The sequence below is a fragment of the Amblyomma maculatum genome, chromosome 1 (genome assembly GCF_055883805.1).
Source record: "Amblyomma maculatum isolate TAMU_Amacu chromosome 1, ASM5588380v1, whole genome shotgun sequence".
Lineage (NCBI taxonomy): Eukaryota > Metazoa > Arthropoda > Arachnida > Ixodida > Ixodidae > Amblyomma > Amblyomma maculatum.
The window spans coordinates 194,212,553-194,479,038 of NC_139344.1; the positions used below are offsets into that span (position 1 = coordinate 194,212,553).

At 45.9% G+C, this 266,486-nt stretch overlaps 2 protein-coding genes and 1 pseudogene across 4 annotated transcripts; 1 reads left to right on the forward strand and 2 right to left on the reverse strand.

Moving 5' to 3' along the window:
* Positions 1-10,569: 10,569 nt before the first annotated feature.
* Positions 10,570-137,451, reverse strand: Hnf4 (Hepatocyte nuclear factor 4). Of its 2 annotated transcripts, none has more exons than XM_084589956.1 (7): positions 137,248-137,451; positions 60,812-61,072; positions 29,947-30,062; positions 24,121-24,270; positions 21,234-21,474; positions 19,965-20,234; positions 10,570-12,288 (listed from the first exon to the last, which is right to left on the reverse strand). In XM_084589956.1, the coding sequence occupies exons 1-7, from the start codon at positions 137,360-137,362 to the stop codon at positions 12,017-12,019; spliced, it is 1,425 nt and encodes a 474-aa protein (XP_084446082.1). In that variant the 5' UTR covers positions 137,363-137,451; the 3' UTR covers positions 10,570-12,016. The 2 variants fall into 2 exon arrangements, with proteins under 2 accessions (XP_084446082.1, XP_084446081.1); XM_084589955.1 differs by lacking the exon at positions 137,248-137,451 and adding an exon at positions 93,074-93,667.
* Positions 100,273-101,143, forward strand: LOC146205295 (uncharacterized; annotated as a pseudogene).
* An 8,213-nt stretch (positions 137,452-145,664) lies between the features above and the next one.
* On the reverse strand, positions 145,665-197,804 carry LOC146205296 (trace amine-associated receptor 7e-like). Of its 2 annotated transcripts, none has more exons than XM_084589959.1 (2): positions 197,689-197,804; positions 145,665-151,521 (listed from the first exon to the last, which is right to left on the reverse strand). In XM_084589959.1, exon 2 carries the CDS (start codon positions 151,468-151,470, stop codon positions 150,253-150,255), a length of 1,218 nt encoding a protein of 405 aa, XP_084446085.1. In that variant the 5' UTR covers positions 151,471-151,521; positions 197,689-197,804; the 3' UTR covers positions 145,665-150,252. The 2 variants fall into 2 exon arrangements, with proteins under 2 accessions (XP_084446085.1, XP_084446084.1); XM_084589958.1 differs by lacking the exon at positions 197,689-197,804 and adding an exon at positions 157,734-157,856.
* Positions 197,805-266,486: the final 68,682 nt, after the last annotated feature.

The following is a 266,486-nucleotide window of genomic DNA, read 5'->3' on the forward strand; positions in this document are numbered from 1 at the left end:
TGATTTTTCGGAAGCGGCCACGCCGACCCCTGGAATTTCACGCCATCGCGTTGAAAGAGCTCCACTGGAAAGACCGACCCGTTTGAAGTGCTTTCTGCGCGCAAATTTGCTCCGCGTGTGTATAACGCATGCGGCCGGGCCGGTGAACTTTCGCAATTACAGGGTTTATCGGGCTCGCTAATTGCGGTCGTGATGCGGCAAGTTCCGCGGCCCGGCAGCGTGCGTTCCAAACGCGAAGCGAATTTGCGGTCCAAAATGTTGCGCCAGACCATAATCGATATCGGCACCAGATGCACATAAAATCATGATGCGAGCACAAAATGCGCTATAAGGACAACTTTTACGCCACATCACATATAGCGCTTTTCCCATAGTTTTAATGCTTCATTTCTTTAGGTTCTTTTTTATTCCGTTTCTGCTAAACGCACTATTTAGTTTCGTGGGACAGTATATTGCCAATGACATTAACGACAGCTTTGATATATCATATAGGTCATTATAAGAAAATACAGCGATAAGAAATCTTTGCGTGGAAGTCTTTGCAACGGCATCAGCGCGCAGAAGATTTAGCTATATGTATATTCATATAGATAATATAGTGCCATGCTCTCCGTCACGCGTACACCAAAATTTCACAAGTAAGAGGAAAGGAGGTGTGAAGTAGAAAAGCGGATAACAAGAAAATGGCAGCAGCAGAGAGAGATGATCGAGCGGCCCAAATTCTCCCTACTTTGTCTGTGCCTTATCCTCTTCCAAGTAAATCCCTCAATGAACTAAAGGTAGCGCCATTTACCTCCTCCTCCTGTGCCACCGTTTCTCCTTTCGCATTTAAACCGCGGCTTCCTCTACGCGGGGCATAGCAAGTGGACGCATCTCCCCAGTACTATTCACAGCTTGCTTAAAGGAAGTATGCAGAGGCTTGAAATGGGAGCAGTTAGGGATAAGGATTGATGGAGAATACCTCAGTAATCTACTACTCGCTGATGACAATATTCCCTTGCTAAGTAACTTAGGGGATGAACTACAAAGAATGATTGATGACCTAGATAGAAAAAACAAAAAGGTAGGCCTAAAATTTATATGCAGAAGATCTAAGGTAATGTCCAACAGCCTCGGGAAGAAACAGTAGTTTACAATAAGTAGTGAAGCACTGTAAGTGGTAGGCGATATGTCTACTTAGGACAGGTAGCAATCCCAGATCCGGACCATGAAAGGAAAATAACTAGGAGAATAAGATTGGGATGGAGCGCATTTGGCAATTAGTCGCAGATTCTGTCAAGCAGCTTACCGGCATCGCTCAAGAGGAAAGTATACAATAGTTGCATCTTACCTGTACTCACCTATGGGGCTTCTGAAACGTGGAGGCCAGCAAAGAGGGCTGAGGACAACACAGAGGGCTATGGAACCAGAAATGGTAAGGGTAACATTAAGAGATAGGAAATATACAGAGTGAGCCGGAGAAATAACTCGAGGGAATGGCATTGTAGTGGAAATAGAGATGGGCATGGGCAGGACATGTAGTGCGGAGAGGGGATAACCTATGGTCAAAAATGGTAAACGACACCAAAGGAACAAGGGAAGGGCAGCGTAGCAGAGTGTGGCAGAAAGTCAGGTGTACGGATGCGATTAAGAAGTTCGAAAGGGCCAAATGGATGCGGCTAGCACAATACCGGGTTAATTAGAGTAAAATGGGAGAGGTCTTCGCCCTGGACTAAGTGTAGTCCGGCTGATTATGATGATCTTGAATATCCGCTTGCCGTGACTTGCACATGTGCTGCATTTGAAAGCGTAGCAACACGACCGGCATGTTGAAGTAGGGATTATGCTTGAAACGGCATGTAAGAGGCTTTGAACGTAGCGAAAAGTGCTGTTTGTGTGCTCCGCGCACGCTATTTGGCACCGCAGGAAAGGAGGTAGCAACCCAACAAGCAGTAAAAAAATAGTACGAATGCACGTGGCTGCGTTCGGTCAACAAGAGGGTCGAAAGCCGTGGGAAGGCGCAGGGAAGGAGGCAGGAGACAATCTTCCCAAGATCACATCACATTTAGTTTATGAGGGCCTTTAGTTCCAGGGTGATTAGGTGAAGGACGAAGTTTTAATGCCAACCCCTTGCCTTAGCCAGGGGCTTTCCTCACGGTCGTCCTCTCTATCTCGGGATCAACTCACAAATGATATATTTTAACGCTACAGTGTTAAGGCGCCGTTGGTTGCGCTCAGAGAATTTTAGCGTGGCAAGGCCGTACTAGTTAGGAGTAGGCGGCTTTTACAATACTTTCTGTAAAGTTATTTTCTGTTTGTCGAAGCCTGATATTAAAAAACGGCCCCGTTTTCCAGAAAATCTGTCGTCGGTGTTGTTAGCGCTGGTGTTGTGAGCGAGAAGTCACTGACATGGCTCTGGCAAGTGGTACTTGTTAGATTTGCATTCCCGGACTCTTGATTGGTAGTAGGGTTGTGCCACGCCACGCGGCCACGTGATATGGCCGATTTGGCAGGATCTGTCAAGCCTGCTTCTCATTTCAGATAAATGGATGAGGGGAATCGAACACTAAAGGATTCTTGCATTCCTAGTGAGACACGCTAGCCTTAGGCCATGCAGGTACAGGTGCGGCCATGATATTATGAAGCATGTTTCTCGCGTTTGAAATTTTCTCCCTCCTTAGAAAATACAGTGGTTACACGGGTCCACACGTGGGCACACCAGTGGCATGTGCTTAAATATGTGTAAGGTACTTGCTAACATTCGTTTGGTTACGTGTGACAAAATATTTCATCGCCTATTCGTGCTCTCTCTTATTATGGCCGGAACTGTACGCTCGCACGGAATTGTTACACGGAACTTTACCTCTGTACCGAATGGCCTTTCACATAATGTGATAATTAACGATTGTTTGCTTAAGAGTATGCGTGAGAATACAGAAGTGCAAATTAAGAGATCGGGGATTAAGCTAATTGCAAAGTATATGTATGCGAACGCATGGAGGCGCTATCCGGTTGAGCAACCCGGAGGCAGCACGGCCAGCCCTTTGAAGTACATTGCCTCACTACATGCGGATCTATGATGTGTGGCAGATCACTGGACAATGAATCTGTACAGGATGTACTTAACTGTATCTCCTTCGCTAGCCACACGGTAAGCGCATTCATACCCCCTCGTTCAACGTGTTCCAAAGGCTTGTTCCGCGGGATCCACTTTCCACTGACCTCTTCACTAACTCTCCAGAACCTTTTATCCGCATGTAGGCGTGGTTGCTGCCAATTCAATGCACAAAAAATGTCGACGGAATGAATATTCCCACGGAGTTAGTCATAGCCACGCTTGCAGAGTCATCGTGCCTTTCAGAGATAAAAGTGTAGTCATTGCACTGAAAGGGCCATAGGCCATAGCTGCTGGAGATTTGGGCGCAGCAACAGAGCCTGCGAATATGGATTGCTTTGCTGTCATGTGGGGAGAGTCACTGCAGGGATGAATGTCCATAACAGCAAGAAAATTGTTATTTGTGTGGTGATGCCCACTCATCTAACCCTTCTCACTCTCCTGCATGATCTCAGGGGATTCAGATACTTAAGCTTATGGATAAAAGCGATGCACGCGGCGAGAATCTTCTGCCGCTATTTTCAGGCTCCGCGTGTGCGGCAGCCCGATGCCCAATCGTAATGAATTCTAGTTGGTGGCGAAGAATCACAGCAGCAATTCAAAAAAAAAATCTATCGCAAATGCAATGGAACAGATTATGAAAACCTTATCCACGGGCACTTCGCAAGTCATAGCAAATCAGATGCCTGATCTACTGCAGGTGTCTACCGCTTCACTCCTGTTTTATTTGACTACAGCAGTTTCTCCATCTCGTCTGGTCACGTCTTGCGCTCCACACGTTCAAAGTCAAAATCAGTGACTTCTGAATGCTCTATACTTAACGTTATGGACGCAACCTCGGTCGACTGCAGTGAAATGGAGCGGGATATCCGTGCTCAGAAACTGAGCGAGTCTTCTTTGAATATTGCCGGTCAATCTTATTTCCAGTCGAAGGAAAAGAAAAATAATGCTGGCACAAAATGCTAAGACCAGTATACTCTCGCTAATATAGGATCGTTGATATTATTACATGGAAAATGCAGTTCTATCTAATCAGCTTCAATGCAATTAAATTCTCTATGCAAATCAGATTACGCCAGATTTGATTGCACTACAGAAAATGCGGTCACCCATATATATTAGCCATCATGTGGAACATTTTCCATCGCTCAGGCTTGATCGGCCAACAAGAGAGGGCGGTTTGTTCATTTCCATTTCGTCAAACTTTTGTCACATTACATGTATGTGTTTTCAGTGTGCGTATACAATCAATACGAGATTTTTTCAGTCGATCTGTATATCCCAGGCCAGCCCCAGCCTAATGTACATAATGTATATTTTACATCAGACGTGAACGATACTCGGCCTCTTGACTCACTTATTTCTAGATGCCGATGTCATGTTTTACCCCTTGAAGATTTTAATTGGCAGCACATGACATGGGTTCCGAACAGATCGCTTCGGATCTAGACAATTTGACTATGCTTGTGATGCCAACTTTGTAACATTTCAGGAATCCTTTCAAATTTGCGCAATCAGTTGCTTCTCTGACTTCACCATTTCCTTCCCTGGAGTCTCTGTTACGTCTTGGGCGCCTATTGATTCCGCTACAAACAGCGACCACCTACCGATTAGTTTCAAGGTGGCGTGAAAAATTTATCTCCAATTGGCTACAGCGCTCCTTCATACAGCCGCTTTAAAAGGCACCCAAAAATGTTGATATATTTTTTTATTGCAACGTCACGTATATATACTTAGCTTCAGAAACCGCCGACCAAAAGACTTTTAAGACGAAAGGCTTTAATGCCTCATCGTTGTCAGCAGGAGCTGACGGAAGAGGGTGTCACACTTTTTAGGGAGATAGTTAAAAATGATTAACTAAACCTTGCCTCCACCGAAGATCGAACCTCCATCCCTTGGACCCTCAGCCCAGCGCTTTGCCAACTGCATCACGCCTCGGATTTTTTTTTTTCCAAAACAGAATACATTTATTTACAAAATAAATACAATGCAGGTGGTGAAGAGGCCGAGTGTCATCCAAAGGATCTAACATTTGTGTTCGTACTTATTGGCTTGTGTAGCAAAATCCGACAGAACAAGACAATAATTGAAACGCTCTTCATAATTACCCTTGTCTGCTGTGAGGATGATAGTGGGATTCCTGCGAGTGACAGATACTGCGCCTTTCCTTTCCTGTAAACGAATTATAAAACGCTGGTAAACTTCGATGCGTTCAATGAAATGCTGGTTGTGTTCGAAAAGGGGTGCGCGATGTACCGTCACGACAGGTCATGACGTCACCAGGCGATTCATGCATATACGAAGCTGACTTCGCCGGGCGTCCGATCCAAGCTTCCGTGCGGCGCCTTTCATTTGCCGCTTCCTTGAATGCCGCACCACACAGCAAACAGAAGCAGACCCAGATGTCTAGGAGGCGTTAGTATACAACAGGCATCAGTGGCGCTTGAAATGGATTTTCAGGATAGAAAAGGCGCAGTAACTGTCACGATTCTCTGCGGACACATGTACCACGACGTAAAGAAAGGGAGGAAGGTGGGAGTAAAAGGAGAAGGAGATAGAAGTGCTTTAGTGGAGGGCTACAATCCACCGCGCTAGAAAGGCTTTCGCATCATCGCACTTTAAAGGTTTAAAGTGCCCTCTAGGATTTTTGTTTTGTTTTGTTTTGCTTTAATTTTTGTTTTTGTTCGGGTAAACGAGGATGCAACGCCAATAATTGGTGGAATGCTGATTACATGTCTACCTATAGACGCCGAAAAACAGCTTGGAATAAAATCTTCATTAATCAATGTCCCAAAAATTGGTTGGACTGATTGGTGGCACACGTGGGGAAAATTGGTTCATTGCAGCTACATTTAATCACGCAGTCTCTCACACGATGGAGGAGTATAGTACAAGACATTATGAATGTCTTGAAAATCAGAAAATAGACGAGTTTTGTTTAATTTCAAGACGAGCAGAAAAGAAAAAGTGATTCCGCCGGCTGTCGACATAGAATTCCTAGTTCAGTCGCCTGCCAAAACCACCAAAGCATTGGAGGGCTTTGCGTGTTGCCTGGGCAGTCGATTTAGATCTTCTCTTTCCTCTACAGCTACATTCACATGCAACTCAAATAACTATAAAGGTCCCTATGCCTGAACTATCGCAAATTGTGCTGTGTCTTCTTCCAGCCGATCCCGGCCCCAGTAAGTTTACTTCTATGAATAAATTTTTTCTATGAATAAATTTTGTATAACGAATCTCCCGAGGACGCACTGTCCCCGTGTAACTATTAGCGCTCTTTGGACACCATATGAGCATTTTCTTGCTAAAATATTTTAGTTGCCTAAAAATAAATGATGGAATTTCAGTTTACACACTGCCAATACACGCCCTGCCTTTTTTTTTTTTTTTTAACCCAGAACCTAACAATATTGGTGAAAATGGTCTATTACAGCAGTTTCATTTCTTTCATTTCTACGAATGATCTACTGAGTCCGCATCAAATTGTTTTAAGGCCGGACCACTCATTTTGCACGCACGTACTGACCTCGAGAGATTCGCCAAGTTAGCTCTTGTAAGCAAGTGTAGCGGGCGTCCGTTTCTTTCTGTGTGTTCACTTCTCTAATGGCCATTCCTCTTATTTTACGAAAGGGGGGTGAGGTCCTTCTTTGTGTGAGAGTCCCTGTGCGGGAGGGGTCCGAAGCAGTGTTCCAATTCCGAGGAAGCGACCTTGGCTAGGACACGGGACGGCTCCCACCCCGACGTTTCTCGGAAGAGGACATTTGCACGTGTACGTCTCTTCTCTCTGTGTGTTTCTGTGTTTTCGGGGCGTGTTTATGTTTCTTTCAACTTTCAAGTGCGAGACTGTCAACTTTGACGAAGAGCAGAGCACCCTCTTTGTGCGTAGAGAGGAGTGCGGAAAACGGGCGAAGCGGGTAGTGTGTGTGTCCGAGCGTGTGCGCGAGCGGTTCGTTGTGTGAAATCGTGCTTAGTATTTTACCCTTGCACAGTGTGTGTATTTGTATATTAAACTTTATTAACTGTAACTTGTAGTCCGTTCATCTATCCTCTTGCACATTCTTCGTCTTCCGCGTTAGCAACTGTAAAAGCTAACACTCTCAACAGTAAACAGTTTGCTAGACTTGTCACTCTGGATGTCAGTAAACACTACGATGATAGGGTTTAGAACCCCACGCCGTTATACAGATTGCAAGGCCACAATTGTTGCAGGACCACGTGAGGTCCTTTCGCTCTTATATTTTTACCGATACAGATGCCTCGCTGTGCCGTGAAAAGGCAGGTACGGGCATTTTTAGTGTGAAAGCCCTCATACGCTCACCACCACCGACAAGAGCCTAGACCAATCTCGACAAGAGCCTTGACCAATCTTATTCGTTCCGCCGATCTGATTTGCTAAACTATTTTTACGGTCACAACCAGGTGACCTCGAGCAGGAAATTCAAACCAAGTCCAGTACAGCGACTCCAACGCGCGAGTCTCCACGACGGGTCTCTCAAGTTCGCCAGCCAGCAGAGAGAGTGATGGAGCCCATGAAGGAACATTGAGTGACCATGCCTCCTTGTAGCACTCGCGCGTTAAAACAAAAAGAGAAAGAGCAGTCGCAGTGAATTCGAAATCGGGTATTCGGATTCAGTAGGCGAGCATCTTATCCGCCGAGCAACTGTGGCGGGTGCCTTCGCTCGTTATAACTAGGTTTCCATAAGGTTAAAGCTCCGCCATTTGAAGCGGCGGCTTCCATATGGAGCCACAAGTATTGATAAGCCTGTGGTTATGTGATAACCTTTTAATACTGTCTGATTCGAGATCCTCGTTCTAATCAGCAAACAAACGATATGTCAACTGGAGTTCTTTTTCCCACTTGCACTTCATTGCTAAGACGAAGCAACAGGAGAATGCGTCTGCTGCGCAAAATTATCTTCCACAAACATAACGACTCCCAATCTCGGCCTATAAAATAGTACACGCAGTATATCTGAATTCGCACACAAAGACATATCCCGTATGCCACCTACAGGTCCAATGTTCAATCTGTCAGGGAATAATCTATTATCACATTTTTGTTTCAAAACGCTTGTCCCACCAATTTTGTCTTAGCCAATCCCACGTGGTGTGTATGCATCAGATTTAAGCGGTGACATTGACGACGGAGGAGTGTTCCAGGTGTAAACTGTGGTTCATTGCCATCGGTTGTCAACGGCGTTTTTTCCGGAGGACTGCTGGCCAGATGTGATCCACACCGGCTCCAGCTCCGGTTTTGTGGACCACGAGGTCGATCCCATCCTCGTTTCCTCCCTAGTCGCTTGGATGGAGCGGCTGCTGCTGTAGAAAAACTTGGTGACGACTGTGTATTCCCGGCGGCAGCAGAAACACTTTTAGTAAGCTGTGGATACAACCCGGGAAATCGGGGTTGTTTTCCGGTGGTTATTTTTTGCTGCGCGGCCCCATCACATTCTGGTATTGCTTGTACTTATTTGTACTTGTCGTTGCCACTTTATTTATTGCCACTTATAAAGTAGATTGTGGATTCAGCTCAACGACTTCGGGTTCTTTTTCAACTACGCTGCACACACACGGAGTTGATTCTGGCTCCATTCAAACCTGACAGTCTAGACACGGCTACACATAGCCAAGCGCAGCCCCCAACAGCCGCTGACCTCCCCACCGCGTTCCGACAGGTCATGTGGCCAGACCATCTGCCAAAGGCCAGCGTCCCTGCAAACTGGCCATGTCTCGTGGTCTAATGACAGCGCACTTCTTGTAATTAATCAGCGCCGAGAGTTACCACCTGCCAACTACCTCTGCCAGAGCACCTGCCAACTCGGAGACGTCACTCAACCTCGTGACGTCAACGCCCACTCGGCGAATCAGCTACTTTTGTGGCCAATTAACGTATTTGTAAACATGATGTGAGGTTTAAAGCAATTTCATTAAAACAACCGACCTGAATATTCATTCTTCAATGGAGCATCACTCATTTTTTGCAATGCCTTAAAAGAGAGCCGCCAGCATGTCAGCATTTCTTGACGCGTATCTTGCGGCCACTGCAACCGCATGGCCGTAAATTCGGGCTCTCATTCTGGACGGTGAAAATGTCAATGCGAATGGTACCGTGTAAGCATCCAATACTGCTGTCTTTCAACGCAATTAATACACAGCTCTTCAATCAACCTTTTTTTTTTTTTTCATTGACTAATTTTTCGACAGATATAAATCCCGCTGTAACAACGCCATGTTAAAGGGCCTGCGTGGCCCAGGAGAAAGAAGCGTCTCTTACACGGGACCCAAAGGTCCTGGTTGATTGCATTGTCATCTGAAATGAGTACCCGAGTTGGCAGCTCCTGTCTTCCATTGTGCTCTCCGTCGCTCAGCCCGCCAACAATTGATTGTGCTCGGCCATGCCACCTGCCAAATCTCGCCTGTAAGAACCATGCTCGTGCCCTTAATGCAATAGCGCGTTAATAACAACATACGAGGAGTGAAACACACCTCGCACAGCACGGCAAAACTCGCTTCCTGGTGCTCTTCACTGCCAAGCATTCGCAGACAATGGTAGCAGGCACTCTGTAAACTGATTGCACCTTCGGAGCCAACAAGTCACTTTTAAATGATAATTTTAGCTTGTCATAGTTAAAGGACCCAGAGCAAACCTTATACTTCACGTGTATGTTTAAGTGCATTTCAACATGTATTCACAGTAAATAACATGCGCAGCCTTATTCTGGTTGCTTTTATTTTAATTATCACTGTCCTCAATAACTCAATTATAGTTATGGCTTTCCAGCAAATATCCACAGGTTTTTAATTTTTTTTTTTTTAATGCGGTGTTCCTTTCTAATTGTCATAAAATTTTCGATACTTTTTAATAAAAAAAAAAAACGCTGCACGAATTCGTACTCTTTCACATCAACAGCTTGGCGCCGCTCTGTATATAAAGCTGCAAGATGTCAGCCTTTTAAGTTTTGGAACAGTGGGCCCAATGCAACAGAAAATGGCATATTGAGATTACCGTAGGTGGAAGATAAAATGGATCTGTAGCTTTAAGTAAAGAACACTATCCACTGTTCGGTAGTCACTGAGCATGTGTCAGTCCTGTCATTTTTCCGCTTCTTGGCCTCTTTGTTTGTGGCCTGTTCTGCATCTCTCTGAGTAAAGCACTCTAGACAGCGGTCAGCGCACACCGATCCCACGATGTATCATCACGTTTTTGATACACAAAATAGCGGAGGGGACCGGGGGAGGGGGGGGGGGGGGGGAGTGAATCGAACACAACCTCATGCCAGCTGGATTTCTGTCAGTTTCCAACATGTAGAAATGCGTGGTCCGAAGAACCTTACGCTTGTTATCGACGTAGGCAAGCAAAGTAAGACGGAAGCTTTCAAATAACCGCACACGAGTGAAGAAATCACGCGCTCAACACATGATAACAAGAGAAGCGAGTAAAACGTGACAGCGTTCAACAAAAATAATATGTTCCTTTATTTATTTACCTCAGTGCTGGTAAAGAGTCAGCTGAGCTTAAAAAAAAATCGAAGTCATGCTTCAGACATCTCTTTGTAACAGAAATGCGGGCAAGAGCACTCTAGAAGAAAACAATTCAGTCATGCTCGCTGGGTTTTGAAACCTTGGCTGCTCTGGCCCTACTGTAGAGCACAAATAGCACTTGAGTCACCAAATGATGAGTTTCAGCATTCGAGAGTGGTAGAAAACATATAATTATTATTATTTTTTTTTTCACTTGGCCGGCGCCATTCCCTTAAATCTAATGTCACATTACAGTCGTCGAAGAAAGCGACATTGGAGGACTGCAGAATAAATGTTAACAAAACAGATCGTTTTTCTTAAGGTGTTCGAATGTCTTAGCACGTGGGCTTTATTGCGCACTCACTGAAACGCTGAGCCCACAGTCAGGTACACGCCTTGCATATCCCGCGCTATTCCCCGGAGTCTGAGCCACCGCTTATGAAGCTTCACGAAAAATATGACTGCACAATCTGCCGGGGAGACGAGTCACAGCACCAGACACAAAAATGCTCATGTTGCTACACTCAACATACTAAGCTGCTGTTAACGAGTACAAAATTACGGCATTGTACAGTTTTCAAAGTCTGACAAAACAAAACAAAAAAAAAATGTCGTGGGAGCTTCCCCGTAGTTTCAAACATCGTGAAGGGAAGCATAAAAAGAAGTATACATTCTTATACATATGACAAGCGTTATACATGTGACAAGCGCCACTGATGACAAGCGTTTATATCGCTAAAATGGGGGAAAAAAATACATTACACTTTACTAGAACCACGCAAGCGAGAATAATTTGCGAAGCCCCGCCAATAGAATATAGGTATGCATGAAAGGCACTGGGACAATTCGCCTTCTCAGTATGACCAGTAATGTAAAATGACCAGTTCGTAGGAAGGCACTGAACACTTTAAAGTCGCGTCCAACTAACCACTGGAATAGGCTCTCTGATGCTGGACAAACAGTCTGTTTCACCAACAGTTCACCGACTCCGATTATCCGCAGGTGAAAACCGTACAAAAAAAAAAAAAAGACAACCAAAAAAAAAACCCTTAAAGGTGTATGAATACTTACACTTAAAAACCTCACACCGAGCAGGCTGGCAGCTAGCTCGTACAAAATATGGCGATTTCTTATATTATACAGCACAATTTCCACGAAGACATGAGCCTTACTTAGCAAAGCTGCATTGGAACACCTTGCCCTTGGCTAAGCAGCGAGGGCGTTTTTCAAAATATCAAAGGCGCAAGCTCCCAGAGCTCAACGCTACCGTTGCTTCTGCTTTTGTACAATGAGGAGCCTCAGCTCCAGGCAGAGTCCAGGCGCCACTATCGGCAGTGTGTGAGGTCACTGGCTAGGATAACACCGTGCGCTCCGCGAGTTCCCGCAGGGGCCGCTGATCTCTCAGTAGGTAGCATCAGCCTCCAGCACCTCCGTTTTGAATGCCTGCACGCTGAGGTCTTGCATTGGCTTGAAGCCGGTCTGGTCGGGAGGTGACGGTATGGGCGTGTCCGGCTGAGGCCGGCTGCTGGCGCCCAGCTCGTTCCCATCGCAGCGGCGGCCGTTGGTGAGGTTTTCGATGCCCGCGTTGCTCTGCAGAATAGACTGGTGAATGACGCTGCTTGACAGCGACAGGGGCGACGCCGACGCTGCCGACGGGCAGTCCGACGACGAGCCTGCGGTCACCGAAAGTTTGCAAAGAACGCGTCGATTATACGACATACATACGCAGATACACCTAAATGAAAGAATAAGTAATAAGAAGGATCGATCAGCCAATGCGAAAAGTGATTATTTAGGTAACATGCAGTTTATAAAGGAAATTCTTTTGTAAGCGAGGTGTATTCTGAAAAAAATTAGCAATAAACAACCAACTGTTCTACCTGACGTAGCACGTAAGCCCCGCCTTATGCGATATGCCTTCGTATTCTGCTCCATCCATATATTAATTCCTTCAAACGTTTCTATTTTACGTTGCACAAAAATTGGAAGGACAATTAAAGGGCCCTTAATATACTACTTGCCGCAAAATTATAATGCAAGAAATCCATAGAGGTGCACCTTGTGAGCGTTCGAGTCAAATTTGAAGCCATTTTAAAACTGCAGCTGGCGAACGCTCGCAACCGATTTGGGCGACACACCGCCGCATGCTAACCTCCCCACTGACGTCAGTGTGGCTGTGGGCGCGTCCGCTCATTGGATGCTCCTAAGTTACGTGGGCAGCACGGGAAGTGGGGAGGCGCCGTCGCGACTTGTTTTCTGTATTTTTTTATGCGAAGCATATTAACGTAGGTTTCGGGCCTTCGCGCGACGCCCGGCGGTGGCCACCATTGACCCTGAAGTGGGGTCACGTGACATGACGTCACGTGATGACGTCACACCGGCTGCAGATGGGGCCTCATATCGCGCCGTCGGTCGCCTCCCGGCGGTGGCCACCATTGACCTTGAAGTGAGATCACATGATGTGACGTCACATGATGACGTCACACCGGCTGCAGATGGGGCCTCATATCGCGCCGTCGGACGTCGCCCGGCGGAGGCCTCCACGCTTCGGTTCGCGCCGTCGCGCGCGACGCGACGGCGGCGCCACCATCACTGCATCACGTGATATATGACGTCACGCCAGGGATGAAGCGGCGCGCGCCCGCCGTCGCGTCAGTCTCTGTGCCCGCAACCGCGCCAGCGTCTTTGCGCCGGGCGTGTATGCGGTCAACATGCCTATGACGATTAACCTAAAACCACGCCTCCGTTACTTAGCCCCATCCACACTGAGGCAGCTGCTTAACATGCTTCGCATCCACTTGGCTTAACCTTGATAAGCCTCCAATTTTTTTCTTGTGCATATCAACCAAGAAAAACGGTAGTGTGAGGGAGGTCGACTTACAGCGCATATCGGCAGCATAGTAAGCAACGAGCAACAGCTTAAAGAACCGTGAAGACGAAGCTGCACTTTCATCCCTCCTAACTCCCTAATTACCCAAACAGCGGCCGAGAGCCATATTCATTCATTCATTCATTCATTCATTTTTTCTTGCATGCCGGCGTAGGTTCAGTTGAGGGAGCAGGAGGATCACTTTCGATCGCCCATATGTTTGATGCTAATGAAGCAAGCCGAAAATTTTTGCGCTGCGGAGAAAACTGATGGGATGCCTATATCTCGCGCGCGTTTTATATCATTAGATAGGTTTTCATGGGTCCTTTAATGTCCGCCGTAAGGGTATGACGTGATAGCTGCCGGAGGCCCTCTGGAATGCTTCCACATCGACAAATCGATGTAGGCACGAAGTTCGCACTCAGAAAGCAGCTTTCAAACTTTGAACGCGGAGGCGCCATCTTTCTGCACAACGACGTATCAGGTCTCAATTAGTTCCGTCTGCCGCCGCATGACGGCGCCAATTTTTGAGGCAAATTTTTCTCGATTCTGGAGACGACGATGGCAGCGGCCACGGCGACGCCTTTTCGACTGAACCAGCTATTGCGTAAACCTAATCTTCTGCAACCTAACAAACACTTAGAGTAAATGGTAGTCGTAAGACCACCATCCACCCCGACGTTGTGGCAAGACGACCCACGCACCTACACAGGGTGCTTACAAAAATTGGGCCACTGAACCGGGCGTGATATGGGGGAGATAAGGCCGACGAAATGCACAATTCTTTAGTTTACGTACGGGTTTTCATTTCGTAAAAGAAACTTCGCGCTAGCAGCACTTTAGAATGAGCTTAATGAATAAAATTGCGGGGGAAACTTAAGCTCTAGCGCGTGACTCGATAGAGCAAGCTACTAGCCCACATATAAAGCCCCGCTTTAACAAGCCGAGTGAACGTGCCTGCGTGGCCTAGGGTAGCGTGAAAGCAACGGTCCTGGCAGGCTGATTCTGATATCGCCTTCCCATGTGAAAGGAGATGCCTGAGTTGGTAGCTCCTTCCATATGTTGTCAGGCAACCCTAAGTGTAGTTAGTGCTCGGCCATGTCAGCCGGCGACTACTGCCTGCCGGCGCCAGGCTCGTGATTTTTCGCTCACAACGCCAACGCCGGAATTTAGGTGAACGGAGTCTTTAACGCGATAGCGTTAAAACATGAGTATTTTGAGTGCCTCCCTGTGCTGCATACGAGCTTAACACCGAGTTGTAAAAAAGTATCAGCTGCGTGATAGAGTGTGTCCTCTGTGACGTCTACACAAAAAGCAGAACGGCAAAAAGCAAAACGCGTCAACTCGTGAAATAATTTCGTTACCGCTTCAGCGGCTACGTCAGAATGGGCTAACAGAATAAAATTTTGCTCCTGGGCAGCATTTCTGGGTTCGTTTGCTACTTTTCGGCTCTGGCATGAAATGAAACTGGGCACGAAGTGTTAGAATGAATAAAGCCTTCATTGCAAGCGAAGCGATGGCTTTCGCCCGCTGTTCGGGAATTCGAAGTAATCGTGTCTGGTGCTAGAGTGGGAATGTTGAAATGCTGCATGTGCTGAATTTTGTTTAGTTTTTTTTTTTTTTTTTTCCTATAGGAGAAGGTGGGCAACATCCTATAAGATGCTAGAGGTCTGCTGTTTCTGACAGTGGGTGCTTATGCTATGCATGAGTGTTTCGGGTATGGAGAGAGAATGTATGTGTTTGCTATTTGTTTAGAAAGATCTTGGACGCTCGAGTGGGCTCTTCCTTCACATCAATGACCGGCGCTGGTGTTGTTTCGAGAAAATTAGAAAAACTGCTCCATGGTTCAACCGTGCCTTTCTGACAAACACCTAGAGATCGTACAAGCTCTCCGCGTATGCGCCCTAACGAAAGTACTTCAAACAGAGTATGCTTGCTTTGATTAACTTGAGCCTGTGTGACTTCAAGGCAGAGCCCCACTAAGCTCGAGCGTTTTTTCTTCTTTTTTTTTTATCTTGCGGGAAAAAATGGAAGACATTGTCGCGCCCGCAGGTGCTTGCGTACTCGAACACATAGAAGTACCTCATGTCGGATAGCGAGCTCAAGCCCCGGCTGAAAGTCTTTGTACGTCCTCATCGCACGCAACGCGAAAGACAACGCAAGCTGAAAGCTCGCTCGTGTAGCTCTAAGTGTCTTCGGCTCTTCAGCGCGACGTCATGTGTGTCGACATGATGAGGTTTCTCTCTCCCCTGTTCTCCTCTCTTAGCTCGAGATGGACGTGGGAGATTTGACCGCCGCGCTTTCGGTCCGATTTCATCCGTGTTTTAAGCATAACCGAAAACTAATTTCACAGATATGATAAAGCCCCGCCGCGGCGGTACAGTGGTAAGACATCCGACTACTGTGCCGAAATTCCCGGATTCGATCCCGACCGCCAGTGGCTGCGATTCGATCGATGGAGGCGAATTGGAGAGGCGTCCGTGTACTGTGCGATGTCAACGCACTTTAAAGATCCCTAGGTGGTTGAAGTTACTCCGTAGCCAACCACTACGGCTCCTCTTTCTCTCTTTCCACTTTCACCCCCAGCTTCCTCCTTTCCCTTACGGCGCGGGTCAGGTGTCCACAGAAACAAGTACGACAGATACTGCGCCCTTCCCTTCCTGTGAATCAATTATTATTATTATTATTATTATTATTATTATTATTATTATTATTATTATTATTATTATTATTATTATTATTATTATTATTATTATTATTATTATTATTATTTTACAAACATCCACATTGGGATTCCGTTTGCCTCCCATCTGGTGCACCATCTAATTCCGTTTTCTTTGACGAGGAGTTGATAACTGAGTCTTAAGTGTCTGAGACCATCTTTGTCTCCTGGACCTGGTGGCATTCCAGCCGCCATAATAAAAGCCTTCAGTTGTATTTTTGTACCAGTATTGACTGCCATATTTAATAACTGTTTAAAAAATGCTGCCTTTCCTCGCGTGTGGTAAATGGCACGCGTGTTTCTTGTCTCCAAGTCAGGAAACAAATCTGATGTTTCCAATTATCGTCCGATTTATTTTCTATGTGCAACCCCTAAGCTTTTTGAATTAGCTTTGCACAACGTACTTTCCTTTCATCTCAAACATATCAAAGTACCGAATCAACATGGCTTCATATTGGGTCGCTCTACCAACCTAGTCACGTTTATGACGTATGCCTCTGCAGCAGTCCTTCAGAGAGGCCAGGTCGACAATGTGTACTGTGATATGAGCAAAGCTTTCGATGCTGTTACTCACTCACTACTTCTTGAAAAGCTTCTACTCTCTGGCGTCGAAGTCTCACTCGTAGCCCTCCTACGCAACTATCTCCTTGATCGCTCCTGCTTTGTCAGTGTCAATGGACAGATCTCTTTCGTTTACTCTGCAACCAGTGGAGTTCCTCAAGGTTCTGTATTAGGCCCGCTTCTCTTCTCCGTTTTTATTAATGATGTTTCCTCGGCGATCAAGAACTCTTCGTTTCTTCTTAATGCTGATGATATAAAAATATTCAAGGTAATACATTCTTTACAAGATTGATTGTTGTTGCAATCGGACATATCTACTTTTTCTGATTGGTGTGCGAAGAATCGACTTACCCTCAATTCTTCCAAAACAAGGGTTGTCTAATTTACTCGTAAAACACACAGCTGTCTCTACCATTATTTTGTGAATTCTGTGCTGTTGGACAGGGTTGATGAAATTAATGACCTTGGTGTACTTTTTGACCGCACCCTCAGCTTCTCCTCTCATACTAAACGCATTGCTCAGCGGGCTATGCGCACACTCGGATTCGTTTGCAGACTTTCGAGAGAGTTCCGTACTCCACTTCCGTTCTTAAAACTATACCTGTCCATATGCTTGCCGCTCTTGGAGTACGCGTCGATTGTTTGGAATGGCACTTGCAAATCGAACTTGGACAAAGTTGACAGAAGTACAAAAAAAAAAAAATTACGGATATTCCGATATCGCTTTTCTTGCGCAACTTCCTCCTCTCGCTCCACCAGGAGCACCCAACTGAACCTTCCTTCTCTTCACTGCCGTCGTGTCAGAGCTGATATCATTTTTCTGTACAAACTCCTTCATGGCCACATTATGTGCCCTCAGCTCTTAGAGTACATCCTACTGCGCGTTCCGCGAAAGAGCATGAGGGAATTCAGACCATTTCAAGTTTCTAAGTCTTTTCATTTCCTTCCCCCTTTGGACAGAATGCAGTGATTTAACTCTTTTTGTCCTCACCTTGACATCTTCCAAAACTCGCTCTGTTCATTTGTATTGGATGTTCGTAGCGTTGTATTCTAAATAGTACTTTATCACGCATAACTCCCACTTTCTAGCATAAATATTGTATTTACTTCACTTTTTGCGTTTTCTCCTGTTCAATGCTGTCTCTATCTTGAACTGTTTTTTATCCGTTTCTTATTTATATTTTAACTTTAAACTTTATATTCGAATCTTACTGTCCCGCGTTCAATTATATTTCTTCATTGTATTTTCCTGTATATCTAGCCTGTGTTTTAAGTACCACGCACTTGTTGCGCCTGGAATGGTTGTTTATTTTATGTATATTTCTATATTACTATAATCAATGTCAGTTATTTGTTGTATTTTTTTTCTCTCTCTATTTATCGTTCTTTTTTTTTTTTTTTTTTTGCTTTCGTGATGTGCTCAACAACTCTCTCACTGTGTATATAAGACAAGCTACTCATTGATTTCTTTCTTTCCGTGACACTTTTCGTCTCTGTTTCATTTCATGCGTTATTTCTTGTTTTGTGTTTTATCTGTGTGTGTGTGTAAAACTTGTGTGTGCATTTTCTTTTTTTTTTCTTTTTTTTTATTTGTGCTGCAGCACGAAGACCACATGGTTGCTCCTGCGCACATTAAATAAAGATTGATTATTATTATTATTATTATTATTATTATTATTATTATTATTATTATTATTATTATTATTATTATTATTATTATTATTATTATTATTATTATTATTATTATTATTATTATTATTATTATTTCATCAACAATAAGTTTAGTTCAGAACACTTAGTAGGTTACCCGACGCATTTAGTGAAGCATTTAGTGACGCTCAAGATAGGCAGGACCGCAAGCAACCTGTTTCTATATAACTATACTATTTGTGTTTTTTGCCACGGACGTCCCGCTGTACGGGATGCAAACACGCCGCGGTTATCCGGTCGTCTTCCGGTGCCCGGGGATTGTGTTTAGTCTCACTGTTATCCAGCCATAGAGAGAAGGGTCGTGTCGCACGCCTTCCTCCTCCTCTCCTCAGATCCTATAGTGCTACGCGCGGTCCCCCGGAGGACGCCCCTCTTCAGGCATAGCATTGAACACTGCATATCTGACATCCCTCGCAAAGCGCAACGGCAAGTTATCGGCTTTTGTCGGCAACTAACCAGAAAAAAAAAAAAAAATAACATTTAAGGTACTTGAAGTATAACAATGCATGTATAAAGTGGCGATGATTTCTGTACATCCCGGCTCCGTTTATCAAGGAACCAGTTCAGTCGTTTCGCAGAATAAAGCAAGAGGTGGTATATACCAGCTTCACCGCGTTTTTACTACAACTTAATGAGTTCGTGCGCAGATCTCTGCCATGCAAGCGATATAAGCTCAATTAACGTACTGGAAGCCTTTTATTAGGTTGGCAAGCGTTCATGAAGATAAAAGGAGCCACTACAGGAGCATCGATCGGACAACGGCGAAACCTGGTCATCAAGTCACCGCGCTGAAAACGAACATAAACCTCTCTGAAGGAGAGGCATGCATTTTGATGTGAGCTACCCGCACAAAGAAATGAATAAATATGCACAGCCTGTAATTTAAACACGAACAAGCTGTTCGTGCACTTCAATGGACAAAAAAAAAATTCGGAAGCTTCTCGATAGCATAGGAAATTTTCTTCCTTCTAGGGTCATCGTTAGCAAGGAGGAATAATTAAAATCTACTTAAAACAAACTTAACCGGAACCCTCGCCAGAAGTATTGAGATATGCACGCTGTAGTAAAGTTCACTAGCCTCAAAAAAGAAAAAAAAAAAAAAACAAGTGCTATCACCTTGCGAAGGATCTTAGGCACGTGCCCACCCATCTCAGTCTCACGTTATACTTTTGCGTTATGAACGTAACACGAGAGTGTTAAGGTTCCAGAACGAAGAGCCAGCCCTATGTTATGCGCCCTGTCGATTGCAGTTCAGTTTGTCGATAAAGACGTTGCGCTGCTTACGTGGAAAGCATCCTTAAGGCACTCTACGAGCACTCCCTATCTGCAAACAGAGATAGGTGCAGACAGGAAACGTGACTGGGTTTATGCATCCTTAATCCCATGCGGAGTACAACCTAGCTGATGTAAATAATTCAACGCACACTTTGCAAGCGCAGCTCCCCAAAGCAGCGCCCATGTGACGCATTAACCAGAGTCACACTCACCTTGGTTGTAGAACGCCTGCGGACCGACCATGCCACCTAGCAGCATCTCTTGCAGTAAGTTGTCGACCTTGGCCATGCCAAAAAGCTTTGCGAACTGTATTTGCTCAATCATCTGCCACGTGATGCTCTGCAGCGTCGGCAGGAGCAGCATGATTTCACCAAACCGGCCTCTGGACTCGTACTGCCGGTCATTGATGTAATCCTCCAAATTCGTCTGCACCTGATGTCGCAAAGCCTTGATTTTCTGGGGCTCGCTAAGGCCTTTCGTATCTGAAAAATAAAATAAAAATGCCACAATGAGAACGGCTCAGCGATACACTGGAAATCTCCAATAAGTAACTAACGGATTAAGCCGAGCCTTCTAAATAAATGCAGTGTTACAGCAAAATAATAAAACGACTATGACATCAGAGAAATGGAGGGGACTAAAAAATCCAAATAAATGGCGGTTTGTGCGCCGTATGCGGGTGTGAAACTGAAGGGAAGCACAGCGTTCAGTTGTAAAACAGGCTTACTTTCCGCAACTGGAAAATTTTTATGGGTAGCTAACTTAAGCGCTACTTTTTGTAGTTCTAGTTGTACTGAAGTTCTTTAATGTTGGCCGTACTCAAAGCTCCGCTCAGCAAAGTTCAGCGAGATCATGGCACATAAGTGCAGCATCTCTTAGTAGCCGACTGGAGAACTCACGAATTCACTTCCATTGTTCAAGAGACAGAAATGTGTCCACACACAATTCTGCCACATAGCGAGTACAAAGCATCGGGCTAGTTCCAACTGCCTCTCCCTTCGCAAGGCTAGTAGAAGCTCTTACGCATTTTCTTGTTAAACTTGCTTCCTAAAATACTTTGTTCTGTAGATTCAGTTTCCATTGTACCTCTTCCGCTAATATGCAACCGAAGATCAAGGCTAAAAGCCGCCTCCCGCAAATACTGAGAATTTCATGCGCTTGTCGCCAGTTTGGCTTGCTGCGAACTCTGCAATTTCATCACTGCAAAAAACTATGAGACTGCTGATTAAAAAAATATCCAGTAATTTCCGAAAATCAGTTCACTTACACGGCGGACTATTCTTTAGAAATGAGTCTAGCAAAGTAAACATAATACAGACTCAGTATCTAGTCCCTGTCACCACTGTCAGCGACGGCGGCAGGCAGACCAGACACTGCCCTATAGGTGAACGACGGAAGGAAGGGTGAGACCAACGCCAGCCCCCATTGCCTACGCGTCAGAGATCAAGCAGCCAGGTGGACCGACGGTGGCGTCAGCTCACGTGGATCGAAGAAGACGATGGCTCGGAGGCAGGCGATTTCGGTGTCGTCGACGTGCACCTCCCTGAGAGTGGTGACCACCTCGTCCATGATTCGCGCCCCGATGCGACTGATCTCCACCTCGGAGGAGACGCGCGGGATGATGAAATCGTTGCCCAGCAGCAGCACATTCTTGGCGTGCATCGAGCGCCGTGCCAAGCCTAGCAGGAGGTGCTCGCCTGCGTGCGCACGCAGCAGCGCCACCTGCAACCACACGACGCCGCCTTAACGAATCTCCAAACCCAAGAACACATCTTTCGAAATGAAGAAGACAATAAATAAGTCACAAACAAGCGTTCGAATGAGGACAAATAGCGGCACCACGACTTAGTCACTGGGAATTGTGAGGAAAGAAATCGTTATGACCTTTCTGATAAAATCAGCCTAGCGTAGTCTTGCAGTCACTTCATCGTGCGCATTTGTCGAATCATAGTCGTGTTATTCACACTTCTCTCCCTCATCGTCAACCATCTAGCCCTCTTTCTGCTCCTCTCGCCCTTACCAAGGGCAGAGTATCAGTGCAGCGAACTATATCTCCGGCCTATCTCGTGGCCTTTACTTCTAAATAATGAGCAGGTCAAGATCCAGAATCAAGTAAAGCTCCGAATACCAAATCAGGCCGTACAAAAACAGTTTATCTCCCAAAGTGAGTTATTTCTATGTCGTGGTAGACTTGTGCATATAATATGCACACACAGAGACACGAGCACAAACATTGAGAGAACGCGTGGTACACAAGCGTCTACGTATGCACTTGCCTACAGGTACAGTATGTACAGTACGGTAAAATAGGAAAGAGACGACCTCATTCGTATGGAATGAGCGATTACGGTCTACGCATGGAAGCAACCAATGCGTCTTGATGTATTTGGAGCAGCCTGCTCGTGGACGAGTCAGCCCTCAGCATGAGCAAGGCAGCAGAAATAATTCTTTGCTGGAACACCAGCTTTTAGCACCCTTCCATATATAATATATTCTGCAGATACAATATTTCTGCAAGCACTGAACACATCAAGAGACCTATGTCATCTCTCTATCCACCCGTACACGCGTGATCTGTATTCATGGATGCAAAGGAGCAAAAATTTAACGAAGACACGCATATAGGACACCTTGTGGGTGCATACTCTCCAACGTTAACCAATAGTGTTGTCTACTAGCTGTTTTGCAATGTGAGATATCGCTTTTTGCAACACTGGTATGTTGACATCAATAAATTACCGCGATGTCTTTGCATAGCTTTACCCGCATCGCATGCTTACTATTTAAAATACAATTTTCCTCCTGCTAGGGTGTACTAGACCGAAAACAATATCATGACAGGAAAATTTATGTACCTTTTTTATGATATACATGCCCTCTAGTAAATAACGCTATGAATGGAAGAAACTTTCCGATAAGTGTATTAAAAGAAAATGAAGTTGCCAGCGTCACTAGCAGAATACAGCTAATCTTCAAAGGTCTTAGTTGTCCTTTTTTCATTAGCATACACTTCTTTCGTTTGTAAGCGCTATGTCTGGAAAAAATTCTTATGCACGTGAATTTTGTGTGCTACTTAATGCTTATTTTTCCCCAAAGTTGCCAGGATGTCCCTTCACGCAATTAACCATGCATGGGTTGCGTTCCTGTCCCATTCGACCCATACTGCATGGGAGGTTCAATACCAGGAAGTCAATATATGCGTACTTTTTCTTTTTGATCTTCTCCTATAAGTAATCCACCTCTAACATTGCCTGTCACTGCTCAAATCGGTAGATGGAGCTCTTTCTCTAGCTAAGCTGCGAAGAAGCAGCTTTTTCAGCAGCTTTTCTCCGCCACCCCTACCCCCCCCCCCCCTCCCCCCTCTCCCCTCCGCCTGTACTTTTGCTGGTAGTTTAAAAAAAAAATGCTTGATTGACTGAAAATGAAATGAGCTGCGGTTTGCTTCCAAATTTGCACGCCTTGTCTTTCAAACTTATCTGACGCTCCAAGCATTTCAGATGCAAAGATGCAACCTAATGGCATCGAATCCACAGAAAATACTAGACAGCGTCTGAATTTTGGACATTAACACTCTCAAGATAGCCGCCGAGTACGGCAACCTCAACTTTGAAGGAGCTGATGTCTTTATGCAAACACAATGTCAACAGCTTAGGCTGGGTAGCTGGACATTGAAACAATAAAAAAAAAGGAGGGGGGAGGGGGGGGAGGGGGGGGGGGGGGTCAAGAAGACTTTGAACACAGAATGGAACAAGAGGGACTTGGTAAAACGAATTCCCAACGTTTAGAGAACAGCTCGGTCCATTCTTGAGGAGAGGCGATAAAATGGTCAGCAAGTAGCAAACAGCCCATCTCGCACCCTCTCCCTGGTCGCCTGACACAGGCCATTCACGAAGTAATCCGACGAAGGGAAGAGATTCCGGGCACCAGTTCGCGTTTTCTTTTGTGTTCGGGATATCGCAGGATTTGAGATGAAGCCTATTAAACAGATAGTGGTTCATCCAGAACACAAAAAAGAACTCGAACGAGTGCCAGCGGTCTCTGCCGTCCGCCCGCGTGAATGGTTACTGTCATGTGTCCACGATAAAATGAGGTCTGACGCTTCCTCCTACGTGCTGACCGTCTTGGATGCCCCTGAAAAAAGGTCTGAGGTGGCCTCTAAACGTTCAGATTCCGTTTTAACACCCCTCTTCCTGCGTCATGGCCTCCCCTGTGTTAGAAACCTCACCAGGAGGACTTTCGTGATAGATGTCCACGTACAAATTATAAAAAAAAAAACCTGCTAATTTCTTATATCTAAAGCACATAAGTAAATAACCGCAAGCGTGCGCAAAAACAAGTAAAATAATCGGCAAATGTCAGCGTACTTGCCTGATCTTCTATTGAGAGTTCCGTGAAAGAAGGCACCGACTTCGCCCAATCAACAAGAATGAGAAGTTGCTGCTTCATGGATTCACACACGTCGCCAATGTTGGCAATTTTTTTGTTCGAGATGCTGTATTCGCTTAAGGGCGTTGATATCTGCAAAAGTTGAAATTAAACATATCACATTTCTTGTCCGTAAATGCGTTTCTATTTCCTTTAGCGAAACAGACTAAAAAAAAAAAAAAAGCTGTTTAAATTTGTCGCTAAATGGGTTTTGAGTCGTTAGGAGTCATGGCGTTGCTTTCGGGACATTTCGGAAGCGCTTTCTACGAGACATCTGGTATCAAAAGGGGAAGACGTCGTACGTCGAGTGAGCGGGGAGGATGCAACGGCATAGATCGCTCAAGCAGGATCCAAGAAAGGGAATGAGGACAGTATGAGGGTGACAGAGGAGAGAGAAAATAGGGCTGCTGCGGGAAGACAGACCGGGCTGCACCTCGAAACTTTGAAAGCGTACCGCCGCTGAACATTCTATCACGGGGTCGCACAAGTTCAACAAAGATTGAAAACTGCGGACACGTGGGCTGCTTTGTGCAGGGGCTGTCTTCAACGCACGAAATTGAGTAATCCGATTTGCGAGTATGCACGAACAGCTCCTTCAGTGAAAGAGGCTCTGTTCAAGCAGAACGACACTACGGATAAAAAAACGGTCCCGCGAGCTATGCGAAGCAGAAGGTTGTTCAGGGAGTTCGAAGCGAAAGCATTTGGTTGCTGCCGTTACTGCCTCAGCCGCAACGACACACTGAGACGCGCCGCAACAGTCGCAGGTTCCGTCACGAGAAGCGGGACCGAGCGGCGGGCGCCGCGTAGAGAGCACGAATCATGGTCCTGCCAGCTTTGTGGAGCACAAAGCGATTCCGTTTGGTAGAAGAGCGGTTCAAGTGCAAGCTTACGAATTAATTGTATCCGGGTTTATGGTTTTGTTGGAACCCACGAGCAGTGAGCACAGCGCACAATCCGCCATCCGGGAACGTGTTTGAAAAGGAAACGCTGATGCCCCAGCACAGCTAGTAGCGTATCAACCACTCTTCTGGAAGGCAGCCAAGAAGCGCGCGCAATGTTTTTTTTTTCCTCCAGAAACGATCAACGCAGGCTGAATGGTACTGAACAGGGCCTTTTAGTAGCCAATACTCACAATGATTTCACGTCTCATCGTTGTGTTTTTGATTAAGTGATAGAGGATTGATGCAGCGGGTACAATCTTGGCCACTTTTATTTAGAGTTTCGAACAAGTCACGTGGGTAGCGCTGTTTATGGTAAATAAATGGCCACAAAACAACCGCTGTAAAAAGATTTAAAATTTGTTAAAGGTGTATTTCCTTTAATGGGCCGCAAAGAGCCCATTCCTGACGCGAGACACTGGTATTTACACTGCCTGGATTCCTCTTTGCAGTGCAGTGGAAAGGACATCAATACACATCAAACTTCAATACACACTTGCTGACCCTCCGCGCTTCACACTTTTACTGAGCATAATCCATCAAGGTAGGTTCTAGCTTTTTAACTGATTTTGTTACATTGGACAGCCTGTGCCATACCAACAGCTAATATAGAACTTCCGTATGATAACTGTAGCAACGATTGAGGCTGCATAAGAAAATCGGATGTAGTTAACGTACCCCTCCCCTCCCCCCCCCCCCCCCCTCCTCCCTCTAATAATTCGGTTTCCTCTGCAATGATTATGTCAAGGCATAAGTGAAATACTAAGCAGCAAGCTGAATAACACCACCCCCAAAACCTTACCGAAAGATGCTATAAAAGAGCCATGCAACAGCTAACATTTTTTTCTCAGACTCAAAGACTGATGAGCATGCAGAAATCCACATATCACAGTGAGAAGGAGGAGGAAAATATGTGCTTTCTTCGCTAGTTATATTTACTACATTTACCGACCGCAGGAGATCAGTGGCTGCGGTGTTCGGCAGCTGATCATGAGTTGCCGAAATTCTATGGAGAATAATAACAATAACTGGTTCACAGGAGAGGAAAGGGGCAGTATCTTTCACATTTGTTCTGTGGACACCAGAACCGCGCTGTAAGGGATGCGAGAAAGGTGGAAGTGAAAGTGGAAAGAGAGGAAGAGGTGCCGCAACAGATGGCTACGTAGTAATTTCGACCACCTGGGGATCTTTAACGTGCACTGACATCGCACAGCACATGGACGCCTTTTCGTTTCGCCTCCATCACAACGCAACCGCCGGCCGTCGGGATCGAACCTGGGTGCTCCGGTACAGCAGTCGGGCATCTTAACCACTCCACCATCGCGGCGAGGCTATGGAGGCCAAAAAAATAATTCCGGCAAGCACAGATTTCGGTGTACGCTAAAGGAAACTTCAAAAGGTCGAAATTTATGTGGAATGTCATGCTACGGAGTGCCCCTTGGCCCGCAGTGCTTCTCTGGCGAGTAAAAAGCTGCCAGCCAATTGTTTACAATATTAGTGTTGGTATATGAAGGTCCTTATCCTTTATATTAAATTATCGCTTATGCACAGCTGTGACTCGCACATGTATGACTACCTTGAGCCAATCTAGGCGAGTTTTTTTTTTTTTAATCATGCGAAAACATTACTTCACTATGTTCACAGATTTCTGTCCGCACACCACGTCCGCAGACCGTGTCCGTAAAATTGTGTTCGCAGCAATTGTAAATAATTGAGAAGTGATATAGGTTTATGGGCGGTATCAATCGATAGAGCGTGACGTAATGTCGTGTCTGAAAAAAAAATTAGGCCAATAAGTTAATTCGGTAATTAATTAGAGGCAGAACACGCAAAATCGTGTCCGCAGCGTTGTGAGTAATTGAGAAGTAGTAGAGATTATTGAGTAGTGTCAATCGATGAAAGGTTACGTAATGTTGTGTCCGAAAAATAATTAGGCCAATAAGTTATTAGGTAATTATTTAGAGTCAAAGAATGTAAAAGTAAAGGCGAAAATGGTCTCATTAGTCAATGGCTTGGCGCCACATCTGAATGTATCAAATACTAAAATAGTTCATTAAATAAGTCAATTAGGGTGACGTCAAGGAAAGTCAGTTAGGGTGACGTCAAGGATGTGACGTCCCGCAACCTCAAGTCGAGACAAAAAAGGGCATAGGCATTTGCACGCAATTTGAAAGTAGCGAAGACTAAAATGGGTAAACAAGAAGTTAATTAAGCAACTACAAGCAACCAGAAGCAACCAACAGCAGCATCAATGCTTTCGCATTCCTTTAATGCAGATTCTGCAGTGCTCTTTAATTTTTTTATGGGCAAAAATCTGCTACTGAGGCACCTGCGAGTTGTCCTGAAAAGCAAATTCTATTGTTCGGCACACTTAAAGCTTGTTTTCATTTCATTACCTTCGTTCTGGTTGAACTAATTTAGAGTACTAAGTTACCGTCTGTGCGCCGCAGTGGTTGCGTTGCACGAGGGTTCTCGTGTGCGTCACGCTATTTGATATGCGGAAGTGTAACTTGGAGCTCCAGCACAGTGCCAACGGGGCGATAGGAGGGGTAGCGCGGCGGTAATAGAAAAAAACGGCGCCACACGACGGTGAAACGTATGCACTGTGCTGATAAGCGAGGACAAGTGGGCGTCTTGGAAGCGTGCCACTCATTACCCAGCAAACCTAGCATGTAGCCTGCACGTGTAGTAGCACCTGTGGCAACGACGACCGGCGGGACAGTTTATCGCCACTACCGACAGCTCTTGTGTAACCTATGCGTCTAGCATTCGTTTACTTTCCCTCCTTACGCCAGCACCGACCTTCAGTATAGCACAGATACGGTCAGTAGCCTCAAATAGGGTGATCCGTGGCATGCAATGAGCACATAAAGGTTCGGTTTGTGGAATTTAACGTCCCAAAGCGACTCAGGCTATGAGAGGCGCCGTAGTGGAGGGCTCCGGAAATTTAGACCACCTGGGGTTCTTAAACGTGCACTGGCATCGCACACAAAATGGGCGGCTTGCTTTTCGTCCCCATCGAAAAGAGGCCGCTGAGGCCGGAATTCGATCCCGCACTTTTGAGCGCAATAGTCGGGCATCTTAACCACTGCACCACCGCAGCGAAGTGAGCAAGTAACGGATTCCTGCTCACATGATGAGACTGACTGCGAACAGGAAGACTTTCAAAACGTACACCGGGTGTCTATTTTTTTTTTTAACTGTTTACAGATCATTATTTTAAATCCGGCGAGAAATACGTCGGTGTGGTCTGTACAGCTGGATTGTAAAACAAAGCGGACTATACGTACGTGATAGAGCTCAGTGACTAAATGATTATTTAACTAAAGTTAGCAAATCAACTTCTCTAATTCTGAAATTAAGGGACAACATTACATTAAGAAATCAAAGGCCATCAACACTTACAATTAACGGCACACGATTCGGGGTTCATATGTCGTTGGTTCGAATCCCTTCACAAGCTTGCCTCGAACCTGACTGGCAGATGGATGCTAAATGAGAAGCGAAATGACACCACCCTCAACGCTGGACAAAGAACGATAGCGTCATAGGTGTTGACACGAAATCATGTGCGTATTTTTCCCGGGACGTTTGGAACAATGCCACGTATTTCCCCCGACTTTTCTGGGCTACGGCGACCGTTTAATAACCTTTAACCCCGTTCGAGCTCGGTCATTGGAAATTGGGGCTATCTCAGATTTCGTCAACTCAGGGATGGAATAATATAACGATTATATTCTACCAAAGAACGATTCCAAGCCGTCTAACTTTATGCGACTGGTCGGCCAAATTTTGAATGCGTGCATAATGAGGTTTCGTGCACGACTTTGCTTAACGGTTGGCCAAGTACCTCACCGCAGGTATGCGCCGCTGTCGTGCTAATTTTCGCCATCGATGCTCGACGGCCAAGCTTGGCGGACGACGCTTTCGTCTGGCGATGTTGAACTCACAAACCGATCGCAGTTTGCGAGGTTATTCACGCAAAAGGGAACCTCAAACAAGATCGATCGCAACCAATCGCACTCAACTACGGCTACAGAGAGCGACATTATTAAAAGCAGAACGGAGGTTTGGGCTAGTTGGTGATCATCCATGTTTAGGCAACAGCGCAAAAGGACAGAGACAAGTGGAAGGAGGTACACAACGACGACGCTGAACTTACAACTGGCTTTATTAATAACTGATAAGTACGTCTGGGTTTGACGCATGTTTTTGACATTGCGCATGTGCGCTGATTGAGTAGAGTATATATTGATCTGTGTTTTTCCAAATAAAGCCAGTTGTAAGTTCAGCGTCGTCGTTGTGTACCTCCTTACACTTGTCTCTGTCCTTTTGCGCTGTTGCCTAAACATGGTTATTAAAAGCCTTGGAGCGATCAGCTGAACCTAAACCGGTATGTGATTTTTCGCGTAGAAGAACAGTTTGGATCCGTGACGCGCTGTTTTCGGCTGTAAATGAGGCTACGACTGTTTAAAAGCGATATTTTTGCGTATATTGTGAGCTCTTTAGACGTTTTTGTTATTACATAAGGCTGAACAATTATTATACATTTTGCTGCTACTAACTTCTCACAAAAATAAAGTTGTTTTGTGAGCCTTTGTTATGAAAAAAAAACAAAGCAAAACATTTGGGCGGCACCTCACTGGCTCTTTTCGGTTAAAACGTCACGCCTTGGCGTCATGGTGACGTTCGCGTTGTCGACATTTCGCCCGCAATTTTGACGTCATCGCCCGCGGAATGGAATCGACTTTGCCGTCGTTATATTATTCAACCACAGGATTTCTATCTTTATTGGTTATGTTCAAAAAGAAAAAAAAGAAGTGGTACTTACGTTTCTTGAGTACATATCAGCATTGAGTAGAGTCGTGACTGAGAGTCCGGATGAATTATTAGATTCGTCATAACTGGGCCTCCGGTTGCTGATTCGGTCCCGCTCGTTTTGCACGGCTGAAAATAAAGGAACGGAAAACAGACGTCATATAACAAAATCCTTGCATGCTTAACCCTTTTAAATGCCGTTCATTCAGTCAAATTATTTTTTTAGCCTAAAGGAAATAAAAGCGCCGCGCCGATGAAAAGTCAGCTTTTATTCTAAAAAAACAAAACCTAACTTTTGGCCAGCTTAGTTAACCTTATCATGCCTTCTGTTACCTTCAGTGATACAGACATTGTATTTTTTAGCGAGAGCTACAGTGCTGCAGTCAGCCGAGCATTTCACCGTGTGTAAGACAGGTCACTAGTGCATCATCATCAGCCTGACTATACCCACAGAAGGGCGAAGGCCTCTCCCATATTTCTCCACTTAACCCGGTTCTGTGCTAGCTGCATCCACTTGACCCCTGCGAACTTCTCAACCTCATCCGCCCACCTAACTTTCTGCCGCCCCATGCTACGCTTTTGTTCCCTTGGAATCCAGTTTGTTACCCTAAGCGACCATCGGTTATCCTCTCTTCGCCCTACATGTCCTGCCCATGTCCATTTCTTCTTAATTTCCACTAGAATGTCGGTAACTTGAGTTATTTCTCTGACCCACTCTGCACGCTTCCTATCTCTTAATGTTACCCCTATCATTTTTCGTTCCATAGCCCTCTGGGTTGTCCTCAACTTAAGTAGAACTATCTTCGTTAGCCTCCACGTTTTAGCCCCATAGGTGAGTACAGGTAAGATGCAACTGTTGTATACTTTCCTCTTGAACGATACCGGTAAGCTGCTAGTCATAATCTGCAAGTGCTTGCCAAATGCGCTCCATCCTAATCTTATTCTTGTTATTTTTTTTTCATGGTCCGGATCTGCGATTACTACCTGTCCTAAGTAGACATATTCGCTTACTACTTCCAGTACTTCGCTAACTAATGCAAACTGCTGTTTCTTCCCGAGGCTGTTGAACATTACCTTAGTCTTCTGCATATTGATTTTCAAGCCTACCTTTCTACTTTTCCTGTCTAGGTCATCAATCGTTATTTCCAGTTCATTCCCGGAGTTGCTTAGCAAGGCAATGTCATCAGCAAATCGCAGATTACTGAGGTATTCTCCATCTACCCTTATCCCTAACTGCTCCCATTCCAAGCCTTTGAATACCTCCTCTAAGCAAGCTGTGAATAGTACTGGGGAGATTGTGTCTCCTTGCCTAACTCCTTTCTTTATGGGAATTTTGTTACTTTCTTTATGCAGATGGTTGCTGTGCTATGGTTGCTGTGCAGCCACTATATATATATATATATATATATCTTCCAGCACTTTCACGTACGGCTCGTCTACCACCTGATTTCGCAATGCCTGCATCACCGTCGAGGTTTCAACTGAGTCAAATGCTTTTTCGTAATCAATGAATGCTATGTATAAGGGCTGGTTATATTCTGAGAATTTGTCTATCACCTAGTTGATGGTGTGGATATGATCGATAGTAGAGTACCGTTTCCGAAAACCTGCTTGATCCTTTCCTTGATTGCAGTCTAAGGTTGTCCTGATTCTATTAGCGATTACCTTAGCAAATACCTTATACGTTACAGACAGTAAGCTGACTGGTCTGTAATTTTTAAGGTCCTTTGAGTCCCCTTTCTCATGAATGAGGATAATGTTTGCATTCTTCCGTGGTTCCAGTATCATCGATGACACCAGGCATTACGTATACAGGGTGGCCAGTTTTTCTAGCACGATATCCCCCCCCCCCCCCCCTTCCGTCCTTCAACAAATTTGTAGTTATCTGATCTTCTCTAGCTGATTTCCCCCTTTTCATAGTTTCTAATGCTTTCTTGACCTCGTACTTTGTCACTGGTGGAACGTCTGACTGTTTTTCCCTACCGCCAATCTCATTACGGTCCTGACTACTTTGGCTACTGTAGAGATCTGTATAGAACTCCTCGGCTACTTTGACTATCTTCTCCATATTCGTGATGACGTTGCCCGCTTTGTCCCTTATCGCATACATCTGGTTTCTGCCTATGCCCAATTTCTTCTTTACCGCTTTAAAGCTTCCCCCGTTCTTTACAGCATGCTCAATTCTATCCATGTTATACTTCCTTATATCGGCCACCTTGTGCTTATTGATTAGCTTTGATATCTCGGCCAATTCTATCTTCTCTGTTGGATTGGAAGCTTTCATACTCTGGCGTTTCTTAATCAAATCTTTCGGCTCCTTAGACAGCTTACCGGTCTCCTCTGTAACTATCCTACCGCCTACTTCTACAGCGCACTCAGTAATGATATCTCTGAAATTATTGTTCATTGCTTCTAGGGTAATGCCATCGTCCTCGGTTAGAGCTGAATATCTATTCTGTAGCGAGATCCTGAACTCTTCTGCTCTCCCCCTCACCGCTAATTCGTTGATGGGTTTCTTTCTTACTAATCTATTGCGTTCCTTCTTCAGATCTAGGCTAATTCGGGACCTCACCATCCTGTGGTCACTGCATCGCACTTTCCCGATTACCTCTACTTCTTGCATAATGGCGGGGGTTGAACACAGTATGAAGTCAATTTCATTTTTAGTCTCCCCGTTAGGACTTTTCCATGTCCATTTCCGGTTCTTCCGTTTGCTGAAGAAAAGTTATTGTGATCTGCAAACTCAACTAGTAACTCCCCTCTGCTATTCCTAGAACCAATGCCATATAGTGACCTACTGCCTGGTCTCCTGCCTGCCTTTTCCCTACCTTGGCATTGAAGTCGCCCATTAGTGCAGTATACTGCGTCTTTGCTTTTCGCATTGCCGATTCTACATCTTCGTAGAAGCTTTCAACTGCCTGGTCATCATAACTATATGTAGGTGCATAGGCCTGTATAACCTTCAGTTTATACCGCTTATTAAGCCTAATTACGATGCCTGCCACCCTCTCATTAATACTATAGAATTCATCTATATTACCCACTATATACTTATTGACAAGGAAACCTACTCCTAGTTGTCGCCTCTCTGGTAAACTTCGATAACACAGTACATGCCCATCCTTCAGCACAGTATATGCCTCATTCGGCCTCCTAACCTCACTAAGCGCTATGACATCCCATTTCATACCCTCTAGTTCCTCTAACAGCACTGCTAAACTAGCTTCACTAGCTAGCGTTCTAGCGTTAAACGTTGCCAGGGTCAGTTTCCAATGGCGGCCTGTCCAGCGGAGCCAGAAGTTCTTAGCACCCCCTGCTGCGTCACAGGTCTGACCGCCGCCGTGGTCACTTGTTCCGCAGCCGCTGGTGACTGAGGGCCAGGGTTTTATGGAACTAATCATGAGAGGTGGCGGCCAATTACTGCACCAGGGTGGCCAACTCCTGTTCTGGTGAGGGAGTGCGTTTCCGGAGGTGTTCACCGGCAACAGGAAAGAGTTGCAGCGGTGGCGTAGCGGTAGAACATCCGCCTCGCATGCAATAGGACCGGGATTCAAATCCCGGTGCCACGCAATTCTCCACCGGATAACAAAAAAAAAAAAAAAAAGGAGAAAATCCGCGTGTTGATGGAATTGCGTAATCAGGTTTGGGGTGCCACTAGTGCGCATGCGCGAAAACGGGAGGGTAGCAACAGGTGCGCTGCGCTTGACATCAGAGCTCGCGGCCGCCGCGGCCGCGTGCCAACGCAGACGCCCGAACAAAGCGAAGAACGTCTTGCCAAGCGGAGACGCCAACATGCAGAGCGCGATAATAATAATAGGAAAGAAGGATGAAAGTGGCAAAGAAAGTGGAAAGTGGAGGGCTACGGAGTAATTTCAACCACCTGGACATCCTAACGTGCACTGACATCGCACAGCACACTGACGCCTCTCTGATTCGCCTCCATCGAAACACAGCCGCCGACAGAGCGTAAAAAGCGGCGCATAGCTGCAGCAAAGACAGAGTTGGCGTAAGAAGGCTAAGAGAGCATCGGGAACGCTCGAACAGAGAGGAACAGCTTGCCAAGCAGTGATGCCAGACTGCCGAGCGTTATAGATGGGGCATAGCCTCTGAGGAGATGGGGCATAGCCTCTGAGGAGATGGGGCCTATGGAAAGAGTTCAGTCAACGGGAACCAACAGAAGAGGATGTGAAGGCACGTCCTGTGACTGATCACTGCATTCGAGTTTCCGAAAGTGCACCTGCGACCCGAACATTTGAAGCAGCTTTTGTGAACAATCCGTTTGGGCACATGTGTAGTGTGTGCGACATACTGTGGCACCAAATGGACTTTCCTATGTTTGGAGACTCTAACAAATCAAAACACTGCATAGACAAAATTGAGACCGCTGCATATGCTACTTCACAGATCCTCTGGCAGTCTTCGTCTCTGTCAAGCAAAATGAATAAAAGATGTGTATACCTAATGTCTTCCATTGCTAAACATACATGTCCACAACAAGCTCATCCAGAGAAACGTACCTCTCTCTACGTATATCCTGGCATAGCCGAGCTAAGCCGCTGCCATTTTTTATGTGCAATGCCTTGTAACAATTTAAACTCACGAAGCTAGCTTTTGCAGCATCTCTTTATTTTGTATGGTGTGCGTAAGTGAATATGCGCTTTGATGTTTTCATGTACTGTATTATATGCAATGTACCTTTGGTGATACGATATGTTGTTTTCTTTGGTTAAATTTGCCCACTGCTCGGAGTAAGAGTGTAAAGGGGGAGGACGATTCATCAGGCAACTTTTGTTTGCCTTTTTGTCGCCTTTTCGGCAACCAAGTTTTGTTGAAATAAATCTGAATCTAAAAAAGAAAAAAAAAGTGATAAGGCGCTCCGGCGGCACCCGCGGCGAGCCAGCGTTTTATTGGCGCATGGTGAGACTGGTAATTTAGAAAGCCGACAGCACATGCAGTGAAGCGTAAAGCCGCGTAAATCGTCCACAAATGAAACAATAGAAGCAGCGGAGACAGAAAATGCTTTTAAGTAGTCGGCCTGTAAGCAGACTGTATTCGCGTCAATTGATCACTGACATGGCCGCGGCTGTTGGATGCCACTTTCTGACCAATGAAATTATTGTTACTGCGTGCGTCAACGCGCATAACAATGCCACGTAGGTTGAACCAGGCACATCTTAGTCCCCGTATGCTCTCTCACTGCAGATTCACAAATCTCTTATTGGTTTGCGAGAACTAGCTAGGTACTACAGCACCAGCTCGATATCTGCAACTGATGCCTGATCACATATGAAAATACACCTTTTTTTAGACAACGTGAAGTGGACCGATGAAGGTTCTACGGTAAGCCTGCACAATGCCCATTACTGGTCGGCCCCCAGCGCACACTGGGTACGACAGCGAAGTCATCAGTCACCAGGTTCGGTGGTCAGCAAATGTCCAGTCCAGAATATGCCAAAGCTGCATTGTAAGCCCCTACAATATTGACGGAAGCCTCACCGGCAGGAACTACAGGATGCATCCTAAACGGCATGGTCATGAACTTTGGTTCGAAAGTTCCACTTAACGTGATGGCGTTGATGTGGTTTCAGCATGACGGTGCCCCACTGCAATCATTCTTTCGTGGTGTGGATTTTTTGGGCGAGAACTTTTCTAGGAAATACATTGGGCGCGACCGACCACTTGCCGGACCTCTGAAGTCACAAGAACACTGTCCCATAAACCTTTCCCTCTGAGGATACGCGAAGAATAAGGTTGATAGAACGCAGCCTTCTAGCCAAGGCGACCTGAAAAACAGATTTAAAGAGGTCAGGACGAGAACTCCGCGATAGCATGACTGTGCGCTCTGCCCGCACGATGAACTATCTTTTCTTCTTCTTCTTTTTTTTTTTTTTTTTTTTTTTTACTTTGAATTGCCTTAGAAGGGCGGCATTTCGAACTCGTTACGTCATCTTCTTGTTGTATTGTACATACAGCGCAATCGCTGGCTGATACGGAGACTTTTTTCTTTTTTCTTTTTTTAGCTTTCAGACACGCTAATTTTCTCGCTAGTCCAATAAACGACAGATTTTTATTCCACATGGCCACACAGTGCAATATGTACGGCGCCGTTTCTAAACGTTCAATATTAATTTCGGGCTTTTGAGCTTCCTTACCGACCACCCAAATATCACCATAAAAATATGATTGCACTTTGGCCTTCTCAATGTGACCTGCGTCGATTTGAGAAAAAAACCCTGTCGGCATACTGTTAGGCCCCATGTTCTCTTTTCTTTACTTTAGAAGCAGGCGCTTGGAAGGCATCGGCACCGAAGTCTTTATCTATGTCATTTGCTGACTCACCTTTTGTTCAAGACAGTCAAGCTAAATATGTGCCTCAAAATGACATACAATCACATTAATGCTTCCAAGATGCAGAGGATAGGGTAATGCTTGTCACGCAGATATTTACCAACTGATTGGCTAAAGGCATTTTTTTTTCTATGCGAAGAGAGGCGCGACTCGTCTAGCAGTGCATAGCCGACGGTCGAGTTCATGCTTCTCTTAAACGACCTGTTTGATGCTTTAATCCAGTGTTTTCCGACAGGAGGCCTAAAAATGGAATGCAAGGATTTTTTGTTCTCGAATGTGCATCCCAGTGGCTGAACTCATGGGAGCAACAGGTGATCAGCGATGTAATTCACAAGCACCTTTTTACGATGCAGTCAACTGCCGAAGGCCTACGCGTAATATTGACATCTGTGCGGGAGCTGTCAATTCACCTGCTGAAGGACTGTATCTCCTAGTATATATTGACAGCGAAGATGAACCAAGACCCGTTAGAGCGCTTATCTGGTATAATCAGGCAAGCTGGTAAAAAAAAAAAAATAAGCATCCGACGTTTCTCACGGTACTACCGCTAAACTGAATGCTCATCTTACAGACGTTCGTAAAACCGCCAATGTTTAGGAATTGTACGGTATCTAATAAAAAGCGAGCAGGCGTTGTGATTTTAGCTGACATTAGAGAAATTACAAACATTCATCCACACAACGCATATGAAAGTTGGATGAACTGAAGAAAAAGCTTCCCGGGCTCATCGAAAAAAAAAAAAAAAGCTGGGAATGCGAAGATTTCGTCGATATCGACGACCTTCCCACGGACGCAGCTGCATTGTCTACTGCGCTAAAGGGTTCGTTTCTCGAAAAGTTCGCAATGTAACAACTCGCCCGGTTTGCAAATATGCTCTTGAAGGAAAAAAAGGTCTCGCAAATGTTCATGAGGCCGATCTCGGGAAATGTAAAGCCAGAGGCTGGTTCACGCATCCAAATATACACATCTTTGGCTTCTTCAAATACACTGAAGAAAAGTTCGCTAGGTACGCAGATTACGGAGATGCATACGACAAAACTGCTGCTACTGTGTACTGAAAAATTTCCATTTCATGTTTTCTTGTAGTACGCACAAAGAAGAAATTCTTACCAAGTTGCTACATTACTATTCTGCCTAAGCATGCGTCAGTACTGCAGACAACTGTAGAACAAGCATGCCAAAAAGGGCCACGACTTTCGTGAGGTGTCCAAGCTTGTGTAAGCCCGACCGCTTAAACGAAATGAGCGTGACTTTCCTCGCTTATATTCGTGTCATGCACTTCTATTGAGCATGTTGCGACCTCTTATGGGATCGCTTCCTCGCCTGAAAATTCTGAAATTAAGTTAAAAAAAAAACGTGTGTCGAAGCGATGTTATGCTACATACACGGGTAATGGCAAACAGATGTGCCTGGGGCTTTTTAATTAGTGACGCCGCATAAGAGTGATTAAAACAGTGCATGTACCCTTAAAAATAACTTTGTCATCCTCTGTCATTACACGACTGTGACAGCACACACCCAGTAGCTTTTCCATAATACTACAACGTCATGTCCATTCTTGCGCACTGTTCAGGTTTCGGATTACATTATTAGGAAACGATAATGCAGTCTCCAGCGAAATTGAACCACAGGCCGGCAACCGTTCTTCGGCTGATTTGTTTCTACTGGTCAATTGCAATTTGGGCGCCCGACTTTGCCGGCATCCCGCAAATCCTTATGATCAATGAATAAATGACCAGCCATCACAATACGCACAAACCGCTCCAACATGGTCAAAAGATCCGTGCTGGGGGCCCTACGTCCTACATACACTAGAAGCGGTACGCAATCAGCGGGCGTACGGAACGGAAGGCAGAGCGCAAGGTAGCGAGCCTACATGCGCAAGGTGAAGCCCCTCAATAGAGAGTTTTAGAATAGGGGGCCCCAAGCTTTGGGGCCCCCAAGGAGCTTGGGGCGTCGGAATGCGCATGCGCAGAACGTAAGGCGCTCTTGGGGTCTTGGGTTAACGCTAGGGGCGGCCCCTATTTTTCGCCCCAAGCCGCCGTTGGGTCGCTTGGGTTACGGCAACATGGCGGCGTTCGGTCAAGCGGCGGCCGCTCGCCTCGGCACACATTTGTCGTCACCGCTCCATGGTGTCACGCGTTCATGGAAAACGAAAGGCCAACGAAGCTTATGCTACGTCTCATGATGCCCGCACAACCAAATTTTAGCGATAAAACGCACTATATTTTCAGATTGCTTCCGGATTTACCGAACTGCTAGGCTTAGCGAGTTCGCCTCCTGGTTGCCATGGGGACCAGACGGCGGAAAGCGCGGAAGGTTCAAATGAGGTTTCCCGGTCTCGGCCTGGATTCACAATTGGCCGATTTCGTCTTGTCGGACGAAAACGGTTTATATAACCGGTAGTCTTAAGATAGTGTTTGCACAATAATAGTACTTTTTGACGAATAAGATAGCGTTGTTGGCTTTTATATATTAAAATGATTTTCCTTGGCTATCGTCGTGGCGCTGCAATCGACGAACGCAAGCCCGGCTCCGCTGCGTCGGGAAAACCACTATTCTAAAACTCTCCGCTCGGCTAGCACGTTGCGCTGCTGCGCGCTATTTCCTTGGGGGCCCCAAGCCTTGGGTCCCCCTATTCTAACGCAAGGGCGTTTCTCGCGCCATCTGTCTGCGCTCTCTAGAAGCAGAGTCTTACCGCCGGGCGCTCTGCGACGGCGCTCTCTCCTAACCTTCATCATCTAATGCTGGCGCTATCCTAGAGCTACTCAGACTATTTTTATCTTCCCTTAACTATCTACCTAATTATGTTTAGTTACTCAACTGTTTAGGTATTGACCACAAACACCCAGAGCCACCCTAACCCATAGGAAGACAAGACCCTTCGTCGAAACGTTGGCTTGCTTCTGTGGCTCCCCCTCAACGTTTGTTCAGTTCTCTTGCATACAGTGCAGCCATCTTCTCGTTCTACCCTGGATCTGCAAACCCTAAGTAGAACACTGTACCCGAAGTGTGATACGCAGAGTTGTGCAACACCTTCAGAAACCTCTCAATGAATTGCTGTAATAGTTTTAAAATATGACCTTCAAGGTCCAGGGGCTTCAGCAGTATCAGCTGCCCACCAATGCAACCCCACACCACTACCGCCGCCTAACGCCCCGCGAGTTAAACTTCGGGTTTCTCGCGCTGTGCTTTGGGTGTCGTCGTCTTCATCTAACCGGGCACGAGACAAGCCGAGAGCAAGAGCACGCGGTTATTTAAATGTGACAATCTTAAATTCAACATGTGGTCGCTTTACTGACGCGCGCGCGCGCGCGCACACACACACACACACACACACACACACACACACACACACACACACACACACACACACACACACACACACACACACACACACACACACACACACACACACACACACACACACACACACACACACACACACACACACACACACACACACACACACACACACACACACACACACTAGGGCGCGCCGTCTCCCAAGTATGCAGCAAATCACGGAAAACATTGGGAGATATGAACAAACAACCTAAGTTATCACTGGTGTGAATTCAGTTGGTTAAAATATCTAACGGTGTCGCATTGTCAGCGGCTAACGGTAATTACAAAGCTGTGAATTGTTCTTTCTACTGCGTTCGCTAGCTGGCACGTAAGAATTTATATACGACCAGTGCGAATGGTAGCGGATGGGTATGCATTAACGTTGCGACTCTGACTAAGCGACAGATTTGTGTTGAGCCCGCCACGGTGGCTCAATGTAGGCAAGGTGCTGGTGTGTTGAACCCAAGAACGTGGGTTCGACTCCAGCCGCGGCAGCCGCTTCTCCATGGAGGTGAAGAGCAAGGCGCCCGTGTACTGTGCGATGTCAGAGCACGTTAAAGAAAAAAAACCTGGATGGGCAAAATTTCCGGAGCCCTAAACTACGCCGTCTCACAAAGCCTAATTTGTTTTGAGACGCTAAACCTCATAAAACAAATTGTGCTGATAAAACGTATTCAATCAAATCAGCGACAAAGCTTTAATTTAGCAATTATTTTCATTTCATGGTCTTCTGATAAGTTGAAATCATATGGCCATAGCCATCAAATTTTCACTGCAATGATGATTTTGAGCTGCTCACTTCCTTATGCATAGTGTTCAAACCGCTGTTGTGACTCGGGCTCCAGCCGAGGTTCGCGCAGGTTCTCCAGCAGCTGAAAACAGAAATGGGCCTAGGACGCCGGCGAGCGACCGCTGCCAAATGCAGCGAAGCGGCGGCGACGGCGGTGGAATGAGCCTTTGTCTCCTGCTGCAGCGGCCAGCCCTCCTTGCCCTCCCTGCCCCGCCCCCCCTCTTCCCCTTCAGGACGGAAACAAGCTGCCCTTTTGGGCCTTAATCCCCCTTGGCGCCCACGGCGGCAACAACAGGGAACCTATCCTTGAGTTGAAAGGGTCAGAGGCGCGTGGCCGAGCAGCACTGACTCTGCTCTCCGAATTCTCGAATCAGGCGGATGACCGTCTGAGAGGTATCAGAATGTATCTTGAAACCGCGCAAAAAGGCAAAGGAAGAAACTAACACGGCAAATCGCGGAACTTCAACTCGTTTATTACAAAGGTGCATCCCATTTTATACATTCATCGCAATCGCACTGTAACCTAACAGGAGGTACCGCTGGGGATATGACCTCCGGCAACGGCCGACTTCTCGGGCTGTTTCGCCTTGGTGGAGGATCTCCTCCACCAGCACAAGATCGTCATCAACATCGGACAAGTTTTCCCTCGCCGCCGACAGATGTGCGAGGAGGTTCGAGCACCACCCTCGGTGGTTGGCGGCATCTCCAGTGATCTCTTGTGCCCTACTGGTTGGACTGCACAAATTGAGCCTTGTTTCACCAGTTAGGGAGGTGGGGACAACCGATCACATCTAAGCGGTCGAGATTGTCTCCACCGAGAGCTCCATTTTCTTCATTCAACTCGTACATATCTCACCATGTAAAAAGTGGTGTGTAACTTTTCTTTGCCTCTCGTCCCTGGCTGCTTATGCTCTGTCGTGTCGGTACCTCATGGTTCCACTGCGGTGAAGCCTAAGTCCCCGAACCCCGATCACATCACCGCCAATAATGTCAGTTTTCGATAGGAAACTAAATCCCGGTCTCCTCTCCACTTTTTTTCAACTACACAGAGCGATTGAGCTATTGACAGAGCAATGATTGACAACTGACTATACGCCATTCTTTCCGTCAAACCGGTTTTCTTTGTATTCGATTTTTCATTATTCTCTATCTCTTCCCCCGCGGCGGGGTTGATGTGTTCACTAAAAAGTAAAATAGACACTGCGCTTTTCGTACCCTGCTTTGCTTCTATTCTACCATTCACGTCTTTACTCCTGGTACAGTTGAAGTGTCCATGGAGAAGTGAGACAGTTACCGCGCTTTCCTACCGCTTTTAATTTTCATTGCACCATGCACCAGGCCCAGGCTTCAGACATTATCACCGGTCAGCGCTTTCAGAGATTACAGTATTAATGCAAAGGCATTAAAACATTATTCTATTTCCCACATGAAGGACACTAAGTTCACGTGAAACAAAGTTTTGCAGCTGGGCGAAATTATGCGCTAGACTGTGCGGTTCGCTTGGGTGCCAATAGCCTTACAAAGTGATGTGGTGCCATCCAAATTTTTAATAACATCGCACGAGCGGCGATTTTTTTCAGCTGCATCTGGTGCCAAGACAAAGGGAAATCGGGCAAGGGGACAAGCAGGCGCTTCGATCATGCTGCTGGAGACAGCGTTTTGCTGTTTTGCTTCGTGCGAAGCAACCTCCGCGAAGCAAATGTCACCACCTAGTTCTAATAGATTAGCGTTGCTTTTGTGTTGCATTAAAAGCGTGTTTGACGAACTCCGAGTTGTAGGTCAGTCCACTCTAGCAGTACCATGCTACCTGCCAACCTTCCAAATTAGCTCAGTTGGTAAAGCGACTGCCTCAGACAGGCGGTGGTTATGGGTTCGACCCCCTCCTCCCCCCATCAGGACGACTTTTGATTTACCTACGGACTATCTGCGAAAGCCGTATACATTTGGTTTGTGGTCATATGGCGGGTCTCGGGTGGACGCTAATGAGGAACCACTCCCCTATTAGTATAACAATGATCCGATATCGAGGATACTGCACAAGTAGCATTACGCAAGCATAGCATCCGCCGTTCGAGGTTGATATCTACATGCCCGGGTTATTAGCGCTGCTTCGCGAAGCGCGCCAGAAGCTAGGTGTTCGTCATGATGAAGCCGATTTCTGAAATAAGGCTCTCGCATCTGCAAAAACCCGGCTTCATGCGCTGCGCTTCATGCGTGACGATATGCGCTTGCGATTTGTACGATGATATGCATGCGCCGCATTGCGGGGAAGTGCCTCATTCATTCATTCATTCATTCATTCATTCATTCATTCATTCATTCATTCATTCATTCATTCATTCATTGCGATGAGCACCTATTTTTGTCCCTCGACGCGAAGGGGGGCAGCAGCTGATACACCCACCAACTCGCAGCACCAGTTCTAGGAGGACTTTTTTTTTTTTTTTTATAAGATGGTACTTGATACTAGTACTTGATTTCTAAGCATATATTATGTTCTTATGTAATGAATGACTCTTTTTAGGCTGAAAGCACGTAGGTATTCTGTCTTCGAATTCTTCGCTTCGAATTCTGTCCTCAGGAGGTCTGGAGAATAATACCTTCAACTCGCAGGGCGCGTATCCACTATTGCTGCAACGTACAAAGCACTTCTTCCCACAGAGCGCATAAGTATTCTCTCCTTGCTGTAACCAAATGCACAAAATATTCAAGACTGCGGATGAACGTACAAATCTGCAGTTACAGACGAAGGGAATGCGTGAGTCGGTCCTGCTGATCTCCATACCCCTGAACTGCCGATTATGCAACCAGGGATTGTTGTTAGCAACACGAAGTTGCTAAGCGGCTATTCGTCAAACGAAGCTACCTGCTGGAGGTTCCTACGGTGCCATCTCCTCAGCTGGTCGAGCAGACTACGCATGTCGATTGTAAGGAAATTAAGTCAGATTTTCACTGTAAGAAGCGGCACGAAAGGTGCTACGTGCTTAATTAAACTTAGGTGCTTAAGTAAGTAAAATAGAAGTATTTTAAATAACGCAGTGTTTTATTCCTGACACGGGTCGCGAAATCACCGCACGAGTGAGGTTTCACCGTACGAAGGCCGGCAGAATCGGAGGAACGCATATCTTCCCGCACCCTGGTGATCTCCGCAGCGCGGCGCGCCGACAGAGCCGTTTTTTTTTTTTTTTTTTTTTTTTTTTTTTTTTTTTTTTCCGCCGTGGCTATAAAAGCGACGGTCGGCATCATTTCACCTCGGCGCCTATGACCAGGCATGGATAATATAGGATTCTATGGCGTAAGCAAACATTGAAAATGGTTTTCTGCGCGTGCTAGGGAGGGCGTTTATCGTAAATGTGTGCTGTTTTCGGTATCATCAACACCATAGCGTATAAAAGCAATTAGTCGCAGTTTTTTGGAGCTCCGATGCAGCCGATGATTTCCGAGGGGTCGGTTCGCATTTATCAAAGCAGCCTGACAGATTTCGGGAATTTCAGCAGCTGAAATTGTGGGCATGCCCTTGCCTCGCAATGCTTCCTCCCGTCATTCGTCTTCAGTCGACGCTCGCTCGATATTACAAAAACCGAAGGGCTGTACATTACGAATGCCTCTATAACCCGGTCCCTGTATAGGCCTGCTAGGTTTTTTTATTCATAAAAAAATATATTTATAAATGAATAACTGCTAGTTGGTGCCCATTCTGGTAAGAAGCTTTGTTGTCTTTGCAAACCCCTTTGTCCGTCAAGTATCTGCCGATATTTGCTGTCTCTGAGCCCTTGACACCTATGTGGCTAGGCTTCCACGTCATTCAGTTATGCATGACTGAAACACTACCAATAGCATGACCACAGTGCATGTCCACATCTACGTCGACCGCTCAGCAGGCGGCACCATAATTTCATCTGTATTCAGTGCATGAATTATTTTCTTAAAAGTTTTACGAATGATTCGAAATTTCTGAATGTGTTTTGCAAAAGCAAAAGCTCTATTCTATCAAAATATACCCTCATACCCTCGTCACAAGCTACCAGCCAACATATAAAGCCCCGCTTTAACCAAGCCGTATGAACGTGCCTGCGTGGCTATAGAGATAACGTGAATGCAAGGGTCTTGGCAGGCTGATTCCGATATCAACCTTCATATGAAAGGAGGGGGCCGATTTGGCAGCTCCTCCCAAACGTAACGTCAGGAAACCCTATGTTTAATTCAGTGTGCGGTCATGTCAGTTGCCACCTGCCAGTGTCATGCCGGTGCATTTTCTCTCACAACGCCGGCGCCGAAGTCGGATTTTCGGTGAACGGGGCCTTTGCGTGAGTCCGCGCTAGCCGAAACAAACTGAAGCACAAGCTGAGCCACAGTTTTCTGGGTTGTTAAAACATAACATCATCCTGTTGAAAGGATTCTTTTCTTCGTTAAATATTTTTTTGAATAAGTGTTTATAAAATAGCTTACTATATTGGGTGCGAACTGTGCATGATTCTGCGCATTTGGTTAACGCGTCTTGGAATGAAACCCCATGAATGAGTGTCTTCAGAGCATGAAATTTGTTACTGAAAACCGGCTTCACCAGAATCATCCCACTTTAGACGTAAGGATGACCTGTACGTCCCGACCCCTTTATTTATTAAGAGAACCGTATGCCAGCGAAAGGCGCTCGACGAACGTGATAGGGTTTACGCACCAGGCATCTTCCAATTTGAGTGGCTTGCGTAACCTTCGTGCCAAGGCTCTACTAAGGCACCTTTGCTCTATTTTTTTTTTCTTTCTTCCACTTCCTCCTCCACTTCTCTCAGAAAGGAGAAAGAGAGCGAGAGCATTTTATTTGGCGACAAATTAAGCGTCCAACACGTCTTCGCCCAGCACGGTACGGTGGAAACGTCCGCCGAGGGTGAGGTAGTCACTGCGCCTTTCATTTCATATAGGACCTATTGGTATGCTGACAATAGCTGTACATGGCTTCCTAATTTCGCTTGCTCGCTAGCAGAATTTCGCGACGCAATATGCAGCAAAATCCTTGCTCTGCGGCGCGTTCAAAATGAAGCTAAACGTTTCATACCGGCTGAATTTTTATTTTAAAATTTGCAAGCGATACGTTTGTGCGGTTTTGCACTGAAGTATTGTACAGAGAGAAGGACATCATGTCTGTGACAGAGCATAATGATTAGACAAATAATTTACTAAAATTCGGTAATCAATTTTTTTTATATTTTAAGAGGCGGCAGTATATTGTGAAATTAAATGCAATCAACACTGAAGGTGAGTACAGTTTTAAATTCTTTCTTAATCGGCAATGTACTTCGATATGTGGTAGGCCAAAAACGCAAATGCACATCTGAATGCCAGCTGCATGGGCTTTTCCCCTCTACATATTTATAAATAGCATCGCTGCGCGTCATATTGTCGGAAAAATCATGTTAACTACTATACTATCAAACATACAAAAAAAAGGAGTCTGTATTTGATGCATTATAAATGAGAGCGACACCGGTTTATAAAGATGCAATGCGGGAAAGCCAACTCAATGAGCTTTAAAATGTGCATTGACATGTTTTGAAAAAATAGTGCGATTTGTAAAAATTTTAAAACCGAACTGCCATTCGATGTCGACGGTTTTCAATTTCGCTATATAACACTGCCCCTTAAAATCAAATCTAAAACGTGGATTAGATAATTTTACTTATTTAATCGTGTAATCGTTAGGCTTTATCACGTGCGAAAAATCCGAATTTCTGTCAAACCCACGTGCACAGGCGGCACCGACGTATTTGTCGAAGTTTTTAATATACAACTCTCAACAATTGTAGCTGTTTTTGGGACTAAACAAATGCCCGGAATTCTCTGCTCTAAGGGTTAAATCCGAGCTATTTCATTCAATAACTTGAACAGACCCGGCTTTTTTCAGCGTTTCTGTACAAGCGGAGAATGGCGTTGGTTTTCAGAAACAATCGTTTCGGAAAAGTGTGCTGCTTCAACGTAAATCACGACTGTTTCTTTTTTGAGATATCTGAAAAATTTAATTAAAGTGCAAAGTTTTCTAGCTGCTTTAAAACAAATGTTTTTTTTTTTTTTTTTTTTCAGTTTCTGCGTTGCACTGAATTAAGGTAGGTTGCTTTTTTTCTCTTTAAAAAATTGCTAACCGTACCTATTCGCATGCTCTTCGACTTCTTCGGAAGTATTTCCCCAATCGATGGAAGTTGACTTAACCGACAAAGTTGACTCACAATTCTGAAAAAAAAGCTTCAACATCCCCAAGTCGCCCTTGACAACGAGAGCCGCCGTAGTGGAAAACATCGTAGTAATCTCTACCCCCTGCGATTCTTCGACGTGCGCTGACATCGTAGGGCAGGACATGACAGGGGCGTTTTCAAACATCGCCTCCATAGAAATACAGCTACCGGGCCGGGATTCGATCCAGAGTCGTCCTTCGGTTGAGCATACGAACGCCATTGCTACTGAGCCACTCCTTCAACCAAGCCTCCTACGTTCCACTGAACCGTAGAAGAGGTCGACAGCACGTGAATACGTCATTTAAGTAAGGGGCATACCGGGGTGCTTTTATTGCGATAGCAATACTATGCCAGGTTTCGGCCCATCGCGTAGTCCCGGGATGGGGCCACGTTTCACCTTGAACAGCCGCGAAGAAGATGAAGAAGATAAAGAAAAAGAAGAAGACGAAGAACTCTCGGTCACCCGCAGCTAATGCTTTCGCTCCACATTCGGTTCAGCAGCATTGAACCCTTCTCATTTATATGTGGGCTGGTAGCTTACGCTCTGGCGTCATACTCTTAAAGGATGAGCTTAAGTGTCCCCAATAATGTAGCACCTTACACTAATAGGGCGTGATAGGGGAATAATGTAGCAGGCAAAAGAAGCTTCCGCCGTTGCTATCGTAAATAACTGTTAACAGGCCGTAATTTTAAACCATGCGAGGGTCGGTGCGGTCTGTGCAGGTGCATTAATTGTAAAGCAAGGCGGACATTACCACGTGATATAGCTCAGTGATGAAAAAATAAACTAAAATTAACTAATCAACGTTTTAACCTTTGATTTCAAGGGCCAACTTTATATTGCCACGTGCCTAGCGCCGTGAGGCCGCCGTGCTTGGTGCCGACGACGACGAAGCGTTGGTTGGCTCGAGAGGCGCGCTGGTGCTGGACTCTGTGATCGGAGCTAGAAGCCGACCTTATTCTCGGGTCCTCGTCTACGTGTACCTTCACGGCTCCCTGTAGCTTGAGTCGTGACAATATTAAGAGATAGGAGGCTGCTAGCTTAGAAATTAAGTCCTGTCTTCAAATGTTCTCTATCGCCAAAACATTTCGAAAAACCTAACGTCAAATATAAGCATTTTCTGGCTTCTAAAGTCGGCTTCCCGCAGTGCACATTTTTTAAATGTTGGTGCTGGGCATAATATAGTCGCAGAAATCACGTTAACTGCTTCTGCGGAATAAAATAAAGAAATGTCTTCCATATCTGCTGTATTATAAATATGAGCAACGCCATTTTAAAGTCTGCATTGTAGGAAGGCAACTTTACGAGCTGAAAAATGCGTACTTTTGACGTTAAATATTTCGAACGGCATTGTCGATAACGATTATTTAAAAACATGTCTGAGCTCTTATGCTGACGGCCTTCAGTTCATTTTATTACATTGGTCTCAAAAATCAAAAGCGAAAAGTTCATTACTTAATTTTAGTTAACCGTTTAATCACTGAGCTATATCAAGTACACAACGTCCGCTTTGCTATACAATCCGCCTGCACATTTCACACCGATGTATCTCTGGCAGGATTTAAAATAGCTATCTGTAAATCGTTAAGGAAAAAAAAAAAACGGTATATTCCCGGCAAAGCACACTTATACACTCGACATCGGTATACTTTCCAGACGCAAACATCTTCGATGTGTTCTATCGCAACGTTAGATATTCATTATCTGCTCGTCGTCTCTTTGGGCTTTAAATAACTGCATCCACAATTAACGAACAATCGGCTCAATTTGTTTCGACATAAAGGCCTTGCCTGCAACTTTCAGGCTTCACATTGTACCGCATGTGCGACAAGATCTGCTGTCTTCATATGTATTCCTCCCGTCCTGGAAATCAGTGGTTCGTCTACAAGCGATGCAAGAATTGTAGACTTCAGGACTCGCAAGGTCAGCTCCTCACCCTTTTCTGAATACCTTACCGTCGGTTTACCACCAGCAAAACAACCGAGATTACAAAACAGCTGCTGCTGGTGTCTGTGATTGGGCGATAATGAAGAATGGCTCAGTTTAGAATCTCGAGAATAGCTAAAATTGTCAACGGTTCAGTCCCAAAGAAAGCGCAATTATACGTAAAACTGAACTAATCACCTGCCAAGTTTGAAATAGAGAACGATAGTTCATGCCTTCTAATGACTAGGATACCAATAAAACGCACAAATATATTTAATCCTTTTAAAAAGCTTGGTTACGCTTCTAAAAACCCATCCAACTAGAAATTCTGATTGCAGGCCACTTGACTAGCTGAGGAAGGCGTGGACACGAGTAAAAATACATCACCCGCGGTAGCCTGATATGTCCCAAGTTTGCCCAAATACATGCTTCAGCAGTAACCAGAACTTCTGTCCATTATCATCCGTTATTATAAACAAAATTATTTTCAGAGCGTGCTCTTTATTAATTTATTTCACATCTTGTGCAGCGTCTTGGCGCAGCCTACGATGATCTCTCTCCAGGACAAGCTTAATTGCGTCTTAGAGCAAAGTAAGCCACTGTGCAACTGTAAGTCTTCTCACAAGAAACAGAAAAGAAAGCCGGATGCAATAACTTATCTGAAGGTTCTTTATAGGGAGGAAGCTTGGCATTCCTGCGATGCCGCGGATAATAAATTGAAAGGAAATTCCTTGCAGGAGCGTCTTATAAAAGCGGCAAGGCGTTTGAGAAAACAAATTAGATTTGTCAAGCGGATCCCAGACACCTTGTCACTTTAATCTAACAACGTATTCGTCAGGATGGCATCACACTCAGGCTACAGCTTACCAATACTACACATGCTTGGAAGGAAGTTATTTGGGCTTTTTTTTTTTTTCGTTTATTTCATTTGGTACTTACAGTGGCCTTATCTTGTTCAGAATAATGTGTGCTTTAAAAGACGGATCACTTGTTGTCATAACTTCTCGATGTGCACAATAAACTCCTGCATTCCTTTTTTAAAGGACCAGCCGCGGTGGCTCAGTAGTTTGAGCTCTCGCCTGCCCAACCCAGTGATGCGGGATCGAATCCCGGGCCGCGGCGGCCGCTTTTCGACAGAGGCGAAGACCCAGGTGCCTGTGCGATGTCGATGCGCGTTAAAGAAACTCAGGTGGTCGAAATTTCCGAAGCCCTCCACTACAGCGTCTTTCACTACGGCGTCTCTCATAGCCTGAGTCGCTACGTAACGCTAAACCCCATAAACCTAACCAAATATTGGTTAATCGGGCATTCATTCCGACGACTGCTTAAGCTCTATCACTACTAGCTTGTTAGCTGTGCTAACTGCGTCTGTTCGTGCCTGCGTTTTATTTTATTTTCTTATTGACACTGCACTTTTTGTGCTTCTTTCTTATTTGTTCACTTGTTAAAACTTCGTGTTCGGTTCGCTCACATTCTGTTGCCCTGATTCCGATCTCTTTCCTTTCACCCACAGTGTGCACTTCTTGCTGTCTTAAACATACCCTTTAGAACATTAAACCCCACATACCAAACCAAACCAAGCCACCTCTCTTCCCAATCTTCTTTTGTTTACGTCTAGATATATGTATATTCGTTCAGGTTTCGAATAAAAGCTTTTCTTGCGCATTTTTTCGTCATAAGCTTTAGGCTTCATTATATAACTTTCTCAAATCAAGCAGGAAGTGCTGCGTCAAATGTTTTCAGACTTCTTCTATTTCTTCTGTCTTAAATTTTGGAACATTATATATATATATTAAGTACGAGCACACTACAATCACAGAATGCCAGCCCAGCACGTCTCACTCAGAGGTGAACCCCGAGCTTCTCTTCGATCACGACCTAGAAATATTTAAGAAACAAGAGTTGCGAGGTCCAAATTCTTGCCCAGCACGTTATTTTCACTGTTTAGTTGTTGTTTTTTTCTCGGTGAGTTATTCATGATGTTTTCAAATCAAATCCTGCAAGTAAGCTGTTCGCTTCTTTCTATTTTTTTGCTGGCAGTGAAAGAATCAAGCTAAATCTGCTTGCGCCAGTGCCACGTTGACTGTTTCACGGAGCACTGAATTCATTCATGGATCATTGCTTCTGATGGAGAATTCGCTTTGATACGCATATTGGGTCCTCTAAACAGAATGGAAGGTTTTTCTCGCGAATCAATTGCCGAACCCTCGCTAAGCTTTTAGACGTTTTTCAGCCCGATCTGTTATGCCTGAACTCCTACGTCTAACGTTTTACGCGTTTCGACACTTAATGAACGTACCCGCTTACGGCTGCCAAAAGCAGAGTTAGCATGTTACGTCTCCTGTAAGCAGCGCACTGCAGCGTAGTTTGGGCAGTCGATAGTACTTGGTTCCTTCTATCAACATTTTTTCTCCTCAGACCTAAGTTCCTCGCGACTTCGCATTAGCTTCGAAAATCATTGCCTTAGATAAGAGCACTGGGCTAGTTATGAAAGTAAATTTCTTACCAGACAGGTTAATGATATAATCAATATTACTTCTTTTCCAAAACCTGTTACGTATTTGTATGCAGAAAAAAAATGTAGTGAGTACATCCTAATAAGTTACAGATCTGGATGAAATAACTACGATCATTAGATAATTTAGCCGCCGTGCCTTTTTTTTTTTTTTTTTTTTTTGAGCTTTCACTGGCAGTAGTACGTCAAAATTAAGGTACGCCAACAAACCACCACGCCAAACGTGGAACAGTAGGTCCAGCAATGGAAGATTACCCTAATTATACTGCGCAAGTAGCGGCTACAGAATTAAAGCACAGATAAGAAATATAAAAGAAAGCGTCCCAACCACAAAAGCTTATCGTACAGCGGAAGCAGGCTTATTGCCCCATATTAGACGAGAAAATGTGGAGAGGGAAGACAGCTACCCGTCATGTGCCTTCTGACGAAAGTTATAGAGACAGTGCGTTGCAGCAGTGAGAAATATGCAGTGCGAACGAGGTATATGAAGCACAGAACTTAAATATTGGGCCTACTTAACCGCGCAATGCGCTGTTCAAAAAAAAAAAAAAAATAGAAAAGAAGAGAAAAGAGGAAAAAAAAAGAGAGCGAATGGAACGTCCACCGTGTCGAGAACTAACCAGCACATAGGAAACGAGTGGAAGTAGCTACATCAGCTAAAATGCAGCGCTTGTTCGTCAGCACATAAAGACGCTTGGAAAAACGAAGCAACGCGGTCAGCATGATAGACTGCAAACGTGCTTTCGCACTGCGTTGCCGCCCTTCCGGGCTAGGGACGGAGCCGTTCGGCGACAAGTGTTATGGCTGCCGACGCCTCAGTGTTCTCTTTATAATGCGAATGTGATCGCAAATAAAGTGGAACGAAAGAGGAGGCAATCATAACTACAAACAAAAAGCAAAAAAAGAGGCGTGGCTCAACAGACAAGACCAGAAGGCATAGGTGTGCTTTATAGTCGTATTTCCTGCCCCTAGTGGAAATTCCTGCGGACATTTTTCAGTTCACGCGCGCATACGAACGATTCTTACGCAGTAGGTGATTTCGAAATAAATATATTGCTTTTGGGGATCGGTGGCATTAAATGTTGAAAATGTCTAGAACAGGAAACATTTTAGCTCAATTTCTTGGACATAATAGCACGGTTCTTCCAACGTTTACAGGTAACGAAACCAGTGCATGTCTCACTGCCTAGGAGTTTTGTTTGAGAGCGACGGTAATATATCACCGTAATTTCCTCTGAAGGGAGTGCCGAGTTTACTAGGTGAGAAAAGAGGTAAAAAAATGGAAAAGAAAAAGTGCGCAGCGGTTTGCTTTCAGGTTATAAAAATGGAAGCGCTGCTCTTACGCCCCGAAACGTGGGACAACTCACGGAGATCACTTGCGTTTCCCACTGCAGCGTCCAAAACGGCTTAATTTTTCTTCTGCGCCCAGCAGTCTGTGCCCACCTTCAAGGATGTAAGATCGACTGTTTCTAACCTTACCAGTATATAGCTTCTTTTTTATTATTATTTTTTTTTTAGCGTGTGTGTGTGTTGTTTTTCATCCAGAAGCTCAGCGAATTGAAAACATTGGTGTTCTCGAATGGTTCTTTCTGTTCAAACGCTTGACTTTTACTCTTCAACCCACATTATAGCGTTTTATTTTTTTTTTATTTTTTTTTTTTTTTTTCATTTTTGCTCTCACTGAAGCTCCATACACAAGGTGGCGCGTACGTGTTTTGTTTGCACAGAGCTTCCGGTCTTCTCCGCCACGTCGCCGGCTGCAAAATAAACAGTAAAAGCAGCGTAAAGATCAGCCCCTATAACTTATGTGCCAGGAAGTTGTCTTACGGCCCCCTTGTACAGGACGGTCAGCGACGACATATTGTCTTCAGTCGTTGTTCGTCTCATAAGCGATCGTACAGTTCTAGAACCAAAGAGTGTCGGAGAACAGGACTAAGACACAGTTAGGACCCATGTGAAACTCTGCAAACGCAGACACCGCGCAGTGCACTGTCGCAGCTCGTTTTTCTCCTTTCAAAGCATTCAAAGCAAAGTAGTCGGCATCGCATCCTTGCACTGACATGCTCCTCTTTTATTCTGTATCATCACCTTCCGCAAATAAGGGGTGGGAAACTAAAAAAGACCCAAGAGAGATTAAAAACGTCTGTCGAGGCCTCACTGTCAATGAGCATTATGCGCATCAAGGGTTTCTCAACTTTATTTTATTCATTTTTTAGCATCGCTTGCATGCGAGCGCGCTTCTTGTGGGCATACAATAGCTTAAAAATGCATGACACTCTTGGAAAATTGAAGATGGGAAGAGGGAAATGATATATGCGTTATTTCAAAAAGAACAAAGAACAACACGGTTGACGACTTGGTAAGGGTTCATATTTAACCAGCCAAAGGACGAGGCACAGGAAAGAAGAGAACAGGACAAGGCTGGACTATCAACCGGTTGGGTTGTGCGCGTGCTTTTCGGAAGGAGTCTTCGTTGTTTTCTTCAGTTCAATAAACATTCAGTTGCTAGTCCAGCCTTGTCCTGTCCTCTTATTTCCTGTGTCTCGTCCTTTGGCTGGTTAAATATGATTTCAAAAAGACTTAAAGAGATGTTCGGATGTTTCTACGGGGTGAGTGAATCACTTGCGATTGAGAGGGGACATGCATGCATGATTCACTATCTTAGGTATCACGGCCCCGGTGCTGATCTGCATCGTATCGTGTTCTACACCCTTTTTGCGAATGTAAGCCAAACATAGAGAAAGAGGTGTGCTCGTGTATGAAACCTTTGCTTCACTCAAGAACGGGTAAAAGTGGCGGTGCATTGCTTTCTTGTGATCAGAAGGGAAAATTACCCGCAGAAAGTCATGTTAGTCGCCGTTCAAGAAGAGTAAGCGCCCATTACATCTGGCTTCAAGAATCATTTCGTGACTTCTTTTTTTTTTTTTTTTTGTAATCCATGTCACTTGTATTGCGCAAGCAGTGAACCTGTCTCATTTTAATTTGCGCACGCCCTTTTTCGATTGCATTGTGCATTGCTGCGGGTGTCTAGGCCCTAGGGAGAGACAGCCCGTAAGCTGGCCTTCGGAAAATCGGAAGCATTTTGTGATTTTTGGCATTGTTGACACGTTTGTTGTGAACTTTATTTTAACGTGAACTTCTCCACTATACAATTCGGCGCCAACGTGCGGTACGGCAAGCTTCCCATAGAGAGAAAATGAAGTTTGACTGGCATATCTACAATCATCCGGCGACCGACGTGAGAGCGACAGTCGTTCTCACGCTTTCGTATCCCGCACTGTATATCTCGGGCCAGACCACACATACGCGGCACGGGTTTCGAGCGGGAGAAACAAAATTTTAGCCAGTCGCCACACAGAGGAACGCCACCTTCAGTCGAAGCGTAGGGATGGCACAACAAATAAGTCGCCTTATTGGGATTCCGATATAAAGTAGCAATCTAAGGAAACGTACGCACACGCATATTTTATACGCGTCCTCATATGTTCGTCAATATGCCCAGCTGAGCGAGTGCACGAATAATCCACAAAATACGGCACCTAAACGCTCGAAATCCCATATTTTAATTACCTATCCATTTAACACATTATATTTTTGTGTGGTCGTGACAGCGCACTACCAGACAGGCTTACTGACTGTTGTTCAATTCATTATGGGAGTACGTGCCAGCACAAAAAGAAAAAGAAAAAATGGCGAAGGTGACGGCTATCCATAAGGTGTTCAGTTATCCGGCTTGAGTTTCGTGGCTTTCGGTAGCGCTATAATCTAACTACTCAAGAGAGGCACAACTTATTTATTATGTTGGTGGTCAACGTCGCATGAATTGTAGCAGTACATTACCATAATCCGGGTTTAAAAAAGTGATAAAATTGTGGATGAAAGGCAATTAAAACTTGGAAAAAGAAAATAAGAAGGGCTAAAGGAAGACCTCCAGGCCACTGCTCGATTCTTTCAAGGTAAGCAACAGTCAATTGCTTTTGCGAGCGTGAACTTTTGGTGCGTATAGAAATAACGTTGCTCTACAGATAATATTATTTGTTAGATGGGGGGGGGGGGGGGGGGGGGGCGGGGGGAGCGGTTCGTTTCTTACCTTTATAACTCAAACACCGGAATAAAAACGAAGGAACTGTTTCTGACGACAAAGCAGGCGAATGCTGGCATATCGGTCACTATTGCATGCACGGTCTTCTGTGCAACAGGAACACGTACACTTGACGCAGTTACCTTGCCATAAAAAAAGGCCAATTTGAGCTTGTACTTGCCGTCCTCAACTGCTCTTCCGCTCAGACTGAGGTTCATTATTTCTACCAGGATTATCATCATCATCAGCAGCAGCAGCATCATCATCACCCTGACTATACCCACTGCAGGGCGAATGCCTTTCCCATATTTCTCCAATTTTCTACCAGGACAACACTACGCATATAAGAGACTGCACTGTCCCGGTCGTGAGCGAAGGTAATGAAAAAAATACCTGCACTGATGATTAGGTTTCCTGTGGTCTACGCGTTACGCTGTTACGGCTTTCTTTACAGTTCTACTGGCATAATAAGTGGGGAACGCCGGCGGGTTATGTTATATGCCTTTTAATAAGTTTATATATAGTGTGCGGGTGTGAGGGCCTTGCTTGCTTTCTGGTGGGCATGCGAGCTTAGATAGGATACTTCATGTATCCTGTGCACAGGTTGCGAGGCCTCGTATGGCACCCGGTGATGAGAGCATGCGCTGAGCAGCAAGCAGATATGCGCTGGGCTAGGCGTACTTCCGCATGACGCACTGACCTTGCTGATCGCACGCACGCACGCACGCACGCACGCACACACGCACACACACACACACACACACACACACACACACACACACACACACACACACACACACACACACACACACACACACACACACACACACACACACACACACACACACACACACACACACACACACACACACACACACACACACACAAAAGCACTCGTTTTTAGTAGCCCATGAAAATTGGCAGGCTAACCCTTAGTTTATGCCAGTTCTTTCGATTTGTGCAAGAAAATGAGGTGCGAATAAATAGTAAAATGGCGTGTAGAAAGTGCAAACATCTACGCACTAGCGTGGTGCACGCCGCACGACCAACAAAATCTGGCCGACGATGCGACGTTCCCTCCTACACACCGAAACATGCCCGAACTCCCTGTGAAACGACAGAAAAAATTTGCCGGTTCGTAGGCTATCACATGGTTGATGCGCAACCAGATAACTAAACAATAAGATTAAGTCACCAGATCGAAAAAATATCGATATATCAAGTCTCTTTTCCGCGACATGGAGACCTTGTACGAATCCATCCTAGAGTAAAAAATAAAAAAAAAATAAAAGAAAAAGCAATGAAATTCGATTTTTCTTAGACGCGCGTAAATGGTTTCGCTGTCAACATCTCTTCGTTCAACCTAAAGCATAAAAAAAAGGGCATAACATTTAAAATGAAAACTGCGTGTGCACAATCCAAGTTAGCTTTCCGGTTGTCGCAGCTACCCTGCTTCCTGACACGCCAGTCTAGTCAACGTTTCCGTGGGCGCGCTAACCTGATCTGAATATCGACCACCGTTTGCCTCCAAGAGAACAAAAAAGGTATCAAGCGTCTATAGTAGCTGAGTACCACCACTATTTTATTTTTTTAAGTTGTTGGGTTTAAAATTGTGCAGCGACAGATGGGTGTAAGTTTAGAAACTGTATTGGATGACTTAGGATTGATTCAGGCCACCTGAGGTTCTTTAATGCGCGCTGACATACGCCATGAATCATTCAGTTTGGCTAAACATATTTTTGAAACTTTTGTAGGCACACACAACCGCTGATAGCATCGAAATTAAAACTCAGAGTGACGCTCGTAGTAGTGTCGTCTGCATATTTACAATAAATACACATTGTGTAGAAAGCAGGTAGATTTTCACTTTCGAGGTGCGTCAGTTGTTTCTTTATTAAGGGGTGGGGAAAAAAGGAGAGGTAAGAAGAAACGTGCTCAATTTATGAATTGAGAACCGGGCAGAAATACTGTTTCCCACAAAAATGTTTCGCAACTCATTTTTCTTTTCTTTTTTTTTTTTTGTTTTTGCCAGTGCTAATCAGTAATTTGCTACATCACTTCCTTTTTTTGTCTTCGCCAGTACATTACTTTACTTCCTCATATATTTTCCTCTTTACTTTCATATGCCAGTAGCACCAAGAAACTATTTTGACAAATTAAATGTTGCTGTCTAATCGTTCACGAAAATGTTTATTTCATCACGTATTTTCCAACGTCATGTACAACATTTCAGCACCTGCGTCAGACCAGTTCCTTTAATGCGTACGTAGGGAACATATTCAATTCGAGAAGTTTCGTCTCAAAACGCAGCTCGAGCAACACCGGCATTAGCTTAGGTAACGTTTGGCACAACTATGGCATTAACGCGAGTTGGTAATTATACGTGTGTCCTCAAAACTCTCTTCCACCACGAAGTTTTTGAGTTTGTGGCCCTGCCATGCATGACAAGTGAGTCGAAAATTAATCGCAAACACCGCTCCGGGACAAGCTCAAGTTGTTCGCCACAGTTTCCATGTAGAATGGTTTTCTTTTCTTGTATATTTTCACAAAGCTTCCTTTTAATGTGATAAACATCTTTCAGCCCTTTTGTTGCCAATGCTGCTCGGAGCTCGAAATTTATACAAAATGAGGCTTTACCAGAAGAGTCACTGTCATCGCTGCATCTTGCTCTTGGCACATTACCACGCAAATGAGACAGTCAATCCCCTGGCATAGCTATAGTAAGGACACTAAACGTCAAAACTGCATTTTGTTCTTTTGTAAGTAATCGAAAGGCACTCGCACGAACAGCATTCGACGGTGCGCATACCCCAAGCGTGTCAGTTTATTCTTCCCTTTTGGCGTCGTCAGTGCATTTCACACGGTATCAAGTTAAGCCAGCTGACTGCGATTCCATGATTCCATGGCGTCGGCCCGGTTTTTTTCTTCAGCAAAAGCGAAGTAAGCCAACCTCATGATGCATCGAAAACTTCGATCATGTTGACACGTAGTGATGAAGACACCTTTTTTTCAACCGTCCAGGTTAACCTAATTACTGCAACGTTCTATGCTACTGCCTGCGGCGCTGAAAAGTGGCCTTTCAAAATAATTAGGAATTTTCCAAGTTTTTCGTCGCTTTTTGGTGCTTGTTTAATCATTTCCAATACAGCTGATAGGTTCATGAGAGCTTTAACGCCCATATCCGACATCGGCTATTGTGTTGCACCGCCGGGTTGGTGCAGTGGTAAGACGCTCGACTATTGTCCGGAGTTCCCGGGTTCGAACCCGACCACAGCGGCTGCGTTTCGATGGAGGCGAAACGAAGTGGCTTCCGTGTGATGTGCGATGTCAGCGCACGTTAAAGACCCCCAGGTGGTCGAAATTACTCCGTAGCCCTCCACTACGGCTCCCCTTTCTCTCTTTCCACTTTCACTCCCACCTCCCTCCCCCCATTCCCTTACGCGCGGTTCAGGTGTCCACATAGCAAGTGTGGCAGATACTGTACTGTGCCTTTCTCTTCCTGGGAACCATATATATATATATATATATATATATATATATATATATATATATATATATATATATGAGGGAAGGGCGCCATGGCGGGCTTTGGTAATCTTGACCATCTGGAGTTAAAGAGCAGAGATAAGGCACAGCTCTGAGGCTACCGCGACCAGGTTCCAACCCACGTCCTCGAGTTCAGCAAACGAGCGCCCACAGCCGCCAGCGAGCCACCCCGGCGGGGCAAATGTGCGTGCGTGCCTGTGCGTGTGTTTGGGCGCTTGCTTGCATGCGTGCGCCAAAAATTTATCGATCCAGCCGATTTGTGCTGTTAGTGGTGGACACGTAAAAATTTCGCCCCCAATGATTTCAACCAGCTCGCGCATGAATTTTTCGACCAATCAAATATGTGCGAAAACGTGAAACGTAGCCCAAATTCTGTAAGATTTATTTGTCAAGTAAAAGAGTTCTGCAGCTCCCCATGTGCGCTGCTTTCACGGTGCTGAATTTCCTCCTCCACTGTAGTTGAACTTTACCAGTAAGGTACGTAATAGCTTAAAGACGCCTACTCCGGTAGCTGCGTGTTTTGTCATATGTAATGTGTGATGTCTGGGCAGGTAAAACTCTCAGGTGGCCCGTATTATTGAGGAGCATCCCCCCCCCCCTCCCCTTTTACAGGCATTGTATCGCTTACAGACATTGAACCCCAGTTTACAATTGCGCACAGTAAAGCTCCGCACAGTCAATTCTAAATACGCCACTGGATAACGGCGATGAAAGTTCAGTGCATCCATAGATTCTGGTGTTTTCGGAGTCGCGTAGCAGAATGAAGGGGGGGGGGGGGGGGGGTAATCAGCAACCAAATGTGGGGATAATGAGGGACTCGTTAAAAGTTATTACAAGGGAGCCAAAAGTCCGTGCCACCAAGAAAAGCATAGAGATCTTTTTTTTTGTTTTGTTTTTGTTTTTTTTTTTTATGCTGATCGCAAAAATAGGGGATCTTAGGTTCTGTTTCTACTGGCGGCATGAAGTTGTTGTTCTTGTACTTCCTAATCGATTGCCTCAAATATTACACTATTTTTCATATTGATCAGCATAAAAAAAATAAAGAAGATATAGCTTATGCTTGCTGTTAGCGGCGGTTGGTTCCCTTTGCATTCAACGGGGGGTATCGGGTATGCACAAAGGGATCACACGATGGTATGAGTGTGATGCGACAAATCTGAACTGGCATTATTTGATGCAGATTTCTCATTTACGTTGACCGCTTTCCCATTGCGTCTTTGAATTAGGCTACGCCGTCGTCTCTGTTTCGTTCCGTTGCTATGTGGTCTTCGGGTGAATGGAGGCTTGTGGAGGGTAGGGGAAGGCTCGTAGGTGGAACATGCGGTTTTACCGATTGCTGCTCGGAGGTGCGCACACCGGAGGGGTGTTCCGGAAGAGATACATTCCGGACACTCTCGGCGTGTGCCTCGATAGGCTCCCATCTTGTGAGAGCGATGGGGTGGAGGGCCCCTCTCTTTTTTTTTCTCTCTCTGTCTGGCATACAGACACACATGTACGCGCTCCGCGTCGAGGCCATGCATGGCTTTTCCGCCGGAAAATGACTACTCTGTCAACGGGACAAAAGAATAAAGTAGGACGTAGGTTAAATGAACTAGTCGTAGTCTAGCTTGGATACCCTGGACTGACACGAGGTTAACAGACCTCGTACACGACGGAAAGCAAATCGGTGTCACTGCCAATTTCTACGCTTTAATATATACCTTCCCTTTCCTCCCGTACCTAAACGCTGAACATAGGTGTCGCACCCTACAGATTATAGCACTAGAACGTATAGTAAACCCACACTACCGACTATTTTTAGAGCCGGCTACCGTAAGTTGCAAGAAATCCCTTCTTTCAGAAGCGACGGAGCCGTCTCGTAAACCCAGGACACGCCACCGCACACTGCCGCCGACGCGTGGGAAGATTTCTTCTGGCTTTACAAACAGCCTCTTGCTCGCGCGGTAAAATTGCAACAAAGCTGAAAGCTGATCACACGTCTCTGCGGGCTTCCTATGTGTGATATCGGGTAAGCAGGAGAGCGGACGGAAGCGCTGCTCTCGTTGGGCCTCTTCCACACGCGGTGCGTGAGGGGGAGGCCTTTGTTTCACGATACGTACCTTCTTTTTTCATCCCGGCACGAAAACACTTTTTGAGGCGGCAGTAGCGACACTGGTTTCGTTTGTCTTTGTCCACAACGCAGCTCCGGTTGAAACGGCACGAGTACAGATGGTTCTTGCGAACGCTCCGGCGAAAAAATCCTTTGCAGCCATCACAGCTGGCGGCACCGTAGTGTTTACCGGTCGCCCGGTCACCACAAATGGCACAGAACTGACTCAGCACGGACCCGCCTTGTTGGCCGCTGTACGCCAGCTCAGAGTCTGCGGCAGAGAGAAAAATGAGCACAAATTGTGGTCAGTGCGCTTCAACGCGCAGCGCATATTTCGTGCAGTTTTCTTAATTGCTCCTCTTGGTACTTAGGCGCGATAATATCGCAAAGAGGAGCTAAACGAGTTTTTTTTTTTCTTTTCTGTCAGCAGATGCTTTCCTAAACTTTATATGGAAGTTTTCTTTTCCTCGCCAAATTAAATCTTACCAAAATGCGTATCAGCACCAAAGCTTAACACTTCCCAAAAGCACCTCGCATTCAAGGCAAGACGATATAAAATTGCAAGGCGGCCATGCACATGCGCAGCCTAGCTCAGGAGTTCACCGAGATGCGTGAAAGACACTGCGCCTTTCCTTTCCTATGCACAAATTTGCAATTTACACAGAGTTTGCAAGACGTCCGTGTACTTTGCGATGTCCGCGCACGTTAACGATCTCCTCGTGGTCGAAATTATCAGCCCTCCGCTACGACGCCCTCATAGCCTGTATCGCTTTGGGACATTAAAGCCTATCGACAAAGCAACCTATAAGTATTTGCATCGGGCGAAATGTCGAAACGCCTCCTCTCTGGGCACTTCGAAAACCGCTGCCGCTTCCACCGAGCTAGAGAGAAACGTGCCAATATGTCGACACACAAGAAGCCCTCGTTGCAAAGGTCTCTAAATGGTAAAAAAAAAAAAAAAAAAAAAAAAGTACTCATGTGGTTGTGAATAATTAGGGAAGCCTGAAACAAACAAGACAGGCGCAAAATGGCTGAAGCAAACAACACTGAAGAAACAGCTAACTAGTATGAGCGTTTAGAAAGAAATGGCGGTTCTCCGTAGTAGGGCCAAGTGCTCCGAGCAATGACGAAGGAGACGAGTTAGAAGAACGGCGTTAGTAACCTTGGGCTCCGAGTGAATCCCAACTCTACATGAGCATCTCGCGTGCCGTAATCGGCCGGTCGCTTTGTAGAAGTGAACTCTCAATCACAGCGCCCGCTGCCATCCAGAGAGGGGTAAGAGTGCTTCCGGCAGACCACCTTCCACCCTCCCTCTTTCCTTTCCCTATTTATATCGTTATCAGCACTCCAACGGGAGCTGCTGGTAGTGCGAACAACACGCGGAGCGTACGTCCGCTTCAGTCTGCTCCATGCGACGTAGTACAGTGCTTGCGCACTCGATGAAAGGGTGTTGCGTCAGACAGCAGCCGCGTAGCTTTGGCACTTGTCATATCGTTATCGGAACTCCGGCCCACGGGGTAGTCAGGGCTTATGTGGAACAGGGCAGTGCGTGTAGTGGGTTCTTCGTACCGATCTGGTTGTTCGTTTAGATTTCTTCACTTCGGAGCTGCTTAGTCTTCACAATTTTCGCGCAGTCCTTTCCTTTGTTTGTCCTTTAATTAACGCCTCAATCGCGAGTGCAGGGCTGACAAGAATTACAAAATGTATAAGAGGCCGTGCGGGCAACAATCTCTTTTGTTTTTGTTTGATCCTGAAGATGTGTTCTATGTTCATCTTTTTTTTTTTTTTTCTGTCCTTTCAGCACTGTTTTCCACGTTCGTTAAAAGCAAGGGGAGGAAAGGAAGCTGGCCGAAATATAGAATAAGGAGCCCAGAATTCTCGCATTACTGCGCCTGCTAGCCTTTCATTTTCGCGCTGCTGGAACACTTGTAGCATAGCACATGTCACAAGGCTTCAATGTGTTGTTTTTGTGCTCAGTATACGGCTAAAAGCCTTTCGTTTATTTGTGACAGAAGTACAAGCTGTGGGCGTCGCATTGCATTCTGTATTTTTAAGCATCCAGTACAGAATTTGACAGCCAAGTTATCGAAGGACCAGCTGATCAGAAGTCTGAGCGTTTTTCTGGCAAAACTTTACCTTGTACTACAAGCCAACCAACAACTACAATTTTTTTTTTAAGTATTGCTCTTCCTGTATTCAGCCTCAATCATCAGGGTATACGCCCCCGCGGACCAGTACTTGTGGTGTTCATGCTGAGTTCAAGTTCACGAGGCCGGGTAGCGGCAACTTTAAATGGTTGAGAAATGTGAAAACACCTCTGTGCTATACCCTCATATTGAGGGTAATGGAAATTCATCCACAGGTTTCCATTACAGCGTTTATCAAAACACACGTGCAAGCTTCGGCACCACTGCTCATATGCTATGTTTGTTTATTTATTTATTTATTTTTTTTGCAGAATGTTTTTCTGGTCCAGCAGGTTCATGGCTAAGGAGAAAAAAGAAACAGGAGGGCTCGTCCAGAACCACGGATGTGGTTAACACACACCAGTTCCATTAGAACGCGTCTAGTTTTCTCACCGGGTACTTTCCGTTGGTTTTCGCTCCCTCCTTTTTATTTTTTTTTTTCTCGTAACTCATTCAATCGGACGCCTGGGGACAATAATCTAATATTGTCGGCCACTTTCAATTAAATCAAAAAGAGAAAACTTTGTCCGTTTTTCTTCCGCCTCCAGCATATTCGGAAATGTCGGGCATAGACTTGTAATTTCTGTCCATACAAGAGAGTATCTATGCGCGTCACGGGAGTGGACGGGCCCTACCTGAAGTGAACTACCGTGCTGCAGAAAAAGCTGCAACTAATGCGTCCGTAAAACAGTATCTATTTACCTTGACATATTCTTTATAAGATGCGTATATTAAGAACAATGCAGTGCTTTTTTATCCACCAAACTGTAACCAGGTTGAGTGAGTAGTTTCTCTTCTTTCTTTTTTTTTTTTTTTTTTTTTCAAAATGAGCCATATCCACAGTAATAGGAATCGAGAAAAAAATCAAACGTTTAATGTATAACTGCCGCTTCAAGACTATGGTATGCTACATGTTATATACACACGCTTAGAGAGCGCCACAGTTACAACTGCAAAAATACTAGGGAATTTTTTGTTATCAATTGTATATTTTCTAGTTGGCTCGCATAGATATGAAGCAGCATAGTTAGAACGAATATTTTGCTTTAATGACCTCTACATTTTACACTGACAAAGAAAACCCTGGATTAAGTCATGTGCCTTCAACATTTTGGCAGTAGTCCAGATAAATATTGCTGGTGGGCGGCACATTTAACGCCTGTTGCACACGGCTCACTTTGCTGGCTGCCCACATCCTGGGCTAGATTTACGCATTGGGCCTCTCTCATCGTCGCAGCATGTGCACTAGTCATTGAGTCCAACAGCCTTGTTATTCCGTTCTCTGTTCATAGTATTAAAAAAAGAAAAAAAAATCCGCGAATCGTGCAATTTTCGCTCCAGACAAAATTATTCGTAAGGATGTCATGGAATGCATGGTGTTCGAATTATCTAAGGCTTTGATGTTTCTTTAGGTTTATCTGATATGCGCACTTGTATCTTTCTGCCACGCCTGCGATTATTTATTTCCTTCGTAGAAGAGGTATGCATTTTAGGAGCACAATGAATGCTCTAAATCAGCGGTTCTCAATAATTTAGTCGCAGCAAACCCCACCAGATTTGACAAAGCGTCTGCAACGAACATGAGGGGTTTCGAGGCAAGGGCGCACTTTGTCTCGCCAACGCTATCGTCCCTTGCAAGGTCCTCTATTTCGCCCCTTACCTCCGCCACACACAAAAAAGGACGGGGGCTGTATAGATGCGGTCATTCGTAAGGCCACAAAGCGAGCCCTTGTTCTCTATGTAGCTACATCTAACCTTAGGCTGGCTGCCGTATGAGTAGTGAACTCCTTCCAAATCTGGGACGAGCAGTTCATGAACCAATATACGCGGCTTACACAAATTGCATCAGGCTGTCGACTGCTCGACCGCCTCCATATTCAACACAAATGTATACCGGTGCAGACAGCCAGAATCCTAGAGGTGGCACCACAAGCTCTGGGTTACCTCGCAATATGGCCCGGAACACACACGATGGAAGACGTGAAGCGGGCTTTCGACCGGGCGCCGCGAACTCGATATGGTTCTAGCACAGGTGTATACTACGTGGATGTTGCTGGCACCGTTAATGGGGGTTTCTAAACGGCTGCAGTGGTTCATCAGAAAATACAGGTGGACGGACTTTCCTATCGAGCACCCAATTCAACACAAGCTGAGGTTGTTGCTATTGCGTTGGCCGCCTCTGATTCAATGTCGAAGGTCATTATCAAAAACCCCACAGGGCCTACGAGACCTACCTCCCTGGAGCAGTTGCCCTTCTATGCTACGAAATATTGCGTATCTGCACAGGGGACACAGATCTCCCTGCATGTCTGCACTCCACATGGTACGCCTACGTCAGGTCATAAGCCTCTATTTCCCCTATCCCTAACCCTTCTCGAACGGCTAACTGACCCCACGGCTGCTGCTCAGAAATGGCTGATGGCACGAACGGAGTTGGTGGCCGGTACCTATGGGCCGGGTACCGGACTATGGGGCTCCGCCTGGGGAGGCACATATATATCGACAATAAACTTGTTTATTACTCCTCCTCCTCCATCACCGCCATCGGAATAGTGATGGCACTTAGTCTGCAGAGCCTTCGGGCTCTTACACCCTTTCTTGATGCAAAAAACACACACAAACGCGCACACGCATACGCATGCACGCGCACGCACGCGCGAAGCAAACCCCTTTGCCTGGTTGCCGCCGGCAAAGAGTAACAAAAGAGCAGTTAAATGCCCAACGTCGTGCGCCTATTCCATTCAATGAGTACTTGAATGCGTTCCAGCACGTTCACGGTAAGATTAACGATTTCCTCGAAAAATTGCCATGAGGCTCGTGAGGAAAGCAGCGACGCAGTGAAATGTGCAGCTGCTCATTCAGTTATTTTCTCTTTAGAAGCACCACACCGGGGGGCTTGATTGCTCAATTGTGCTTATTGCAAATTGCAACCGATAAAACGTGTACTCGTTCCCTCCCTTAAAATAGAATTCCCGTACTGCTTAAAAACGTTTCACGACACCTCTTGTGCTACAATTTCCATGTCTCCGTAGTTCCACTAGGAACCAACGGAAGAATACAGAACACACATTCGGAGAAGTCGCACCCCCGATCGTCTCAAGGACTGTCGAGTGAAGATTCGCGCACCTCATTTCTTTTTCTCTTACTTTTAGACTGCGAAACAGCTCCGTTCAACGAGCTGCGGGGTGATGGTGCACTGTGGTACACACCGTGAAAAAAGACGAGGACAATTTAATGACACGTGGAGCATTACGATGACGTTCTTATTGCGATAAACAGCAAATAAATCGCTTTCTACACGTGTTTTCACTCCACCTCACTCACTCTTCTTTCTATGATACCGAGAACCTGAAGCGTCGTAGACCTATACTACACACACACACACAAAAAAAAAAATGCGTTAAACGCAGCCAGTGAGAGTGGATGCCGGACGCCGATCGTTCTCCCTACAAGCGTCGCTTTCGCGTCGACAACACCGCGAAGTTTCCGCGCACTCGAGTTTAGACATACGGCCGTGAGCCAACCTGCTTTTCGTACAACGCACCTCGTAAAGCCCCCATTGCCAGGAACGGAGAGGCGATAAGAGCGGCAGAAGAGCGCGCCGCGGTGCCGCAGAAGTTACGACCTGGGGAATGATATTGGGGGAACCATGCCGATGCGGGAAGGCTCACGCAGTGCCCCACTCCTGCATCCCCGCTGTTTACTGAACATGATCTTGCATCAACTTGCACGATTTCAAACTGACACGCTTCTGGATCTGGGTTCCTGCAGCTGGAATGGAGCTCCGGCACGGGACAGTTTGTCGTGCGTTGTTATTTTTCGCGTCAGCGAAAAGAAAAACCACGATATATCCTGACGACAGCACTGTATGGCCCATAAGCTTTGAGGAACCAGCTTTAACGCTTGAGGCCGCTGCTAGCAGGTGCAAATTATTTATGCCCACTGAGCACAGCACGCCCCGTAGACGGCTACAAGATTAAAGTAATCTAAGTAAGTAATGCACAAGGAAAATGTTTTTTTTTTCCACGAAAAGATACCTGTCCCTGGCGTTTGCGCAACATTGTTATTAGACCTTTTGTGCAGATAGCACGGGTTGCGCTCATGCGAGACAACTTTCACTTTTCTGAGGTCTTTTCCTTTATTTTCGTGTTTGTGCGTGCGTGCGTGCGTGCGTGCGTGCGTGCGTGCGTGTGTGTGTGTGTGTGTGTGTGTGTGTGTGTGTGTGTGTGTGTGTGTGTGTGTGTGTGTGTGTGTGTGTGTGTGTGTGTGTGTGTGTGTGTGTGTGTGTGTGTGTGTGTGTGTGTGTGTGTGTGTGTGTGTGTGTGTGTGTGTGTGTGTGTGTGTGTGTGTGTGTGTGTGTGTGTGTGTGTGTGTGTGTGTGTGTGTGTGTGTGTGTGTGTGTGTGTGTGTGTGTGTGTGTGTGTGTGTGTGCGTGCGTGCGTGCGTGGGTAGCTGCGGGGGAGGGGGGCGCTCAGGCCGGAATCAACGCTTTCAGCTCACAGAACGTTGGCTCTATTGACCTGAATAATTCTACAGCATAAAGAATTAATTAACAGCCGCAACAGTACCTTAAGTGCAGCGGAATATATATCAGCATGCTCATCTTGCAGATGTAAGAATTAGCGCCAGTGCGGCGCTGTACATAGGGATGATAGAAGTTTTTCTGGCGAAGTGAGTCGCGTGCAAGGCTGCCTAGACGCTTAGTGTATCTTTGGTGACGACGTAGTGGCACTATATAGGAGCATTACACCAGCTATGAGAGAGCTGCTATACATCAACTTCTCCGCCTCTTGAAAGGTATACCCTAAACGCACTAAACGATAGATGTGCACTCAACGTTTTAGCTAGTGTTACAAAATCAGGGGAAAAAAATCTCTGTAAAGCTGACAACTCCTCAAAGTTGAGAGAGGACAGAAAGATGAGATCCTTGATAACACATAAAAAGAAAAAAAATGAACGAGGGCTGAGGGGCAGCCTAAGTCTGCTAGCCAACGTTTCGACTAGAAGGCCTCTTGCGAAACATTAGTTAGCGGACTGAGGTTAGCCCTTCAACCTTTCTTCATTTTCACAACCGAAGGGAAGCCTTCTTGTGAAAACGTTGGCGGATAGTGGACTGAGGCTCCCTATAAAATCTTTCGCTAAAAAATTTCGCTCATCAAGGTAGGTAGACAGGCGCAGCATGCCGACTCTGCTTTTAGGATCTCAAAAGCGGTCACTTCACGTGCAACTTTCAAACTTTGAAAGCATTTACTGGATGTTTTATCTTCTAGCTGTGCAATGCGTAAACGAATAATGACAAGATTTGGAAAGTCTTAATGATACAGAAACAGTTGCAAAAAAAGGAAGGTTATTTTAGCACAGTTAGAGTTTCTGAGCCATTATATGGTCTTCTTTGGCGGCACTGGCTCACTGGCAGAGTGCCCCTTTTTTTTTTTTATCCTTAAAACGAAACGCATTAGGAAATGTTAGCAGTTTTACTTGCTCCACTTCATTAAGACCAAGTATACAAATACAGCAGGAGCTCACATCGTGCGTCAGTACGATAACGAACGTCTTGCTTCCTTTCCATAACGTTGGGATCGATGCGCAGATTCCTGCAGTGGCGGTAGCGTTACTTCCGCCAATCACAGTCTCCACCTTCTCCCAACCTCCGTCCTGAGTCCATTAGAAACGGTAGTGGTACGGAGCCAGATAAACGGGACACCCGCACGGTGCTACATCTCGGCTGCTAATGGCTGAACGATGAGCACTTTTCTCCTTTTTGCCGAAAGGACCCTCATCGTGGTCGCCGAAAGCCGAAAAGCTACTCCAGAGCGGGCTCTACCGCCTAAGTCAGTTCTCTCTCTCGGTTTTTAGTGCGCATACCTACGTTAGTTTGGTAGTATGACATTTTCAGTGGGTTCACAGATGTGGGCGCGCAGCTTCCTGTTCGTCGTGGTCGTTATGAGCATTTTCAGCAGTCCTAGCAGACGCCTTATGTGCTGAAGTAAACGCACAAAAAATTTCAACAACCGCAGTGCGTTCAAAAAGAGAAAAGTGTGTCAATCCGGCTTTTTAGCATAGTGATTTTTGGGACGGTAAGGTGGGAGCATGCTCTGCGGGTGCAGTCACACGACTCGTCCGAAACGTTCTAAGAAAATATTCCGCTGCTAGTGGCTCTGTTTTTTATTTTTCCGCCGCACGTTATCATAGCGCTAGTTTGTTTCAGAGTCAGCCTTCCATCCTAGAAACAGACTTCCAATTCTTGGCAGTTCATTTATGCGCGTCCCTATATTCTATGCCAATTGTCGCACAATGCTGTTCATAGTGGCTCTCTCGTAATGCAGACGCTGCTGTGCAAATGAAAAGCAACGCCCCAACACTTCTGAATGACAGCCCACAGTAGCTTGTACAGCTGTGGTCGCACGAAAGTACCCGCCTCAGCAAGGCAACCTTGATCGCCCCGGCTACTGCCCCCATACACAACGCTCAATACGGCCATGATTCGTAAAGGGAACAATAGATGGCGCATCATGTCAGATTTCGGTAAAGTTTAGATTTCGGTAGGGAGCCTAAATTTTGCGCCGCTCCTTTCTTGGCGCAAACAATTGCGGCGCACAGGGCAAGGACAGGTTAAAATCCGCTGATGGACCACCAGCGAACGGTGGAGCGCCGGAGATGGCGATGATGACTTGATGTCTTGGTTATAATGCTCTAGAGCACTACCGCTTGGTGAGTTGTGTGCCATAAAAAAAAAAAAAAAATAGGTGCAGGCGAGTCTTGGTTTGCTAGACCGTGCTATCTAATCACACTTCGTAAACATTCAAAAGCCCAATCGGGAGCAAAGACTAATCATTCGTCGATTAACCATTCCAGATGACATGAACCTAGCTCTTCCAAAGCAAAAGGTAAATGTGTTAAGCAAGCAATTTTTGCTGTGAGAATACGCAAACGGCAGCGGACGGAACACGATAAGCATAATGCCGCTTCAGTCAATTGCGTTGTGACAGCGTATGCGTATGAGGGGGTTTCCCAAGGTACTGAAATGAGTGGTTTCAAATTCTACGAGAGGTTGAGATAGCAGATAAGAAGCGCTAGTATTTTTCGGTAGTCATCACTGAAAAAAAAAAAAAAAAAATGAGAGGTCAAGAATCGAGGGAGCGCCTTAAGAGAGCAAAGAAGGTGCGTCTACACCCTCTAAAGGGTGCGGGGGAGGGATAATTGCTGTGTGATCTCACGTAAGCGCGAAAACGGGCATTTGATACGTGATCATAACGGAAAATTATTTTATTTCATCACAGCCATTGACCCAAACACATTATGCGAGCTGAACATTTTATTGGTGCATACACGTGTTAAATCCTACGCCAGCCATAAATGACAGGATGCTTAAGCTGCTCCATTCTGTACGTCACCCAAATACCTCCTCGTATTGCAAAGGTGGTTGTGGGAAGTACTCAGCTGGCACCCATCTTCAAATAAAGCTCTCCGCATTCCCAGAGGAGAGAGTGTTCTTTTCTTCTTTCTTTTTAGAAGTACCGAACGCTCCAGTGTGCACGCCTATTGGCCACGATATCGGACAGAGTCGCCGCCTTGCGGCGCAGCGGCGAACACTACTCATTGTAGATGCGTGTTGCCAGCCAGCATGCAATTTACGTGCGCGCGTGCGGCGTATAAAAGCATGTTTTGCTTGTTTGGCGGTTCCGGTGCGCTTTTGCTTACCTACATTAGAATATTTTTGCGGGCGAGTTGGTTCGTTGCAGATCAAAATGTAAACTGCGCGAAAAAACGGGACAATAGCCGAAGGAACGCAAACAAGACAACCCGGGCGCAGACTTCCAACTGTTTATTGGTGAACGAAAGCACATGCTATATACATGAGGGAACTCAGGCGCGTAACCACTGCTATCTTTAACACAAGGCGTGATAAACATAAGGCGGTAAAATTTTTTTATCGTAAACTTCTTTCACACTATTAGAAAACATATTGCAGATTGCAAGATAAAAGGTCTAGCACTCAGACGCCATGTTCCAAAAAGGCAAACCACAATCAGACGGAGTTTTAAACCAGAAGAAACAAAAAAGTTTTGGAAAGGCTATGAAACAATGTATAGGTGTATGGAAAAACAACGGTGGCGTGAAACATTCGACAGAGATGAAACGAAATGGTGAACATTAAAGGAGGAAAAAACTTTTGCGAAAAGACAACAGGGGTAAACGGAAAAGAGGGAAGATGAAGATTAAAACCAGCTAAAAGAATCATGTGAAAAAATGACTGGGTGGAAAAACAGGAAACAGTTGTAAAGGTGAACCTAAAACCATGAAAATCAGCTAAAAGAATCATGTGTAAAGAAAAATTAACAAGGAACAGTTGTAAAGGTGAACCTAAAACCATTCAAACCAGGTAAAAGAATCATGTGCAACAATGACAGGATGGAAAACAAAACACAGCTGTAAAGGTGAACAATAAAGTTATGCAACGAATTGCATTTTGGAAAACTGAAAACCGTTTTATGACAAGATTAGTACATGAAAAGGCACCAGAAAATTTACAGGTGGCCTTCAAAAAACGCAATTTCACTCGATGAAAGCAAAATAGATGGTGTGCTCATACATCTGTCGCCTGTTTTTAAGATATGAAAAGCTTCAACAACCTCCCTTTGTGTCTTTTCTCTTGACTTAAACAAAAACGTGGTTTCGCGCCAAATTGGTGTGCAGGGTGCTTTGTTTTTTCCCCTCCCCTTGCCTTCACAGCCCCCACTATGGAGTGCAAAATGCCCTCCAGCATTGTTCCTTATTGCCAAATTATGTTCTCGTGCCCGTTCGTTGAAACATCTACCCGTCTGCCCAATGTAAACTCTGCCGCATGTGAGGGGAATTTTTGTATACCAGTCCTGAAGCACACTCGGTGAACGTTTTTTCGCGATTCTTTTTGCACTGATGCTTTGTTCTCTTTCCTGTAGACGCCAAGGGGCAGACGCTACTCAGCTTGATTGGTGCCGAGAAAACCATCTTGACACCATACCGGTTCGCCACTTTTTTCATATTGTGGGAAACACGATGAATGTAGGGCATCACCTGCAGCGGTTTTTCCTTAACATTCTCTTCCTTCTTCTTCCGTCCTTTCAGTTTCTGCAACACGCTTTCACATGCTGCTTTGATCATATGGGCTGGGTAACTTGCGGAACGAAAGCGTTGAACTTGCTGGTTGAAGCTTGACTCGATTTTATGGATGTATGATTTTTCGAGGGCAGATTGGCAGGCTAAGGTTACATTGGCACGTTTTACAAGCTTGGAGTGTGCGCTTCCAAATGGCAATGGGTTCTTTTTGGTTCTGGGATTATGCGACCAGCAAATGTGTTTCAAAGTAAACTCAAGATTAAGATCAAGGTGCTGTAAAGTGTTATTAGCCACTAACTCGTGAGTGAAGGTTAAGCCCCGGGACGATGATGTAAATAATCCTAGAATGTTAGTGACGACATCATGCAGGTTATCTTCTGGGGCAAGTTTGAGTAGCACCAGGAAATCGTCCACATATCGGAAAACACGCACGACCTGCTGATTGGACAATCTTTGCTCAACGCGCTTGTCAAACGCAGCCAAATAAATATCACAGAGGACAGGTGCCACTGACGATCCTATACAAATTCCAGCTTTTTGGAGAAAATGATTGCCTTTAAATTCAATAGCTGTGAAACTGAGGTAAAACCTCAACAATTCGAAGACGTGTTCCGTGCTCACTCCTGCCCTATTTTGAAAACTTATTTCACCGCTTTGGTGCATACTTTCACGTATAGCATCCAACAATCCGTCTTGCGGAACGGAATAAAAGAGGTCCTGAATGTCAATGGAAAAACCTGTCGTTGCTGCCGGGCCGCATGGATCCAAGCACGCCACCACCACACTTGAACTCCTGACAAGAAACGGGTCATTTCCAACTATCGTCACTAAGTTGCGCCGAAGGTAGTCTGCGATTATCCTTTGCCATGTTTCTTTTTCCGAAACAATGGCTCGTAGAGGGCACTCCGCTTTATGCGTTTTCCCAGTAAAGAATACATGAAGACATTCTGTATCGTTCTTCTCGAATTTTTTGCTTAAAGCTTCCAGGTTCATGCTCTTGAGTAGCTTCATAGCCCTGCTTTTTTGCTTCTTGGGGTCGATCTTTGTTGCCTTGAAATTTTTTGTTATTGCATCAGTGGCCTTTTTATCGAAAGCACCCCTTGGGTGTGAGGCTATATTCCGACTGACTGCAGGCTTCACTTCAACAGGAGATGAACGCTTGTGTCGTTGCTACCCGGTTTGCGGAGTACAACAGGCTGGCAGCGAATGCTACAGAATTCCTGTGACAACGTGCTAGACTGGCTCTACCACCGACGCCTCGTGCCACCCAGTCCGCTAGCAGGGTCACGGTGCCTGATGGAGCCGTGTTAACAAGTACTGAGAATCCTGGAAAAAGGCCCAAAGTTCTCCTTCGAGCCTCCTGCGAAGCGCTCTAACCTTGTTGCTGTGGTGCGAAGGGTTGGGGAACGTGTTCCGGAAAAGCAGCGGGAACGATTCATCGGCGACGGTTTGGACTGCCTACATCGTACTGTAAGTCATCTTTCTTCAAGAATCCCACCTATTAGAAAAGTAGTCAACCATCTGAAAGACAATGGCCTCACTATCATTCAGTCGGACAAAGAAGGTGGCTTTGTCCCCTTGGGTGCTTTCGATAAAATGGCCACTGATGCAATAACAAAAAAAATTTCAAGGCAACAAAGTTCGACCCCAAGAAACAAAAAAGCAGGGCTATGAAGCTACTCAAGAGCATGAACCTGGAAGCTTTAAGCAAAAAAATCGAGACGAACGATAGTGAATGTCTTCATGTATTCTTTACTGGGAAAACGCATAAAACGGAGTGCCCTCTACGAGCCATTGTTTCGGAAAAAGAAACATGGCACAGGATAATCGCAGACTACCTTCGTGACGATAGTTGGAAATGACCCGTTTCTTGTCAGGAGTTCAAGTGAGGTGGTGGCGTGCTTGGATCCATGCGGCCCGGCAGCAACGACGGGTTTTTAAATTGACATTCAGGACCTCTTTTATTCCGTTCCGCATGCCGGATTGTTGGATGCTATACGTGAAAGTATACACCAAAGCGGCGAAATAAGTTTTCAAAATAGGCAGGAGTGAGCACGGAACACTTCTTGGAATTGTTGAGGTTTTACCTCAGTTTCACAGTGGTTGAATTTAAAGGCAATCATTTTCTTCAAAAAGCTGGAATTTGTATAGGATCGTCAGTGGCACCTGTCCTCTGTGATATTTATTTGGCTGCGTTTGACAAGCGCGTTGAGCAAAGATTGTCCAATCAGCAGGTCGTGCGTGTTTTCTGATATGTGGACGATTACCTGGTGCTACTCAAACTTGCCCCAGAAGATAAACTGCATGATGTCGTCACTAACGTTCTAGGATTATTTACATCATCGTCCCGGGGCTTAACCTTCACTCACGAGTTAGTGGCTAATAACACTTTACAGCACCTTGATCTTAATCTTGAGTTTACTTCGAAACACATTTGCTGGTCGTATAATCCCAGAACCAAAAAGAACCCATTGCCATTTGGAAGCGCACACTCCAAGCTTGTAAAACGTGCCAGTGTAACCTTAGCCTGCCAATCTGCCCTCGAAAAATCATACATCCATAAAATCGAGTCAAGCTTCAACCAGCAAGTTCAACGCTTTCATTCCGCAGGTTACCCAGCCCATGTGATCAAAGCAGCATGTGAAAGCTTGTTGCAGAAACTGAAAGGACGGAAGAAGAAGGAAGAGAATGTTAAGGAAAAACCGCTGCAGGTGATGCCCTACATTCATCGTGTTTCCCACAATATGATAAAAGTGGCGAACCGGTATGGTGTCAAGATGGTTTTCTCTGCACCAACTAAGCTGAGTAGTGTCTGCCCCTTGGCATCTACAGGTAAGAGAACAAAGCATCAGTGCAAAAAGAATCGCGAAAAAACGTTCACCGAGTGTGCTTCAGGACTGGTATACAAAATTCCCCTCACATGCGGCAGATTTTACATTGGGCAGACGGGTAGATGTTTCAACGAACGGGCACGAGAACATAATTTGGCAATAAGGAACAATGCTGGAGGGCATTTTGTTTTCCATTGTGGGAACTGTGAAGGCAAGGGGAGGGGAAAGAACAAAGCACCCTGCACCCAAATTTGGCGCGAAACCACGTTTTTGTTTTAGGTCAAGAGAAAAGAGAGAAAGGGAGGTTGTTGAAGCTTTTCATATCTTAAAAACAGGCGACAGATGTGTGAGCACACCATCTATTTTGCTTTCATCGAGTGAAATTGCGTTTATGGAAGGCCACCTGTAAATTTTCTGGTGCCTTTTCATGGTACTAACCTTGTCATAAAACGGTTTTCAGTTTTCCAAAATGCAATTCGTTGCATAGCTTTATTGTTCACCTTTACAGCTGTGTTTTGTTTTCCATCCTGTCATTGTTGCACATGATTCTTTTACCTGGTTCTTTTACCTGGTTTTAATGGTTTTAGGTTCACCTTTACAACTGTTCCTTGTTAATTTTTCTTTTCACATGATTCTTTTAGCTGATTTTAATGGTTTTAGGTTCACATTTACAACTGTTTCTTGTTTTTCCACCCAGTCATCTTTTCACATGATTCTTTTAGCTGGTTTTAATCTTCACCTTCCCTCCTTTTCGCAGAAGCTTTTTCCTCCTTTAATGTTCACCGTTTCTTTTCATCTCTGTCGAATTTTTCACGCCACCCTTGTTTTTCCATACACCTATAAATTGTTTCATAGCCTTTCCAAAACTTTTTTGTTTCTTCTGGTTTAAACTCCGTCTGATTGTGGTTTGCCTTTTCGGAACATGGCGTCTGAGTGTTAGACCTTTTATCTTGCAATCTGCAATATGTTTTCTCATAGTGTGAAAGAAGTTTACGATAAAATTTTACCATCTTATGTTTATCACGCCTCGTGTTAAATATAGCAGTGGTTACGCGCCTGAGTTCCCTCATGTATATAGCATGTGCTTTCGTTCACCAATAAACAGTTGAAAGTCTGCGCCCGTGTTGTCTTGTTTGTGTTCCTTCGGCTATTGTCCCGCTTTTTCGCGCAGTTTACATTTTGCTTTGCTTACCTATCTGCCTCTTGAAACATGAACAGGATATCATCCCAGGCTCAAAAAAAAAAAAAAATTTCCTTGCCTATATCGAGCATGTCATGCTGAATAAAGACGTCATCAGTCGGTCTTCAGCACTTGCGATGAGACTAATGTAGTCTGAACCAGCCATTATGTGTCTTCTGTATGCACAATCGAGTTGTTTGAGTACCTTAGTATTATTTTTTTTTCTTTTATACCTCCATTGCTGTGTCTTAGTAGTTGAGCGCTCGACTGCTGAGTTTGAGAACGTGGGTTTCAGTCGCGGTCATTTCGCAAGGCGCTCCTGTGCTGTGGAATTTAACTACGCTTAAACAACCCCAGGTGGTCAACGACGCCGAAGCCCGCCACTACATCACCCGCCATAGCCGATGTCGCTTTGGTGCGTTAAACCCCATAAGCACCTTTTTTTTTCTTTTTCTTTTTTTGCTGTTGAAGGCTTCTGCACATCTGTAACAGCGTAACAGAGCAGTGAACACATTTTGCTTTAGAGAAATGCTCAAACATTTGAGAAACATATTTTCTCGGCATCTAATTATTACACTGTATACTACATAATAGACCTAGCGCAATGTACTTCACTGGTAGCCCATTAAAATCGATTTTCGTCTAAGAGCTACTGCTGTCTCACGAACAAACTTATTTCTTATGAAGGGAAGTAAAATAGCTTCATACGGCAGTAACTATTCATGTTCAGTTAAGAAATAAATACATCTTTCAGTTTTATACCCGGCACCTGTTTTGCAAGTAACCTTAATATTTTTCTTCGCATGAGATTGAGTCACTGCTCAGTAATTACAGTGAAAAGAAAATCTTGACCCTCTTAAAATATTTTGCCAGAACATGACAGCGCCCATGCGCATTTTTTACGATGTCTTCGCAGCGACTGATTCGTAGCTTGCACATTAACGTCATGAAAAATTAATCGCTAATAGTCCCAAATTTTCTCAAGTGTGCAAAGCTTTTCTTACACAGTGATTTATTGGCATTTGAAAAAAATCCTTACTAATTTACCATTGATCAACATCACACACATCAGAAATCCCTTATACTTTACTCGGTTGCAGGAAATGTTAGTCATTGGCGCAGTGCTATACATCGATTCTCTGACATTGGCAGCAAGAAGCATTCGCCCCGCTGTGAGCTCGGCAAACTCAATCCACTCTGCGCTCTACGCGTTAACAGTTCGCTTTCCTGTGCGCCGAGATTTCCTGTACAGTGTCGGAATAATCCCGGTTTTGGAGAATATTTGAGCCTGGTTATCTAGCCAGAGTTGATGAGCACTCAGTCTGTTGACGGCAACGCGCCGGACAGTGCGCTGTCACTTTTACATTTTAACCATATTAATCCTCGAGTCATGAAGAAACTGTGTCTCGATTCATTCTAAAGTACTGCAGGTCTGAGCAAGAATCTTTCATCTGGGTGGGCTTGACACTAAATTTTCCTGACTGATACTCCTATAAGACACGCGCACACTGTTGAAAATGCGATAAGAAAAACAGCTGTCATTAGGCAAGTGGTACAAAACAAAAATATCAGGCCCACGAGCGCGGTACAACGCAAAAAGCGTGCAAAATGACGCCAGTAAATCGAAAAAACGGGTGACTGCGCGCCTTGTTTTCCTGTCCACAGCCTTTTTTTTTTTTTCAGTACTGAAACACTCTAAAGAGTAAATCGCTAATGCATTGCAGAACACATGTTTTCTCCGCCAACAAATGCGCCGTTAACTTGGAAGAAGACCTACGCCGCATGCGTTTCTGCGAGCGCCGCCAGCTGCCGATCCACACTATTGGAGCGACGGTTGCGCCACCTCTAGGTCGATCTCGCGACAATATGCTCCCACACTTCAACGAGTCAAATCCCAATTAGTAGATGCGGTGCTCATTTGATCTACGGCCCTGCGTTTCGGGGGGATGATGGTAGCGGAGAAAGAAAAAGAGCAATAAACATTGCACCAACCATGAAAAATTGCACGTCGTTGCGTCTGAGAAATCAACACGGTCACCCGTCAATCCTTTCACAAGTTTCACGCGGACAGCATGCATAGCTTTTCTGTGGCGCCAAGCTGCAGAAGTGCCTCTCTTGGCTGCTTGTCGCGAGCTGCAGACAAGTGAGACAAGGCTGATTCCGCTCAGTCTTCGTAACATTCGCTCCCACAGAAACGAAATCGACATGCAGAGAGGAACGTGAGCAAGCCCTATGGATTAATGACATTAGCTTTAGCTTGCTTTTTGTCTTTTCGGTAGCAAATTGCGAACCACCTCTGGCAGCAATTGTACCCGGCCTATATTTCAGTTTTGCGTTGGCGCGATGACCAACGCTTGCATTTTCTTAAGAAGGTAAACAATAAGGAATACATAACAACACAAGAAATAAAATATAATAGCTGTCGTGGTTTGAAAAGACATGGATGACCCCACTTTCTGTTAAGAATAAAAAAGTATGAGCGACATAAAATTTAAATTCGGTACTGTAACGTGTAACGTGTGTAACAGTAACGTGTAACGTGTGTAACAGTAACGTGTTTCGTGGCCTCAGACATAAACTTGAGTTGACATAAAGGGTTCACACATAAAACAAAGAGTTCAGCTAAGAAGGCTGCAGAAATTGGAGAGGTGGTCTTTTTAATGAAGAGATTGCAATGCTACTGCTGGTAGACTATCCAGCATAAGGTTTAGCATTTAATAAATGCAATTTAATGGTTTCTTTGTTTTATATATATATATATATATATATATATATATATATATATATATATATATATATATATATATATATATATATATATAACGCGATAATGAAACGAAGGAAATATAATATTTAACACGGCAACAAAAAAACTGGGCTGTGGTTTGACCAATGGCCATCCCGAGTAGAATAGCGGAAGTAACGAATTACGAAGATTTGCTCGCCTAAGGCTATCAGCCTCTGCTCGGCTCACCTTCTCCATGGCTGACTGCCTCGGTACCGGCGCGGTGCCACATATATACACCCCGCGCATGCGCAGTGGCTCCGGCGATCGAAAGAGCAATGACGTCACTGCATGCGCGGCGCGGCGAACGTAGAGGCGACGTCACCGCGCCGCAGAGGAGTCGGCAGTGGCCGCGGTGCATCAGCTGTGCACCATGTGACGTTTCTCCCTCCTGGCGCGCGCATGCGTAGCTGGCGCAGCGGCGGCACCTCTGAATCCCCCGCGCAGCGGAGGAGTCGGCGGCGGCTCTTACGCGGCTCTCCAACTGTGCTCTGTGTGACGTCACTCGCGCATGCGCAGCTTGACTCATCGTGGAGTCCGCGAAATGGCTCGTAGTGTCGATTCCGCAACAAAAGCAAAACAGCAAGCCAGAAACATTCCTCCAACAGCGTGTGTGCTGTAGCGTAACATGAAGGAGAAAACAGGTTTCCGCAAACGGTACGAGAATGTGGTGTCCACACTTTTGCGGTAAAGTATTTTATACGTTCGTTGAAGTCAGTCAAGTGGCGAATAGTTTTGCTTACAGAACCCATATCAGTTGCCCAACGGTGCGGCACTGATGCTCCGTGAACGTTTCAGTTATAGTTAGGTTTCCTGGTGAAACGATGTAAAAGAATCAAAACAAGGCAAACACGCAGTAAAGAAAAGAGGAGATGGATGAAGCATGTAAATTAATACGTAACACCTGGGAGGGACTTGATTACCCTGTCGATACCGGTGTTTCTTACAACTACTACGCACGCTACGCTGCCTCCCCATTGACAGTCACATGTAGGATGACACACATGCATACGCTCCAGGAAAGGTTTACAAAGGCTTCACGCAGAGAAAAAGAAAGCATTAACGCCACGATTAGTGAATTATAACGAGAAATAAGTGACAGCTTGAAGGCACACTTGTGGCACAGGAGCAGATTCTGTTACCCGGCCTTCCCTAAAGCACCGTAGAAAAAATGCTGCGCAACTGGTTTATTCCATAGTACTAGCGCAAATAGCTTCGCCATGATCACAGGCGTCTGGTAGCTTGCGACTGTAAGATAATGATGAAGTACGAGATAACAGAAACCCAAATTAAGGGATTAGAGATCTACCGATTTGCAAAGTGTATATACGCGAATAAAGGTACACAAGAGGAACCGCAGACGAAAGCCAGGCATCAACACTATTGTACTCTCAATTTGAAGGCGCTAGGCTCATGGAACGAAATCCCAGGGGGGTGCCGTAGTGGAGGGCTCCGGAGTAATTTCTACCATCTGGGATTTTTAACGTGCACTGACATCGCACAGTACACGGACGACACTTCATTTCGCCTCCATCGAAACGCAGCCGCCGGCGGTCGGGATCGAACCCGAGTACTTTGGCACAGTAGTCTCAACCACTGCATCACCGCGGCGGAGCAAGTTGGGATTCGTGCATCGGATCTGTGCGCTGATGTATCACTTGCTAATAACCGACGTATGAGAAGGGAAATTAGGAATGAAAACGATTGATGGTGACTGGTAATGAACAAAAACTACACGATAGATATCGATAGAGTTAATGAATAGTGATCATGACTAATCAAACGATCATAAAATGACTACGGAACGACCAATATGTCAAACAACGTCTTGTAATGGCCGCAAATGACTGGAAATGAGTAAACATGCTTAGCATATGAGTGGTAATGACTAGGCATGACTCAGCATGATTACGGAACGACCAATATGACAAATGACTTGTAATGGCCGCAATTCACTGGAAATCAGTAAACATGCTTAGCATGAGTGGTAATGACTGCAATGACTAAGCATGACTCAGCATGTCTACGGGTAGACCAGTATGTCAAACGACGGCTAGTAATGACCGCAACTGACTAGAAATGAGTAAATATGCTTAGCTATGAGTGGTAGTGACTAGGCAAGACTCAGTATGACTACGGAACGAGCAATCTGACTAGAAATGAGTAAATATGCTTAGCTATGAGCGGTAATGACTACGACTGGGCATGACTCAGCATGACTACGGAACGATCAATACGCCAAACGACGACTTGTAATGGCGAACGATTAGAGGCAAATCAAGAGAGGCAGGCTTTCGCCGTTCTCCTCTTCAGAAATATCTAAGAGACCCTCAATCTTCCGATCTTTTTTTTATCTATTATCAAAGTGTGCTTTTGTATGAACACTTAGTGTTCTATTTCTTGCGCGATTCTTTTCGTTAGATAGTCTTCTTATCTAAATACTCAAGGAGGCATACATGTGATGAAGGAGCCCCGCCGGGGTGGCGCAGTGGTTACGGCGCGGGGATCGAATCCCGGTCTCGGCAGCCGCGTTTCGATGGACGTGAAAAGCAAGGCGCCCGTTTGCTATGCGATGTCAGTGCACGTTAAAGAACCCCAGGTAGTCGAAATTTCCGGAGTCCTCCGCTACGGCGACCCTCATAGCCTGAGTCACTTTGGGACGATAAACCCCACAAAACAAACCATAAGATGACAGAAAGAAAGAGTAATTGTCCGTAGTTCGCCCTTTGTCATTCATGTCGCGCCTGCCAATTGGTGGTTTACCGACTGGTCGAGACTTATAAAATGCTAATAAATATTGAAGATCTTGTTAAATGTAATGTCCTTGGAGAATTAAGGTGCAAAACATATAAAAAATTCTTACCACGATGAAGGAGCACTGAACAAAGGTAGATGGGGTACGCCTCAGTTCGCAGGTCGAGCCAACGTTTCGACAAGTGGACTTGTCTTCGTCTGGCCCAGACGAAGACAAGCCCACTTGTCGAAACGTTGGCTCGACCTGCGAACTGAGGCGTACCCCATCTACCCTTGTTCAGAGCTCCTCCATACCGTGTAAACCATCTTCTTCCTCTCGTTATACCTGGATCCTTAACACGATGAAGGTACACAAAAGCGCAGCCATGCGTTTCAGGGAACAGCCACACAAATCGTAACCGGTAACTCAATCGCTACGGATGGCGACACGGCCAAAAAAAAATATGACTGTCGGTGCGTCTCGATCCCCGAGTCGAGCTAAGCTTCAATAGCCTGACTTCGGGTCACGTTGCTGTCTGCTTCCATTGCCCGTATACTAGACTTGCTCGTGTTGATGGAACTTGAAACACCGTTAACTATTATGCGTGGCCTGGGAGACAACTATAGGGGAGCTGAAGCTACTTGTTCTAGTTTTTCAGGGAGCCACTATCAGGCTCTTATTTTTGTGCCTGAATTTCAAAACCGATAAAGCGCTGTAAAATTCTCTAAATCAGGATCCACCGATGATCTGCCAAACTAACGAACAAGCGCGCACTGAACGACAACAGCCGCCGGCCAGAGATACCGAAAGACGTTTCAGACGGCCGGACAGGCCACGAGGCTTTGCGCATGCAGAGTCTATGTATGGGTGATATGCAGGCAAGGCGTAGAGAGGGCGCCATCTGTAGTAGATGTTATGAAAGCACTAGCCGTAACACGTCGGTCTCGCACTGACAAGGCGGCAATCGGTGTTCACTGTTCCCTAGCGCAGCTGGCGTCATGCGTGACGAAACGAAAGGCGGAGTTAGTGAAGCCAGAGGCGCTCTTTGCCGTTTAGTTTCCGTTTGGAGATGCGCAGACACGCGGAATTCAGCACCACGTTGTGGGAGCTATTATTTTTCCTAATCGTATTGAACAGTGCCGTTAGGGTATGTAGAGGGCTTACTTCAATGCTGCACTATTGTAACCACCCTAAATCAAACGATGTAGAAGTTTATTTAAGCATTTCAATTAAGTAATTTATAAATTATAGCTTTATGCGATCTAATGGCCGGAATGGCGAAAGAAGAGAGCTAAATTAAACCGAAGAAAAGCGACAAACGTACTAGTGGTGATTCCTTTTCAAATTTTGCAAAGCATATTCTAACAGCATATAACTAACAACATTTAAAAGAGATTGTGGAATTAGCTGGCCACGCGTAGTGCGGTTATGGAGGCTTGTGCGATCAACGAGTCCTAAGGGTAACCCCTAGAGCGGGACGGTGTGCGCAAAAAGGCACTGAGAAACGAAACACCCGTCAAACGAGCGTCGTTCGAAAGAAATGGACTAGATGGCTACGAAGAGATGGTGTTGAAGACAAGAAAGAAGTCGAACAAAGCTGCAAAGGCAAATAAAAAAGTCAGTGCGCTGATTAATCGCTGGACGGGGAAAATTAAAAAGAAATTGAACACCGTACATGCATATTCCAATCAAAATTGCTCAGTGACGTCTCTAGTGCGACTCGGAGGTAAAGCGCGAAAAAATACTTCTGCGAACAACAGTCAGATGCAAGCAAGAACGTCATGCTATTCATGACATTCATGACTATTCACGCTATTTGTGACTCGTAATACGGTTTTCGACGCATTTCTGCTACGGCAAATATGAAGATCTTTCTAAGCATGTCTGCTATCTCGGCGATAGGGGAATCAAAGCCGTGGTACGTTTGAAATAAGTGACCATGGATTATGTCACTGGTCTGAGGAACGTAAGAGAGGCAGTATCTTTTCACAAGTCGCTGACAATGCAATATTGGAAGTATGTTCTTGCGCTTTCATACCACTGGCATGCAATGAGCCATACTTTCTGCATATCTTACAGCTATCCCTAGCGCGGGCCTCTAATACCTAAACTGTGCATAAGGAGCGTGCTTTCGACACCCTGCAGCAAGAACCTATAGCTTCTCGCGCTGAACATTTATAAGGCCACGCGGTTTCGCACTTTTGTTGCTGGCAGCACTAGTTCTTTCGCCTACCCTGTTGTTATAATTTGATTGGAACACCCAACAAAGCTTGAAGTGAATAGTGAGAGAGGGAAATATAAAAGAGCGCACAAATTAGTATAGCGAAAGAACTGCATTTCTTGCACGTCGGAGACACAAGGCAAACGTCAGAACCGGCTAGCACATATATGTAACTGGCAAAACCCGTTCAGTAACGACGCTCAAAGGCGTTCTCACGACATCAGATGTAGATTTAGTTGCCTTAAATGAAGTGTAAACGCGTGAAAAAGCAGTGCCGAGAGCCCTGGTGTTCGGTTCCCTCATCTGCTGTGCATCAGCTTTTCGTCCTAAAGCATTAAACCGGAGGTCCAGAGCCTAGCAGAATCTTATAACGTTCCTATGTCCCCCTTTGTGTAAGTGTCCACCGAGGAGTGAGGCAGATACTGCGCTCTTTGTTCCCAAAAACGAGACAAGTAAAGACATAATTTAGATAGTTTAATTTGTGGGGTTTGACGTCCCAAAGCAACTCAGGCTATGAGAGACGCCGTAGTAGAGGGCTACGGAAATTTCGACGCCTCCAGGTTCTTTAACGCGCACTGACATATCATTGTACACGGGTGCCTTGTCATCACTGAGTAAATTGCTAACTGTTGTATAGGAAAGGAAAGGCGCCGCATCTTTCGCACTTCTCGCTGAACACCTGAGCCGCGCAGTATGGGAAGGGAAGAAGGTGGGAGCGGAAGAAACAAGGAGGAAACGAGTGGAGGTCTGCGGTATAATGTCCACCACCTAGGGACTTTTCCGTGCACTGATATCGCTGTGACACTTTCTCAATGCTAAACCTCCAAGCAAAACCATGACAAGCAGGGCTTTCGTGCGTGTTAATCAGTTAAATGCCGGCCAATTTTTGAAACCACTGTTCACCTGCACGTGAGCTTGCCCATGTCCTGCGATACGTAAAGGCACGGCCGAATGAGGGAGAACGTGAGCCTGGCATGAGCAGTTTTCTTTTTGTTCTCCACATTTTTACTTTTCTTTCTAAAGCCAGTCTTAAGGTCGCAGCTTTATAGCACTCGGAATGCTTTATAAAATTACACTGACACTACACTTTTAAAGGAAAATCATGAGCAAGAACACTGTTTCTACATAAGAAACCGTTATAACGCTGGTTCGGTTAAATAGACGTAGTAGAAGTAGCAGTAATAGGGACCGATTGCACTAAAAAGCTATATGAAATCTTGTCCGCAAGATGTTTCCCCGCTGATTCCGCCCGTCTCCAGTATTTAAATGCGCGTGCACGTTGGGCACTTTGTGGATCGGACTAACTGGCTGCCTCAGAAAACTTACTTATGCTGTCAATTTTCCGAATGCATAAACAATAGCGTAAAAGTCTCTCAAAACCACGCGACGGCAAAATGTTGCAGCTGAGTTACCTGACACCGCGCAGTTCTGCTGCCTACGCGGAAGCGAACTCTCGTATCGGAGCGTATAGAAAAGCAACTGCAGGCCAGCGTGCATTTTCTGCCCGCCTAGTGTTTCCTCCTGTCTAGCGCACAGCAGAGCTTCATGAATGCAAAAGCGCTGACCACCATGCACCGCAGAAACAAGAAGTTATGAGGATGGGCGCCGACGAAACAACAGCAAGCCGGGACACAATGCTGAGCCGACTGCTTCTCGCCCTAAATTACGGCACAGTGATGTAACATAGGACGTCTGGTGCAACTACATACAGGGCTATGCTAACGCCTACGCAGTTACTCACTTAACAGGGCACACATATCTCCCGTCATTTTGCTCGAATATTGAATATGAATATGCACATGAATACAAATTTCTCGTAACACTAACAAGCTTTTTCATTCATCAAACCTCACTCCGTCTCCAATGGGGATCTTTCTCAACAACAGTTCCACTCACTCACTCACTCACTCACTCACTCACTCACTCACTCACTCACTCACTCACTCACTCACTCACTCACTCACTCACTCACGAACGAACGAACGAACGAACGAACGAACGAACGAACGAACGAACGAACGAACGAACGAACGAACGAACGAACGAACGAACGAACGAACGAACGAACGAACGAACGAACGAACGAACGAACGAACGAACGAACGAACGAACGAACGAACGAACGAACGAACGAACGAACGAACGAACGAACGAACGAACGAACGAACGAACGAACGAACGAACGAACGAACGAACGAACGAACGAACGAACGAACGAACGAACGAACGAACGAACGAACGAACGAACGAACGAACGAACGAACGAACGAACGAACGAACGAACGAACGAACGAACGAACGAACGAACGAACGAACGAACGAACGAACGAACGAACGAACGAACGAACGAACGAACGAACGAACGAACGAACGAACGAACGAACGAACGAACGAACGAACGAACGAACGAACGAACGAACGAACGAACGAACGAACGAACGAACGAACGAACGAACGAACGAACGAACGAACGAACGAACGAACGAACGAACGAACGAACGAACGAACGAACGAACGAACGAACGAACGAACGAACGAACGAACGAACGAACGAACGAACGAACGAACGAACGAACGAACGAACGAACGAACGAACGAACGAACGAACGAACGAACGAACGAACGAACGAACGAACGAACGAACGAACGAACGAACGAACGAACGAACGAACGAACGAACGAACGAACGAACGGACGGACGGACGGACGGACGGACGGACGGACGGACGGACGGACGGGACGGGACGGGACGGGACGGGACGGGACGGACGGACGGACGGACGGACGGACGGACGAACGAACGAACGAACGAACGAACGAACGAACGAAGCTGCCTCCAGTGCTTACAGGAAAAGCTACAGCGGAAACCAGGACTTTCTGTCTTTGTTCTTTGTCCTCAAGTATGAATTAAAAAAAAAAAAAAAAAGAAAAGAAAAGCCCAGTACTTGCTTCAACTTGAGTATCTACCTGAGGTCCTTAAGGCCATACCATTTTTAAAACCTAAACTGGAGGACGCCTGTGCAGTTCAGATCCGGTCTCAACTTGTGTAGCTTGTAACCCTTCAGCCGGCCTGGTGCATTTTCTGGTACGACACCACAGTATAAACGTCACTGCTTTAAAATCGAAAGCTAGAGATTGCGCGTTTCACAAATATTACTGAGATTTCACTTAACCATATTGACTTTTACTCGGACTCTGTATAACTCCCCCGCTGCGGCGGCTCAGTGGTTAGGGCGCCCGCCTACTGATGCCGAGGACGCGGAGTTGAATCACGGCCGTGGCGACCGCTTTTCGATGGAGGCGAAAAGCTAGGCGTCCGTGTACTTTGCGGTGTCAGCGCACGTTACAACCGCAGAACGTCGAAATTTTCCGGAACTCTTTACTACGGCGTCTCTCATAATCTCGGTCACTTTTGGAGAGTAAACACTAGGGACGATCTCACCAGCGGAGCGACGACGCTATCGACGAATGAGAGGAGCAAGTGAGATCATCTGACTCCTCTTACTACTGCTGGAGCAGATGCACGATTGAATGTGCGCGATTCAAAAGCCGGGGGCCGCGCTTTTCTCTGTAGTTTTGCTTGTTAGAGAGAGTCAGCATGACATATTTGATCTTGCGTCGTCGTTAATGTTACTCAAGTTTATTCATGCTATTGCAATGCTCCGTTTCTGGGTGTACTGCAGCTCAAGGCCATACGTACGTGCCGGAACCCGACGTAAAATCCCATTTCTGGCTTTCATAATCAAGCTGCCACTGTCCAAAGGCGCCCCGTTCTTGTCACGCACCTAACAGCTCCACTCCTCTCCAAAAGAGATTTTATTACCGAGAGTCAATGACCGCTTAGTTCTGACTGGTTGTGTGGGAACCTAACAGCAACAACAATGCTGGTAAGTGCGCATCGTCGTTGCAGCAGAACTTTTCCAGGCTGCACTTCGGCAGATCGCCGACTCGGTGAAGTGCTTTCTTGCTTACAAGTCGCACTAAGATTGCCTTGCCCCGAACGAAGCGCATATTGAATAAAGAAACAAATGTAACATCCAAACAGCAGCAGTTCAATGCTCGTCTTCCCACTTAGTGTGTCACGCAGGAGCTACCGAAAGGTGGCGCCACAGTATATCCTCGCGCGTAATAAACAGTTTATTTTAGAGGGTGAAAAGGGTACCTACTTCCTAACTATTTTTGCCCTAGGGCTATATTATAGTGAGCTACGGCGGACACCACGTAAAAGGCAGAGTGCTTCAATGAGTTCACTAATGAACTAAATACGTTAATTCACTTTTTAATTTTTATTTTAGAGGATATCTTGTGTTTGCAGAATTCTAACTCGTTCTCCAAATTGCATAGCCGAGAAAATACATTCTTACAGCCAAATTGTAGCGCCCGTTACAACGCCCACAGATGTCAGACTGATAGGTGGCTTCACACCATGGCACAACGCGTGTGGCCTAGTTCGCTCCACCCTGAGACCTTGTCACCATGCTGGCAACGCCAGAAGGGTGCGCGGCGGAAGCTCTCTCTCTCTCTCTCTCTCTCTCTCTCTCTCTCGTGTAAATATTATCTAATAACTGTTTTCCTCCATCACCACTGGCGGTTCGTTGACAGTTTCGCTTCCATCGCGCTCTAGCTGATAGCCTCCGCGTCGATGTCCAATGCGCGCAGACATTTCGCTTGAAAACTTGATGAGGGCCCCTAACACCACGGCTCTGGCGAGAAACCTGCAGATGGAAGTAGTAAGAGCTAACGCTCTTAAAACAATGTTAGCGAGTGCACGGAATTGGCACGCTATCTCCCTTCACTGTAACCGGAAAGCTACATCTTCATTTTCCTGTCGAAGCTACCTTAAGAACGGGCAAAGTGCAGACGGAGCACTGGCACCGGCTTCTCGGAGGCATGACGCAACGCGTGGTCCTCACAGCTGCCCTGACCGCGCGGTACTGTCCAGGTGGCGAGAGGCATGCAGTGGAATTGAAGCTTCATGTGCGGATGTAAACCGAGCCGCGCAGCTTGCCGCTCCGATTCTTCCCCCCCGATACTGTGAATCGGTACAAGTGAGACGATCGGCGTTTCGAGTAACTCGCGCTTCCTGTGCCAACCGAGCCTTCCGGACAAGCTCGCGAGGAACGCCCAACGGCCGGTCCGCGCTGGTGTGCGACGAGAGCCGGCGCACGGAGACACGCACAGGACAATGCAGAGTAGAGGAAACGGGGAATTCTCGGCCATTCGAAGCCCGGAAAGAACGGATCGCGCTCAAAGTGCGATATGTATCCATTCCGCATCACATTTTCCCGCTCATGCGATACAGGAGTGGACGGTATGCGCAGCGCCGCCATTCTCTCCTACTCGGCCGTATCCGCTCAACCGCTCGCTCAACACCTACAAACTATTTGCAAAAGCGTGCAAGGTCGACACTTTAAGACGATAACGTTGGTCGAAAGATTTAAAGCGTAATTCTAAGTGGCGAAGGATGCATCCTTCTGCAGAACGTACTGCTTCCCACTTCAAGCAGAAGAGAGAAAATGTCTGCTTCCACAAGTACTCGCCATTAAGTACTGAATTCTGCCCAAAAACTTGCTCATTATATTTCTGTGAGATGAATTTTCTCGATTTTTAGAGGGAGTTGAATGAGGGATAGTGGTTGGTCATTGCTACCTGAAGCAATTCTATTCTCTTTACGAGCAGCACCGTGAAATCAGTGAAGGAATAGCGTACCTTTCCTGACACGTCATTTCAAGTCACCGCGGTCTGGACACCATCATGTCGAAGGGCTTTATAACCAGAAGCAATTGAAGGGGCTAAGAATAGTAGCGGTCGCCAGAAGACGCACCTGAGTGCTCCTCGAGATAGCCGCTTAATCGGCGCGGCTGTGAATCAAAATGATCCCCTATCGTTGACCGACGCACGGCGATGTAGTCTAGAGCCGAAACAACACGAAAGATAAGCGACGACGCCAAGAAAAGAGCAGCAGCGAACCGACGGCGCGCCGATAAGAGTAGAGGCGTCCTTTTCCTGGCCGGAGATGCTGCATGCGCAACAGTCGGCAGCGCGCGGAGGCCTATCGGGTTGCTTGACGCCAACGTTATAACAAGCATCCCCGCCCACGAGGTCGATCAGGTGTGGCGCGTAGCGTTGTGTCGCGGGGGGCATGAAGCGCATTGTCGGTCACAGGCGAAAAAAATCGAGACGCAAAAAGAATTCGTAGCCGGTCGAAACAGCACATATAACACACCCGCAGCACGGTAATGCCAAGTACCGGTCGATTAAAAAGTATGCAAAGACTGAGCTGTTGCACCCCACATACGAAACCAGCCCTTCAACCACTGAGTGCCGATGGCACGAATGTTCCGTGATACCTTAATAAGAACTTCATACATGCGCATAATGGCATTATAACTGTCGGAGGAGGCTTGACCTTTATGGAGTTATGCTTCTAGTCTGTGACTTAGTTGTACAGGGAGTCACGCATGAGGAAATCAGCTGGACCACAGCACTGTGATTCCGATGAAGATCGTTCGAGTACACTTTGAAAAGAGAAGAAAATAGGCACAGTTCCTGACTTGTTCAAGAGAATATCTTTTCTCTCCATCAGACGACCTAGTGTCAAAGCTTCGGCGAGTGGACTTGTCAGAAAAGTCTCCTCCTCGAAGCGTTACCACCAGGTTATGGCATCACTGTCATTCAATTTTAGCTGTGGCAGATGTTCGCCTTTTCCACTCACCTGTGCCGCGGAGTCAGGACAGTTGTGGTCTCCCTATTCATCTACCACTATTGCGAAGGAATGAAATGTGAGGGCTGAATGCCTGTCATACACGGCAATAGAGATCCTATTTTCAGTCTAAAGAATGTCAGCAGCCAGGATATAATAAATATGCCGTGGTATCGAAATAAACCAATCAATGCCGAATTCTTATTTCAATCAGAATAATCAACTAATACTCAATCAAGTCACAAGGTGACGCCGCTACCATCTCCTTGGCTGGGACGCATGATTCCGTTCCCTCAACGGTAGGGTCCTCTAAGCAGCGTCACCTGGTGACAGATAGCGGAAATATTGCAAAAATGAATAATAGCGGGAGTAAAGCATGCTGTAGTCGTTGCTTCAGTGGCGCAATGGATTGACACTACTTACCTCAGCACTAAGCGCGTGAAACAGTTGTTCGAATCCTGTAATAATAACTTTTTCTTTTGTTTTAGTTCTGTTTCTAAGGCAGCTTTATAAAAACTACCAAGCTCATTCCTGGAGAGTGTTCCCCTTTAGGTTACCTTCACCGTAATCATTTCCTGCCTTCAGTGAGTATATGTTACCTTTAGGTTGCGTTCAGAGACACCTTTTGGTAACTATCGCCATTTAACCCGCTCAGAGGCATTCAGTGAGGAGAAAGAAGTTGCGGGACCCAACCGTTGAGGAGACGGAATTAGCGGCTGGGACGCAATTTAGTGTCCACCCGTTACAAAGGGTGCAGCCTCAAATCATATCATCATCATCATGGTACAATGCGTAGGTGTAGTACATATAGAAGGGTGCAAGGCGTGTGCCCTCTCTTTGTCAGCTGCACGGCGTACACAGGTGTATGCAACGTAGGTAAAATACTGAATCTCAAACAATTAACAAAGCAAAATGAATACAGTCAATGAAGATCACTTTGGACAAAAAAATTATGAATGCAATTTCTTTAAAGGAGACTGTAGCTGGCTATTGAAATTACTATGCACACATGATTGACGTGACACATGTACTCTTAGGGTCAACATTCCAGGAGTGCTGGTTTTTCCGAAGCGCCATTGCGCCCGAACACACCGCACATCGAAGCAACGTGGCGCAAGGACTGAGGGACCGACAGGTGGTGCTTCAGATGGGCTGCCATTTCATTTTCATGCGCAACCAGGCCGGACGCACTGGTGCTACGAAGAAAAGGATCCACGCACTCGCGTGCTCACTCTAAGAGTGGACGACACTACGTACTTTAAGATGTGACCAACGTTCACAGTGTTCGATTGTTTTGCATCTCAATGAAATTGTACGAATGCGTGCACACCGTGTGCTATTCAAGTATTTCCCATACAGGAGACAGCGCAAGCGCGCTGAAAGTTAACGATTTCGACTGGTGTCCCCCCCCCCCCCCCCCCCTTCCCCGATTCAAGAAAGAGAAACATAAACACAGCAGCATACTCGAATCCTGCCAGTTTAGTGCAGCTTCTCAGTTATCAGGCGCGAAAAGAAAGATAAAGAGACGGCTAGAGTACTGTTATTTATCAAGCTCGGTATAAAAAGCTAATCAAGGCGCCTCCCTTGTCTGAACCTTATTTGGCAGGCGCATTTATACCCAGAGGATTGAGCTATGTCGCTTATAAATAATTAGGACTGCATCACTAAACGTTATCCAGGCTTTCGGCAAAAATAACAATGAATGACATGCACAGCGTAAAATTATGGGAGACAGCAGCGGTTCAAACTTAGTGCGAACATACATAAAAAGAACCAGAATGGAAACTGCAAGACATACGATATGTTGAGTGTTACGACACAATTAAGGTTTACGGCTTACTCTTATGCAACAGTTCGATGCACAGAACCTGCGTAGTCTCGAGTTTATTCGCAGCCCAAGTAATTTCGTTATAGGCTTTTGCGCGCAGTGTTAATGACCCCCGGAAATGTATATACAAATATCGCAACGTTGGTTACCGTGCAAGAAGTACGCAAGCGTTAAAGATGTCTTGAGCAAAATTGCTCGAGTTTCTCATCCCTAGCACCAAGGATTTAATTTGTTTTTGTATTTTCTCGTGGAGATTACATTGCGAAAGAAAACAGACATGTTATTTGATGTCCACCAGTCTGCATTGCACACAGCACCGGATGCACGCGTCCTTGTTTTTATGTACAAAACTTAGAAGAAATAAAACTCTCTGTCCCCAGCTAAGAGAACGGCTTACTGTCCATGCATATTAGATTTGCAAATTGGCTTTCAGTGTAAAAATCTACATCCTTGGCTATCTTGTGTCTGAACCCTCACCCTAAATTTAAGGCGGTTGAATGTTTCAGTGCGCGGCTTAAGAGTGATATGTTCGGATTTGACCCAGACGACGCATTCCGCACGGAAACAAGGGGAACATGAAAGGTCCCTTTGAAAGTGGCAAAGGATACACGCAAGCATTTATTTGTGCAACTGGTTTGATCTCACCACGGATGGCCCTCACCGACGGACTGATGGTGCGAAAAGCTGGCAGGAAGACGCGCTCACCGTGTTGTCTTGCCGGATGACGGCCGCGCGCCCAGCGGTCAGGCGAGGAGCCGCAAGAGCAGTCGCTGCTCTGCTGCTCGTCGGTGCGCCGCAGCGAAGCCCGGTCGAGGACCAGTGGCTGGGCGGCCAAGTGGTGCGGCGTGTAGTCGAGCTGCTGCTGGGCGCTGAAGTACAACGGTGGTCCCTCGTAAGCGAAGTTGTCGTAACGGCCGGAACTCATGCTTCTTTTCAGCGAGGACCGCTGCCTATCGCTCACTGAGCCCTTTGGAGTTTACTCCAGCTGACTCATCAACGACCACTCTGAGAGGAAAGGACGCGCACAGACAAGGGTTGTATCTTACTCGGGCCGCCAGGAGGCTGGTGAGAGTTCTGCCCGCGGCGAGCCGTACTGCGGACTCACTGGAGGGTGAGGGAGGTACGCAGGAAGGCGTGGTTTCAACTGCACTCCACGTGACTCTCCGTGGAACGCCCCGTAACTGACTTGGGATCAGTGCGCCCTCGTCTGGCTACTCACAGCGCTACTCGTACCTACCCTTGGTACGGACGCCGCTGAGACGGCCGGCAGTGTGAAATATTCCTTCCTGCGCGACGCCCTGCAGCAGCCGCCTTCTGTGGCGAACGCTGCCGCCGCTGAAAGAACACGGCGTGCGAGAGTGTATGTTTGCAAGTTCCGAAACATTGCGCTCGCTCAAAGCGCCGCGTCGTTCGGCCCGCCACAGAAGGTTGCACGGTGTTTGGGCGCGGAAGCGCTGCTCGTTTCTTTTTCCGCTGCGGTCGTTTGAGGGTGGTGCGACTCCAAGCCTTGCATTGCTGCGTAGCTGTAATAGCGATGGTCATGCGCCTGTCAGCGAAAATATGTCTCCAAGCTTGAAGGCGGGGATTTTGGATTATTGTTTATGGAGTTTAACGTCGCAAAGCGACTCAGGCTATGAGAGACGCCGTAGTGGGAGGCTCCGGAAATTTTGACCTTGGCGTGCACTGACACACGGTCGCCTTGCTTTTCACCTCAACCGAAAAGCGGCCGCCGCGGCCGGGATTCGGCACTGCATCCTTCGGCACAACATTCGAGCGCCCTAACCACTACACCACCATGGCGGGACGGGAGATTTTGGAGTCACCTAATGCACATACAAGCATCAACCAAGCCCAGGGCTCCGAAGTATGCAGGCACGTCTGAAAGTGCGTTGTTGAAATATCCGCGCGTATTATCACTTTTTTTTCTCGTGTGCGAAGCAACCTGAATCAATCATCGGTAGCCCTGCTGGGGGAAGACGCCCTTTCGTTTGTTTCCATACCATGACTTTCCGGACAAGCGCTTTTTTCAATAGAAAAATGTTTATTAGCCATTGTTTTTTGTTTTTTTTTTCGCATAACGCATAAGATGCCACTATAACAATGAATATATTCGCAGACCTACCACCGAGATGCTCGCAGTTTTTTTTTTTTTTTATTAACATCCTTGCTCTTCCGTATTTATGGCGAAGATCAAGTAGGCCCTGCTAACTCGGGCAAATTGGGCGACGCACCGAATCGGTGAGCCGGTTAGACATTCCCCATTAGTTTTCTGCGGCCAACTGGTAACAACTATCAAAAACAAAAATGAACCATTGCCTTACAGTGTTCTTATAATGACAGTGCCATTAATAACAGTGCCCTACATTTTTCAACATCTGCCAATAAAACTGACTTCCAAGAAAGCTGGGCTTCATCTCTTCTTTCTTTCTCCCTGGTGTGCTCCCGTAGTTTCTTTATTTATTATTATTTTTTCTTTTTTTTTTTGCTTAACATCTAAATATCAATCGACCTTTTTTTTTTTTTCTTTGCTTTCTTGTAGACGTGACCCATTTAAGAATGCTAGAACGCCATGGCCGTTGGTTGCGTAGAGAGAACAAGAATGGCCCAAATGTAGTTTTGTCATAGGACCGCGTGCGGCACAGGGAGCTAGGGGAATTTGGATCCAAATGACGATATTATGTCTTCTTTCATAGGACCGCGTGCGGCACAGGGAGCTAGGGGAATTTGGATCCAAATGACGATATTATGTCTTCTTTCTTTCGAGAGAGTTTAAAATTACCCTCGTTCTGAGCCGTAATTTCAATTGCAGAGCATTATTCGTGTTTTCTGCTTTTTGACGGTGTCTCATAATTATTTCTTTTGTTGCCAGCTTTACATGACAGAATAACGCAGTAGGTAGCTGCATCACTCGTGTCGTAATGTACATGATTTTTCGATTTCAGAAAACAGCCAAAAATAAAAATATAATCTCATCTCTAATGAAATATCATATTTCATCTTAAGTGCACATAGCTTTCCACTTTAAGCGCAACCGTACTTCTCGTTTTCGTCGTTTCTAGGATCGGAGCGCTGTGTTCACGATCACTCTTGAAACACTCAACCGAAGAGAAGTAACCATAAAAAGGAATGTGTACCAAGGAAGGCGGCCAATAATTTATAAAAATAGACTTTGTAAGGTATGAGGACGGCCTTAGCGGCCCACATATACCAGATTTGATGGGCCTTGTAGTAATAATGTTCACTAATAAGCTGGCTAAAGAATTTCTGATCAATAACTTTTAATTATTACAGCTGGGAGTCCATTTGGAATGGGTGGTTTGTAGCTTGCCATTTGTAATAGCTATATCAGTTCTTTTTTTATAATTCTGAAAACTCAGTTATCCTTTGCGGTGTAACTCAACAAATTTTGTTCATCTTGCACGAGAATATGTGTGCTTTTGAAAAACCTGCGCTCTAAGCCCCGCCCCCAGGGCCGTTACAATGATGTAAGTGCAAAGTGGCCGTCTGTGTCCCACGTGGAATGGAGCACCACGCAGCGGCGAGCATCGCAGCACGAGCGCAACACAGAAGGTGACGTGACACTTGTGTTATTGATTGACGGCGCTTCAGAGAGCAGGTTTTGCGGAAGTGCGCGTCATTTGGCACGAGATAGCGATATTTACTGGCCTACAACGTCAAGCGTAACGGCGTCTTCTAAATTAAAAAAAAAAAAAAAAGAAAACTGAAATGGTTATTGCAAATAGCTAGCTAAGAGTTTCTAATTGGTACTAGACGCATTGCTTTAATGTGAAGAAGTTATCAGAAATTAGTTAACCAGCCAAGTAGTTAACATTATTCTCCTCTTATCTGAAGTGCAACACTGGTGCAATCGTGCCCCCAGAAGCCATTTTTATATTTCAAAAAGCCCTTTTTTTTTTTTATTAGTGGCCGGCTTCCTGGCAACGCCTTGTATACGTGCTGGGAAATGCGTGACTAAATAAGATTTCATTTCGATTTACAAACCCCGCGCCACATCTCATACACAATGTGCACCTCCACAATCTCAATATTCACTGCGGCGAAGCAAACACAAACTGGACCGCATATTGTGAGATTCTCCTTTAGTAACGTATCGTTTTGCACGTGCATTGTAGAGATGCAGTTGTTCAAATGATTCAACGCAACAAAAACGCATTAACTAGCTTGCTGCCATTCTCGCGATTTAGACTCCATTCGTTGCCCCCCGATGCTCAGAAACGGAAGCGTATTGAGCGTGAAGCGCATGCTGCATCAGTGACTATCTAGTCCGTATTTATGCCAGCAAACACTGCGCAGACGTAGCAATGCATGCTAAGATGCCCTATCGGGCGGGAGAGGTGGGGGAGGGGGGGCTGTTAAAATTCAGTCAGACACGCCAAACAACACCGAAGTGATTTATAAGACGTTGTTACGGCACGATAAGAACTGAGGTAACACCTCCACCGGTCGACGAGTCGTGCCGCAGCATACTAAACATTCTAAAACCTCCGCCAAGTATTCATCTCGCCTGCATTCTGAATCGCTCTTAATGCTGTTTTCGCAGTATAAAGCCTTTGACGTCTGTGTCATATGCTTCGAATACAGTGGTTTACCCTAGCGGTATCTCTTGAGCGCTATCAATAGGAAGCTATTTCCGACGTCAAGAGCAAAGCGGTCACAAGACTGAGTGCGGAGTGAAAACGCTTTGAGGCTCGAGAACTTGGAGAGGAAGAGCAGGCAAAGGCGTGCCTTCGGCGTGATAACCAATCACCGCGACTGGAACCAACGCCGAAATAACAGAGCCCGCAACTTAGCATCCTTGCAAATTAACCCTGAAAACCGGTGTCATGCAGTTGTTCTAAGATTCATTATTCGCTGTTGCCACGAAGGCCCCAGACACTCGTAATTGCAGCCTAGAGCGAAAGGCAAACACACCGCCGCCCGCAAAGCAGAAGCAGACAACACGCGTCAAAATTGTCTTTCGTCACCTTCGTTCGCGCTATTCGTTATGAGTTTCCATTAACCTTGACATTCACGCATTAGTAGAGCATTTTATTGAAATTCAGGCACGTATATCTTTTTCCCAGCGTAGTTCCCCCCCTCGCAACGAGACGAGGCGTACAATTTAACCGACTGCGCACCCTTTTTGCCGCTCTTCTATTTATTTTTTCGGTTCCCTTAAACTACCCTGGACCACTGCTGTTGCGCTCCTTTTAATGAAAATCGTTATTCAGTTGATTGTTCCCCACAATGACAGCACCCACGCGTAACGTACGAAACGCACTGATACCATCTACGCTGTAAGGGGTAAATCGCAGCTGAATAAAAATATCATTAGCTACCGTTTTAATCGATTTCTTGCCAGCCAACTCTTCCTGGTGCTCGTTTTAACTCGTATTTTATTATCGTTTACTGCTTCCTTAACTGGAACTGCCTGAATAGCCACTAGTTATTACCCAATGTAAAGATACTTGCAATGCGCTCTCCGCGTGACTTACAAATGCAAGCAAATGTAATGATTTCGGTGTCGCAACTTTCATCAGAGCACGGTAAGCAAAAACTAAACCAAAACACGATAGCTTTCCTTTGCAGCCGTATGGCTTGCATTTGGGTGAATGCCCATGAGTAATTACTTCCTTAAGGCAAATCTACTCCACCTTGGGGGATTCCCCTCAAATATCCGACCAACACATTCTCACTTGAGTTATTGATCAATTCGCTCTCGCTCTACCATCTTATCTTTGTGGGAGTTTTCGGACAAAGCGCCGCAGACAATACAGACCTTCAAAATAGACAGCTTTATTCTGCTCACATAACAAAAGCCAACAACGACAAACGGAGCAAACGCTGAGAGAGGGCTTCGAAGACGGGGAGCGGCACCTGCGCTTTCTGCAAGCGGCGAGGAGTCTCAAGTAACCGTGGTAGCGACCGACTGGCGCCGACATGTCGGCTACGGCCGCGCCTCGAATGGTCGTTGCATGTGGTCACGCGGGTCAGATCATGCGGATCATCTGACACGGCAACCAGGCGAAAAGAGGCGCCAGCGACGAATCTCTCCGTGGACTCTGCCTCAAGGCGTGTCATATAACTGCAGGCCCACGCCAAATCACAACCGAACTGAATACAGAGGCGCGCAAGCACGTTCCTCGAGACCGGCCGTGGCCAATGAACCGCTTCTCGGATGCCGATGTGGGTTAGCAGAAAAACGAACACTCATTGACTGTGCCGATGTGGCTGTTTAAATTAGCCACTACGCTTCTTCGGAGCCTTGCGCTGGAGTCTTGGATACAGTAGCGTCGTTTCGTGGCAGCCAAAAAAAGAAAAAAAGCTGACTGTGTCGTACAACGGCGGCTCTGCCTAGTCTGCTTATGCTGCAGCGCATATCTCGCAGGCTGTCTACGGCGACTCCCGCTTTTTTTCTGCTCCTTCGTGAGCATGATTATACCCTTCGTGTCTAACGGACAGTGTAAGCCGACAGTAGACTAACATTTAAAAAGAAGCGCTGCGCGTGCCTTGCAGCGAAATGTTCGAAGCATGGGGGTATCGATCTTGACGTAGCACCCTCCAATTGGAAACACCATCACCGTCGCAGTTTCCGTTTGTGTCGAAGGACACGTGAATAGTTCCAGTGCTCGAAACTACCGTTGTATTTCGTAGCCGCACGAGGCGGCCGGAGCTACGCTGTGATTAGCACGGGTAATCTTATGCACTGGTTCGACAGAAACGCTGTTCGCGCTCTGCTGGCTACTCCGCCAACTCAAGGCAGAAATATATGCAATACAGACAGCTTTGCACTCGTGTTTATTCGTGATTGCGAGAGAAACTGTCCCTCATATGCCACTATTGTCGACTGCTGAGCAATTAAGTAACAACTGCCTGTCAAGCAACTAAAGGTGAGGAGGACAAACTATAGAGATCACTCAACACTTTTGCTATCTCATTGAAAGCAACAATTCGCTTTAAAGAGGAAACAGCCACAGGCGGCATTTGGCGCGTATTCATAATTACAAAGCAGCCGACAACAGCATTTCGACCGTGAAGCGCACTACGAACTGTCACGATGCCAGCGCGTTTTAAATATGCGAAGTTGCCACTGCACCGACAGGCAACAGGGCTAGCTTGAGGGGTTGCAAGTGCACACATTAAAGGCAAGGCAGTAGAGGAGTGGAAACGCGCGTTTTGAATGTGTGTGTGTGTGTGTGTGTGTGTGTGTGTGTGTGTGTGTGTGTGTGTGTGTGTGTGTGTGTGTGTGTGTGTGTGTGTGTGTGTGTGTGTGTGTGTGTGTGTGTGTGTGTGTGCGCGCGTGTGTGTGCGTGTGCGTGCGTGCGTGTGCGCGTGCGTGCGTGCGTGTGTGTGTGTGTGTGTGTGTGTGTGTGTGTGTGTGTGTGTGTGTGTGTGTGTGTGTGTGTGTGTGTGTGTGTGTGTGTGTGTGTGTGTGTGTGTGTGTGTGTGTGTGTGTGTGTGTGTGTGTGTGTGTGTGTGTGTGTGTGTGTGTGTGTGTGTGTGTGTGTGTGTGTGTGTGTGTGTGTGTGTGTGTGTGTGTGTGTGTGTGTGTGTGTGTGTGTGTGTGTGTGTGTGTCTTGACTTTTTAAGGCAAGTGGATGGCGGCTTCGCTTTGTGCTGACTCGCCTTTTTTCTCTAGGCTAACTAGCTCTGTCTACAAGGATGCCCGCTATCTCGGCTCATTCGTGCCGCAGGTATAAATATATTGCCACCTATCGTTGCCAGGTGGTGCACGGATCTCCGAAAAAGACGATGACGTCGGACTGGTGCTAGCGTTCTGCGGCCGCGTTTGCTGACTGTGCTTGCCTGGATCCAGGTATTGGACCGTTCCTCTCCGAGGACTGTGTGGCTTTCTTTTTAGAACTACTTGACAGTTTGGTGGTGGTGCTGGGTGCGACTAGCCCATGCAAGAAACCCCTCCAGGCGGCCGTTCCGCCAGCCTTGCACCGATTGACACCTCGGTACACTGCTTCAGCCGGAGGCTCCAAGGACTCCCTCCGGAGCTTGCACCATCAGAGACCACCATGACAACACCCGCTGTTGTTCCTACGCAAGCAGCCGGCGCTACGCCAGCCCACTATACCCTGCAGACCCCGAGGATTCCCAAGTCGTTTCACGGGGACCTTTTCGAGGATGTGGAGGACTGGTTCGTTCACTTCGACCGTGTGGCTGCCTTCAACCAGTGAGACGACGCCGCGAAACTGCGAAATGTGTATTTCAGCCTCGAGGATGGAGCGCGCTCCTGGTTTGAAAACCGCGAGGACGTTTTAACATCATGGCGAGAGTTCCGCCGTCGCCTGCTGGAGGCCTACAGTAGCGTTGATCGCCGCGAACGAGCGCGGGCGTGCCATCCACTCCCGCGCCCAGCTTTCGAACGAAAGCGTACTGATGTACGTCGAGGACATGGCGCACCTCTTCTGATGAGCTGATCCAGCCATGCCCAAGGAAAAGAAACTGCGTCACTTAATGCGTGGAGTTAAGGAGCAGCTCTTCGCGGGCCTCGCGCGCAACCCACCAACGACCGTGGCTGCCTTCCCCACCGAGGCCTCAACGATGAAAAAGGTTCTTCAACAGCGTTCCGCCACCTACGACCGGCCCCTGCATGCTACTGCCGTCACAACATCATTTACTCCTGTCAAACACCACCCCGATGAACTGCGTGAACTGATCCGCGCGATTGTGCATGAACAGCTGCAGAAAGTGTGCACCTCGTCGCAGCCTGCGCTCAGCTCCGTCTCGGTTCTTGTCCGCGAGGAGATGCAACAGGCGTTCTAGTGCCCTACTCCTGCGATCGACACGCCACCTCTGTCTGATGATGCACCACCGTCCCACGTACGCCGACGTTACACGGCGTCCTGCTCCCGCTTCGCCGCCACCCATTCACGCCGCGTCTCTAGCCTCGCTCCCATCAGTTCAGCCAGTGCAGTCTTATGATAATCAACGAACGCCTTTTCGGAAGGCTGGCATATAGCGCAGACTTAACCGGCGGCCACTCTGTTTTCACTGCGGGGAGCCGGGCCATCTTTATCGGGATTGTTTTTACCGACGCCTCGGCCTGCAGGGCTTCCGCGTGGACTCTCCGAGGCCCCGTGTTGGTCAGCGCCCTCTGGAAATAGAGAACTTCCTTGCGGACCAACGTACTCCTGCCCGTCCGCAGAGACAGTCGCGCTCACTGTCACCGAGGCGCTCTTCCCCGACCTTTAACGACCTCTCACCAGAGGCACAAGGTCGATTCCGTAGTCCTCGCCGGGAAAACTGAAACCAGTGACCTTAGGGGGCCAAGTCGCTGGGAGGCGCTGTGCTGAAGACCTCCCGTTGCCGCAGCTACGAGCCGACCAAGAAACGACGATGCCGCACCCGAATTAAATAACCGTGGTTCTTTGGTAATTCCAGTGGTAATCGACGGTTGCAGAGTCAGTGCGTTAGTGAACACCGGTGCCGATTACTATATTTTAAGTGCACGGTTAGCGACTGTGCTGAAAAAAAAGTGATTACCCCTTGGCCTGGAGCGCACCTCAGAACTGCCAGTGGTCATCTCGTTACGCCCAAGGGTATGTTCACTGCCCGTGTTGAGATAAGCCAGTCCAAGTTCGTCGTTAGTTTCATCGTGCTGTGCGACAGCTCTCGGGATCTCATCATCGGCATCGACTTTATGCGGGAATTTGGTGCAGTTGTCGACTTCCGGAACCAAATCGTCACGTTTTCAACATAACCAGCTGCCGCACTCAATAACTCCAGCCACCGCAGTGCCGCACTTCGCATTTCCGCAGACTGTGTCACGCTTCCGCCATGAAGCAGTGTTTTGGTTGACGTTGCTTGTGCTGAATATCCCGACGGCGACGCAGTCGCCGAACCTAACCGGTCGCTCCTTCTCACTCAAGGCGCTCGCAGCTTGCTTACGATTCGCGGTGGCCGGTCTGCAGTCCTCGTCACCAATTTTTCTCCAGAACAGCGGCACCTTTTCCCTGGAACTGCCAGCGCTTCCGCTAACGCTGTAGTCAATGTTCCACTTTGTTTTGCGTTTGCAGCAGCTGCCACTGACGACCATCCATTGAGCGTCCCTGACAACCAACCTCTCGTGGGCATCGACATCAACTGCAATCTGTCCGAAGGCAAGCGCCGGGCTCTAGAGCAACTACTACTGAAGTTTAAACAGTGCTTTGCGTCTTCATCGAAAGTTCATCAAACGCCCCTAACGCTACACCGGATCATTACTTATCACGACGTTCGCCCAATTCGCCAGCAGCCTTACCGCGTTTCTACCAAAGAACGGGAAGTTATCCATTCGCAAGTGCAGGAGATGCTTGAAGATGGTGTTGTTAACCTCCCCAAAGCCCGTGGTCTTCTCCTGTCGTTCTAGTCAAGAAGAAGGACGGCACACTTATCATTATCGCAAACTGAACAATATCACCTAAAAGGATGTCTACCTGTTGCCAGGAATTGATGACTCTCCCTGGACAGACTACGGCACGCTAAGTACTTTTCATCAATTGATTTGAAGAGCGGTTTTTGGCAAATTGAAGTGGACGAATGGGACCGCGAAAAAACCGCCTTCGTTACGCCCGACGGCCTATATGAATTCAAAGTGCTTCCTTTCGGCTTGTGCTCAGCGTCGGCAACATTCCAACGGATGATGGACACTGTCCTCACTGGCCTCAAGTGGCAATGCTGCGTTGCGTACCTAGATGATGTTGTCGTCTTTTCCGAAACGTTTAAACAACATCTCCTGCGCATGCGGGCTGTTCTCAAAGCGCTCCATTCGGCTGACCTTACGCTGAAGCCTCAGAAAGGCCATTTCGGTTACAAAGAGCTGAAGTTTCTGGGTCACGTTGTAAGCGCTGACGGTGTTCCCGACCCCGACAAGACCGTAGCCGTCGCCAGTTTCCCTACTCCTACTGACAAGAAAGCTGTCCAGCGTTTTCTGGGTCTCTATGCTTATTATCGACGGTTTATTTCTGACCTCTCCCGCGTTGCGGAACCATTGACGCACCTCACGAGAAATGACGCCTTCTTTGCTTGGACTCAAGAACAAGAGGCGGCTTTCTCACTGCTCCGCCAGCGCCTTCAAAATTCTCCTGTTCTTGCGCACTTTGACGAACAGGCTGATATTGAGATCCACACCGACACCAGCAACATCGTTCTAGGCGCTGTCCTTGTGCAACACCAAGAGGGCATTGAGAGAGTTATAGCCTATGCTAGCCGCACTCTCTCTCGTGCGGAGCACAATTACTCGACGACCGAAAAGGAATGCCTTGCTGTTGTGTGGGCCACCATGAAGTTTCGCCCTTACCTCTACGGCCGCCCCTTCAGAGTTGTAACGGATCATCACTGCCTTTGCTGGCTCGATAATTTACGAGACCCGTCTGGACGTTTGGCCCGTTGGAGCTTGCGACTCCAGGAATACGACATTACCGTCGTGTACAAGTCGGGCCGTCAACACGAAGACGCCGACACGCTGTCGCGCGCACCACTCCATAGTACAGGACCAGAACTTGATGACGACAGCGGCTTTCTCGGTACCCTGCACACATCGGACATAATGGCTCGGCAGCGGGCTGACACGAACATCCGACCTCTGATTGATCACCTTGATGGTCGCGCCACACTTCTATCTCGACGCTTCTCTCGACGTCTTGGCTCTTTCTGTTTGCGCCAGGGTATCCTTTATAAGAAGATATCGAGGGGCCAGGACAGAGCTCATCTTCTGGGGATCCCAGACGATCTTCGCGCCGACATTCTCCCTAGCGTGCCCCGATGACCCCACTTCTGGCCACTTGGGTTTTTCCCGGGCGCTTGCCAGGGTACGAAACATGTTCTACTGGCCCGGGCTATCTGCCGATTCAAACACTACGTCAAAAGCTGCCGTGAATGCCAGCGCCGGAAGACGCCACCGTGTAAGCCAACAGGGTTTCTCCAGCCCGTTCCGGTACCCCGAGCTCCGTTCGACCAAATAGGGATGGCCTCCTCGGTCCTTTCCCTCTGTCACTGGCCGGCAACAAGTGGATAATAGTCGCAACTGACTATTTGACTCGCTACGCCGAGACCAAAGCAATTCCCTGTGGCACAGCTTCAGAAGTTGCTCAGTTCTTCACGAAGAACGTCGTCTTGCGACACGGCGCCCATTCGTACGTTATTACTGACAGAGGGACGGCGTTTACAGCTCAGTTACTCGACCAGATATTTCAGCTGAGCTACACTGGCCACCGCAAGACCACAGCGTAATATCCACAGAGCAACGGACTAACTGAACGATTAAACAAGGCCATTGTGGACATGCTCTCAATGTATGTGGATGTCCAGCACAAGATCTGGGTTGAGGTACTACCGTACATAACGTTTGCGTACAACACGGTCCTCCAGAAAACTACGCGCTTCAGTCCGTTTCGCCTCGTGTATGGACGTGAAGTCCAGACCATGCTTGATGTCATGCTGCCGTGCCCCGCTGAGGACGACCAGCTCTCACCAGACACTGAAGAGATCGCCCAACGCGCTGAAGAAGCCCATCAGTTGGCCCGCTTGCACATTGGTCAACAGCAAGGCACTGATGCCCGCCGCTACAACTTTCGCCACCGACAGGTCGACTACAATCCCGGGGATCAAGTCTGGGTGTAGGCACCCGAGAAGCTACTTTGCCGTTACTTCGGCCCCTACAAAGTGCTGCGACGCGTCAGTGCTGTTAACTATGAAGTGCTTCCTAACGGTGTCACGCAATCGTGACGTCCTCGGAAGCCAAGCTCTGATATAGTGCATGTTGTGTGGCTTAAGCCGTACTATACGCGGTAACGGCTTCGCCACCCTACGTTCTGAGTGGCCCGTTGTTCTCCCTTCGCTTTTTTTTTATTTAAACCTAGCGTCCCTACGATGCTGGGAATAATGCCACCTAGCGTTGCCCCCCCCCCCCTCCCCCCCCCCCCCCCCCCCCCAGTGGAGCACGGCTCTCCAAAAAAGACGATATGACGTCGGACTCGTGCTAGCGTTCTGCGGCCGCGTTTGCTGACTGTGCTTGCCTGGATACAGGTGTTGGACCGTTCCTCTCCGAGGACTGTGTGGCTCTCTTTTTAGAACTACGTGACAATATTGTGGTTTCTACGTGGACATAGGCCACTAACCACCGCGGGTTCGAGCGTCGCGCGAGCCGAAGCCCCGATCAGCCGTCACCGCGCGCGCACTGAAACACTGCAGCGCGCACTCATTCTCCACCGGGAGGAGAACACTGCGCTGCAAGGACACAAACCTCCAAGTTCACAAAGGAGACGTTTATTGAAACGCCATCCTCCAGCGGCACACACACACACACGCACACACATACACATATTTACAAACGCACATACGCACACACATATTTACAAACGCACATACACGCACGTACGCACACACATACACATATATACATATTTACAAACGCACATACGCATATTTACAAACGCACATACACACACATACGCAGTCACCGTGTCAAGGGAGCGCGCGAGGAGCTAGGCTCCCCTGCGCGCACGAAGTGACACGGAGTGCGCGCCGCAAGCACGCAAGGGCGCGCTGTGATCTCTCTCTCGCAGTAACCAAAGGGTTCCTTTGAGAGAGATTGGGCAACCACCGCAAGGTACGCCTGTCGCGGATCGTTGGATCACGATCGACAGGCTCGAGTTGCGCTCTCAGGTAAGACCCGGAGCAGACGAACTCGAGTACACACTGGTCTGCGCGGACAAAGGCCGGCAGACAAGAACAGTTGCGTACGCACCTTGCGATGTCTCGGAGGAGTCCCTCTCTAGGCTCCGCTCGGACAGTCGCGCGAGCGCGGCTGTCGAAGCGGTGCCGTGTTCCCGCCAAAAGGCGCCAATGAGAACAGCCACTGGGACGCCAGGGCGGAGCTGTGGCCCGAACGACAGTGAAAAGTCGTTCGAGCCCCTCTCCGCCGCCTCAGGCGGGAGAAAGGGAACGGGGAGAACAACTGGGAAGCGGGCGGCGGCCGCGCAAAGGGCAGCCGCAGCAAGCCCGAATCCCACATCCTCCTCTCCTTAATTGCCCTCCTACACATCAGTGAAAGCACGCGGCAGGTCCCCAGCATGAGGAAAAGAATGCTGTCCTCACGCAACAAGTCAACTACTACACTTCAGTTCCAGCAAGAAAGATCTCGAAAGACGGACACTCAAGAAAGACAAACATTAGCAAGGCGCACAAAAAAAAAAAAAAAAAAAAACAATGAACAAGATGACATGAAGAATAATGTACAAAGTTCCGGAGGCTAAGTAACAACGACTATGTACAGAACAGAATCATGTACAGAACACAACTATGTACAGAACAACTATGTACAAACACAACTTTGTACAGAAATTCCAAAGTTCGTCGGTGCAACTCAGGGAGCCTGCGGTGACTCACCGCTCGTTGACTTCTGGGTGGCCAACGTTCATCCTTGGCTGCAAACGATCTCGGTCGGTGGTGGTACAGGTTAGGTGCAGGGACAGCGAACACGCCGAAGGGGCCCCGGGTGTGAAAAGTCCGTGACTCCGTGGCGATCCAAGGCGCACATGGGAAGACCGTGCGGGGCTTCCTTTCCACCGCGCTTCGCACACGCCGGCAAACACGCATGGCGCGACGTCGTCGCCTCCACGCCCAGGCACGCACACGCACAGCCACTCACACACCAAACAAAGGGTGATGTCGACCTTCAGCGACGAACCTGCCCCGAGCACCTTCGCAACCGCGGCGGCCTTGGGTGAAAGGGGCATCGTCCATGCTCCCCGTCCCCAAACGGCCCCAACTTCCTTTCCACACACACCGGAAAGGCCACGCGTCGGAGCTGCCTAATGAGCAACCCTCGCAATTTCAAGAAGAAAGAGGAGAGATGACGCGCTGTACAAAAGAAGGCACTCACTGTACAATATTTACAAGTTAAGAAGCAAGAATGGAAACAGAAGAAAGCGAAAAATTGGAACAGAAGCACAAAAAAAAAAAAATAAAATAAAGCACACAGGCTGGAACTGAGCGAGCCAGAAAAGGGGGAGACCAACCTTGCTTCCGGGTAGGGTTGAACGAGCAAGCTCGCTCGGTGAAGCGGTATGCCTTCGGTTGCGGAAAAGGCCCGTCGTCCGGCATCAGTCACACAGGTGAACGTCGCCTCACCTAGTACCGGTGCGGGGCACGGCTGCGTTCCACCGCATCGGTTGTGCCTTGGCACTTGCCTGTGGTGACAATGGGCACCAGCGCAAGCTCGTCAGACCGTTACGCATGGGCCTTCAGGTCTGCGATGTAGGCACGGCTGGCTTTCCCCATAGGGGGATTCTCCAGCAATGAGCCCCTGCTTGTTACTGGGGAAATGCCCCATGAAATCGCAGGTGGCCATCTGCCACGGACGCACACTGTCAGTTGGTGTCGTCATGCCCGGTGGCTTGCCACCCCTCGACTTCTCCATTTGACAGACATGGCAGGAACGGCAACAGCGGAAAATGTCGCGCTTCATGCCGGCTGCAGTCACCGATTGACTCAGTTTCTTAAAACCTTGGGGCCACTCAGATGACCAGCCAATGGTTTGTCGTGAGAGAACGCAACAGAGCGCCGCTCAGACATTGGGGAATAGCCACTTCAAATGGTTCAAGGACTCATCATCCATGGCTATGTATTTCAGCGCGAGCCCGTCATGGCCCAGCAAATATGAATCCCCGGGGCACGCCGCGACACACGCTGGCTCGTGCCCCCCTGCGCCCGCTCAATACAAGTAGCGTAACGGCGCTGCGCCCGCTGCAATACAAGCAGCGTAACGGCGCTTCGTCTCCCAGAGACCGTCGCTGACATCGCGACAAAACGGGTCATTTTGCTGGACCGTCGTAGCTCTTCATGGCTGAAAACGATCCCAGTCATCCCAAAGGAGAACCTGGTTTCGTCCCCCCGCAGGTTCGCAGCAAAACTTCCGCTGGCATCGGCGTCTCAGATGTGCTCACAAAGAGCTTTCACCCTCGCCTGCTTTGCGAAGCGCTGCTTACCCGGATAGCGGAATGGGGAACCCGTCTGCGGGCGTCCCCTCCGTGCCGATCTGCGGCTCGTCCGCTGATTCGCCCCCTTCGCCTGCTGGCGTAAAGACGCCGCCGCGGGCGAGTGGGGCACGGGATAGCGCGTCAGCTACCACGTTCGTTCTCCCCTGTAGATACTGCACCGAAAAGTCGAAATGCTGTACCAAGAGAGAATGGCGCGCCAGCCGGCTCGCAAGTTCATGGAGCCGCATCAGCCAACTGAGCGCGCCGTCGGTCCGGTTTCCAGAGGGAGCCCGGCCGACGCCTCGCCGTTCCCCGAACAGAAATGACTGCTCTCGGGGTACGGGTGCTGTTGTGCGGAGATGCCGGCAGCGGCGGCATCGCGCACATTGCTTCCGCAACGGCGTAAAGCTGAAACAGCGGAGGCATATGGTCAACGGTCGCACCACAGGGTGGTCCGAATAACCATGTAGCGTGTTTCAGTGCCTTTGCCGAGTGCCGCGCAGGGGGCGGCAGGCATGGCGCATGAGCTTGATCGTCAAGGCGACCTGCTCGGCCGATGTGCTGTCCAACGACTCATGGAGCCAAGGACAATTCACGTTGGGCGCCAGTTGTGGTTTCTACGTGGACATAGGCCACCAACCACCGCGGGTTCGAGCGTCGCGCGAGCCGAAGCCCCGATCAGCCGTCACCGCGCGCGCACTGAAACACTGCAGCACGCACTCAACCTCCACCGGGAGGAGAGCACTTCGCTGCAAGGACACAAACCTCCAAGTTCACAAAGGAGACGTTTATTGAAACGCCATCCTCCAGCGGCACACACACACACACGCACACACATACACATATTTACAAACGCACATACGCACACACATATTTACAAACGCACATACACGCACGTACGCACACACATACACATATATACATATTTACAAACGCACATACGCATATTTACAAACGCACATACACACACATACGCAGTCACCGTGTCAAGGGAGCGCGCGAGGAGCTAGGCTCCCCTGCGCGCACGAAGTGACACGGAGTGCGCGCCGCAAGCACGCAAGGGCGCGCTGTGATCTCTCTCTCGCAGTAACCAAAGGGTTCCTTTGAGAGAGATTGGGCAACCACCGCAAGGTACGCCTGTCGCGGATCGTTGGATCACGATCGACAGGCTCGAGTTGCGCTCTCAGGTAAGACCCGGAGCAGACGAACTCGAGTACACACTGGTCTGCGCGGACAAAGGCCGGCAGACAAGAACAGTTGCGTACGCACCTTGCGATGTCTCGGAGGAGTCCCTCTCTAGGCTCCGCTCGGACAGTCGCGCGAGCGCGGCTGTCGAAGCGGTGCCGTGTTCCCGCCAAAAGGCGCCAATGAGAACAGCCACTGGGACGCCAGGGCGGAGCTGTGGCCCGAACGACAGTGAAAAGTCGTTCGAGCCCCTCTCCGCCGCCTCAGGCGGGAGAAAGGGAACGGGGAGAACAACTGGGAAGCGGGCGGCGGCCGCGCAAAGGGCAGCCGCAGCAAGCCCGAATCCCACAATATCAATCATTCAATCAGAACTATCATGGTGCAAAGCGTTTTGCTTATGACTAGCACGCCAGTGCGCTTGAGAAAGTTCAGTCTTCAAAAATATATTATTGTTATTATTTATGATAATCTAGATATGTAAAAACATATAGTTAAAGGCTGGATTGAATATCAATTCACCGCACAGTAAATCAAATTACAGACTAGAGTAAAAGCTAAATCGTCACTTACGTTTTCCCATGAAGTAGCAATAAATAGCCAATTTCTTCCATTTTAAGTTATAACCAACCCTGCCAACAAGAACAAGCTGGGTTTATAAGCACTGAGAAGTCTTTGAATATTCCATAAGATAAAATATACTAAATTCAGCAAATGTCAAAAGGAATTTAAGACGCCTACTTCATAAGGGGAAGGTCTAAGCAATTCTATAGAAGAAAAACATGCGCTTAGGCTCATTTTATTTTAACATTTTTATTGTATATAATGCAATACGTTTTAGAGCCTGATATTTATGAAGAACAGAGGATTGTTTTAGAAGCTCTCAATGAGAATCAACTATGATGTCGTTTTTTTTAATTCGAAACAAAGTTGTCCATTTTTCGATATTTTTGAATTTTCGCCAATTTCGAAAGTAATGCTGAGAAAGGACGGACAATTCCAGAGATGCAAATTTCGCCGGAATAAAGAGCAAGTTCATAATAATTTCTAATATTTCTGAGGCTTACTAAGTAAAGGTTGGCGAGGAAAATTTTAATAAATGTCGAAGATTTTTTTTAATTAGAAGTACAGTCGTCCCTTTTTTTTGCTCTTTTTGAAATTTCGCCGAATTTGATGCGCTGTGGAGTAAGCAACTAACGGTCTAGAACCTCACATTTTGTCTTAAATTGAAAACATAACCTGCATAATGAAGACAAATGCTTTAACTACTTAAAGCAACAACAATGAAGGATTGAAAAGTGACTTTCTTGCAGCACGTTCCTCCTGGAGAAAAGTTTGCGATTTTTTTACACAACTGCGGCAAGAAAAATACCTTTATTAACTCTTTTAAAAGGAAAAGTTGCAGAAACGTATTGAGTAAAACATTATGCGCGACAAAAGTTTAGTGCGCACCAGTAGGGCTCAAAACTTGCAACTTTATAAAATGACAAAAACGGCGTTTTCATCTGTAGTTATATAAGATTTTATTCCGGTGAAAAACTACGGTGCATCTTGCAGAACTAAGGTTCATGGTTCATTCCATTCTGTCGAGACATTTGCCCTCCACATGTATAAGGTTTCATGGAACATAAAAATAATCACGGGACCTCAATGTCCATTCCTACTTGAACACACACACACACATGCACGCACACACACACGCACACACACACACACACACACACACACACACACACACACACACACACACACACACACACACACACACACACACACACACACACACACACACACGCGCGCGCGCGCACGCACAAAATTTTTGTTTGTGGGGTTTAACGTCCCAAGGCAACTCAGGCTATGAGAGACGACTTAGGGGAGGACTCCGGAAATTTCGACCACCTTGGGTTCTTTACCATGTACTGACATCGCACAGCACACGTGCGCTTTGCTTTTCGCCTCATTGAAAAGCGGCCGCCGAGGCCGGGAATCGATCCCGCATCCTTGGGCACAGTAGCCGAGCTTCTTAACCACTGCGCCACCCCGGCGGGGAAGTGATATATTTGAGGTAGCCAAGGGAAACCAGTTACATACAACTGCCAAGCGCCTTGCGCACCACAGGCAATTTTTTGTTTTGCGATTGCTTAATTAGCTAGTTACGTTAATTTTCCTAATTTAGTAAATATCGACTTTAGACCACAAATGTAACTTGGAAAGTTGAAGAGCACCTTCACTCCTTTAATTGCGATGAAGAAAGCATCACGCGTATATTTTTTTCCAGGCTGAAACGAAAGCCTGCGAGATGCAAATAAAATCACGTGACTAGCGCGTTCGCGTGCCACGATTGTGGTGCTCTCAGTCGTTGTTTAAGCATTGTGTGTGTGCGTGTGCGTGCGTGCGTGCGTGTGTGTGTGTGTGGGGGGGGGGGGTACGGTGTTTTGTATAGGTCGAAATTTTTAAGATCAAGGTAACTCTGTCTTTAAATTTATTCTAGCGCTGGAGTTACATCGGGGGCTGCAGCGGTTACGGTTACGGTTACGAGGTTACGGGCAGACTGCTTCAGTACGTCTGCTAATTAACTAAAAACGTAAATTAACTTTTTCTTTTTAATTTTGCTGTACTTGCCGAATTAGAGCTCGTCCTCCAAAAGGATAGGCGCGAAGACAAAATTTTGTTTACAAAATCAAAATTCCGAGAGCACTGTGGAATCTACACTGCAGAAATGTGAAAGCCTAAGCGTTACTGGTGCATACGGTGTATGACGTTTACTCTCATTATCATTATCAACTAAATGCAGCGTCATTATCATTGCTAATGTCATAATTGTCATTATCACTAATTACTGCGTCATTGTCGTCGCTACTTTCTTCCTCGCGGTATAAACGGAGAATTATGACAGTTTAATGCAGAAAAATATCGGTGTGCCTTGATTAGGTCTGGATCACGGAGGTTCCTTAACGAATAACCATATCCAAGAAGAATAATAATACGGAAAGAGAGAGAAGAGGGGGGAGAAGAAGAAGCCGGTCAAATGGAGCAAGAAGATTCGGAAGACGCCAAGGAGAAGAATACGGGATGAGAGAGAGAAGAAGAAGAAGAAGCCGGTCAAATGGAGCAAGAAGATTCGAAAGACGCCAAGGAGAAGAATACGGGAAGGGAAGAAAACGTCGGTCAAATGGAGCAAGAAGATTCGAAAGATGCGAAGAAGAAGAATACGGGAAGAGAGAGAAGTGGGAAGAAAAGAAGAATCCTGTCAAATGGAGCAAGAATATTCGGAAGAAGTCAAGAAGAAGAAGGAGAATACGGGAAGAGAGAGAAAAGGGAGGAGAAGACGAATCCGGTGAGAAGGAGCAAGAAGATTCGGAATACACCAAGACACCATACGGTTTGCAGCCAATGCATCGGCGACGAGAACGTTGGAGTTCGGCTTTGTGAACAACCCGTTTGGTAGCTTACGCTACGCATATTCAAGCTGAATCGAGTTGTGTCGCCATTATTTTTTTAATGTCTTCACACTCTTCTGACGCCTACGCAATATCCCTCGCGTGCATTCATGGATGCGTGGCTTTCGGTATGCTGAAACTGCGCGCTTGACCAAGGCCGGTCTCAAGGGGAGCGCGCGCTCCCCATCGTGATCGGCTGTGGCTGGACACGCGCAGTTTCACTACACTGCGCACTTCACCGCGATGCTTCACCGTGTGCGGCGGGTAGCGGAGGCATTTACAATTTTGGAGCACTTCTTCAACGTTTCCCGACTGTGCACGCAAAGTACACTTGACGAAACCGGCAAAAGCCGTCGTTTTCGTTATTCGAGACGAAACCCTTTAGCGTTTCATATCAAATGCGGACTACCATCATACAAGCGCTCATTAGATAACATTAATGTGATGCAAATGGTTTTCGGAAGTTGTTTCAGGCCCATTCGATAAATCAGAGTTACGGCTAGTTCCAACATATTTCCTGGTCTATGTATATACACTTGCCTGGCTACGTTTATACAGCTTGCTGACTTGATGAAATGCTTTCTTGTGGCGCAAGTGGGCGTAATGCTCCAACTTAAGCATAAACAGTCCCATACTGAACGCACATTAAACATAAATAAATATAATGTTAACGTCCAGCTGAACTCACTCACATAGCAGCAGTTCAATGTGCGTTACCACTCTTACTGTGTCACGTGGGCGCTGCCAAGAGGTGGCGCCACGGTATGTCCTCGCGCCCAATGCTGCAGGCCATTTTTTAAAGACGAACAACAAATCTGAACATTTTGGTCGCATTTACTCAAAACCTGCTGATGCGAAATACGCCAAAACCATAAGATTCGCTGAGAATGATTCATAATTGTTGGAAAGTCTACTAGTCACTAAGTACACATTTTTCTCGCTAAAAAGTAACATAAGTACTAAAATTCGCACGATCGCAGGGGGGGGGGGGGGGGGGGGGGGGGGGGGGGCGGTTGCGGTACAAAAGGCGATTGGCGATCATTCTGGCGGCTTGCGCCCTCTCCGTACCGCGCGCTCTGCCAACTGAGCCTATTATTTTAAAAACGCTGGCATCCCTCGAGCAAAAGGGTGTTTCAGCTCCTTGCATTTCAGCACCAGAAAGCCGTAGCCACTTAGCCAACAGTCATGGCGGGTGGACGGCAGGCGGCGTTAGAGGACCGGTGTGAATGCACATCTAGACCACCGTTCGGCGTAGAGCTGGCTTTCGGTCAGGTTTTCGTTCTTCTGGAGCGTATCTCATTTCCACTTTCTTTTTCAGGCTGCACAGATAGCGTTATCAACGACGAGCGTTGCGCTCCCATGAGAAAGGTGCGCACAAGCGCTGTCCACCTTATCAAAGCTGCAAGGGTGAAATTGTTATCGCCGCGCACGCTGCAAGCATAAACCAAAACGTCCCTTGGAAAGAACCATCGCGCACTCGAGTTAATATTGCCTGCGTCTGGCGCAGTAACATCTAATTACACAAGCTTCGTGGCCAGCTGCCAATTCTTCAAAGTGCCTGCCCCCTCGTCTGCCGCACAGATCTTCCCGCAGACCTCGCATTAAGAGTGAGAAAGAGCTGGCTACGACTCTCTTGGAAGGTCGACTGAAACAAGTTTCACAGGAAAGGTTACATAGTAGAGCATGTTCCGCAAGGAATAAGTACTTTCTTCTGGGCGAGTTGGTTCATATTATCAAAAGGTAAAAGACTTGCGCAAAAAGTAGATGAAGAAAGAGACGTGACAACAAGACAGAGCGCAAGTCTTGTTGTCACGTCTCTTTCTTCATCTACTTTTTGCGCAAGTCTTTTACCTTTTGCTTCCGCAAGGAGTTGCTCCTTCCGAAAAGGCAAAGAAAGAAAATAGGTCTGTAAAATTTCATTCACCAAACTATTACGTCCGACTTCCACACAATCACCAAGAGGGCCTTATAGTCTGATCTGTTAATGTAATTAGTAGCGCCCCCTAAGAATCCCATCGTTTTAACTCAACAAACGCCACTCCCAACAGAGAGTGTGCCAAAGTCATGTCATCCTCTCACCATGTCGTCCGCTCTCTGTCGTATCATCTGTCATAATCATAATTTGTAGTCATCCAGATATATCATGGAGTCAGAAGTAAAGTAACGCAACTTAGCGCCTCTTCGGCCCCTGAGTGACAGAGTATATGAAGCATGGTACTCTCCTTCATTGAACCACCGAAGCATTTGGGCAGAAATCCCGCGGAAGCGTGGTCGGAATGGAAGGCGGTCTACCAGCTTTACGAATCAGCACGCGAATATACCACAAAGTCAGAAGCAACAAGGAGAACACTGCTACTTCATGTCATGTGCCCAACAGCGCGAAAAGTTGTGCAGACATTCCGTTTTCTTGAGCCAGCCGAAGGGGAGCAGAGAAGCGACGTGGTAGCAGCCATTTTTGCGAAGTTCGACGAGAGGTACCTTCCTTACAAAAACGTGACGCAAGCGACCGTCGTCTTCAGCAGCATGAGTCAGAAACAAAACCAGCCGATCGACGACTTTATTGCTGAACTTCAGCATCAAGCAGCAAGGTGCGACTTCGGTGACAAGCATGACCGCCTCCTGGGCGACAGAATCATCGTCGGCATTTGTGACGCAGCACTACGAGAAATGCTGTTCCACGAGAGAGACTTGACACTCAAGAAAATCATCGCTACGTATAGAGCGGCGGAAATCCCCAGGCAGCATGTTTCTTCGATAGCAACGGACAAGAAACGACGGTGGACAACCTGAACAGAAAATACAAGCACGCTCGACAACAAGTACCTGGCAAGCAACAGCCGAGAGGACAACTAGCGTTTCATCGAAGAAACAATCAGCCCGAAGAAACAATGCCTCAGCGTACATGCGGTAGGTGTGGAGCCATATACCAACCCCGACAATGTCCTGCCCACGGATCTACCTGCCACGCGTATGGGAAATTCGGACACTACGCGAGTGTTTGCAGCCAGAAGCAACGAACAACGCAGAGAAAAGTTCGGATGCTTGGCGCTGAGCATGATGATGACTCCGACCAAGAATTCTTCTTGGGAAGCCTCACCGTGGATATTGTAGACGATGTATCGTCAGACTGGTTCGAAAGCGTCGAAGTGAATGGCCGGAACGTGGACTTTAAATTGGACACGGGATCCGCTGTGAATATTCTCCCTGAGCAGCTAATGTTCAAATGGAAGCCTCAGTCAACTGTGACTATAATAAAAGCAAAGGTCACAACTTACCTAGGTGAGCAACTCTGAATATGAATGTGAACTCTCTTGCTCAGTGAAAAACAAGCGCAGCTTTCTAAAATTTTTGCTAGTCAAAGAAATCCTCAAGCCTATACTTGGAGCAGCTGCGTGCACAGCGCTAAACATCGCGCACAGAGTAAGGAAAAATAGCCATGCCCTCCGGCTTCTCAGAAGCTTGAAGCTCTGCTTCGAGAATTTTCTGATTTGTTCAAAGGCATTGGCAGGCTACCAAGAGAACAGCATACCCTTCCAACCAGACGCAAAACCTACAGTTGCTGCTCCTCGCCGTGTACCAAGTGCACTAGAAAAGACGGTCAAAGCTGAATTTGAATGCCATAATTAATAGAACCAACAGACTGGGTGCATCCGATTGTCATAACTACAAAGAAAGATGGAATTGTGCGAATCTGTCTTGACCCAAGAAAGCGGCATCACTATCGTATTCCGGATCCAGCAGAACTGTTTGCATGACTAAGTGGGTATACAGTGTCCTCAGTTTTGGATGCTAAGAGTGTTGTTTTGGCAGCTAACGCTTGACGAAAGCAGCTAGTATTTATGCACATTTTCCATACCTTGGGGACGCTACAGGTTCCTCCGGGTACCATTTAGCCTTAATATAGCCCCTGGACTTTTTCCGTAAGCTATTAAGAGTACCCTTGAACGTAAAGGCCCTGTAACGCCATACTTCGACGACATCTTAATCGCATCAAGAACACTCAATGAACATTTACCCCATTTGCATAAAGAGCTCGACAAGCACGAGCTAACAACCTCAAACTGAACTACAACAAACTCAAACTGGGCTTGCCCTCGATTACCTATCTAAGACATCAGTTGACAAAGCAAGGCATAACCCCTGATCCCAGCAAGGGCAATGCCATCAACTGTATACCAGCTCCAACCAGCAAACATGAGCTTCTTCGCTTTCTGAGAATGGCAACATATCTCATGAAGTTCGTCACAAACTTCTCAACAAAGACAGCCTCTTCGAGAACTACTTAAGTCTGATATATCGTGTCACTGGACTCCCAAGATGGCAGATGTTTTCAAAGAGATCAAGAGCAAACTGACAATAGCACCCGTGTTGCACTACTTCCCGGCATAGCCTATTACCATATCCACAGATGCAAGTTCCTATGGAATCGGCAGCGTCTTTCTTCAGAATGGACACCCAGTAGCCTATATGCATCTGCAGCACTTACACCAGCACAGCAGCGCTATGCGTTAGCTGTTGTGTTTGCCTGTGAACAGTTTCACTATTATATATATGGTCGCAGCATTGTGGTTGAAACTGATCATAAACCTCTCATCTGTCTTCAATGTAAGGACTTCCACAAAATTTCCCCCAGACTACAACGACTACTATTTCGTCCCCAGCGCTACACTGTGAAGTTGGTGTGCGTAGCTGGTAAATACCTGACAGTTGCGGACACGCTGTCTCGAGCTCTTTATCCAGCAGTCACCATTAAGACCTCGAAGCAAGAGTATCAGGCTTTAGCATATACTTTGGTGCAAGCTTCAACCGCCAAGCTGGCTGAGATAAGAAACTGCACAGCTACTGATAGCACACTACAACGTGTAGCCACATACATTCAGAAGGGCTGACCTGACACGATCTCAAAAGTTTCCCCGGCAGTGAAGACCTACTACTCCATCAAGAGTGAACTATACACAAGTGATGGTTTTCTGTGTAATGGTGAACGGCTTGTTGTTCCCTAGACATGCCAGAAGAAAGTGCTCTCTAAGCTCCACATGACCCATCGAGGTATCGTCTCATGCAAGAACACAGCTCGCCAGAGTGTCTACTGGCCCGGAATAAACCAGGCCATCGAGGAGATGATATCTAATTGTGAGGTTTGCCAAAGCCATCAACAAGCTAACCAGCGAGAGCCACTCCTCGACAGAGAACTACCAACATGTCCATGAGAGAAATTCGCTTCCATTACAGTGGTGTTATACTTATTTGCTCTTAGTGGGCTACTATTCAAAGTTTGTGGAGGTAAAGAAAGTGTGAGCAACCTGCGCCTCATCGGTGATCACAGTGCTCAAGGATATGCATGCACGCTTTGGCGTACCTTCAGAAGTTGTGTGAGTGATCAAGGCTCTCCATTCGACTCCACCAAGTTTAGAAACTTGAACAAGGAATGGGACATTGTCCACAAACACACATAACCGCATTTCCCTCTCTCAAATGAACAAGTTGAGAGAACCATCCATACCATAAAGGCAACAACGACAAAAGCGCGTTCCGAAGGCAAGGAACTCGTAGTGGTACTGTTGGCCACAGAGCAGCTCCGATGAATGGCCTCCTGTCCCCAGCAGAGATGCTTATGGAAGAAGGATAAGAACGTTTATTCCAGCCCATACCAGTACTTTGTAAGCATAAAGCTGTAAGGCGCAGACGGGCCGCTGTAAGGGCCGATAGCGCAGAATGGATTTCAGAAGCTATCGTATATAGTCAGGAAAACGCAGTGGCACTCCCTGGTTTGCGTCGGTTAAGGGTGCAGTGGCGTTTGGCTACGCTCGTCGCCGCAGCGCGAGGAGGTAGAGGATAGGAGGAAATGCCCGGGGCACGAAAATTAACGGCTTGGCTTTATGAGGTTTAAAGTCCCAAATAAACTCAGGCTATAAGATACGCCGTAGTGAAGAGCTCCAAAAATTTCAACCTTGTTTTTTTCTTTTTCTTGTTTTTTTCTTTACAGTGCACTTAGATCGTACGGCACACGGGCGTCTTACTTTTCGCCTCCACCGAAAAGCGACCGCCGCCGCCAGGATTCCATCCCGCATCCTTTGGCACAGCAGTAGAGCGCTCTAACAACTGCGCCACCGCGACGGGGCCGAACATTACTGATTATAAGCTGCCAATACCTTTGCTGATGGCGCTTGAAGGCTCAGTGAGATCGCTGTCGTACCAGCATTGTAGAAGTGGACTCCCCCCCCCCCCCCCCCCCCCTTTTTTTTTTATTTTTCAGGATAGCTGTGGGGCGAGGAAACGTTATTGGGTGAAATTTTCGCCGGCGCCACAGCGTGTTGAATTCGAAAACTTCCACATTCGTCTGCGAGCACATGCTGGGCTGCTGTCGATACTGCATTCAGTGTGATGTGATCTTGGTGGGCCTGGACAGTACGTGAGCATTGAAGAGGGCAGCAACTATCGTTGCCACGTCTTCACGCAAAAAGAGTGCGGAAAGTCTAGGATTTGTTTCACTCTTTCTATTTTTTTTTTTGTACCTATACAGGCTCTACGAAAGCATCAGATGTAGTAAAGAATCTGAAAGTTCAAAGAGTAACAAAACGACCTATAGCGGGTCTGACTAAGCGCGCGCGTGTGTCCTTTCGGGGCGTTTCAAAGTCTGCAAAACGCGACCGCGCAAAAGTTTTGCGTCCTCTAAAGATCGGAAAACACGGCTCGGTTCAGAACGGGCGACCTGGCACATTGATAAAAACGTCGAGCCGCCATAAGAGCAGCACATACTCGATTCGTCATTCGGAGAAACCGTATACGCAGCCACAGGTTGGCATTCTTTTCGAAGCTTCTCTTTCTTTCTGTTCCTGACGTCCTTCGCTGAAACGCCGGAGTAGCAGACTTTTATTGTGTGCGCTCGAATTACACGAAACGTCGTACTATTCGCGAGGTTTAAGAGGCCCCTGAAATACCTTTTGTTGACGGCACAGTTACTTTCTCTCTGAGGTCTTCCGCATTTGCTCGGTCCTGTTGTCATGCAAGAAGCTGTAGCGGCAAGCCCAACTTCCAGAAACAGCGGCAAACAATGCGCCAAGGCGCAGTGTCGTTTTTTATTTCTTTTAAGATGGCGCTCTTGAACTTTCTACCCATTCCTCTCGTACGGATATGAAAATGAGCGAATGACGGCATTTCGCTTTTAATTAAGCAACGACAGCCATTCTAAGGCAATAGAAGCCGCAGTTGATAGTAATCCATTTAACTAAACGCAGCAGGGGGCTATGATTTGTTTGTTTGTTAATGGTGTTTAACGTCCCAAAGCGACTCAGGCTATTCGAGACGCCATAGCGGAGGGCTCCGGAAATTTCGACCACCTGGGGTTCTTTAACGTGCACTGACATCGCACAGCACACGAGCGCCTAGCTTCTCGCCTCCATCGAAAAGCGGCCGCCGAGGCCGGAGCTCCTTAACCACTGCGCCACCCCGGCGGGGAAGTAAAATATTTGAATCCCAGCAATGTTCATCTTCGCTGTTGCCATCACATATATCTTAATCTTGTCTTCACCTGGATTTTCGACTCGTTCTGACTGGTAATTCCGATCTCAAGAGCTTTCCGCTGGGTGTGAGAAATTACTGATCGATTAGAGGCAATACTACGGCTCTTTGCTAAGTATCGTTCGAAAACGTGCCCTGCCTTAATTATGCACTAATTCTACCAGTTTGAATCTTATGCAACCACGAACGAATAGTGCGCTGCTCCCAGCAATTGACAAGAAAATGCTCACCATTCTCATTGCAGCATTTTCCTGGCGAAACGAAGTGCGCCTAACAGTTAAGAAAACCGCAAAAAAAAAAAAAAAAAAAGCGCTACTGTTATGAACACACAATTTAGGCCTTGGGTTGGAATGTGGCGAAGCTAACCTTACTCAGAGCTCATCTCCGCTATAAATGAAAAGAGAAACTATACGCCCCGTGCAAAACGATGGCCACGCCGCTGGTTGCGGAGTAAGTAAATCCGTGAGCGGAGCCGGCCGCGTCGTCTGCTAGCCGCGCATTTCTATGCAGTCCTCGCGTCAGGTTTTCCCGCGGCGCTTGTATCGCTGCGTAAAGAGCATTCGCTGCCAATGCAACTGGGACACAAACTACGGGGCATCTCCAGCAATAGTTTTTCCTTGAGTAAGTGTTCGAAAGGGATAAAAAATGCGCTGGAGATTGTATTTACTCGTCCTCGTCAAGCAATACGACCGAGAGCATTAAAAAGCCGCTTTTTATTCCTCTCTTATATTTCGATATGAAAGCACTTCAAACAATATCGGCGACATAGTGAATTTTGTCACGATCACTACCATCCGCGTTTAGTTACAGGAAAAAAATATGTTGGTTATTGCGTAAACCTGTAATAGTTTTTTTTACTTAGTTCAGTGCTGCATATATGTGTGGCGCTTAAATTTTGACGCCATTAATAGGTCCTGGGTGCAAAGTAAAGAAGGATATGATGAGCGTCAGGTACGAGATTCTATTAATTAAACACGGTGCTCTAAGCACATAGATGCATTCATTGGCCTAAGCGGCGCTTGTTAAGAGCCGCATCTCTAAATATTTTGTACTTTACCTAAGCGCATAAGCTTTACGAAGCAAAGGTTGCAAGCACTCGCTTTTTCGTGTTTCACCCATTTCCGACTGTATACGCTAAGAAACGTGCCATCGCCACGATCAAATTCATCGTTAACGCTAAGCACGTGGGGGATGCGTTAAAAATCGGGGTGCTTATTTAATCATCGTCTATTAAGATCAGAACGCGATTGCACTGTCGGACCCCATTTGCTTCGCGAATTAGGTTTACCTTTATTCAGCTTAAAACAGCGGGTTTTCGCGCCCTATGATCATGTGTATGTCTCGCAACACGAAAGTCCTCGTTTCAACTTCCGCCCGCACTCAAAGCTGGCCCAGTTTCATTTCCGCTCAGTTATCTTCCATTAGAAATTAGCGTTAATCTGAACATTTCAAACTGCTCCAGAATTTTCCGTCGAGATTTTTCGTTCACGGCCAATGGCAACGACGATTACGCCGAATTTTCCGCGAAATGAGACCTTAAGCAACATCGCATTAAATTTTCGTGAATTCGGCAGATGAAGTGATATGCCTTTAAGAGAGTGGTGCTGGCACGATGTAACGGTGGGTGGCACAGAATGTCCCACATCTTGAATCGAGGAGCGTCACAATGAGCACATATTAAAAAAGCTTGCAAAACAAAAGAAGGGTAAATGAAAAAAAAAAAAAAAAAAAAAAAAACAGCGTACTCACAGTAAAGTAGGGCTCGAAAATTCAGCTGGTGATTTAACGTTGGTTTGTAGGAGGAACCTGGCGCGTGTACAAATTATAATAATTTCTCCCAGATGACAGCATCAACATCAATGTTGTCGCTTCTACATAAAGGCCAACCTTAACTTTATTCTGCAGGACACTGTAGAACAAATCGGCAGGAGCTGAGAAACAAATCGCCGCCGCCAACATCGGCAATCCTCGCAGCGACGAATTAGCAGCCGCAACTCGTCTCCCGGAAGGACTTTCGAAAACGACCGCTAGGCGGCTTTCAGTGGCGCTCCTATAGGCGGTGCACGGGGCGTATAGTGATGCGCGCAGAATGCGTGGTGCATCTTGCAGCTAAGGGCTGCTGAAGATATGGCAGGGACCAGCTAACGCGTCGGAAGTCCGCTACGAATCAGTTCATCGCACCCATGCTGGCGAATAATAAGAGGATAGTCATTTGGGCCCGCCAGATGTCGAAGGCAGAGACGGAGGTCAAGAGCCGATATGCACAAACGCCTGTGGCATCGTGGCGGCGCACAAGCAGATTGATACGGTCGGTAAGTACTGCGAGATCCATGTGGACGACGTTTGAGTACAATAAGCACACTATATTGGCTTAGGGGCAGTGAGGAAGAGAATAATGACGATGACGACAGCCCAACAAATGACGCCGCCTGTGAGCGATTGGCACAGAAGGTAAAGCTCTGGAAGTAATTTAATAAAAGATTCTTCGAGCAGAATTCCTCTCTGGGCTAAAGTGCAGTGCATAAGGTTTTATACAGTGGGTGGCGTCATCGCATGCACAAAGGCGTTTCAGGTTCGTGCTTAGGTGTGTCCCAGCGTTCAACAAACATGTGTCCTGTGCAAGCATCCCAGGTTGTTCTGTATGCAATGTGCATACATTCAAAGCGTCGTTCGAACCAAGTCGGCTGAACAAGCGAATTGGCTTCCAGAGTAGAGATGCTCTTCATATGTGAGTTTGTCTCTCGAACGGCCAATGGCCAAGGGGTGGACCCGGATTCGACGTCAAGATAGACCGTGACGTTAAATTACGCAATAGCGTATATGGCTCGTTCGGCCGATAAACCGTCGCTGTACCCTATAGATTAAAATGAAGACTTCTAGGACGAGTAGGAAACCTGTCGGAGAAAATACGTGCGCGATTTCGTATAAAACTACGACGCAACTGTTTTTTTGTGTAGCTTTATGCGTGGTGTTATACCATTCCGCTTCCCATTTAGCATCCATCTGCTAGTCAAGTTGGAATGCTGGTTGGCGATAGGAATTCGAACCGACGACTTGCGTACTTTCAATTGTATAGCGTTAATTGTAAGTGTAGGTGTCCGCCGGGCAGCGGGACAGATACCTCGCCTTTGTTTGCGCAAAAACGAACTTAAACAAGAAATTAAAGAAAGCTCGCGGAATGAAAAGGAGTGTTAAATGTGCTATTGTTCCTAATCTTAAGGCGAAGCTTGGGCGTCCCTATAATTGTAGTTTGGGCGTCCCCATAAACTTTAACTCCAAAAAAAAAAAAAAAAAAAAAAAACGATTCACTGGTCCACTCGCGTGTCTTAGCACGGATTTTACGCATGGGTGCAATGTGCCGTTTGAATTGTATATAAATACTTTTACCTCGAGATGTGTCGTATTGCATCTGAAAAATAAAAGGCTCCGCAGCGGTGACTCACTGGTTAGGGCGCTCGACTGCCGATCCCAAAGACGTGGGATTAATTCCAGGACACGCCTGCCGCTTTTCGATGGATGCGAAAAGCAAAGGTGCCCGCGTACTGTGCGATGTCAGTGCGCGTTGAAGAACCCCAGTTGGTTGAAATTTCCGAAGCCTTAAACTACTGTGTTCCTCATAGCCTGGGTCTCTTTGGCACGTTAAACTCCTGGAACCAAACCAACCAGAATCTGAAACCTCCCCCCCCCCCCCCTTTTTTTTTTTTTTTTTTTTGCAAAGCCTGTGTCTACTTCCAAAACAAAATAGGAGATGATGGCCGGTTGCTGCACAAATATGGCATGCCCATTGGGTGTGGTCACAAGCCAATGATGGAAGTGGTTTGTGTAGATAACGTGGTAGTAGCAGTAGCGAAAACACTTTATTTAACAGCGGCAATCAACTGCTGAATATGCGCATTGATTATGGATGGACAAGCCCGCTGCGCTTTTAGGCCCTGCGCTCAGCAATTTGAAGGCTTTGCTCGGCTGATTTCATTTACATTTATCCTCATGCATGCTATTAAATTAAAAAATTTAACATCGCCGATCAAGCTAATATTAGACATTTAGGCTAACGTAATCTACCTAAAACATACAATCGCCAGTGTTCCTATATAATACTGCGCGTCAAGTTCCAAACTTTCTTATGCGAGGACTACAAACTTCAACATGGAATAGCATCACGCCATCGACAGCATTATATGCAGTCGAAAGCTATTTGAAGATTATCGCTCTCGTTTCAGCCCAACAGGGCCAATAAATTTTCTCATCCTCTGGAAGTCGCTTACAATCCAACAGGAATGACCTTACAGGAGAAGCGGAAGGAGCGGCGAGCTAACCTCGCAACCTTCTCGCAGAAAAATCGCGTCCCAGTGTATTTCTTTTGGTTCGGTAAATATACTTACGGTGAAGCGTCATTCCGCAAAACCTGACGCTACGACATTTCTCATAGCTCCCGCTAATGTCCCTAAATCCACCCTGCTTCGCAAATGAGTGTGATGTTTCCGCTGTCTATTTGATATGAACAGCCGCACCACCGATATCAACAGCCGCACCACCGGTGACATGCATACCTGGCTGGTAACCTGGTCGCCCTGCTGCATCATTGACAGGAAAGAAGCTGCGAGCGCTCCGTCGCCCCGTCAGCATTTGCCAGGTCCGACAATCGCAGCGGCGAGATGCGCGGTGAGCGTGCCACTCAACGGAGTCGCCTACAGCACGTACGGCACATTAGCACGTTCGCGCAGAACTGATTTATGGCCAGCGGACGACGCGCGCGCTTTCGTTGGGTGCTTTACGTTGGCCCGCACACTCTCTTTCGGCACTCCTTAGAACGCAAGTAAAGCAAAATATGCTCCACCTGCATTTTTTTTTTTTTTGTGAGCCCCATAATGATATAACTACTGCAGCTGACGACGTCAGGTGCGCTAAGTCCAAAATCTGCGCAGGGCAACAGTAGCTACTCGACCGCCAGACACCTGATATGCTTCACAGAACGCGCAGAGGCGTATCAGATTTTCCCAGGTGAAGGCCAAATATTATCTGATGAAGGATGGAAGAGGAGACACGCTAGGAAAGAAAATTTACACTTGCGCTTCAGTGCGTGTGCACACTCGATAGCTACTCACTATGCGTGCATAATAATGAACGCCCGTGCGTACAGTATGGTGTGTGTGCATGCGAATTGGTGCGATTTAGCAGCCCAAGAGCTGCAAATTTCACCCGACTTAGCGCTGCTATTCATCAAACTCGAGAAATAAAGCGTAATAAGAAAATGTAGCCGCAGGAAAAGGTCATCCCTGCTTTTATGAATGAGCCAGAAAGAGCATGGCGGGAACCAAATTTATCCTCTTCTAGAAATCACACTTTTCTCCAAAATGCTTGCTTTAATAACTTCATACGATCCTTTCTTACTTTTATTTTCAGTTCGCAAGAGCCAATTAAAACCTGTAAAGTTAATCTCGCGACTCCCTCCTTCGACGAATCTCCCACACACTCATTCTTCGTGAGACCAATGTCAATGCCCACTTTTCCTTCTCTACGCAACGGAACTAGACAGCAATGACATTAATGGCGGTGTGAATTAACTGCGAGTGAGACGGCTCGTTGATCTTTAACCATGACCGACCAGATACAATGCATGCGATCTAGCTCTTGGCAGTCTTGGCGCTTCATGAAAGAAACGGGAGTGAAAGAGCGTCCTGTAGCTTCACAAGTGCAAGGCTGAACAGAAAACGAACCTCGCCGCTCTGCGATTGCCGAACGGGCTCCCGGAACTGATTGCTGCAGGTCAATTGTCGCAGGTTATCAATGAATAGAGAGACGAGGACGGCCGGGTCCACGACGTATAGCGATTGAATACAAGCTAGCGTTTCTGCAGCATAGTGCAAGTATAGTCGGTCTGAAGCCGCCACTCACTCACATGATGCGGATATACCTGGCGGCTACCTGAGTGCAGCGCACGCGCACGAATTCTGCGAGTTACACTGTGCACATGCGCAACGTACTTCTTCAGTGACTCTTCCTGGAAGACGGCATGAAATGCAAGGAATCACAGTCGCTCTCTCGAAGACAGCACGAATGCATCCTGCCTTCTCGCAGTGTGCTGGCAGATATGGTTGTTAAGCCAATGACGAGCGACACATAACTGTTCTCGAACGAAAGAAATTAACGCGACGAAGGAATTTTCTTTCGTGTTTTTTTTTAATCACATTACTGCGAATGATCGTCATTATTTCGTTACTAGGTCAAAGCGAAATCGTATGGTATGGTATGTGGTGTTTACTGTCGGATGTTATCGCATGTCGCAAACTATCCTATGGAACAGGCTGAAGTAAACGTGGTTCAATGAACTGTGCGTCGGCACGAATTGAGAACGGAACGAGATACAGAAGCAACGAAAGGGGGTCCCTCCCGACAAAACACGTACTGCCTTACAAGCGCACTTTTCTTTCTATTTCGAAGCTGCACAATGTATACAATGCAGCGGGTCGTCGACCGCCTTTCGCTGCACTGTGGGAACCACTCGCAGAGAGAACTGACCTCTCGCGCGAACCATGGCGCGTTTGTGTTGGTAGGGCCCACGCGCGGCCCGAGCATGGATGCCTCGCAGGCATCGTGCTCACGTGCTTCGGCACCTGCGGACTGGAAATTTGATAGCACACGGGAAGGCAGACGCACCACATCCCCTCGGTGCAGGCGCTGAAGCGTCTCTCGGAGAGGAGGCACCGCAGTCGGGGCCCCGAGGTTACGTGCCGAGGGAAAGATTCCGGTCCGGATGATCACTTCGCAGATGCCTTCGCTGACGTGACCGCGCCAACGCGGCTGGAGCGTCAGACTCGACAGACTCTCATTGTGCGCCTATAGTAATATAATATCGTTTGTTCACGAATCGCTTTCTGACTTCCTTCGCTGTCACTATATACTATGAGGTCTAACAAATGCCGCATGTTCATCTTTCGTCTTCGTATAGTATGCTTCTAGAAACTATATTAACCTCCGACCCTGTCCTGGAAGATTCACCACGAATTTATGGCGTAAGTTTGGGCGTACAGTTTCAGCCAAAATATTGCGAAGCGCACATCTGGTGTTTGATATGTTCTGACGCATCCCGTAGAGAATACTTGTCAGCGTCGTGGGTCCATACGCGAACGCGACAGAAGCATGTACCAAAGGATGTGTAAAATACAGTACGGTCCACTGTTAAAAAAGAGAGAGCTGATACTTGGCAGCGCATGCGCATTGAGTGTGGAAGGTGGAATCAGCCTCGCGTTATAGTGCATAGACTATGCATTATACTCGCTTTGTCTGCTACGGCGCTCTCCTGGCGCTTGGCTTGCGGAGGTGGAATATCTCGAATGCGAAGGCTGAAGTAAAAGCATAAACTACGCTTTCCTCGCAGCTGCAATGAATACGAGTACTTTTTTTATATTTACGTCTTTAATTTTTTGTTTATTCTTTGGCAGCCATTTTTTCCGCGATAGAGAAATGGTGGAGTAAAGACAATTCTACTTCTCGTCCACTTTCTGTTCTCTAAACCTGTGACAACCTGCTGTTGCTGCAGTGGGGCGATTAATAGGCGAAAATTAAGCAGCCTGTTAGGGCGCTTTCCAGACTTTCTGCTTTTCTGTGTCGTTTTTACAATCGGTCAGTACTTCGAGTGTTTTGCATTCGTGTTAGAAATCACGGTGTATGTGTGTGTTCGAAGTAAGGTGTATGATTACTCATACCACGTAATAAATGGTTGTTATTGTTGATATCATGGCACGAGTCACTATGAGTAATGAATTATTAATGTTTATTGATTCGTATGGAAGCCTTTGAATGGTTCGCAGCAATAAGTTGTCTGATCAACTTAAAAGCATGGCACGTGATGCGTGGCCATGACAACGTGTAGCTCAGGAGCGTGGCGTCACATATCGCGCGACATTACAAACTGGAAGCGAATTATTAAACTGGAAGTGGCGTGTCAAATTGTAAAGAGACTGAGTCAAGCTACCAAGGCGAAACTGGCGTCAGTAAAATGGAAGTGACGTGCCTAAGTTGGAAGTATGGGAGGACGAAACAGCATCAAGTAGAAAGTGGCCACATGAAGTGACATCAGTGGACCGGACGTCATCTGGCAGGGCAACGAAGGGTTCCTTGTGTTATTGCAATTGGGGCTGGGCATTATCTTGGCGTCTGGTAATTTTCGCACTGGAATCATCGCCCAACATTAAAGGCCAATATAGTTTTGATATTCGTGCTCCAGAATGACACATCTTGCAGCTATGGCAGCAAAACATGCTCATACAAGAAAAAAATATATAATTTTGCGCAAAAATAGTTTAATTCCATATTCCATCCTGCTTTAGCAAGTGGCATATATTTTCAAAAATGAGAAGCCCGCGTTGCGGCTTCTTGTAAGAACACTGCAATGCAGTATCGGCAGCACCAGGTACATTGGACACAAGGTGCGCACAACGCCATCGATTGCTTGTGGTCTGCAACAGCGCGCAGCAGTCCTACCGCCAGATGCCAAAGGTGTCGTTCTTCTGACTAGTTTCTCATGAAACTCAGCGAAATGTAGAAAGAAGAAAAGGTAACCAGAAAACTATTGATTTCGAGAACAGGGCAGACGCACAATAAATGATGCGGGATTCCGCATTTCCCCGTGAGCACGCGACCGCAATGATAGGTGTTCTGTTCGCAGTGGTTTCACTTTTCTGGCGGCAGTCAGTCCGATATGGCTAGAGCGCCAGAGAGCAAAAAATGGAGGATTGCACGACTCTGCATGCGAGGGAGCTCATAACGCGTGATTTCACAGTTGTCACAAAAACCACTAAACCTGGTAGATGGTTCGTGAAGCTTAACATCCCGAAGCGGCTCAGGCTTTAAGACGGCCGCCATAATGAAGAAAGGGGGGGGGGGGGGAGGGGGGAGGTCTACAGTAAACTTCAAACACCTGTAATACTTTCACGTGCACTGACATTGCACGCTATTATCCATTACTATTTTGGGCAAATTAAAGAAATTATACATGTATATATATAGTTCAACAACGCAAAATCGTCTATCTGAATTGAGTCTGTGTCGAGCTATTTTCCACTTTCTTCACTGCTTTCTTTGCCATGCGTTCTTGCACACTTCTAGTTTAAATATTTTATGCGAGTATATTGGGTTTTCATATTTTATTCTGATCAGTTGTTCTGATCAGGCATATTCCGAATAATACAGTAATATTGGTACCGGAAATCACAGAAACAAACTAAAAACGGCGTTTAGGGCTCTACATCTGTGCCCAAGTATGCGGGATCGAAACCTGGCCGCTGCCGTCGCTTTCGAAAAGCAAGGCACCTGTGTGCTGTGCGATGTCAGTGCACATTAAAAAACTCCAAGTGGTATAAATTTCCGGAGCCCTCCACTATGCTATCTCAATAGCCTTAGTCGCTTTGGGATGTTGAACTCCACGAGCCAAACCAAACCAAAATAAAAACTCAACCTCAATTATTTCAAACACCTTCCTCTTTTTTCTGGGCTTGTGCATTGCTGGGTATTAAGTATGCGTAACACATAATAATAATAATAATAATAATAATAATAATAATAATAATAATAATAATAATAATAATAATAATAATAATAATAATAATAATAATAATAATAATAATAATAATAATAATAATAATAATAATAATAATAATAATAACAGGAAGGGAAAGGCGCAGTATCTGTCGCACTTGTTTCTGTGGACACCTCAACCGCGCCGTAAAGGAAGGGAGAAAGAGGGGAATGAAAGTGGAAAAAGAGAAAGAGGAGCCGTAGTGGAGGGCTACGGAGTAATTTAGGCCACCTGTGGATCTTTAACGTGCGCTGAAATCGCGCAGCAGACGAACGCCTCTTCGTTTCACCTCCATCGAAACGCAACCGCCGCAGTCGGGATCGAACCCGGGTACACTCCGGCGCAGTAGTCGGACGTCTTACCACTGCACCACCGCGGCGGGGCCAGGGTGCAAAACATTGAAGAAACCACGGTTCTTTGTTTCTGTTTGTGTTAGCCCTGCGTTGCGCTAGCTTCTTTCTTTCCTCTTTGTGCACCACACCGACAAACGATATCACACGTTTAGCCAACATAACTCCCATTGTGCATAGTATTTAGAATAATAACACACCTCATACGAATATAAAGTGCGCTAAAATTCGACACAGGACAGCATTCGGTACGAAGCAAAGGTTCAGATAGACTGCACAAGCGTAGATATGGTGCTTAGCCGATTATGTTCTGTCGCATATTTAACGAACAGCAACGAAAACTAAAAACGGACATCGTTGATGAGATTTTTTTCTCTCAGTGTATTTCTTTTGCTCTCATGCTCTGATACGAGGGTAATTTCGAAACAGATACACACCACGTTTTCTTCTTCTCCCTTAAGTATTTGATTTTACGTAAAATCTCGTCATATATATTTTATGCTGTTCCCTGGCTTCACAATTAGTGTATCCCAGCATTACTGACGTTCAAAAATTCTGCAGCAGGTAGCACTTTTAGCAGGAGAAAACGGTACACAAATGGGCGCGCCTAACTCTGAGCAGGATCGAACCCCGTTACCTGCAGGCCCAGTATTCAGGGACACATGTTAATTGTGAGGCAGCTGTGGGATATTGTAAGATACTGTTACGCAGATGTTGATGGAGATGCCTAAGCTTCCGGTGCTTGACAAAATTTTGCTTATGAAGTTTTTCTTGTGTTCGCTGTCAGTAGGTAAAACTACCGCTAAAAGAAAAGGGGCGTATTTTTGAAAATATATGTGAGAAAACTTTGGCAAGATACTCTGCATGAACATGATGATATAAGCAGCCCAAGCTCCCGGTATGTAGCAAAATTTTGCTTCTGATTGTTTTTTTCTGCGCTTGGGATGAGCAAGTGAGACTTTCCAGAAAACCAAATGGATGAAAGGGATGTGCTTATGAATAATTGTGATGATATGGTGAAAAATTGTAAGATAGCTTTATGAATACATTTAAAGAAATAGCATCAGCTACTGACGCGTGCCAAATTTCTGTTTCTGAAAATTTCTCCTGTGCTGACAGAAAATAAGTCAGACTGGCACTAAAAACCAACGGGGCGCGATTTTGAGAAATTAATGGCAAACATATTAAAAGACTGCCGAGGGAAGCTCTGCGCATATTTTGATAGTTATCACAATGCTAATACACGCGAAAAAAAAAATGCGTTCAAGTACGCTTTTCAAGAAACTATCCAATGTTTCTTGGTATGACAATATGCAGTGCTTTGGATGATGATGCTTTTCCCACGCAGTTTAGAATAGGTTTACTAGTGGTAGAATAAGTACTAGTGTCGAAAGAATCTCGCTAGTAATCTCCTGGAATCATGATTGCAAACGGCGTAACTTTCGAAGGGATTGAAATATTCGCTCGTCTGTCGCGCCGAATTCCTCACTTACTTTAGAAACGCTTCTCATGTAATTGAAGTGATGATATTCACTAGCAAAGCTGGCACTCCAAAGATTAATGGTTCAGAAATTCCATGAAACCAGTTTTATTGTACCTAAAGGGTTGGGAGAACATACATTACTTTAACGTAAACGAAAAGGGGAAAAAATAAGCGGTGGTTTAGCTCAGCTAAGTACAGATATACGTGGTGAACCAATATTTAGCACTCATATAGCTTTGTTATGCCCCGTCTTGCCATGTTTAACCAAGTATTTACCTGCTGATTAAGGCTTCTATTAGGATAAAGGAGGTCAAATAAAGGTCTTTAGACAACTTTGTGAGAGGAGATGAAGACGAGGACACTCGAAGCGCAGTGTGAAAGACTGGCAGATTAGCATGGAAAAAAACAACAACAAAAATTGCTACCTAGATGGTGTTGTGGTCTACAGTGCAGTAGCCAGCGAGACCCATCTCTTCGCCTATGCATGATTTGCAACCCATTAAAAGCGATTTTTTTTTTCTCGAGTGCTAGCTCGATGGAGACTTCACAACCACCCCGGCGAAATACAGGAATGCAAGTAGTAATGCTTCTGTATTAAAACTTTAAGCAGCACTTTCCTCTAAGCCATGGAGCACATGCATAGACGCTGTATCTTGCTGCAACTGGTCAGGGTCGGAATTTGCGAAGATATTGGCGCGTAGCAATGTTTAGCATCTGGCCAGTGGATTTGCTAACGATTCGTCAATTCGGTCGCTGTGTCGATTCGCCACTTAGTCGTTTCCGGCCTATCGCAAACCATTTTGCGAAGCCCTTTGGAAGGAGAGGGGGGGGGGGGGGGGGGGGGGGGGTATGATTAGCGTAAACAATCCGTTTCGGCTGATCATTGAAATAGTTTCGGTACAGTTGGCGTCGCACAGCTACAAGGCAGTTTTGAAAGATCGTCTCTAAAACGGTCTGTATTCTGCTATTGCGCGACACGGATGTTTGAGGCGCTCAGATTCTTTCACGTTGCGGGGTCAAAAGCCCTACAAACGCTCCTGTCTCATCTTCTACGACGTCGATATACCGTTTCATTTAGTACCACCATCAGAATAGAAAAAAAAAAATGTGTTTTTGCATGCATGAAGTTCTGTTTTGCATTTCGTCCTTCTGTTCTTCTTATACAATTACCTATGCGCCGTCGCATCGTATTGTCTACCATATCCTATTTTTTTTTCTTCTCTCATATATGATTTGCTTATAGCTGTGGTGTCGGCGTGTTTAATGCTTAAGTCCTCCCACGTTTATGCCAAAATGCAGACTCGTTTGCACGGCAGCTTCTAATTAAATTTGATAACTTCAAATTCCAGCCCAACACAATTAGGGACCGTTTGTTCTTCAAACAACGACAGCATGTAAATCTAATCTCCTTACAGCTCCTTCGCAGGAATCTTCAAGTGACGCCAACGGGATAATTCCCGCCCTGTTCCTATTTGATGATCACTATGGTGAGGCATGTTGCAGTTGAGCCTGATTGCTATCATCACCCTGCAGTTGACTATTGTGAGCCATTTTGTGCATGGCGATGTACGTCTGTTAGGTCAAAGTTACGTCCCTCAATTACGAACTTTTGTTACTTAAGCTCCGCGAGTGCGGAGCATATTCCGACACAGGCCACGAGGCTAATCCCACTTAGTAGCTTGCAACAACCTGAACCTCTTGAGCTTTACTTTCTCGTCTGTAGACGACACGCATGCCAGCCAGGCTGTCTTTACCACCGGTGGGTTCAAGACGCTTTAGGCTGCCTGTGTAAACATATGTTCTTAAGTTAATACAATAGTCTTTCAATTCTGCAGGATTTTTACCCTGCGCTAGATGACTGTATATTAGTATTTTAGCATAACCAGAAGAGCATTGACATCACCAGATACCAACCTCACTCCTGCCAAAGCTTCACGCGTAAGTAATCTTTAAGCTATTTGGTATTGTCAATGAAAATACTTTTCCGAGTCCACCGTTTTTACAAGCAGCCGACACATTGAACTGTACGCAGAAAATCTATTTGAACTGCATAAGCGTGTAATGCGATTCGTCTCTACTCGATCGCAAAGCTATCCTTTTTTGCGCACCATTTTTGAAAGTTTTGTTTTTAACGTGCCAAGTACGAGTAGCATATATTGGAATATGGCATGTCAACTGGCGCAACTGAGCGACCGCCTGGTGATTTAATTATCCTTTTCACGCGTGACAGACGCTGGGTTCGATCCACGGTGCCGCCGGGTGCCCACCGGTTTTCTAAAGGACACAAGCTTTCCTATAATTTGTCAGTAGGTTTTCTTGGGGTGACATGCTTGGTAAAAAAGCCTTGGACCAAGCTGTTCTACTCTAAATGGCTCCAGTTTCGACCAGGCTGTGCAGTTGTCTTAGGTAGCACCGAAGCATAACCTCGTTATTTTTTGTTCTTGAGATATGTTCACAGATTATTATAACGTCCTCTTACTGTGGTTTTTCAGGCATTACCGAAGACATGAAAGTAATATTTTTCCAAACTTAATTAAACATTACGCCATATGTGCAACTTTAGCTAAGCTGGTAAAGTACACTGCAGGATCAGATCATACGTGACTTTTGTGGCCGCACGCAGCTTCAATGAATGCTTTGCTATGAGCTAGGGACCACAACAGCCGCATGCTGCTTTAATTGTCAGAAACACTCGAGTACTGCAATACAATGCGACTGGTACCTACAGCTCATACACATTGATATCATACAGGCCGAGCCCCCAATGAATGCCAAAACGTTACAAACGATATTTGTACCTGGGTAATCAGTAAAGCTTTGAATCAAATTCTGGCGCTATGTACGCGCTCGATACAGGCACAATGAAAGAGAATTAAATGCGAAATTATACCTCAAAAGCATCACCACCATAGGGAAAATAGCGCCTGAAATATACTCATCATGTCATTTTACGTTTGTTATTTCAGCGTTATAAAAACATTGACAACAAAGCATTATCAATTCGTTCAGTAGACGTCAAACCATATTGTTTAGAATAAACAATAAAATGCTATTTGCTGACGTATAACGTAAGCATAACACCGAAGTGTGCCATGTAACATTACTTGCAATAACGCAACTTTTGTGGCATTATTTTGTTTTGTGTTACCAGGGTTAGTAAAAGTAGAAGCTACTGACTCAGCTGGTACTTGAGACTCGACGAATTGAATGCACTCAATGTCCTTTTTATTTATGCACAGCGGCAATGGTAGTTCTTGCAGACCGTACGTTCGCGATGAAAAGAAGACAGGTTTGAGAATTGTATGTCATCTCTCGACACAAGACGCAAACGCGAGCTCCGCTTAATAATCCTACTAATTGCATATTTGTCCTGCGGCCACTCCTACATTGGACAGACTGGCCGGTGTATCAATGCGCGAATGAGAGAGCATGAACGAAATGTGGAACAAATGAAGGAAGGCTCGCATTTGGAAGCACAATGCAGAGTGCTCGTCCTGTGAGCCATGCTATTCTGACATGAGCATTCTTGGTAAAAGAAGAGACAACTAGAGAACTGATCGAAATATTTTATATAAAAAAGAAAGCCAGCTCGTACGTAAGTGATACATCAATTGCTCTGTACACGGCGGAAAAAGAATTCCTTGAGCATGTGTTACAACGGTAAATTTGATCTTAGATGACGTATTTCGTGTGCGCAATACACCAGTTGGAGGCGGCGTTTCGTCCCATCGTCTTCACTGTGTTTTTACTGTGTTTTTCGCACCTTTAAATATTAGGAATGCTATTATATTGTGTCGTTGGGACCGCCACCACCCCATTTTCATGAGCTGGTTCTCTGGGACTACTCTGAGCTATAAAAGTTAAATTTTCAAGACTCTCTAAACTGTCGAAAGTTCGAGTAATATAGGCTGTACAGAATTAAATATTTTACATGGGTATTTAAATGAACTAGCTCTGTCGTCAACCAGTAAATATCGACACTGCATCAAATCTTTCATTTCCATCATGTATTCAATATTGCCGTTCTTCACACTATTATTTGGATATATGTTGAATGAATTCATTTTGAATAAATAGGAAAAAACCTATCCCCGTTGTCTATTTGCTTTCTCTACATTCGTGACGACTTCAAACTAAAACGTGTATTGACGTGTAACTACCGGAAGCCATCTTGATCCACCCGCATCGTAAGATCAGGAGTAGCATTTTGAAAGGTCTACCTCCATTAAGGCGAGGTGTGATTGAAACAGCCCCGTTTTCTCTTGTAGAAATATAAACCTTTCTTTATACCGCTTTTACACCATTTGTGTACTGAGACATGTATTAAATACGCACGCACAAATGGATCAATCAATTACCGTCATGCCCCAGTTTCTGCGAAAAGCAAATAAAGGACGAAGGAGTAAGATTCCCGCTCAAAACAAACAGGATGAGGAGAGACGAAAGCTACATATTGCGCCGCCTAAAATCAGAGCGAGGAATACTGATTACCGTTCACTAGACTTCATCTCCGTATATTTTGCTCATGAGCAACAGCCGAGTGCGTACCGCAGACGCAAGGTGGAACGTTTCATAAAAACTTTCCTCATACATTGTTTTCATTCGGGGAATGCATCAGCTATTACCAGTATTGCAACCTTTTGGTTTCTTCGTTTTCGTGTTACAATCGATTGCGTTTTCATCTTTAATCCGACTTTTATGTACATTCTCTTTATGTTTACATCTGCTTATACAACCAATGGCGATAATTGCGGGAAGCATTGTCTAACAGAGATCCCATCGTACCACTCATTCAAAACTGCGACCCAATTCAAAGAGGCTATGAGAAGTTACCGCGGCCAGCTACACATCCGTTTCACAAGATATCTTCATTACGATCGATATGACCGGTTACTGATTCCCAGTACTGTTATCACACAACACGCACACGTTCAGAGTTACTGGCTCAAAACAGGCGCACAGCGCTACGTTGTAGAATGTCACGTGTAGCGAGCTGCCACGCATGAGCCGCTTTAAACGCGCGCGTCCGGTCGTTGGGCTACCAGGAGAGTAATTCCGCCAAACGTTAGTGGAAGAGAGTCTGGCGAAAATTAAACCATGAAGACGGTAGCAGTTCACTTGCGCTGGTGCCTACTGTTCCAGGGCCAACCTGGAGACAGCGGGGGTGCAAACCGAGCAGAGAGCCGCACTGCCGCGCCGGGCAGTGCGGGCCGCTCTCCTCCGCCAGCACACGATCGCGAGCGCAGCCGCGAAATGGATGCGCGTCGCAGCGGTGGCTGTCGCCCATCCTGCACATCCATATGCTTTGGTGCAAGGGCGCAAACGCTGCGGCCGCGTAGGCCTAACGCTCCTCACCTTGTCCGGAGGCGTCGATGGCCATCGCCGGGGTGCCTCCCTGGACGATGACGCTGCCCAGCGGTGCGGCACAGCCCAGCAGGCCGGCCGACGCTCCACTCGGCTCCGCGTTCATAGCGGTGCCCCTTGGCGCACTAATGGGGAGCAGAGATACTCGGGGGTCAAACTTCACATGGAGCCGCTGGCGGGCAACAAAGGCGATCGCCCGTCACCTTGCCGACTTGGACGCGGACACGTGACCCAGCGCTGCCGTGCACGCTTATCTGGAGACCGCGGCTATCTTCGACGCCGTTAATCTGCGCGCAGGCTGTTGTTTACCCAAGATGGCGCGCGGCGACAAGCGAAACGCAAGGGCGTCGTCTCTGCAATGCATGCCGTCGTCGCCTGTCGACTCTTTGGGGCGAAATTCGCTTGCCGGTAAGAACTGAGCGCCAGCATCGCGACCACCATACGTGGGTCTCCCCCTGCGGCCACCGCATCGTCGCCAGCCCAGGCAGGTCGTCGCTCTCCCTTTGACAGACACAAAACGACTCGCGGCTGGCTTCGTCAAAAGCGGAAGTCGTCCTGACGACGTACACAAACGTACTTCGCTGCTTCTCAGCAAGCCGTTAGTTCTCTAGCATGACACGTTGCGAAATAACTCGATTTAACATATCCGGCCGAAATTACTGTTGTTGCCTTTTCTTTGCTTCACCGGCGTGTGCTGCCGTTATGAACCAAAAGGATGTAACCCTTTTTCAGTTACGCAGTTATGTAACCCTTTAAGCATGGCGTTGAAGGGTTTTATCCAGTATTTGTGTGAGTGAGTGAGTGAGTGAGTGAGTGAGTGAGTGAGTGAGTGAGTGAGTGAGTGAGTGAGTGAGTGAGTGAGTGAGTGAGTGAGTGAGTGAGTGAGTGAGTGAGTGAGTGAGTGAGTGAGTGAGTGAGCGAGTGAGTGAGTGAGTGAGTGAGTGAGTGAGTGAGTGAGTGAGTGAGTGAGTGAGTGAGTGAGTGAGTGAGTGAGTGGGGGGGGGGGCGTGCTTGTGTGGGCGCGTGCGTGTGTTGCCAGCGTCGAGCGAGCAAAGTGACGCTATTATTCTCGGCAACTGGAGTATTATGGTCTAAATATGACAAACTATATAATATTATATCCGGTCGCATACACAGAGCAGGCATTCGTCGGATGTGCAAGAAAGACTGTTTTTGGCGAGGCATGCACCTCCGCTAAGGGCGCTATTCTTGCGGTCTCTAATACACTTTTTATTGCATACGTGTGCACTTGGGGTAACTTGGTCATACGGAGCGTGTGTTTTTAAATTTCAAAATGGTTAAACACAGAGGCCATTTAAGTTATTTATCATGGCATCAACTGGTATCAGTAATCGGGAAAGCTTACCTGTTTTCAATGGACACCCTGCAGTCGTAAAGTTCCTAACTGTCGTAACTCTGGTGCCCATGGGACCCACTGGACGCTCGCACCTCTTGCGGCGGCGCGAGCGTCCCGGAATGCCTCCACCGCTGGCAACTCTGCCTCTCCGAAGTCCCTATCAATGCGTAGCTCAGAGTTTCCTTGTGTGCTTCGCTCATTAGAACACTGTAGTACAAGTAATGAAAACTGGCGTCTTTTCGTGTCTGACATCCAGTACAGGAACTTCCTAGGCACGAAGTTTTTAAATACTTTTTTATTTAGTCCTTTGTCGCCGGACAAGTATCTGCATGGGCTTGGGGATAATGCTGCGATATCACTGTGCCACCGCGCACTGTTGTAGTATTTTTCCCACGTCCATGATCCAGATAAGCCGAATTTATATACAAAATCAACAATTGTTATTTTCAGCGTTGTCAAAACGCTTGAGTCAATTCTTGATTGAGCTGTGATACGCTGGACAACTACAGGGAGAATATTTATCACACAAGCCTCTCGAAAGAGTTTCGCTATGTGAAGAGCAATCTGGTACTATTTTCCTAGACGTCGCGATTAAATATTTTCGCCTTATTTTTTGTCATTCAAGTGAGTCCGTTTAGCAACGAGTTTGTTTACGCGTTCGCATGTTAGTGGAAGGACGCCTGATGTCCCCGTATGATATTAGCATAGGACGGACATCAACGCCTTTCACACGCATTGAAAATGAACAGATATGTTAATTAGCAATTCGCGTTCTGAATTGATAGAGAAAGTTTTTAGGACAAAGTAAATGTCTAAAACATTTCATCGTTTGGTCGATGAACCTGCGGCTGTTGTGGATTGACTTTGCGGTAAGAAGGAACAGTAGCATTCCACGCATGCGCACTGACGTCCCGTCATTCCCCTAATGGATAAGTTCACCTTATCCTAAATGTGGCTATTAACGCAAAAGCGGTAACGTGGTGGCGCTTAACGGCACCCGATGGCTGTGACACCTGGCGGATGCAGGGTGCATAGGCACCTCTGGGGGTTGTTAAACACACCACCGTGGTTCACTCTTTACCTCCTCGTACAGTTTTGTTTCTCAACTTTTCATGCCTAGCGTTATGAGCGTCCCTGTGTGTATGCACATCTGTCTCCTTTTCACTGGAATGTTAATCTACGCACCGGCGTACATATATATTTGCATCTATAAATGCATGCATGTTTACGTGCACACTTTTTGTTTCGGTAGTCTCTCCTATTTTCAGTGTAAAGTCATGGTTTAGGAGCCATTGTTTTTATTGTGATCTGTGTGCGAAATGCGCCTACGGAAATTGCTTTGAACAGCTGTTATTTCCGGACCATCCCTTCCTTCCCTTCTCTGAATTCTGCTCTTTCCTTTTTCTTTTATCCTAAAATCATGTTCTCACACCTGTCTTCATTTATTATCTTATTTGTGCTACAGTTCTCAGTGGGCTGTTAAATTGGGATTTTGATATTTCTATCAGTAGTATTAGCGATGGCTGTACTAGCAGATGTAGTAGTAGCAGTAGTAGCGGTACTGATAGTAACTGGTCGACATGCACTGCTCGTAAGTCATATTGGACATGTAAGCCGCCTGAAAATAGAGATGGTGTTTTTTGAACTATGGTAATCTCAAATACATAGTTGGAAAACGACAGTTATCTAAATTGAATTCTGGATCATCGATAGTTCGTATGTGGGTAGGGCTCGGCTGAGCGAGATTTTCGCATGCAAACATAGTTAGTTACCTTGACGGTCTCTCCATCGTTGACTCGATGTCGTGTGCCATTATTTACAACTGATTGCGGCTCAAAAGTAAACACAACACTGCTTTATTCTCCACATGAACATGTTCGCCTTCTTTCTGTTTCGCAGTCCCACCGGCAGTACACTCGCCCGCCACAGAACACGGTCTTCCACTCGTGTCTTATATCGGCGACGAGCTCGTAAAGGAAAGAAGAAAGAAAGCCATACCATGCGAAGTCCAGCTTTCTTGGACATCACTTTTCATTGGGAGGCAAATGCTGGATATTGTAATATACAGTTACAGACTTTGCTTTGTTTTCCCTCGCTCGAAACGTGTGTTTAAGATCGCAGAAACGTTATTAACAAAAAAAAAAAAAAGAACTGCCAGCTTCCCGAGGGAAGTTCTGCGGATATATTGATTGTCATAGCAGAATTTTACGACATGCGAAAAAAATTGAGTTCATAAACAATTGTTGTTGAAAAAAGAACTTAGCTTGTCCAGAATTACTCGCCATGCTAATTTATTTGGCCTTGAGTACGAGCTTCGGAACAATCAGCACAGCATCAAGAATGACATGAAAAATATAGCGTCTCCTTTTTGCTCTCTGTTGTTTACGCGAATCGCACTCTCTTTTTGTTATGCTTTGGTCGCACTTCTGTGACATGTGCGAGTCTTTGATGCGCTGATATGCAGTATATGGCTTCTGGACACACACTTTATATATGTTTCGAGTCACCTGTTGTGTGTTTCGATGTCGAGCTGCGATGTAGAACTCTTAGAAGCGGCTGTGCAAGTTGTTACTCTGCCAGTTTGCGAAATTTCTTTCGGCGCTAATTAAAAACTGTCCGCTCAGAATTTTCCTTTGCAAGGTTTGGGTTGATTCCGTAAAAAAAGAGTTCCGCTTCGAAGTTTAGGCGGAAAACGTTTTGGCAGCCTCACTGTGTCGAAGCGCACTGCTCTGTCGAGAGGGAACATACCGGCCGACAACAGCCGGTCAGCGCTATGTTGGTTTTCATTCGCGCTCTCAGTGGAAATCAATATGTGCATAGAAAACGAAAGAAACATTGAGCATTAAATGCTTAAGTACTTGTGGTGGGGCTTAAACACTGTTTAAAGAGCCGTAGAGGAATACACGGCACTACTTCGTCCATAACATCTGCGTTTACATGGCATTCGTGTTCACCTGTCGCACACCTCCGCTGACACTACGGTAGCATAAAAATTCCTCTTCTTTTCAACCGTCCGCAGAACGTCGGGTCATTTCAACACCCTTTTATTCAATTACCGTGATTTGCGTTTTGCTCATGCCTGCATGCCTTTTAGTATCCTTATCAACTTTGCTTACTAAGTCTGAACAGTCCTCTTCCTTTTGCGCTACCTTTCCCATCTGTTGCCTCGTGCTCGTATCATCTTCTGTGCAATATAAAATTGGAGCATGCCGTCCTTTATTTGGGATCCTCACCATGCTACCCTTTGCGCTGCGTTAAAGCTTGTTCAGAATAACTCAGCTTCATTTATCCTTTCTAATTATAACCGGACCGCGAGTATAACAGCAATGCAGTCTAACTTTTTCTTACCTTTTCTACTACAGCGTAGAAAATTTTAGCGCTTATGCCTTTTTCATAAACTTTATTATCGCCATGCAGTCACTACACCCATCTTATCACTTCATCCACCTATCGTTCTTTCCGTATCAATCATTAGCATAAGACTGGATCCATTTTTGGCCATACGAACATGTTCTTATATAGCTGTATTCCTCGCACATCAAAAAAGTGGAACCACCTTCCTGCAGCCGTGGCTTGCAGAGCAGATTATGCTGATTATCGTCAGTCTCTGATGAGACTCATTTTATGCAATGCCACGTGTTAGCTATTCTTGTCTCAGATTTTCTTTTGTTTAGTGCAGGTTTTTCAGTTTTATATGTTAGTATTGTAATTTTTTATGTGTATCATTTTCTTCTGTTTGAACATCTGTATTTTCTCAATAGGTTAACTATGTATACTTGTCGCTTTTTATATATTTTTCGCTTGTTGTATGTTTCCCCACTCCCCTCTATAATGTCTCGGGGTTTGAGGGTATGGAAAATAAATAAATAAATAAATGCGCACCCCAGTCTGTAGCTGTTCAGAAGGAGAGAGAGAGAGGAAACCTTATTATAACGCAACATTAGGCGCCGAGAACATCTTGGCCAGGATTGCCCAAGCAAACTGATTTGCTAACAGGTCTGAGGCTATCCAGGTCATCCAGGTTGGACGAGAAGGGTGTGAAAAATGAAGGACTGAATGGAAACTGGGCACAACGTCAAGGCTTCCCCTTGTCGCCATTGCGGCTCGCATTTTTCTTTCCTTCAACCACTCTGTCAGAAAATTCTGCAATGTGACAAAATACGGGGTTTTGTTTCAACACTTGTGAGGTACTTGTTGCCTACACGGATGACGTTGCCTATCTCCATCAGACAGGGAAGGCATCAGTGCTGTCCTTAAAATAACCCAGAGATTTTGGGGTCAAAGTGGGAGCATGTTAAATTTGGAAATATTCTGGTTTGTGGCATGGCGCATGACACACGACACCAGCTGTTCTTGCTGTTTAGCTTTCCTTTGTAGCCGTTGGCTGCGCTTGGGTGGATGTCAATGAGTAATTACTCCCTTATTACAGCTGTTCTTAAGAATTCACTGGTCAAGAACACCCAACACATACCTTTATGTGCCACTGGATTGCTATCATGAAAGCGATTCGGTGTGAGCCTTCAAGGCAGATGAAATGTGAGAGCTAACCACCGGATGGGGTGGGCGCGACCTCTCGGTATTCGCGTGTACCACAGTCCGCAGTGTGCTGCTGGCAGCCAAATTGGTGCACATTTTGCAGGCCCTGTGCTATACACGAACGTATATACAAAAGTTTTATCGTATATTTATAACATTCGTATGGGAATCCAGTTGGCAAAGGACGTCAGGCACAAATCTCATTCGGTGAGTCGATGAGGGGTGTCTCACCCTGTCTCACTTATTTTTGCGTCAAGTAGCGCTTCGTTTCATATTTCTCCGCGAACAACGACATCCGTTTCTTTAAGGTGCATCGCGCTACCTCCGCGAGGTGGTCCCGCGTTTTTCTCAAAAGTGTCTGTCATCAGTGAAGAGATAACACCTTACGAAGGCTTTAGTGGACGCACTTTTTACCGCCCCCTTGCATCGTCCGACTTTCAAAGCCGCATTCGGGAAAAATCTCTAAAAGAGGATAAAAAAAATTTGGACCACACCTGGAACGAAAACATTTTTCTTTCACCCCCATACAAGGAGCTTTCCAGTAAAAAAACTGGCGTAGCAAAAAGGAAAAGCCAGAGCGGAGGCTCTGGCAGCGAATTACGAAGGTTGACAATACGTAATATACGTTGACGAGTCCGCCTACCCTAAAAAGAAACAGCTGCATGCATACGCGATAGCCGCGGCGACCGAGAGGGCCGACTCGTAGCGAACGCATCCGTACGCACAAAATTCTCAGAAATAGCCGAAGAAGCAGTTATTTCCCTAACACTGCCGAACCCGACCACGGTCGTCATCGTCGGTGACTCAAACTCTGCTATAACAAATTTTCCTAAAGAAAGAATCTCGTCAATCTCAGCGGAAATTCTGAAGAATTACCCGAGAGGAAGAAAGAACGAGGAAATCATCTGGGTGCCGGCTTACTCGTCAAACCCGGTGAGCGACGCAGCCCGTATAAACAGCCCAGTGATCTATCGGCCGAGCTGTGGGCACCGACTCGGACGGTGGTGCGACCATAAAAACCCTAGGCACCTAACACGATATCTCCAAAAACTACAGACTTGAAAGGCTAACTTAGACCCGCGTAACGAAGACATCACTAAGCGGCAAAAGGTAGTATGTAGACCGCTCCAAACTAAAACCTTCCCCAACCCAGTAGTACTCAGCCACGTATGTTCGGACAAATACAGCCCGGAGTGCAGCAAATGCGGCAGCAGAGCCAACATGCGCCACATATTCTGGGACTGCCCGGCAGATCCCTCAACTGAACACCTCCAGACGCTCGCGTAACCGGGTCAGTGGGAGACCTTGCTGCTCAGCTGCAACGCAGAAACTCAAATCGCGGCCGTGGCCAGAGCCCAAGGAATCGTCGCTAGCATCGACTGACGGCCATCTAGCAAGATCTACAAGCCTGCCACCTACTAAACACTCATAATAAACTTTTTCCAATCCAAATGTATTTCCACTATGAAGAGCACGTCATTTCTTTTTTTTTTTTTTTTTTTTTTTTTTTTTTTTTGAAAACCTAGACATGTCTTTATCCTGTAACAATGCCGTATTCTTCTGGGATGGCTTGCAACGTATACCTGAGAAAAATCTCCCACTCACACCACACGGTATTGGTTTTTTGCCCGTGGTGTGCGCGCTCATACCGTTCGATATCATATTCCCGCTTGGCTTACTTGCACTGTGACCTAGTGCGATGACTTTTCGCCATTGCGACTCCGGGACCCGATCTGTGCATGAATTCTTTGTGGAAAGCGTTCTGAAAATCTATGACGTAATGATCAACAGACATTTCAACGAAGAAACTGTAGTCCTGTTTCGGAAAATAAAACAATTAAAAAGCTACGGTAATTACTGCCAGCTAAGGTTGCTGCAGTTTTGTGAACCACATCATTTGCATTATGTTCGATGTTAGTGTACGTTAAAGAACCCCAGGTGGTCGAAATTTCTGAAGCCCTTCATTACGGCGTCTCTCATAGCCTTAGTCGCTTTGGAACGTTAAACCCCGTAAACCAGACCAAACTATTTGTATTATATTTCCCTGTTGGATATTATATTGCAGTGTTTTTCATTGTATCCCGACGCCTGAAAGGCAGTAAGATATGAAAAAGCGAAATGGTGCAGCTATATAATGCAGTGACCAGCGAAGCTCGTTTCTTTATCTCAGCACGTGCTCGAAACCCCCTCGCGATGAGTTTTCTTTTTTCATTTCTTTTTTATCATTTCTCGAAGGCAGTCATAGCCTCCTCGGCGGAATCCAAGATTTCGGGTAGTGATGGGTCTGCATTAAAATAAAATAACGTCTATTAGCACTCACTGCCTATATTAGAGATTATCTGCACTTGACTTCCATATCTACGTAAAAACTTTTCTGCCTGGAGCTGTGCTCGGGAACTCCCTCACGGGGAATGAACACGTGGTTACAAGCACTTGCCGATAACTGAGTTCTCAGCAGGTGATATCTGTGGCACCTGAAATCGTACCACACTAAGCAGTGCGTGAGACTCAGTTACCAAGCGTATAACAGGCATAACAACAAAAGTAGACAAGACATGCGAGAGGGTCAGTAAGACAAATTATTTATTGCTATATTTTATGACGTTTCTCAGCTGGGCTTTGTCACGTTTGGCCATCGTCAAAATATGGTTGCTCCTTCAACGCAAATGTACTCGCACACAAGGCGGGCTCCAACCTGGTTTATATATGAGGGCATAGCAAAAGTAGGGCACCACTTTGCATATTTTACTTCTACATTGGTCAATCTCCGTGACGAATATTTCAACCGAACCACTGCAGATACTTTGGATAAACAGAGAATGCACAATGAAACTTGAGAATTGTCCAACTATCACTTCTTTATTTTACAGGAACCCGACGTTTCGGAGCCGGCCCGGCTCCTTCTTCAGGGGTGCATGACGTGGACTATAAGTAAAGGTTAAGGTTTACTTATAGCTGCACCAAGCCCCTCGCCATGCACCCCTGAAGAAGGAGCTGAGCCTGCTCCGAAACGTCGGGTTTCTGTAAAATAAAGAAGTGATGGTTGGACAATTTTCATGTTTTACTTAGTAATAATAAACCCAACCGTACAGGCAAATCTGTCGAAATGTTCAGCTTTCAGGATGCACAATGTACACGGAGTGACTTTCCTCTTGGTCTTTAGACGACAATTAAGCTTTCTTTTTTAAATCCTAGATCCCTGAATTGAAAGCAAGGAACTTAACTAACAAGATAAAGTAATTTTGAGCGCTACGATCTAAATTTTTATTCCGACGCGCTTATACAGCTGTGGCGTTGCATTGCGCATAAAACGATTATCAATATGCCTCCCTATTTCGATGAAGAGAGATATTGTTCCGATCTCCACAGTTAAATCCGGGGACGCCTTCGTTCGCTTTACTGATCTGTGTAAACCGATCTGCTCTCTTACTTAGCTTAGTGAGCAGTGTGCTAAAAAGGCGCCTCAAGTAGCCAGCTTCGGTACAGCACTGAAAGCAAAAGCAGGTGATCAGAACAGACTTACAAATAAAAGTAAGAGCAGGCTTCCCCTTAGGTCTGAAAGTTTATAAGTCAGCGCTAGGCTACCAGTCCTGAAGAACTGTTGAAAGCAACTCTTCTTGACCCGCCGCACGGAGAGGAAAAATAACGCTTTCCATTCTCTCCCATTTTAAGATCTCTGCTATATCTACCTGCTTTCACACTGTAACCTGCATTAAAGACACAGCCAACGTCTGTTCGTGCCCTGTTGTGGCGTTACTGGGCACTAAGTGACGTCACACTCCCGCACAAGCAGATATTGACCAAGACATTAACGCCTGCAGCAGCGGAGAATACTCACTAATAACTTGCTTCGTCCCAATGTTGATCAGAATTTCCGCCCTCGACCTCTTCATCAGCGCCGTTTTTCTTTTTTTCATAAATGTTTTACCTCCATGCCTGATGTCTAAAATGGCTTCAAATTTTGCAATTTTATGGGCAATTTGAAGAGACTGGGAGTGAACACGCCATGCCAAATCAACACTTTCAAATCCAGTCGAATTCCAACTCCTAGAAATTTTAGTGGCTTCGTTAGGCGCACTTCAGAAGGGCGCTGTCCTGTCGCAACGAGAAGAACAGTTTACATTATGCGACTGCATCAATCGAGGGGGGTATTTTTAATGTCAATGCTCATGCGAGGAAAATGCTTTGTGATTACACTGACGCACGTTTTTCACACCGAGGGCGTTGCAGCCTCGCGAGCCTTATGGCGCCATAGCCACGTAATTGATCAAGTACGTATACCTTATACAGTGATCGTGCCAATTCTTTTCTTTATGCAGTAACATCACTTGAATCAGCTCAGTGGACATCCGAAAGTCTAAGATATTCGGTCGAGACTGCATTAAAAATGTTCGTCTATGAGAACCACGAGGACTATAAGAAACAGAGACAGGGTGAAGTGCCCTTCTGCTTGCGTGCGTTTCGGCCCTGTGGTGAACCAACATAATGAACTCCTATACCAACTCGCCCACATTTACACCCTTTTGAAATAATAGAAAAGGAATAATAGAACCAGGCAGAAAAAGTAGAACATTCTATAACGATGCTGTTAGCGGGCTAACTTCTGGCTTGAGCGTCGGCGTGATAACAAAAGTGGCTCATGTGACTGGGACGTGACCTCAGAGGGCGAGTCAAGTCATGCCACACTACCGCCCTTCTCTGGTTCGTTCTTGGAACTCATGACCACTTCACCAGTGATTTAGTGTATTTGGATAGAGGTATGGGTGTAGGGGTTTACAGCATGTGTGGGTCACACACTGCTTGTTCGCTCACATACAAACCGTTCCATAAGGCGAGTGCAGCGTTTACAAGGTGGGAGCACCCAGCAAACAGTCAGCGTGTTTCAGTATAGGGATCTGGAGTTGGAGAATTATTTTTTTTTTTGGTGCTATGGCGCTTAAGTGGATATTCCGCTTCCGTTTTAGTTCTCTGTTGGTTTGGACGATTGTGAAGGTTTTGTATTACAAGGGCGTAGGGACGGGGCAGGCTGCGGGAGTGCAACGTGCGAGGACAACGCTGATGACAACGACAACACGATCTCGCAGAAAGACGCCCATACAGCTATGCTGTAAAATGACTTCATCGGTAAATCCCAGCAATCGCCCAGAACAGCTACGCTATAATAATTTGGTACAATGGGTTTTTCTTTTTTTTTTATGAGAAACAGAACAATACTGAATCAGGATGCTGAATTTCGATCGCAGGATTTACAAGCGCCGTATGCAGCGATCAAGCGAAGAATCGTGGTGCACGACTTATCCCACCTGCTTACGTCAATAATCACAACCATAGTACATTTGCATTTTCGAGGCATTCATTGCGGGCCGTGACCGTAATTAATTTTTTTTTTCTCACGTATGACGGTCGAATGCTACGTGATATGAGAAAGCTCTTAAAACTAAGTGAAAAGGAACCAAGATAAGAAACACTAGCAGCGTTTATGGCACTAATTTAGTTCACCGAAATGACAGCACAGAGCTATTTGCTCGTATAACTTTGCGGACTGCTAGCGTGAGCGCTTATTTGCTTGGTTGAGCTTTAACGCACGGTCAACTGAGAAAGCACGCGCGTTAATAGTCGACATGCCATGCGATTCGCGCGTTCACAAACGTACGCGCGATCCCTTACTTACACAACTCGGGGACGATTTAAGTAGGCAATTTGTGCTGCAGGCAAGCACGTTTGTGTATGTAAGGGGGCATTTTGTCTAAAAATTTATCTGTGTCTTCACACAAGTTATGTTGGCTTACGTTAACGTGAGTCGAAGCGCTGCGCTGAATTGCAGTTTCACCAAACCTCAAATCTTCGTCTCCTCCCCATGTGCCCTGTAAATATTTGCATACAGAAAAAAAGGGCCCCATTATGTGTCTTCCTTGCCCAGAGTAAAGGGTTCATTGCGGATGTGACCGAAGCTGGCGCTGGACTGTGTAGTCAACTTTCCACAACTTCTTACACTCTAGTTGCAGACATGAAAAACGGTTGTTCTCTAATATACAAAGCTTCAAGCCATCAACAGCGACATATAAATATAGGAATGAGCCTCGAAATACTGCCCGCGGTCAACTGAGTGGGATATTTATTCCTGATAGCGGGAAGGCAGTTTTGAATACAAAAGACAGCGACTAAACATTAAAAAAAAAAAGCGCAATTTTGAAAGCAGCCTTTTCGCAATCTGTAGTGCTCGAAGTAATCTCGCGCTCTCAGAGTTTACGAACTAAAATTTAAAAAGCTGATAAAAATGTATCTATTGTGCTGATTTAAGGGCAATGATATTATTTTTAACCTCACAAACGCACTACCAATATACTAACAGGGCTTGATATTAGAAGAAATGTCTCGTCTTTTCACTGCTTTTAATATGTTTTTGTTCACTTGTTTCCTAAAAGTAGAAGCTATTTCTAGTTGCTTAATTTTCACGAGTTAACAAATTATTTAACCTTCCGCCTTCCAATAACGCTATTAAACATAACCGCGAGCGCATCAAACCAGATGTACGATTACATCTTTTGTTAGCTTTACTGCCGCTACAAAAGACACGCATTACTTCGAACGTGTGTAGTTTCTTTCAGCGCTGAAATGTTTGTTTCCTTGGCGCTATGTAGTCAATGTTCGTTGTGCATTTCTCGCGGCCCATCGCGAAGTAGAGGACATCGCGGCTGAGCGCGTCCATTCAGCCACTATCAACAAACAGCTGGCGCAAGAAAACTAAAGCAAAGGTTCCTCTCCTCAGTCGACCCCTTCTAGGCGATCGATCGCACTTCGTCTTCCGGCCCGCAGCCTTTTCCGCGGCGTTCCTCAAAGAGTGCAGCAATCAATCGACGTGCGGCACCGTAGTGCTGGCCCGACTGGTGTCGCACCTTGAGGGCTCCAGCACCGCTCGCCTCAAAGGAAAATGTTCTAGACTTGATGGGTGCGCACAGTAGGCCTGGCAGCAATCGAGGGGGACTGGTAGCAGACCGAAAGACAGAGGGTGATCGTTCTTAATAGCATGGCTTAGATGGCACATGCCGGCCCACCGGGACACGCAAAGGCCGCCTCGCTGCGCGTCGTGGGGGACTTTCGCGTCAGAGAAAGTCCTCCTCCACGCGAGTCCGGCAGGTATCTCCTCCAGCAAAACTGAGAAGGCCCATGGTCGCAGCCTTGCCGTAGCGATGCCTGCGCTCGCCGACGCGGGAGTCCATGCCCACGTGCACCCTGATCGAGCTGGTCGCCTTGTCGTCACCGATGGGCGGCTTGCTGAACTCGGGGTGGCTCTTGCAGCAGAAGTAGTGGACCAAATAGAGAAAGCCTTGGCGGAACGCGTCGTGCGTGAAGGCGTACACGCAGCCGCAAATGCAACTGAAGCATTGGGCGGTGAAGAAAAGCGTCTCGACAGCAGAGGTGCCGGGGCTGGAGCTACGCATGGACGGGCTGATGATCACCGTCAACAGGAACGGAAGCCACAGAAGAAGGAACAGCGCGTACGCAATTGCGTTGGTGCGCAGCAGGGTTCGCTGGAGTATCTCCTCGCGAGTGGCCAGGCAGTTTCGCAGTTCCAGATTGTACGTATAGTCTCGTTGCTCGTGCATGGCCTTGGCGAACACCGCTACGGTGAGCGCGAAGGGCACGCAGAGTGCCACGAACATCTTACTCTCGCGCATGTCCCGCTCGCAGACATCCAGGCCGCCCGTGACCAGCGTGACCACGAGCACAAGTGAGATGGCGATGGTCCAGGCTGCGAGCATCAGGAAGACGACCAGCTTCGCGCCGCACACGGACGAGTAGACGTCCCGGTCTTGGCGGCAGCTGCGCACGTAGTTTTCGGCCGCGATGAAGAGGAAGGTGAACACGGTGGTGTAGAAGCCCAGCAGTGCGGGGTACCACTGCCAGCGGCAGGTGAGCAAGCTGCCTTGGCTGCCAGCCAGGATGGCCACGATGGTCACCGGGAAGCCGACCGAGGACACGAGCAGGTTGGCGAGGGCCAGGTTCGCCAGCAGCACGTTGCCCTTGCGCCGCAGGTTCTCCTGGATGAACAGTGACGAGATCTGGAAAATGTTGAGCGTGGTGCCGAGCACAGCCAGCACGCCGTAGAGGACAAGGCTCATCAGGGCATTGTTCTGGTACGGCATCCATAGCAGCTCGGGATCTTCGCCGGCTCGCTCACTGGAGTTCTCTGCGGCCGGATGCGGGAAGACTGGCGCGGTGTACGTGACGGACGGAAGGCTGCTGTGCTGTTGATGCGACGGCCGCTGTGGAACCCTTTTCAGCAGCTCCAGGAACAGTGAGGCAGCAGATGCGCCCATCAAACTCTCGCCCGCGGTGGAACTCCACCAAGTAGTCGGCGCAGCTGGGAGCTGCGCCAGGAACACAAACAAAAATGGTTGGAGGTTATCTCTAAGACGCAGCACTGTAACTTATGAAAAGCTATAGTCCAATTGTATGGGGAGAATTCTCCAAAATTGGAGGAGGGTAGTAATAAGGGTTTACTTACTCATTAGCATCCATCAAAGCGCAGCTATATGGCTGCGCAGCAAATTTATGCTGCAACAACATAGTTCGAGTCATCGATCAAGTCGCACTAGTCTACCAGTTGTTAGCCGTCGTGCTTAGCATAGTAGGTAGAGCGACTGCCCCGGGCAGGGCGGTACATGTTCAAATCCTGTACCAGGGCGACCTTTTCGTTAACTACAGTGTTTCAGTGCAAACTGTCCACAGCTTTTCTTTGTAGCCGTATGGCAGCGGTTTGATGGATGCCAATGACCAATTGCACTCATATTATATTTAAAAGCTGTTTGAAGTTGCAGTAGCACGGTAATAACACATCGCAGTAAACAAAGAAATTACCTTCCATTAGACATGAACATGAATTCTAGTACTCGTCATAAAACATAAACGAAAAGAGACAATATTTCCGAAAGAGTTTGTTATAGTATTTCCTACCCGGTGCTCTGTCCGTCATCGAAAAGGCGATAAAGGAACTGCTGATCGCTCACGAGCATTTTCCTTCATAAAATGTGCACAAATAGACGCTACATGTAAAATTTCTCAATTTAAAAAGCCCGGAACCATTGAGGCATTCCTTTCATATATTCTTTACAGATAACGCTATTGTTATCGGGGTTTTTTAGTTTTTGCATTGTTAATCCCAGCAGTATTTGTATATCCATTCATTAGTTTCCAATCGAATTTTACTGCTAATAGCACGGTGTTCCCGCCCGCGGTTACGTACAATGGGACCTCTTTTGTTATACTATCTTCTGTAATTTGTTTTTTATTGCCAATAAAGTTTCATGTTTCAACTTCATCACAATGCTTTTCTTTTTATATCAAAGTAAAATAAAAGCAAGGCACACATGTACACATACACAGCGGCTTCTTCTGGAAACCGTTGGCATCCTCTTTCGTGACATGGTGGGCTGCTTATGTGCGGCTCACCATGTCTACTTTCTATCTGGTACTAGCCAATTCCAAGAGAGACTGGTAACCATGATAACAATCTAAGGCTATGGTGGAGTAAACGCTCTACATTTCAACGCACCCTTCGTCTTCGTCGCCATGTGTATAGGATAGTCAGCAGATGATCAGGCCTTCATAGCCTCTTTACCTTCCCAGCCCCCCCCCCCCCCCCCTTATACCTTCTCGCTCTCTCTTTCTGCCGCGTTCTGTTAATCGCGTTCTACCAAGCAATCATTTTGTGGTGCGAGCAGACGCAGGACATAGCCTCAGCAGTGGAATAACGGCCTCGTTAGCATTTGAACTTGGCCTGCTGGAACACCTCGCTGAAGCAAAGCTCAAAGGCGACCGCCCAGCGGAAGCACATCTGTGGCAGTCGTTATTGACTCCCATTCTGCTATCGCTATATGGGCCCCTTTGCGTCATAAGGAGAGACGTAGTGATTGTCGAGTGACACATGAGCGACGTTCGCGACTAAATATGGTGACATCAACGTTTCTTTCTGCCCTAAAAATCTTCGGTCGGCTAGGGCTTTCAGCTGCCGCCGAAACACAGCGTGGTGAGGAAATCGCATTTGCATTATTTATGGGCGTTTGTCGCAGTCAGTGATAACCTGTTATTATTGGCGCGTGGGGGCTTCGAAGAGGAGACAAATAACTTCCTATGGAAACCGAGAAACGCAAGGCCGCTGCGTGCGGAAACACACAAACGCTGCGACGGCGTGGACGCGCGTGCAGCCGCGCGGAGACAGTATCGAGCGGAAGGCGAACGAGCCCTTTGCGCTCCTCTGATCGGCACCGTGCACCTACTGTGACCGCACGATCGCCGCCATTTGGCGATAAGCGGTACGCTTCCTGCGCGACAGCTCAGAGCGCATGGGTACACCACAGCACGGGGGACCATGGCCAGGAAAGCTCACTAATGGCGGCTGCGCCAAGCACTGGCGGTGCGCCGATCGGCGCTTTTCTGGCAGTTGTTCCTGCACCTAAGTAGGTCTATACCTGTAAAAAAATAGCAACTATAGCAAATTCACCTTAAGTTTACACTCGTAAAACCATGTCTGACTAATGGCCAAGAATGAAACAGCATTGAACAAGGGTTGAGGGGGAACCTCCATTCACAAGCCGAGCCAACGTTTCCACAAGTGAAATTGTATTTGTCTGAACCCTTTTTCAGTGTTCTTTCATACAGTGTAGCCATCTTGTTTATCTCTTTCTACAATGGCCAAGCAAGTTATTTAGCTTAAGTATACCCAAGCTGGTGACCCTTTTTCTCAAAAGTAACATACCGACGGGCTGTTTTGAGCCATGCATTCAGCTCATTAAGATAGAACAGCGCATGCTGTGTCTTGATATTACGGTCAAACTTCGCTCTCTTAAAAATACCGGCTACATTTGTGCTCATTCACATTGCTCTGGAAAAAGGCGACGAAATCTTTTCATGTTACGTACGAGCACTACTTAATAGCGGGGCATCGCGCTATTCCCAGTTTTCACTTTTCAATGTTTGCAAAAGACCTGCAGCGGCGTATTGCTTGGTTTTGTATATTCTTCGTCATTTATTTATTTTGTCAATGTGTTAAAGAGCGAGTTGTTAGCGTTTTTTTTTTTTCGACATTGTTTCCTCAGTTCCGCTTCCGTTACGCTTAATTTAAGGATCAAATTTTATGCCTATGGACCGATGTATAACCGACTTCACAATTTGTGAAAGTCGGCCTCACCGTTTCTCTTCGTTTTTGTCACGTGATCTATACTAGCGCAAGCATATAACTTGCAGCTAAACCTCACAGAGACTGCCTCCGTTAGCGAGCATTAAACGGCTGCGAGTGTTTTGAAGGTCAGACGCCCTTTAGGTAAAATATTTCGCTCTCAATTATATAAGGTGTGTAGGTTTTAACACCCTTCCGAAAGAAAAACCCTCGGAAGCCAGAAGAAAGAAAATATTCTTCGTAAAAACAGAAGAAAAAAATCGTTTAATCAATGGTGCTATTTTGATAACCACAGAAACCTTTCGTTGCCGAATTGCTCGCCTGTTCCAGAACTACGGCGATTCGCAACCCCTTTTAAAAGAGCCGAGTTATCCGTTAAAAGCTTCCGGGCTGAAGAAGCGACGCCGTATACGTGGCGTGCAGTTCCTAAAATAAGACGAGAGAAGGACGACAGAAATCCATAAGCCAATAAAAACGGCGTTGTCCAGCTCCTACGCGCCCTTCGTCTATTTTCACAACTGCTGCTGCTGCTGGTGAATCGATCCGGCGCCGTCCCGAGGCTACATGCGGGGATGATCGCCGTAGACAAGCGCCAGCTCGAGTAAACACGGCACTGACTGACTCTGAGAACGCGCCACTGCAAGAAGGTCGCGCCAAGCACAATTACATGTTAGCCGAAAACCTCTTCTAGATTTTACGCAAACGCAATATTTTTTTTTCTGCTCGCACTGGTCGCGCCCTTTCGCCAGGACTCGGCCCAAATAAATGATCGCGCTGCTAGGTCGCTGCGTTTGCATGCAAACATGTGCCCAGCACCATCGATTTCTCGCTAATCGTCACTCGCAGTAGCTCCGAGGTGCTGCTCTCAGGGCACCCGGCGCCTCGCTTGCATCGTTGTCGAATACGAGGAGCGCGCGTTCCGCTCAAGGCGTAAGAGGCCTTGTTATCCGCCTTTCACGCCTTCGCTTCCCGGTCTCCTCCCACCACTACACCGATCCGCTGTTTCCTCAGCCGTGTAGTCGGAGTAACGACAACTCCCTGCCAAGTACCTCCATGGATCAATTCAAGACGAAGCGATCTTTAGCGTGAAGGGAGAGGCAGAGAAAACCTGTATACAGGGTGTTTCCCCTAATACTGCTGGGCATTTTTCTTTAATGGGCCTCTTGAGTTAGAAGACCGCAATCTTCGGCACAGAGTGCCGCCGTGGTGCGCGGTTACCGCGCTCGACTGAAGGACGCGGGATCGAATCCGCGGCCGCGGTGGCCGCTTTTCGATGGAGGCGAAAAGCAAGACGCCCGTGCGCTATGCGATGTCAGTGCATGTTAAGGAACCCCAGGCGGACGAAATTTCCGGAGCCCTCCACTACGGCGTCCCTCATAGCATCCAGCTCCAGCTCCAATGCTCCAGCTGTACAGTGCATTATTTATGGGATTCCTTCGTTACAGCCTACCTGCACTTGGAAACATCAGAAAAATCATCATGCGAAGTCTACAGAGCGTTCAAGCTCAAGCTCTGCGAACCTGCCTGGGATTGTCGAAATATGCCTCTACGGTCGCTACCAATTGCCCAGGAACATCCCACTACCTACCTAGCAGTTTACGCCCTGAGGACACATTTCCGACACACCTCCCGGGTTCCCTTTCATCATTTGGCTAGCCTTCAGGCGCGTACATCGTTTACAAAGACCGCGGATGCTCATCGCAGTATTCTGCCGTCACAATTTACACCCGCCTCTAGAACATCCTCTTCACTATGCAGCCTGCACCAACCCCTTGAGCTGCTTTCAATACCTGCCATCACGAAGAAGGTCGAGCTATCGCCAACAGAACTAAAACAAGTCACTCTTGAATACTTCCATGAGCACCATGCAAACCGTCTGCACGTCTGCACCGATGGCTCAGTGAACGCCGTGAGTTATTCAGGCTGCATGGTCATCCCCACAAGGACTACAAAAACTAACTTTAGGACAATTCACTAGACTTCTTCGACGGCCACAGAGCTAATCGCTCTTCGTGTCGCAGTAGGACACATCAGCACAGCCCCCAACAGTGGTCTATTTACCCAGGTTCCAAAGCAGCCCTGCAAGCCTTACAAGCTCCTTTTCGCTGTAGAGCTCATGAGAAGCTCGTCGCGGAAATACGGGAACTCAATCACTGGGTCATCAATGAAGGACACGCCATCATCTACCAATGGCTTCCAGGACACAGCGGCATAGCGGGAAATCTCAGCGCGGACAATGTCGCGCGAACCGCCCACCAAGACGGCGATTGTGTCCATTTTCCAGAGCAGACGCAGAGGACAAGCTTCGCGCACTTAGGCTAAAGCTCACGCTCGCCTTGCAGAATTCTGGCCAGTTTGCAAACTCTGGTTCAAAATCCCTGGACCCTGATCTAAAACTCGGGCTTCCACCCGGCCTACACCGAAGTGAAGTAACTTTGCTGTGTCGCCTGTCGGTTGGTGTAGCGTTCATCAATTACTATTCATTTGTGATAGGTATGGTTAATAGTCCTCCATGTGCAATCTGCGAGTGCGATCAGACTATAGCCCATATTCTTTGTGAGTGCCCCACATACAGTGCCGAAAGACAGTCTGTCTGCCGTGCGCTGGAGCGCCCGCTGACAAAAAGGAATATTCTAGGCCACATGGACGCGGCGATCGTTGGCGGCTCCACTGTTCCGCTTGAGAACCGCATCCTGCACGGCAAGCTGTGATTTATTGTCTATATCAGACCGACTTAATATTCATGTAACTCCCTTTTATCATTCATTTTTATATTCACTGACCCCCTTCCCGATGTGGAGGTATAGCAAACCGGTTTCTTCTTCCGGTTAACCGCCCTGCTTTTCCTCCTTCTCCTCCTCTTCCTCCTCATAGCCTGCGTCGCTTCGGGACGTTAAACACCATTAAACAAACCAAATCTTTGGCACAGCATTGTCAGCGGGGGTGTGCGTCAGACTAGAGCTAAGACATGCTGACTAGCAGGCTTGTTAACTCATACTGAATGGTTAATATTTTACTTATGACATTAAAGCTCCTTGTTTACTGAAAGACACGTAGCCAGCTGCAACTACTGTTCATTTAAAATTTTTTGAAGATGCCATTCATGTCGCCGCTGCTGCGCAAGGACGGATGCACACGGACCAAAGCGGTACCGCGCGGCCAGAAAGAGCGCAAGTGTGCGTCGCATAGTAGCGCTGGTGTCACGAAGACCAATTCGTCCAATTTAGAGGCACTTTCTAGAAATTATTCGTTATAAACGGAAAGCACGTTTGGTTGACTTTTACCCATTCCTAATTTTGAATTTAATCCTGTATCTTTACGTAACTGCCCTGTTCTTAAGCCACCAATCTCCCAATCGTTCTTTGCTAACGCCTATCGCAGATTCATTCGCGTTACCTTTCTTACCTCTTAACTCTACGGCTTCACAGAGAGTGCGTGCGGCTTTGTCTACATTTTTACAAGAGCTATCAAGGTTTGTACAGGTACTCCCACATTCTATTAACTTATCTTCAATTGTTTCAACAGGTTTACCACATACAAGGCATGCGTCATAATCCCGGTTAAATTTCTTCTTGTATAGCTTCGCGTTCGTAGACACTCTTGTCTTACTTCAAACAGCGGGGCGCCGCTTCTCGCATCATTATAGAATAATTCCTAACTCATTTGAATTTTTGTTTCATGTACTTATAATCAGCTGCTTTCTTTTTCTTTTCTTCATTGAATAAATATACACCTTATTATCAGCCTTCTTTACCCTGCACTTGAAGCTTTGAAGCTCTTGATTTACTGGTACGGTTCCCTGCATTATCACTGGTTAATTTTCGAGCTACTCGCTTCCACTTTGAATGAATACTCTTTCTGTACGAGTGCTGTACAGGTACTTAAAAACTTAAAATCTTTTCGTCGTTTCCTCAGTCGTTCTTCGCAGAATATTTTACTCCGTGCTTCCTCGCGCGCTTCAACAGATGCCCAGGCGATGTCCCCTTGAACTGCCTCATTTGTGGTTCTGCTGATTGCACCTAATACTTATCTGTCAACCTCATTCTGCTTTAATTCTAGAGCAGATTGAACGTCTGCCCTTAGACACGAAACCGCATTTCCAAAAGCAAGACCTGGCCCTATGCTTGTTTTCCAAACAATAGAGGTGTGCGAATAACACTTTCTCAAGACAGAATAGAATAAGAAAAGTCTAGCTTATCTGCCAAATAAATAGCAATCATAATCATCATCATCATCAGCCTGACTATACCCACTGCAGGGCGAAGGCCTCTCCCATATTCCTCCAATTAAACCTGTCCTGTGCTAGCTACATCTATTTGACCCCTGCGAACTTCTTAACCTCATCCGCCCACCTAACTTTGTGCCGCCCCCTGCTAAGCTTTCCTTCCCTTGGAATCCAGTTTGTTACCCTAAGCGACCATCGGTTATCCTCTCTTCGAACTGCATGTTCTGTCCATGCCCATTTTTTCTTGATTTCCGCTAGGATGTCAGCAACTTGAGTTATTTTTCCGACCCACTCTACACGCTTCCTATCCCTTAATGCTACCCCTACCATTTTTCGTTCCATAGTCCTCTGCGTTTTCCTCAGCTTAAGTAGAACCCTCTTCGTTAGCCTCCACGTTTCAGCCCCATAGGTAAGTACAGGTAAAATGCAACTGTTGTATACTTTCCTCCTGAGCGATACCGGTAAGCTGCTAGTCATAATCTGCGAGTGCTTGCCAAATTCTCTTCCTCCCAAATTTATTCTCCTTGTTATTTCCCTTTCATGGTCCGAATCTGGGGTTATTACCTCTCCTAAGTAGACATATCCGCCTACTACTTCCAGTGCTTCGCTACTTAACGTAAACTGCTGCTCCTTCCCGAGGCTGTTGAACATTACCTTAGTCTTCTACATATTTATTTATTTATTTATTTATTTATTTATTTATTTATTTATTTATTTATTTATTTATTTATTTATTTATTTATTTATTTATTTATTTATTTATTTATTTATTTATTTATTTATTTATTTATTTATTTATTTATTTATTTATTTATTTATTTATTTATTTATTTATTTATTTATCAAATACTGTCGGCCTGTGTCACAGGCCTTAGGCAGGAGTTGGGTACAAACATCCTGGTAAAAACAACATGAGCATTACAACAGAAGCAGGAAACAATCAGAATCAAAACCAGAGCATGCCACACAAAACCGAGTGCAGAGGCAGAGAGCTGACAAACGATGTCTAAGTTGACAATGAACAAAGGCATTCAACTTGGCCCAAAACGGGGAAACATAAGAGCCCTATGCTTCATTAAGAGCTTGTAAAAATAGATTCACGGATTCGCAATTGACAATGTCAGCGGTTAAACCATTCCATTTAGTGATGGTATGGGGAAAGAATGAGTATGTAAAAACATTTGTTTTACACGAAAACGTGGCGACTCTTTTAGAATGGTAGGAGCGTGTAGGGTGACGAGATGTGTGCTCAACTAAAATTCCTTCCTCTATTTTTATTTTACTGTGATAAAATAAGTAGAACAACTTTAATTTTTCGCGATGACGACGCAAGGCCAGTTCTTCAAGACCTGCGGTTTTCAGTAGGGCTGTTGGAGAAACTTTCCAACTGTAACAAATAAATATAAACCTGGCTGCTTTGCGTTGGACATTTTCTAATTTAAGTTTGTTAGTTTCGGTCCAAGGGTCCCACACTGCTGCAGCATATTTCAATATTGGCTTAACAAATGTTTTATAAGCTAAAAGCTTTATTTCTTGTGTGGATTGTGCCAGCGTTCTTCTCAGATAGTGTAGTTGTCTTAAAGCTTTTTGTTTTTGTTTTTTTATATATACGATATGTGCTCGTTTCATCGAAGATCAGAGGTTATGTGGATTCCTAAGTACTTAAAAGTGCTTAAAACTAAGAGGGGTTCATTGGCTATGCGGTATGTAAAACTTAAAAGATTCTTTTTACGTGTCACAGTCATTGCTACAGTCTTTTGGAATTTAGAGTCATTTGCCACGTGGAGCACCATTTTTCTATTGCAGATAAAGAATCGTTTAAGAGTGGTTGGTCGTCAGGGCTACTAATTTCTTGATAAATTATGTAATCATCTGCGAATAGTTGTATTTTAACATGCACGTTTTGAACTATGTCGTTAATAAGTACTAAAAAGAAAAGGGGCCCCAAGACTGAGCCCTGCGGAATACCGGATGCTACTGGAACCGCATCAGAAAGGACACCATCAATAACCACACTTTGACGTCTCTGCGAAAGATAGGCTTCAATCCATGAGAGAAGACAATCGTGTTTGAGTATAGGTTTTAACTTCTGCAGTAATTTCTGATGAGACACACGGTCAAACGCCTTCTCGAAATCAAGAAAAACAATATCAACTTGATTATGCCTATCTAGTGCTGCCGCTAAATCGTGAACTGTTGCAATAAGCTTGATTGATTGAATATTGATTTTCAAGTCTACTTTTCTACTTTTCTTGTCTAGGTCATCAATAATTATTGGCTGTTCATCCCCAGAGTTACTTAGCAAGGCAATATCATCAGAAAATCGCAGATTACTGAGGTATTCTCCATATGCCCTTATCCCTAGCTGCTCCCATTCCAAGTTGCTGAATACTTCCTCTAAGCAAGCTGTGAATAGTACTGGGGAGATCATGTCTCCCTGCTTAACACCTCTCCTTATAGGAATTTTGTACTTTCTTTATGCAGAACTATGGCTGCTGTGCAGCCACTATATATATACAGTCAAAACTCGATTTAACGAAACCAGATTTAACGAAAGTCCCAATTTAACGAAGATATTCTTATTCCCCCTCAGACGTTGATATGGTCCAACGCTTTGAGTAACTCGAAATAACGAAACCAATTTCACTATCCGTCCCAATTTAACGAACCTTTTGCTGAAAAATCAAGGTGAAAAAGCCAATTTTTTTCATATTTTGTACAAAACGCTCAAGAATGTATTGACTCCTAGTGAGCGGTAAAATCGTGCAGCAACAACTAAGTCCCGCTTTTGCCAAACTGCGCGGTGCGAAACGCGAGTCATATTGATTTTAATTTACCAGATTCCGCCAACGGTGAAAAGCCGGCCCATCGACCCAGTGTCGACAACGCTACCTCATTTCCCGGTGGACAATTACAATGAATGGAATACGATTTGAGATGCATATGTCATGATTTTCGCAGACTACCTCGAACTTCACTAGTTGATGGATTCTAAGTGGAAAGCGACGTGGCATACGACACCTACCTGAACGATGCACAGAGAACGGTTGCGTCACATTTGTGATACGAAATCAAGCGCATATTTTTTTACGACGTTTTTATTAAACTTGGATTACAGCGACAGTAACGACTATGCCTGTTCGACCGAACGAGCTGTATACGTTGTCGCATAAAACAAATATAGGCGCCAACGAGGTAACCAGAAACGCGGTGGCATAACATATAACTTATGGAGTTATAGCTACCACAATCAGAAGAAGCAATACTGACTTTAAACAGCATGCAAAACAAAGTCAATAATATAAAGTGAATACCCGTCATGTCATACGTGTAAAACATTTACAACAGTTCGATCCGACAGTAATGCGCGAGAGTGGCTCTTTGCCACGCGATACGTAGCCACACACGCTTTCTTGCATTGTTTCATTCATTTACACTTCCTATCGCCTTTTGCTTTAGTTCGTGTGGCACCGCCCGCACATGCTCAGTAGCTTTGGCAGCTGTGCCTAACACACTCTTCTTCCTGGTGCCGTGCACGCCCGTCCACAGGCAACTGGCGCCGTCTCCACGTAAACGTATTCCTTTCCGGCTTCCTGAGCATGTGCTGCGGTGGCTGAGGAGAAGCGTATTCGGTTCCGAATCATGAGGTTGTTAGCTGGCAAGTCTATCCCTATCTAGAGATTTTTTTTTTTTTCACTCCTTGGCAGCGTCAAGGACGGAGATGGGGATTTAAGTACTCGCGAATTAAATAAAAATTGCTCTTTTTCTACAAATGACCGCAGTGAATAAGCTGTCGCCCTATCGCAGTGGATGAAAGCAGCGAGAGAACTACGTCTGAGCCATGGCCTCGGAGACGGGCCATCAAGGCAGCGTTTGCTAACGCGGTAAATTGGGCGTGTTGGTACATGTCTTGAACAAACATATGGCAGCGCAAACATACAAGGACAAGATGAGACAACAAGGAAGGCGCTGAACTTCCAACTTTTATTGTGAATGGATCACGTGAATATATATACACTCTGAACAATCCGGCGTCATCGTCAATGCATTTGCAAATAAGTCAGCTCAGCCAGGTGTTAGTTTACGGCGCCCCCAGCGGTTGGCGACTGATATGAACGTAGTTTTGCTGGACGAAAGTCCAAGCCCAATAGAAGAAGCATATGTAGAAGTAATATTTAAAACTTATTGCATGGTGTGTGTGTGCTCCACACACACACCATGCCCCCCTTCTTGGCAGCATCGCCTCGATGCTGCAAATGCTGCTTGATGCGATGAGCTGACAGATGTTATGCTAGGTTGGTGTGGGATACGACAACACAAAACGGGGCACCATCAGTCTCAAGAATAGTCAGCGGGGCGATCGTGGTAGGGTTTCATCCGGACGAAGTGTACAACATCAGTGAACTTGCGTCGTCTGCGGCTTGAGGGATCTTGGGTCGCGGATTCAACTTCGTAAGTAACGTCGCTGAGGCGGCGGAGGACACGATATGGGCCGAAGTACCGGCACAGCAATTTTTCAGACAGCCCACGATGACGAACGGGCGTCCAAATCCAGACATAGTCTCCAGGCTCGTAGGCAGCGAAGCGCCGTCCCTTGTTGTAACGGTCAGCGTCTAGTTGCTGTTGTAGGTATATGCGCTGCCTTGCCAGCTGCCGTGCTTCTTCCGCACGCTGGGTAAAACTAGCGATGTCCAGGTCAAGCTCATCTTCGTCGTCGGTGTATACGGGCAGCATTGTATCCAGTGGAGTGGTCACTCGACGGCCGAAGACAAGCTCGAAGGGTGTGAGCCGCGTCGTCTCCTGAAGTGCCGTATTATATGCGAACGTGGCATATGGGAGGATTTGATCCCAGGTCTTATGCTCTATGTCCACGTACATAGACAGCATGTCGGCCAGAGTTCTGTTTAGCCGTTCCACCAAGCCATTAGTTTGCGGGTGGTATGCCATGGCCCGTCTATGGCTAGAGTGTGTAAGGTTCAGTACAGCCTTAGTCAGGCGGGCCGTAAAAGCTGCCCCGCGATCGGTAATGATAACAGCCGGAGCGCCATGACGCAACACGATGTCGTGGACAAAAAACTCTGCGACTTCGGTGGCAGTTCCATTTGTGAGCGACGCGGTCTCAGCATATCGGGTCAAGTAGTCTGTCGCGACAACAATCCAACGCTTTCCATTACTTGACTTCGGGAAAGGACCAAGAAGATCCATCCCCACTTGTTGGAAAGGAGTTTTCGGTGGAGCGGTCGGCTGAAGAAATCCAGCTGGTTTCACGGGTGGAGTCTTTCGGCGTTGACAATCACGGCAGGTTTTTACGTAAGATCGCACTGAAGGTAATAATTTCGGCCAATAGTATTTCTCCCGAATTCTTGCAAGCATACGACTAACTCCCAAGTGGCCGGAGGACGGTTCGTCGTGACAAGCGCTTAAGATGTCAGGCCGTAGGTGCGTAGGCACTACGAGTAGAAATGTCTCTTTGGATCTTTCAAAATTGCGCTTGTAGAGAACTCCACTTCGTAAAGCGTATGACTGCAAGCCACGACGAAAAACAAGCGGTACTCTACCACCGTGTCCTTCCAGATAATCGATGAGCGGCGCCAGCTCCGGGTCCTTGCGTTGAAGGTCAGCCATATGGGATTGGGTAATGGCCCCAATAAAGGGAAAATCGTCGGCGTTTTCCACTGCAGTGGAGTCCAATGGCGCGCGTGACAAGCAATCCGCATCTTGGTGTTTATGTCCCGACTTAAGACAACAGTGACGTCATACTCTTGAAGACGGAGGCTCCAACGAGCTAAGCGTCCAGACGGGTCTTCAAGGCTTGCCAGCCAGCACAAGGAATGATGGTCGCTGACAATACGGAAGGGTCGTCCATACAAATATGGTCGAAACTTGCTGATGGCCCAGATTACCGCAAGGCACTCCTTCTCCGTTGTCGAATAGTTCGCCTCTGATCGTGAGAGTGTTCGGCTCGCGTAGGCGATAACCCGTTCTATTCCGCCTTGCCACTGAATGAGTATCGCGCCGAGGCCAACGTTGCTGGCATCAGTATGTACGTCGGTTGCGGCGTCTTCATCGAAATGGGCGAGTATTGGGGGTCTGTGTAGGCGGCTTCTAAGCTCCTGGAAGGCTTGTTCTTGATCGTCTCCCCACAGGAAGGGTATGCCTTCTCTGGTTAGTGCTGTCAGTGGTTCAGTTATTTTAGAAAAATCTTGGACGAAGCGTCGGTAGTATGAACAAAGGCCTAGAAATCGTCGAAGTGCCTTTTTGTCGGTGGGGCGTGGAAAATTTGACACTGCGGTAGTCTTCTCGGGATCAGGGAGAACGCCCTGTGCACTGACAACATGGCCGAGAAAGCGTAGTTCCTTGAAAGCAAAGTGGCATTTCTCAGGCTTGATTGTTAGTTGCGCGCCTTTGAGTGCTTGAAGCACGATGCGCAACCGGTCCAAGTGTTGCTCGAAAGTAGGCGAGAAAATAACGACATCATCTAAGTACACCAAGCACGACTGCCACTTCAGACCTGATAAACCCGTGTCCATCATACGTTGGAACGTGGCCGGTGCAGAGCAAGGACCAAACGGAAGCACCTTAAACTCGTATAGGCCGTCGGGCGTCACAAATGCAGTCTTCTCTCGGTCTCTCTGATCCACCTCGATTTGCCAGTATCCGCTTTTGAGGTCTAATGAGGAGAAGTACCTGGCGTCGCGTAGTCGGTCGAGGGCATCATCGATCCTGGGCAGCGGATAGACGTCCTTTTTAGTCACGTTATTTAACTTTCGGTAATCGACACAGAATCTCAAGGTGCCATCTTTCTTTTTGACAAGGACCACTGGCGATGCCCATGGGCTCGTCGAAGGCTGGATCACGTCGTCCGCAAGCATTTCATCCACTTGCATTTTAATGGCGTCACGTTCCTTAGAAGAAACCCGGTACGGGCGCTGGCATACCGGTAACGTGGTCTCATCGGTGATGATGCGGTGCTTGGCGACAGGAGTACGACCGACCTTAGAGCCTGTGGCGAAGCAGTCTGCGAAATCGCTCAGAAGAGCCGAGAGAAGATTCCTCTGATCGGGCCTCAAGTCGGGGTTAATTTTAACGGTCTGCAGAGCATGACAAGGTGCGGCCTCCTCTTTAGGGTTCGCTCCGGTGGTGCATAAATGAGGCAAGGCAGTAACATCGTGAAGGACGGCAACAGCGGTGTCCTTGGCGAGATGCCGCATCTCCTTAGCAAAATTTGTCAGGAGGACAGTAGCACAACTGTTCTGGAGTTGTACGAGTCCTCGAGCAACGGCTAATTCTTTCTCGGGTAGTAGCGGAAGGTGCCCATCCGCGATGCCCTCGTAATCGGGGAATAAGTCATGCTTTACAAGAACCAACACACTAGAACGTGCCGGAACCCTCACGTCATCGTCGACTATACGCAAAACGTTCAGACCCGGATCTTCGTTTTCAATGCGCGCCACGGCTCGTTTCGTCGAAAAGGAAACACGCGCTTCTTTCAGGTCAATGACAGCGCCGTTGGTCTGCAGGAAGTCTAGACCAAGGATCAAGTCTTTCGAACACTCAGGAAGCACGATAAATTCTCCGACATACACAAAACCACGGATGCCGACCCGCGCTGTGCACTTGCCTGCAGGTTCGATCAAGTGGCTTCCCGCCGTGCGAATTTTCGGGCCGGACCAATGTGTCAAAACTTTCTTCAATTCTCGGGCGAGACTACGGCTCATTACTGAATAATCGGCACCAGTGTCGAGTAACGCGGTGACATCCACTCCATCAATCGTTACATATAAATCGGAGGTAGTATGCCGGATGCTGTCGCTACCTGACACAAGCGAAATCTCGTCGGGTCGGCCTGACGATGACGGAGGATCTTCACATTTCCCGACATCAGCGACCCTGCCTCCGAAGGCCGCTGGTATTAGTTTTCCCGGCTAAGGCTGGGAGAGGAGCGGCGTCGGGAAGAGTGGGGACTTGTCGAACGGTAGCTCGTCGGGGACGTAGACCGACGCTCTTGGTAACCGGACATGACGGGATACTGTCGCGCTGCAAGGTCGCTTGCAATCTGAGTAGGCCGTTCGTCATTCCGAGGGTGGAGTTCCTCCGAGGCGAAACCCCGCATGTTGACGCGGCGGTACGGGCACGCCCTGTAAAGGTGACTGGCTTCCCCGCAATGATAGCACAGGGGGCGACGGTCCCGGGGCCGCCATACTTGACGGGGTCGCTGGTAGATTGGCGGAGGGGAGTAGTGAGGCCCCATGCGGCTCCATGCGAGGCCCTCCATGCGAGGACCCTGCGGCTCCATTGCTGGAGCTGCGGCGTTGATACTATGGTCTGGCGGGGAAGCCCTACGTAAGACGGACGCGTAGGTGGGCCTCGCGTCGATCGTCTGGTGGGGAACGCTCTGCTGGGGAACGTCAGCAACTTGCTGAGCTGCCATACGCACCTGGTCCCGGACGACTTCAGCCAGTGAAGGAAAAGCTGTTGTGTTGCAAGGCATCCGGCGCGCTTGCAGTTCCTCCCGCACGACAGAACGGATGAGATTTCGTAGTGCGTCCATGTCGCTGCCGATATGCACAGGAGGTGGGTGAGTCGGACTCAATGATGTTCACGTCACGGTTGTACTGACGGGCTCGGTGTTTCAGCGTTGTCTCCATGGTCGCTGAGTCGCTGAGAAACTCCGCCACAGTGCGCGGTGGGCTGCGCACCAGTCCCGCGAAAAGTTCTTGTTTAACGCCCCGCATCAGGTGACGCAGTTTCTTATCTTCAGGCATTTGTGGGTCTGCACGCTTGAAAAAAAGGCGTGTCATGTCCTCAAAGAACATACGCACGCTCTCGTTCGGGCGCTGATTGCGCGAGTGTAGCGCAGCTTCTGCTCGCTCCCGGCGGTCGGCGCTAGGAAAGGTGGCTTTCAAATCACGACAGAAGGCTGCCCAGGATGGGAAGGCAGCCTCATGGTTTTCAAACCATGTCCGTGCAGACTCTTCAAGAGCGAAGTACACGTTGTGGAGCTTGCGCTCATCAGTCCACCCGTTGTAACGAGCAACTGGCTCGTAGTTCTCAAGCCAGTCATCGGCGTCCTCGAACACGTCGCCATGAAAGGAGGGGGGTGTTCGCGGCTGATGACACAGGATGTGGGTGGGAAGCCTGCTCTCAGATGTCATTGCAGCAGGTTCCACGGCCGTCTGAGGATGCGTCGTCCTGGTAGCGGCCGGAAGGGGTCCGAATTCAGGGGGTTCTCCACGTAGGCGGCGGCCGAGGCGTTGATGTACGGGGGTAAGCTCCGTATTAAAAGGTTGATTATGCAGGACTGGATCGATACCTGGCAATTCCTCCACCAGATTTGTAACGTAACGTTACACAGAAGGCGCTCTGGCACTCTGACACCGAAGAACACCAACAGCCAGTCAGGGCAGCACGAAAGCGGAGCACCGTTTCGCTTCGTCGTCTTCTCCGAATCGCCGGTTCAAATCTTCGTCGTCTATGAATGGCATGTGTCAATATATATATATATGTATATATATATATATATATATATATATATATATATATATATATATATATATATATATATATATATATATATATATATATATATATATATATATATATATATATATATATATATCTGCCCTTAAAATACCGAATAAGTTGCTGACATCACTGACAGCGTATACCTGAGTGAGCGGAAGCAGTGCGTGGTGCTAGACGGAGTGAATTCTTCAGAAGCATTGCTGTTATCAGGTGCTCCAGGATGGTCAGTTTTAGGGCACTTCTTTTTTTTTTTATATATATGCGTCAAAGATCTATCAGCACTTGTATAAGATAGCCAGATTGTATGCAGACAACTGTTGTGTCTACCGCAGTATTCGTTGTGAAATATATTCGAAACAGCTGTAAAACGATCTTGATTACATCTTTTCCTGGTATCAGGACTGGAAAATGACCCTCTAGCTTTTAATACGTAAATTAGTCACGTTCACGAAAAAAAATCCTAACAATAATGGCTATTATCTGCGTGGTGCACTAGTGATTTGCAGTTTCAGAATAAAATACATGGGAATTATGTTTACTGCTGATCTGTCATGCATGGAACACTCGCGTTCACTACCTATAATCCAAAACTAGCCGCGTGCTTAACTTTATTCCAAGAAATTTCGGGCAATCCCCTGTTGAACTTAAATAAATGTTAAACCTTAGTAACGTCCGTACAATATTGGAATATGGTTGTTACGCATGGTACCCCTACACGAAGAAAAATAGCAACTAGATTGAGCGTGTGCAGAAACGTGCAGCTCGGTTTGTGTCTGAAGAATATGACTTCAGAAAACGAACTACGAGATTCGAAATTAGATAAGTTGGCATTTACTTGAAGCTAGGAGAAAATATTTCAGACTGTTTCTATTCTGTAACATTTTTCAAGGCATAACAATAGTATATAAGGACGTATACATCACTTTATAAAAGTCCGAGAGTACATGTGTATTGTTAATTCATTTAAACACACTTTCTTTCGAAAACAATCAATGATTGGAATAATTTGACAGAAGAAACTATCGCCACACCCCCCTAAACCCCCCTTATCTTTCTCTTCACAGCTGCAACGTTTCATGTCCAGCCACTGATGCTTTGTTTCTGTCACCAACGTGTTTTTTATACTTTGATCCGTTGTGTCACTCCATTTTCGATGTGTTTTTTTTTTATATATATACGGTGCTGAGCTTGCCTGTTCAATATGTATATGTCCACTGCTTCTTCTTCTTTGCTTTTTTTTTTTTTTTTTGCTGATTGAAAACGATCGGTGCTAACATGCCAATGTCCGCGATTTCTGCAAACATAATAATGATGCATGCAAGAACTAGTCTTGCCTATTCTGATATTTATGTCTGTCTCCGCTCTTCAATAACGCCTATCTAAAGAACAGCGCTGGGAACGAGACGAAACACGAAGAAGGAAGAAGAAACAGAGACACAGGCGCTGTGTCTGTGTTTCTTCTCCGTTCTTCGTGTTTCGTCTCGTTCCCAGCGCTGTTCTTTATGTATGCAGTACCAACTAGCCCGACACCTCGCTCCCGTGAACAATAACGCCAATAGGATGTTGTAGATACTGTAAATAAATCAATAAATAAGGCCAACAAAACGGCCTGCGCAGGTGAGGCGTGTGAGGTGAGGCACTTCTACGTCGCCGAGAAAGAAAGAGCTTCTATACTATCTTCACTTTGCATGCTGACAGCGGTATTTTTTTTCTTCCTTAACTTGCCTCTCCCTGCAATGCGCATATAAATGCTACAGTTGCCCCGTTGTGCATGTTGGACGCGAATTTCCAAATAAATTTATTAGGAGTTCAGCTTTATTTGTAAGTGTGCGCCAGCTCACTGGGTCTCGTCTTCAGGCGCAGCTATCTAGAGCCAGCTAATCGTAAACCTTCATCAGCGAACTCCACGGACCCTCAGAGATACGCCACCTATCGCTGATCACTTCATTTGCAGGGCAGGATGAAAAGTTCCGGAATAATATTATACCTTGAGGTTGTATTGTGAAGTAAATTGTTACCATCAAAAAATCAAAACAGTAAATACGCGTCTCACAGCAAAAAACGTGGATAGAACGAAAATAAATCACACATTTCTTCTCAAACTCTCATCTCGCGTACAGCAAAACGCCCCCCAATTCTCAAGTCGCGCATATAGGTAAATTATAATCCCTTCCTCTGTAGCAAAGTTCTGCCTTTGTTCTATCTCGACGACCTATGTTGTAACATTGCTCTTATTGGCATTTTGTGACTTTAACATGCAGCAGAGAACTATAGACCACGACTACGGCGTCTGTATTTGTTGATACACACTATGTCGGGAAAAAAGAACTCCTAGGAAAAACAAAATTCATAAAGCGCAAGGCAAGGCACTAATGAAGCCAACGAGCACAGTTGCATTGCAGAGCCCAGGTTCTTGCAATGAGCATGGGCTCACACTAAGAGAAAGCTTCAAATATATATATATATATATATATATATATATATATATATATATATATATATATATATATATATATATATATATATATATATATACAGGATGCGAGAACATGACGTACTTGGCCGCTTAAAAAATTATAGAGCGAAGTGTCCGCTGCATTTAAAGAAACATTTTTATTGGGTTCGACGTTTCGACCGGGGGACTGATCTTTCCCCCGTTGGGCCCCCCGGTCGAAACATCCAGTCGAATAAAAGTTTTTATTTGAATGATTTAATGAAACGTACACTTCGCTATATATATGTCTGCTTGAAGCTTTCTTAATGTATGTATGTGTGTATGTATGTATGTAGGTGTACCAGCTAAATGTAAGCAAGCGGTAAAAGCAGACGGATTGTCATAACCCCGTGAAACCGACAAAGGATTCATGAGAGTCATGTCGCCTAGCCTGCGGCATTTTTTTTTTTAATAGTTCGAATTAGGAAAGAATGTTTAGCGAAATATCCAGTAATTAGTTTGAGAAAAGAAATGTAAACCGAGATATTAGAGATCGTCATCAAAAGCAGCTAGCTGCAACGTTTGCACCAAGCCACCAATTCGACAGTTTAGCTTGTGGGTCTTATAAGAAATCGGAAGTTTTAAGTTGGGCAATTTTTTTTTTTTATTATGGCATTGCATTATTGCGCTTTTGAAAAACTTCGAAAAACAGTGCCATAAACACAAAGTCAAGGCCACATCTGTTGACTTGTTGTGAAGTACAGTGGCTGCCATGTTTCCACTGGGCATTTATTTTGTTCCTTTGCCAAGAATTATTTCTCTTTTCTGGATAGCATTACTGGAGGACCGCTAAAAAGGGGGTCTTTCTTTTCCTCATTCCTGCTTTTTGTGCACTGCCAAATTCTTCAAAAGCGAAAAATAATTCACTACCATGATGTCAAAAGAAAGCTGTCACGTGACAACGCTATCTATATATTTCTCGCCATGTGCACAGGGGAGAGTGCTTCAAAGAAAAGCGGATATTGTTACTCGAGACGCTAACTGGTACGCTGAAGCAGCACCGCTGTCACGTGGAAGCTTTTTATTGTGCGAGTTATTGAACAATTCCTTTATGAACTATTCCTTTATGCAAAATTTCAGCCACCTGTTTTCTCAGATGATCTACAACATTTAAATGGACCCTTTGTTCCTGAAGCCAATAATTGAAAAACTAGCTATTGAATTGGCTAATAAATAAAGTGTGAAGAACGAAAAAAATACCGCAGACTAGGTCGCGAGACTCTCAAGAGCCGTCAGTGGGTTTCGGTTTGGTTTGGTTTATGAGGTTTAACGTCCCAAAGCGACCAAGTCTATGAGAGACGCCGTAGTGGAGGACTCCGAAAATTTCGACCACCTGGGGTTCTTTAACGTGCACTGACATCGCACAGCAAACGAGCGCCTAGATTTTCGCCTCCATCGAAAAGCGGCCGCCACGGCCGGGATTTGATCCCGCATCCCTTGGGCACAGCAGTCGAGCGCCCTCACCGCTGCGCCACCGCGGCGGGTTGTCGGTAGGTTTCACTGTGCTAGGACGCTCAGGTCTTTTTTGATATATTAGCTCCAATTAACTGAGACACCTTGCATATTTAGGGCTAGATAAACGTTTATACGCTGTTGCTCGCATCTTTAGGTGTCATTCAACGTCAGTTAAAGGCATACTTTGACTGTTTCTCTCTTTTATGACAGTCTCAGCGGACAAAAAATGGCAAGTATATTGAAGCCAAATTTCCAGCCCATATGACCGGTAACCTGTGCACCTTTCTTAAAGAGGCGAGGAACGGATAGGAAAAATGTATCCTGGTCTCATTTTGCTTTGGAACTGTGCGTATAGCATTAGTAAACATAGATCACGCTTAGAAATCACCAGGGCTCAATAAATAATTTGTAATTGAGTTGTTTTTTGTTTCACTCTTCAATCTGTTTTGTTCAGGTTACCGAAGGTTACGACGTCACGAGGATGCGATCCCATGACTCATGCAACGTCGGCAATATATTCGCAGCTTTGTAGATTTAATTCACACAAACTATTAGCCTAAGTTGCTTCAGAAACCGAAACGAAAGCAATAAGTTTCTATGCGCTTCTCCTGATCCCATACTCACTTGTGACGTCGCAACTATCGTACGGCAACCTGAAACCGAAAATGCACGGTAGAAGAAATTCGATTAAAAATCATTTTTGCTGAGTGTAGGTGAATTTCGCGTGGTGATTAAAATCTACTAATATTTTAGGCAGAATTCCAAAGCACTGATACAGTGCAGAAAATTTCGTTTCTCGACCGCTTTAACCTCCTGTAGCGGTTAAAAACAGCGGCTTCGCTTTGGATAGTTGCATTCAATACTTGTTTATAGAACACCGGAGGAAAAACGAAACGTACTAAACTGCGTCACAGCGAATTTTTGCTTTCAGTGAATCTACACGCCGTACAACGGAAAGCTATTACTCGCTTCGTCTTATGAAGAGACGAAAACGTTTTTGTTGTTGTTGTTGTTGTTGTTGTTGTTGTTGTTGTTGTTGTTGTTGTTGTTGTTGTTGTTGTTGTTGTTGTTGTTGTTGTTGTTGTTGTTGTTGTTGTTGTTGTTGTTGTTGTTGTTCAATCTTTAGACAGGCATTCTGCAAACTATTATGGCGCGAATGTGTGATTTGTGACAAAGGCGACGCCAAGAGTCCTATGCGAATGCGAAATTGATGGCGTTAGATGCGGCGATACAAAATAACAAGGTTGAAAAAAACCAGGCCGACTACGGAACGGAATCAAGCCAGGTAGGCGATTGTGCGCGCAGATCGAAGGGTACAAAATTACGAAGAAAATGATGAATGCGAGATCCATTTCCTTCAGGCTACGTGAGCTGCAGCCTTGCGCCCGAGTACGTCGAGCTCCTGATGCTCTCAAATATACGACTCCAAGGTGACATCGTCCGCGGCTTCGTCTGCGGCTTCGTCTGCGTCAAGAAATTTTCAGGTGAGTCGCCATATTCCTGGTTAGTTATCATTAAATTTAATCACAATTTCAGCACTCATCGTGTTCTTGCATAAAGCTGCCTTCCCTAATTCTTAATCAGTTTTTGGACTGAGTTCCTGGATGAAAAAAAAGAAAGAAAAAGACTTTCAGCGCAAATCATCATGCATAAAGATATCACCAATTCCCCTAACTGGCTGAGATCGTGCCAGAGTCATGTAATTCCATTTCTAGGGGTGTGCGAATATATTTCATGTTTTTAAATAGCGAACGGAATGCTCAGCTATTAAATCGATAGAACAAATCAAATAATTTATTTTGTATAATATTATAATCTTTTCGAAACCTTTTCGTATAATTGGCACGAGGTTAGGAATGAGGTCCGCGTAGCATTTTTCTTCGACGACTGCTCGAAAAACTGGGACCACACTGCGTACCTTCCTACAGCGCACCACGAATGGTTCAGCGCCGCTACGCGGTCCATTCGTATGCCACCATTCATAGAGCTCATAAATGGCCTCCAAGACCAGATGACGTGGCAAGCGTTAGGCAAGTTTAGCAACTTTGCCTTGAGGCCTGACCTCGAAGGCCATGGGCTCATATAATATATGACCGATCTCATGTTTCTAGGTATGATTCTAGTTTATTCTCTCTACTCATCAATAAGAAAAGGTAATTTTTCGAAACATAACTTGACACTCATAGAGTTAAACAACTGAATTCGTGCTGCGGCACCTTAATCGCGCTTTCCAACAGGTCCAACAGATGACGTTAACACCGTACCACAACGCCACTATTAGCGCTCTAATGTTTCACACTATTGCTCGTTTTGTACAATGATGCCTAAAATTATGGAAAAATGGTGGAGGTTTAAGTAGGGCTCGAACCCAATTATTCAAGCTGTTGAGTATGGTATTGCATGGCTAAGTAAGCTAGAACACGGTTTGGCGATTTTAATTAGGGAGACACTCAATGTTCGCCTTAAGAATAAGCCCGATAGTGCATTTAACATCGCCTTTTCATTATTCAATTTTTTGAACATTTTTTGTTTAAGCCGGTTTTTAAGGAGACGATAGGCGCAGTATCTTTTTCACTTTTCAGTGAACATTTACGCTTAATTTATAATTTGGTTTATAGAAAAGGAAGGGTGCAGTATTCGTCACAGTTCTTGGTGGACACCTAACCCGCACCGTAAGGGAAGGAAAGGGGCTTGAGGATACGTTTTACAGTTCTGGAAACATTTTCAATGGTTACTGACGATGTGGAATGTCTTACAGTGCTATTGGCAAAGGCCACAGTTTCGGTAATCTATATACCTCCTACTGGCGACAAATTAAAATTTTGCAGGTTTTTCGATTCAATGCTATCGCATACCTGTTGGAACAATGGACCTGTGATTACCATGGGAGATGTAAACATAGACATGAATTCTTAAGAAATATGAGCATTAGAACTGAAGTCACTTACAGATTTCCACTCCTGCACAAATCAGGTTAAATTATCGACACGAGTTACAGGGAATAGTTCCACTTCAATTGACATCTGTGTTACAAACATAAATGGAGATGACATATTCACGGGTGTTCTTACAATCGACATAAGCAACCATTTACCGCTATTTTGTTTGACAAATTTCACATCTAACAGTCGTGCTCCCCGTACGCCTTTTTATCACCGAGTAATAAACGATCGCTCGCTAGAAAACTTTCAGGAGTTAATTGCAGCAATAGACTGGCAGACGCGGTCTACAATGCAAGTAATGTTAATACAGCTTACGACACCTTTCTTGCAAGCATTCAAAGTTCTTACGACGCGGCTTTCCCGTTACGGTGTGAACACAGCTGAAATAAGAAAGTACGATATCCTTGGATGAACCGTCATTTATATAGTAACATAAAAAAGAAAAATGCGATGTACCACATTTTTATAAGAACACGGGATGAAGAACTGTTTGTTGCCTTTAAAAAATTCAGGAACCGATTACAGCGTCAACTGAAAAAAGCTAAACAAGAGTACTACGAACAGTTGTTCTCTGATATACGAAATGAACCAAAATTGATATGGGACGCTGTGAATAAAATAACAAGTAGAAAGTCAAGTGTTAGGCCACAGACACCATATCTGAACAAAAGCCAAATAACGAGCATGAACGAAAGTTTTGTGCAAGCTCGATCATTTGTCGATAGTGGAAGCGTGGCGTATGCTATCGACATGCCGCCGGTGACCAGCACTATCTTCATGCAGCCCACTGACCGCACCGAGATACGGAGTCTGATAGCCAAAATGAAGAGTACCGCCTCGGCTGGGCCAGACGGAATCAGGCCGGAGCCGATTAAGCGCGTCTCAAACGAAATAAGTGACGTCCTATATCTCACGTGGTTAATATGTCAATCTCTTCAGGAATTTTTCCTGATGCTCTGAAGACTGCGAGAGTGACACCAATTTGTAGAGGAGGTGCGAAAGATCAAGCCTCAAATTACCGGCCAATATCCGTCTTAAATATATTTTCAAAGGTGTTTGAAAGTGTTATATTTGAAAGGCTGTGGTCTTTCTTCACTAAACATGACGTGATTTCAAAGTACCAATACTGCTTTCAGAAAAATAAGTCGGCAGAGCAAGCCCTTTTACATATTAAAGACAAAATAATAGAAAACATTGAAAACCAAACGTTACACCTGGACTTTTTTTAGATTTAAGAAAAGCCTTCGACTCGATTGATCATAATATGTTATTATATAAATTAGAAATGGGGGGGGGGGGGGCACAGGATTCGTGGCGTCGCTGGGGATTTAATAAAAAATTATTTAACAAATCGAAACCAATTTGTGCAGATAAATTCTATTACCTCTGGCATTTTGCCTATAGCACGGGGTGTACCTCAGAGTTGAAAACTGGGCCCCTTATTGTTCATAATATGCGTAAATGACATCATACAAATACCTAACTCATCTGACTTGGTAATGTATGCAGATTATACCAACGCATTGTTTACATTCAATGACACTTCTGAACTTGCTCTCAGGGTAAATACATACTTAAATCGTCTGTCGGAACGGCTGAGCAAAAACAACCTAGAACTAAACACAGCAAAAACTACATACATTTTATTCAGGGCTCGTAATAAAAACATTAGTTGTGATATAAACATATATTTCAATGGTACGGAAATTAACCGCGTCAAGGAAGAAAAATTCTTGGGAGTGTGGTTTGAAGAACATCTATTGTGGAGTTCACATGTAAGTCAGTTATGCATTCACCTTTCTAAATCTGTCGGTATGATTAAAAGAATAGCAAACCTGATTCTTCTTTGGCTGAAACAACAGTTATATTGACACATGCCATTCATAGACGACGAAGATTTGAACGGGCGATTCGGAGAAGACGACGAAGCGAAACGGTGCTCCGCTTTTGTGCTGCCCTGACTGACTGTTTGTGTTCTTCGGTGCCAGAGTGCCAGAGCGCCTTCTGTGTAACGTTACGTTACAATATAATGCTCTTTTTTACTCAAAAATATGCTATGGGGTTTTGGTATGGGGAACAACAACAACAAAGAACTACAATAAGTTCATACTTTTACAGAAAAGAATCCTTCGCATTTAATGCAATTACCATGGCCGTTACGCAGATCTTGAAACGGCTCCATTACTGCAGCGTTATTCACTTATTCGCGCTGACAAAATATACTCTAAGAAGCTTCTCATTACGATGCACAAACAAAAACTATTTAACAATGTATGCATTCCCGAAACATCTAGTTACCCTCTAAGGCGGAATATCAAACAGATGCCGAAAACAAGAACAAACTACGGGAAGCAGACGTTCATATATAAGTCAACAGAAATATTAAATAAGGTCGGAGAATTGTTAGACTTTAGTGCTAGTGTTTCAAAACAAAGCTTAATGCATTATTACTAGCCGATGGTATTTGGATTTCTTAATTATTGGCACATTGTTTCTATTTGTTTTATTGTCTGTTTGTTTCTTTTTTTTTTTTTAATGTGTATATGAAGTGCCGCTGTGTTATGTCTGCAGTGAGGCTGTGCAATATGTAATCCACACATGTGTATTGTATACCATATTTGTTTCTAAGTTTTGTACTTTTGCAGAGGAATGTACCTTCTGCATTTATGTATATCACCGCTGTTGAAACTGTTTTTGCAGGTGGCTGGGGCTTTTTTCAGGCCCTTGATGCCTTTAGAACCAGCCTCCCCTCGCTAAGACGAGAAATAAAGCTTATTCAATTCAATTCTAAAGGTCACAGGTTAAGGTCATTTGTTCTACGGCCAGCGAAATCCGAAGTTGCGGCCCGAGTAGTGGAGCTTGCGCTCTAATATTAGCCCAAATATTCGATTAGTATTCGATTTGGTGGGAAAGCTCACTGTTCGAACTCAATTCAGTAGCGGCGGCACAGTATTCGCATTCGTTTCTGTTCGAGAAATGTATTATTAACAGACCCCTAACCACTTCGCTTAGTTAATTAGGCAGTCATTATAGAATATTGACTAATAGCGTTGAGTCATCGGTGCAACGCGAAAGAAAAATTGTCTGGTCAAGAATAACTATTTTATAAACTTCAACCTATTACGTCCCCCTCAACGGACACCTGGGAAGTGTTGACTGCAACGGGGTGACCAACGGGGTGACCAACGGCGCTTAGTGGAACGACTCAAGGCCGACGGCAGTCAGCAATGGAACCCTGAACCAGGGGTCCCATCCGTCTTCGCTAATTTTCCAGACATCATAATTATGCTTAAGTGTATCCTGAACACGAACTTAGGTACATGCATCTCACGTTAACAAGAACATCAGCAAGAGAAAGGACATCACGTCTGAACAGAAAAGTTGATTGCAGATTTCAATCAGGAATTCATCACATGTTTCTTCAGAAATACCCGATGAGTATGATGTCTAAAGTTCTTCACTACAAATCACAGAGTAATTATCCATATTTCTATAATATGCCTTATGACAAGCTTGCGTAAAAAAAAAAAAAATTATCCATATATATAAAACTCTCTCCTCGTTCACTGTTTTTTTTTTTCTTCGTTTGTTTTTGCAAAGCGGTTCGAGCATCCACGTCGCCATTACGGCAGTCACTGCGCCTTTACTTTTTTCAACCTTTGCTGACGCACAGCGGGTCAGCGTTCTACACTAAGCGTGCGGTGACCGATGTTCATTTCGAACCACGCTCTTTTCCCCAGATTTTAACTGAGCGCGATCGCGGTGCGCTGAAACAATGTTGGTTTTTAGTTTCGCAGCTTTATCTTTTAGAAATGTATGAAAAGTAAATTAAGAATCTAATCGTTAGAAAGATTTGCCATGCAAGTTATTCAGGGCGCTCTACAATTTTCGTTTGACCCTGAACACTGACGGCTACACTGTAAACATTGTAACCTTTGGGTAACCTTTGCTACATATGCTATTGACGTCTAAAAGTTATCCTATAGGTTACTGTGTTTAGAGTTATACGAAACGTTTGTTTATCATGGATAATATCTCGTGTTAATTTACTTAGTTGTACAAGGTCGTCCTCTCTTAGTTTGAACGCGATAGCTGTAATGAAAGCGCCATTGTGTCCGACGCGGCAGCATATACTGAAGCAAAGTGACGCAAGCTCAGAGGGAGATGGAGGCGGTGCCTCACATGGTTTGACACTTAGCTTCATTGCTCTGCAGGATCGGACGCATTGACAATTTGGAGTCAGTGACCGTGTTCACACTAAGAGCTTACTACCCAGTATGTGAAAAGCCGTAATCAAGACCATAAAAACAAACAAACGTCGCACTGTGCACTGAAGCCTTACCAGCAGCGCGGTGACTATGGCGTTGGGCTGCAGAGCACGGGGTAGCAGGGTCGAATCTCCTTTGAGTGAACACGAGATGTACAAATGTCCGTGTGCTTTGCGATGTCAGCAGATGTAAAACATGAAAGAAACAAAAAAGCACTCGTGGTCGATCAATTTCACCACGCTTGCTTCGCCTGTGCTCACAACTTGTGAGGAAAATAGGAATAAACGGCAAGTGCCAGTCCAGCCACATTGTATGTGGCTTGTAATAAGGGGTTTCGCCAGTGGCTGCTGTTGCACACTCAGAGGGCAACATTTTGTAAAATTCTGTTCAGCTAACTAACGGCTTCAGGCATGAGGTAACCATCTCCCCAGAAGAGAGACATACGCTTTTTGGGCACCGAATAAAAACCCTCGTTGAAATTTTAAGTTTCAAGTATCCGTACTTCTCATAAACCGATTTCTTCTAGGAGTAGAATTGAACCACATAATTTCGACGCACAGCTACGGGTCCTGCCGCGCCTTTCCTGTCCTCATAACCTTGTCCAAGCATCGCTGCTATGCAGGCTTCCCAAAGTCAACAGCTACCGGCATCCCCAGCGGCAGTGGTGGCGCAGTAAAACTTTAGGTGAAATTGATCTATATGAGATTTTCAGGAAATAAATTCCACGAGGAGGAGGAAGATGAGCAGGAGGAAAGGCAGAGAGGTTAACCGATAAAAGAAACCGGTTTGCTACCCTGCTCGGGAGAAAGGGGGTGAGTGGATATAAAAGTGATGGGTAAGAGAAGGATGTGGAAGTCAGTATAGTCACATCAAAGCCATATCACGTGACATCACGACACAGTCATCTCACTTCACATCGCATGGATTAGTGTAAGAATAATAGGTTCCTGAAAGCACTCTGTTTGACCCGCTGCGAGTGGTTCATCGGTACACTCAGACCTTGTTGAGTCTGGCTGTCGAAAATATATATCTTGCACATAACGCCGACATCTGCATGCTTACGAGATATACGACGTGGAAACCTCACTTGCGAGACTCTTGGTACTAGCAATACGGAGAGCATGGAGAGAGGAAGTTTGCATACTATGTAAAGAAGCGCTTCCAGAACTGTGACAGTGCCGTTCTCTCTAATGACATAACTTGCATGGGCCTGTGTAAACACGAGATGCAATTTGTAAACAACCAACGCTGAGCATGCCCAACTAAGAGAAGCGCAAGGAGTTCTGTGCCTGGATGTCCCTCTAATAGCAGGATTTATTACAGCGTACATACGTGTACGGTTGCTCGCTATCGGTGAAAAAAATTTCGTTATAACTTTTTTTTTTTTTTTTGCACCTTCTTATTACCCCATTCCTTCGCAGGGAGTAGAAATATGCATTCAGGCGGCCGGGTAGTAAGAACGGGCGGAAAGATTATATAATGTGCATAGTGGTCCTACAAATTATTTGCATATCTTTCATCCACTTCTTACTAACAGAGACCGCTAGGTGAAGTTGCTTTCTGAAAATAGTGTACAGGGAAGGAGACCTGATATTGTTTTCGTCTTATGTCTGCACACACGATTATAGTCGGTATTCGTGTCTAACAGCGCGTGATAATTAAAATTTCTGAGCTAGAACAAACGCAAACTGGAAGTATATCTTCATTAGTTCGAACTCATGCGACAATAACAACGTTTCTGCCGTGTTTGCGGCACGGACCGCATGACAGCCCTAAATCCGAAAAATGGCCCTTCTACTTTTACAACTTGAACAATTCTGCAGCCTCAACGTCATCTGATTTTGAGTTCTCTCCAAAACGCGTGTCCTTCGTCACCGTTCCGCCTTCCTGCCAGTACGTTTCTGACGCCAGACAGCGATTTTTTCCTTGCCTGTCGTTTAGTCCTTTTACACTGTCCAGCAAAGAATTATTGATTTACACAAGGTCGCGAACGTCGACAAAAAGCTCGCGGTTAGTTATAGTGAAAATTTCAAACAAGCACGCTGTATTCTATGAACTGAGGCGTCCCCTTTAGGTAGTGAACATCGCCAATAAGCAACCCAACCTTGGCCAGGTGGTGCACCGAGGCAAAGCAATCAGCGCCCTCTTCTTCGGCGGGAATTTCATACAGTGGGAGCAAGGCGGCGGAGGTGCTTCGTTTCGCGATGTACTGCATGGTTGCCGCGCGGTTCTAAAAAACACACATTCTTGAAGGACCTTTTCGATGTGCAAATCTCACGAAAGGAGCGCGATTGCTTTCTAATGTGTATAATAGTCTGAACTATGGAGCTCAAGTCGAGGCCCTCTTCCCACGATTTTCGCGCCCTTCATTAAGCCAAAACTCCTACTCTTTCCTTCCCTTAAAGTAGATATGCAAACGCAAAACCCCCTCTACCAGCGAGGAAGGGAGGAGCTGAGCCGGCTACGAACCATGTCTACTGGTTTACCGAGGGGGAATAAAGGTGCACAAGAAAGTGGTACCAATCCATACGCGCTGATTGAGATCCAGTAGTAGGCGTAGTTCGCGTTCGCGGCGCCACCGCTGGTAGCGCTGCAAACGCATCATGCTGTAACGATCAGGAAGTTGTAAATGGGCGTCCGTTATGGCTGGTCTTCATCGGTGCGTCTTGTTTGCGGCCGACTCTTTGATATGGTATATATATAGTATCGATCTCATCATAGCTGCGATGTTGGAGCTTTTTTCGGCTCTACCTCTCACTCAGCGCGTCGTCGAGGATTTTATAGCGGCCGTAATATCGCGTTCGTGCGCTATAGGCACTGGCCGAGCCGCTTTAACCGAATGCCTTGGGCGCTCAGTTCTTTCAGTCATTTCAAAATACGCTCCTCATGAAATAGATATTGCTTTCTTGCCTGTTCATAATTAGATTGGCGACATAGTGAAAACGGCACTAAGCCTGCAAGTTCAGTTGGTTATTTTTTTGTGTGTGTGTGTGTGTGTGTGTGTGTGTGTGTGTGTGTGTGTGTGTGTGTGTGTGTGTGTGTGTGTGTGTGTGTGTGTGTGTGTGTGTGTGTGTGTGTGTGTGTGTGTGTGTGTGTGTGTGTGTGTGTGTGTGTGTGTGTGTGTGTGTGTGTGTGTGTGTGTGTGTGTGTGTGTGTGTGTGTGTGTGTGTGTGTGTGTGTGTGTGTGTGTGTGTGTGTGTGTGTGTGTGTGTGTGTGTGTGTGTGTGTGTGTGTGTGTGTGTGTGTGTGTGTGTGTGTGTGTGTGTGTGTGTGTGTGTGTGTGTGTGTGTGTGTGTGTGTGTGTGTGTGTGTGTGTGTGTGTGTGTGTGTGTGTGTGTGTGTGTGTGTGTGTGTGTGTGTGTGTGTGTGTGTGTGTGTGTGTGTGTGTGTGTGTGTGTGTGTGTGTGTGTGTGCGTGCGTGCGTGCGTGCGTGCGTGCGTGCGTGCGTGCGTGCGTGCGTGCGTGCGTGCGTGCGTGCAAACGTTTCCATGGACGACTGCCTTCCGTAGTGCCTTAGCTTTTAACCTGTTTATTCGACATATTTACAGCTGTGTCTTGTCGCATCCTTTCGAAATGCATGTCAATTGTACGCAGAAATCAGGCTTGCGTAAAAGCGCGTTTCGGCGGTGTGTAGTCGGATCCATCTTTTAATTACGGGGGCGTAACAGCCGCTTGTCTCTCGAAAAGTCGTATACTTTTGCTTTGCTGATACGATATTGCGTCTTAGGTGTGCGTTTGGGTTCGGCGTTTTGCATAGATAGCTTCCTCGTGCTCGAAATTCCTGCCGATAAGGCCGTTCTGCACGCAGCGTGCTGCGAAGGCTCGCTAACGCCTTTGGCACTTTCGGTTGTCACGTGTGTCGATGATTGCAAGTTATTTAATTATATTCCTGACTGCAGACTCTAGTTGTGTTATTGAAGTAGGCATTTTGGAGCCGCATTCGACTGGAGCGGCCGCATTTTGATTGAATATAGTGTGGAGAAATTTATACAGCACATCGATGTTTCCTTACACGCTAAGTGTGTGTTGCAGGGGAGCGATCGCATCACCTACGACGTGCATGTAGAAGTAAGTGCGCAATATTTCTGGTTTTCTGATAATAAATGTATTTTCACTGCTAATGAGTAACGACTCCGGTTTCAGCGCACGCTGCCGCCTAGTTTGAGATGTTCGCCGCAAGGATAAGACGCCTGAACTCCCCATTTCTCATGTGTGGTTTCGAATTGCGTGACATGCGTTTACATTTGGCGCGCTTTTCAGCATGCTGCGGCATCCTAGCTCACGCGTTCATGTGTGCACACGCCGCAGGGTGATATGTGTCATTGTGTTCCTAATAATAATTCCGAATAAGCACATCAGGTCCTTTTACAACAATGAAAAAAAAAAAAAAAAAAAAACGACTTGGGGAAAAAAGAAACAGATCTTCGTTATAGCAGCCCACGTGGTCGAAAGAGAAAAGATTACACTTCGTTACAGTTCCCGCAAAAAAAAAAAAAAAAAAGAAAGAAAAAGAAAAAATAATTCGCATAAAGGCTTTTAGTCCAATATTTTTGTATCGCAAGGTCATGGTCAGTTCCTTCAGATATAAAATGTGCTTGCTTACAACAAGTGTCTTTGTTAATTCCTGCCTTTACGTCATATACCTGAAACAGCACTTTTAAGCGCAGATTTCTTCCGCGATAGCGGAATGCTTTCTATTCCAGCTCACTTTTCATTTTAGAGCACCTCTCACCTCCCTTATACCGCCCTAAAACGAACCTTACCGCTCTACTTTGTGCACTTTCGATTTGGTCAATGATTTTTTTTTTTTTTTTGTTGAAGATCCCACGCACACAAGCGTACTCTAGTATCGGTAGAACAAATGGCACATAGACAGTGTTTTTGGACCAAGATGTGGATATTTAAAATTTCGTTGAAATAAATTTTGCACTCTAGCAGCCTTTGCAGCGACATTATTTACATCGGCTCTCCAGGAACAATTATGTATCTCATATGTATCTCATATGTATCTCATATGCATCTGATAACGAAACGTCTTTTTTTCCTACATTTGTTTTCCGATTCCCAGCCACTGAGTTTAAGGATATTACAGTGATGCTTCACATCGAGCACATTGTTTCAGCCCCTATCATCCAAAATCGAATGCACTCGCGAAGAAAGGTGAACAAATCATCGAGGGGGCGCTCGAGAAACTCTCAATAAGGCAGAATCATAAAACGGGGAGTTCTGGCTTGGCCTTCTCAACTACCGTGCTTCTCCGCTGGAAGACGGCGTCTTACCCTTCGAATATCTCTTGGGTCGCAACAACAAAGCGCCACTTCCGAACATTCACCCGAATTCAGCCCAGCAGCTCTCAATGCCTCGAAAACACAAACAAAATATGCACTGTCTCCCGCTGCTCCAGCCGGGAGACAGTGTCCGGATTAGGTCCTGAAATAGGTGGAACATTCAAGCTAAAGCTTTGGATCTTGTGGCCCCCCGGCCCGTACAGCTTAGGGAAAAAGAATAGGAGGGAATTCAGAAGACTCCTTTAAGGCTTACGGAAGATGAAAGAGGTTGCCAGCTCAACCATATAGCAGCTTCATCCCACAGGACGTTGCACTTGTGACACGACTTCAACAGGCGTTAATGAGTGCATGGTACTCCGTTACAGAGTGCAAGACCATCAGTCACAGTAAAGGAGCTGTGTGCACCAGCTAGAAAGCTAGGACCGCCTAGAACATCCTCGCCAGCAGTGAGAGCAAAGGCTGCCGTGGAATGTCCTGATCCCACACCTCTCAGAGTAGCTAAAGTGTTATTTGGTGCAACTAAGTCAAGAGTGTCGCCTAGGAAAAAAGCAGCGGAGCAACAAGCTTTCCATCTCCAGGAGGAGCAGCAGAAACTAATGCATAAGCGCTATACTGTATCTCCTGGACCGACAGAAATGTTTGGTACTGAAAAATTTGGTGCCAAACATCCAACGATGCAGATCCAGAGCCGACGGTCATCAAGAATCAGGGTGCTTCCCCAACGATTGGGCTACTAGAATTAAGGTGCCTTGTTCAACATACCACTTGCTGCCTCTCGGGAAGAACGTAATGTGCAGTAAGCTTCTCAACATTTATAGAAAAGAGGATGTATCGTGTATTGGTAGCCGTTAAAACTGTATACCGCTCACGCCAGCTAGTCTGACAACGTGCTCGGGCATTTCCGGTATGGCAATAAACATCAATCGCTCCTTAGAAGAGGTGGGCATTTGAGCTCAAACACCCTCGACCTCACCTCAAACTCAAAACAATTTCGGCGATTTCACTCAACCTCCACGTCAGTGATCTAGGTTGAGTGAGGTTGCCGATTGAGGTTGAGGTCCCTTCAGGCGACCTCACCTCACTTCTACAGCGGCCACTGTCGGCATGACTCATCCTCGCCTCGAGCTCAAATTTTAAGATTGAGGTCGAATTCTCAGCCTCAAAAAAGAGGAATCAGTTATTAAATTAAAATGTAAATAAACGTAAAAACATTTCGTCGATAATCTTGGGATATAAGAAAGCCAAATGGCTTTTTAATGTGACAGTTGGATTTGGCTGCTAATTTTGTACAGCAAGAAACAGCGCCCCGGCTAAAACCACAAAAAAAAAAAAAAAAAAAAAAAAAACTGCTACCTGCCAAACTCTGCGGTACGCCGACAAGAATGGTTCAATCCGAGCGTAAAACAGAAATGGCGTCCAAAACGAATGCTGGGCACCTTTTCTCAAACCAGTTCAAGATGATCGCCTTGAGGCATTCACTTGTTTTCCTTCAAAACTGAATTTTGAACTGAATTTAATATTGTGATCGTTCTGGTGCTCTTTCTTCATTTAATTAATTCCCTGTTGACCATGTTCACTGATGACTTGATAGTAGTGTATTTATATGCCCCAAACCTTAGTGTACTTTTTTGTTGTGTTACGTCATTGAGCCTTTCATTTTTGCTGTTGTGTTTTTTTGCTTATTATTAATTTGTGGCCTTTGTACTTTTTTTTTCCTAATATTTGTACTTACCTATTTTCTGTATGCTCACCCTGCGAAAATCCCTTCCTGGGATTGCAGTATTAATAAATAAAATAAATAAATAAATAAATAAAAACGAATCGCATGCCGATGCATTCAAAGTTGCTTAGCCACATGCACCGCGCGTGCAATATGCGAAGCCGTTGACGCCGTCAGTGTCGTATGGCTACAGTTCGTACACTTAAAAAAGACAGCGGCAACAAAAAGGTGGCAAACACGCAACCCGGCAGAACCGCGCTTCCCGCTGTGGAAGCACTCCTCTCTTAAAAGTCCCTCTGCAGGCATCTGATTTACTCATGGGGTGCGCTACCGAATTGTCACGAATAACACACCCCAAAAGCAGCGGCGTCCGTGTGTCAGCTCCACGCTGAGAAACAACACCGCAGATCTCACTGTCTGATGAAACAAAAGAGAGAGAGAGAGAGAGAATGGAAATAACCGTGACTGAAGGCGAGACAGAGATCGAACTGTGAGCCTCTCAGTAAAGCAGCCACAGATAAAGCCATCTGTGAGGGGTGTGGCCTGTCCTCTCAGCTGGGCAGGGCGCGAACGTAATGATGTACGAGCAAAGGAAAAGATAGACATTGTCGACGAATGGAAAAACAAATATTGCACGCTAAAAACAGAAGAAGACAACTACGCGCTGCGTCAGTTTAGAAGGCTAGACGCATCGACTCAGCAATGTATTCAACAGCTCTAGCATTTAATCAGTTCCATTCACACATATTGACAGAAAAAAAGGAATCCTCGAATCTCTTATAATCATTGTTCTGTTCGCCAAGATCAAAATGTAAAGCCAAAAATATTTCCTAAATAATTTTTAGCTCATAAAATGTATGAGGCAGAATCTCGAGTCTAACATTTTTTTTTTTTTCTGCGCCTAAATATTCAGCTCACCTAAAATGATAAAAAAAAATATAGACCACTGCAGAAAATTCGAAAGCCTGAGCTTTGTGATGCTGTTGCGGCACTAGACCAGTCGTCATTTTCATGTTGTTTCCATTTATAATAATAAGAATAATAATAATAATAATAATAATAATAATAATAATAATAATAATAATAATAATAATAATAATAATAATAATAATAATAATAATAATAATAATAATAATAATAATAATAATAATAATAATAATATTATTATTATTATTATTATTATTATTATTATTATTATTATTATTATTATTATTATTATTATTATTATTATTATTATTATTATTATTATTATTATTATTATTATTATTGTTATTTCCCTCAGCGCCTTCCAGTGTCGTTACGCTGACATGAATAATTACAGACAGGTTCACCGAAAGTGAAAAAAAAAAAAGAAAAAAGTGGCGCAGAATAGTGGTTAGCGCGCTCGGTTGGTACACGGAAGGGTGGCGGTTCGAATCGTTGTGTGACCTGACTTTTTTTTTTTTTTTTTAGTTTATGAGGACACCCTCTGGTGACAAGCTCTGTCTACAACTTCTGAAGACAGGCCCAGTACACGCCACTGGTGAGGCAAGAATTTCGTCCTCGCGAGTGGCTTGTAAGACATAATATTCGCCATAATAACAATAATGATCGAAATAAAAAAAATGGCCACCAAGCAATTTGTCATCATGAAGTTACCGAATCGCTTGCCTTCCCTGTTTTCCCCGCATTGCTCGGTTTCGTTCAAATTCTGCAATTGAACAATCGGTCATAGCGGAGCAAGAGCTTTATTTTTCACTGGTATTTAGTACAAGCCCCGAATAAGGTTTTTGTCTAATCCTCCTTGGTAGACACGTGTAAAACGTTATAACATGCTAGGCAGCCTTCCTACGCTTTAACAATAACTTTTTCTCTTTTCCAGCTGCGACTTACAAGCTTCATCGTTACATCTCTTTTGCATTTTTTACTGTTATACTGTTTATATTTATAAGAAAGCTCGTACATTTCATCCTTTGTTGCGGTGTTTCAGCACTGCATTTGTTCGGGGTCACTTGTGAACGTCCAAGAAGGAGCAAGAGATAAAGAGAGGTTATCCTAGAGGATATGAGAATATACATTTATGAAACGGCAGTATATAAAGAGAGCGCATGCATGATTCGAAAGGCGGCCCTCGATAAAATGCTCAGACGTATACTTCTGCAGTTTTAAGCGCGCAAGCTCGCACATTTCGCGTCCGTCCGTCTGTCCGATACACCACGTGATCAAATTGCCACATCATTTTTAGTGCTGCCGTTGTACTTCACATATAACGTTGTGACGTCATCACGTAAGCAGGGTAGCCGACACGGGTAGCCACGTTGCGACGTCATCACGTAGCTAGGTAGTCGATACACCACGTGATCAAATTGCCACATCATTTTTTAGTGCTGCCGTTGTAGCCAAGTGACCACTTCACGTATAACGTTGTGACATCATCACATAAGAAGGGTAGCCGACACGGGTAGCCACGTTGTGACGTCATCACGTAGCTAGGTAGTCACTGTGTACCACTGTGTTTTGAAGTCATCACGTAACTAGGTCATGTATATCACATGGCTATGTTGTGACAACACCACAGGTTCCTCCTCGCGCCGCCGGCCAGCAGTTCTTATTGTTGTTGTGACTGTAGGAAGAATGAAAGAAAATGCACAGGCCTGCTACTGGCTCTGTAGCTGAGCCACCTCCACTGCCTCGTGCGGACAGAAGAGAAAATAGAGAAGAAAGAAAAAGAAGAGGGAGAGAAAATGCGCGTCGCAACAGCCGTCGTGGTGCAATGACGGCTTACAACAGACAGAAATTAGGTGGCAGGTTAGCCCCCACCGCAAGCGGAACCTACTCTAGCCAGCCATCACCACCTATCAGTAGCGGGTATCTGTCATTCCGATATTTGCCAACCGGACGGGTGCCGAGATTTTACCACTTAGAGCTACCATTGCTGTCAAAATTGTGACCCACCCGTTTGGCGCACAGGGTTCGAAGTGGTGGCACACGATTCGGTACAATATGGAGCATAGCATTACTAGTCGAGTTAAGATCCAATTTGTATGTGGGATTCGCACTGACGACCTTTGGTCCTCAAAACCGTAATCAGAGCGACCTTCGGAGGGCCGTGGCGGCCGAATGAATGGTTGCAGAGGGACGCCACTTCGTTGCGTTGTAGAAAGTGAAGCAACGTGGTGCAAAGAGCGCGTCATCCCTTGCACGACGATGGACGCCAACGCTCTTCAGTCGAACGTCGAATAGGCGGGTCGCTCTTAATTTGTTCTGGCTTCTTCACGTGTTCTTTTTTTTCCTCCTGTCAAAATCACGTTTTGTCCCAATTTCACTGATCCAGCTTTTGTTAAGTTGCCGTTTAATGTACAACATTACGAAGGGGCGCCGAAAGCTGAGAGCGGGCTTCGGCAGCTGCTCGACCAAAAGGGCGGTAACCGGACATCAAGCGCCACCGCATGCACACCGCAGCGGTATACGCAGTATACGCGCCAACTTCAAGTGGGGCGCTCTCAGAGTAAGCCGCGGGAACTGCAAAAAGCCTGGCTCGACCTCACATTTCGACCTTACTGACAGGCGATTCCACACAAGCTCTAACTCACGCATGAGTTAGTATCTGCGCCGAACGCTGCGGCGCGAGGGCGCTACGGAGCAGCAATCATGATTCCATTCCAGACACCCTAGTTGCGCTAGTGTAAATCGCTGAAGCGGCAAGAAGCGGCGCGCGCGGCCATGCGGCGTGCACGGTTTTCGGTGCCGTTTTAAGGCCCGTTCACACTTGCGACTCGCAGCGGTCGCGCGACCGGTTTGGCCGAAAAGCGACAGTCGCAAATGGTCGCATCGGTCGAAAAGCGACTGCAGCTGGCCGTTCGGGCACTGCTCGATATCCAGACGCGCGACTGCTGGTCGCAAACCGTTAAACCAATCAGCGGCTCAGCTGACGTGAACGTAAGTTAGCTTTACTCTATGTGGTGAACAGTCAAGGTAGACACAATGTGGAAAGCAACCCGCAAGTCGCATTCGCAAGTGTGAACATCGGTTGCTCTTTGGTCGCATGCGACTGCCGGTCGCACGTCCTTCGCGAGTCGCAAGTGTGAATAGACCTTTAGGCTGTGTTTGTCAGTGTTTTGTGCTGCCAGAGTGCATCACAAGGCGCAGGCATTAGATTCGCAGCTTCCGCATTGTGGTAGGCACCGAGCACGAACAAAATTTGCTATTACTATAGCTTTCAGTGTCACGGTTTGGGACCAGCGGCAATGATAGTTGTGCAAGCTCACGTGGTGGTGCGGGCCGACGCCATGAACGTTTTTCGCGGCGGCCTGTCTACGTGGTGGCTGTGATCTGTTGGTTGTTGCTGTGGCACATCTACGAAGTCCAGCCAGGTCTAGAAGGCAACTCGACGCTGCTATGGGTAAGAGATATTTCGTTCCCGATTTCATATCCGGTACCAAAGTATAGTCAGCATCAAGCGCCACTTTTGAAGCTCCGTCGGAGCCTGCTGGCCTGGAACTGTGGCGCCTGGCATTCCTTAGACCAGATAGGACATTACAACTGAGCGACTATGTCTATTGTGTAGTTATGAGTTTGGAATTTAGTTGATGCGTGTTGCTGCGACGTATACGAATCTATCGGAGGAGTAGACGAATGCAGTGATCGTACGTCAGAGCCGCTGCCAAGATCTGGGCTACTGCTACACGACAGAAGGCTACTAAACTGTGATTTAATGTGGCTTGTGGTAATCTAATCCCGTGAACACAAAAAGCGATATCTCAGCAAGGTCAGTCGCAATACCGAATTTGTTATAAGAAATGGTTAATCAGGCTGCAGTGCGATAATAGATGTAAACAGCACAGTTTGACCTCCTAAAGCGCCACGTACGTTACGAAGAACGCCGCGGTAGAGAGCTGCTGATTATCTTCGGTCAAATGGGACACTTTGGTATGAGTTGACATCGCACAACCCAGGAAGCTTTGCGTTCACCTCCATCGAAACACTGCTGCCACAGCCGGCATCGCACTCGCGTCTCTTGGCACAGTAGCCGAGTTTCGTAAAGCCACTGAATGTTCCCGGGTTCAAACGCCTTAACTTCGAATGAAATAGTTCTACCTGCTAATGACGACCTGGACCGTTTCTTCCTATGTGGATGACCTCCCACTCTTTGGCAACCACAGTATGGCCCACCAGATGTGATATGGAACGGTAGCGCCGCAATTAATATCGGACGACGATCTTATGACATCGAGTAGTTATTATGGTTCATGGCCTCCGTAGGTCTCATGGCCTCCAAACAGTGGGTAGTAAGGTGGAAAATGTGCCGGCAACGTTTACACAGCTGCTTATTTGTACGGCTTTCGAATACTCGGTGAGAAATTTCGTGACACAACATTATTGAGGGAAACATTGTTACTTTATGAAATCGAATGCTATTCGTCTGAACTAATACCCATAAAATTCAATGTGCAACCGCGTATTTTTATATATTCGCGTGTATTACGGCCTTTTCTGATTGGCCGACATTCATGCCGTTCCCAAATTGGAATTCAGTGCAAAGCTGCCCTATTAGTTTTCACATTTATGCGCTTTGTGTTTTGTGCACGAACTTGACGCGACTGGCGACAGCGATCACGAGGATTCCTACGATCGCTCGGCGCCGTCGGCTCTTGAAAAGGCCGCTGTTCATTCAGTGGCCTTCGCGCTGTTCATTTACCAGGACTCAATACGGCGTGCGCGGCACACAGCCATTGTTAACTTTAGCGTGGATGGTCAATTCGTGCGTGTGCGTGCGTACGTGCGCCACTTGCGCTCCTGTTGTTTCCGTGCTGGGTTCCAACTCGGTGCTATTTCTTATGCGTGTACTCATCGCAAGGTTCAATACAGCGCGTACCGCAGAAATGCTGTCATCGTTTAGTGAGAATGCTTTGGGTTTGTGTGTGTGCATCTGTTTGTTTTAATAGCGATATGCTGTCTAAGCCGGATGTTGTTCCGTGTATCGTGCGCAGCTTAATGTGTTCGCAGTAATGACGTGTCGTCATGACTGGATGTGACGTCATGGTCACGTCACACCCGGCCATATTTAATAATCAGAACTGACATCATGACGTCGCATCCGATCATTTCTAATAACCGGAACTGACATCATGACGTCACATCCGGTCATGAGCAATGACTTCACCAGGCGATACATGCATATACGAAGCTGACCCCGCCGGGTGACCGATCTAGGCGTCCGTGCTGCGCCTTTAGTTTGGCGCTTCCTCGGGTGCCGCACCACACAGCATAAAGCAGACGCAGTAAGCAGGAATCAGCGACGTTTCGGATTGGTTTACAGGAAGGAAAAGGCGCAGTATCTGTCACACTTGTCCGCCGACGACAATGGATAGAAATGAGTCTCGAAGTATAATCGCGGATAACTAAGTCGAACCAAACTCAAACAGCATCGCCGTGTCATCAGTTTTACAAGTGTGATTTGCCCTATTGTCTTTTTTTTTCTTTTTTTTTTTTTTTTTTTGCGTGCGTGTACGCCACTTGACGCTGCCTTGCTAGGTTTCCACTCGTTCCTACTTCTTATGCATGTACATCGCAGCGCTCCATACGGTCGTAACTGCATGATGATGGTTATAAAATGACTACCAGTTTTTGCTTTTCGGCAATTGAGTCGGTATATGTTTTTTGCAGCTATCCCACTAGTTCCTGAACTCCGTTTTACAGTGTTCATGTTTTGTGTACGGTATTGCCAGATTTTTTCAATACTCCTAATGGTCGTGGAACTCTCGCCGAAGTTTTATTCGCTCACAAAAGCGGCCGCCGATCAGAGGGCCTCGAGCGGTCGGGCTGCCCAGCGGCGTACCGACGTGTTTGCGCCCTAAATTTCTGCTTTCGCGCTTCCGCTGTTCTGCCTTGTTTTTATTACTGTGTGCGAAATTCAAGCTGTAGTCCTGTATCCGCTGCGCATGCGTAATCGTAATACAGTTTAAGCTTACATGAAGAGGGCGCTGCGAGCATTGCCACAACTAGCTCATTACCCTTGATTGTCTAGCTCCTGAGGGGAGATTTGTTATGCTTATAGTGGGACACTGAAACGCTGCCGAAGAATGTGGTGTGTTCATCAACGTATACACCATACGAGTAAACGCAGCGCGGCGTACGGTAAAGCAAAAGTCGCGTTAGCAGACAGCCCTCAATAAATTCATATTGTGTTAGTTGCTCGCCCTGCTTGCTCACGTGGTCACTCCCGTACATTCATACCCTGTCGCATAATCTAAAAAAGATCGCACAACGTTCTCAGGTACGAGTAGCCTTCTCAGCCCCGTGTAAGCTGTCAATGCTTAGTCGCGTCAGTCATCCCGTGACTGAGTCAACTGGTGCTTGCAAACCTAATCATTAAAACAGATTTGTTGATTGTACTGAGGAACTAGTTTACGAGATTCCGCTGTCATGTGGGAAAGTTTATGTAGGGCAAAGGGGGCGATGCCTTAATGAAAGATTAAGAGAACATAAAAAGGATGTGGAAAATTCCAAGGATCGTAACCTGCCTCTTCACTGTCTCACATGCACTAAGGAACGTAAAACAGAATGTAAACCCCTCTTCGATAAATGCAAATCTTACCAGAAAAATAAAGACCGCACCACAAGAGAAATTATTGAAGCCGAAAGAATTTTGGAGCTTGGAGACCGATGCATTAGCACTCTTTCCCTTGCGTTATCGGACAAAGAGCTTGCGTTCTTGGCAATGCGTAAAAAGAGATAATTGGCTTTGGTTTCGGCATGCGCATTGCATCTGTTTTATCTGTTCTTTTTTTTTTTTCTGTCACGCTTCAAGCCATGTATATATACTTGCCAACATCTGGAAATAAAATCAGTTGTCAGTCAGCGCTGTGTTTGTGTCCTTCTGATCTTCGTCCTCGTCCGTCGCGCTGTTATTCCAAAATGTATTACCAACGAGCCGGCACTTCAACGCTAGAGATAATTGTTGTGGAAAGCGGCAGCTGTGCGTGTCAAGCCAGAAATTCAGAGCTGAAATAATATTCAGCACCATGAAACTTCTCATGTAGGTTTAAAAGAAGCAAAGTTGCCACTAGCGTAACTGATGTGAAAAGCTTCCACAATCTCCCTTTCTGTCTTGTCACTCAACTTGAACAAGAAGGTCGTTTTTTCAAGGATTAGCCTGCAAGTTGTCTTTTCCTTCCCTTCAATCTTGCCTTTACAACTATTGCAATGTTGAGCTACATTGCCTCCTGGCTTCTTAACAGCCTGATTGTGCTCGAGTGCCCTTTCATTAACGCACCTACCGGTCTGCTTAATAAGAACTGGCCGCAGGTAAAGGGGAAATTGTACAACACCCCCAGGTACACTCCGTGAATATCTTCCCGTGCTTATTGCTGCACTACGGCCTGATTTTATTTTATTTCGCTGACATAGGGGGCACACGCTGCTCAATTTGCATGGTGCCGAGAAGACGACCTCAAGCCGTAACGGCTGGCAACTTTTTTTGACGTTGTGCCAGACACGGTGAACGTATGCCATCAACCGCAAGCGGTCCTTGTTGAAATATGATTTTTTTTTTCGTCCTTTTATACAGTAGGCACTCATATTGCACTGGAGATTAGGTACTTAGGGTATCGAGCGGAACAGAAGCGCTGCACTTGCTCTGTGAAGCTTGTTTCCGTGGCATGTACACAAGGTTTCTCCAGGGCAGACTGGCATGCTAAAGTAAAGATGGCACGCTTCACAAGCTTGCAATTGGCACTATCAAATGGGTTGTATCGGGTTGTACGCCCAGCGAATGTTTTTCCTAGAATTGTAGCTTCAAGTCCAGGAACTGCGAGCAATTATTACTCGCCAGTTCGTGAGTGAAAAGTAAGGCCTCCGGAAGAAGATCGTCATCAGGAGACGGGTGGCATATAACAAGGTAATCGTCAACGTAGCGAAATTTGCGCAAGCCGTTGCTGCTGACCGGAAAGACGTTCGACGCGCTCATCGAAGGCTGACAGAAAAATATCGCTGAGGGCCTGGGCCCTAGAGGAGCCTATACATATTGGTGACTTCTGTACAAAAACAAAAAAAAAATCTACCATTGAATTCGATAGTTGTGGAGTCAAGATAAAAAAAAAATTTTGAAGAAAAATGCTCTGTGCTCGCACCCACCGTATTTCGGAAGTCAACTTCCGCGTTCTCTTGAATTGTCTCCCTAGCGGTAGCAAACAGACCACCATGTGGTATCGAGTAGAACAAGTCAGGATTCCGCGGTGTAATGCACCAAGAAACGTTTAAATAACGAGCAATAAAGCGATTTATGATAACAGCGAAATTTGAAAAGTGATAAAAGGCGGAGGCGCGCGCGAGGGAAAACCTGTGCTGACGCCACAACATGGCCATCTAGTCATGTGATACACATAACCTATTTACATGATGACGTCACAACACATCTACTCATGGCGGCTACCGTTGTTGTGTGATGACGTCACAACATGGCTACCCTAGTCGTGTGATATACAGACACTCATTACGTCATAACGTCACAACGCTATACGTGCAGTGGTCACGTGGCCACAAGGACAGCACAGACTACAATTCTGCGGCAATTTGATCACGTGGTGGATCGGACAGACAGACGGACACGAAATGTGCGAACGAAAGTGATAAGAGCTTACGCTCTTAAAAATATAAATAATTGCGGAATGAAGAGGCGCTGTGGTCTTGACCTAATTAAATATAGGTGTCCACGGAAAAGTGAGACAGATAATGCGCCTTGCTTTTGCTCCAAAACAAATTGAAAAACAAAAAATCTCGGAATGAAATGGCGGTGTCAAAAGAGCTATCGCGTTTACTCTTCAGGCGAAGTGTCAGCAAACTTTGGCTTGAGCGTCCTCCTAGTTCAAACCGTCAAACCATGTACAACTTGCTAAACCATGCCAAACCATGCTTAACAGAGCTTTCGCACGTATAACAGGGTTCAAGCCATGCTTATACTCCTACCAATTTTAAGACTAAAGCCTTTCTAGGCTATGTTGGCAAGGTCGTGTCCTCAAAACGTGTCCGCAACCATCGTGTCGTTTTCAGAGGAGCTAGGTTGGTTGTTATCTATAGAAGATGATGTGTGTGTGTGTGGGGGGGGGGGGAGGGGGGGGGGAGGATGGTGCAGAAAAAAATTATGTCGATAGGATGATTGGTTAAATATTTAGAGCCAAAAAATGTAAAAGTAAAATCAAACATACGTCGACATTAGTCATACGACTAATGTCGACGTCCAATGGATGTGACGACACGTCAACCGAAAGTGGATATGTTTCTGACTTAATAATTGGTTGTCAGGAAAGGGAAGGCGCAGTATTTGTCACATTTTCTGTGGACACCTGAACCGTGTCGTAAAGGTAGGGAGGAAGGTGGGAATGAAAGCGGAAAGAGAGAAAGGGGTGCCGTAGTGGAGGGCTGCGGAGTAATTTCGACCACCTGGGGATCTTTAACGTGCACTGACATCGCACAGCACACGGAAGCCTCTTCGTTTCGCCTCCATTGAAACGCAGCAGCTGGCGGTCGGGACAAGGAAAGAAAATTTCCAATGTGCGGCACAAGCCTGGGCCCGGGCTTTAGCATTTCTCCAGTGCAGTTTCTGCAGTGATCTCGCAATTTTTTCTTCTACTTAGTAATCAATTATCCTTGAGCCATAAAATTATTACTTTTAAGTTCCCATTGATGAACACCAGAAAGAAAGCATTCTCACGTTTTTCCTTGGTTTCGACTACTGCTGGCTTCCTCCATGCATGCAAGTCATAGCGAGCCCCTCATTCCCCTGCTCTTGTGAGCTCAATCTTGCCATAAGGTCGGTTTGGTTCTAACATCTAATCGCAGAACCAAGTACAGCAATCATAAAAGTATCGGCGTGCTCATGGTTGAAATTTTCGAATAGATAGTAGAATTCTTTCCGTGCGATCGGTCGAACGAATCAAATAGCACGTATTAAAAATTATGCGAAACGAATCGAATACGGTGTGAATCTTTCGAACAGCTTTGGTCGAACGGCTCCTTCGCACGAGCAGTGGCGGGGGTAAACCGGTATACGTCTACGCTAGTACGCCTCCCGTTTGCTAAAGCTCTCCAATTTTCCTGTACTTATAAATCAATTTTGATGCGGTCTTTATCCAAAGTCATTGATGCTGGAGAACACGGTCAAAAAGCCAGCTAGTGGCTTGACGCGGTATGTGTCCCTTATGCAACTGTAGCATCCACGCGTCGATAGATCACTATTTATCAACGAAAGAAAAGCGTGATAGCCAAGTGTGCACTTTACAAGTATATTAATCTTACAAGCAAAAAATGAGAAGTACAGTACTGTTTAACATAGTGGCCAGTACATCTGTGGACAAGCCCTCTAAAAAATCGCGAACATGCATAAAAAACCATTACAATATAACTTTACAAAGCAAGGGAGCAAAATACAAACATTAGTGAGAATAGAGTAAAGTTGTGCATTAACCTGTATTCCACATGAGGTTAGTACGATGCAATTTTAGTGCCCCGGTCGGTCATGGGGTAATGTGCCGACTCCGAGTTGCGTGTCATCTCGTGTAGATCAGCGCTTTTTTTGACAGCTTGAACTACATAAATTAGAACAAAAAAAAAGTGAGCAATTATTATTACTTTTCGCCCAAGCGCAGCCACACGGCTACAAAATAAAACTATACAACTTGAATGAAAGCTTCGCAATTGAAATAAAATTTGTTCTGGCACTGAGTAATTACTTATTCATTAAAAATTTACTTCACCTTCGAGGATTTCCCAAAACTGATTTGCATGCCCAGCTTAGAGTCTTCCATCAACTCGGTCTCGCTGGTACAGCGCCGGCAGCAACTTCCCCGGGGAGGCGGTGGTTCCGGGTTCGTACTCTGACAAGGGCGAATTTTTCTTCAACGACGAAGCTTCTGCGAGAGCTCCATAGCTTTTCTTTGTAGCCGTATGCTGCTGCGCTTGGGCAGACGTTAATGATTAATAGCTCTCTTATTACAAATGCATTCCACCTTGGAGAATTCCCCTAAACATATGGAATCAATAAGTTACAGCGCCGTAGCTTAGCTCTCGTTATCGCCTCGATGCTGCACACGATTCTTCTTGAAGGAATATTCGCAGCACTAGAGAATAATGGGCAAATTATTCGATTTGATTCGGTTATATCATACTCGATGTATAATTGATTCAGTGCAATTCTCAAAGCTATTCGTGTTGGATTCTGCAGCAGAACTATACTATTCGCACGCCCGTATCCAAAACGCTTTTTTTTTTCTCCTAGCCTAATTCATACAAAAATCTGGGGCTTAAGCATAACTCCTCCATTAAAGGTTCTTTGTGCGCGTCATGTAAGGCAACAAAAACGTAGAACTTCAGGAAGCCTGCAACGTCCGCTAACATTTGGCTAAGTTTGAGCATGCAAGCAGTGACTGAATCAGCAAAACCGCCTACAACCAGCAGAAGTGGGCTAGTATTGTTTTCAAAGCGTGGTGATAATCAAACCACGAGGAAGAAAATTTGTTGGGAATATCAGCGATGAAACCGATAAGGAGTTAGCGCAACTGACGGAGCACGCGGTGCCTGTCGATGGAGGAAGAAGGCTGATTCCGGTATCAGAGTGTAAAAAGGCGGTGAAGAGGGTGACGTGCCCGTGATGCATTAGCACAGTTTCGGCGAGCAATGCATATCTCTCCGGCGTAATCGGCACTTGCCACTTCGACGCTGCGACTTCACAGAAGCAAACGCGTTCTTAACAGCTGCCTCGATTTCCCTACTCTAAAGCGTCAAATAACGCAACCTGCAGAGCCACCTTCACCTAATGCGCGTCACATGCACAGGATCCACTGGGCTTGCGCGCGTTAACGTCATTATAACCGCACCCCAATTCGCAGCCAGTGAAGCCGACAAAATAAGCCTGCACTGCAATGCCAGAAGCCACTCCCCATCAACACTGGATTCACTGCTTTATAACAAAAAGCTGCAAGAAAAAATAAGGTCGGAATAAGAAAGTAAAAGCAATATATACCCCATGCATGTACGCCCCGTGTTGTCAGCCCGAGTTTGCCATCACGAAGCGTGGAGAGAAGCCTTCATTCGTTTGTTAACGCTGGCGAGCGCCGACGTTTTGAGCGCCGCAGACAACGCGGAATGCGCGGCGTTATCGTAGAGGAGTCACGTTGACTACAGGGGCCAGTCTGGACGTGCTTGTGGCGCGGAACAACGCGCCTCACTGCCCCGCCCTTGTTTTGGTTGCTGCTGGCCCAGAACGCCCTAACAGCTCGGGCAGCACACCCGCCTGACCTTGTGTTCAAACTGAAGTTAGCTTTCGCACGCTTCATGATCATGAGCGCTTCACCCGCTTACCCTTTGGGAGGCCTCGTTTTTCTCTTTCGTTCTCTCTTTAGGGCATTGTCGAATTTGTCCTTTAAGCGAAAAAAAAAATCTTGTTCTGAAAAAGCTCCTATAAAAAGCAGCTTTCAGGGCCACAACGTCAGGTCACGTGATTACCCCAGTTTATAGGCACCCATGAATGTCATGGGCTCTCGAGACCAAAAATTACCAGCGTAGCTGGTGAAATTGTCACTACTTTACCTACCAACTACCGCGGCTAAGATTAATCGATGCACGTGTTCTTTAACGCACGCGGCTTCTCAATGATCGATGCTCTGCAGCCCAGAGGAATCGATGAACGCATCCGCTAATGCTTTCCGATTGGCTCTAGCCTGCACACGGCCAAGCATGACCTTTTCTGTTCGCATGGTGATTGCGTTTTTCGTTGAAAATTTGTCCTTACTTGCAACCGAATCGATTTCAGGTTGTTGGCCACAGGCCACTGCTTTGTTAGCTGAGTTTGCGGTTCTGCTACGAGGCATTTTTCTAGCGTTGTGGCTTTAGCTATATTAAAGTCAACAGTTACGTTAATTTCTCAAATCAAAATGACGCATCTCGTACACAACGTATCACTGTTGGTATATATCAACCCTTTTATAAGGCTTACATTCGGTAAAGTCTTCCAGCTTCACACGTGAACAGAAATGGTAAACAGATATCGATCGAACAGACCGTATGCGAGTCCTCAGTTTCCCACTCATACTGCACACCGGAGCGATATACAGGTGCGGACATAAGTAAACCGAGCCCGCTTTTTCATCCAAATTACAATCATGCCTTTTGTATTGGATATAAGAAAACATTACTTGTCCAAGTGAAAGCGCACTGGCTTTATACTACCAGCCTGCACATACCCTGGCTGCCAGTTTCAATTACGCGACTCGTGAAAAATGTTAGAAGGAAATGGCGTGCTCCGTTTACTTTTGTCCGCACCGGTACGTGAAAACCGCAGTTCATGCACATCATCTACCACCTCTCTTCCCTGCATCATTAGAGAGCTTTAGCAGAGCGGAGACCGTAGACGTATACCTGCTTACCGGACGTCCGCTGCGCACGCGTAATGCCATGGACAAGGCTAGCTGTGGCCACTGCGCATGCGTATGGGAGGCGTCCGGTCTACCGGTATGCGTCTACGCTAGTAGGCCTCCGCTCTCCTAAATCTTTCTTTTACATGTTGCAGCTGACATTCACCTCGATTCAATCGAACAAAGGTCAGTTAGGCTGCCGCTTTGAATATTCGCAGCGAAACAAAGAAAAAATCCTGGCCCCGTGGTCGAACGAGTAGCCAGCGGAAAATTCAGTCCCTCTGTCAATTGGCACAGCTAATTTCCTGGTCTGGTGGAAGCACTCGTTTATAATGTCTGACCAGGACGAAACCTAAACTACAAAGATGCATGACTTAAATGTCGTTCGTCGCAAACGTTAGAAATGTACTTCATTTGGGAGATGGAAGATGGAAATATACCTGTACACCCCAAATCAACAGCTGCGCTGTGCGGGACGATGTGTTGGGAGATTATCAATTAATTTTAACGACGTAATGGTTTTTGTAATGCAAACAGAAATATCGTTACACTAGAGTTTTTACTCTTGTCCTATTTTGAAATGTGGTCGCCGCGGTCAGCTATCAAACCCGCGACCTCGTACTCAACTGCATGTGGAAAGCCTTTGGCGCTCCCCGCGGCACGTAAACATTCGTGAAAAAAAAAAAAAAAAAAAAAAAGTTAAAATAGAGGCAAAAACCGAGTGATAACAATGTACCTTTAATATATCTGATATCTTATTGTTCTTGCAACGACAGAAACGCAGCTAGCGCCGACATGCAGAGCGTGAAAGCTCAACGTCGCGAAACTGGGTCGGAGTCTATACTTAACCAGCACCCTCTATTGAACTGCGCTCATCGACCTTGAGACGCGCAGCTAGAGGAAGAAAGCACCCCACCGTGTACCGTATCGGCGCTTTTACTAGGTATACACCTACTTGCTTATACCACACGCGTAATAAGAAGCAAATGTTAACAAAAAACAGCAATTCCAGAAAATCGTATACGTTTTGAAAAGCCTGCTCCGTTTGTAGCTTCCATCCCTTCTCGTTACTAAGTTTTCCTTCCTGAGCATATGTCTGAACATTCCTAGCCTATAGCCTAAGCGCGCGCAGTGCAACAGCCAGTGAAAACGTCTAGTCGAAAACAGCGTGTCCCTCCTCAACGCGAGAACATAAAAAAAAAAAAATACACGTTTCTGTCAAAGGCACACACACTGCAATGTTAAGTTTCCGGCTGGTTCAATTCACTGGCCTAACGGCGCAGAAATAATGCCTGGCATAATAGCTGCTGCATTCTTCACTTTTCAACAGCTTCTTAAAATTGTAACAAAAATCTCTTGAAACTATAGTCTACCGTAGTGGTTGCAGGGGGAATGTTTGTAACGACGTGGCAACTGCGTCCTTGAGCACAAAATCAAGCACTTATTGACATTCTATATACATTTACAAAGTAAAGACGCGTTCTAGTAGCGAGAGGCGACTCTTATACGTGCCGCCCTACAAATGTGAGGTCATGCATTGGCTTTTGTAACGTATTTCGTATCTGCTATCTTAATGTCAGAACCATCGACTGTTGTTTTGAATAGGATCATTATACTATCGTATTTTCTTTTTCTTAATTAGAATAGAAACCGCCAACAGCCAAGCAGGAAACCAATTCAGAATAAAAGTTATGACAGGCGGAATTCGGCGTTCAGATGCCAGTGCATACACAAAGTTTCGTTCAAAACGTATCGCTTTCGCTTGCCTCTATAATTAAAATATTACCAACCCTGTTCCCGGAATTCCTGCCCATAGTCTGTCAGTTGAACCGCATCGCGGCATCAGTTCACAAGACTCCAGAAGTGCTAAAAACTGCATCAGCGAGAATACAATATGATATAACGGTCGCAATGCCTACCTTCGCGTTATAATAATATTCTTGAAGGTAAGGAAGCATGTGTACTAGCACTGCATGTCGTTTCATGAGTGTCAGAACGTAATAACCAATACTTAAAGTGAGGCGAGGAGCAAGTTCTGCAAAACATTAGGCATGCAACTGCACGAATCAGCCCAATCAGCGCGTACGGCCCACACAGTGTAACAATGCGCGCAGGTCTTGACGCCTCCCTGAATATTACAAAGAAATTGTGTTCTGTTGCTGAATCCTAAGTTAAGTTTAAACATATAGTCTCCACGTGTTTTATGCTCAGTTCAAAGCGCTAATGACAGAGACAAGACACAAGATTGGCAAAACCCGACTTTTCCTCCATGTGAGCAGTCAGCTAGCTGCTCTCAAATGCTAGGAGGGTGACCTCATCATCATCATCAGCCTGATTATACCCACTGCAGGGTGAAGGCCTCCCCATATTTCTCCACTTAACCCGGTTCTGTGCTAGCTGCATCCACTTGACCCCTGCGAACTTCTTTATCTCATCCGCCCACCTAACTTTCTGCCGCCCCCTGCTACGCTTTCCTTGCCTTGGAATCCAGTTTGTTACCCTAAGCGACCATCGGTTATCCTCTCTTCGCACTACATGTCCTGCCCATGTCCATTTCTTCTTTTTAATTTCCACTAGAATGTCGGTAACTTGAGTTATTTCTCTGACCCACTCTGCACGCTTTCTATTTCTTAATGTTACCCCTACCATTCTTCGTTCCATAGCTCTCTGGGTTGTCCTCAACTTAAGTAGAACTCTCTTGGTTAGCCTCCACGTTTCAGCCCCATAGGTGAGTACAGGCAAGATGCAACAGTTGTATACTTTTCTCTTGAGCGATACCGGTAAGCTGCAAGTCATAATCTTCGAGTGCTTGCCAAATGCGCTCCATCCCAATCTTATTCTTCTTGTTATTTCCTTTTCATGGTCTGGATCTGCGGTTACTACCTGTCCTAAGTAGACATATTCTCCGGAGGGTGGCCTAATGCTTCTTTTACCACTGTGCCCTCAAACGACAATCGAAGAGCGGCTGAGCTTTCGCGCCCACAGCACAAGAATACGCTTAGATTGATGTCCGTGCCTCGGCTGTGCTTTTGTCTCGAGATCCTCCCATTCTTGAGTGTGTCTCAGACGACTATGGCAAAATTGTCAACTTCCGAACGCGTCCACCGCGGAGATGAGGGTATTTAAATGCAGCGCATAACACCGGAGCTGGTGTTACAAAGCCGGCGCTTAAAATGTTTAAGTACTTGGAATATCTTGTAGCAGAATTTAAATTTAAACAGCTATTAGAACATTCAAAACAATGTGAAAGCACCATCAAAGCCACGAGGACAGTAAGAAAAAAGAAACGCACTAGATTCAGTGCAGAAATCGCAAGACCCATGGAACTTTCTCAGTTTGCCATCCTAATGACTTTCCAAGTCTAAAGACACAACTTTATATATATATAGCATGGACCTAGTATTTCCGTTGAATACCTCAAAGCCTTCTGCAATTGGCTGTCTCGCAATCTGATTCCGGGCAACGACTGCTGAACTCAAGGATGCAGGATCGAATTCTGGCGGCAGTGGGCACTTTCGAAGTTCGTGAAAAGCAAGGCGCCACTGCGCTGTGCGATGCCTTGCATGTGAAAGAACCCTAGGTGGTATAAATTTCTTGAGCCTTCCACTGTGGCGTCTCTTATAGCCCGAGTCACTTTGTGACGTTAAACCACATAAACAACCACTGAAGCACTTTTTGAACTCATCTTAGTGTTGCAAATTCTCATTATGGATGACTGTACCTCTTTTTTCCACCCTCTATATATACATATTTTATGTGTGCCAATTTTGGGTTAGCAGGTTCACTTTGGGTCGAATCTTATAAGTGTCCGAAGAAGACAAAAGACGACGAAGTAAACTAAAACCAAATCTATCAAAAGGACAGGTGCGTGTGTAAGTTGCAGTTTTCTGGGAATAACTGGTGCCGTTTATTTCCACCATGGAGATTTTATCCATAAGGTCGGCAGTTATGAAGCTTATTTGGATAGCGCGAACATGTGAAAAAAAAAAAAAATGAATATGTGCCACGTGAGAATGAAGCTAACCTATTTTTGTGCAAACCATTTGGTTAGGCGCGTGTTTACGTAATTAACGAATTATTAGGATTCAAGACTAGGTTTTCCAGTCATGAGATGCGCATGAACATAATAAAGCCGACATTTGCGTCAAATTTCGCGCCAACTCAACTGGTAAAGGAGGAGATCAGAAAATGTTATCACTATTCTAAAAGGCCTCTCTTGGAGCACCCTATACCGACTGCGGAAAAAGTAGAAATTAGCGATGGCAGCCGCTCGAAAGTTTGCGCCTGCTATTTCCTTTGCGCCGATTGGGCCCATCGCAGTAGCAGCCGGGAGCCAAGATTCCAAGTGTTAGCTGCTTATGGCGCGTTTCCAGTTGCAATGCAGGAAGTGCCTCGTTAGCTATGAAAGAATCCAATTTATTGTGCTACCATGTTTTTTTTTTTTTTTTTCCCACAATTAGATATTTCACTGCTTCCCTTTAACCGAGTGTTTTTTGTTTTTTTTTTTCCCCTCCTGTGGTGAGGCACTTCGCATATAAAACGCAACCACACGTTTACTGCGCCAGGCGTGTCCTCTGCGAAGCCTCTGCTTTCCATTACTAAAACTGCCTTCGATTTGGATATCCGACATTCCTTTGACTAACATTATACGCAGATAATTTTGCATGTATTTACGTGCGCTTGATATATCTTACCCTCGCTTTTGTTCTTTAAAAAGACTTGATTATCGCGTTGCAATAAAAAGAAAGGCGTTATCTGCAAAGTCTAGGGCAACCAAATAAGGATTCATGCATCCCTCAGAAAGCCAATTTCTAAAGTAAGCACGCATAATGCGACTATATATATGGAATAGCTTAAAAAGTACCAATTAAGTTAACGGCCCGATTAAACTGAAGACGCAAAGTAAGCATCTTCAGGCGCTTACAAATGACCGATTACGTTTTTTTCTGACACTACTGAAATTAAACAGCGCAAACAATTACATCCAAGATTGGCCTTGCTTGATTACGTGCATATCGTAAGCAGTATATTTCAGCAGGAAACTGAATTCAGGGGCGCATTGACGGAAGCCTCTCGAAACAACCATGTCCGCTATTCGTGTTCGACCTGATAGAGACCACCTAAACTTTGGCATCGCACATTTAATTAATTTATGTTTACCTAACAGATGCCACACGGCCGAAGCTTAGTTCTCACACAAAATTTAATCTACAAAATCAACTGTTCTAATGTACGCAAAGTACACAGTACGATTCAAACTACAGTGATATGATATGTAAAGAAAGCAGATCTACGGTGAGCTTTCCTTCTTCGTACAGACAGATGTGCCTTCAACATGCCATACAAAGCAAGCTGAGGCGACTATGATGAACAAGGGCTTGCTAAATGAAAATAAATGGATTTGTTTTGTTTTTTCTCTCTCTCTGTGTGCGGGATTCACCATCTGAGCCGGGTCTCACTGAGTTCTGTCAGGTCTGCTGAGGGCATTAAATGTCTAGAATCGTCGAGCATGAGAAAATGGACGTGCAAACATTTAGCTGCTACAAGAATATTTATTTGCCTAGCGGACAAACGTAAACAGCTCGCAAAACACACGAAGAATTGAATCAATGTAGCGCATTGCTATTGAATAATGGCCCGGGTCAGAGCGATGTTCGCGCAGGTTGATAGCTGCAGTGCTTCCACGGGACGAAGCTCACGTGCAGTGGAAGCTCTGCCAAAACGCAAGACCCTGCATCATGCGATTCCTCCAATTTAGCAGTATTTAGATTTTAAGGACCGAACAAGGTTAAGGTCTCGCGGTACTACCGCGCAAGTACATGCTTTCTTGCGTAGCTTCAGCGTCGGTCGATGTTGCTGCTGCCGTTAACACGCGGCCAGCTGATGCAGTTTCATCACGCGAGATGAAAGTACGAACCTCCCTTCGCTTCCGCCTAGAAGGACACATGGAACTAGCGATTGTCTGGCATTCGCTGCAATCCCAGACATTAGCAATTACTGGTGCCCTAATAAGGAAAGCACGAGCAGGCGGCAGTTATGAACCGGCTGTCGCGGCGTGTGCGTCCAGCGTGCGCCACCGCTCGCGGCTCCGTCACGCTCAGCCGAGCTGGCGCCACGCGCGGGCCCTGTTGCGCGGCGAGCAACAGTGTGCCGGCCCCACTGACCTGCTGCTTCGGCTGCGGCTGCTCGCTGCTCGGGGCGGCCAGGCCGCGGTTCCGGGAGCGTCCGTCGCCATGGGCGCGCCACAGCGCGAATACTTCCGGACGGACGACCTCCGCGGTGTTGCGGCCAGAAGGCGCGTCTCCAGGGCAACCGGGCCAACCAACAAGCTTCGTTCGTGCCCAGCACTGTCCGGCTCGATATTCGCGGCCACAGAGCCGATGACGTGCCCGGCGTCGTTTGGCGGTCCGCTGGTTCCTGGGCGATCATTCGCGTTCGCCGCTCAGCCACACAGTGGTGTTCCGTGACGTCCGTTTTGGTGGGAACGGGCTCAATTGGCGTCCGTCGCGGCCTAAATGCAGGCGCTGCCGCTGTTCGCGCCGGGAAGTCAATTAATCGGCAGCCGCTTTGCCCTGGCGTAAGCGAAAACAAATGCGCCGAGCGAGGTTTCGGCTAAGCCTCCGCGCAATCATTGTTTTATTTCAATGATACGACCGAGAGGGTGCATCGACCACAGCGGCCCCCTGGAATTGAGGCGTCCTTATCGAGAGCGAGAGTGAGATGACTCCATTTGTTATTGCTTTTTTTTTTTGCACTTCTGCGCAAAGAAAATGAGCCGAGTACCCGCGTTCAAACCCGACCGCGGCGGTCCCGTTTCGATGGAGGCGAAACGCAAAGGCGTCCAAGTGCTGTGCGATGTTAGTGCACGTTAAAGATCCCCTGGTAGTAGAAATTATTCCGTAGCCGTCCACAGCGGCACACTTTCTTGCTTTTCGCCTCCACCGAAAAGCAAGGCGTCCGTGTGCTGTGCGATGTCAGTGCACGTTAAAGAACCCCAGGTGGTCGAAATTTCCGGAGTCCTCCACTACGGCGTCTCTCATAGCCTGAGTCGCTTTGGGACGTTAAACCCCACAAACCAACCAACACTTTCTCCCTTTCTTCTTTTACTCCCATTTCTTTATCTTTACAGCGCAGTACAGGTCCCCACCAAGAAGTGTGACGATACTACGCCTTTCCTTTCCTACAAACAAATTTGCCATTTCTTGCAAAGAAAACTGAACCAGGCACCTCTGATACCAAACGTTTTGCTCTATAGGCATCCCCTTTTTTATAACGAACATGTAAAGCAGGCAAATCAGGCTAACGAATAAAGGAATTCAAAGCGCGATGTCAGTGCACCGATCAGCGTACTGCTCAAATGTAAGGCTATAGGGTGTTTTTGAACAGTAGCCAAGTACATCTTCGCTCGTTTTTGTTCTCATTTTCTTCCCTGTTGAATACTGCCGAATGTATGAATGGTCTCCCAGTCAAAATGGACCAAGGCTTAATACAAAAAAAAAAAAAAAACGCCTATGCGATCTTTCGAATAGAAATGAAGTAAATGCTGGTATAGGATTTATCTAAAGTAGCGGCTAGTATATTTCCTCCACCTATTTGAATAATTAGCCGACCGGACACCTAATTATGCCATTTTGCTGCTAGCTCCGGGGTATGCGTCATAGGCTGCAACCGAAGCACCGTAAAAGCGCGCCTTCAGCAGCCGCCGACGCTTGTCTCGCAACCAGCACTAACGCGAAGCTGTGTCGTGAGCTCAAAAAAAGGCGCGAAACCTCCACTATGCTGCCATAGCTTCCCGAAGCCTCGGATGAAAACGCTGTAAACGCGCTGTATTCGGACGCATGGAGCGCGCTGTCAGGCGGTATTTTTGAAACTTCGCGGGCTCTCATTTTTTTGCCGAAAAAGGACGCTACGCTGCCGCTACATCGTAAGAAGCTCCGGGGTCGGACCATTTTCGTGGCGCTCGACAACTTTCCCATTCATAATTAATTTCTTCTTCTCGATTTCGGCCAGAATGTCATTAACTCGCGCTCATTTCCTGACCCATCCGGCACACTTCCTGTAACGTTACACCTACCATTTTTCGTTCCATAGCTCCCTGCGTCGTCCTCTATTTAAGCTGAACGCTCTTTAGCCTCCGCGTTTCTACCTTATAGGTGAGTGCCGGTAAGATATAGCTGTTATATACTTTCCTTTTGAAGAATACCGGTAACCAACCATTCGTGATTCGGCAGTGCTTGCCGAATGCGCTCCACTGCAATCTAATTATTTCCCTTTCGTGATCCGGATCATTCTGCTGTTACCTGTTCTAAGTATATAGGTGTATTCCCTAGCCACTTCCAGCGCCTCGCTATACCTGTCGCAAACTGCTGCTCCTTTAGTTGGCCTGCGTAAGTTGTAGCTATAGACCAACACCGATCTGTGACGTAAGCACGATGCGGCGGCGCTTCTGTCGCCAGGCTGGGCCGACTGGGGTTGAAAATTAGGGTTAGCGGCCATAGAAATACATGGAACCGAAAGATTTTAAAGCAGTTTTTTTCTTTTCACGGGGCACCTATGATGTCGTTATTCCGCACAGAGCAACCATGAACATCCTAGAACAGATAGTGAAAGTATGAAATCTCATTACCGAAGCGAAGTATTTTTAAAATACCGCGATACGTAGAGGGGTGCGAGTTGGGAGGGCGACCTATAGAAACACATGTAAACACAACTTGCCGCAACATTTTTCTCTTTCGCAGAGCACCAGAAGTGGTAGCCGGTCGTTAAACGTTGTCCAGCGCTTTAAAGAAGTATGTGACAAAGTATGCGGCATCACTGCGGTGGCAGTCTACTTTTAAAACACCTCGTTGTCTAGAATTTGAGTTAGAAATGCATTGCAGTAGCGCGGCCTATACAAAATATGTGTAAAGAACGGTTCGCAATGAAGCTGACTTTTGCGGCTACGAAAGCAATCGTTTGTTAAGAGCTGGTGCCTTATTTTAAGGCCATGAATATACGTATGCAACAACATTGCGCGTCTGACATCTCTGTAAAGCATATTTATGAATAAATATGTGCATCGAGTTTCCAGACGAACTCCCCAGTTCTAGAAAACGAGTCGCCCAAGCGGCTTCTCTTTTACTTTGTTCTTTTTTTTTTTTGTCAACGCCTTGTACCATGCCCCGACATCATGTTGTATGGCGGAAGTAAAAAAAAAAAGAAAAAGAAAACATTGTAAGGGCTGGTAGTTTGCACGAACCCGTAAGGCAGTAATGATGCCGTCGAGACATGGTTCATTTTGTAAATTGAGAGGAAAAAAACGCAAATTAACGGGCTCTACGTCATTGCGTACTGAAAACATCGATCGTGGCTAAGTAGACGGTAAGTATTCAAATGAATGAATATGTATTTGCGTCGCGATACATGCATGCGGTGAGCAAGTCGTATCGCACGCAAACATTTTGACAGGCTCTATATTCCGAAGTCCGTGCACGCGCTGCATGGTCTGCGCCGTACGGGAAAGAAAAAAAATAAAAGACCAGGAAACCGCACAGAAAGCGCAGACCGATATACGACAGCCATAGCGATACCACGGGAAAAAAAATAAACAAAAATATTTAGCTAGCATATATGCCCATTCATGAACTTGCGCGCACCCACCTGATACAGGGACTTGTATGCCTGGACGGTCTCTGCAGTGAAGCGACTCGGAGACAAATCGCATAAACTGCAATGTTCGCCATGCCCAATAGTGCAAGAACCCCGTCGGGGTGCCGCAGTGGTTACGGCGCTCGATTACTGTTCCCAAGGACGCGGGATTGAATCCCAGCCCCGGCGGCAGCTTTTCGATGGAGGCGAAAAGCAAGACGCCCGTGTGCTGTGCGATGTCAGTGCACGTTAAAGAACCCCAGGTGGTCGAAATTTCCGGAGTTCTCCACTACGGTATGTCTCATAGCCTGAGTTGCTTTGGGACGTTAAACCCCACAAACCAAACGAAACTAATAGTGCGAGAGCCCCCGCGTCAGCCTGGAGGACTTCCCAATGTGTTTCAGACTTAGCAAATGGGTCCGGGTGCACGATGCCGTTAATGAGCAGCTTTTCATTGTAGCGCTGTTTATCCGATTCCTACAAGCTTTTCACGTAGTCCGCCATTGCTGCACCCCACACTACATTCCCTTGCAAGCACTGAAAGTCTGACGATTTACAGGCCTCTTCACAGCACGATAAACTGACCGCGGACAGTTTCAGACGACCATGCACCACCGGCGCCGTCGCTAGCAGACGCTATCGGACGCTCCGGACCTGGAGGCGGCTGCGCCGTTGTCTGCTGCAATGCGCGATTCTCGTTCGGTCCATACTGTCGTATGGCGTTTGACAGCTGATTTTTAAATGTAATTCTGTCTAGGCTGTATCACTTGAGCGGCAGTATTATCAAGTTAACTTACCCATGCGGCAGCATATCAGACTATAAACAAAACTGTGCGATTCGCTACACCCAGCTTTCTTTTTCGGGATGTCCGGATTCACAACACAGATTATTCGGGGAGTTTTAAAAGTAGATTGGGCCTCCAAAATGACGCAGCATACTTTGTCACAAATCTCTTCAAAGTGTTGGCCAACGTTTAACGACCGGATACCACTTCTGGTGAGTCTGCGAAACGAGAAAAATGTTGTGGTAATTTGTGATTACATGAGTTTCTACGGTTCGCCCTCCCAACTCGCACCCCCATACGTTTTGCGGAGTTTTAAAAAGACTTCGCCACGGTAATGAGATTTCATGCTTTCATTATCTATTCTACGATGTTCATAGTTGCTTTGTACCGAATAACCACATAATAGGTGTCACATGAAATGAGAAAACTGCTTTGGAACCTTTCGGTTCCATGTATTCCTATGGGCTCTAGCCCTACTTTTCACCCCGTCGGCTGCGGCGCAGCGAACGCCTCCTTTGTTTGCAAACACGGTGTTGGTCTATAGGCAATCCACACACGTTCTTAGGTAAGCAAAGTTTCTCGCTTCCTGAATTTGGGATTTATCTTTGATGATTCGAGGCAATCCCATCAGTATGTGAAAACGAATCGCAGAATGTGTAGTTAGAGTTGGCATGGGAGGTGCCGCACTAGTATGACAGGTGAGGAAGTATTTGTTCCCTGCGAGTGATTTATGTGGGAAGACCAAGTGCCTGTTGATGTCATTCACTCACTGATTTGAACGGGTTCGGTTTTAAGGCGAAAACCTTTAACGGCTCATGGCTCGCCAGCGTGTCCGTGCGTTAGCAGCGAGCGTCCGCGAGAAGTCTCCCGAGATTCCGCGGGATTCCGCTTGTCAGTCATCCCGATGGCGTCATCGGAAAAATAAAAATGCTTCGCTTCCAAGTATGTTCTGTAAACAGGAAGAAGTAAATCTTGGTCATTTCTGTCAGTGGCATCACTATCGCAGCTTGTGTTCAACACGGATGTCCACGGACTGTTTTCGCCGCTGCTCCTCTGGTCCCAGTACATCTCATAAACCCTTAACTTGTATTTAGTGGAGGTAGAGGGTGCTGACGCGCCAACCCCCCCCCCCCCCCCCCCCTGTTTGCGCAGCTCTTCGAAGCTCTGGCAGAGCATGGACACTTGGACAACGGTATGCAAGTCGCGCGCTAACAGCATCTGAAAAGGGGTGTCCGGATTCTAGACAGTTTAAGATGTGTTTTATCTTCTTATATTCCGACATGCTGGATAAATTATGCAAAATCTTTATTACTAACTTTAGGGCCAAACGGCCTTCAATAAGTTGCAATGAGGGTTAAGATACAACCGACCAAGTTTTTTCCAATAAAGTACCTCTTACGTGATCGTTTTTCCCAGCATTTAAAGAAAGCCCGCGAAATATGAAAAAACAACAACAACAAAGCACCACGTGACTGCTGTCTTGTGCTACCGTACTGCATCGCTGCCAAACTAGTTAATTAGCTAATTGATGGCAATATAAAAATACGCCGAGGAGCACTGCCTGATGAGGAAAATATCGCGTCGCTTTCAGCCAACTGGAATGCTCCAGTTTTTTTTAAATACTTGGTTCAAGTTACGTGAAATATCCTGTGATATATATATATATATATATATATATATATATATATATTGAACAAGAATATATACATGTGTGTGTGTGTATGTGTGTGTGTGTGTGTGTGTGTGTGTGTGTGTGTGCGTGCGTGCGTGCGTGCGTGCGTGCGTGCGTGCGTGTGTGTGTGTGTGTGTGTGTGTGTGTGTGTGTGTGTGTGTGTGTGTGTGTGTGTGTGTGTGTGTGTGTGTGTGTGTGTGTGTGTGTGTGTGTGTGTGTGTGTGTGTGTGTGTGTGTGTGTGTGTGTGTGTGTGTGTGTGTGTGTGTGTGTGTGTGTGTGTGTGTGTGCGTGCGTGCGTGCGTGCGTGCGTGCGTGCGTGCGTGCGTGCGTGCGTGCGCTTCAAAATAGCCTTAGCTTTCGCCGTCCTGTTGGAACCGTTCCCGCAAGCGTTGTTCCGAATAGCCGGACGACCAAAGACTTCCAAGAGCTCAGTCTTGAAGATGAAGTGCGGATGTCGCCCTCGCGGTTCCGATCCACAAGTCTGCGGCTCACCCGTTCGGAAGATGTGAGCCAATCTTCTATGTAATGCTTGTCGGTCCCGCTGAAGCTATGCGGGTCGCGCTGAAAAAGGCAGCCGGGCCCGCTTGCACGCCTTGGTGTTGACAGTTTTCAGGCATCGCAGGGGTCGGGAGAGTGCGGCTTACGGCGCTGCATGCAGGACCGATGTTATTACAAAGCGGTTCCAACAAATGTAAGACGTTTATTCAAGATACTGGGACCTGAGGAGCAGCGGCGAAATATTACTTGCGATTCAAATAATCTGTAACTTTCTGCGGTAGTGTTCTTTCAATATGCTAGCTTTTAAGACTGGCATGTTATTGTAGATTATGCTTCTGCGTGGTTTTTCTTAATCAGTGAATCTAAATGGCACGCTTTTATCGGCTGATTTATCCTTGCATACATTCAAAACAATTCTCAGGAGTAACGATTTCAGCTTCACTTGATACTTGTACTTCGTTTTTGCCAATGGCATTCAGAGAGACAGGTATGGCTTGCGTTTCGCCTACCTCGAAACAAGGCCGAGGCCGTGGCCGAGACTGAACGCGCTTACTTGGGATCAGTAGTCGGCCACCCTGGTCACTTAGCCACCAAGGCCCATATACATATGTGTCACTAAGGCCCATATACATATGCTCGTACTCTAACGGACCATTGAAGATATATGCGCTCTTGTGGGCCACATTGTAGACCTAGCACCTTCAACGCCTGCGCAGAGATGGAGGACCCGACACGAGAAACTCAGCTATTGTTTGCTAGAAGCATATAGCTAATTGTAGAAGCGACGATGCCGGCCAACAGGTGATTTTGGTAATGTAGTGGTGACCGGTCCCTTTACAGCGGCAAAACACGCACGATGTGTACTGGCCTGAATAGAGATTACGTAAAAAGGAAAAAGACAGATAGGAAATGAACGAAAGAGCGAAGGAAAGTAATAGCCAGCGAGTGCACAGCAGTTACAGCTACGCCGCCACCCCGCAGGGCAGCCGACCTGTTTTCCGCAAATAGGTTCATGTACAATGTATGTCACGAATAACGAGAAGTGGCTGATCTCGTGAGGGGTGTAGTCTACATGCAAAACGAGTAAATTTAAACGCATTCGCACTATGCGTAGCTTCTAGACAGTCATTGGTAGAAAGCAGACGGTCTGTGCCTATAGCCTTAACGGTTTCAGAAAGCCCAAGTACCAGGCCGGCCTTTCCCTTCTAGACAGCTTTTGTGTCTACCGTTTAGTGTCCCCCGGATTTCCCATTGTTCATATAAGAAGACTAAGCAACGTCGTCGGTTATTTCGGCATCGTGCGACAGGTGACACACATATATAAGCTCTTTTCACATTCGCATTCTGTGTTCTTACCAATTCTCTCAAGAGGAGAATCGCTAAGCTCTCATTACAGGAACCGTCCATCATTTACATTTACAAGTTGACGTCTGTAATTAAACTCTGTAACAATTATCCACTTTTCCATAGTTCGTCTAATTAAATCACAACGTCATGTTGCTACAGCTTTCGCAATGTAGCCGCCAACATTACTGCTTCATTTTCTTTCTCGCCTGCTCCAAATGAAAGAACACTGCAATAAAAAACATGGAATTGAATTCATATATTTGTCCTCTTCAGTTATCGGCTATATGTTACGTGGCCTACCCTGGTCTACCTCTAACAGGTGAGTTCTTTACCATTCGAATGCTCCATGCACGCCACAAACCTAAATTTCAGCCCATGCAGCAATACAAACCTGCAGTGTGCAACATTTTTCGATCAGGAAAACGCAGTCAGGTGCCACCGCGACAACTGTGCCCGGGATCGAGGCCTTTATCGTGCCGAAGGAATTCTCCTTTTCCAGCGCACCACTCTTCTTGGCGAACAAAGATATGACGTATCTGTGTGATTGTCAACAGCGCTATATACGCACGCGATAGCGAATGTGACTGCTTATCATGCTTTTATTTTTGTTTCCCCTATCTTTAACACGGCGCTACCACTCTTCCTCGCATTTTTGTCTCGGCCCACGGCCTTACCCACACGAACTGCAAAAGAAGAACATTATGTAGAATGTAGCAGCTAGTCCCATTACGCTTCTGTGCTTTCCAAAGCACATTCTGTTACTGTGTACATTGCTGTTTACACCATGAGAACACATATTCGGCACCTCAAACGGGTTCTCCCTCATCATTTTGCAACTCGTTCAGTAATTAGGCCATGTACTCATTTCGTCAGTCATTGAAGCTCGTCGAGCCTATCTTCATTTGCTGTACTCACCCCTGCTTCTAGATGCTCAGCTATGTGGTGTCTACATGAACCACGGATACAAATTTACAGTCCTGGAATTAGGACGTCGTACGCCAGGAAGAAGGCTGGTGTATCGTTTCCTGCTCTGAAACAAATGATGTTGGACCATCTGCATTCTAACTACCGTAGCCGCATACATGTCTACAAAGGTTGCTGAGTTAACTCAAACTGTTTGGCGGGGCATATGATGATACCGGTGTCACCCGTTAATGACTATGATTCATTAACGATGTGCCATTATTGGTGCTTACACTCCCAGACATACATAGAGAGTGTGTGTGTGTGTTGGGGGGGGGGGGGGGGGGGGCAGTTGTTCCGGTCTCAAAGGAGATGTCCTCGACTTGCATGACAAGCCGGAATTCAGCTACATGTGCTGACAGAAGGAGGTGGACGTTTGGTGCCCAGCTTTTGCCGGTTCATGCCATCGGAGTCAAAGTTAACAAGCAAAACAAACCTTATACAGAAAGAGATGATGCAGAGGAATTCTCGCCAATACTTAGAACACAAAGGCAAGGTTCACAAAAGGGCAATGCAAAACATGCAAGAGGGTTTAACAAACACAGAGGCTTCACAACAACAACCAATACACGAGAGAGTCAAAACGAATAAGCACCAAATCTTTAACCGGGCACTGTCGCAGACCGACGTCTGGAGAGTATATATGTTATGGCCGTCCCGTGGACGTGCGCCGCTCCCTCGCTGATCAGTGGGCCTACCGAACAGCGGGTTGACCCCGGTAGCAAGGTCCATCTTGAACCTTGATGAAGGTGAAGACGACCGATCTCATCTCTTCAACTAGTGCGAAACTAGCTGTCCTACGGCCGCAGTTGAGGTCATCAGCCAAGAACCTCATGGGGGGGGGGGGGGGGGATATTATTGTGAGAACGTTCCAATGGTTAGACGCGATAGTCACTTTCTAGCATCAGCGTGCCAACCCTAACAATCAGAGCTGTGACCCCTAACTCGCGGTGCGATAACTCGCCACCATAGCGGGTTCAGGCCAGAGGGGATAGACACGAATTGCGTACTCGAATATTCTGCCAGAGTAATTACACGGCGAAAACAACTCAAATACAACCACCGTAGCGAGCGTAATCTCGCGTGATAATTATGCGCGGTCATTACAATTGGATAGAGGATTCATGTGTATCCCCACATCTTTCACATGACTGGTTAATTTTCACTGATTCTAAAGCAGCCCTTCAATGCCTGCAAGCTGCAACACGCCAAGGGTCGCATGAACAACTCGCTGCAGAGATCTGCAAGCTGTACCACATATCCAGGGCCGCATATCCAGGGTTCAGACCCGGGCCCTCCGTTCTATGCTCCCCCGAGAGCTGGAAAAATAAATGGAAGATTTTGAGGTTTGAGAAGCGATAGCACGGCTAAAGTGTTCACCCTATTAGAAAGCAATGAGCAAGTAAGCGAGCGAGGATCCACATGATCAGCCGGCAAACGGGAGCCATTAACGCTGTCCCACAACACATTTACAGGCGGTGCTTAAGTGTCCACCCTGTTTTCAGCGTCCACCTTTTTTTTTTTCGACCGCCGTCAATGGCGGCTTCTCAGTGGAATGAGCTGCATACGCTATATCGTGAAATGTAAAATTAATCTGTAAATTCAGAAAATGTCTTTGATTCTTACAAAAGTGCTTCCATCTGTTTTAAAGGGCCACTGTCCAGGGAAGGACCTTTTAAGCGAAGGAGCCCAGTGTTTCGATCAGGTACCGGAGATAGTTTGTGGGGCAGAAAATATTTTCGACCGGAGGGTGGACAGTGGGCCTTTAAAAGTGGAAATTTTGTGCAAAATGCGTATAAATATAAGTATGCATTACTGGTTATTTGAGCGTAGAAAAATTAATTTTATGCCGTTTCAGCAACGACGACATCTTTTCAGACGCCCCCTTTTCGAAAACAATTTAGCATTATGACAACGTATGGAGTAATAACCACTATTTATTGTACTTTAAGTCACAACATACAACATAATATCCCAATTTCTGTAGAAAGACTGCCTTAGACGAGCTTCAATTCGTCTTGCTGGATGAATTCACAGAAGATTAAGATGATTGGTGATCAACTCACACGTAGCTAATCGTCCTGCGCTGTCGAATTAGCCCAGAAAAAAAAATGGTTGGGCTTAGCTGTGGTTCCTTGGCGTAGTGTGGCTTACCTTGTTGTTCACGGTTGCAACTATAATATTCCATGGCTTATCATCACGGTGAAACAATGATTACAGCCGTACATCACATAAGATTAAACTTTATTCCGATTCCATATCATCATCACCGTTACACTTCTGTATAGACATAAACACAGCCCTGTGAAAGTGCGCGGCACCGGCTAAAAGTCAACCGGCGGAGTCGCGGCGGCAGGGGCGGCTCCGACCTCCTGCGCCTCTCCTGTGACGTCACGTGGTTTGCGCATTTGCAGCTGTGGCTTTTATTGCGAAAGCAATACTACGCCAGGTCTAACCGCTCGTCGCTGTGTGCCGTGTCCGTGTCCATGACCATGGTCCCCTGGCAGGAGCTGCCAACTTGGGTGTCTCGTTTCGCATGGGACGGTTATGTCAGAATCAGGCTGCTAGGACTCTGGCATTCACGTTACCCCTATAGGCCACTAAGGCACGTTCATACGGCTTGGTTAAAGCGGGGCTTTATACGTGGGCTGGCAGGAGCTGCCAACTTGGGTCTCTCGTTTCACATGGGACGGTTATGTCAGAATCAGGCTGCTAGGACCCTGGCATTCACGTTGCCCCTATAGGCCACTAAGGCACGTTCATACGGCTTGGCTAAAGCGGAGCTTTATATATGTTTCCAACGACGGAGCACAGGCGAGACTCGGAGTTGACTAGCCTGGTGAAGCTTTTCGCTTCAATATCTATCTATTCAAGAAATTTGTTTCGCGAATCGGCGCGTTCTGATTTCTGAGGGCTGATGTGTTTCCCCTCATTTCCTGGAATAGCTCAGTCTAGATTGCAGTCTGTCAGTGTGCTCTGCGGGGTAGTATATTATCAGGCGATGTTCATAAACAGTTCACAGATTCTTCGAGTAAACACGGCTTGTGTTCTCTGGAGGAAATTCTAAAATGTTTTAAGTCTCAAACATGACAACATGCGGCGGAGTAAGGTAAAAGGGGGTTATAGGGCTCCCCTTAATCTTTTTTGAGCCGGACCCTCATCGCCGTTAATCCGGCCCTGCACAGATCCATATCGTCACATCATTTTTCAATCGCTGCCGGGACACTGCGGTATTGAAGTAAATAACCGGGTGGACGAGGCTGCCCGTTGTGCCAACAACGAAGGACTTCGTCAATATACCTATATCGGCAGTTCACGCAGCGTGTCGGGTTCGCTTTTCGGCGCTGAATCTCAAACTTTCAGCGTGGAACGCGGGGTAGATTTTCAGTTGTCGCCTCAGTACACTGGACCCTGGACGGCGCCTTCTTCTTCGTCATAACATTCGCGAAGCAACATTCCTGTGCAATCTATGGTTCGGTGTCGCTTTTACAAACCTGTAACACTTACCGGGTGAGAATGGCAGGAAGTCCTGCTTGTGAAACATGTGACTGCGAAGAGACAACCCAGCACCTCCTGTGTGAGTGTCCTGCTTCTGTGAGCGAAAGACATACACTGCGTTGTGCTGTGGACCGTCTCGATCATCGCCCTTTAACAGAGAATAAGATCCTGGGACTGATGTAGTCGGCTGCTCTCAAGGCATGTAAGGCTTTGTTTTGGTGCCTGAGAGTGACTTCCTTTTTTAATCAGCTCTTCCCCAGTGCAGGGTAGCCAAACGAAACACCTGTCTGGTTAACAACCGTCCGTTCGTTCATTTCTCTTCCCTCCGTCCTTTCCTCCATGGAAACTTTTGCCTCTCCAAGTAATGCTATTTAAACATGGTATCAATTAAAATAACTGTGCCACGAGATGTGCAACTCCAAGCTGCTCTCAATTATATTTTTGAAAGCTGCTCGCAAGAAACTCAAATCTTAACCGACAGCTCATGTTTTAAGGATCGTCTCTCGTTTCTAGTGTCCATTATACAGGAAATGCTCTCTGATCACCTTCAACGAACAACGTCGCCAAAATCGGCAGAATTACACGGCTCAAAGAAGCTCTCCTATCGCCACACTGCCGGTTGATGGCACATATTCACAGACTCCAAATAATATCTACAAAGCATTAAGTTTGAAAACGAACCATCATCCAGACTCCTTGAAGCAAGGACTCAACACGAAAAATTTTCTCGGTTTAAAAACATTATTCGGAATAAACTTTCAGAAATGTCACTGAATGATAATGGGCAACTTACTATCCTTTATATACTTTACTATGATCACATCACTGTGCAAATAATGGCTGAATATGCCTACCGTGAAATTCCGCGCAAACGCCGGCCCTCCCTAACTTCGCTGCTAATTTCACATTTCCACTCAGTTCCGGAAAAGCGCCTGCCCCCCTGACGACTTCGCGCCCTTATCACGCACCGCGGCCAGGCAACACTGGCCAGCCCCATCCAGTCCAAGAATCCAATTGGATCTCAACTCTCAAAAACACCACGAAGCAAAACAGCACCCTGGGGGTGCCGACTTGCCCGTATGCGCACATGTCCAAAGCCCAGAGGCTAACGGAGGGTGTCGGTTGACCCACCGCGAGCTGTGCGCGTGCGTCAAAGAGCAGACGACAGCTGTCTAGGCGGGAGCAGGTGCCGAAATAAAATGCGATATCGGCTAACGTATTTAAATGGCGCGCCGAGAGAATACGGCGCAGGCGGCGCGTCGATCAATTTTCGTCGCGGTGTCAGCGGCATAGCGAGAACACTCGACGGAGGCCCTCCGACAAGCCCGATCATCCTCACCCACTAAGAAAATGTCAAATCCACTTGTACTGCGCTCTGATTATTTTAAAGCGAAAGCTTTCCAAGCCCCCTTACGCGAAAATCCGGTCACCGGCGTGTGGACCCTAAGGTACTTCAAAACGACTTCAGGCGTCCACAGAATCAAGTGTGAGGCCTTCCTGTGAACCAATTATTAAGGAGAAAGCCTTTCTAGGCTTATGGTGGAAATCTCGCGTTGGCGAGATTTGTCCGCGACACGTGTCAGCGAGATTCCACGAGTAAATGATACTTCGCCTTTCCTTTCCTGTAAGCTGGTGAACTTTGATGCGCTCAACGGAACGCTGCATGGTTGTTTTGGCTAAGGGGCGCGCGATGTACCATGTGCAGCAACAAGGCTCAGGCTTTCGCATTTCTCAACCGCACATTCGGCAGTGCTCTCGGAAATTTTTTTGTTGCAAAACAATATTATCGCATTTCGATTTGCATGAGGGGAGGGGGCGCTTTTTTTAATACTGCAGCCGGGCGGCCAAACAGAGTGGGCAGTATTACAACAACAGCAAAGGAGATGACTGCGAGCACATCCCAACTGAAACTAATTTTTATAAAGAATCTGACATGCGCAACAAAAGCATGAGGATAATAAGGGGTAACCGGGATCGCTCGAAAACAGCGTCGTCCTAGAGTAAAAAACACTCGAAAAACACATAGCAGGCGATAAGGATACAATGCCAGAAAAAAAAAAATGCAAGAAACATTAAAGAAAGAAACTATCTCAGATGAGAGGAGACACGCGTTCTTCAAAATCGGCAGCCTCACGCGCGGCGGACATGAGCTGACAACCTATTCCACTGAGCGATAGTGCGAAGTGCGAAGCGAAGTATGGCGGAAGGGTGCGGTCATGAATGTACCGTCTTTGCCAAAAGTAACCAGGCTGCGTGTTCCGCTTCTCAGTCGGTTAGTAGAGAATTTGTACCTCTTCTGAAACTTTAAATTTATGCAACGTAAAGGCGAGCTCCTGTCCCCACTTCCTAACAAGTTGTGGTCCTCTGGAAATGCATGGTGGCTTTAGAATACAAGCGAGAAGCAAAACATGCAGCCTGGTTACTTTTGGCAAAGACGGTACCTAGAATGTCGGATTAAGCGTGGGCATAGCGTGGGCGTAGGTAGTCACTGGAGCTTAAATTAAACTGTTGGTTATAAAATGAGAAAAACATTTAGCCTGGCGAATGCTATTCTTTTTTTTTTTCAAGGGTGGGATATCGTTAGATCGGACCGTGAAGTATGCCTCTGATAACTGTTGAATATGAAGCGGATTACTTTTCTTTGTACCTTTCACAAAGAACGTTGATATTTTTTTTTTCATAATTGAATCCCATAATACACCGACATATTAAATTTTAGGTCGTGCATATGTGTGTAAGTTAAAAGCTTTAAGGGCTGTGGGGCAGCCTTTAATTTGTGGCGGAGGAAGCCAACTTTTTTTGGAAGCGGCAGCGCAAATTGTTTCAGCGTGAGTGGTCCAAATGAGATGCTTATGTTACGCCTGGTACTTGTAATTATCGGCCTGTAATGATTTCTCCCAGTTCAGTATATAGGTAAACAGCAACGATTTCTTCTTGCTCACGACACATATATGAAAAGCGTTCATCAGTGTTGATATCCAAGCCAATCTGAAACTTCATTATTGACCATGGCGACTGTTTACTGTCTTGAGGAGAACGCAGTCATCTGCGAGTAACCTAATATTTATAGCGGTAGTATCAGTGGCCGTAACGATGTCACTGATGTAAAGGAGAAAGAGGACAGGGCCAAGGACGCTACCTTGGGCCACTGCCGAGGATATTGACAGGACGCCAGAAAAGCAGCGCATTAACTGAACAAACTGTTGTCGATTTGGAAAATACGCATGTATCCACTTGATCAGGAATGCAGGCGCTATGTAGCTTATGTATGAGTTTGCTGTGACAAACGCGATCGAACGCCTTACTGAAATCCATGAAAGCTGCATCTATCTGACCACCCTTATCATTAATGAAGCAAATTCGTGAATCGTATTTACAAGCTGTGTAGTGGTTGTAAGCCTCTTCTGAACCCGTGTTGAAACGGTGCGAGGATTTTATCTTCAAGGTATGATATGATGTAGACTGTTATGATGTGTTCAATAAGTATACATGGTACCGGAAGTTATCGAGATTGGTCTGTAGTTCGCCAGTTTAAGACAGTCACCTTTTTATAGACTGGAACCAGCCATACGCCAGACGTTTGGAAAAGTATATTCTTGGAATGACAAACGGAAAAGATGGGTAAAAATATAAGCGAGTCGTTCAGCATAGCGATCTAAAAACGCATTGGTGTATTGTACGGGCCGACTGAGGATTTAATTTTAAGACTAAGTAGCATATTAAAACACGTTCATAAATTGTGAACTCGTCTGCAATGTCAGATGACGGGTTCTTATGAACCATCAGGAAGCGAGGGGGAAAACACGGATTGGAAATAAGAGTTAAAGTGGTCGCCTATGTCAGATGCGTCAACACACACCCGTTTATTGATATCTTATTTCATTACTCGAATCACGTAGGTAGTCACAAAATTTATCAGGGTTACTATTTAAAAACTGCGGGAGGGAATGACTAAATTATCTTGTCTTACCATCCGACAATTTTGTTGCGAACTCATTTCTAAGGTGTGTTAAGAGTGAGAACAGTTTAGCGCGTTCTTTAGCACGCTTAAGTCTCCGATGAATGTGTATGAATTTCCTGGTTATCCATGAGCTGTTTTTGTTGACCCTAACACGCTTGTTAGGAACAAGAATTTCAATGCAGCATTGACCGGTGAATTTCAGCATGTTCCAAACTGAGTTTGACTAACACGCTTGTTAGGAACAAGAATTTCAATACAGCATTGACCGGTGAATTTCAGCATGTTCCAAACTGAGTTTGTGGTTGTCGGAAGGTTATCACAAGTATACCAAGGACGGTTAAGAATGGACTGGTCATCAACCTTTGAATAATACTTCATAGTTTTCACCTTCCGTTCCTTGTACGCTTTGGGGCTTGCTCGGAATTTTACGGCAAACAAAACAATTTCTTCTCAAATTTAGAATTTGTTTTCTAGTACACCTTTTGTTTCCTTTTTTTTTTCTTTTTATCTGACATACTTTTAGAGGCGTCTTTGCCTTCTGGACAGCCTAGAAAAATAACTAGGATGACTGCTGTAGAAGCATATATTTTGTTTAAAATTTTCAAAATTTCAAAATTCAATCTTTGTTTTTTACGTGGTTTTCGTTTAAGCAAAAATAAAATTATGTCAAGCCAGTTTAATGCATACGAAATCACAATGCGCTTCATTTGTACGAAGAAAGTTTCACTCTCATGCGTAAAAAGTTTATTTTGGCTTTTTTTTGTGCGCGCGTGTGTGTGTGTGTGTGTGTGTGTGTGTGTGTGTGTGTGTGTGTGTGTGTGTGTGTGTGTGTGTGTGTGTGTGTGTGTGTGTGTGTGTGTGTGTGTGTGTGTGTGTGTGTGTGTGTGTGTGTGTGTGTGTGTGTGTGTGTGTGTGTGTGTGTGTGTGTGTGTGTGTGTGTGTGTGTGTGTGTGTGTGTGTGTGTGTGTGTGTGTGTGTGTGTGTGTGTGTGTGTGTGTGTGTGTGTGTGTGTGTGTGTGTGTGTGTGTGTGTGTGTGTGTGTGTGTGTGTGTGTGTGTGTGTGTGTGTGTGTGTGTGTGTGTGTGTGTGTGTGTGTGTGTGTGTGTGTGTGTGTGTGTGTGTGTGTGTGTGTGTGTGTGTGTGTGTGTGTGTGTGTGTGTGTGTGTGTGTGTGTGTGTGTGTGTGTGTGTGTGTGTGTGTGTGTGTGTGTGTGTGTGTGTGTGTGTGTGTGTGTGTGTGTGTGTGTGTGTGTGTGTGTGTGTGTGTGTGTGTGTGTGTGTGTGTGTGTGTGTGTGTGTGTGTGTGTGTGTGTGTGTGTGTGTGTGTGTGTGTGTGTGTGTGTGTGTGTGTGTGTGTGTGTGTGTGTGTGTGTGTGTGTGTGTGTGTGTGTGTGTGTGTGTGTGTGTGTGTGTGTGTGTGTGTGTGTGTGTGTGTGTGTGTGTGTGTGTGTGTGTGTGTGTGTGTGTGTGTGTGTGTGTGTGTGTGTGTGTGTGTGTGTGTGTGTGTGTGTGTGTGTGTGTGTGTGTGTGTGTGTGTGTGTGTGTGTGTGTGTGTGTGTGTGTGTGTGTGTGTGTGTGTGTGTGTGTGTGTGTGTGTGTGTGTGTGTGTGTGTGTGTGTGTGTGTGTGTGTGTGTGTGTGTGTGTGTGTGTGTGTGTGTGTGTGTGTGTGTGTGTGTGTGTGAGAGAGAGACTAGTCTTTGCTACCGCTAGCAAACTTAAATGGCGGCCGCAGCACTAAAATATTTTTCACCAAAAACGACTTTGGGTTATATTTTCGATAGCAACGCAACAAGCCATAATTAAAAAAAAATACAAATCGAAGGTTGACAGTTTAGGTTAGGGTCACAGTTACAACCGCCAACAAAAACAAATAAGAATGCATATAGACTGCACTATGGTGCTTAAGACGCAGGCAAGACCGCATAGGCCACTCTGGACGCGCGTCCCACTGCTGTTCATATTTCGGCATCGTATCCTTTTTTCTTTATAGTGCGGTGCGCTCCTGAACTGTCATGGCCATAAACCCGTGGTGCCTGAATGTCGGCTCTTATGCGAGAGAGAATTGCGATCTTCCCATGGCCAAGCGCGCATCGCAACCGTCTAATCTGCATTCAAAGCAATATACAAGACTAAACTGATCAGTTAGATCAGGTGTTCTCAACCTTTTTCCCCTCAAGGAACCCCAACAGCGATCAAAATGTGCCAGGAACCTTTCTCCTTGAGTGGCGCACGCTTTTCTGTCTTAGCTTGGCAGGGCTAACTCGGTTGTGTGGCCCATGCATTCAGTGAATGTACCTTCAGTAGCCACGCGCTCGGGTACACGTGCCCCAACAAGCATCGTCATGTGGGCCATGCCCCTTCACCTTTATGCCAGCGTTCTTGACATGCGTATGATGACAGAGCAACTTGGCACACTGACAAGTTTGCCTGGTGGGGTGGTAGTGGGAAATTTATTGCCAATATTATAGGAGATGGGGGCGCAGCCCCCTACATGGCATTCCCGTTTCTGATGGGCCGCCGCCGCTGCGCACTGCAAATTGGCGCGATACTACGGACGTTGCCGACTTGACGGCGCGAAGTAGAGGAATGAGATTAAGGCAGCAAATCCGACGCTCTAAAATGGGTTTCAACGAACCAGGCACTTGCCTAGCCCACACGCGTAAGAAGTGTGAAGGGAGTGTGAGAGGGGTAATGTGGATGGGGAGAGGGCAGTCCAGCGGAAACTCGCGAAAACTCAAAAGCAGCCCGCGGAACACAATTTGAAAACCCCTGAGTTAAACGGTACAGCATGGCTACATCACAGCGCAAAGGACAAGGACATATGGAGAAATAGGGTTGGGAAGACAAAAAAAAAAAACATGTAAAGGTGCAAAAATTCCGCCTCGTGAACTGTATAGCAATGGAAGGTAGAGCAAGAAAAGGTCTGAAAGAGTTGGACAGAAGAGGATCGAGTCAGGGTCAAATCATCAAAAACAACTACGAAACAAAAATCTGGACTATAAAAGTCAAGCAAACAGTATAGCAGAGGGCTGAAGGGAGAAAGGGATATTGCGATCAGGAGAAATAGCACTGGCTTACGCAGCGAGGGATCCAAAATGAAGGCTTGGAGCCAGTCTCAACTACTACGTGCACATACTGGAATAAATAGCTGCTAGGTAAATATCAATATAATTTCCAAAAATGTTGCGACAGCGGCGAGGAGTGCTTCGAAACGACATGTCCATGACCTCTTCCTTCCAGTGCATATCGTCGCTGGCAGCAAATAAATGTTACCTCATCTCCATGAGCGCTGGAGCCAGTTGATCTTTGTTCTCAGTCTTTTTGTCAATACCATCGACCACTGAAGCTCATGCGATATCAGGAAGAGATGTACCTCACTCAGTAATTTGATTGGCTCAAGCGTGATCCGAGAGGCAGCACCCGAATCGTCATTGCGGTCTGGTCCCATTAATAAGGCAGTGATGAACTTCTCCGAACGTGGCAGTGCAGATAGTCACGTCACCGAGCAATAACTATTAAAACGAAAAACGAATACAGCAGGCCGTTGTCGCCGAGATGTTTACTGAGAAAACACACGACCTCCTGTAACCATCTTCCTCCCCCCGTACGCGCGCGCACGCACGCACGCACGCACGCACACACACACACACACACACACACACACACACACACACACACACACACACACACACACACACACGCGCGCGCGCGCGCGCGCGCACGCACGCACGCACACCACGATTCCGGCTTGGATCCTGCCACTTTTACATTACCATACTGGTAAAAATAAGCATACCAACTAAATGTAATATAACGTATTCTGGCAAGGTCGTACACGAACTGCACAAGACTGAGACACATGCGAAGTAAGGTGCAGTGCATGAAGTGATTATGCATAGCACAAAACAGAAATCGCTCATTTAATCAACCCGAAGTAAAGCTATATATTAGGCGTGTGACAAAAGACTCATCTTAATGCGGTTCATAAAAAAGCATGCCTAGTGTAAATTTTCTAACCTTCACAGTTTTTTTAGAATATGTACTGACGGCATTACTTCATATAATCCACCTTCACAGCTACATTTTTTTAGACCATCTAGAAAAGAAATTTCCTCGGTTAACACGCGCAATTTCATTCTTGGTAAGGTTTAGAGACTTTAATTAAAGGGCTGATGTTAAAGCGTAGTCGCCGCCGCTCGAGTCCGGCCGTGGTTGAAGCAAGTTAGTTAAACTCTACTTACTAATACAGCGTACTAGTGCCTCTAACATAAAACGGAACACGGGCCTGTGGAAAAATTCCTCTCATTGGTCCGGACTGCCGATGAGGCGAACACCAAGATTGTCACGCTGAACACGAATTTTTGTTTGTGTGCTCCGTTTTATTTTGGGAGCACTAGTACGTGTCGACTGCTTTACTGAAGTTTGTAGATTCACTTGCTTGATGGTTGCGACCCGCGAAGTCAATGAATAATTTCAGAAATGGGATTAGCTATACAAGGGAGTTTCAGTAAGTTTCAACAGCTGGGTTATGACGCAAGTGACTGATAATGTTACAGTAGATTGCAATGCTGCATGTTCAGTTCAGTTCAGTTCAGTTCAGGCGTTCAGTCGTGTCCGACTCTTCGTGACCCTATGGACCATGTCACGCCACGCTTTCCGGTCTCTCACTATCTTCTTAACATCACATAGCTTCATCTGCAATGCCTCGAGAATGCCATCTAACCATCGCGTTCGCTGCCTACCCCTTCTCCGGCGACCCTCAACCTTTCCCAACATCAAATCTTTCTCCAGCGACTCCTCTCTTCTCATCAGATGACCAAAGTAGCTGAGCTTTAACTTTAGAATTTGACCCTCCAATGAGCAGTCAGGGTTTATGGTCGACAATATCGACTGATTTGATCTTCTGGCAGTCCAAGGAACTCTTAAGAGTCTTCGCCAGCACCACAATTCAAACGCGTCAATTCTTCGGCGGTCAGCCTTTTTCACAGTCCAACTCTCGCATCCATACATCACAACTGGAAAGACCATAGCACGGGTTATACGGATCTTGGTTGGTAGACTAATGTCTCTGCTCTTTACTAGGCGGTCAAGGCTAACCATTGCTCTCTTTCCCAGAGAGCAATGCTGCATGTTACACCACAAGTAATAAATACAGGTCATCTGTCTCTTCTCTCTCTTAAACCTGTGTCGGACGAAGCTGAATGACTCGGTGACAGTAAATGAAGCAAACGCAAACGACAGGATCAGGTTTTATGCCTTACATCGTTAGCTCCCGAGGGCTACGTATTTCCTTCACACTCCCGGGATATTGGAGCACCGGCGACGCAAAGCGAACCACACCAAACTTGGTGGCCTGTATATTTTGGCCATGGCTGTTCACATCGGCTAAATTGAATCTCATTTTGTTCCCGTCGCCCGACCTGCTAATGAGGTGTATGCATTGTGTAGCTCGGGGTTAAATATGTCCTCGCCAATGTTTTTAAAAGTGGTTTACCGAATCGAATTTCCGTTAAATATTAAGATGTGCAACCGCGAGAGGTGTTGCGGGGTTTGTTTCACGAGCTCTGCATCTACACAAGACATTTTAGATTAACCGGCATACTTTCTGGAAAACAGCTGTACTGCGAATGTTTCTTCTGCGCTTTGAAAGAAGTGCGCATAACTCTAGCGGCGCCAAGACGTCGACCGCTCGCGCGCTAATAGCGATTGCCGCGAAGCCAACAAACAGCCAGAGCGAGAGCACGTGCTGGCGCGAGATGTTCAAAGCACGCACTCTGGCTGCAAAAAAAAATTTCGCATTTCGAGGTTTCCTTTTTTCACACAGCGCAAGACATTTTTTCGCAAGGAGGCTACCGAAACAAAAATTGCGTCGTTTGTTATTTTCATAGTCGTTAGACAACGTTCGAAGCAAGTTTTCCCGCACTTCCAGCAGCATAAATAAGTGTTTATTACAAAATGTGATCCAAATCGAACGAGTTATATAACACACTTCTTGGCAAGGTGATCATGTTTCAGTTTTATACGCACAACTTATACCACATTATTAAGCCCTAGGCTTACGTCAGCTGAAACATTGCGCGAGCATCTGCATTTTCAATTGCACAATCGCTAGTACTCACAGACGCATTTAAAATATCCGCCTCTCCAGTCTACATGCGCTAATTTCACCCGTTTTTCCACGAAACGGTCGCTTCCGGTGACCATCGGAATGCTCTGGAATTCTTGTCAATTATTCATTACAAGCGGCAAAGTGTCGAAAACAGCGTTATTTCAGCGTCGATTTCAATTTCTGGAAGAAAATAAGGTAAATCCAGCGATATGATCAATCAGCAGTCTCTTACACAAAGCTCTGCTATTTGTCTTTTTGCTCATTTATGTACACCTCAAGGACGCTAATCCAGCGGCTTTACACGAGGGAATTAAGCAGTGATGTCTGGGAAGATTTATATTGCCTAAATATAGCACAACTGCAGACCCTAGAATATACTGGCTAGTTTGCCAACCGAGGGTGCCTAGTTACATCAAGAGCAGAACTGCCAGTGGCTGCCGCATGGGGGCGCTGCCAACTGGGAGTGGTCTGATGATTTTCAACGGCTCAACTGATCAGGGTCTTAAAATACAAGGCCATGGAATACCCAGAGTGGCAGAATATAAATATCTAGGGGTATGGGTAGACGAAGGATTGACATACATTGAAAAGCATGAGCAATCACTTAAGGCAAAAGGGCGAAGAAATGCCGGGATAATGAAGCATAGGGCATTGTGGGGATACAAGAAGTATGAGGTTTTGAGGGGTATTTGGAAAGGAATTATGGTGCGCGGGCTTACTTTCGGAAATGCGGTTTTGTGCCTAAAATCAGAGGTACAGTCGACATTAGAAATAAATCAGAGAGCCGTTGGACGATTAGCACTGGGTGCCCACGGCAAAACCACAAATGAGGCGGTATACAGGGAGATATGGGCTGGGCATCTTTTGAAGTACGGGAAGCTCAGAGTAAAATATTATATGAGGAACGCCTGTGAAAATTGCACAGTATCAGGTGGGCAGCTAAAGTATTTAAATAGCTATACCCAAAAAGCGTTGACTCACAATGGAGGAAAAGAACTAGGAAACTAACCAGTAAGTTTGCTGGTCACAAGGACGAAGAAATAAAGAGCGTTAAGCAACAGGTGAAAAACACAGAAAGTAAACATTGGATAAATTCGATGGAAAAGAAACAGAGTGTGGAACTATACCGAAAGAAGATCAGAAAGGAAGCTTTGTTTGATAACTCAAGAGGCAGTGCCCTACTTTTTGAAGCTAGATCAGGGTGCCTTAGAACACGCAGCTACAAAAAAATTTAACAGTGAAGATTACACATGGTAAATCCACAGAAACAATTAACCATATTATACTCAAATGTTATGGTATCCATCCGGAAGTCGATGCAGGCGCAGTCACTCTTCCTGGAGCTCTGGGGTTTAGAGATACCAGTGGCCGGGTGAATGAACCTGCGGTGGAAGCTAGCAAAACACGACTGGAAGATTGGTGGCTTAAAAGCAGAGAAGTGACATAATGTTAGTAATGTAGAAACAAAAGTTCAATAAATAGAGTGATGGTATAGTTAACCAATTGAAAACAATAATTAAGATATAGGGAGAAAAATGAGCATGATAGCTACTGCTACTACCCCGTTTCAAAGGGGACGCTCCTATAGGCACCGTGCAGGAGTAACTCGCGGTGCGACGCGCGCGCCCCTCGCGGCGGGAAGAACAGTTTGGTAGGGAGACGTGCGCCCGGCCGTGCAGCGGAGACGCGGCAGATCTGCTGTGCGTGGGGCGCATTCGCCGTTCTTTCTTTCGATTCGCAGCATTCTATGGTCACAAATGAATTGCTAGGTTGCAGACCTTGGATTGCTGCTGTTGCACACATTTTCACTGGCCTGATAAAATATTTTTGGCGTCACCAAATAAGCTTTACGAAGCGAAGCGACGCTAAGGTGAATCGCTGCCTTCCAACGAGCAGTGAGCTGGCAATCATGTCCGGGTATTGCCGCGTCCAGATTTACCGCGCAGCATTTTTCCCGAAAGAGGACAGACTATACCTTCACCTGCATTAGCATCCTTTCTCAACCTGCAAAAAAAATATATATATATTTAAAGAAATTGGGCAGCTCATAGGCATCAGCGCTACTGGGACCGCCGTGCGCGCTGTGGGCGGCGCTCGTGGATGCAGTTGTTCATTGCATAATTTTTATTTATGCTGTCCTGTGGTCTATATTTCCCTGTCTACGATATCTTGCATAAGCACCAGTACAATGCAGGGAGTAATCAACAGGAATGGAGTGTTTAAATGGCGCATTTACTATGTCTTGCGCATTAGTTTCGCGAATTTGCCTTGGCAACTTTTTTTTTTTTTGGTTGCTTGCTTGCTTTCATTATTTTTTCCTCCTCTCAGCTCGTTCCTTTTCTTCTTTCCACACCCTTTCCTTCCACGCTTATGCCGCTACTTTCCTTCTCCTCTTGGGCGGCTTCCTTTGTCCGTCCCCCAGCCTATTTTTTTTTCCTCGCCATCCTTCGCTGTCCACTTCGCCCTCCTCTGTAGATGTGATTCAGGAGGTGCCATTCCATACGCTTTATTCATTTAGTTGTGTTAATGACATTTCGATGTCTACTGAGTTGTTGAGCCTCGAATGATAAGTTGTTTCTCATGCGATACTGCTCAATCGAGATTATAATAAAAAATAAGTAAAAAAAATGTTTTTTTTTTACTTATTCGTGGACACTCTGAACAGATCTTGCATTCATTACATGCCATCCTGCTCCAAACAAGTGGTCGAGCGGCTGGCTGCCACCTGTTACCTTCCCCAGTCAAAACTTAATTTTGTGGCAGAGGACTTGAAAGTACCGTTAAAGAGGCATTAAGGATCGTTAAAAAAAAAACGAAAGAAAACTAGCATTCAAGTCGGGATGAGGCAGGACGTTCTTTCAACGAAAAAGAAAATTAAGCATGGTACAATCACGGCCGCTCGATGGAAGCGCACTGGGTGCGGCCTGCTGCGTCGCGCCGCCGTCAATGGGCAAGCGCGTCCTTGGGGAGTTTACAGTTGCGCCCGCTATTTCTGCTGAGGGCGCCACTGTTCGGGGACACGTCGCCGCCGGGGTCGCCGGCTCTGAGCGCGCGGTTTGCTTCCTTTCTGGACGCGTTCGCCTCGTGTCTGCGTGGTAAACGCAAAATTTTGTGTGCGCGTGTGCAAGCACGTTAACGTTGAGACGGGATGCGTTTTTTTTTAAGGCGAAAGCCGTTCTAGGCTCATGGAGCGAAAATCTGTGCGCAGAAGCTGTGGCGGTAATCTGTGCGTCGCATCTGTGCACTGGTGTGTCTGTCGCAAAAGCGGACGTCCAAAGAGTGAGATTAAGAATGAAAATAATTGATGGTGATAGGTAATCAATCAAAGTTATAAATAGACATTGATAGAGGTAATGACTAATAATGGGTAATAATGACTAAAATGATTTGTAATGACCAGTATATCAAACTATGTCATGTAATGACCGCAATTGATTAGAAATGAGTACAAGTGCTTAGCGATGTGTGGTAATGAATATAATAGCTAGGCATGACTCATCATTACTGCTAATTACTACGAAATAACCAATATGTGAAAGGATGACATGTAATGACCACTGCTGATTCTAAATGAGTAACCTGCTTAGTTATGAGTGGTAAGGGCTACAATGACTACGCAGGCAGACTCATCATGACTGGGAAACGACCAATATATTAAATGACGACTTGAAATGACGAACTGTGGCAAACGATGAGAGGCAAATGATAGGACAAGGGTAGGCTTTCGCCGTCCTCCGCTTAAGAGACATCTAAGAGACCCTCAAATTTTATCTGCTGAGCTCGCTTCAGACAAAGGCAGTAGCGAGGAGTGGAAATGCACTCGCTTCCTCTGAAATGAAAGCGGCGCTGAGGTTAAAAAGTCCAGATGCTGAAGCATAATGCCCTATCAGCTGCCATTGAATTTGCTACAAGGGACAGCAGATTGGACTTGTTGGTGATCAATTATAGGTTAACAGTACAAACAACGTGACGGGAACACAGGAGAAGAGGACGGCACAACCGCGCTAGTTGTGTCGTCCTCTTTTCCTGTGTTTCCGTCACGTTGTTTAACCTATTTAGTTACCAGGAAGCTGGCCAGTGAACTAAGATTTTTAACGATGTGTTGTGAAGCAGATGAACACGATGAGGTAGCACCAGAAGCTTTTCTCGCAGGTTATGTTGCGAGGACATATCAGAAAACGGTACGAAGCGTTTTTTTTTTATATAACCCACTGATAGCGAGCTGGGCTGGAAATGTCAACTCAACAGTGGAGCGACATTTATGGCTATGGCATAAACCTCTCTCATGAAAGGTTTTCCATCTGCGATTGGTAATTTTCTTCCTTTTTTGTGTGGCCATTTTTTAAGCGTACTCGGCTGCTCGCTGATTCTCGGCTGCAGTTGCGCTCTGAAGCGTGAACATTCTTGTGATCGCAGATAAGAGCTTCACAACAGGAACACTCGATGCGCGTTCTTCCATTGAAAATTACAAACCATCAAAAATTGTACGGGTTTGCGAGCAGGCAATAAAAATGGTGATAAAAACTTTCGGCGCATATACGTAGCACCTTGAGGCAGCCCGGCTATGAAGCGCGCTTAGTTCGGTTATGCAAAATGCAAGAAGCCATGACGGGATAGCCTTCTGGCGTAAAAAGTTTAAGGTCTCCAACTGAGTCGGAGATCCCAGGTTATCATGTAGATTTGACCTAACAAACATCTTAATATTTCCAACATAACATTTGTCAGAATGAGATAGAAAGGGTGGTTACATGTCGCATTTTCACAGAGGTTGCTCACAGTAGGACAATATATTTTTATTGGATAGCGCTGTCAGCTTAGAATAGGTTTACATAAATTTGTGTATAAAAGCTGTATGCAGGAATGAGTAAATGGTATGAAAATGACCCACGGAATTCGCGACATAGTTAAGTGGTTATGCATTAGGCTACCATGGCAGCTGAACAGCTTCGAATCGTTCACAGCCGGGTGACATTCTCGTGTGACAAACAACTTGATCTGAATGCAACATCACGGCAATTCGAGCTCTCCAATCGAGTGGCCTTGATCCACCGTCACATTAAGTTTTTCGGGGTACACTCCAGTATGCATCGTTGCCGAGCAAGCGCTAGGTGCTGACATGGTCACACTAGACATGACAGTATATACTAATTCGTGTTGCCTAATTGTGTGAAGCGGAGCTCTTATATCCTTAAAATAAAAGGCTTCTAACACGCCGACGCCTCCCTGAAAGCGCAGCCAGGCGCAGCTCTCCGTGCGCGGCTGTCCCCGAACGGTGGCGCCGTGGCGGTGGCGACGGGAAGTAGGCGCCTCCCGCCGGTTTCGGGCGACGTAGCAGGCCGCACCTAGTGCGCTTCCATCGAGCGGCCGTGGTACAATTCTGACATGTGACAGAGAGGAAGACATGAATGTGTATTAGAAACTGTAGATCGTTTGTGCGGTGCTGTAAGGCAGTTTCCATTCTCATAGCTGTGTCGCTGTATCAGCGACCGCGTGCCATCTGCCATCCTTTCCTTTATCGTCGAGAAAAGTGGCAACCGCCTCACCAGAAAACAGCTTAAGCTCTTCAAAATCCGTCTGCGTAATATCAGTGCCTGCGGCATCTTCAGGCCCCGGTAATCGCGTTCTCGAGTTTTCAGGCTTGTCCCTTTTTTTAGGCTTTTTTCTCTTCTTCGACTACAGCTTCATTCATTCCTATTCTTCTTCCATACTCGTTCCACCCTTCTCGGCCGCTCGATTCCCCGCAGCTTTCTTTCCTTTTTTTTTCTCTCACCCACCCCAGCTTGAGGCGTTCGAGCTGGCCTTTGTGAAGCTGTACCACACTTGGGAGGAGGGGCGTTCGCCACATGTTTTTTGTATTTTTCTACATTTTTACCGTGTTTTTTACGCCCCCACCCTCCCGCCCCTTTGTTTTTTGCTCGGCCTTTTCCAACTGCGCGCGCTTCTCGTGTCGTCTTCCGTTTCGCGTGTTTCCAGCCTAGAAATAAACGCCCAGCGGGCGGCCAGGGCTCGTCTCTGTCTCTGCGTCTTGTGTCGTGTGGCTCTCGCATCGTTTGTGTTTCGCTACGTCGCTCGAGCTGGCTAAAACTGCTACCATTTCGTTGCGCAGGCCGCCTTTTCATGCGCGCGCCCTGCCTAGGCGGCCGCGCGTCTCCCTATCAAACTGTTCCGGCGCTCACTCGTGGCGCTGCCTGTTCGCCGCGAGTGCTGCCCCCTGGGTTTCTACACGGTGCCTATATTCCATCCATCCATCCCATCGTGCTAAAGGTTTCTGTGTTGCACATATCTACCTTGTGTTGCACCTGCAAATATATATTGTCATAGGCCAGACGAAGCGCAGTCGTAGACGTCGAGGGGGACCGTAGAAAGGCTGAGGTTTAATCGCCCAGACCAGAGCCAGTTCGAGCACACCTCACTCAAGCGCGACAACTTCGTCTTCGTCACGGCTTAGTGAGCAGGTAGCGCGATACCCTTCCCGAATCGACGACCACGAGGCCGACGACGGGGTCTGGTAAGACCAGGGTCTACTCTAAGGAGGTTAGCGCGCTAGTGGTTACGGGCGCGGACTACTCGATAATTAGCGGCAGGGTGGCTAAGGTTCTGAAGAAAGTTATGACGCCGTGGGCAGGGGCACAGATACGTACGGCTGGCGGCCACGTGGTTACTACTCGATAATTAGCGGCAGGGTGGCTAAGGTTCTGAAGAAAGTTATGACGCCGTGGGCAGGGGCACAGATACGTACGGCTGGCGGCCACGTGGTTACGCCTCTCGGTATGTGTACGGCCAGTTACAGTGCGCGGGTGCACGTTCGTGGCAGCGTTCCTCATTCTGCTTGAATGCTCACGAGACGTCATTCTCGGTCGTGACTTCCTTCGAGAGAATGGTGCGACTATAGTCCTTCGAAACAGATTTGTTACATTTTCAACTCAACTCGCTGCCACCATACCCACCCCCGAAAATTGCGGGCCTCGTTGCGGCCAAGTTAAACCTGACTGGGTAGCACAACGGCGTCTGCCTATGCTGCAGAGCGTATCTCGCAGGCTTTCTACGTCGATTCGTGCTTCTTTCTGCCCCTTTGTGTGCGTGAAAAGTCAGTAGCAGTAGCCTAACATTAAAAAAAAAAAAAAGAAAGCGTTGCGGCTACCTTGCGGCGAAATGTTCAAAGCTTGCGGCATTGATCTTGCCGTGCACCATCCGTTCCGAATTCATTATTAATATAAACAGCGCGAACACGAAGACAAGGGACAAGAAACAAGAAAGCCACAGTACATGCGCTGACTCACAACTAAGCCTAAGCCGTTTACTCCAAGGCCCAGAAAAACAAACATGAAGAAAACGAAACAGTCACGTGAAACAACCCCTGGGTTCACCTGCTGCATAAAAAATTACTTTAAAAAATCACTTAAAAAAGACACCTCTTTGCTTGAAAGAGCAAGAGAAGTCTTGCTGACACACTTATTGTCCGTTGAAATAAAATACGATTCTACTATCTCTCTCGTTATCTTCTCTTTGTGGAGATATAAAATCTTAACACTGTCAAACTTAGGAGTACACTTCTTCTTCTTCATTATTTCACATAATTATTCACATTATTTCACACGCCCTAAAGCAGGCTCTGAAAGCGGGTCTATAGTATCGCTTTTTAGCAGCCTAAGGCAATTCAAAGGCGGGAACGACAAAGTTGACGCACGGGCTGCAGTTTTCACCTCGGAGAAAATACTGAAGGTACCACTAGCAAAAAAAAAAAAAAAAAGAATATATCGACTGAGATTATACACATTTTGCCATGCTTTGTGCAGATTGGCATCTTGCAAGCATCAGTCTGCAAATGCACCTATCAACAATAGGCAGCTATCAAACTTGGCATTCGTGATTATGAAAGTACCTTGCCAACTGCCATATCACGTCTGCTGCGAGAGAGTTTTCGAGTCAGCTTGGATTCATTCATGTGCGGTGTGAACCAGCAGCTGATATAGAGTTAGCACCGATTGCATTCTTGGCTGGTTACCTTGCACGCCCATTTGAAGAGAAAGTATACGAATAGTTTTACAGAATCTCATGAAACATATTTATTTATTCTGTTTTCAGTGTCTGCCCGTGTTTTCATTATTTATATATCACCAAAGTTTAAATAACTTCTAGTGCTTACTTTAGAGTGTCAATAATTTTATTTTATTAGCCCCCATCCATTTATTAACTTTGTGCCTTGTGATTCCTGCAAAACCCTGGACTTATCAAAATCCTTTATGATGGACGCCTAAGGTATCTGAAAATCCCCATGCACCTTTGTTAGCAAGGTGATGAAGTGCCCGCAGGTCATAAGAAGCAGCAAGCTATGCCACATGTTAGTTTCATCCCTTCTTCCCTATTTTGTGCAATTTCCGGAGTTGATTTGCGAGAGAGAAGACCGCAGTCACACTAAGGACCTAACCAAACTAATGCGACTACTGCTGACCAACTGGACAGGCAACATCAATCAGACCGTGGAAAAAATGACGCTTGCACCTAAACCTTTTTCGAGAAAAGTTCTTCGCTTGTAAAATAAGCTTGCGTGTCTTCTGTGCATCACGCGGCTTCATAATCAAACGAGAAAAAAATTGCCTGAGCCTGCGGGGGCTGTCTTGTGTTGTTTCTTTAGCAACAGTTTGTGTAAGCTAGTATGTTTTGGTGATGGTACCCACTTGAATATTATTTCCAGTGAAAAGGGAGGAACAGGCTGAACAATAATAATGTTGAACGCTACGTCCTGAATTGTAAGTTTCCAGAAAAGTGCACGCTGAATAAATGGCCCCAGACCATGTCCCGATTTCAAGATTGCAATATTTAATACGTTATTACAGTGGTTGAAACGCAACTAAATGGGTGCGCACTCAGCGAAGCACACGACTGCCTCGTTCTCGTTGTAAACGGAAGACCATGAATGACTTGGAAAAGCCTATTGATGGTGACTTGCCTCTATCACCTTATCAATAGCAAACTTGCACATAGCATCACATAATTTGTGAAACGCCGCTCATAATCCTAAATTGAGCAAGCGCCGGCCACGCGGACGCCGAAAGAAAGCACAGCCACGGCCGCTGCGCGCAGCTCTCCGCCCAGACTCGTCCCGGAGCGGTGGCGCCGCAGCGGTGGCGATGAGAACTAGGCGCAATACGGCACGGCCGGTCTCAAGGAGAGCGCGCGCTCTTTCTTACGGCCTTCTCAATCGCCGCGTGAACAATGCGAATTTTTCTCCTCGAGCTACGCTCTCCACCGCCGCAAGGGGCGCGACCTGCTCACTGTTCGCTCCGCGTCTGTTTCAGCGGCGGCGGGTGGCTTTTGCCTGGTTTCGCGCTGTCTCTCGTGAGTTTCATGGTGAGTGCAGCCCCGAAATGAAAGAACAAAGAAGTTAGATGCTGCAGCGGCATGTCGTCAACGTACTACACACGTGAACGGATATAAAAAACACTGTCGTCCTGCAAACGTTCGACAAGCATGGCATAAATTGCGGCATGATAGCTACTTTTGTCCATTTTAGTCCGAATTTTTCCCAAGCCTGTACAAAAATAGCAACAAAAAAAAAAACTGAATGAGCAGTGATCACATCGAAGCTTCTTCAAGGCTAACATTACAGCAACTCGTCTGCAACAGCAAAACCGTCTTTTAGCGCTAGATGCTAAACCATCCATGTAGCACAGAACATGAAAATAATTTCATAAAAATGTAATGTAAATTGCAAAATGCTTGCATGATATAAAGTATTAGTATAACAGTCAAAGTAAACGTTGTAGGGTTGAGTTTTAAATGTTATTACAATTCATATATTAGCCAATGCGTGGTACGTATTATAAACATCATTTTAATTTTGCAAATAAACATTGTTTTAATGAAAATTTTACATGATATTAAGCTTATTGTGAAAACAATAAAAGATTGATATTAATGACACCACTTGTGCTTGAAGTGGTAAAAAGAGGCCAATAAATGATGAAGGTGAGACTCGATGCAGTGACTTACAAATGAGATCACCTGCTATATCGAAAGCATGCAAGAAACTTCTAAAGCGTTAAAGAAGGCAACTCTCACTGAAGACTCATTTCAAGCCCTATATAGCGACCCATTGAGGCTCTCTTCGGGAAAGTAAGGTTAATGTGCGGAAGGGAACGACATATGCTAGATGGGAGGGCCGTAACAGCTAGCGGCACATGACTATATTGTCAAGACGGACGTTTAATCTGAGAACAAAATCAAGGCACTGAAGGAAGTGATAACATCTCCTACCATCCCATTTCCCCTTGTCACATATTCCGATTTACCTTACGTCGCTGGATATACCGTTTAGTTATTCAACTTCGGGTGTGATGCTTGCGCTATTCTTCTTGAAGCTAGAGAAAGAAGCAGCCCCATGTGGTACACTCTTCTACGAGGACAATACTCTAGTGGACTGCATTATCCGAAATCAGAGCTTGTTGCCCTATTGGACAAGCTTTTTTTTTTTTTCGAAAAAGCTGCCGTGCACCTACTACATACAAATGTTCTCGAAGTACTTAAGATCCTCATTCAGTCAGCATTTGAGAATTCAACACTGAGTTGCCCGAAAGGAATTGACAACAGCTATGTTATTAGGTCCGCTTCTTTGATATTTAAAAAATTTCTCAGAATTCTTCTTCTCAATTAATTATACCAGGAAAGTGACAGAGAACACCGAGAGGCCAACTCCTTATGTGCACAAGCCGTACAGGAAGATTTTGAGACTGAATTTTCTAGACGCAGGTCGCATTTTGATGAATTGATGAATATGTAGTGCACTGTGTAACTTTGAAGGACAATTTTTTTTATTGTTTGCCGCTCTTTTCGATTCTGCTTAACTGTTTATGCACATTTCCTTGATTAAAAGTAGTCGCGAGAATACAGATACATCTTCGGTCTTTCGACCGATTGATATGCTTTGAACGAAACTAGAACAGCCCACTCCACTAGACAAGTGACATTTTTACTATATGAGTAAATTTTTGTTCTTTACTCTGAACCTGAGACGCGCCATGAATTTTCGCCGGTGCCTCTTTTGATCTAAACGAAAATGGTAGCGGTTGACAGAATCTCCACCCAACAGTTAACCATGCACTCACGTCAGGTCGCGCTACACCTGCTTAAAACATTCAAAGGCACATTGCATAGCCTGGTAAATTTATTTTCGTACAAAACTTAGGGACAAAAAATGTTGAAGTGTACCCGAAGCTTCATTCGACCGTGCAAGGCCGCACTGGCGAAGGCGCGCGCGCGCGTGAGTGGATTGTTGACTGTATTTTATTCCTCGTACACGATAATGTTCGATGCTGATTACGGCCTTTGTATAAACCATAAGGAGCGAAATGTCAGGACCTGCCGGTTGCAACTGACGCTGGCGAAGCTAAAAGCGAGCGCGCGTTTCCCTTGCGCGTGAACGGCTGTGGCGGAGGAGCAGCAGTGGGGCGGTGGCGACCCCACCGAGGCGCGGCGGGCGGTGGAAACAGACCCCATTGGAGAGGCCGTAAGAGAAGAGAAGCGCGCTCTCCCTCGAGACCGGCCGTGAATACGGCTCTTCTGGGCGACGCGACGGGCCGCACCCAAGTGCGCCTCCATTGAGCGGCCGTGGCTGAAGTATGTAGAGTACAGCCAGCTATGTACGCGCGTTTATTTGTGATCGCGAGAGAAACCGTCCGTTATGCTACTGTTTTCGGAAGCTGTGTGTACGTCAAGCAACGAAAGGTGCGGACGAAAAACTAGAGTTTACTTTAAAAGTTTGATATCTCAATGAAAGCAGCCATTCACTTTCAAGAGAAAACATCAATAGACGTCATTTGGCGCATATTTATAACTACTAAGTAGCCGACAATACCATTTCGGTCATGCACCACGCGTTCTCGATCTGACAGTGCGCTTCTAATATGCAAAGTCCCCACTGAGCCAAAAGGCAAAAGCTTTGGCTCGAGAGCTGCAAGCATGTAAGTTAAAGACAGCTGACAGTTGAGCACTAGCGGAACGAGGTCAGCGTGCCTTCACTGATATCTGCACCCAACGACGAACCCCGAAGCGACTGCCGCGGTGTAATTCGAACGTTTATGCAGTCCCAGCTTAAGCTTTTTGTGCGACTTTGCAGTACGTGAACTTTGTATTTCCAGACATTACGAGCGTGACTTATCGCTAAACGGTGCGTAAAAAATTAGTTGTGCTTTAACTCTGGTTAACCCTATAGTTGAATTGCGATAGCCACGGCGGAAGCTTCTTTTGCCTGCTATATTATTTCCATATCACGCTCTATCAGTGTAAGGTGCTACATTATTGGGGACACTTAAGCTCATCCTTTAAGGGTATGACGCGAGAGCGTAAGCTGCCAGCCCACATATAAATGAGAAGGGTTCAATGCTGCTGAATCGAATGTGGAGCGAAAGCACTGGCTGAGGGTGACCGAGCGTTCTTCTTCTTCCTCGTCGTCTTTTTCTTCCTCTTTTTCGTCGTCTTCTTCTTCTTAGTCTTCGCGGCTGTTGAAGGTCAAACGTGGCCCTTCAATCCCGGGACGACGCGACGGGCCGAAACCTGGCGCAGTATTGCTATCGCAATGAAAGCAAGAACCAGTTGAAGGTCAACTTACAAGCTCAAATGCATGCACTTTTGCATGCATGTGCAAATCGTTTGCTAGCAATCTAAACAACATTTTTGTACGTGATCACATATATTGCATTATCTTGTACCTTTTCTGCTCATCCCACACCTTATGCAATTCCCCGCGAGGGGTCTTTAAGGTAATAAAATGAAATGAAAAGAAATGAATGAACGCAAACCCCAGCGGCCCATTGCACGGCCGCCTCAAGGTGCCCACCGGAAGGACTGTTTGTGCGGACTGTTGAGTGGACTTAAAGGGGTTGTCTACGCTGTCTATCCGCGTTGCGGTTTCGTGCATTCACTTGCTTCAGCCCAGTGCGTGCAAAGCCTTCGTAGAGCTCCACGACCTAGAGGTGGCGCCATCGTCGCTCCGATAGTGGGGATCGGCAGCCGGCGGCGCTCGCAGAAACGCACGCGGCGTAGGTCTGCTTCCGAGTTTGCAGCGGGTTTGTTGGCGATAAAAACGCGCCTTATACAATGCATTAGCGATTTATGTTTAGAGTGTTCCAAGATTGCAGAAAAAAAGAAACCGTGAATTTCGCCAATGCAGCAAAAAAAAAAAAAAAAAAAGGATGCGCGGATTTTAAGAAAAAAGGCGCGAAATCACCCGCCTTCTTAGATTTACTGGCATCGCTTTGTACACCTTTTGCGTTGTACGGCGCGCACAGGCCTGATACTTGAGCCTGAACATGACATATCGCCTTTTCAACAGCGTGCGCGTGTCTTATACGAGTGAGACAGGCAAATTTAGTGTCAAGCCCATGGAGATACAATTAAGGTTCGTGCTCTGACCTGCAGTACTTTAGAATAAATCTAAGTAGCCTGGTTCATTATATCCTACTTGACTCGAGGATTAAGCAAGTTAAATGTAGTATTGCCCGGCGGGTTGCCGTAGACTGAGTGGACATCAACTCTGGCTAGACAACCAGGTACAAGTATTCCCCAAAAATGAGATTACGCCGACACTGTACAGGAAACCTCGCCGCACAGGAAAGCTGACTGGTCACGTGTAGTGCGGTGAGTGGATTGAGTTTGCAGAGCTCACAACAAGGCGGATGCTTCTTGCGGCAAATAATCTGATGTTGCACTGTGAAATGACTCTAAATGATTTCCAGAAGCCGAGGGAAGTATAAGAAATTTCTTATGTGTGGGATGTTTATAAATGGTAAATTAGTAGCGTAATTTTTTTAATGACAATGAATTTCACCATGTGACAGAACCTTTACACACTTGACAAAATTTAGGACTATCAGCGATTAATTTTTAGTAACGTTAAAGTGCAAGTAGCTACGAAGACATCGTAAAAACTGTGCTTGGTCACTGTCATATGTTCTGGCAAGGAATTTTGAAGGCTGAAGATTTCTTTATCATTGTAATTATTGTTTAGCAGTGACTTGGGGCGGTTCTGTCGTTTACTTCCAAAACAGGTGCCGTATATAAAACTACTCTGAAAGAAATAGTGTTCATCTTATCACGTGACTATACATATGCATTTATTCCCGATGTAATCCCGATGGTTAAGACCGTATGAAGCTATTTTACTCCCCTTGTCAGAAACAACCGGTTTGCTCGAAAGACAGCATATACGAAAAGGGGTTTAATGATTCTAATGGGCTACCAAAGTACATTGATTTATGTGTATTATGTAATATTTAGTGTAACAGCTGTGCTTCGAAGATTTCTTTCTTAAACGTTCGAGCATTTCTCTAAAGCGAAATATGCTCATTAACACTGTTACGAATGCGCAGAATCCTTCAACAGAAAATAAAGAAAAAAATGAAATGCATATATGAGTTTAAGGGCGGGCCTCGGTGTCGTCGACCACGTGGGGTTGTTAAACGTGCAGTCAAATCCCACAGCCGAGGAACGCCTTTCGACACGGCCGGGATCGAACCCCCCGTTTTCGAAATCAGCAGTCGAGCGCCTTACTACTCAGACACCGCGACAGAGGTTTTACAGCAAAAAAAAAAAAAAAAAAAAAAAAAAAAAAAAAAAAAAAAAAACTCAGACAACTTTCGTGGATACAGAAGGTACAGAATGCCAGAGTGGCTTGTTGTTGTGGCTGTAGGAAGAAGGAAAAGGAAATGCACGGGCCTGCTACTGGCTTTGTAGCTGAGCCACCTCCGCTGCCTCGTGCGGACAGGAGAAAGTAGAGAAGAAAAAAAGAGAGAAAGAGCGCGCCGCAACAGCCGCCGTCCACCACCTAAGCGGTAGCGGGTGCAATGACGGCCTACAACAGATAAAAAGTCGGTGGCTGGCTAGCCCCCGCCGCAAGCGGCGTTGACCTACCGTCCCAGACCCGTAGGGCCAGGAACAGCCACCCTTCACCACCTACCCCACCCCCCAAACTGGATTTTGCTATGCAGCAGACTGCGGTCGCATATGTTTCAGTAGTTGCGGTATTCCAAACAGAAGCGGGACATGATTTTTGAGCGTTTGCATTAAGTTGTATTGGCGGCAGCAACCTGTTCTGCTATGACACGGCACCTAACGACAACAGCGCTTCGTTTGAGACACCGCTTGTCAAAGAATCTCAAGCGCCGAAGACCGCGACTGATGATATCCTTTCCAGCGTGGAATACTTGATATGGAAAAGTATTTTTTTTTTTTAATGGAGTGTGGGGGGTAATAGCCTGTTCATATTTCCTTTGCAAGAGGCAGATATGCAAGCAAAAGCACACAGGAACCGCGAAACAAACAAAAAGCACTCTTGTACACGCCGCAAGCGCGCACGTCACTGCGGCTGGCACGCAAAGCGAACACGGATCTACACTGGGCAGGGTTCGCCGTATGGCACTAGGGTGGCGACTGCTCGATCTCGAAGCCTTGGCACCGCGCCGACTTCGCCTCCGATTGCTGCATTGACGTTGGATTATTTATTGCCTTTTTTAAGTGTGACAGCCCTAAACGAATTTTCAGTGCCTTACATTTGTTGTAATTGATACGTAATACAAATTAAAGCGGTGAATCCATCTACTGACTCCATGCATTCGGATGCTGACGTCGGGGATTTGTACTACCCAGCAGACGCCTAGGGGGCGCTTTTTAGCAGCGTTTTCGTGACGCCCCCTGGGCAGCGCAAGACGCCAATACCCGACGATACTGTAACGATGCCTCCTAGGGCGAGTATTCTGGCTAGTCACCTGCGACGCGCCACATTGCGAACGTGTTGTGAAGCCAAAAGCTTTTTGCTCACTGTTGGTGTTTGCGTAGCAAGAGGGCTCGCCTTTTTTTTTTTTTGTGACGGTTGCACTGAAGTACTCGTCACCAATTTTAGGAATTAACACCGCCATTTATTTCATGGCACAGCCATAGCTCGCGCCGACCCTGTCAAGAAGTGGCGAAGTGTTTCGCATGTCTGACAGAAATGGGCGTTCAATATTGAAAGCATGCAGTTATAAAATAGCTGAGCTTTTCTGCTTCCATAGTTGCCAGACAAATATGTTTGACACTTTATACCAATGGGGTCTAGATGGCACAGAGCAATGACTGCCAGCGGCTGCCACATAGGAGCGCTGCCGACTGAGAGTGTGCTAAACGTTTTTACAGCGGCTTTAGGAATGTGCATGGCTGACAAGCAGCCGGTCGAGGCGCTCTCAGTGAAATCGCGAGATCCACATTCGTATATGTGTGTCTTCAAAGTTATGCCCGTTTGATGCCTCTTCCCACTCTGTAGGTTGTGCAAGGTCAACCGATGTCGTGAAAAACAAACGTTGTCACCGCTTGGGCGGTATCCACTCCGGCATATTGATACAAAAGGTGCCGGTTCTTTGCAAGGCCGCTTTACCTGGTTGTAGGGTTTTCGTGTCGTGAACACGGCGTCGTCGTAGGCGACGTGTGCGAAAAATTCCGAGATGCAGTTTTGAGTAGAGGTCACTGAAGCGGCGTGGTTAAGGTGCTTCGATGCGCGCGTCCTGCGGAGTGGGGTGCACATTGAAGCACCCTAGATGTGGTGTATGACGGCACGTACCACGTCATCTATGGAGGCTTGCGGCGACTACAGCGATGGCTCCGCCATAGTCCCTGGAAATGCTAGCATGCTAGCTCCGCTATGGTGGCTCCGCAGTGAGCAAGGCAGCAGTTGACAGCTGGGGTCTGCCGTGAGCAAACGTCATCTCCTTCGACATGGAGCCAGAAGCAGAGCAGTAGCGCGTCGTAGAGAGCGTCCAGTAGCGGTCACACGGAGGCGTTATGCCAGGGTAGCCATTGGCCAAACAGCGGCACATGCGACCCTACACGGATCCAAGTGTGGCTAGTAACTCTCGCATACTCCCCCCCCCCCCCCCTCCCACACACATTCACCCACTGACCTGTTCCAGACTACAACCACGCCACTCAGGCCAAACCTCAGTAGCTTTCCGCATGGGTCAGCCCACTGCAGAGGCAGTGAGCAAAAGCTGAGTGGCAAAACTGAATAAGTTTTGTTGGACGAAATAAAATCTGCCTCTTTTTACTTCTGTGCCTGAACATTTTTATGGCACTTTAATAATAATAATAATTGGTTCAATGGAAGGGAAAGGCGCGGTAACTGTCTCACTCGTTTTCTGTGGACACCTGAACCGCGCCGTGAGGGAAGGAAGGTGGGAGTTAAAGTGGAAAGAGAGAAAGAGGAGCCGTAGTGGAGGGCTACGGAGTAATTTCGACCACCTGGGGATCTTTAACGTGCGCTGACATCGCACAGCACACGGACGCCTCTTCGTTTCACTTTATGGTAAATATGCTGCTAAGCGCCTTTACCACAGCCTTTTCACTGCATGCGAAGCGCCTTTACCACAGCCTTTTCATTGCACGAATTTTTTCATTCAATCATTTCAATTTTAAAATTATCATCACTGTAACATCAGTACACATTTCAGTTTTAAAATACGCACCACAACACGTTCACTGTGTGCCCCTCTAACACGCTTACTACTAGCGACCCCTCCTGCCCCCCCCCCCCTTTTTTTGCGTATATTGTATAGCACAGTGCAGGCCGCGGCCGACATGTTCTAAAGCGAATTTAAAAATTTATACTACTTCTGCAGTCAAAACATTCTTTTTCAGACTACATAGCGGGACTTTGCCGGTTAAAGCGTGGTTTAAAGAGAAAATTTTTTAGCATCCCCCAAGTTTTTAAAGGATTTGTCTAAAACAGAAAAAAAAAAACGAACTGCAGACGGAATTTTGCCCAAAGCGCACCATCATTTTATTCTGACGGTCATTTTCGCTTGAAAGAATAAAAATACCGAAATCGCCACGCCGCGATTGCATCCAATAAGACTGAATGCGAGCTGACGCGGTTTTTTTTTTTTTTTTGAACCGATAGCTTCACTACGAGATATGTAAAGCCAAAGCCTCCGTACACAGGATATGACCTTCAAGTGAGCCAGAGGTCAAACCATGGAAAACTTGTGGTGCCGCACCCCATGATTACAAAGGTCAAGGTCAAAGTGATGAGCTATGATGTGGGCGTATGGTTCGGTGTCACATGATAATTTGACGTCACTTTGTGACTGAGTATAGGTCTACTAGATTTGGCTGCACTTTCTGCACCAGTTCTGGCAGGATCCAAGGGAGTGCCGAGAGCGTACAGCGCTAGTTCAGGAGCAGCCAGGTGCAGCGCGACACTAGCGCCGCTGGCGCTGCACTTGCCAACCGGCCAGTTCAGAGATTCGGTAACTCGCGCTGAACTAGGCCTGCACCTTTGCAAAAGAAATGGCAAGGTGCAGGGGTCACGCGCTGCACAGGAAAAACAATTACGAAGATGCTGCACTTAATGAACTAGTGCAGCTAGTTTAGCCAAATCGAGTAGCGCGGCCAGGCCATTGCTGCAGCACGGGGCCTGAAGAAAGGGACGCGAATGAAGCTATCGCGTACACACTAGGTTTAACCGTAGCTAAACCACCAGCAATGTTTTTAATGACAGCGAATGCCGTCGCAAGATCAGCAGATGGCAGCTAGTAGGGCATTGCCAACAAGTTTTATCTCTTGCTTATAGTAATGTGAAGCCCCTCGAACGAAAGTGGAGAATATATGCGCAAGTGCATGTGATCTGAATGGCTCATTGCATCCCTTTTTCTGTCATACTCCCTGTTCATGTGCGCTGTGACGTCAGAGCAGTTGAAGTGTCACGCGCAATAAAAATAAAAGAAACAGTGACGTGGCGATGCTTTCGAAGCCTCGTCGTGCTGTGAAGTTCTCTGTGGTGACGGTCGTGCTCGCGCTGTAGAGTTCTATTCTCCACTGCTGACCAGAGCAAATAGCTTTTACTGGGCGCTTCTAGATGGCACCACACTTCATAAGCAACTAGAGCACCCGAAAAACTCGTTCCCAACTGGATCAAAAAGCTATGCTACAGATAACGGCGTCATTTGCCGCGCCTCTCCGTCGCCTACTGACGTAACGGAACAGGGCAACCGAAATCGGGTGAAAAACGGTAATGTATTATCGAAACACTGGAACATATCGTCCCCACTTCTGTCGTTTCTGGCCTTGCGCTCCTCAGGCCCTTCCAGAATAACAGAAGCTGAAAGTATAGCTAGGATTGTGGCATGCAAACATTCAAGTGCTCTGGAGATGCCATGCGAGTCCTGCAAATGTGGTGACTATGCGGCAATGGCTTGTGGGTGCTTCACACACGGCTCACTGACAACGGTGCAGTACAGAGTGTCAGAGCCCTGCAGCGCAAGAAAACCCGGCGCTTTTTTTTTTTAATAACCTAAGAAGGACAGCAAATATTTTTGCCAGATGCGGCATCTGCCATCGAACAGAGGCACCTGAGCGCGGCAGCTGAAAACAAAATTTACCGAAGAAAATGCATTGGGAGAATGCGAAATCAGTGTTGGCGATACGTTGACGGCTGCTTGTCGACGCCTTCCTATATATACTTATACCCATTTCGTTAAGATCCGACCGCCATACTTCGACCTCCGATGATACCACTCGACGTGACGCGGCACTTTGTCTCATGAGCCTTCAATTACGTGACTCGACACTTTTGATGACTCGCCGATGAAAGCGCACTTCTTTATACCACGACTTACGACTAGACTCTCATCCGGTCACTGATGAGTCACGAGGAGACAAGTTCCAGCGACACATTAGGGCCCTTTTTTAACCTATACCAGCTACACTAACGTAGCAAAACGGAGTCTTTCTACACTGGTGTAGGTTAAAAATGACCCTAAATTGCGGAAACTTCCGACGCTACATAGCCTACAAATCCTTTCGCATTAATATAGGGCAATGCGAGGAGAGGAAATAGAGGGGACCTCCAAGGCATGACTCGTTTGCATTAATGTGCGGCTCCTCTTAATTAAGGACCTCGTTAACGTATATCTATTTTACTGCTCGCTTAACCGCTAACCCTTTTTGTGCATCTGTCACATCGCACATAACTATGTGCGAGATCATAGGTGCATAATCGCATTATGTAGATACATGTACCAGGCTTAGGTACGACGTTCAGTCGTGTCCGACTCTTCGTGACCCTATGGACCATATCAAAGCACGCTTTCCGGTCTCTCACTATCTTCCTAACATCACATAACTTCATCTGCAGCGCCTCGAGGATGCCATCTAACCATCGCGTTCTCTGCCTACCCCTTCTCCGGTGACCCTCAACCTTTCCCAACATCAAATCTTTCTCCAGCGACTCCTCTCTTCTTATCAGATGACCAAAGTAGCTGAGCTTTAACTTTAGAATTTGACCCTCCAATGAGCAGTCAGGGTTTATGGTCGACAATGTCGACTGATTTGATCTTCTGTAGGTACGACGTAAATACCTGTAAAAACCCGAACCCGTTTGACCAAGCCGTCGACCAATCTGTAAACGCGGTTATGGCACCTGCCAACTATACCTGACAGATCATATGATTTTTCGCTCACAACGCGGACGTCGGATTTTCTAGGGAACGGTTGCCCCTAACGATAACTGGTCTTTAACGAGTTTTGTGCCATAGCTGCATATATGGGCTAAAAGGGATCTGGCGGCGCAGAGCTACCAAGTCGTTTCGATCGATTAGGGGGGGAGGGGGGGGGGGGTTCTTTCACGCGCAGGTGCTTGACCATTATTCGAACTTTGCTGTATTTCGCTTTCATCTACCTTGAATCCTCTAGGCGGAAATCAAAGTAAAGTTGCGGCCATGGGAAGTTTCTGAATGCGAGAGCCATCACGGCAGGTCTTGCGCCGTAGACTTGTGACCGTAGAAGGCGATGCATATATGGCCATTTGGGAAGGTGCACACCCTCCCAATTTTTAACTTGAATGCGCGAGCGTCGACCACGCTTGCGATAAGCGCCGTGTAAAGCCCGGCTCACACCAGAGGGAAACTTGGAGGAGGCGCTGAGAAAGGACATTAACCAGCAAAGGGAATAGTCAACTGACACCAGCTGTAGCTGGGCTCGAGCGGCGGCAGCATGCGAAAGCGCGCGCCGCCGCCGTAGAGTCCGGCCGTGCACCAGCGAAGACCGGAAAGCGCGCTTCCTGCTGTACTCCCGTAGCTCCCGTCGCTTGCGCACTTGCCTCCGCCGACGGGCCATTGGACGACTGAACTTGGACCGATTAAAACCCCTCCATGACGTTTTCCGCCGAAGTAGCGCCAACTAAAGCCCTCCATGACGTAAGGGCTTTAGGACCGCCGTTACAGTCCGCGGTCGTCTCCGATTGGCTACTTGATCCTTTCTGCGGAAAGGGAAAAATAGCTCCAGACCCCATCGCTCCACGAAACGCCAAACAAGCCAGCGTGACAAAAAAAAAAAAAAAAAAAAAAAAAAAAAAAAAAAAAAAGCGCGTCTGGTGAGGGAAGCGGCACGCGAAAAACGTCCTGCGTTGCGTCGGCGCGGTACTTTTGGACGCGCGAACATCGTGGAAAAAACATCGTGTCGCATGTATCCCGGGCAAAAGTGAGCCCGGGCTTAACAGAGCAAAGCGTTGAACTGTGCGACAATACGCGCGTGCGTGCAATGCGATGAGCAGTCCGATGAAGCTGTCCCCTCCATGCTGTCCCGGGTACCAGATCCCACCCCCGCTTCTTTTCAGCGCTGTTATTGTCCTTTGCTTTTTTTTTTTCTCTGAACATTGCAATCAAGTTATAAAGAAATGGTGAAGTGGACAGCTTTTGAGCTGGGTAGAATGCGATATGCATCCACTGATAATACTACGTACGTATTTTTTTTAATTCTTTTTCCTAAGGTTCACGCAGCACTTTCAAGCAGCAAACAAGGAATCTTTTAGTGCGCACCCTGCTGATTAAAAACTTCCTTCTTGTGAAGATGTAGCGCAGACGCCTTGCCAGTGTCTTACCACAAATAAATTCAGCTCAGTGTGAGCCTTTGCTAACGCTGGTAAGAAAGCATATGAAAAGCGTTATATACCCTGGTGACAGCAACGGCATCTGATCGGATTACTTCGCTAATCACTCCACACATTCCGCTCTCACAGGGAAGGGGGCGGTAACCATGTTTCCTTTTCTAATCTTTTCTCAGTGGCGTTAAGAGAACAGAAGATGATAACGGACAAAAAAGCAGGTAGTGTCGTTCCCGAGTCCCGTAGCAACCTGGTACATGAAAGCTGTGCTGAAATGTTCCTTGCGCGCATGCGCGTATTCTCGCCGATTGCGCCGCTATCCTCCGTCATACGGCGCTAATCGACTCGGTGGTCGACGCTCGCGCGTTCAGGTTAAAAATGTGGGAGGGTATACATAGGCCAGGCAGACTACCGTATCAATGTCCAGCTGCGTTCACAAACATGAACGCAGGGTCTCAATACCTCTACACTGCTGCACAAACACCCATGCACGTCAGCCACTGTTAAACTAGACAGACATAACCTACAACTATGCAACATGAGAGCCTGCCAAAGCCTTCTTCATTACTATGGAATTCAGTACGTATAACGCAAACATTTTGCTCAGCAAAGGTCTGTGCATATATAGGCTGAAACAAATGCTATTTGCATGTCTGACTGCACGAACATGAAGGCACTTTCAAATGAAATTTGTTGAAGGGCTGCCTTACGCCACCTGTTCCATATGGTTTTGACCATATTACCACACGCACTTAAAGGGGCACAACACTGGCCAAAATATGTCATGAGATTATGGTAAAAATGATATCTTGCCTCATATAGACAGATCAAGCACTGCAATATCAATGAGGCTTTACAGTTTCAATTTGCCATTGAAAATTGCATAAAAACTGAGGCGACATCTTGTGAAGAAACACTATTACCATCACTGTAGTACCCCAAGTGACTACATCTCAGCAAATTATCACTAATTTTCATAAGTGCACACTGTTTTTTTTTCTTCTAGGAGTAATTGTCATATTTTGTTATATTTTGCACTCTCTCCAGTGTACCCTTAAAAAAAATACACCCCTCCTTTCGCATTGCAAGTGGCATGCTTTCAGCTTTTGTTACTAGACAGTGCCACAGTGTTTTGGACTCCTTGGATGAAGCAGTTATGGGGCCCACTAAGCTTTCGCCAACGAGGCGTCAGTTACTGTGCTGTAAAAGCATTGAGTATAGAAACTGCAATGGACGCTACTCTACGGTAAAAATGTCTTATTACAGTCTGGCGAGTGAAATTTATAATTGTTCTGGGTAAGTCTTTTTTGCTGACAACCAGTTGTCATCACAGTCGCTGCTCATGGTTTCCAGCATCGGACTACATAAAAACGGGCGCATGCACCGATAGAAAAATTGTGAAAATTTTGACAGAGTGTCTGTCAAAACCACTATGAAATTGAACACTTTAGACAACAGACTTTTCACTGCACCGAAAAAATCTGATGCCTAAATTTCAGTGTTTTGTCCCTTTAATGATTGAACTTCTCTTGCACCTTGGAAAGCAGATTAGATGAGGTACTTGACGAGACCCGGAGGACAATGCCATCAAAATTTTAATAAAAATTCATTTTCTGGCTTTTCCTAGTTAACATTTTCCCAACAGCACATGATGCTTTTATGGCCGAGATAATTTAAAAGCGTTCCTGCCCCCCAATTCAGAACTCTTGATGCTAAACAGAGGACTGGCTGCCCCACTTTAAAGTTTAAGGCAATATAGACTAGGTTTGCAGATTTACACCCAAAAATTGTGACGCAGTTCGTGTTAAGCTAGCTGGTAACGGATACACTTTATTTTGCTTTACGGCTATTTCTGCGAGTGATCACTTTGTGAATACAGGTAAACTTTAACTTGCCCCCTCAGGGATGTCCCTTTAAAGCATATAAAAGCAAAGGCTCTGGTATCTTGCATTTAACCCTGAACACACCTTTTTATATTTTTCAAAATGGAATGCACAAACCTCAGATACAGAAGCATGCCACATGCACACCCGTAAAATATGTGCAGATGATGGAGCACCCACTGGCACAGTTCTTGCCATGAAGCCCTGAATTGTCTCAGTGTGTGCTCCAAGCCCAAACTGCACCTCAATGACAGTTGGTGCCACCTCACTTTCAGCAATTAACGCTGTTATGCTCTGTCATAAAAGTGAAATAGTCATTCAAAAGGTCATTTAGTGCACTACCAAAATAGCCACTCTAACACTGTTTGTGATTATCTCATAAAAGCTTTTCGGTGTTCAGACTAAAATATTGTACCAACTGCTGTTCTTCAAAGAACACAGCACTTCCATAATGAAAGCAATGCCAGGGACACTTCCACTCCCGGCACTGACCAGGTAGTCTACAGAGGAGTTATCCACAGCCAGCAAAGCCTTAACTGCCAGTAATCTAAGTGCCCTTTGGCCAAGCTGGCAAGAGCTACACCCAACCTAACTCTCTATGAGAGGACTCACCCCTGGGCCCATAGGAATCCTAAGCACAAACAGAAATTCACTGGTGAGCAGGACAACATAGCATTGCCCAAGTCCATGGTAAAAATTTGATCACGATCCTAAAGCAAGCTTCCTCTTATCGCAGACATCTACTACTGCTACCACTACTATTAGACAAATGGAGCTACTTTGTTAAGGAAGGGCGAAAAAGTTGGCGCCTTTCACCTTTCCAAACATTCTCAAAATATCTCAAATTAAACCTCGCCCTACCTAATCCTACAAACATGAGCCATGAGGTGGGGTAATAAAATGCATATGGCATGAAAACAGCAAAAAATTTAGGATACTGCAGTGAGGAATCTTCAAGCGCGCAAAGTTCAACAGCTCATGCTGAATGAAGAAAATAGCCTAACAATGCCGTTTATGGTGGAAATGCTGGCTAGTCTTCCAGACATATGCGTGTGCACAAGAGGGGGGGGGGGGGGGGAGACGGGGGAGGGGGGGCTAATTTTCTAATGGGCCGCCAAGTCTGCCCCATACCTTTAATCTGTCGGACCTGTGCCATCACTTCTGAAACTGCAGGGTTATGGCCATGCAGACTTTTTGATGATATACAGGCGGCCAAGGACCTGTGATATGTCGCAATTCAAGAACTGCTTACTTGCCATTTTTACCTCTGGAAAGCCAGGAACAGGAACTGCTGTGTGAAGCATGTTGTCGCATCATTTTCAATGCTGCCTTCATGGCGAAGCTTGTTTTGTTTTTAAGCGCACAACGTTTTTCTGCAATTCCATCACAATGAAATAAATGTTTAACATTTCCTCATTTTCGTGCTGCACTTTGGCTGTAGAGGCCTGAAGAGAGGCAGGTGCTGCGGTGAACTTAGCTCCCCCTAATGCGAGCAAGAGGTAGAATCTAGCAGCTCCCATGCTTTTGTATTTGTCATGAAGCTTGAGTTGTTAGGACAGCTTTTGCATCACCTGGAGTGACTACACAAATATAGTGCAAAGTTACAGTAAAAAAAAAAGTCTTCCTTTATAATTTATCCTAGCTGAATAGCTGAGTGACTGTAAGCAGGGCACTGTTCAACACACCGTCTTGCGGATGAACATGTTGTTTCTGCCTGGCCATGTTTGAACAGCTGCTGGTTGCAGCACTGCACCGCATGGCAAGAAAAGACTATGCAGTATCTCTGTCTTCAGCACTCATGGCCGTGGTTCTTTCAGTACCTTGTCTCCACTTGCAGATACAGGTATCTGGGAGACCGCCAGAACTACAAGCAATATTGTCAGAGACGGTAACTATAATGCTTTAAGGCTGCTTTTTAAGGTGTTTTCACAGTAGCTGAAGTAATTAAAAAAATTAAATGTGGTTACATATTCGCATTAACAGCCAAGCTTTGTGTAATCTATATGCCTGTACTTCAACCAGAAAGAAGCTTACAGCCATTTCTCCCATAGCACGGTCCTCCCATATGGACACACAGAAGCCTACCATCACGTCAACGTGACATTGAAAAACCCAGGAGTTACACACAGCCCTCATAAAAAGGATAAGAGAGAAACAAACAGAGCATAAAGAGATTGGCTGCAATGGACAGCACTTAGCTTTGGCCTCTACAGAAGCACAAGTTGAAACACAAAGGGAGACATCAAATTAACACCACTCACACAAAGTCAAAAAAAACTTCTTGGTGGTTCCTTCCAAGGAGCATCACACTGTATGAATGCGTACAAAGGAATTCCACAGGTTTCCGAAAACGTGTTCGAGCTTCAAAGGCCTGGCTGAGGTTTCCTCCAAAATTAAACTCGTGTCCCTTCACTTTACATGAAGCACTACCACAATGACTGCATTTTTTCGTATTTTAAGAGTGCATAATGGCATAATGACTAGGGTTATTCGGGTAAGACCCAATTTTTGCACCCCAAACATGTTCCTGGAAAATTGGGTAAAACCAGATTTTCCCTATTTCTGGAAAAACTGTGCCTGCCCTCTCTGACTCAGTTTGCGTGAATACCGACCTCACTGTGACCAACGATACAGACTTGCTTTAACCAGTACTTGCCCCACTAATGCAGGTGTTGAAGTCATGAACTGACATGACACAACAGTGCGATACTCTGGGCTAGCAAAGGCCATGTTGGCATTGTGCTTAGCTAATGGTAGCTGTGAAGTTAAAAATGTTGAGGATGTTCTCTCAGCTGACCTCCAAAGACCAGATAGGTTGTATAGAAACCAAAACGCTGTACATGCAGATGATCAGGTATATTAACGAATATGTGTAAAAAGGTGATAAGTTTGTGTGAATAAAATGTTTCATGTTCCAAAACTTTTCCAGGCTCTTTGCTGGCAGCAATTATTAATTACCAAAACAATGCAGAATTCTGGAATGTTTTCTTGAAAACTGATTTTTGCCCTCTTAGTAGCCTGAAGCACAGCCCTAATTGTCACCCTCTGATAAGAACCTCCCTCAGAAAAAAAAAAAAAAAAGAAACATATTTCAGAATGTTTCCAAGAAGAACCCCTTCTTCCTTATCAAGTTGAAAAATAGCGCCAAGCCCTTTAACCACCTGAATTTTAAAAAATACAAAACCCAAAAACAAACAACCCTACAATGTGCACACTTCATCCTGGCTTCACAGACAGGCATATGGTATAGTAGCCTTTAGAGACTTACGCACTGCAGCAATAGCTGTTACATTTGCTGCCATATGTCCATTAAAAAATTATGTCAATGTTGCTGTCAGTGTAGAGTCAAAACTGTTCTCCTTGCCATCAATTGGAAAGCATTCAGTTGGCATCTACTAAACTAGTTTGTCATTCATGGCACTATCACATGCAATTAGACAACCACCCAAACACTGCTCATTACTCTGCTATGGTTACAGGACTACTGAAAGGGAGTAAAAGTTAACGGTGGGCTTGCTTGTGAACATTTTCAAGTGCTCGCTACTCGCTGCCTTCCTGGAACTTGGTACTTTTCAGTGCCTTCGTGAAAGCATGCAGAAAAAGGATGCCTAGCTGCTTGCAGACTAAACATAACAGTACGAGAAGGTCAGAAAGGGCTCCTGCGGAGACAACCACATATGACAGACGCTTAGGCTCTTCTCATCATTTCCTCTCTTGCCAAATGCACAGATGCCGGTTATGACGCTGCTGCTCTCATGCACTGCTGTGCGCATTAAATTTAAATGAGTTGTAAATATGCACTAACAAAGAAAAAGATAATCTGGCTGTCACGCAAATGAGCTGACACAAAGCAATGGCATGACCTCCTTATACCTAAGCTTCACCATGGTGCAGATTTAATCAATAACTACTGCTCGTCAGAGCATAAAAATTTTGAATAGTATAAAGATTCAACTAATGTTTTTGACAACTGAAGTTGCACCACTTTGTACAACTTGGTAAATAGCTGCATTTTAATAGCCATTTAATAAACAGCCACAGCTTTCTTTTTTTTTTTTTTTACTGCAAAAAAGGTGGATTTATATCCTGCCTGGCCAGAAGTGACCAAGCCGGTGAGGAGAAAGGGTGTTGCCTCATTTCTGTGTATAAAAACAAAAACGGCCAATGAATAAAGCCCGGGGGAATCGTGCCATGGCATTCTGCTCATGCATGTCTCGTTGGCCAACAAAGCCAATACAGAAAGACACCCTGCTGCCTCAGCATACAAACAAATCTCGTGCATTTGCATAAGTGCTTGTGTGAAGGCACTATAAAGGGAGTCAGCAAAAAAGAAAAAAAAAATAAGGGGGCTTTCACAGGACAGGTTTTATGAGAATGAGCACTGGTAACAATGCTAACAGCAATTTAAAAGACAACAAATGTGCCTTGCAGCATAACAGACGAAATTATCTGAAGGATGAGAACCAAGAAAATAATCCTTGAACAGCATTTCCACTTGCTTTCTAGGTCTAAAAACTTCCCATTCTGATAAAGCAGTTATCACCCAAATTATAAAGCAGCCAACCATGCCCCTTTTGCAAAATCCACATCTTTGTACCTTTGCCTCATGGACAAAATAATCATCAATATGTACACTTAGGCTAAAATAACATGAAAAATAATACAGAAACATGCTTGCATCAAAGAAAAACCATACAAAGTAAAATAAAATACTACAACAAAACTTTTGACATTTCAGAAAATGTATTATCTACCAACCATTTCAAATACTATTACCCTTTGACTCGAGCCGCTCAAGTAAGCCGCTTGCCTACAATGAAAAACAGAAAAAAAGGTGTTATTGACCGGCAATGCTCATGTAACACAGAATCAGACAGCTCTCAGTACATTCTTGCTGCAGTGTTTTAATTGGCTCTATAAGCCTTTTAAAACACTACACACACCTTGCACAACCAAGGTAAGTTAAAATGCAAAGGATACACCTGTCTGGTGGAGGTATATTCCATGCAACTTGGATATAAACCAGGCACGTGCAGATCTGACTCATGTTTAACTGTGATCTCCATTTCCTGTTTGCTCCTGTTGGGTATATTCCCGACCCTCTGTCAGATTATACAGCATGCGCCAGAAGCTATAAGCGCCATTATTAGAGGGTTCAATCCCTTAAAGAACACATACATGGCCACTTTAAGAAGTGCTTCTCACCCTCATATACCCAATGCTACCAGCAACAACAAGTCAGCAATTTGCTAGCCAAGATATGTAATCCCACTTCCTTAGGAGGTCAAACCCAACCTTGTGAAACAAAGTACTCAGTATATTATTACCTGTGGCCACTCCCTGCAGACACATTCTGTGGACACTGCTCATAAGCCAAGTAAGACTTTCGCCTTAAAGTAAGCTATATATCAGCCTGTATTTTCCTGGGTGACCCGTGCCAGTTGCATTGCCTGATCACCACAGCCTTTAACGCACTGACTCAATGAAAGGTTCGCCACGTGCCACCACATAAACGGTAGACGCATAATGGTGGTTCATTCAAGTCTGAAAATTTTAATAAAAAATGTTAGTGCTATAAGAGTCACACCTAGTCAAAATCATGAAAAAGGAAGTGCAGCCCTTGTGTGCATATGCATGGTATGTAGTTCTTCAACCACATATGCATAAAAAAGAAAGCAACAGAGACTGTCTTGAGACCTTCTCTAAAAGAATGGGAACAAATGAACAGAATGATTTACGCTTTAGAAAAGTTCTATGAAGGAACAAAGGAAGCGTCACAGCTAAGCCAGAGAATGGCCAAGATCATTTATGAAGAATGTACAGGGTCATCCACTCTTAGTGCGAACACTGGTCACTCCATTCAAAGCGCCACTGCATCCAACCCGACCATGCATTGAAGTCGAGTGGCAGGCCACGCCTGCAGGTCCCTCTGGACCCAGGCCACTTTGCTTCGATATTTGACCGCGTCAGATGCAATTGCGCTTTGAATAGAGCGACCACCATTTGCATTAAAAGCGGACGACCCTGTAGCTGTGAAGACGGAGCCTATCATTCTGCAATAACTGAAGAAACAACTATGCACTGTTTAGCTAAACAGAGACCGACCTCAATTCATCAGAGGGGGTACATTTATACAAGAATGCACACAAGTAAAGCTGCAAAGAAAAAAAAAAAAATAAACAGCTGCTAACAATGCACAAGCTTGATACCATATTAGACAGTTCTTCTGTATGCATATTACTGATAAAAACAATATTCTTCCTCATGCAGGCCAAAGTTGCACGACATCATCTACCTGAGACGCCGAGAGGCCTTCCAAAATTTCTTCTGCAACACCCCAGATTCAACCTGGCTTTTGGACTCACCGCAGTTAGAGTGAACTGAATAAAAAAAAAAAAAAGAATACAAGGAAAGATTCATGCATCAAGATGCTTCAAACTCTGAAGTCTATGCTTGTCTTTGGCCCAAAATTCTATTTTTGAAAGTATTTCCAAACTGTTACGCCAAATCACCAAAAGTGTCTTGAGAACGAGTATAACATACAATGGTCAGGTAACAAATAAATCATACTGAAAATGCATTCAATAGATCTGCCCAGAAAATCTGTGTATTATTTTCCAACCCTTTTTAATCCCTCATTAAGAAAAGATCATTGTGCCAAGGACAAGCAGAGACAACACCTTAGCATCAAGAATATGCAAACTAGATTTTTAACTGGCACTCGTCACCACACTACGTATTAGCTAAGAATCATGCAACACATATCCTTAGCAGAACAATGTAGCACAACACTTTGTAAATTGAAGGAAGCAATGCTGCATTATTATGTCACAGGAGAAGATATATCAACTGGGGCCACACCTCGGAAAGGCAGGGTAAATCCCAAGAGTAGCAATGACAAAACCATAACAGGTCCAAATGTCAAGCAGTGGCCCACAACCTCCTGTGGCACAAAGCCACAAATTACGAATACTTAGGAATGCTCAAGCCTAGCCCTTAACTCTCTGTACATGAAGCCTTGCACTAGAAGTTACTGCCAGAGTTTAGCTGAGATCACGAAAGTGTTGCAGTCATGCAGAAGTGTCACTACAGGTACAAAAGGAAGAGGCTAGGTACAACAAAAGCAAGAAAAGAATTACCACATTTAGTACAATCGGTAAGCAATCATGCCAGGTGAATCCTGTCCTTGCAGCTTGGGCTTCACCTATATATAAACATCAGAAACACATAAATGCCAGTGAACAAAACTAGACTAAATTTAGGCACAGTGCTGAGAGAGAGACAAAGTTACTGTGCGCTTCAGTACTATTAAACTCAGTATGAGAGCAGAAACAACTTTCTCAACAAAAACACTACTGCTGATTAAGGAAGGCCACCCGAAATGAAAATTCTCACCATTATTATTAGCATCACGGTACATGTTCTAAAACGACTTTTCTGTAGCTACATGACACTGTATGCTACTGTATATTGGAATTCATAAGCACTCAATATCTGTTGAACTAATAACTGCATATGTACGGATTGAGTGAGTAATTCCAGGCACAAGAAATGCAGAAAAAAATGCTATCCTTATAATTTACATAGGTGTTTTATTAAGACCGATGCCCAAGCATCAGCTACTGACTATTTGTGGGCAATTTTGTTCCCCACTGATACCATACAACACATTCATTAAGAAGTTTTTGAGTTAATATTAACTATTAATAATTAATATGCAAGCTTGACAAAAATTTCACAAAAATGGAAAAACAACCCAAAAACATCCTCAGAGCTTGCAGAGAAAAAGGACTGAGAAGATACAATGTGCCTTGATAATTAATGCTCACTGAAAGTTCGTCCACAAAGAAGAAAAAGGAAAAAAGAAAAGAAAAAGCTGTTTCAAAAAGGATGTATTTTTGCAGAGTGCAAAGCAAAATTCAAAATTACAGCTCCAAAAACTTGAATTCCCTCAATTATCAAGTGCAATGAATCCTTCACGTCTGCACTCCGAAGATTGCATATTTGAAAGACACTATAGCACCATCGGTTGTTTACGTAAGTTTCACTGTCCTGAGAGTCTGAAAGCTGGTGAATTAATCACCAGACTACATGCACAACAAGCTGGATCATTTATGACTATGTTTTCAATTTTGTGGCCCAAAAGCAACATCAAACATTTAAATGAACAAAGCAGAAAATCCAATTTAATACTGTTGAGCACGACAAACAACAAATAATGCATATACTACATGCATGAGTTTTAAAATCTTATCGCTAGTTCCCTTACATTAGTTTTGCCAGTCCTACTCCTGAACGAACAAGACATCGTAAAGAGTTTTACCAGAAGTTTGATGGTGCAAGATTAGCTTTGAAGGACATCTTGTGTAAGAGCACTTAAACATAACACCAAAATATGCTACCCAATATGCCTGATCTATGACACTAGCTTGCTAATATATCAGTTAAGCAAAACAAAAAAAAACTACTTGAAGAGGTCACTATGAGGAGGACCCAAGAGCTGGAAGCTTCTGGTGAATGAAGGGAGTCATGTGATGATCCCTCGTGGAAGCTAACTGCATGTTGAGTGAGATGTACATGGTAACAACGAAAAACAGAGGACATGTCCATTCAGACCTTGCTCGGACTAATTTGCCGTGCAGAAAAGATGAGATTGCTTCACACTTCATATCACCAGTGTTCACGATGACAGGTACACACATTCCATTTCCCTGCTTCCCTGCAGCGAGTCCACTCCTCCTTAGTCATTTTATTGTGAGGCATAACAAAACAAGCGTGAACATCGGGAGTGATGTCATTGTAGTTTCATTAGACTTTCAATTGCATTCACAACTTTCTTTTCTCCCACCATTGGCACCACAGTCATACAAAAGCAGAGATGCACAAGAATTCCTAACAGTTCTTGCAACTCCCATTTAAACTCACTATATCAACAGGAATGAGAATCTCAGCACAGCTAGGGAACCATTTGTAAGCATAGAATAACTTCAGCACTAGAACAAGAACATGCTCCTTCAACAGCAGTCAATACACGAAAAAAATAAACCATAGTTTCTTGCTGCGTTTTAAAAGAAGCAATTAATTTTCTAATGTAGCGCAATGGCACTTGGTGCGGCACAAATACGCATTCAAAAGGCATCGATTCAAGTTAGCCCATATCGATAGATCGCCACATTCTGATCATGAAGATGGTACTTACTGTACAAGTTAGAGAAGGTCAGAACGTGAATACAGCTGTCATGACTCACGACCACGAATTGTTCTTGCAAGAAAACTACAGCGCATTAAGGCAATTTTGTTAGTGTGGATCTCTAAGGCTTGACTGCACTGCTATTTACTTCAGTTGACATCACAAATCTCAATATCGTGGCAGAAAAATTTGTGCATGTTTAAATTCACGTTTCTAAGATGCATCTTCTGCTGCCAGAAAAACACCAATATAGTCCAAGTTGATTTTTACTACGAACAAAAATTAGATGGTTTTCAACAGCCCAATCATGAAGCACCTCTTTTTCATAGTAGTGTCTCTTCTGTGATGGCCTGTACTGCTAAGCCCAGCCACAGAAACTGTCAAACAAAATCATGGTAGGTTTGCCAATACAGTAAAAAGTAAAACGTTGTTATTTTGAGCACCGCTAATACGGCATCCGATGGTCATTAATTCAGACGTGGATGCACCGGCTAATTCGGATGAGGGATCATGTCAAGGTATTACCCCTGAAGCGAGCGATCATCCAAATAGACCTAGGACCTAAACTGTGAAGAGAAATGGTGCCCGTGCACCTCAGACATGCGTGCTATGCCAAGGCAAGATATCGGAGCAACTGTTTGACATTCCCGACAGCGAACACAAAGCAAAGCATGTGAAGAAACCACAAAATATCCCTGTCGCTTACTTTTCATCTCAGACATATAAATAAAAATATTCCAGGTGTTAATTAGATACACTTATGGGGATACAAACGGTTTTTGACAGTTTTCTCAGACCATTTGATAATTCAAACTTTTGGATAATTTTAACATTTTTTTCTGGTCCCTCGAAGGTAAAATTAACGAGGTTTTACTCTATGTTTTGCACAAAATGTATGGTATCTAGATCTGCCCAAAGCTTTATAAAAATGTTCACAGCACCTACACACTAGAAAGCCCTTATTAAAACTGTTTCTTTGCTTAAAAGCAGAATATGCCTAACTACATGTCATGTGTAAGGACAGTTCATCACTGTTCTTTCCAGTGTAGAAAAATGCCTCCATGCACAAACCTGTCAATGGTGCTTTTGATTTGGTTTTGGGGTTTAACGTTCCAGAGCTACTCAGGCTCTACGTTGTTGGTCTATTTATTACATTGCATTTTCAATGAAATGCAGCGCAGTGAAAGAAGCCAACTGCTGTGAAATGCTAGTCAGTTAACGGTTAAATGGTCTTAACCCTGTAGACATTTTTTTCCCTATCTGGAGCTAAACAATAGGCCCCAAACTGTCTTATCAATGAATACGGTATAACAGCTAAGCTCACTGCAGTTTATCATATTACACTGTAATCACACAACAATGCAGAACTGATTACATTTGATATATTTACTACCTCAGGAGAATGGCTGCTTTCAGCCTATTTCATGTTTGCCTGGTTTGTCTTATCTTAAGTATATGAAAAGGAAGCTTCGTCACTGAAATAATGTGAGCGCAATTTGAAACATTGCTGCTTGGCAACACTAGCCATTAAGTGAACTTTTCAACAGGCATGGTAGGATGATCACATGACCTTCACCAGTCACTGCCCATAAGGCAGAAACACACAAATGCTGATGCAGCCGCCCTGTGTGATGAGTTGTTTGCCAGTGTTGATTTTAAAGTGAAAACTTTACTAGCCCTATTATAAAAAAAATCCGGTTGTCTGCGTGTGGACTCGATGGTGCCCCAAAAGACTTCAGGTGTCCACAGAAACAAGTGTGAGAGATACTGCGCCTATCCCTTCCTGTCAACCAAGTATTAAGGCAAAAGCCTTTCTTTTCTAGGCTCATCTCACGTCGGCGAGATTCGTCCATGAGATGTGTCAGTGAGATACCGCGAGTGACAGATACTGTACCTTTAATTTCCTATAAACGAATTACAGAACGCCGGTCAACTTTGACGCGTTCAACGGAGTGCTGTTAATGTTCTTAGATAAGAGACAGTTGGAAAACTGTGCTGGTGCGCCATGCTGCAGAGTGGGTCCAAACAATCGCCTATCCGGCATCTGCGAATCCCAAAACGACTGCAGCGCCTCTCCCCCTCACTGTGGTGGATGGGTAAGGCGGAAATTTTAAATGCTACTTACCCTGTTCTTTCAGCAACGCAATGAAAAATAAAACTGCGTTTGCGTTTTTAAACACACTTTTGTACGCATATGAAAGCCACAGCGTCTACTGACGCGTCTGAAGCAAGGTGGTTGCAGACGCAGCTCAAGCATGTTGTCTGCTGCCTGCCTGCTTGAGATACGTCTGCCAACGTGGTGGTTTTTCATGCATACAAAAGCGTGTTTAAAAAATGCAAACCCAGTTTAATTTTCCATTGCATTGCTGAAAGAAGAGGGCTAGTAGCATTTAAACTTTCCGCCTTAATCATTCACCTTTCGCTGACATCATATAGGCAATCGTTTGGGCCCACTCTGCACTGCAAAGTTTTCCAACTGTCTCTAATCTAAGAACGTTGGCACTAGTTAGGTTCGACAAGGGGTGCGCATTTCTCCAGTGCCGATTCTGCAGCGCTCTCGGAACTTTTTCACTGCCCAGGACATGAAAGGCGAGTAAATGCATTGCCTGAATGGGCGCGCGCACGCATGCACACTCAAAACCATGCGCTGCTATTATAAAAATGGATGCTGCCAAATTATAAGCTGAACCATTTTAGTCATTATTGGGTACATAACAGCCAGCACTTTTATAAAAAAGAAGGCACCTGTTCGATGCCCAACCACCGTTTCCCCTTTCTTCACTGTTTTCCAAAGGAAAATCACATAAAGCATAAGCAAGGTCCAGCTACTGTCACAAAGTAGATAAACTTTACATACTAGATGGACAAATATTTCCAAAAGCCAGATGCATTTTGAGTGCCATTTTGCTCTGATAATGTCCACCAGAAAAGACTGAAAGTTAACAATATGATGAAATAAAATTCACTCACTTACTAAAAAAATATGAACCAGAAAATAATTCTTGAACCTGAGCTATTCCTTAAAAAAAACGCAACAAATGAAAATACACGCATTTCTTCCTTCGCAAAATACTTCAGATATCTGTAAGTGCCACATGAAGGCACCTACCTTGCCAAAGAAAACAGTGAAAATTTTCATCACTGTCACTTAGGCAAATAGCTGCACTGCGTAAAATTCACAATGATGCAGGATTATAGCAACAAGCCGCGTTTGGAAGATAGTGCAGCATGTTAAACTGGAAATAATGACACTTCGAGCAAACACCCTGTCTCCTCAGTGAATAGACAGCCTGCTTTACCTGGAACTCACCTATAATCTAGATCACACCCAGAAAGTACTGGCATGGAGGCGACGACAGCCACCCTTGCTTGAGATGTGTAAGCATCGGAAGCCTTGCCATACTTAACTATGTTACGCACATTTCTGAACTGCTGCCTATCAAAACAAAAGTGACAGCATACATATATGACAATGCCGTCTTCGTGCACAGTGATCCGGAGCCGACCATATTATCTACAGAATTACTCGCAGCTACCTTTGCTTCCCTAGAACTTACTCTTCTCCAGTCCTAAGGGCCCAAGCTTCTTTTCGCATTATATTTGTGGCCGTATTATATTTGTACAAACAGCAATCATACGCAAAAGTAACGCGGAATTTGAGCATTGGCTGGTGTGTTGAGCAATGTACAATTTTAAGCTGGTTGTGAAGTGAACAGCTGCAATATTGAATCCTTTCATATTAGAATCCGTTTCATCTTTAATAGCAAGGGAAATCTGCAAGCTCAGGTATCAAGCATCAAATTCACATCGCTGGCTTACATTTTACTTCAAGCACGTAGTCAAACTTAAAAGAAAAAAACGCTTTGATTCAGAATATGAAATTTCACCACTAACTCATGCAGGAGAAGCACAATTTAGTCAGTGAAAGGACAGCAGCTGGACAAAGGCGTTTAGTCGATCCCGGATATATTGAATTTGAAAGGGATCGCGAGACAGTTCGATAATTCGATATATTAAACATGCCAACAGGGGAGCTGCACTGTAACCCAGAAGCACGCATACTGTGTACCTCTACTAGCGACATGCTTCATGCTGCACTACTTACTCATCGACATCCACCCAAGCACAGCTATACGGCTACAACAGCTTTCTCAGAAATATTGTAGTTAACGAAAAATTTGTCCTTTCCTTTGTAGCAATATAGATGCACTGGGGTGGATGCCAATGAGTAATTACTCTCTTATTACAAATATACTCCACCTTGAGGGATTACCCTAAATATTTGATCAACGGCGAATAATTCATAATATCCAAGCTTTTTAATTAAATTTTTCCATAACACTTTTACAATGAACTACATGTGTAAAAAATGCTGTACATGTGTGACAGCAAATGCCTTGTGCACTGTAAATTCCT

Bases quoted from the DNA above. Each gene is read 5' to 3' on its own strand.
- LOC146205296 (XM_084589959.1), bottom strand. From the start codon at position 151,470: ATGGGCGCATCTGCTGCCTCACTGTTCCTGGAGCTGCTGAAAAGGGTT.
- Hnf4 (XM_084589955.1), bottom strand. From the start codon at position 93,293: ATGAGTTCCGGCCGTTACGACAACTTCGCTTACGAGGGACCACCGTTG. The intron at 21,475-24,120 runs GCAAGTACGCTG...GTGTGGTTGCAG, and splicing joins AACTCTCAATAGAAGATCAG to GTGGCGCTGCTGCGTGCGCA. The intron at 20,235-21,233 runs GTGAGCTGACGC...TTTATTTTTCAG, and splicing joins CATCGTCTTCTTCGATCCAC to ATACGAAAGGCCTTAGCGAG.